General features: G+C 41.1%; 1 protein-coding gene across 4 annotated transcripts; it reads left to right on the top strand.

Annotated features, from left to right (window-relative positions):
- Positions 1 to 14353: 14353 nt before the first annotated feature.
- On the top strand, positions 14354 to 235500 carry szt2 (SZT2 subunit of KICSTOR complex). 4 transcript variants are annotated; one of them, XM_030433927.1, is made up of 74 exons: positions 14354 to 14577; positions 15375 to 15500; positions 18578 to 18751; positions 26915 to 27085; positions 28301 to 28423; positions 28759 to 28915; positions 31366 to 31472; positions 31927 to 32137; positions 34390 to 34560; positions 34658 to 34889; positions 34979 to 35108; positions 36535 to 36680; positions 36824 to 36976; positions 37536 to 37650; positions 51500 to 51705; positions 51863 to 52099; positions 53994 to 54072; positions 54233 to 54321; positions 71050 to 71218; positions 71383 to 71500; positions 72261 to 72374; positions 72531 to 72734; positions 72878 to 72975; positions 79111 to 79249; positions 79358 to 79663; positions 79846 to 80053; positions 86507 to 86634; positions 87662 to 87929; positions 96333 to 96498; positions 97172 to 97264; positions 97609 to 97687; positions 98209 to 98499; positions 98623 to 98758; positions 102688 to 102804; positions 102918 to 102987; positions 103368 to 103553; positions 110669 to 110899; positions 111069 to 111300; positions 111757 to 111831; positions 119272 to 119410; positions 119793 to 119925; positions 120528 to 120648; positions 120813 to 120965; positions 124039 to 124141; positions 132274 to 132388; positions 135467 to 135554; positions 137358 to 137476; positions 137585 to 137749; positions 145891 to 145975; positions 150325 to 150504; positions 151013 to 151204; positions 156913 to 157112; positions 167891 to 168057; positions 170738 to 170835; positions 170966 to 171098; positions 172977 to 173107; positions 177114 to 177161; positions 181003 to 181124; positions 183610 to 183795; positions 191829 to 192084; positions 192251 to 192330; positions 194660 to 194785; positions 195733 to 195935; positions 196472 to 196568; positions 196829 to 196909; positions 207489 to 207563; positions 221678 to 221743; positions 224983 to 225196; positions 226097 to 226274; positions 226371 to 226493; positions 228911 to 229427; positions 230220 to 230330; positions 234076 to 234144; positions 234237 to 235500. In XM_030433927.1, the coding sequence occupies exons 1-74, from the start codon at positions 14554 to 14556 to the stop codon at positions 234378 to 234380; spliced, it is 11097 nt and encodes a 3698-aa protein (XP_030289787.1). In that variant the 5' UTR covers positions 14354 to 14553; the 3' UTR covers positions 234381 to 235500. The 4 variants fall into 4 exon arrangements, with proteins under 4 accessions (XP_030289787.1, XP_030289786.1, XP_030289788.1 ...); XM_030433926.1 differs by having other exon boundaries at positions 79358 to 79669; XM_030433928.1 differs by lacking the exon at positions 177114 to 177161 and having other exon boundaries at positions 79358 to 79669.
- Positions 235501 to 239251: the final 3751 nt, after the last annotated feature.

Below are 239251 nucleotides of genomic sequence, written 5' to 3'. Positions count from 1 at the left end.
TCACACACAAGTACCAAGACCATTTAATGGTGTTTGGCTTTATTATTGCTATGCATTTTGCAAGGTAAGAAATCCAGACCTTCACTAAAACTTTATATGATGAAGCTCTGCTACCCCTGCTAGTTTTTGGGGGTCCACCAGACATAAAACCTGTTTTCCCTGTATTTTGAAGGTAGAGGCTTAGATTTATTTGGCATGGAAAAAGAATTACAATATGTCAGAATTACAGTATATCAAAAATATGTGGTAAAATGGGAGTCAATGGGGCAAATTTGGAGAGGCACCCATCTGCAATCAAGATGACCAACAAGGGCGCCGCCATATATCCAATCCATATCGGAAGTCCCAAGCAGAAGTTTCTTCTTCGTGTAATGTATTGCTTATTTGGCGTCCATACCAATAATGAACAGAAAGCGAGGGAACGGTAAGAGAAATAGTCTTTAATTGTCATCCAGCGAGTGTGGTATGGAGTGTCATGTGTCGTGAAGGCTGTTTATATACGCTTGACTCGATGGTCCAGGCTAACATTAGCTTAGCCAAAGAAAGTACGCTGATGATTTGATTTGGCAAAGTCGTACAAGAGTACCAAAACATATTTGCACACTAGAGCACCAAGCAGTTCCTGAACGACTTGTATGTGTCAGGTAAATTGTTGTTTTGCAAAGAAGCAGTCCTGAGAAATCATAATTAAAGTTGTTATGCGTGACAGTTAGCCACTTGTCCGATTCATATTATCGGCATATAATACCAGAGTGACTGTTAACTGCTGCTAACAGTAGCTGCTGTTAGCTAGTTAGCCCCGTTAGCCACAGCCCTCTTAGCTGACTCTGCCTGGGCTGGGAGCTTAGAGGACAGGGGGATCGTTGGTGTTTTCACTGCTAGCTGGTTAGTATGCAGTATGGTTAGAATTTACAACTTACATTTTTAGAACAATTTTGGTATGGTATGGTACTCAAATGAAACCCATAAAAACACAAAATACACAACTGTATGAAGACATGATGAAGTCAAAATGTTTTTGATGCACTTAAATGTACTGTACGGTACAGTATTGAGGAAATGTGTTTCTCACCTGAATAAATTTAAGGTAATTTCTATTTAATTTCTGGACATTTGAGTCATTTACATTAAAAATACACAGTTTTTGGTAGTATAATAAGAGTAAAAGGTAAAAAAAAAAAAAAAACGGATTCCCAAAATACACAGCACAGCATTAGTACATGATTACTTGAGATGCCCATCCAGGTAACATGTGCACCATTAGCGAATGATTATTTGCAGTGAATAAGCATTAAGTAACAGCTATCTAACAAACACCTTTAGTAAATGATTACTAGAGACATTAACATTTTTACTAATATATTAGGTCATGTATTAATTAATGCTAAGTATTGCATACATAAGGATAACTAATTACATTATATACGTTTTACTGACGCTTAATAATGTATTAATTATTTCTGAACAGTAGCCATTAATTAACTGCTTATTAATGCATTTACTACTATGTTAATTGATGTTAAGTAATACATTATAATGGTTATTTAAATATAATTAAACTGTTAATAAATGCTTAATAATGCATTAAATAACGTTAATTCAGGGACCCTTATTGTAAAGTGTTTTTTTTTATCATAAATAAATAGCCATTTGAGTCCAGTCATCAGAGGGAGGAGTTGTGAAGTTTAATGGCCACAGGTAGGAATGACTTCCTGTGACGTTCATTAGTTTCTCATTGAAGGTGCTCCTCTGTTTGACCAAAGCATTGTGGAGAGGGTGAGAGCCATACTGCAGTATCGCCCGCAACTTGGACAGCATCCTCCTGTCTGACACTGCTGTCAGTTTCCAGCTCCACCCCCCCAACATCACTGGCATTCCTGATAAGCTTGTTGAGTCTATTGGCATCTGTTACTAGGCCTGCACACTATGAGGAAAAACTGCGATGTGCGATAACAATATTTGTTAATAAACAAATATTGAAGTTTGCATATTATTAACTATACAGTTAATGATAGCTGATGTTAGTTTTGAATTGTCTGTGTAGGTCTTTATAGTTGTATTGCAGGTGGTGATGGAGGTTGGTTGTGTTGCCTCTAGAAGTTGCTGCTCGGCATGTTTTACACGGTACCTGTGTTTGTATAACATTGTCTCTCCTGAATCCAAAATAAGTCCATATAGCAGAAGTGCTGTTTCTTCATTGACCACATTTTTTTTTTTTTAAATTAAATATTTTATTAGGAGTTAAGCACTTTGAAAAAGAAATCAATGTCACATTAGCATTGAGTATCATATCACATCCATGTCGCAAAAATAAACATTGATACAATACAATAGACATTGATACAATACAATAGAAATACAACAGAAATACTTTGCATCTTGAGGAATGTAGGACAAGGCATACAGTCAACCCTCCTAGGATATTTTTAACTTTTGTGGCCCGTGAGAACATAGGCGGGCGAAAGAAGAAACAATATACAATTCAAAAGGATAACAAATAAATAGATAAATAAATAGGAATACATCTGTGGAAAAAAATTAATAATAATAATAATAATGAATAAGAATAATGATAATAATGATAATAGAAAGAAAAATTATAAAATAGATAAATAAAATTAAATAAAAACATTTTAAAAAAGGGAAGTGGGGGAGGAGGTCCATCAATCAAGGGGCAGAGACTGAAGAGAGTGAAAAAATGTTAAGAAGGGAAGCCACTTGTTGTAAAATTTTTCAGTTACCTTTCACTGAATATCTGATCTTCTCCAGCTTTAGAAAAGACATAGTGTCATTGAGCCACTGAGTGCTAGAGGGAGCTTTAGTAGACTTCCAATGAAGAAGGAGGTGGCGTCTTGCCAGCAGGGAAGTAAATGCTAAAATATCTAACTGATTAGAGGTAAATCGATTGTAGTCTGGGAGCCCGAATATGGCAACATGTGGAGAGATTTTTATAATCGTTGAAAGCATTTTTGACATGGTATCGAAATAGTTCTGCCAAAAGCGAGACAGTAGTGGGCAAGAGTAAAACATATGGGTTAAGTTGCAGGATGAAGCATGACATTTGTCGCAGTTGTCAGTGATGTTGGGATAGATTTGTGACAGTTGGAATTTGGAAAAATGGACTCTAAACAAAACTTTAAACTGTTTAAGTGTGAGACGGGCGCAGACTGAGCTTGTGTAGATTTTTCTAAGAGCAGTGTCCCACCAGTCATCCTGCAAGTTCAGACCCAGTTCACGTTCCCAAGCAGCCTTGATTTTAGTAACTGGTGAGGAATCAAAAGACAGAATCGCATTATAAACTTTAGAAATGAGTGACTTCTGGAGTGGGTCATGGCTCAGAAGCTCCTCCCACTGTAGGCTCGGTGGTGAGGAGGGAAAAACTGGAAACAAGGCTTTAGCGCAGTGTCTAATTTGAAAGTATCGAAAGAGATGAGAGGGAGGGAGATGGAATTCTCCTGAGAGATCTGTAAAGCTGCGAAAAATACCATCCTTATAAAGGTCATTAAAACATTTCAGGCCTTTATTATGCCATGCAAAAAAGGTTGAATCTGTAAGCGCAGGTCGAAACAAATGATTCCTCAGTAAAGGAGCCAAAATAGATGCTGACTTAAATTTGAAATGCCGCCTGAATTGATACCAAATTTTAAGTGTGGAACGAGCTACTTGGTTATTTATAAAGCCAGAGAGGTTGATCCATCGATTTGAACCAAAACGAAATTTTGTGGATATGTGCTGCCCAATAATACAGTTGGAAATTTTAAGTGACAATCCACCATTGAATTTACATCTCTGAAGTATGGATTTGCGGATCCTGGGTGCCTTTCCGCACCATAAGAAGTCAGAAATAGTTTGATCAATTGTTTTAAAAAAGGTGTTTTGGCAGGAAGATTGGGAGACAATGAAACAAAAATAGGAATTTGGGCAAAATGTTCAGTTTAATTGCGTTAATTCTTCCAATTAACCCCATCTTTGGAGGTCAGATTTAATTTTAGACATTAAAGGTGCGAAATTAGCAGAAAGGAGAGAATTTAGCGTTCTGGTTACATTGATCCCTAGATACTTAAAGCCAGAGGGGCTCAATTTAAAAGGGATATCGGACTGTGTGAGATGTAATGCTGAAGCATTGATAGGATAACATTCACTTTTAGAGATATTCACTTTATAGCCTGAAAATGATCAAAATCTCTGGTATGGAAAGGACAGGATCTGAGATATACAACAGTAAGTCATCAGCATAAAGTGATGACTTAAATTCTGTGCCCAAACGTGAAATCCCAGTAAAAGTGGAGGAGGACCTCAGAAAGATTGACAGGGGTTCTATAGCTAGTGCGAACAATAGAGGAGATAGGGGACACCCCTGTCTGGTGCCACGGGATAGAGTGAAAAAACTGGATTGAATGCCATTGGTGGAGATACTAGCTTGAGGAGATGTATAGAGGAGATGTATCCATGAAATGAATACATTTCCCAGCCCAAACTTCTTTAACACAGTAAATAAGTAGTCCCATTCAACCCTGTCGAATGCTTTCTCCGCGTCGACCGATATCACTACTTCAGGTGTTGTTGTAGTAGTTTTAGAGTAGATAATATTTAAGAGTGTACGGACATTAAAGAATAGCTGCCGCCCCTTAACAAATCCAGTTTGCTCATGTGAAACAATAGTTGGTACAATATTTTCCAGGCGATGTGCCAAAGCTTTAGCAAGAATCTTAGCATCAACATTTATTAGGGAAAGAGGTCTGTAGGAACTGCAAAGATCTGGATCCTTATCTTTTTTTAAAAGGAGACTTACAGAGGCTTGCCTTAAAGTGGGAGGGAGAGTGCCATGTTGCAACGAACCTCATATACAGCATGCAGTAATGGGGACAGTTTATCCTGAAATTTTTTTTAAAATTCGACCGGCAAGACGAATAAAACGAGTTAAAAACAGAATTAATGGTGGTGGGATCCCTATGCAATGTGCCAGATTAATCTTTTATCTGAGGGATTATACGTGAGGCTGCCTGGCGACGTAGCTGATGAGCCAGGAGCCGGCTTGCCTTATCACCATGCTCGTAATATGTGGAGCGTGATCGTAAAAGAAGTCGCTCTGCATCACTAGAAGTGATGAGATCAAATTCAGTCTGTAAATCAACACGTTGTTTAAGTAAACTGGGAGAGGGGCAAGTAGCGAGTTGTTGGTCCAGCTTAGTGATATATTGGTACTGAGTTCTTGCAATTTAGCTTTGCGCGACTTGTTTAAATGGGCAGAGTAGGAAATGATTTGTCCCCGTAAGTATGCTTTTAATGATTCCCACAGCAGTGAACATGAAATTGGTTCCAACTCATTTTGATTTATAGCAATAAAATCATAAATTTTGGCTGCAATAAATTTATTGAACTTATCATCTGAAAGAAGTAAAGTATTGAACCTCCAAGAAGTTGAGTACTGGGGTTGTGAGGAAAACTGAATATCTACAGAAAGAGGGGCATGGTCAGAAATGACAATAGGGTGGTAGTTAACCGTCAGCACTTTAGAAATTAATTTAGCATCAATAAAATTATAGTCAATCCGAGAGAAAGACTGGTGCATCTGTGAAAAGACGGAATATTCCTTGGTGGTTGGGTTGTAGAACCTCCAAGGGTCAATGCAACCATTCTTGGACATGAAATCAGAAAGTAACCTTGACATTAATGATGGGGTCGGAGTTCGTGGGTTAGAGCGGTCTAGGTTGGGATCAATTACACAGTTCATGTCCCCTCCAATTATAAGGAGGTTATTATTCAATGAGGGAAGACATTCAAAGAGCTTTTTCATAAAGTGGGGATTATCGAAGTTGGGGGCGTATATGTTAACTAATAAAATGGGAACCTGGAATAATGTGCCGGTGACAATTAAGTATCTGCCATTTTTGTCTGATATAACCTTAGAAGCTGAAAACTGAACTGACTTACCAATTAAGATAGCAACCCCCCTGGCTTTAGAATAAAAATTTGAGTGAAACACCTCAGAAACCCAAGGACATTTAAGTCTGACTTGATCTTTGGTGCGCATGTGGGTTTCTTGCAGGAACACTAGGTCAGGTTGTAGACGTTTCAAATGAGCAAATATCCTTGATCTCTTAATTGGACTCTCCATGCCTTTAATATTCCAGCTCAAAAACCTCACAGAAGATCCAAAATGAGGAATATCAGCATTATTGCTAGAATTAGTCACCATATGTTAAGTTTTTAGAGAGAAAGAAGAAATAAGCTGATTGTGAAGAAAAAAAAAGCAAAAAGAAAGAAAGAAGGAAACACAAAACAAAACAAAGTATTGCAGACTGAACACCCCCCCCCCATTTTCTGAATTTCCCTGATATAGCAGCTCAATTCTAATTCTTCAGGTTAAAAGGTGCTCCCTTTAAAAAGCTATAAAATTGTTATATCAGGCTAAAGACAGGGCTGCACTCATGAATGAACTCATGCAAAGCAACTCGTCTTAAAAGCATTTGACAGATCTACTCTTGTTCTCTGTGGGCAAACCTTTTGCTAATAATACTTTTATACTTTTTTTTTACACTTACTTTAGTAATGCTTAAATTGCAAAGCTTTTACTAATCATTTAGCAGTTTTAAAATCTGTTTTTTAAAGCATGTTAAACCACAGCATAGAGGGTTGCTACACATTCAAATTACTATGCAGCCTTTCAACACACCTTTGACCTAAATGTCTAAAATGCTATGATGGAGCCTAAAATAGACACTTAATGCTCATCCGACACTTCTCAGCATTGACCGTTTGCTGTTTTATCAGAATAAGGTGCCATGGCTGCCAGATTCTGAGAAGTATGCAACACCAATTAATATCGATACTAATCAATCGCCATTGCTCATCATTATCATGTAATTAGAGTTCTCAACGGGCCTGAAAATTACAGTCCGAACCCGAAACAGCGCTACACACCCGCATGAATTGTCTGACGCCCCCCCGTTAACACGGCCAGAGCCCGCGGGTCCAGTCGGGTTTGTCGGGCCGGCCCGACCCGTTGAGAGCTCTTCATGTAATAGAGCTAACGTTCCCTCCATCACCTCACAGTCCCTGTATTAACGTTACTACCTGTCCCTGTCAGTCAGCATCATCTCTGGCTGCTCCTCTCCTGCCCGCTGCTGCTGTCTTCACCTTCAACCTGCTGTTACTGGATCATTGCTGTCTCAGAGGACGTGGAGGCTACAGCAGCCCCTCCAGCGAACATGTCTGTGATTTTAGTACATTTTGCAGCATCTACAGTGAGATTCTTCTCTTAGCACGCAACTTCTCTGCACACAATTTCTTTCTCTTTGGTTGCTCCATGTTGTCAGTCCTTGCCTCAACACTTTGAAACTAGCAGAAGTTACAGGAGACAGCGCAGGGAGGGGTGGGGCCGCCTTCGTACTATATCCTGATTGGCTCAGTTCAGTCTATATTGAAGACGGACCAATGGGCCGCCCCCTTTAAATTGTGCACTTAGAAAAAAAGGAGGGCTGAGTGAAATTGGATTAGCCCAATGTCCTTCAAGAAAATCAACCAATGGGCCATCGCGGTCGATAAAAATGATTTATAATAAAACTTTTGGATTAAATTATGAAAGCCCGGCCCATAAATGTGCGTCAGCCCACCGGGCATTGCCCGGTATGCCAGATGGCCAGTCCATGCCTGGTTGAGTGACCTGATAAATGCGCTGGCCTCTTCTGGTGATTTAAACTCCTTCTCTGCACCTTTGTGTGTAACCCGGAGACGTGCCGGGTAAAGCAGTCCAAAGCATATTCCTGGTATCTCACGGAGCTGGCGCCGGACATCATTAAAGGCGGCTCGGGCGAGCCGTCCTCGGGGAAGACAGAGAAAGTCATGTCCCCAATCTTGATCCGCTGTTGGGCCCTGGCTCCGCGCAATATGTCCACACAGTCTGGCACAGGCTGCAGAGTACGATGTGCACGGTCCACAAGAGGCTCCTTCTTGAGCTTAAAAGCCTCCTTGAGCAGAGAGGAAATAGCTGTAGTAGAAGAGGTAGAAAAATCCTCGGGAATTCCCACTAACCGTATGTTGTTGCGACGAGATCTCGCCTCCAAATCATCGCACTTATTGTCCAATCTTATCAGATCTGCTGACAGACGCTCCACTTTAGCCTGTAGCGTAGAAATGTCATCGGTACAGGTGGAGAGAGATGTTTCCATTTCACCTACGGTGTCTTTCATAGCGCGTATTTCAGACTGGATCTTTGTAATACTGCCAGTTAACTCCGACTTCACTGCCTGCATCTCGGTCTTGATGTTTGACAAATTCTCGGTCAGGGCCGCTTGAAGCTCGGTTTTGAAAATAGCCGCCATTTTGACACGGAGTGACGAGAGAAGCTCAGCCTTAAACCTGGTTTATGCTTCTGCGTCGCGGCGACGGCGTAGCTACGTCGTCGACCCTACGCCGTCATTGAGTATTCGAAGTTCTGCGTAAGGGAACGCGTTGTTCTGCAATTCACCGCCAAGCCGCTAGGGGGGTGTGGCTATGTTTTCCGGAGCCGAACATATTAGTTGTAAAGGTGGTCATATTTTCTGACCTTCTCGATAATTCTCTCGTCTGCCTGGTCCATTTTTTCCATGCCGCTCGTACCACAAAAACTTTAAAAATGGCGGTGTTGTTATACTGTTGACCGGAAAAGCAACTGCCAGAAATGACGTTCTGAGTGGACCAATCACGTCTCACGTCTCAACGCGTCGACGTGACGCAGAAGCATAAATCAGGCTTTAAAGTTGGAGGGAGGAGTGCCGCCTGCGACTCCGTCCGGGCAGGAGGGGGGGTCACCTCGAGACGGGGATTAGGCGCGGGAAGCAGGCCGCTGCGGTTGTGTAGATGTTTTACCATTTTGAGGCATTTCGATCAGCAAAAAGTCAGGATTATGATCAGGTTGTAGTGGTGGGGAAGGCACACACCGAAAAAAATTACAAAAGTATGCCTAAAATCGAGTTTTTAGAGGTTGTTGCAGGAGCTCAGAGAGACACTTCCTACTCCATCAGTCGCTACACCGGAAGTTCCCATTGACCACATTTTTTATTGCTTTTCTCTCCTCCCTCAGCCATCATAGCCATGCCGATTAATTTTGTCAGGGTAGCTAAGGCTAGCTGGGGCTTCATCTGAGTGGCCCTTGTATCCACCCTTAGCAAAAAGTAGTATACTTGAAGTTCATTTTATTAAGTATGCTTGAGTATAAGTATAATATAGCAAGTATACAATGGACCATGTACTTGTAGCATACTAGAAAGTATACTAATTTAATACTTCTTCGGACTAAATTGGAACATTTTAAGTTTATAAAAGTATACTTTAAGTATACTTTATAAGGTCATTTTAAGTTTACAGAAGTACACTTTCAAGTATACAACAAGTATACTCATCTATATACTACTAGTGTACTTAGTATATACTTCTAGTCCACATTTTAGTTTATTAACATGTAAGTTTATAACAGGGGTAATACCTCAAAGCAAATTTGTGCAGTGAAAACCCTTTTTATTCTGCTAAATTAAATGTAAGCACAACTCAATGAGTCAACCTTTTCTGTACTTACATCAAGATATTGAAAGTATTAGCACTTATAATGTAGCAAGCTCTACCAAGAGATTCACCATTTATTACCATACATGCCCACAGCTTAACAGAGGGGAAGTCTCTCCCGTAAAACACCCCTTCACTCACGGTGCCAATATTTTTATCATCTTTGTTAATTCGACACAATTTAACCACATAACAAGGATTTGAATTAACCCGCAACCGTCTTACACATCATCTTATTCACAAACACATTCACAAACCATAATTACACCAACAACAACAGAATACCCAAGAGTCTTTGCGCCACAGTCCACAGTATACTAAAGTACAAGTATAAGCTTTAGTATTAAAGTATAAGTCTAAGTATTAATGTACTTAGTCTTAGACTATTCTTTATACTGTTCAGTATAAGCCAAGTATACTTCACTATACTTTTCTTAAGTATATAAAATGTAGTACATAAAAAGTACACTTCAAGTATACTGCCTCAGTTTTAGTTTAAAATAAGTATACTTGTAGTACACTTGAATAAACTACTTTTTGCTAAGGGCAGGGCTCTATCTGATTGACTAAATGTTGGCATGCTCAAGGTGCATGCATGGCGCATGTAAACAAAATGATTTTTCTTATTCATCGCGTGTCGGGCAGTCTTTTGCGATGTGTTTATCGCACATGTTCATATCGCCATGACGATGAAAATTCAATTTATCGTGCAGCCCTATCTGCTACTCTCAGTCTGCTGCTCCAGCACACCACAGCAAACAGAATAGAATAGCATAAACATAGTCCGGCAGATGTTAAAGGAGCGGAGCCTCCTCAGAAAATAGAGGCAGCTCTGTCCCTTCTTGCAGAGGACTTCAGTGTTCTTAGTCCAGTCCAGTTTATTGTAGATGAACACCCCCAGATATTTGTAGTGTTCAACGATGTCCACGTTATGCCCCGGGATGGAAATTGGGGGCGCTGGTGTCCTGGTTCTCCTCAGATCCACCACCAGCTCTTTGGTCTTAGTTGGGTTAAGCTGCAGGTGGTTCAGCTCACACCATGTGAAAGTTGTTAACCACAGCCCTGTATTCACCCTCCTCACCCTGCTGATACATCCAACGACAGCAGAGTCATCAGAAAACTTCTGAAGATGGCAAAACTCTGTCTGGTAGCTGAAGTCTGTGGTGTAAAGGGTGAAGAGGAAAGGAGAGAGGACAGTCCCTAGTAGGGCCCTGGTGTTGCTGACCACTGCATCTAACACACAGTGCCACAGGCACAGGTACTGTGGTCGGTCACTGAGGTCATCCACAATTCAGGACACAAGGGGGATCCACCTGCATCGCCGTCAGCTTGTCACCCAGTAGATCAGGCCTGATGGTACTGAAAGCACTGAAGAAGTCAAAAAAACATGACCCTCACAGAAACGTTACATTGGGGCGACAGTAGCTCAGTCGGTAGAGACTTGGCTTGGTGACCAGAGGGTGGCCGGTTCAAGTCCAGCTACTGACCACAATATGGAAGTGGACTGGTATGTGAAGAGCTGCCTGTTCACTTCCTTGTTTACTGTTGAGGTGCCCTTGAGCAAGGTACCGAACCCCCCATATGCTCCCCAGGCGCTGTCAAAGCAGCCCACTGCTCCTAGCTGGCAGAGTGTGTGTGTATTTGTGTATACTTACAATATGCAGCTAGAGATGGGTCAAATTACGGGTGAAATATCTGATAAATAATTTCATCTAATCCTTTAGTTTATTGTAAATATTCATGTTCAAAATCATCCTTTGGATTCAAAGGGTTTTCACTGGACAGGAAGGATATGAACAAAATATATATATCTGTAAAGTCACTAGTAACAAAAGCAGTCAAAAAAAGTAAAACAAACAATATTTGCCTCTGGGATGTAGAGGAAGTGTTAACAGAAGTGTTGAACAGAAATACTTAAGTAAATTACAGATACTTCAGATTTTGGTTGAAGTACAGAACTCGAGAAGGTACTCAGTTACAGCACTGGGTACAAGCACAATGGACCTCTTATTGTCTTTTGTGTTGTCTTCTCACTATAGTAAGAATCTCGTGACTGAACCACATTGGAGAGACCGTTGACATTTCTGGAGCTTGAAAAGTGTTGCAGCGTTCTCCTAAACAGCTGAAGTTGAAGGGACTTCAAGTCTTTTTTTTTAAGACCTCAAAACATACATAATGGCTCTGTAACTAAATTAATAATGTTGCGTTTTTGAATTACTTTATAAATTGGATTAACTCACTTTCAGTGTTTGGAGTTGTAGCAGGCTGACGATGCAATTTATTTTTTTCCCTAATGAAACTGATCTCTCTCTGTGGAGGTTTGTTGTGAAATCTTACCTTCTGTTTGTGCGTGTCTCTCTCTGGAACAACACGTTTCCTTGTTTGCTTTTGGTGAGTCAGGTGATAGCTGGAGCCATTGTTACCTCTATAACACATGGAGTGTTTGTCTCTCCATGAAAGATGAGGTGGAGCTGCTGAGCTATTCTATATTTTGGACTATTTGGTCATATGTACATTTATGTTTCTCATATTTCACATTGCAGTTTGTGTTAAAATGATATAAAGTTCAATTAATGGTCATTGCAAAGAAATCAATATAAAGCTCTGTAAACTGAATGTTTTAAGGATGATGAGGTCAGAGATGGGCCAGCCTGTGTTGTATGGGTGGCAGCAATGTGTTGAGAGAGAGGGACACCCAGGTTCCCACCACTTTGAGCTACTCAGCTCCATTCAAGCAGAAAACGTGTGGGACTTCTACAACTAAGAAATTTCAATGGGGAAACTGATTAAAGACTTTTTCATTTGGTATTTAATAATTTTTGTCTTTGTTAGAATTCAAAGTACATATTTAAAGCACACAGATCAAATGCTTTTTTCTATTTTCAATTGCTGCCTCTGGCCAGCAGGTGTCCCTGTTGTCATACGGGAAATACAGCACTCAGCTCTGAGTCATACTTTGGTCTTAAATTTCCTAAAAGAGGGTCTTTCATTCTCCAAACTCTTTGAGGTTAAACTGGTCAGATAAAGCTTAATTCTTAGCATCTGGTTCAGGTTTGCTCAGGTTGGTTTTAATAATAACAAACAATATTTATGGAAACAAATGAGTCGGAGTAAAAAATAAAGCAAAATACTAAGGACAGGACTGGAAAATAATATAAAATCAGACACTAAAGCGTCCAGATTTAAGTACACATGGCTCATACAAATAGAGGTTAAGATCTTAAAAGTAAAATGTACAAAGCACTCTGACAGTTAATCCTCATTTCGGCCTCTATGGATTTCATACTGTAAAGAAATGTTTATCCAGTATAGATCAGTGGGAAAAGTACTCACACTTACTGAAGTAAAATTATCAACAACACATCTTACACATAATCTGTTACTAAAATTAAGTAACATTCCTGCCTTCAACTGTAAAAGATCAAACCTATGAAAATAAAAAGTATGAAAAGTATTCATCATGCAGAATGGTCCATTTCAGAATCATATGTATTAAAGGACCAGATTACGCTTATTGATGCACTGAGGTGTAATAACATGTGAATGTGAGGCCTAGTTTAACACATTTATAAATTGACAGGTTAATCCATTAATATCATTATTCATTTGTCAATAATGTTTTAAATCTGAATCAAATAAATATGGTTGAGTGAAAAGTAAAATGTTTCCCTTAAGAAATGTAGATTGTGTGTGTGTGTCACACACACACACACACACACACACACACACACACACACACACACACACACACACACACACACACACACACACACAGTGTTAAGTAGAAATACTCAGTATCTCAAAGTTGTACTTTAGTGCAGCTCAGTACAATACATGTAAATTTCACCATTGTAGAGGATGTTATTATCATTGATTTTGCTGTTCATGTTGGTCTGATTGTTAGCCCACTGTCCCCTTGCAGCAGTGGAAGTATTCAGATATTGTACTTGAGTACAAGTAACACTACCACAGTGAATAAATACTCTTAGTCCTGCATTTGGGTCATTACAGTAAAAATATACGTATATATATACAGATATAAATATTTTTCCACTTGTATTTTATGATATAGTCTTCCATTCTTTAATAGTTTTGTTTTAATAGCTAAAAACTGCTTTGGTGATTGTATTACTTTTGTTTTATGTTTGTTCTGTTTACATTCTTCTGTCTCCTCTGTCTTTCAGGAGACAGGACAGTGTCAGTGAAGTCAGCTTTCCTCTTCCATTTGAGTACATCTCCCACTCTGCTGTGTAGCTCCGCCCCGCCAGCCTGCCATGTCCTCAACACTAAGATGAACTAAATTATTGAATGTGAATATAGATTTTTATTTTGATAAGTTTTATTATTTTTATTTAGTGAATGTATAATAACACAAAAGACATACAGTAAGGCCATTTAACAGATTTGTATTGCACTTTGTTACATGGTATTCAGAGCTGTAACAGAGTTCCTTAACATATTAAAATCTGTGGCATGTATGAGCCTTTCAGAATGATGGTTCTGTTTATGCAACCTGCTTGTCTGTGAATATAGGTTGTGCAGCCTCATGTGGCTTTCCTCTTATGTATAGCCTGCTGTATATTACTACTACCCTTTCCGCTATAATAGTAGGTGGGTGGATTATGAGGGTCAGTCTATGACATTCTATGTGATACAGAACTCAAGAAGTCATTCATCAGATCCTAGTTCAGTACCTCAGAGTAAAACATAATGCAGAAAATATCTTTCCTGTCCTGTCCTTACACTCCATACCAGCTGGTGGCGGCAGTGCCCCTACTCGTTGTTTGCCAACAACCAATAAAACGCAAAACAAGAAGAAAGAGGGTGTTTTACCATTAAGATTGGACCGGAAAATACATTCGCTGTCACCATGTTGAAATGACTCTACGAACACCTGATCGAGAGACAACACTGATAGTAAACAAGTAATAGGACAGATTATTCTCCACAAACCTGAGTGAAGCTTCCCAGGCTCGCTGCCGTCCCTGCAGTCCCCATGCTATACAAGGCATGGCAGAGAGACAGGACAATGAGGTAACAATATATTTAATGTGCAGTGATAATCACAGGGGCTGCACTGGTGCACAGTATTCATTAGGTTGTTTGTCCGAGCAGTCGGATACAGACTTTTTAAAGTGAATTATAAGTGAATACTGTCGCCAACAACCAGCTTCTACTGACCTGTCTGGACGACCAGAAACTTGTGTTAGCGTTACGTTAGCTCAGGAGCTAGCAATATAGCTAAACTGTAGTTACAGGAGCCACGGCAGTTCTCTAACGTTCCACGTCAAAGTTAACAGAGTTTCCTGAGTTTCTTGCAGGACACAGTGGTGTCAGGATGAATTCATATGAAAGACAATTTGGTTTGCATCCAAAACTAAATTAGTTGTATTGAGATATATTGTTTAGTTTAGTTTTAGTTATTCCATTCTAGATAAGTTATGTATTGTGTTTAACTCCGAGTACAAGTTGATTGGAAAGATGCTTTGCATTTGATAACATCTAATCTTCTATGATAAGTCATGTACTGCATGCCAGCCTCCACATGGGGCGTTATTGGGGGAGCTAACAGGAAATATACTGAGGTTAGCAGTGACGTCCAGTTTTCATTGGAGCTCTTCAGTCCCATTTATGCAGTTAACAGTTAGTTTAGCAAGCGAGAAAAATGTGCTAGAGTTTAAACTGCCAGATTTTTACTTTTTAGTATTAAAGTTTAGTATAAAAAGAAAAGAAAAAAATAAGGTGCTGTATATTGTAGCCACTTTAATAACAACTTGCCTTGTTTAATGACATTCCACTCATCGACATGTTTGTATGCCTCTTCTCATGAGGTGGAGGAGGCTGACCAGATCTACCTGCTGATGAAGGAGGAATATCGGATCTCGAGAAATGTGCGTCTTGCCTGGTTCATTGGCAAACTTAACCAGGTCGTCTGGCCAGCCTCAAAGCCTGAACTGGTGAGCTAACAGTATCTTTTACCTTCCTCCTGTCATCATGGTCGCCCCGCAGCGGTAAGATCAACATATGACAAAAAGTGTAACAACTGCCAACGTGGTTCCCAGAGTAGTTCATCATTCTGAACTATGATTATGCTGCTGCTCTCCCTGGCATACTACTCCCTATTAACATACAGACTTTTGCTGGCATTTCCTTCTCCTGATTATGGTATGTTGCTGCCTTGTGTGACTTCTGAACGAACTTTTTCTCATAAGTGATAGCTGCTTACAAGGAGTAGTTTTCCTCCAGTATAGATAGATAGATAGATAGATAGAATTACTTTAATGATCCCAGATTGGGAAATTATTTTGTAACAGCAGTAGTGGGTCAGCAAATAAAACACTTCGTACATAACATAAATAGAATCCAATATAAACATAGTGTATATATACAGTGCACAGTGTGCTATAAACAATAATAATATATACAACAAAACAAATTATGCAAAATATACTATAACAATAATAATATATACAACAAAACAGTAGAGAGACCAGAGTTCTCTGTCAGGCAGAGGTGAGAGAGTTATTGTATAAAGTGATGGATTGTGGCAGGAAAGATTTCCTGTATCTGTTGCTACGACAGCGAAGCTGAAGCAGTCTTCCGGAGAAGGTGCTCCACTGTCTGACCAGTGTGAGGTGGAGAGGGTGGAGAGGATTATCCATGATGGATAACAGTTTTTTCAGTGTCCTCCTCTCCACCACAGCCTCCAGAGTGTCCTGTTTGCAGCCAATCACAGAGCCAGCCTTCCTGATCAGTTTGTTGAGTCTGTTGGTGTCGCTGGCTCCGATGCTGCTTCCCCAACAAACCACAGCAAAGAAAAGTACACTGGCCACCACAGACTGATAAAAGATCTCCAACATCTTGCTGCACACGTTGAAGGATCTCAGCTTCCTCAGGAAGTAAAGTCTGCTCATCCCCTTCTTGTAAACAGCTTCAGTGTTAGATCTCCAGTCCAGTCTGTGGTTGATGGTTACACCAAGGTACTTATAATCCTCCACCGCCTCCACATCCTTTCCCAGAATGCACAGAGGTTGGAAAGCCGTCTTCCTCTTCTTCCTGAAATCTATCTCTCTGGTCTTGCTGATGTTCAGCCGCAGGTGATTCTGTCCAGTCCACTCCACAAAGTTGTCTATATCTTATCAGTATAATGTTATGTCATAGTAGATAACAGTAAAAAAAAAAAAAAAAAAAAAACTGTCTGTAAGTGGAAGCATGATGGCATATTCCACTAAGGATTTGCTGGTGGAGAGTGGTATCTGACAGTGAAACATGAGTGACGTAGCAGAAGTCCACAGTGACATTAGCACGTATGCATGTTTCAGGCTCAGTGACACTCTGGTCACATCAGTCTTCCTCTTTTATTTGTGTATGAGACAATGCATTAAAGGTCCAGTGTGTAGGATTTGGTGGAATTTATTGAGTGGAAAACTGTCTAGATTCAGTAGCCTCTTTCACACTGCCGTTTGCATGCGGGGTTCCTGCAGCAATTCTCCGCACCCTCCTCTGTGTGAAAGTTTGGGATGCGGAGAGGGGGGAAATTTCGCTCTGGTGCTGATCCGCCTCTGGAGGTAGTATCAGGGCCGCATTATTGGTGAGCCGTCCCAGTGTGAACAGATAAGCCGAAGGTGCCGAGCGAGGGCGTGTCAGTCTGACAGTCCGATAACTACACAGGTCCTTCACTCAACTAAATACAGAGAAATGCCCCACAAAGCAACGTTACAGAACCAAACAACAGTAACGTAGTAACTGTAACTGTCTTTGGCAATATATATGAGGAAAACAAATATCACAGCTGTACGTGGAGAAGTGTCTATCCTCCCGCCTGTCCTACTGACTCTTCCTCACATTTCTGCTTAAAAAACAGCGTCTGTCACTGGCAAAAAACTTTAACTCACGGAGTGTTTGTGATGAAAGTTAAATCACAGCAACCGTCATCCCTCCGACCGAGACTTCAGGGAGCTTTCCCCCAGAAAACAGCCTCCATCCCCGCGAGTGAGAGAGTCAGACAGCGTCCTGTTTACTGATGGTGATTATATATAATTATGTAATTTAGCGCGAAAAACTCTGTCACCTTTCAGGATGTCTGGTTTAGATTGACAGGGGAACACCTGGGGAAACACCAACGTCATCAACATGACGTGTATCGTCACGCCTCTTTAGGAGCCGCAGCGTCGGCTTTCTGTGTGAATTACACACGTGAAGGCGGAGATGCTTCACTCTGTGTGAATCACTGTCGGCAGAGAATTGGCGAACCACCGCTCTGGAGATAATGCGGAGACGCTGTGTGAAAAGGGCTAGTGTTTGGTTTGTCCTAGTGGGCTACTGTATAAACATGGCAATGGAGGAGGAGCTACTCCCTCTGTACATATAAAGGCTCGTTCTCAGTGTTGGGGAGACTTAAACTACATGTAGTTGAACTACATAGCCACCATATGTTGATTTATTTAACGCTGAATTAAATGAGTATAAGTAGTTGCTAAAGCTACTTTTATTTAGCAGAAGTTTTACAAACTACATTTCTCCAGGGGTAGAAATGTAGTTTGTTCAAACTACTGCCAGGCTGAACTACATGCAGTTTTACAAGCTACGCTTGCAGATAAGCTTCCCACCACTGCTCATTCTAAGGTAATGACATTTACAATGATACTTAGTTTCAGGTGCGCATACATTGAAATCAAAACAAAATTAAGAATATCACATCCCCTGCATCTTAAGCAAGGTGTTGCATGATACATAGGGGGTCCACAGAGTTACTGCAGGGTTGTATTTTGAATTTGATATTTTCTTTAAATTACACATTAACATGAAACCAACCTTTTTATTAGCAATGAAAAAACAAACAGAAAAAACCCATTGAAGAAAGTCTACCCATGGCTGCTTAATGTAAGCAAGCTGTATGCTAAATCAAACAAAAGTGAATCCAAAAACTCAACTTTAAAAATGTTTGTACAGTAGTTTGAGAATATTCTGAAACAAATGAATAGTGTGAATGGTAAGACACTGACGTCCTGTGTGATTGTAACTTAATTTACAGCTAAACTCGGAGAATGAATTGGACTTGCTGAGCATCTTACCAAAAGGATGGCAGCCAGATTTCTTCCCCACCATGTACCCCTGCATGCTGATGCCATCCACTCGGGCCACCTTCCTGGCCCGGAGGTACCGCTTTATCATCGAGCTGGACCTCAGCCCCTCAACAGGGATTGTGGTAAGACTTAAACACACTTTTATGGTGGCTAGCTTGTCTCCTGCATGAACACTGTTGACACCAATGATAATGAAGTTACTGAATTGCTCTTCTCTCTGCAAAAGCAAATACATTCATCACTTTTGTTTCAATTAATTGCCTTGAGAATTATCAATAGTGAAATAAATATATATTTCAATTGTGTCACCACTTTGTTGTGGGCTGAAATGTAAATTATTAAATTATTTGCCATCAAATTTTTGCTCCGAAGTTTAAGTATTGACTTCGCAGTGAGACTGTTTTTGTGCTGGTGACGATGAGTCAGCCATATGACATTGGGGACAAGTAGGATTGTTTTTTCAAAAACTGGATATGAATCAAGAGCAACAAATTCAGACACTTTTGTCATAATAATAATGGATTGGATGGTGCTTTTCAAGTCACCCAAAGCGCCTGACAGGGTTCCAGGTTCCATTCATTCACACTGGTGGTGGTAAACTACGATAGTAGCCACAGCTGCCCTGGGGCAGGCTGATGGAAGCGTGGCTGCCATTCAGCGCCTACGGGCCCTCCGACCACCACCTCAAACATACAGCAGTCATACACCTTCACACGAGGCAAGGTGGGTGAAGTGTCTTGCCCAAGGACACAACGACCATGATAGCAGTTGGCCGCACCTGAGCCACGGTCGCCCCACGACCATACATACACTGATGGTGGTGGCTGCCATGCAAGGTGCTGACCAGCACATCAGAAGCAGTTTGGGGTTCAGTTTCTTGCCCAAGGACACTTTGACATGCAGACCAGGGGATTTAAACCAGCGACCTTCCGATATTAAGGCACCGGTTCTACCCCCGAGGCACAGCCGCCCCAATGATGTTTCTATAAACTAACTTTATCTCAAACCCTTTTTGCAAAGACTCTTCTGCACTTTTCATATGCTTCAGTGTTAAAACCAGAGAGTCATGAATAATCTCATAGCAGAATTAGTACAAAAGTTAAGGTTCAGTTTCACTTTTCTTTGAATTTTCCCCATTCTTGAGAGAGAGAGAGGGAGAGAGAGAGAGAGCATCATAAACATAATGCACTTAAGTGACTCTTGCCTCCACATCTGATACATTTCTACTTCAGTTTCATTTCTTAATATCCTGCAGTGTATAAGCACTGACGTTAAATTGGGACTCTCTCATGCTGTTTTTTTGCTTTTAATGGATCATCATTTATTCAACCACACAGTTGGCATGATTGAAATTTTAAAAGAATATAGAGGGAAACTCTGGGTCAGATTTTTGGCCTTTTTATGGCTTTATTGGATATGACAGGATTGGACGGGATGAGAGCTAAAGGGCCACAGATCAGACTTGAACCCTGGGCTGCTGGGGCGAGGATACAGCCTCTGTACATGGGGTGCGCACTCTACCAACTGAGCTACTGTGGTGCCTCGTGGGTCACATTGTAACTGTGGTTGTATGTTATTATAGACTCATGGACTAGGGCTGGGCAATAATTTGGTATTACATCATTATTGTGATTGAGACTATAAATGGTCTTACATTTTGGATATTGTTATATCATCATTTGGCATAAGTGTCTTACTTGCCTTTACCCACTTAGTCATTATATTGACATTTACCTAGGTACCATAAAATCTCATGGTGTTAATATTTTGTGAAAGTGCCTATTTCATTCTTATGAACAGTATTAGACTTAGACAACTTTATTCATCCTTTTGGGAGGTTCCCTCAAGGAAATTGAAGAGTTAGGGCTAGGGTTAGGGTTAGGTTTATTATTGCAATAACGATGCAAAAGTATTGTAATATGATAACTAAGTTTTTTGGCACAACCATAGCATTTTTGAAGAGATTTCAAAATATTGAGCTATTAATGTAGTGTATCGTCTAGAAGCTTAAAAATATTGTAATATTATTATAAAGCCATATCACCCAACCCTGAGATGGGAAACAGTTGACCAGTTTTCCAGTAATGGAAAATGGAGGAAAAAGCAAAATGTCCTGGAAAATCTATCAGAGCGCCTCAAAACAGACGACATTGTCTTTCACATCTTTTACTAGAGCCAGACTTGCCTATCACAGATATATCTTTATCGGTGTATAAGCTGTTGCTTGGGGTGATTTATTTTTTAAGTTACGAGTGAAGTTTAGTTTTTCAGTTCACTGATGTCATTTTGGACATTAAAGCTATACATTTTGTAATTCCCAGTGTTGCCACAGGTACTGGACTGCATATCAGTGGGGCTCTACTGTTCACCAAAGATGAAAGTAGGGTGCTGTGCCTAGGTCTGCCAAAGCTCATTGATCATTAGGTGCAGTAACCGGTGTCTCTGTTAGCTTGAATGAGACATAAGGACTTTGTATTATTTTGGAGAATATTTCTTAGCAGCTTTTCAAGAATGTCCTCACAGTAACTTCTTCAGTGTTACGTTGTCATATTAAATATCCAACTGATTGACATACCTTACTGAGAAGTCTCTTGATGGTCCAGTTAAAACCCATATAGCACTTGAGCTGCAGACTACAGGCCACATATATAAGCAGGGCTGATATGACTAGCCAATTTTAACTCATCATAGGTATCTGTGTGTATGTCGGCAGAAAGGCTTGATATATTTTTTTTTTTAAAATATTTTATTTATACTTTTTTAATTCTTTACAAAAAACAAAGGACAGAGAAAGGAAACAAAAAACAAAAAAAACAAAAACCTACATACAAAATGGACATACAACAACTGACATTGTTACCCTGAGAGGAAAATCAAAGCCTTGGTCAGTACAGAAACAATACAGGAAACTGAATGAATTACAAATACCACATAACAGCCTGATTCATATTATTGGTCATTTAGGTCTCATCAAGTAAGGCCAAAAATGGTTTCCATGTTTTCTCATAATGCTTGGTGCATTCCCTCTACTAAGGCGAATCTGTTCCATCCTTGAAACAAAAACCATTTCGTTAAGCCACCTCTTAAAGCAAGGGGATGATGGAGATTTCCAGTTAAGTAAAATTGATTTTTTGGCTGCTACCATGCCTGTTTTGAGAGCCTGCTTACAATGGGAAGGGAGGGTCGATGTCCTTTCAGAGGAACCAAAAATAGCAAGGTTACGGTCTGGTTGAATAATTATTTTATATTGCTTAGAGAACCAATTGAATATGTCGCTCCAAGAGCTGTCCAGCACTGGGCAATACCAAAATAAATGTGAGAGTGAACCTTCGGCTCTGTTACATCTATCACACATGGGAGACACTGATTCAAATATTCTATTAAGTTTAGTTTTGGAGTAATGCAGTCTATGTGCAACTTTAAATTGAATTAGGCGATATCTTGAATTTATAGAACACTTCTGTATACTGGACAGGCCCTCCTCCCATAGTTCCTCTGACAGTGGAACTCCCAGTTCTTTTGACCATGTATCCCTGAGATGACTGGTACTCACTGGCATCTCAAAAGCAGTAACAAAGCGGGAAATCAAATGCCTGGAGTTTGGTTGTAAGAGAAATGTATCATAAAAATTATAATTATGTGGTCTTAATGGGAAATCAGAAACATGTTCTCTTACAAAATGTCTGACCTGTAAATATCGATAAAAATGTGACTGAGGGAGGTGATATCTAGCCTGGAGCAGAGGGAAAGAAGCAAAATTGTTATCTATGTAAAAATCGGAAATGCAACGTAGGCCTCTCTTTCTCCAGTCCAGAAACACCCTATCCGTCAAGCCTGGTTTAAACAAATGATTACCCGCTATTGGTGCATTTACTGAAACATTTGGTAATCCAAGGGCTTTTCTTATTTGACTCAATATCTTCAAAGAATTGCTAAGAACAAAATTGTTACCAAATAACTTGTGGGATGGCTGTGCAATTGAAAAGAGCAACGCTGGGAGCGAAGTTTGTGATACAGACATGGATTCAATTTTTAACCAGAGCGGAGAGGAACAGTCATCATGAGGAGAACCCCCTGCCAGAAAATGAGAGCCCTTGCATTTGCAGCCCAGTAATAATGCCTAAAAACCAGGAGGCCAAGACCCCCGCTTTTTATGTTCTTCTGCAGATGGGCTTTAGAAATGCGAGGGGGTTTATCTGCCCAAACAAATGACAGGACAACTGAATCTAGTTGTTTAAAAAAATGTAACGGCAAATAAATAGGGAGGTTTTGAAAAAGATACAAGAACCTTGGAAGTGCAACCATTTTAATGGCATTAATACGGCCAATCATTGAGAGAGGGAGCAGTTTCCAGTTCTTAATATTAGCTTTTAGTTTATCCACCATATCCAAAAAATTCAATTTCAGTAAGAGTTTGGGGTTTCTGGAAATCTTAAGGCCAAGGTAATTAATATGGGTAGTAACCAATTTAAATGGCAAAGATTTCACGAAAATAGGGCACATGTTAGTCAATGGCATGAACTCACATTTGTCCCAGTTAATTGTGTACCCAGACAATTTACCAAATGATTTTATATAATTCAGGAGGTTGGGAACTGAGACCACTGGGTCTGATAAACAGATCAATAAATCATCAGCGTACAGATTAACAAGGCTTTCGACATTAGCAAACTTTACACCATGAATACCTGGGTGACCCCTTATACCTATTGCAAGTGGTTCCAAGGTAATATCAAAGAGAAGAGGAGAAAGAGGGTCGCCCTGCCTTACACCCCGCTGTAACTCAAAGGGTTGGGACCTATCTGAATTAGTGAGAATAGAGGATACTGGTTTAAGATAAATAATTTTCACCCATTCAATAAAACTTTCCCCAAATCCAAATTGCTTTAGAGTCTTCAGCATGTAAGGCCATTCGATCTGATCGAATGCCTTCTGGGCATCAAGAGATAAAATAGCAGCCTGTGTATTTTCCCCATGTACTGAATATATTGTATTTAAAAGCAGACGCACATTACTAAAAGAAAACTGACCTGGGATAAATCCAGTCTGATTAGGGTGTATAATTGTGGAAATATGCCTACCTAATTTTGTAGCCAAAACTTTAGTTATTATTTTCAGATCACAATTTAAGAGAGCAACCGGTCTGTAACTTGCAGGATCCACCGCTTCCCTTCCCCCTTTCAAAAGCAAGGAGATATTTGCCTCATATAATGAACTGGGGAGCGTCTTATTTTTCTCAGAATCTTTCACCATTCTCAGCATGAGTGGAACTATTTTGTCATGAAATGATTTATAAAATTCACAGCCAAAGCCATCTGGGCCGGATGTTTTTCCAGAGGGGAAGGCTCGAATAGCATTCAAGAGGTCAGTTTCAGAAAATGGGGCATCTAAGTCATCTCTCGCCGCACTATCTAATTGGGGAACATTTAAATTAGCAAAAAAGTTACAGAAATCTGCTTCAGTGGCCTTTACTTTACTAGAATACAGTTCCTTATAGAAGTCCCTGAAGCACGCCTTTATCTCTCTCGGATTGGTTAGGAGTCTGCCTGGTTTGGATTTTATCCTATGAATGGCCTGTTTAGCCCTTTCGCCTTTAAGTTGGCTAGCTAGCAGTTTCTCTGGTTTATCTCCAAGTTCAAAATATTTCTGTTTATTTTTTAATAAAAGACTACCAACACGTTTATTAAGAATGGTGTTATATTCATATTTCAATTTCAAGATCTTATTGTAATCAACAGATGAGAGGGAAGATTTATAAGCCTCTTCCAGTACAGGAAGCATTTTTTCAATGTCTTAAGATGATTGTTAAATTCTCTTTTCTTGGTGGATTCAAATGAAATAATGTGGCCCCTTGTAACTACTTTGAAGGCCTCCCACAAAACAGAATCCGAAACCTCCCCATTATCATTTGTAACAAGAAATTCGTTTATACGTGCATTCATATGCTCAATGAAAGACTGGTCTTCAAGAAGAAGAGGGTTGAAGCACCAGCTGTATTTTGGTCTAGATAGGATATTTCTGAAGATAAGAGAAACTGGACTGTGATCAGATATTAAAATATTATGATACGTAGAATTAGTAACACTAGGCAGTAATTCAGAAGCTATCAGAAAGTAGTCAATCCTAGTGTGCGACTTATGGACATGAGAATAAAAAGAAAACTCCTTATCTGTAGGATGCTGCAGGCGCCATATTTCAACCATATTCCTTGTTTTAATTAAATCATTCAGAATTCCCACTGAAGCTATAGTGGGAGGTGGCTTTGTAGAAAACCTATCCAGGACTGGGTCCAGATAACAATTAAAGTCTCCCCCAATAATAACATTCGGGGTGGAGTCCGGTATCAAATCAAATGCTTTACGGAAGAAATCAGGATTATCAATATTTGGACCATAGATGTTAAGCAACGTTATTGGAAGGGAGTTTATGTGTCCAGATATCATCAAATACCTGCCATATGGGTCTGCTGTCATACAGTCAAGACTAAATGGTATATTTTTTCGGAAAAGAATAGCAACCCCCATAGACTTGCGGGTAAAAGGTGCTTGATAAACTTGTGAGATCCGATTTGCTCTGAACCTGCGCTGCTCATTTACACCGATGTGCGTTTCCTGAAGAAAAATTACGTCTGGTTTTAATGACTTGAGATGCGAGAAGACGCAACCCCTTTTAATCACATGACCCAATCCCTTTACATTCCATGAGACCAATGTAAATTTATCATTTATGCTGCTACGTGTTACGTTATCTGATACTGACATTATCCCTATAATAAAAGCAATCTGGTATCCTCTCAAACGTGCACAAAATATAATAAACGAAGATACACAAAGAACATCCATTGTAACCTGAGGTAACACCCTCAAACAAACCCATGAACCTGAACATGTCCCCTACCCGCCCGCAAGCACTTCCCCAAACGAAGCACAGACATCCCTTCATGCTCGGGGCCGCTACACGCACGGCCTGAAACCTGCCTTCAAACCTAACTCGCCGTTAAAGCTGTGATAGCTAACTTAGCCCAGTTCCGCTGCCAAACATAATTGACCTGAGTCCGAAGAATCAGAATGACAGTCTCTCAGTGTGTTGAACACAGTTATTTGAATGAGAAATGTAGCACCAGTCTTAAGATAAGTTCTTTAAGTCAGTGTTGATAAAAGTCATTGCCTCACTCGGTGTACTGAAGACCTTGAACCGCTCCTTGTGCTTTATCCGGAGCCTCACTGGGAAAAGTAGGCTGTGCTCCACCTTTAGCCCCCATAGCATCCGCTGGGCCTCGGTGTACTCACGCCGCTGCCGCATCACCTCAGGCGTGTAATCCGGGAAAATTAGCACCTTGTTGCCTTTGTACTCTAGTTGTCGTTCCCTCCGGAGGCGAAGTATGAGCTCCTTCTCCCGATAGAAGTGGACCCTGGCGATGATGGCGCGAGGCTTAGCTCCAGCTGTGGGCGGCGGCCGCAGGGTCCGGTGCGCCTGGTCGATAACCACCGGTGACTGAAAACTGTCTTTGCCGAAAAGCTTCGGGATTAATGCCTCGATGAATTCGGTTGGTTTACCGCCCTGTTCCTGTTCAGGAATGCCGATAATCTTGATATTGTTGTGACGCGACCGGCCTTCGAGGTCATCCACTTTTAGCCTGAGCGCGTTGTTTTCATCCTTCAGGCCAGAGACTGCCTTCTCCAAGCAGGTTATGCGGCTCTCATGGTCCAGCACTCGTTCTTCCACTGTTTCAACCTTCTCCAATAGTTCCCTTTGAGAGCTCTGCACTACTTGAAGTGTTTGCTCTAGTTTATCAAACCTGCCGTTCATGTGTCCCAGGATCTTGTCGGAAACTTTCTCCCAGATTGACGGCAACAGCTCCGTGTCGCTGTCGCTGGAGTCATGAACTGGCTGGCTAGCGCTAGCATTGTTAGCATTAGCGCTAGACGAAGCAGAGGATGGTGGAGGCCACTTGACGGTTTTTGACGACTTCCTCGGCATGTCGTTGCATAAACTTAACTGGTTAGGCCACTACTGTGTACAGTTGTTCCCGTGGCTGATAGAATTATGTACGAGACTGTCAGAATAATAATTTTACATATTGGCAGGGAAGAGCCCCTGAAAGCACGTCTACTCCATGCGCTGCTCACTAGCGCCCCCCCCCCCCGAAAGGCTTGATATTTTTGATTTAGCGAAAGTGTTATTGGCACTTATAAGTGCCTGGCATAAGATGCTTCAGAAGATGACATAACACAGCAAACTGAAACTGATTGTGTTTGGCTTATGTTTTGTTTTCTGTTTTGCAGGATGACAGCACAGGAGAGATGATCTTTGACGAGGTTTTCCATGCCTTGTCCAGGTGTCTGGCTGGTCTGGCTCAACCATTTCAAGTCCCTGGAACTGATCAACTTTTCAAACCGAAAATCTTTGTCACCATCTTGGCATATTCATCAATTATTGGCCTTACCTCCCATCAGGTCATTACAGTAGCTTACATGTCATGCTCTTTTTTTTCTTTTTACTGATGCTTTTCCAAGTGTCCAAGTTTCCAGTAACCAAATTTCGTAAAAAGCCTTTTGAGCCATGGAATGGATTATCTTAAATGAATGCCCTCAAGGTAGTTTAACACAAAGTTGAAAAGGAGTGTTCCTCTGTCCTCTCCGTTTAAAATTTTAGTTGTGTTTCATCTCTTACCACAGCCAGCATCACTGTTTGGATTGGTCTGAAGTGTTAACTGTTGAGCCCGCAACAAGAAACCTGTACCAATGAACACAGGGCGACGAAGGCATTCAGTGCGTTTACATGCACAGCTTAGTCTGATTACAGCCATAGTTAGACTGTGCTACTCAATCAGACAACTGTGATTATCCAAGTATACAGGCCGGTGAGAAAATCGGATTATTGGGCTGAAGCATGTCATACTGCGGTACGCTAGGTGGCGCTGTATGCATTTCAACTAGTGGAAACAGAGCCACCTCCGACTGACCTCTTTACGTCACCAACTGCCTCGGCATTCTAGAAAGATGGTGTACGAAGAGCGAGACGAAGCTACATCTTTGTACACTTCATATATGGTGTACATGATAATTACACACACTAGGTGCACAATAGCGCTTTTTCTTATCAATCAATCTAAAATAATTATCAATCGAATAATCTGGGTGCTTTAATTGACTATGAGAAATCCGATCGGGTCCAATTTTAGTCAGACTAAGATGTATACATGCATCTTAAAACTCAATCATAGTCGGACTAACACAGTAATTCGGTTTTCTTGAGTTTTATGTAAACGCACTGAATGATGCCATTGACTGGCCCTGTCGTTCCCCTAACCTAAATCCAATTACGCACCTATGGGACGTTATGTATGGGTGTGTCCAACGCCAACAAGTACTGCCACAAACTGTCCTAACTGTACTAAGTAACATTTCACCACTGTTTCCAAGACTTGAATGAGCAACACTGTATGAAAAGGGATGCAGGAAAAAAGATTGAGTTAAATCAGCTTGTAACCAGTGTATATTTATTATTAAAAACAGATAACTTAAAGTTGGTCTTCAAACAAACTTTTGTCCGTGCACCTAAAGTTTATAACAGCACTTGTGCCTAGTAAAATAAAGATGAGCATGGAACCCTGATAAACTGCTAGACATGTTTTTTCAGTCCTTTGACAAGTTTGATCTCCTCTGCAGGTTTTGGTACAGGGCTGTCAGCTTGATAGAATTGACCTTGACGAGTTCCTGCATCACATCTATCAGCAGCTCAGAGCAGTGGAGAGCAACATTGCACAAGTCCTACATCAACAGCATGAGCAGGCAAGTAACAGTATTTACATTGTATTTGGCACTGTCTAATAGAGATGGAAAAAAGATCTAAATGAAGATCTAAATAAGATTTTAAAAAAGTTTAAATAAAACAAAAGATTTCATCAATATCAGTATGAGCAGTGTCAGCCTCTCCAACATCTTAAAGCATAGAACTAACCCATATTCTGTATTTTTGTAAGTGCCCACAAATCTCATGTGCAGAGCCAAACCAGCACTGATCTCTTAACGAATATGGTGTGTGGATCAAAAGCCTGGTGTATCCTCTTTATATGTGCCATAGAATCATTTTAAAAATATTGACAACATATTTATTTGACCTTTAGCCTGTGGAGCCAATCCAATGTCTCCCTAACAACATCTCGGATGACCAGCTCCACAGAAAGCAGGGCATTTCCATGGTGTCAGCTGATATGAGTCTGGTCAGCATGGTACGACAAGGCATCTTGGCCCTTCAGTTGCTGCCCCCAAACTCCAGTTCAGGTAGGTTTATTTACTACAAGTTGCCATGTAGTGTTGCACGGTAAACCGATAGTAGAAAAGGTACCGCGATACCCAGCCGTTGAGAACAATACTTTTTCACGTTTTATTAGTATCGGTACTTCATGAACTTTGTGCTACAGTGGGGCAGAGTGTCTGTGTGCAGCTTCTCTCTGCTTCTTCACAGCCTGCAGCCAGAGTGGGCGTGGTTTCACGGTGACAGACAGTCACAGAGCAGAGCGACACAGACATGTTGGACATATTTTTATGCCGAATAAAATGTGCTGTTAATCTTTTTTTGCTACTGGCACTGAACTTTTAATGAAAAATTATTATTTATTCAATAATATTTATTTATTTAATAATCTCTGAGAGCAAACAAGACAAATGAACAAAACAAGAAGACACTTGTCTTCTTGTATACAGATACAGAAGCTATAAAGCTCAGCAGTTTTTGCAAAAATATATATATATAATAAAAATAAATAAATCATTTTAATTTCCACATTCTGTCATCTAGAATTTATGCCATTACTTTTGATGATGTTTTAGTTTTTCGCCGTGGTATCGCTTCAGTATCAGTATTGAGATATTTTAGGCAGGTATCGTGCCGAAGTCATAATTTTGGTATCGCGACAACACTATTGTTATGTAGTTTCTAGATCAGTGATGGTTAAGAAGTTCCTTGCTGAGATGCTGAAGTGTTTGTTAGAACCTCTTTGAAGAAGTACAGATACCTTCTCCAAATTCTTCTAGGCCTTTGACTGACTTTTTTTCATTTGTTTGAACATAAGGGTTAGGGTTAGAAGCAGCATCCAGTTCTTATGCACCACATACCTGGAACAAACTCCAAGAAAACTGCAGGTCTGCTCCAACTCTCACCTCTTTTAAATCAAGGCTGAAGACCGTTCTGTTTGCCAGAGCCTTTCACTGAAGCAATTTTAAGGCTTTGAACTGTACTGTGACGTTTATTTGCTGGTCTTCTCTCTTTTGAACCTGTTCTCTTTTAGTCTTCCTTCCTTTCACGTAGTTTAAATGCAATTTTTAATTTCTTTTGAAACACTATTTATGCCCAGTTTGTGTTGCCTTGTGTCTGAATTGTGCTATACAAATAAACTTGCACTTCCTAAAACAAGGGGCCACTTTTATTTTTTCCTTTTTAATTTATCATTCTGAGAGTTGCTCTGACAGTATGGGTGCTAAGGTTGTTCCTGTGAGCAGTGTGTTTCCTTGCCATCTTTAGATAACTTTTGTATTTATTCAACCACAGCGCTATCTGCCATGCAAGGTGTTGACCAGCACATCAGTAGTAGTTTGGGGTTTAGTATCTTGCCCAAGGACACATCGACATGCAGACCAGGATAACTGAGACAGCGACCTTCCAATATCAATACACTAGCCCTTTTTACACAGCCTCTTCGCATTATCTCTGGAGCGGTGGTTCGGCAATTCTCCGCCGATGGTGATTCTCAGAGAGTGAAGCATCTCCACCTTCACGTGTAATTCACACAGAAAGCCGGCGCTGCGGCTCCTAAAGAGGCGTGACGGTACACGCCATGTTGACGACGTCGGTGTTTCCCCAGGTGTTCCCCTGTTAATCCAAACCCGCAGACAGTTTATATCATATGGATGCTGTTATAATATGTATCCTGACCCACCAAACATCCTGGAAAGTGACGGAGTTAAGTTTTTGCGCTGAATTACATAATTATACATAATCGCCATCAGTAAACAGGACGCTCTCTGACTCTGTCACTCGCGGGGACGGAGGCTGTTTTCTGGGGGGAAGTTCCCTGAAGTCTCAGTCCGGAGAGCTGATGGTCGCGGTGATTTATTTTCATCACAAACACTCGGTGAGTTAAAGTTTTTTGCCGGTGACAAACGCTGTTTTTTGAGCAGAAATGTGAGGAAGAGTCGGTAGGACAGGCGGAGGACGGACGCTTCTCCACGTACAGCTGTTGTATTTGTTTTCCTCATATAAGTTGCCAAAGACAGTTACAGTTACTACGTTACTTTTATTCGGTCCTATAACCATGCTTTGTGGGGCATTTCTCTGTATTTAGTTGAGTGAAGGACCTGTTTAGTTATCAGACTGTCAGACCGACACGCTCTCGCTCCGCATCTCCGGATTATCCGTTCAGACTGGGACGGCTCACCAATAATGCGGCCCTGATACTACCTCCAGAGACAGATCAGCACCGGAGTGAAATTTCCCCCCGCTCGGCATCTGAAATTTTCACACGGGAGGGCAGTGTGAAAGAGGCTACTGGCTCTACCCCTGAGCCACAGCCACCCCACATTCAGTTTATACCTCCAGAAAACTAACCATTTGTTGTTTAAAGTGTGTAAACATTAATCAAAGATAAATGGAAAAAAGAAATGAATTGTTTACACTATAGATGCTCTTCTTGTGACTTCATCACACTTAGTAATCAAACTTTTGTGTATTTCAGGTATCATTATTATCACAGATGGAGTAACTAGTGTTCCTGATGTTGCTGTGTGTGAGACCCTCCTGAACCAGCTAAGGAGTGGAACCATTGCCTGCTCTTTTGTGCAGGTAAAGAAAATAACATCTGGATGTTTGCAGCTCTGACCTTTTTGTTCGTTAGTCATGGAACTTCCTTTTTCAAATGGAATGCCAAAAATAATCATGACACACTGTTGTCAGTAGTTCATACTGTGTGCTTACAGTTATATGATTTGTGGGTTTGTTTTGTTTTCGTTTTGTCCTTTCCTTTCCTTTAGACAAACTTGGAGTTGTTTAAGAAAAAATGCAAACCAATTATTCTGTTTTTAATTGTAGCACTGGATTTACCCTCAACTGCTGTTGCAGCTGTGACATTACATAAGTGACAGAGAAAGTCACAGATTTTAAGGATAATGTTAGAATCATGAACATAAAGATAGAATAATTAGGTTACTCTGTGTTACTCTTTGTTCCATATATCCTGATTTTAAGTATCAGGGGGATGGATTTCGTAACTACGATACTTGTGTTTGTCCTTTTCTAGGTTGGCGGTGCATACTCCTATGACTGCAGCTTTGGCTACATCCCCAACGTAGAGCTGATGAAGTTCATCTCATTGGCCACCTTTGGTTCATACCTACCCACCTGTCCTGAGGTGGACCTGAATAGCCAGGAGATGAACGCCTACCACAAGGCCTTCTTAACGTACTCCTTCCTTAAGACCCCTGAATCTATGAACTCAGAGTATTTCTGTGGTGAGTCTTGAAATTGAGTCTGTTTTGAGGTTATTACTTCGAGGGATGCAACAAAAAGTTATTTTCATCATCGATTAAGCTGAAGATTTTTTTCTAGATTAATCAAATAACCTTTTGGTCTTTCAAATGTCATAAAATAGTGAAACATGTCAGAATCAGCTTCATCTTACATTTGAAAGACCAAACAATCCATCCATCCATCCATCCATTTTCCTCCGCTTATCCGGGCCGGGTCGTAGGTGCAGCTGTCTGAGCAGTGACACTCAGACTTCCCTCTCCCTGGACACTTCCTCCAGCTCCTCCGGGAGGATCCCAAGGCAATCCCAGGTCAGCCGAGTGACAAAGTCACTCCAGCGTGTCCTGGGTCTTCCTCCGGGTCTCCTCCCGGTGGGGCATGCAAGGCACACCTCCCGAGGAAGGCGTCCTGGGGGCATCTGATACGGATGACCTAGCCAACTCAGCTGGCTCCTCTCAATGTGGAGGTGCAGCGGCTCTACTCCAAGCTCCTCTCAGGTGAGAGAGCTCCTTACCCTATCTCTAAGGGAGCGCCCCGCCACCCTGCGGAGGAAACTCATTTTGGTCGCTTGCCTTTCTGCTCAGCTCTCTCTTCACCACGACAGAACGATACAACTACCGCATTACTGCTGCCTCTGCACCAATCTGCCTGTCAATCTCGCGCTCCATCCTTCCCTCACTCGTGAACACGACCCCAAGATACTTGAACTCCTCCACTTGAGGCAGGAACTCTACCCCAACCCGGAGGGAGCAAGCCACCTTTTTCCGCTCGAGAACCATGGCCTCAGACTTGGAGGTGCTGATTCTCATCCCAGCTGCTTCAAACTCAGTTGCAAACTGCCCCAGGACATGCTGAAGGTCCTGGCTTGAAGCAGCCACCAAGACAACATCGTCTGCGAAAAGCAGAGATGAAATCAAGTGGCTCCTGAACCAGACCCCCTCTGGCCCCTAACCGTGCCTAGAAATTCTGTCTATAAAAATAATGAACAGAACCGGTGACAAAGGGCAGCCCTGCCGGAGTCCAACATGCACTGGGAACAGGTCTGACTTACTGCCGGCAATGCGAACCAGGCTCCGGCTCCGGCCATACAGGGACCACACAGCCCTTGGCAGAGAGCCTCCGACCCTGTACTCCCTTCGGCTTGAGTGATGAATGAATCAACCTCTGAGTCCCCAGCATCTGCTTCCTCTATGGAAGGCGTGTCAGTGGGATAGAGGAGATCCTCGAAGTATTCCTTCCACTACCCGACGATATCCCCAGCTGAGGTCAACAGCTCCCCACCTCCACCGTAAACAGTGTTGGTGGAGGGCTTCTCCCCCTTCCTGAGGCGCCGGATGGTTTGCCAGAATTTCCTCGAGGCCGACCGGTAGTCCTCCTCCATGGCCTCCCCAAACTTTTCCCAGACCCGAGCCTTTGCTTCCGCGACCGCCCTTGTTGCCGCTAGCTTGGCCTGCCAGTACCCGTCAGCTGCCTCAGGAGTCCCCTGAGCCAATCAGTCTTGAGAGGAGGTTCATGTTGCACTTTCGGGCTGTGCCCGGCCGGGTCCCGTGGTCAAAGACCCGGCCAGCGAAAAGGCGCTCGCCTGAAAGCCCCAACCCCAGGCCTGGCTCCAGAGTGGGGCCCCGGTAACACCATTCCGGACATGTGAACATCCTTGTTTTGATATTTTTCATCAGGGGCATTGGAACCGCTCTTAGTCTGACCCGTCACCTAGGACCTGTTTGCCTTGGGAGACCCTACCAGGGGCACCCCTCCACCACGGTAAGTTGGCGGTTCAGAGGAGGAGGAGAAGGAGGAGAAGGAGGAAGACCAAACAACTATTTGATTAATCTAGAAAATATCAATCAAAGTCCAAGGTGATATCTTTATTGAGTCTCAAACCCAAAGATAGTGAGTTTAATGTGATATAGAGAGAAAAGCAGGAAAGCCTGAAAACCAGCATTTTCTGACATTTTTGCTTGAAAAATTAATTAAAGGATTGATCTATTATTAAAATAAACAGTGGTAAAAAAAAATGCAACACAATTTATTTTTTATTATTAATAGAAAATATATATTATATGCCAATAAAGTACATTTTGATGTTTTCAAACAAAAAAGGGGCCGAACACTGAGCCTTGGAGAGCTGCAAAGCCTTCAACAATTTTGGATTGGTGGCGATGGATGATGACTGTGATGGTTAAGATGATGATCAAAATAAGAAGGTTTATATACTAACCACTCAACTGTTTTGTAGTCTCTCAGCACAAACTGTTCAATGAGCACCTTGTGTCAGCCAGTGGTAACCCCGCTCTGGTCATGAGGAGGAAGAAGCACACAGAGAAGGAAGTCCATGCTCATTTAATCAGTGTGGTGTCCGTGCGACTGAGAGAGGGCTACACCATCAGAGAAATCAGCCTAACAAAAGGTATTGTCTCCCTTTACAAAAGTCTCTCATATTTGAAAAAGTATGGTTCAGTGTTAGACCTTGATCCTTGTGAGGGTAAAGCTCCTGGTGTCTTAAGGTGGGACTCAGCTGGAGGTGAAGCTGGTGCTGTTGTGGAAACACAACATGCATATCGAGTACCTGGCAGCCGCCTCTTGGCCATTGGACCATACTAAGAGAACCACCCGTGTGGAGGTGACGATGGAGGGAAGCTATGACATCCTGCATGACATCAGCTGCACCCAGAGAAAACCCATCGCCAGCCCATACCGCACCTCTGTCATCCGACGCTTCTGGAACACACTGCAGAGGTAAACCTGTCTGGAGTTGATGGATTGATTGATAGGCTTTAATGTTTGATGTGGTGTTACCTAACTACATGTAATGTGTGTCCTTCCAGCATCAACCAAACTGATCAGATGTTGGTGCACCTCCAGTCGTTTAACTCAGTTCCTGAGAACTACATGATTCCTGAGAGCACCAAAAATGGAGTTCCTCTGTTTTACATCCCACCAGGCTCTACTACTCCGGTACTGTGCAGTCTGTTACCACCAGGAGGTGCCAAAATGTGGCACTTGCCACTTCATATAAAGTAACCAAAACAGAATGAGCAATAACCGTCAAAAGATGAACTAAATCAAAGTTGACAGCTTGATTTGCAGAGGTTGCTACTGTTATTAAACTCTTAAAAGTAGATCTGATAAATCCATGTTGGTTTTATTCCTTTGAACAATTAATGTTGTTCAAGGACCTTCATTTAAAAATGTTAACCTTTATTTATTCAGGGGGAGTTCACTGAGAGCAATGCTCACATCCTGATCACACTCACACAGTTACACTGCTCCATGAACAATACCAACACCGCCATATCAGATTATGCATCACAAAAATGCTACAGATTATGTGTTATCTGTAATACCTGATCCAATGCATAAAGCTGAAAGAGAGGAAACTCTTTCCTGGAGGTTCATAGGTCTACATTTAAGATGGTAAGATAACCCTACCACATCCTATGAATTACCAGGTAAGTAAGTAGCTGATATTTAAAGTGTGCTGATTTTATGATATTTAAGATTGTAAGAAGGGCTGCAACGATTACTCAAGTAACTCGAATAATTCTATTACAAAAAATGATCGAGAAAAACTCTCTGCCTTTAGGCTTCGTTTAATTCCTATCATTCCTATCAGTTGCATTACATTCAACCCTAAGTCACTGTTATGTTCTCTGCCTCCACCACAGCAGAGTTGATTCTGTAGTACCAACCTTCCTTATAACAAAGATGATATAAACGTGATCTCATGAACCCTGCTGCCTCACAAGGTAAGGGTCTCCTGATGGTAAAGGAATAGATCACAATTCATTTTAATTGAAGTATTTGACTGAAGCTACAAATGGACACCAAACAATTTGCGCTGCATGATAAATGTGACACGCTTGAACTGGCTTCAACTTTCACTAACCGCTTGGCAACAATTTAGAAGGCCACACTGTTTTGTCATATCTCTGAACGCAACCAGTGCAATCAACACCAAAAATATCTTTTCTGGAACCAACACAGAAAAGAAAGAAAACACCTAGGACATAGAGGGTCCCCTCCACTCATATCACTGGCACTGTATCAGGCATGTCAGCCCCAATGTTACTGGACAATCTCTCATGGCTCAGGGGATCAAGCAGAGAAACGGAATGTAATTGCTTTGCACACCGGATCTGAACAAACTTCCAAAGGATAATAGATTTGCACCACTTTTTGATTTCAGGTTAAAAATCTGGGTTTGTTGACAATAAGCAAAATAAACAACACCATCCTTTTAAACACCAAAAATCCATAGACAGTAATTCAATGAGTTATAGTCTCTATGTATTCCCCATTGCTAATCCGTCTTCTCCAGTTTGTCCCAAACTTTTCTTGTGTTAGTTACTTTGTTAAGATGAATGATCTCTGTTTTTTCCAGGTCCTGTCATTACAGCACAGTGGATCCAAAGACTCCTCTCAGTCCCAGTTTGCTTCCTACTGGAAGCCCATCCTTTCTATGGATGCCAATTTCTGGCAAAGATGGCTGCACATGCATCGCATTACTATCATCCTTGAACATGACATGTGAGAAATGAGTGTGTGTGTCTGTGTCTGTGTGTGTCTGTGTGTCTGTGTGTGTGTGTTTTGCTTTTTTATCTGCTATTTGTTTGGCCTAATTTATTCTGGGCTGTCAGTCCTTCACTACACCAATGATTTTGTCCTTCCAGGCCTGTCCCTAAACACCTGCACACAGCTGGAAACAATGGGCGATACAGCACCATTCAGTGTCGTATCTCCCACTCCGCTCTCACATCACTGCTTAGGGACTGGAGCAGCTTTGTGCTGGTTGAGGGGTACTCATATGTTAAACTTATATACAGGTGAGAATGGATGCGGAAAATTTGAAATTATCAGTTAACGATAATATTGATACCAGTTTTGTTTTATGTAGAGTAATGTACACATTAATGGACTTTCTATGTATTGTGCTGTTCCATAAAAAATATATAGTTGTTATATATTTTTTTTGTATACCTGCTCAGGGACATCAGATGCAAATTCGCTGCAATCTAACTGTGGTGCAGTTACTTTAAATTGTGCACTTTCACTGTAAAAATCAGAATATAAATAAATGATACAGTTGAAATAAAACAACTATTTTAGATGTTAACTACCATAGAAAATATATATTGCCGGTGTTTAGAATCTTCAGGTTTGATCATTTTTATAATCAACTGTGTTTATTTTGCTCACTACTCATTTCCTCCATCAGACTAAGGCCTAAGCATACAACTTGTCACAGTTCAAAAAGGTTGGGTAAAACTGCCTAAAGTCACAGTCGATTTGCTCTTTAAAATGAGAAATCTTTGTTAAACCTCTTATTTTATGAAAAAATATGTTCCTGAATAAAGTAAGATTCAAAGAATTTTGTGTCCACAGCTCCTCTGACCAGCCTCCCACATCCTTCTACCTTGTCCGTCTCATCTCCAAGACGCCTTGCATGGTGCTGCGACTGGGCTTCCCTATTGGTACACCAGCCCATGTTAGGAACAAGGTACTCACAGTCAAATGAACAGGTTATTTAATTGACATGGCATGTCATTGTCAGTGTCATGTAATTTGGGAGGTGATCTGTTAGATTGCTTTACACTTTAAGGGAGTAAAAATGTGACTCCAGGCTGTCACCTCTTTGTCTTTTTCAGTTTGTATTCATTGTGCCTCATAGGTCCCACATAGTCGTATTTCTTCTTCTTCTGCTTGCCAATAGTGCAGATAATAATATTACAGTAGGTATAAATGTTGTGTAGGGATAATTGTATTGGAAGATGTATTAATGATCAGTGTGGAGTAACATTACTTTTAAAAACTGATTACCTAACAAGATCACTGCCATTAAAAAACAACTTATGTTACTGTGTTATCTACTGAGAAAAGTATTTGAGTACCATTGAGTATCAGCTAGCTATGCATGCGCACTGACAGAACTGTATGTTGCTGGCATGCAGCCACCTGAAGGAGAGCTACAGATACAGTGCAAATGCTTTAGGGATTCTATTTTATTTGGTGGCTACAGAAGGAAAGGCTGAGATAGCAATTTTCTCCAGTAACTGTGTACTTTTATGAAAAACTAACTTAATAATGGATTACTTGAATTGCAGAGGTACCAAGTTTAGTTACTGATTACAACAAAAAGTAATAATTCTGTCATATGTATTCATTTATTTATTCATTTCATATTTTTGGTAATTTACAGAGAATTTTAAATTTTAAAATAAATTAAATGTGCCAATGATTTAACATTAATCAAGTAAATTAGAAACCTAAAAACTTAACTTGGGTCAGAACCTTAATCACTTAACAATATAATAACATCCATATGATTATAAACTGTCCGCGGGTTTAGATTGACAGGGGGGACACCGGGAAATGCCTATTTAGGAGACGCAGCGCCGGCTTTCTGTGTGAATAACACGCCCTTACGCTCTGTGTGAATCACCATCGGCATCATGCTATGAACAAAGTTTGATTGTCACAACTTTCTATAATTGCCAAAATTGATCCTTCAAGTTATTGTATATACATTTTTGAACCAGCAGATTTGGACACATTTTCAAAAGACCTATAATAAATTAATTATTGAAACAAACTTCTTGAATGGTTTCATGACAAAGTAGAATGTGCTCCTGTCATTCCATCACTGAAATATCAGAGCTGTAGAACTAACTGGAACTCAAGACTGCCATGATGAACATCTTTACAAGTGTATGTAAACTTTAGACAATGAATATATACGTAAATAATTATGTATAATTATTATATAACTATGTTCCACCTATTTTCTTAATAAACAGAAAATACAGTGAGTGGTTGTGCTGCACCTCATAGTTTTGGCGCTACCTTTGATTTGAAGTGCTTAATGCAATATTAATAGGGAGTTTTGGGTTAAATCAGAAGTAATTAATGATTATCAGGGATAATTATGAATTCTGGTAAATAATAAGATCCAATTTACATTAGATCACCTTGGGGCAACACCCTTGAAGAAGGGAAAAGATGGCAAATTCAACAAATCTGTCTCTTAAAAACATACTAAACTGCATGCGTGCGAGATGTTATAGAAGATGGTTGGCTGCATGCAAAGACCCTGAGTCTGTGTGACGCATAATTCAACTAACTTTAAATTAACTGTGTAGCAAACAAACTACCAATAACCTGACTACACAGGGCTCATAATATCACCCAAACAGTGAACAAACACCTACATTGAACACATGTGCATTACATCAACCAGAGTTAAAAGTCCTGTGCTCGGCCTTGCTATGCTATGCTGTGTGCTATCTAGGCCCATTTCAACGTTACCAGTGAGGTGTCTGGACTGCAACACATTCTGGCCTTTAATTCAACTCAGTTTAAATTTAACCTGCTCCTCCTTGTGTAAGTTAAGGAATGTAGACAATACGGGGCTCACAGCTCCAAGGGACCTTGGAGGCAGCATTCAGCTGTGTGTGTGTGTCAAAGGTTAGCAATAGACAAGGCCACTATAGGGACTAAAACAGAGCCTGACTCCTATGTCAGGTGGAGGAAGATATCTAAACGTGTACATCTCCAGAAAAGGATAGAGAGATCATTTAGGTAATTTTGGAGCACAAGACCCAAGGAGGGACCGTAACAGATTTAGCCATTTATGGGAGATGAGCAGGGAGATAAACCACCTCCTTTTTATGTCGATTGGATAGATGGACCCTCAACCCACCACAGTGACCAATTAGGAGTAGGCAGGTACAGCCCAAGGGACTTTAAGAAGGCCCCTACGAGTAGAGATGGGAGGGGGGCACTTGGAAAACCTCCTAAGAGCAAAGGCGGAGGTTTGATGGGGCAGAGGGCAAAGCATATTGGCATTGTTTTGTCCACAGAATTGATAATATCAGAATGCAGCTGCTTCTGATCCGGACTCAAGGCGCTAGATTCTGTTTTAATAAAGATTGCTTCATCCTTCCACCCAGCCTTGCTTCCGCAGAATCATTTATGAACAAACTACACGCCGACACCTTTGAGAAGAGAAACCCAGAAACTACACCAGTCTTTGTAAAAAAGGTGCTGGTGGTTCCTTGACTGATGAGCCAAGCAGGAGAACATTTTACTTCCAATGTTGAACAATGCTGTTCTTGCCGTGCAAGGTCTGACATAGGAAGAGGACAGAGGAAACTGATCACTAGGCCTGTCTCAATATCAAATTTTGCTGGACAATAAGTTGTCCCAGAAATTATTGCGATAAACGATAATATTGTCGTTTGATCCTTGAGATGTTGTTGTAGGAGGCCTCTGATGCAGAAATGAAAGGTTTTTTTTTTTTTTTATGTTTATGTACGTTTTTAGAGAAATGTTGTAATATGGCAACATTAGGCTAGTCTGGAGCAGAATTTCTGTACATGAACTCATGTTCTCTGAACAACAATTCAGAACAACTAAGGGTTCATTTGTGGGGTTGATTGCTTACGTATCCCCATAAAGGTATATAACATTAATAATAATCACACATTAGTCATATTTTTATAAAGAAATATATTTAAAAAAAAACAGACAGTTTTTTCTTGCGACTTCTTCATTCTTTTTTTTCTTTTTCTTTCTTTTTTTTATGACTTGCATTTTTTTTTATTTTGTCTTTTTCAGATCCGTACCAGCATACATACAAAATGCCAACAGAGAACATATTCTCCCACCCGCCCCCACCCACCCGTAACAAGGAGTTATTATCTATCCATATAGTGGCTATACATATCTCAAGAAAACTCATGAACATGATCATAGAGAGATCCTTCATGTTATAATAAAAAGTATAAATCTTAAAAAAGAAAATAGTACTAAGGAAAACTTTTATAAGAAAATAAATGATAATCACATAATCGTCACATCTCCATCTTATTCATAACAATTCCTGAGCCTCCACTTATTTTTTACTTTGGTGCAGATATACTGTCAAGGTACATGCCCCACTTCAGAAAATACTTTTCTGTTCTGTCCTGCATCCTATATGACATCCTGTCATATGCAGCTACTTTACCCAATTCAGTCACCCAGTCCTGGAAAGGAGGTTCTCCATGTTTCTTCCAGTTCCTGAGAATAATCTGTCATCCAATCATGATAGCAGTTTGTGTCCAGGATTTGAGTGGTTGAGGAAAAGCAGACAGTACTTTGCAGTCTCCTAGTATATATAGCTTGGGGCAAAGAACAAAATGTCTTTTTAGGACTCTATCAATGTAACCGTGAATCTTCATCCAGTATTGATTAATCTTAGGACATGACCACATCACATGTATCATTGTACCTCCTCCCACACAACACTACCAACTAGTAGCTGAATCTTTTAAACCAAGTCTGAAGAGTCTACTTGGGGTCCAGTAGAATCGGTGCAGAATCTTAAATTGAATAAGCCTAACCCTCAAATCCCTTGACATTGTTCGAGAATTACCACACACCTTGGCCCATTCCTGTACATCATTATGTTACACCCAAGTCTCTTTCCCAGGAAAGTCTCAGGGCTGCAATCCCTATCTCCCCCTCACCTTCCATCAGCATCTTATAATATTTAGCTGCTTCATGGCCTTTACCCAGCACCTGGAGGATTTTACCTAACTTATCTGCTGGTTTTGGGGGGTGTAGACTTGACCCATAAATCCCCTGAAGTGCATGGCATAATTGAAGATATCTCCAGAATTCGGTTTTGGGTAGATTGTAATCCTGTTTAAATTCATCAAATGTTTTGAATATATTAGTGTTGTATACATTTTCCAATACAAGAATACCTTTCTACCCATTCCTTCCAGATAAATGTTTTTTTATTAATATTTAACTTGGGATTTAGCCAAATACTAGCAGCTTTGTTGAAATGAGGGTCGAGATCTATCAGCCTGGAGATCTTTTTCTATATACCTTGAAGGTGAGATATGATAGGATGGGCCCTTTCATGTTTAGATAATTTAGTGGACAAACAGTGGAGGAGAGGGAGGGGGGCTGACACAGACTGCTCTATGCTGTACCCAGGGGGGGCTCTCTCTGGAGGTAAAGCCCAGTGTGCCAGGTGTCTGAGATTAAATGCATAATAGTAATATACTAAATTTGGGAGTCCCAATAAGGGGTGTGCCAAAATATCGATACTACGTTATCAATACACTGGTGCCAAATAGCGATATTTAAAAATGTAAAAAAAAAAAAATATATATATATATTTTTTTTATTTTTTTATTTTTTGGCCCACCACCACAACCCCTCTTCGGAGGACAGCTTTATCTTTATTCAAACATAGGTATACAACCAAATAAAATTTAAACAATGGTTTAAGTAGCTCTGAAACCCACACATATAGATATTTAATGATAGTTGTAGTCAGTGTGTGTGTTAAGAAGAGACACTATGCAATACACTCTTTGTTTACTTGGTTGTCATTCATGTCAAATTGATTGACAATGTTTTGTAATTCCTGTGAAATGGATTCAGTGCAGTCAATAAATTCTGAATTTCTTCAGTGACACAGATATTATGATGTATCGCGGATGAAATTTCTTGCAATATGTCGATTATCGCAGAATCGCTGTATCGTGATATTATCGTTATCGAGTGCAAAATATTGTGATGGTATTGTATCGCGAGGTACCTGGTGATACCCAGCCCTATAATTAATTCAATGGTTGTATTGTCGTATTCACTCACAAGATGTCACCAAAATCACACTGTCCCTTTTACAATCTTTCAGAAAATGATGTAAGTGTATTGAATCGTATCGAATTGTATCGTTGGCTGAATATCGTGATATATATCATATCGTGAGCTGAATATCGTGTATCGTATCGTATCGTGAGATTAGTGTATCGCTACAGCCATAGTCCCAATCCACCACTGTTGACTGGTCGTTGTAATTTTTTCATATTAATACACGCTCATTTCCCATTCCACAAAAAATCTTTAAATATCATATTGAGTCGTTTGAAGTAACTATCTGGGATCTTTAATGGCAGAGAGTGGAGCAGGTAATTAATCCTGGGAACGCAGTTCATTTTAACAACATTAACTTTCCCCCATAAGGATAGATACAGTGACGTTTCACATCCAGTCCCTGTATCAAGGGGTCAAAGTTCACCTTAACAATATCCTCCAATTTAGAGGGAAAAAGGATACCAAGATATTTTAGCCCCTGTTTAGGCCATCTAAATCTGCCAGCTTGAAAGAGTGAGGATGGACAAAACTTTGTTAAAGGGAGAGCCTCAGATTTATCCCAATTGACTTTGTATCCCGAGATTTTTGAAAAGGCGTTAATTGTGTTCAACGGTATTGATACCACAGGGTCTGATACCAGTAGCAAGATATCATCTGCAAACATCATTAATTTATGGGTAAAACCGTTATACGTCACCCCCGGAAAGATATCATCCCTCCTAATTGCGGCCGCCAGCGGCTCCATCACCAAACAGAACAATAGAGGGCTAAGGGGTGATCCCTGGCGTGTACCTCTGCCCAACTCAAAATATGAAGAAATGTACCCGTTAGTTTGTACTGCTGCCTCTGGCGTATCCACTTTATAAAAATTTCTCCAAATCTCCAAGTTTTAAACAAGAATCCCCATTCCACCCTATCAAACGCCTTTTCAGCGTCGAGCGATACAGCAGCAACCGGTGAATTAGAATCCGAGACTGCCCACATAATATTAATAAAGCGTCTAATGTTGTCTGCAGAGCTGCATCCCCGAATAAATCCCACCTGATCCTCGTGCACTACAGAGGTAATAACCTTCTCCAGTCTATTTGCAAGTATTTTGGACAAAATCTTGGCATGTAATGGAATAAGGGAAATCTGACGATAGTTCTTACAGTAACAAGGATCCTTCTCCTTTTTGAGAACCAGTGTTATCAAAGCCTTTGATAAAGTAGCTGGTAGCTCCCCCTTTACGAATGCCTCATTATACATACTGAGTAATAGAGGTGTCAATTCAGTGACATAACATTTAAAAAATTCAGCTGTAAAACCATCTGGTCCCGGGGCCTTTCCAGTTGGTTGGCCTTTAATTACCCTAATAATTTCTTCACTGGTTATAGGTCGATCGAGGTCTGTCTTTTGTGATTCTAATAATCTGGGAAGATCTAATCCTTGAAAAAACCTTTCCATATCCTCTTCACTGCGCTGAATTTCTGCTGTATATAAATTCACATCGAAGTCTCTAAACATACTGTTAATATCTACTGTTTTAGCTTTTAATTCACCTTCTTTTGATCTAACCGCTGAAATAATAGATGATAGTTCTCTCTGTTTTAAACTGTTAGCCAATAATTTGCCTGCTTTGTCACCTGATTCGTAATATTTTTGTCTCATTCTGAAGATTGAGAACTCCACTTTCTGTGACAATATGCAATTATAATCATATTTGAGTTATGTAAGAGCTCTTAAATCGTCAAAATTGAAATTATTTTTTAACTTGGCCTCACATTTCTTAATCTTGTCTTGAAGCACAGCTTGTTTTGCAATACTCTTTTTTTTTTTATAAGAGGCATGTTGGATAATATAGCCTCTCAACACAGCCTTTAGCGCCTCCCAGGTAATCCCTGCAGAGGGTGCTGTAGGTTCATTTAACTGAATATGTATTTTAATTTGATTTCTTAACGCCTCTCTAAATTTAGATTCTAGTAAGAGGGATGAATTAAATCTCTATCTCGGCATTCGGATCCTGTCACTGAAAGGCAGCACCTCCAAGCTAACTGAGGCATGGTCCGAGGCTAAAATACTCCCAATAGAACATGAAGTCACTGATTGTAGAAGGTTTTTGGAGATGAGAAAAAAGTCTATCCGGGAGAATGTTGAGAGAGAATCTCTTCTTTGGATTCAACATTCTCCACACATCTATATAACCAAAGGACTCAGCCATGCTTCTCACTGCTACTAGTGCTTTAGGCAACCTTGTTGGAACAGTACTACTACGATCAAGAACAGGATCCATTACCAAATTAAAATCTCCCCCAGTAATGGCATTATAATCTCCTGCCTGCAGCATCTTGGCCTCCAGGTCTGCAAAAAACTGTGGTTCATCTACATTTGGAGCATAGACATTTTTCAGAAAAATCATGTGACCTTGTATTTCTGCAACCACAATGAGGATCCTTCCCCTGGTGTCTTTAAATTGTCTAATGTATTTACATTGTAGCCTCCTGTTAATAAGTGTTAACACCCCACAGCTTTGACTAGATCCTGCATTATAATAAACATGGCTCACCCATCCTCTACACAATTTCTCTGATTCTTCAGCAGAGAGGTGCGTCTCCTGTAGAAACACTACATCAAATTGTTTAGAATTCAGAATAGAAAATACCTTCTTTCTCTTAATTGGATGCCCCAGGCCATTCACATTCCAAGTGGAGGTACTCAGATTATCCATTTTAGCAGTCATAAATAATTTTTTAGAAGTAAATGATAGAAATGACAAAACAAAATAAGAAACAATAAACAAAAAACAGCCACCTCACGACAATGTGCGTGTGATACATGTCCTTGTTAGATCCCTCCACCCTGAAATAACCTGTTGCCCAAACATAGCGCGCAACACCGAACTCTGCGCTCCCCATTATAACAGAACTAAAATGACGGTCCATGAACGCCGACTGTCCAAGTGACTTACCCATCCTGACCGACCGCATCGTTATCACTTTATACACCTCAGGACATTTTGAGGAGGTCCCTTAAAATAAAACGATAGGGGTTTTTGTCTCCTTCCCCCCATATTCACAAATCCTTGACCAGTGTAGGGACAGAAAAGAGGAGAGGGGAAAAAGGAAAAGAAAAAGAAGAAGAAAAAAAAAAGGGGGGGATTGCCTTGTGCTCATCTCCCCTATTACTCACAATGTCTCCTTAGACCAGTTACCTCCTCCGGGATACTGTGTCATATAACTGAAGGTACTAGTGTCCAAAAAAAACAAAACAACTTTCCTTTGGTCCTGTTCGTTTCCAAAACATCCTCACCCCTGGGTCTCCTGGATATATTCCATTGCTTTTTTCGGAACCTCAAAGCGCTTCTGGATCCCGCCGCGATCGATCCTCAGAACCGCTGGGTAAAGGAGAGCAAACTTCATGTTGCGTTCCCTCAAAGCCTTCTTGCACTCCCTGAATTTATCCCGTTTCATCTGCGTGGCCCGTGAGAAGTCAGGGAATATCATGATGCGGTTACCTTCCCAGATCAGCTCAGATTTATTCCGCGCGGAGCGTAGAATAAGCTCCCTGTCGGCTGAGTGCAGGAAGCGAACCAGGATCATGTGCAGTCTCTCTTTTCTCCACCTCCACCACTCGCGAGATGAGTGAAGACAGTTTCCCTTCAACTGAGGTTGTGGTTCAGCGTATGTCTTCAAGGCTGGCTAGGTCGCTGGATATTTTTTGCAGTGTAGCAAAAATATAAGCAATGTCCTGGCTGAAGCGTGCTGTCTCTGGGGCCTCTGAGCCGTTATCGTTGCCATCATGGTGTGCGCTCTGATGCCGCAAATGCTTCTTAATATCCCCGCTTTTGAGTTGTTTTGACATCATGTATGGCCAAGAAAGTTTCTTAATATGGAACACGTTCGCATAGTCGATATTAGACACTAATTGTAGGATTAATTTAACGATGTTAGTCGGAGCTTCGGCTCAGGCAGCCATCTTTACCAAGCGCGTCACGTGACTCCATTCTTATTTTTCTTTTCATGGCTCACTTTCATTCATAGTCAAAGTCCCAAAAACAGTTCTTGTCCTCCGAAAAGCAAAGGGAAAGATCACACTTGCTGCATTGCGTGTTACTCTCACACACACCGACCGTCGTTGCATGTCAATCATCTGCCTAGGTCCCTCCCACAACTTCCTGTTCCTCAGCAACCAAACTTGCTGCTTGGACACTTTCGTGACAAAAGCCCGTTTTTACCGTTTCTTCCTGCACCAGAAACAAAGCAAACGTGACGGCGATGTTCGTGAAAAAGCGTGGCGGACATTATTTACCCTAGGTCCGGTTTTGGACGTGCCGATGCTTCCAGTCCGTCGCTTCGGGAGGTGGGCCGTGTAGCTAGCAGCTAGCGGCTAGCACACGAACAACCACAGATTCCGATTCCACTTTGTTGTCCGCGCGTCTCCGGATCTCCTCAGACCCGAACAGACTCGGTCCAGACTCGTTTAATCTCATTAATCCACAACAGTCAGTTTAGATGCACAGAAAAGAACAGAACGGGACCAAACTGCCAGCAAAATCCCAGTCCAGCTCGCGCCGCTGCAGGTATAAATCTGCTTCTTTCTTAAGGTGGGGGGTCATGGTGGGCTCTGCAGTGATTGGCTCTGGTGCGCGCGTGACTGTAGTGGCTCCGGACACGGACAGACGATCATCAACTCCGTCAGCCGAGGGACGGGCGGACGCTCATCGCCGTCAGCCGGGAGCTCCTAGCCGTCAACCGGGGGACGGACGGACGGACGCACGGACGGACGCTCGTCACCGTCACGCGCCGAGTATAGCGGCGCTGACCTAGCGGTATAGCGGCGTAGCGCCGCTGTTCCACCGTCTGGGGAGAACCCTGATACTAAAAGAAAAACATGCATACCCCCACTGACATCTACACCCTACATTCACGAACATTTTCACCTTTCCCAGAACTGAATTGTCTGTTGATATCGTCTTTGTGGACAAATTTATGGAATTTTAGGTCAGTCTGATCAAATTAACGACATTTTTAGAGATAAAACTTTTCAATCAGTCAAATTTCACCAGAACACAACACAAGGCTATAATGTGTACTGTTCATGTATAAAGAAAACACTCTGTTTCAGGCAGTGGTGTAGTGGAGGGAATACAACCTGTTTGTGCCTACTGCAAAAAGTCTGCTAATTTGACTACCACACTCACCCAGTGTTGTATAATTGCAACACATGTATAACAAGCTCTAAATGAAATTTGATGAATCTATTCCACAATAACTACATGTGTACATTTTCTAGACATTGTAATGAAAACAAAAAAAATGTCAAAGACATTTTACTTATTTGAATCTTTATGAATTTTAGATCGCAAAACTGACAATTAAGATCATATCACGTTTGTGAAAAAACAGGTTGGGTAATTTTTTAGATCAAAACAAAAAGGATTATTGTTAGATTGATTATAAATACTCCATTTGGGTTCTTATCTATGTCTAGACACTTGTTATATTCACCATTTTATATTATTTTTTAACTACAAATAAATCCGCAAGTATTATACATTTCTGATATTACTTATATATATTGGCTGCCTGTCAAATTGCTGCTGAGCCACAGGTAGACGCTGCTCCGGTGAACGGAGCTGAGATGAAAGTCAGTCATCTCAGTCAGTTTGCATTCACTAACTCAGTCCACCCAGTACGTGTTTGTGTCAAATCCTCCTAACTGCAGCTCTGCATCAGTATTTGGGGAATTATTAGGTCGACTTTAAAAAAGATAAATCTACAATTAATAAGCGGTTCACATAACGTGCCAAATCATTGATTAACTTTGTTCAGTTATTCCACTATCTGGTCAATTTAGATTAGTGACAACAGCAAATTATACAGAGAATACCCACACATCATGCACCCGAGCTTAAGGTTAGCTTACCTTGCATTCGCTGAACAGTTGAGGGTGAAGGTCACGCAAATGAGTAGGTAAATTGCATGTGTTGCCACCCCTCGCAACTTCCACCTGACTTCAGATTTGGTTCTCTTTGAAGGAGGAAAAATGCCTTGAGGGCCTCTACTCTCATGTCCTCCCTCCGCCATGTCTTCTTCACTACGTAACAAGCGCACGTTGCATGCTGCACATGCATAGTGAGACTTAAGAAGTATCTCGCGAATTTTCCACACCATGGTTATCGACTGCGGCGGTTACCATGGTAATTCAAACTTAAACGGTAACCTTCACCATCGAGACTGTTACCGTGGTTTACCGTGACACCTGTAACCGTTTCATCCCTAGTGCTCCCACACTGCAGCTGTCGCGTTTGGCTTTAAAACCAATTCCATCTTTGGTTTGATTCCGTCAAATCTCAACTAGTGTTTTTTTCTGGCTTGCTACTCCTCACGGAGCTCTCATGCTGCACTCTGTGTTATGTTAGGGGCAGGGCCCCGCTCTCCCACACAGAGACAAAGAGTGACTGACAAGAGGGTTCATGTGAGAGACACGAGGAAAACAAACAAGCATGCAAATGGAAATTATCAAGGCCGGCAAAATTATCGGCCTCATTTTTATTTATGAACGATTAATTGATTTATTGATTGTTGTTACAGGCCTACTGGTCGCTCCTTTCCTTTGCAGGGATAGCAGCACTGTGCTAACTACCTTTGTGTTCCTAAGATTATGAAGTAAGCTGGCAACCTTTGCGTCGAAGCTACTGATCTGGAATAATAGCAGGAGGATAGGAGTAGTTCTTCGGGCCGGCGGGAAATGTAGCTTGCAGCTCTCAGTAGCTGTTAGGCCCTGACTCTCTGGTCAGAGGGGGGTTTGTCATCCTGACCAATAGTAGCTCAAAGCTGAATTTTCACCTAAGTGTGAAAAATGGGCAATTCTAGCTAACTGAGTTCATTTCAGATTCCATTTTGAAATCCACAGCGAAAGACTTCATCTGTATTGTATTTTAACTGTATTTATTAAAATAATTTGCAATATACGGATATTCCATTTCATTTTGAGTTAACTCTAAAATATTTGATACAGTATGATGGGTGTATGATGACAAGGCCCATTATAGTCATATCTTTGACTCAATGAAGTAACACTTAGTTTGAAACATTTTCAAATATGTAAGTGCTCAAGCAGAACAGCACTGCAGTACACTGCAGGTTGATATTCAGTGTTTTCCTTTATGTTATGAGACTTAGTTACAGCACTGAAGCAGTTTTGACCACCTAAGTCTAATGAATGTCAATGTGGACACCATCAAAAACTTAACTAACTAAACTAAATTACCCACAATGGGCTTCTTACACATGTTTTATCGCTAAATTTATGTATTTATTTATTATCTTTAAATTGTTGTGCAAAGAAATAATCATATTTTACAAAGTTCAGTTATGTTGGGGAAGGAAGCCCAAATCCCCCCACCAGATACGTGCACTTAAGTTTTACTAAAAACTAAAGATGGTCCGATCAGGTTTTTTGGGACCGATACCGATCACCGATCACCTAAAGCCTCACCGATCCGATTACCGATCAGAACTGATCGATCACGTGGAACGATATTATTAATATTTATATTATTTTACTCTTTTTTCCCCATTAATTCATCCACTCATGCAAAGGCCTATAGTCTTTCATTTATGTTAACCTTGTAATTATTTATTTATACTACTAGATTACCTTTATTTATTGCATAACAGTAACTTCAATATTCCTTCATAGCAGCAGTGGCACTGTGGAAAACAATATGCCAAAATGGCCTCTAGAAGGCAGTCAAGAAGAGCTGAAGGTTGAAAGTTCAGTCATTTATTGATATTAGCCATTTAAATGGCTGTATTGTTGCATACATAGTATAAAAAAATAAAATATAAATTGAGCCTATATAAGCTATATAGCCTTCTTGTGATTCCCATGGCCTTCTCACCGCGAGAGTTGTAGGGCTGCGTGCTCTCCAATGTTGTTTGCAGCAGTGCCTGTGGGGTCGGCGTTGTCTTTTTCTTTTCACTAGTTAGTTGCAGGAAATCGTTACGTTCCTTGCTGTGAAACGACTTCAAGTGCCGAATTAAATTGGTAGTATTAAAACTACTTGGTTTGTTTCCCCCACGAGGCACTAAACGCTTGCATGCGTTACAGCTGGCGTGTGTGACATCTGTCTCACATATTTCAAAGAACTTCCATATAACTGACATGTTAGCAGTGCATGCAGGTAGTGTGACCACAACACAACACTTCTTCTTTGTTTTGAAGCGGCAGCGGTTTGGCGCACTACCGCCCCCTTTGGATCTGGAATGTAACAAACACAAGCACATGTATAATATATTGTATAATGCGATCGGATCGGTGATTTTAACCTTTTATCGGATTTCCCGATCGATCGTTTTTTTACCATATCGGCCCGATCCGATCAGTTACCGATCGATCGGCACCATCTCTACTAAAAACTATGGAAAACACTGATATTTGAAGATGGCCTGAAACATAGAATGTTGCTTGGAACTTGTTCATATTCAATAGTAAGAAATGTAATCTATGGTATTAGCATTTAGCCTCCATTTATTTCTTAAAACTGACAGATACATATTAACTTAATTTGTGAAACACTTTCAAATCAATCAAGACATGGTGACAGTGGTCGGCATAGCCAGGCACTGAACACACCTGTAGACTTAGTGAAATCCTCAAAGTACCTAAGTGGTATATTTTCTCAGTTATGGTATTTTGTTTTTCCTCAGATTGTAGATGAGCTGCGAGAGCAGATCCTCAAACTGCGCTTCCCTCATCGTGTTCAGAACAAAGAGGTGACCCCCAAAACCAAGAGGAAAGTTGTTGGCAATCCATCACCATCCAAATCTCCCTCCATCCCTTCTCCCAAACCTGCACTGTCAGACAGACCCTGTGTGGTGGTGCTCAATAAGCCTCTGGAGAAGCTTCTCATAAGGTCCGTGCATATGACAACAAAATTATTGGCTACAGCTGTGTGTGATGAGACTGTGATGTGTGAAGGTACCAAAAAAGCTCCAGCAGTGTCTCATCTGTGTGAAAGGAGGCTGCCAGTTGGACACATTTAAATGAAATGAACCTCTGGTGCTCTGTAGGTACGAGAAGCTGCCGTTAGACTTCAGGACTCCCTTCATTTTCAACATGGAGAACTTTCCTCAGCCCTCCAACAATGCTGTCCCCCTTAGCATGGCGGCCAACCGGACAGCTTCCTCCACCCTGGCTTCTTTGTCCCGTTACTTCCTGCACCAGCGCTGGGTGTGGGCTGTGCAGAGCAACCAAGGATCAACTGTGGCCATGCAAGCTGTTGCTCACATCCTGTCGATGCTCTCTGAGTGAGTTCACACTCTTAATTTGTGATGGGACATGTGTTTTTTGTGCCTATATTCAGTTTGCGTTTTAAAGACTTTTAGACACACCACTGAAAGATGCAGTAAGTTTGTGAAAAAAAGCTTGTTGTTGAGTCTCATTCCTACATCGTCAAATAACAACCTGGGAGTGAGACACATCACCCAACTATCTTTTTTCAGAATTGCTGATGCTCAAAAACATCCCAGCAAAATGCTGAGACGATAATAAAATTCAGGCAGGTTCTCTGCAGATAAAGGCACCACCACACACTTCTATCGGCTCATAAGTGATGATTGACCAGATTACTTGTATAGTTAGACTTAGTTTTGTGGTCTTGTAATAAATTTCTTTTTTTTTTTATAAATGAAACTCAACTTCATGCAGATATTTCACAGTGAAAGCCATCAAGCAGCAACAAAGTTGTGACCATCCTTTTCTTGGTTGCTTTTGATTTTAAACTTCTGCATCACATGTTGAGCTTATTACAGGTGTGGGCATTTTTTGATTGTAAGATGCATTGCAATGTGAAGGTGGAAGGCTCTGCATCGATGCTGAGACGGAGCAAAATCAGGAAATTGTAACCGGTATTGGTTGTTTGGTTGTCTGGATTCGGCTGGACAATAGAGTTTCAAAGTTACTCTCATGCTTTTGAATTGTGGGTGGACAAAAAAATCTGAGGGGGACAGACATCAGTAGTGAGTGATTTAACAACTCACTCAGAAAGCAGACTTCCTGATGGACATATTGCAGTTTATGAACTTGCTGGAAAGCACAAACTGAAGGAGACAAATGCTGTGTCTAACTTCTGCCTCACAACAATGCTTCACCATGTAAGCTTTTACCTCCTGAAGCTAATGTAGGCAGCAATAAAGAATACAGCGAGTCTAGCTATTCAGCTGGCAAATGAGGAGGTGCTGTCAACTTTACCATCCAACTCTGAGAGAGATGTGGACAGCAGAGTCATGTTTGATTGATGTGTCCTGTCTTAGAGCTGCTATGTGAAAATGATATTATTTGTAGATTACAGCACACTTGTAAATCACTGCAGACATATTTACATTGTGTTTTTGGAAGGTTTCATCACACATATACTGTTATTGAAAACATAGAGCTTTAATATTGCAGACTGTTGTAGTTTGATTATAGGAAGGACTTTCCAAATAAAAGCTGAATTGAAATTATCAAAAAGTTGCGATCTGCAGTGATAAATATGTAATAAAAACAAATTAATCCTATTGAAAAATAATTGCAGTTGCCATTCATTGAGATCCATTCAGATGCATTAAGAATCAGTGCATATTGGCATAATGTAAACGTAAAGCCAGTTAAAATTCAAACCTCCAAATTCAACTGATAGTCATTTAATAGTGCTAAAATGAATCATGGAGTGGATGAAAACAGTTAAAAACTGAGACACACTCATGTATGTTATATTTGATTTACTGTAAGAGCTGCTGTTTTTCAGGCCATTTCCCCCCCTCACAGCCTCTATTATTCTTCCAAGCCATTATTTCTGTAAGACCCGGTCGTGGATTCCATACCAGATGCAATACCCCTTTTTTTTTTTTTTTTTTTTTTACAAACCCTGATGCGGTCATAATAAACGTTTCCCAAAGCAGTACATTACATTCTAAATAGGCAAGGGCAGTTTGTGTATATATAGCATCTTTGAGTAACAAGGAAAATCAAGTGCTTTATAAGCTCAGGTTGTTGTTTATTGTGTATATATATGCATTGCAAAACACTGAAACAATACCAAAAAACAGCTGTTTCAACCCTGCCATAAATGCTTAAAACATAGCAGCTGGGTTGGTTTGATGTTGGGTAAGCAACTATGTTGCATTTGTTGCCTGAAAGTGTCTCTTGATGTCTGTGTAGGATTCGCATATCGGAGGGCTTTCACTTTGCTGCCAGCGGAGAGGGGATTGTAAATATGGTGATCGAGCTGCCGATGAAGGTATAGAACAGCAGGACACCGCATCATTTACAAGACAAAATGCTCACATTTTCTATTTGCTCCATATGGAGGTTTTATCTCCAGTACTGTAATGTTTATCTACATTTGTGTCTGGTATTAAGAGTAATCCTAATATGTTGGATTTTATTTCTATCCTCAGGGCATGTCAGGGGACACAGATAGAGAGAAACACTCCTGTATTGTTCAGTACATCCTGTTTCCACCTCACTCTACATCTACTAAGGACAGGTAAGACATGTAGCAATCACCTGTATGGTCTGACTGACCTGCTAAAAAGCCCCTTTATTCAATCGAATAATGAGTTACTCATAAGGCCCCTACACACCGCCCAGACGTCCAACTGCCTTATCCGACAGAGCCAACAACATCCGCGCGGCTCCGAAAGCTTCCAATGCAGCTGAACACACCAAACATATTTGCTCCCGACCTCGTCTGAGTCTCCACAAACGTTCAGACGACCAACGGTTGGGCCGGTGCGTTCCTGCCTTTAGCTCAACCTTTGTTGCAAAATAAGACAAAATCATGTAGCAACACGCTACACTAGTTAATCAAATACACATACTGCAAGTAAACACTCCTTGTAGATTACTTTCACAGAGTAGAGCATTTGCACACCTGCGGTATGACCGGTTCATAGAAAAAGACCATGGGGCAGATTTTAATGACAACATTTTGGTACTCAGATCAGGTTAAGAGACGCTGATGAAGGTCTGACTACTGAAACGTTATTAAAATTCATTGCATGTGAGGTGAACAGTTTGGGGGAGTTTTTTCCTGATTTTGGTAGATTCCTTTAAAAGATGAACACTATCATTTTTCTTTGTTCTTGAGAAGATGGCGAAGGACGATGTAATGATTGTTGCTGTGATAATTATCCATAGCTGCCAAATTCGTCTTTAAAGTATAAAGAAGAAACTGCTGCAGTGTTGTGGTCTCTTACAAACCTTCAAACTGATCGATATGTAACATCTCACTTATACCTGACGATACAGTTACTTGTTATGTAATGTAGTCCTATTTTTGTTCTCAAAAATGAGACAATCCTGTTAAAATGTATGCCTTATAATAATGTCATTACTTTAAGCCTAGACATCTCATGTTCCCAGATTTCACATTATTTCAGTAACACCTCACCTTCACCCAAACTGATCAGACACCAGTAATCACAAGTCCTCTTCAGTCACCTTAGTGGGCCGCATGGCAGCCATCTTGAAGAGTTTCTCCTAGTAACGGAATTCTTAGAATTATGACGTTTTCTAATTTTCTTCCTTAGAATTAAGATTAGACTGTGGCCCACCGAGCCCTTGCATGTGCTGTAGTACCAAAGACGTACACTGGTTGTCGATTGCCACTTTATCGGAAGAAAATCACAAGCGGCACAGTTAGTGACACCTAGCAGTGGTTGGGTGGCCAGGGAGAGTTGGTGCTTCACATCATAACTACTAGAATAAGTAAGCCTAATGTTAGGCAATGAAAAAGTATGTACATTAAGTTAAAGTAAGTTTTTATAGCAACCATTTTTTATTCAGTAAATAGTAAGGGTTTATATTTACCGTCTCAGAGGACATCATTCCCTTTTTTGTCAACTGACTGATGTCACACAGGCAACACGCCTCTCTGGGAGGCAGTGAGTTCCATATATACACTTGCAATTGCCACTTTCAAAATCTTCTTTATGTAAAGAAGAAAATGGTGGGAAGGAGAAATATTGTCCAAACAGTGAATGATAGTGTTGTTGATTTTGAGTTTATTCACAATACAACTTCAAACATTCCAATGATACAGTTGGGGTATGAAATCAATAGGGTAGAGTGAATGGGTCCCCCAAGGAAGCTACGAAAAGCTTATAGATGGGGGCCCATGGTTCATGAAAGGGTAGTGGTACAGACAATGAAATACACAGTTACCATCTGTGACCAGACGCACGCAAAGAGCGCACCAGGACATAGATAACATTACAATACATACACATACAATCATACACATACATTTTTAGTTGTCTTTTGAAGTTGGAGATAAAGGGTAACACCTTGAGGCCATCATCAATCCCGTTCCAGATCTGCAGCCCCCTACAGACAACACTCGTACTGGTGCACGCATTTTCCTGATGTAAGTGGTTTGGTTCTCGTTTGGTATGTGTGCTGGGGGCTGGAGATGGGAACAAGACTACTCAGTCTAGAGTTCAGCCTGTTGACAATTTGAAACATAAGGCAGGCATTATGATATTCATTTAGCTCAGCCAGTCTTAGTAACTCAAAGCGGTGGAATAGAGGGTGTGTGGGGGAATTTATCTCTGACCAGGACAGATCCCGTATGACTTTCTTTTGCAAGGATGCAAATTTTTTAAGATGGCTGGTGAAGGTGTTGCACCATATCACATTACAGTAGTTAAGATGTGGTTCAAAGAGAGTTTTGTACAATGTGAGAAGGGCAGACAGAGGAAGGAAATGTCTGATCTTATAGAACAGGCCAACATTCTTGGACAGTTTGTTTACAAGATGGTCAGTATGACATTTAAAGTTGAGAGAGTCATCAATGAGGACCCCCAGGAATTTAGTGGAATGCACTCTTTTTATATCCTGCCCATTAATTTTATTCAGGCAGTGATCCTTAATTTTTTTACTGGATTTGAATAAAATGAAATTTGTTTTGCTGACATTTAATGACAGTTTGTTACATTTAAACCAGGAGTCCACTTTGGTTAACTCTAAATTTACTATATCTTGTAGAATAAGTGGGTTCCTTTGTGATGTACAATAATTTTATGAAATATTTGAGAGGAATTGATAAAATCATTTATATATAGAATGAATAAGAGTGGCCCTAGTATGGAACCCTGTGGGACCCCGTAGATTATGGGCTTACAGTTAGTTATGATCATTGACATGGACATACTGTTCCCTCTCGTATAGATAACTTCTGAACCATTTAAGTGCTAGACCTCTGATACATAGTGATGAAACTTGTGCAATAAAATATCTAAGGCGGTTAACTTATCTTCTTTAGACAGATTTACACCTATTGAAGCGAAATGGTTATTAAAACTCTGTGCAAGATCAGTTCTGGCAACATCAAGGTCAGGTAGAGCAGTAGGTTTATGTCTCCTGTTGAGGACTTCATTTAACACATTCCAAGACCTCCTGCAGTCCCCCTGCGAAGCTTGTAAGAGTTCTATGTAATGACTTCTTTTGCTCTTTCTTATGATCTGTGTTAGTTTATTTTATAGGAAATGTATTTCTCTTTATTGAAGCTAGAATGATTTTTCATGTTGGATTTGTAAAGCCTACTTTTATATTTAATAGACTTTACAATTCCCTTTGTAATCCAGGGGTTCTGGAGGGTAGTGCTGCATCTGACAGTCTTCTCAGGGACTGTGTCCTTGATGGAGTCTTGAATGATATTTATCAGACTGTCATATGCAGCATCAGGAGTCTCACTGTCATAGACAGAGTCCCACGACTTGGCCTGTAAGTTAACAATTAGATGCTGTAAGGTTCTCTCGTTAAGGATTTTAGATTTAATATTAGAGAGTGGAGGAGAGAACGATTTGCCAGAGTCAAAGAATAATGCAATGGGAAAATGGTCTGTGATGTCAGACTGCACAACTCCTGTCTCCAGCTTGGTGTTTTGAATATTAGTAATGATATTGTCAGTAATCGTTTTGGATGTCTGTGTAACTCTAGTAAATCTATTAATGGTGGGGAAGAAACAGGAGGAGTGCAATGTGTTCATAAAGTCATGTTTTGCTCCATCTTCCTTGAAAATATCAATGTTATAGTCACCAAGGTGTATAAAGTCTTTTTTTTAGCTCATTTGGTTTATGTAATTGCTCTTGACACATTTTGCTATAAACTGGAAGATCTGAGTCTGGTGGGCGATAGAGTACACCGACAATAAATGTTTTGTCATTATTGTTAATCTCAATGAATAAAGACTCACAGTGGTCATCCTCTAAATAAAGATCACAGGTTTTTACTTGGAGACTGCTCTTAACATAGAGGCAGACCCCTCCACCTGTTCTATTTGGTCTGTTCTTAATGTGTAGATTGTACCCATCGAGGTTAAAGCGAAACTCTTGCCAAAAAGCAACCAAGGCTTTATTTGGGATTGAATATGAGTCAAACCTTCATGTGAAAGCATAATTACAACGAAAGAGGCACTTTTAAGATTTACCGTAGTTTCGGTTTTGGGCACGTCAATTTTGAACGGGAGTGCATGGGGCAAGACATGCTAGCATCAAAATCGCTATTTTTGAACACTAAGAAGGCTCGACACAACATGAAACTTTGCTCGTAGCATCACTAAGGTCTCTACTCATGAACAAGAGCACATGTGTTCTCAATGCAGTGTTGGTCCCCGAGTGTGACCTGACAGGCAGGAGAGTAATGGTGAACCGCTCCTCAAGCGTGCCTGTCAGGTCGCACTCAGGGATCGACACTTTTTGCCTGCCATGACGGTGACTCGCAGGAGGTGCAGCAGCTAACGTGAGTAGTTCAAAAACCTTCTTTTTCATAAACTCTGTGTACACAAACAATGTTCTCAATGCTCTTGTTCATGAGTAGAGACCCTAGTGATGCTACGAGCAAAGTTTCATGTTGTGTCGGGCCTTTTTAGTGTTCTAAAAATAGCGATTTTGATGCTAGCATGTCTTGCCCCATGCACTCCCATTCAAAATTAACGTGCCCAAAACCGAAACTACTGTAAATCTTAAAAGTGCCTCTTTCGTCGTAATTACGCTTTCACCCGAAGGTTTGACTCATATTCAATCCAAAATAAAGCCTTGGTTGCTTTTTGGCGAGAGTTTCACTTTAAGTAGATCGGCATATGAAAAGTCATTGAGCCAGGTTTCACTATACACAATAACATCAAAGTGACAGCTTGAGTTAGATAGTAAGGAGGCTAAATCAGAATGATGCTTGTTTAGACTTCTTATGTTTAGATGTAACAGTGAGTAATTATATATGTCATTTTATGGTTTTAGATTATCAGGGTCAAAGACATTACAAGCAATATAGCCACCCATATCAATGCAGTGCTGAGAATCTCCAACGATGTTAAAATCATCAGAACCCATAATATAAACCGTACAGATTGATCTTGGAGTTTTCTGGGATTACACTGAGACATTGACACGGTGATAGCCGCAAGCACACTCGGAACAGCCAAACAAACGCACATATACACATCACAAACACAAAGAAGTATTCTGGTACTATTGTATATGCAATTTGTACCACGCTGCAGTTGGGTTGGGTGGAGGTTTAAGTGCCATAGTGAGCCCATTCACACTCCATAGGCGAATTGAGGACCCCTTCAAAGACCTCCTCGAGCATCATGGTGATGAAAACTGTTGGTTGGGGCCCCTCCGTGGTTTCAGGTACTCTGATTACCCTGATGTTGTTGCGCCACCTCTAGCTGCTAGTTTAGCATGGTCTGACTGGAGCTTGGTAATAGCTTCCATGGCAGCCTTCAGGCATACCTCTCGCGCATCCACCTTTACTCTCAAGAATTTCGAGTTTCTCAGCGTGATCTGTCACGGTAGTTATGACACCGTTCAACTTGGTCTCGAGAGCTGAGAGAGTTTGTTTAAAGTCCTCGGAGATGGCAGTTCGATGAGACTCAAACAAGTGGGTGAGGGATGCCATGGTGACCGCTTTGGCATTTGGGTCGGTCTGCACCGCTTTAGTTTTCGGCATGGTCGCAGCAGCTCAGTAGCTGATCAGCAAGTTAGTGAATCTGCTACTTTGAATAGGTTTAGGAGAGAGTAAGGTTACAGACGGTGAGTTTAAAGATGAGCAAACATTAGCAAGAGCGTGAGACGCAGCGTGCTTCGCTTCTTACCACAACAAGTGAGTTAATAAAATGCTACAGTTAAGATCATGCAGGTATAATGTTTGTTGTCGATGTAGTGATCCAGAAAGATGCAACAATCTATTATATTTTAAAAGTAAACAGGCTAGAGGTGTGAAACCTCTCTCAAATTAAAATCAAACTTCTTAAGTTGACCCACCCGAGCACGTTGAACTGATAGAAAATTATATTACAAGGTAAACAATGGGGATCCTCTTTAGGTCAATAAATAAAACTGATGCAGCGTTCCTCAAAAATGTTTATTTTAAACATAGTTTAAAAAAACATTTTAAAATGTCAGGTGGTGCTGAAGGCGGCTGTGCTGCTTCCTGGTCGGCAGCTCCAAAATATTTCAGAATTGCCCCTGGAAAGACAAAACTCCTCACGTTACCAAGCAAACTAGATCCTAAGCAAATATTCATACTATAAAATTGAGATTTCTTACACTAATGCAGAAATTCATGATCTGTTTTCATATCAAACATTGCAGTATACAGTAGTGTCTCTTTAAAGCACCCGATTTCAAATCTGTTACTTTTGGTGCGGCAATAGCTCAGTCCGTAGGGACTTGGCTTGGGGACTTGAAGGTCGCTGGTTCAAGTTCCACTCGGAGCAAAAAAAAAGTATGATGTGGACTGGCACATGGAGAATGCTAGTTCACATCCTGGGCATTGCTGAGGTGCCCTTGAGCAAGGCACTGACTCCTAACACTGCTCGTTGGGCACCGTAGCATGTCTGGCAGCCCCTTCTCTCATCTCCTCTTCCCTGCGTGTGTGTGTGTGTGTGTGTGTGTGCGCGCGCCTGTGAAAAACTAAATTAAATTAAATTAAAAATTAAGCAGTTTTGGACACATTGTACGTGTTACAGTTATAAAAGTTATAAATTGACTTTAATTTGTGTTATTATGATTTGTTACAAAGTAATACATAAAAAAAATAACTAAACTGTAGGAATGTAGTCAAGTTTGTTCAAATTATATTGTCACAATAAATATTCTAATAAATGTGGTAAAGAAAGACGCAACTAACTCAGTAAAGTTGACAATAATCCACTCAGAGCAATAATCCACTGCCACACTATTGCCACACAATAGTCCATAACAATCCACAATAGGCCTAATATGTATTCATGTTGTTTAGCACTGTAGAGCACACTTCACATTAGAGACCTATAAACTGAGGACACACTAAAACAATCCTAAAGTAATGTTGCGTGACAAATATTGAAGAGCAGAGGAGGTCTATGATGGAACAGCAGCTGCACTGGATGAGGATACAGCAGACATGACAGATATCTGCCTAACAACACACCCTGCCTCAAAAATGTAATGTCAACAAACTGGACCTGCTGTAATTCACTATAACAGGTGTCACTTCAATCAGTCAGTCTTATGGCATTCACATGTGACATATACATTTTATTTTCGCCCTTTCCTAAAGCAAACACTTAGGCTAGCTAAAGATTCGGCTTTAGCTCCCCCTCCACCCACATCATGAAAACAAACCTTACCTTTATCCTGTGAGTGTTTTTCTTCATCTAGTTTCTTGTGTTTTCATTTTTCTTCTCAACCAGATGAATAGGTTTGTTTTGATGCCATGCCATGAATTACCGGTACCGGCGGCTCAGCTCAACTTGCCTCGCATCTCCTCACTTAATATTACTGGTTGTCATAGTAACGCGGTGTGGTAGACAACAGATCTGTCCAATCGATAGAGAGCAGATCTGACCAATCAGTGGGCCAGTTGCCAGGTACTTTTCACACCTTTTCTGTTGGGTCACTCCTCAGATATTGAGACTGGACTTGCAACTTGAGGGGGCCCCCTAGTGGTGAGGGGGCCTTATGCACCTGCACAGTCCGCTTATAGCAAGGAACGGCTCTGCTAGTCAATCACCAGCCCCATTCACACTGCTGTTTGGATGCGGGGATCCTGCACCAATTCTTCGCCTCTTCTTCTGTGTGAATTTCTCAGAGGCAACGAGGGGTGAAATTTCACTCCAGCACTGATCCTCCTCTTGAGGTAGTATCAGAGATACGGTATTGGCAAACTGATTCAGTGTGAAAGGATAAGACGGCAGCACGAATCGAAGGCATTTTGGTCTGACAGTCTGGTAACTACACAGGTTGAGGTCCTCACTCAACTAAATAAAGAGAAATGTCCCATAAAGTAACATTATATGACCAAACAAAAGTAACGTTGTAACTGTGTTCAGTAGGGTTGGGTACCGAACCCTGTACTTTTACCGGTACCGACCGAAACACGTCGGTATTTCCGAGTATTGGTTCACGTAAAATTCAACGGTGCCAAATTTAGGTACCTGAACGCACCTTCACGGGCGTCAGTAAGAGCAGAAGTCGCGGCGTAAAGTACGTTGCATTCTGTCAGAAAGAAAACAAATTTGTCCTCAAAATAAGAGCTTTACATTGCACCCGATTGGAGTTTAGAATTGGGTTCTTAGCAAAAGGCTTTTAATTTGAAAGTAGCGACCGGTAGTAGCTTGCTGCTACAACAAGAAGCGGACAACGAAGACAGCTACAGAGATTCAGGAGACGCTAGCATCTCCTGGATCTCAGCGGCTGTCCAGTTGCTCATCTTAATGTCCGCGGATGAAGTGATGGACTGACTGCTGTGATCAGCTGTTTCCTGGTTTTAAAACTCCCCAGCTGTTGCTCGCACTATAGACACATATATACATAGACGTCACGCCTCATTGAACGCTGGACCGTACGTCAACATCGCCGCTATATTGGAGGAGGCAGCTCAGCCCCGTGAACTAATACGAGTCATTGAAGTGAACTTTATAAAGCTCACTTCTACAAAGAGCCATAGCAGAGAGCTCACTTCTACAAAGAGCCATAGCAGAGAGCTGTTAGCTGTTTGCTGTTAGCTCCACTGTTAGCTGGAGCCCACACTCACAACAATCATGGCCTGCAAAAACACCTCTCTCACCAAGGCAAACAAACAGATCACTGACCTCAAAGAAGACATCCGTCGACTTTCGCAGGAGCTGCAGAATAAACAGGCCCTGCTGACCTCCTGTCTGGACATCGCCCACGAGCAATCCATGCACATAATCCAACTCAAAGCGGCACTCCAGGATACTGCTCCATGGGATACCTCCACCTGCCCACGGCCTGTCACCTCCTCAACACCCAGCCTCCAGTCATCCTGGTCTGAAGTTGTTATCCGTGACAGAAAGAGAGTCCAGGATGCGACTGCCTCTCCTCCTCGCCTGAGCCTTTCCAACCATTTCGAGTCCCTGGCCGACAGCCCACTTCTTCGCTCGGTGACTGGAGGCGCCCCCGCCAGCTCTCTGCACACGGCCACTGGTGATCGTGCGGCTCCTGGCTCCGGTACCTCCACACCCGGCCGGGCCGTCGGCCCCTCGCCGCTTGCGACCGCTGGTGCTCCGGCCGCGGGCCCGGGCGGCTCCGCGTCTGGGGCGGCTGGTTCCACTCCTGCGGCTGGGGACTGCCCCGCGGCTTCCAGCTCCGCGGGTGCTCCGGCTGCGGGCTCGGGCGGCGCCACGTCTGGGGCGGCTAGTTCCACTCCTGCAGCGGGTGACTGCCCCGCGGCTACCAGCTCGGATGCCCCCGCGGTCCCGTGTGCCTCTGCGGCTGCCGGTGCGTCCTCTTCCCGCTCTGGCTGCCCTGTGTCTGGGACCGTCGTGGCGGTCCCTCCTGCTCGCCACCCTAGCTGCCCGGCGCCCGGGGATGGTGTCGAGCCCTCCTCCCCGCCGTTGCTCGCCGCTGCCCGGAGCCGCTCTGTTTCGGGCTCGGATCACCGGCTGTTCTCCCGGACTACTACCTCTGCCTCTCGCCGCAAGCTCCTAAAGGAGGCCGTTCTCCTGCGCGCTGGAGGCATCCACCATCCTATGCCGCTGAAGGACTCCCCTCCTCCTGGGCCCGAAAAGGCCGGTCCACCTCAACACCTGTCCAGTCAGCCCCGCCCCCAGTCACTGTTCCGGCGGTCAGTACGCGGCCCTGACCCTGGTCCGCCACCTCAACTTCGCCCACTTTTCTCACCAACCACCCTAATTATTGGGGACTCCATCACCAGAAATATCCGTTTTTTCAACGCCACCACCTGTTGTTTCCCCGGAGCCACAGTCCCCGTAATCCTGGGAAAACTCCCCGGGCTGCTGCAGTCACTCCCCTCGTCCATAACCCGCATAGTGGTGCATGTAGGGACCAACGACCTGGCTCAGGGTGCCACCGAACTGACCAAAAGTGCTTTTAACTCCCTCTTTGACTTCCTACGCACTTGTGGAAAGTCCGTTTTTATTTCTGGCCCCATTCCCACACTTGGTCGCGGAGATGCGCGCTTCTCCAGGCTCCTCCTGTTGAACACCTGGCTCAAACCTGCTTGCAGCGCTCTGGGTTTTAACTTTGTTGACAATTTTAATCTCTTTTGGAACCGTCCCTCTTTCTTCAAGTCCGATGGCATTCACCCAACCACTACTGGAAGTCGCATGCTTGCAGCCAATATTCAGCACACTGTACACTCTGCTCCACGTGACTGACTATTTACACCACAAACCCCCTCCGCAGCCACTCTTCTTCACCCCGTGCCCACAGCAGCACAGAACACACCTCCACTCACCAGCGCCCCCCTCCGACCAAATCAGTCATTAACCCTCCCACCTCAGTCTTTCCCCATACAGTCCATCACTTCACACAGACCACCTCGCCCACGCTGTACATCCAACGCTGTTAATATCAAAAACCTGTGCCCCATTTTCTGCACTCCTGCCACTCCCCACCCTACTCCAACCCCAAAACACCTGAAACTTGCCCTATTCAACACCCGCTCACTAACTAACAAAAGTGCCATCCTACATGAACTCATCACTGACAATAAACTGGACTTTCTCTGCCTCACTGAAACCTGGCACAGACCTCTGGACTATTTCTCCCTGAACCAAACCACTCCCTCTGGCTACACCTACATCGACAAACCCCGCCCCGACGGGCGGGGTGGGGGAGTTGCTGCCATTTTCAGGAAAAACTTAAACATCTCCACAATCTCCATCCCTCCTTCCCAGTCCTTCGAACATGTTGCCCTCAAACTGCCTGGTCCCACTCCCCTGGTCATCTCCATCATCTACCGTCCTCCCAAACCAAACCACTCCTTTCTTTCTGACCTCGCCGCCTTCGTCACCAAGCTATCCGCCATATCCCCCTCAATTCTTCTGCTCGGCGACTTCAACTTCCACATTGATGACCCAAACTGCAAAAGTGCAATAGACCTCCTGGAACTGCTTCACTGCCTTCACCTCACCCAGCATGTCAACTTCCCCACCCACTGTCGCGGCCACATACTGGACCTAGTCTGCTCCGCCGGTCTCACTCTCCACCAACTCTCTAGTCTTGACCTCCACATCTCGGACCATCTGGCCATCACCATGGACTTTATCACCCCCGTACCTCCCCCAAAGCTCAAACGCAACATAACATTCCGTAACATCAAGTCCATCAACCCCTCAGCTCTCTCTGACGTTCTGGCCAATACTCTGTCCGCATCCACACCCCCTCCAACTGCATGCCCCTCTGACCTGGTCTCATACTACAACAACACATTGTCCCTCTGTCTTGATAAACTGGCTCCTCTCAAAACTAGAACTGTCTCATTCACTCACACAGCTCCCTGGTACACTCCCGAACTCCGTCAACTGAAAACCCGTAAACGTCAGCTTGAGCGACTATACAAGAAAACCGGTCTCAGAGTTCATCTCCATGCCTACACAGACCACCTTTCAGATTACAAAAATGCCCTCAATTCTGCCCGTTCCTCCTACTACTCACAGCTCATCCATTCTGGCTCCAACAACCCCAAGACTCTATTTTCTACCGTCAACAAACTCCTCAAACCCTGCGACAGCACCCTCTCCTCCATCACAGTTGACAAATGCAACTCCTTCCTGTCATTCTTCCAGTCCAAAATTGACTCCATCTACAATCAACTTAGCAATCCCCCCACCACCTCTGACTCTCAACCTCCCGCCGCCCCGACCACTCCACCCCTTTCACAGTTCACTCTCGTCTCCCCCCTGGAACTCCTCCCCATCGTCAGTAACATGAAAAGTTCAACATCCGTCCTGGACCCCATACCATCCTCCATCATCAAACTCTGTCTCCCAGCAATCTCCCCACTCATCGTTACCATCATTAACTCCTCCCTCACCTCTGGCTTTGTCCCCCAAACCCTGAAACTGGCTGCTGTCACCCCAATCCTCAAAAAACCCGCCCTGGATCCTGACACCATCTCAAATTTTCGTCCCATTTCAAATCTCCCCTTTCTGTCAAAAATTCTGGAACGCGTGGTCGCTGCACAAATCAAAACCCACCTCCACTCCCATGAACTATACGAACCATTCCAATCTGGTTTCCGCCCACAACACAGCACCGAAACCGCTCTCCTGAAAATCACTAACGATCTCCTCCTCTCTGCAGACTCTGGGCATCTCAATATACTGATCCTCCTTGACCTCACTGCAGCCTTCGACACCATCAACCACTCCATTCTCCTGTCCCGCCTACAAACATCACTCAACATCACTGGTTCTGCTCTCTCCTGGCTTAAATCTTACCTCACCGACAGACATCAGTTCATCCACATCAACAACTGCTCCTCCTCCACAGTCCCCCTCCCTCAAGGCGTCCCCCAGGGCTCGGTGCTTGGTCCTCTCCTCTTCATCCTCTACCTACTCCCCATTGGTTCCATCATCCGCCGTCATGGTCTCCATTTCCACTGCTACGCTGATGATATCCAAATCTACATTTCTACAAAATCCATCACCCCTGCCACCCTCTACACCCTCACCAACTGTCTGACAGAACTAAAATCATGGCTGCAAACTAACTTCCTTCAACTGAATTGTGACAAATCTGAAATCATACTCATCGGCCCAAAATCCCTTGCCACATCAACCCAGAACTTCTCCCTCAGCATTGATAACACCACCCTGTCACCCTCCCCGTTCATCCGCAACCTTGGTATCATCTTCAATAACAACCTCTCATTTGAACATCATATCAGCCGCCTCACCCAAACTGCCTTCTTTCACCTCAAGAACATCGCTCGCCTTCGTCCATTACTCTCCTTCTCTGCCGCCGAAACTCTCATCCATGCATTCATTACCTCACGACTCGATTACTGCAATAGCATCCTCTATGGCTCATCATCCAAGGTTCTCAACAAACTTCAGTACATTCAAAACTCAGCTGCCCGCCTCCTTACCCACACCCGCTCCCACGAACACATCACCCCTGTTCTACAACACTTACACTGGCTCCCTATCCCATATCGAATCAACTTCAAGCTCCTCCTCCTCACCCACAAAGCCCTACATAACCAGGCCCCTTCCTACCTCACAGACTTGCTCCACCACCACACTCCAACCCGCAACCTCCGATCATCCGACGCTAACCTCCTCTCACACCCGCTCAGGACCAAGCACCGCACCTGGGGCGACAGAGCCTTTTCCATAGCCGCCCCCTCCCTCTGGAACGCCCTCCCCAAACACATCCGTGACTGTTCTAACCCATCCACCTTCAAATCATTACTCAAGACCCACCTTTTTAAATCTGCTTTTAACCTGCAATAATAGCTATCTTCTTGTGCCCCCCATCAATCATTTTTTTTTTGTAATCACAAACACACACAGTTACTTGCATATTGTTTGTTTGTCCTTACATGTACTTTTTATTTATTTCTCTATGTATTTTTCCTCTGTTTTTGGTTTTATGTAAAGCGTCTTTGAGAGCTGTAAAAGCGCTGTACAAATAAAATGTATTATTATTATTATTATTATTATTATTATAAGTTAATGCCTCTCATTTACACATTCACACACGTACGGATATATTCAGGAAACAGATACAAACCAAAAACAATGTGACGTTCTCAGATGACTATAAACATGAACTACTCCTTATATGTTCAGTCTACAGGTCCGCACCAAACCACAATATGTATTTCTATAATGTTTTTACAAGTTTTTATAGATGCTAATATATGTAACGCTGTTACTGTGATGATACATGACAGTTAAATATTTAATCTGTGTACAATATCATATGTTATAATGTTCTTTCATGGATTATATCTCTATTCTGCTGAAAAAAAGAAAGCATGTTCACTGCTGCTGCAGTTTCTTATCTTGATTTGCAGACTTTGTTAATTTTTTGTCGCCATGATTGCAGAAATGGACAGAGTACTCGACCCCAGTACTTGAGTAAGAGTACAAATACTACTGGTTAAAATTTACTCTGTTACAAGTAAAAGTAGCTCAGTCGACATGTTACTCGAGTAAGAGTAAAAAAGTACTTGCTTTTAAGGTACTTAAGTATCCAAAAGTACATGCTTTTAAATTTACTTTAAGTAAAAGTAAGAGTAAGAGTAAATGTCTTATTTTTCACATCAATTAATTACTATAATTTTTTCTAAATGAATTTAAGGACCTTTTAACTCTTGTTTCTGAGAATTAACTCTTTGAAACCACCTGCACTGATGTGCTTGCTTTTAGGTCCACAATGTTATATAAAGCCTGCAGAAACACCTATAAAAACAAATAAAATGAATGGGATCACAGGAGGACAGCAGATGTTGCAGATGCAGATGTTTATTGACAATCATTAAAACTGTAACCAAATGAACCTGCACCGTCCAACTAACTCTCTATCATTTAGCTAAGTTGGGAACTGGAACCCCCTCAAAGACCAATGTTGTCCCCAGACCACTGGTTGAGAATCACTGCTTTACAAAAAACTACATCTCTGCTTTCAATAACTCAATGTTGAAGTCACTTGACTTTACAGGAAGGACATGTACCAGTACAATATAGGAGCACAACAAACTCTGTCTCCCCATGTCTGTCTTGTCTCCCCATGTCCCCATGTCTGTCTTCCTGTGTCTGTCCGTGTGTAGTATGGAAAGACGTTAACACCAGAGAGGAAAAACATTGACACTGTATGTACTGTCCATCATATTTGAACTACAAATGCTCTGCATGGATTAATCTACCTTTACAACAATACTGCTTTCAGCAAGACAAACTCAATGAATGAAATAAAACCACAACACACACACACACACGTACACACACACACGCACGCACACACACACACACACACAGCGCCACTTCCTACAAAATGTAGCTTTTGTGATCAACACACACTCACATTCTCACAACATGATGACATTGACCAAATAGAAAATAACATGGTGAAAGTCTGGTTAACTTACGTCAACATGTTTCTTTAAGTTGGACGTGGAGTTGTTGAAAGCAGAGAGGTAGTTTTTCTTCGGCAAACACAATAAACATTTGAAAATATATGTCTGTTTGTCTGTGTCCACGTTTTTTACTCTGTCAAACTCAAACATGGAGTCCAGATAAGGCCAAGGATTTTCTGAAAGTTCCTGCTCCGGATCATTATCAGACTCAGACTGAGACTCTGCGGATTGTCTTTCTTCTCCTGATGCAGCCATTGTCGCGGTTTTGTGTTGACAAACGCAGTCGAGAGCGTGGCAACTTTGGTGGTATCCTTATGGGGAGGGATGACGTATTTCCGCTTTTACGTAGATCCCAGTGGAGCGCGTGCACTGTGATAGGTTTCCTTCTTTGACAAACACAGCTTGTGTCCAATAGTATTTTAGATTTAAAAAAAAAAAAAAAGAGCAGACCTGAAAGTAACAAGTACTTTTCAGCCTTCCTAGAAATTAACTCGAGTAAAAGTAAAAACATTTGTCTTTGAAATGTATTCAAGTAAGAGTAAAAAGTACCAAAGAAATCTGATACTCAAGTAAAGTACAAATCCTCTGGATATGTACTTAAGTACAGTACTCAAGTAAATTTACTCCGTTACTGTCCACCACTGCATGATTGTTATTATCAGGGTTCGTACGGGTGCTTGAAATCCTGGAAAGTGCTTGAATTTCAATGTTGTGTTTTCAAGGTCTGAAAAGTGCTTGGATTTTAGTTTAAGTGCTTGAAAGTGCTTGACATTATAACTCTGTGTCTTTCACAAAATTGGGATCAGACCGGATAATTAATTTCTGAAGTTTTTGCTGTTAAGAAACATAATTTTAGATATTTACAGCATAATATATACATAATTGTGATAAAAAGTGAAGAATAAAATCTAGTATATATATTCCTGTAGATAAGTACTTTACCCCAGCAATAAGGTGCTGGAAAATCTTGAAAATTACCCTTAAAAGTGCTTGAAAAGTGCTTGAATTTTACCTTGAAAAATGTGTACGAACCCTGTATTATTAGTACCATCAAAAATCAAGCATAATGTAACCATGGATAGACACGTCAACAGATATTCAAAATTCACAAGTTTTGACTATTTTTTTTAATATACAAAATAACTTTAATTACCACACATATCCGCATAAAAGTACCGAAAACAGGTACCGATATATGCCGGTACCGATTCGCAGGTACCGAGTATTGGTACCGTATCGGTTCAAATGTGAAAGGTACCCATCCCTAGTGTTCAGCAACTTATATGAGGAGAAAAATACTGCGGTTGTACCTGGAAAAGCGTCTGTCCTCCTGTCTGTCCTTTTTTTAACTGTAAAAATGCAGCAACTTCTATCGTAATCTTCATCCTTAGAATGATAACATAATAGAGACCGAAGTCTATGATTAGGCCACTTGATTTAATTTCTTACACAGTTTCACTAAGGTTGCATTTTTATTTCTTGTTTGTTAACAACTAATTACAGCTTTTAAAAGAATATGTCACACCTGGCAAGATAGTCAACCATGCCTCATCACCAAGATATAACCCCTCTGTCCTTTCCTTGCTCAGAGTTGCTCTAAGAAGTTTCCTAAATCACTCTAAAGCAAGGAGTCCTTGCCATAACTGTTAAGGCAAAGTAAACAGGTCTCTGAGAGGATTCTCCGCAGATTTAAATTGTATTCACAAAGATTCAGACTATTTACCTCGGCAGTGTGACTGACTCTGATGAGCAGAACTAATCCTCTCATAGACTTTCAACAAAACAAACCATTGCGAGGTTCTCTGTGCAGTTTGGTAGAGCTGTAATGGTACATTTGACACCCTGCTGTCTTTTGCCTTTTTTGGGACTCCAGCTTCTCCACTGATGATGACAATGACACCGAGGTGGAGGCTGTAGATGTGGACGTAGAGCTGAACCTTGTGACCGAGTGCTGGGTAGAACCACAGAGCGGCACAGTGATGAACTGCATGGACCAGCATCGCCACTTCCAGGGCCTGAAGTACCAGGAGATCCCTCAAGCAGTGTGTATAACTGATTCAAACTGCAGCTAGTACCACAGTAATAGTCTACTTATGTATTATGAAACCGAGCTGGGGGTGTGCAGAAAGCTCAGGTTACAGTTACAGTTATCTGTGTTTGAGAAGCAGTAGGATGTGTTTAATAGCGAGCTACTGTGTTGTTATAGATCTTCCCAAGGGATCTGGCTTGTATGTCAACCATGATGACCTTTGAGTATTTGAGCCAACTGTGTCAGAATAAGGAGCAGGTCTGCTCACTGCCAGCTGAGCTCAAGGATGTAAGAGGTAAAGAAACACACAGCACATATACATATTCTGTGGCAGAATTTTATTTCAATCAAGAACCATGTGTAGTGAATATTAAGTAAACAGACATTATGTTTACTTCTACCTTAAGTATCAAAAGTCAGTACAAGTCATCATGGTCTTGTGTTATTTAATTCTACAGTATTATAATTTTAGATTTTAGTCACTGATGCATTAATGTGTAAAGCAGCATTTCATTTGCGATGCTAAATTTAACTACTTTACTCTGTAATATAATCTGAAAAAAAACATCAACTCATACATAAGGTAAGATTAAGGTGAAGGTGTAAACTGAAGAGATATGGACCCACCAGTAATGGACTTAAAGGAGAACTATGTAGATTTGAATCAGACGAGAAAGATCTTCACTCACATTTTTTTCTACCCAAACAAACTAAAGACACTATCTTTGTTTCATGACTGAATACAAACTGACCTTTAAGGACAACACAATTTATGCTGTTTTTACTTTGTTTATATGTGGTGGACCCCGCCACCTTTCTAGCTTCAGTGTTCTGGGACCTTATTTTCCTTTGAGAGCAGCTGCTTTCACTTATGGAAAAATGTATATTTTTGAGTTTTTCATTATTACCACTCCATAGTGGCCTTTTAAGGGGTTTCAATGCAGTATGGAAAGTATTTAATTAGATTTTTTTAAATTTACAGACTTGGATAAGAATGGAAAAATGCTATATTGGAAAGGTAAAGTAAATAGTAGATGGGTTGTCTGTGTGTGCAGGAGAAGCCCTAGCCTCTGAGGACAGCATTTCCATGGTTCCCTTCCAGTTTGACCTCATTCAGCTGCTTCCAAAATGCCAGCAGGTTGAGCTCTTCTTCCTCACATTCAGTACAGGTACTGCCTGCATCTTCATCTACTTTTTTTGATAGCAATGTACAATCAAATGAAATTAACATCAAACTTGTGGACTAAGTAAATACCAGGGAATATTTTACCATTTATTTTTCAGAAACAGTAAACCTCCATGTGTGTCTTCACCTTTGTCTGTAGGAGTGGAAAATGAAGAGCAGGTTCACAGCTCCTCCTGTCTGCCCAACGAGCTCCTGCTCAGCCTCTTCCACAACAGCCTGGAACATGAGCTCAGTGACAGAGAAATCCCATTAGCTGACGGTGACCACCTCGCCTTCATGCACCAGATCTTAGAGCGAGAACGAGACGGCCATGACGCTCCTTTCTCCTTACCTGTTATAAAAGGTCAATACTTGCTACTGTTTCATCTGAGCTGTCATTGTGGCTAATAGATGTGACTTTCTGAACGTTTAGATGATAAGATGGACTTTCTGTTCTTCACATCTTATCTATCACTATTTCTCCCTCAATGTGGTGTGTTTTGTCAGAGGAGTATGTTAAGCCTCCAGACAGACAGGACACCGTAATGTCATTCCACACTACTGGCAGCAGCAAAGAGGTGATGGGATCCACCAGCACTTTACAGGTAATCCATTCATATAAAAAGTTCAACACACATTCACATTGAACTGGTGATCCATAATAGTAAATCAGTGTGTACGTTTTCATAAACATTATATGAAGGGCATTATCAGGATTTTATTTTAGGTTTTAATATATATTCATTATTTTCTTACTGTTATTTTCTAGTCACACTTCTCTGTCCCATATTTTCCATCTGCCTCTGTCCCTCTCCAGTTAAAGCCAAAGATGCCCAAAGAAATAATAAAAACAGAAAATGAATTAATAAAAATTTGGGGCCCCTGGGTCAAAGGCCTGAAGCCATATGTTCTCTGCCCAGGATTCTAATACAAAAAATGGCATTCTTTATGTAGGTTGTGTGTTTTGTGCAAGTTTGGTTGTTTGGATCATACTCTGTAGCCCCTTAATGGTGTGAATTTGTGAATTGCAAATGCACTAATGAAAGTTGTAATTGAGATAATATCTGGCTAAAAACCAAATTCTCAAATTTTCTGTTTTAATTTTGCAGAATTCTGCTTTTAAACTTTTCACGCTAATTTTATCAGTGGAAAGTGTTGAACGTGAATCAATAAAATTTCAACAAGCTCATAAGATATTACAGTAGATTTAATGATGCAACACAACATTGCACTATTTATACGAGGCCTGTCAATATAATGTCAGCTGGTAATCAACTCATCACTGCCAGCACACAAATAAATGCTCAGTACAGCATAGTAAATCAGCTTTTATTATAACACCAGAAGCCAAGCTTGGTAAATGACATAAAAACACTGGGGTGGAGCTTCACAAAACACCCAGAAGAAACTGCTGACAGGAGCACTGTTTGGAGCAGCAAGGAACTTCTGGGCCATCAAAGTACTGTGAGTTTAAATTGTTACCACCTTTTAAATTCAGAATGTCCATTAATCAGAATCAGTATTACAACAACAACCATACAACCATACAACCATACATACATACATACATACATACATTCTACTAGTAGAATTATTGTACATCCTACATGTATTAAACCAACTATTGCTGAGCCATCTAAGAACTTGTGGAGATGACAGGCCTCTGTGCAGTAGTTGAAGTGGTGTAGAGGGTGAGGAGTAAGGCAGAGAGAACAGTCCCCTGTAGGACCCCCGTGTTGCTGACCACACTATCTGACACACAGTGTTGTAAGTGCACATACTATGGTCTGTCAGTCGGATATTCAATAATCCAGGTTACAATGGTGGAATCCACCTGCATCGCTGTTAGCTTCTCTCCCAGTACAGCCAGAGGGACGGTGTTGACTGCAATAGAGAAGTCACTGATTCACTCATCTTACAAATAGGTATGTATTGATATATTTTTAAACACTTATGGCAAATATTGATATGTGAGATTATTTTCAATTAATAAGTCACTGATTAGTAACAATTAATAACAGTGGTAGCTGTCTTAGATTTGCCAGCCCCACGCACAGCCACAAAGTCCAGAACAACCTTTCATCTCGAATCTGCAGGTATTCTTGTTGCAGTAATGGGCGTTCGAAGAGGCGTGCTCATGGCCTTCTTCCTTGTTTCTCACATGGGCTTTAGACAATAAGTGGTCATCGCACATATTTTACAGGTCCAGTCACAGTATATGGACAGAATTGCAGATGCAGATCCAGCTGTTTGAGTTTCTCTAGAGTTGAGCCTTTGAGAAAAAGATCATCCAGCAAAACAGCCATCTGCTTAAAAGGGTTTTAAACGAGTGAAAAGCCCAGGAATGGTTGTAATTTAAGGCACAGGCAACAGGTGGAATAATGCAGAGTCATGAGGATAACTGTAAAATAAATAGTACCTTTATTTTAACTAGGGCTGTCAAGCGATTAGATAAATTAATTAAATTAATTGCAAGCTTTGTGATTGATTAATTGTAATTAAACACACATGCCTATATCTGCTTTAACCATTTAAATTATTATTATTTTGATGCAAATATATTTTTTTAGATGAGTGAACCAATTAGTCAATTGGCATTCTCAGCTTTCGAAAAATGTGACATTTCAAGCTTAAAGTACTCTGATGGTACAGAAATTCCCTGCTGCATAAACTGCACAAAGGATGCTCATGTCAACGGTTCCATCTGTGCGTTTTTGTAACCCCACTCTAGTGTGTTTTGACATTTTTAGGTTCTTTCCTGACAATGTTTCTAATTTTTGCCAAATAACTTCATTTTGTGCTTAAACTTAGAAAAAAATTAACTGTTGCTAAAATGGAATGGAATACAGGAGAATCTGGTGCTATAATAAAAGGAGATTTACGATTGCAGATCTCAGACTCCTACACACACCGACCCATTCGGCTCACAGCTGTGTCTCTGGAGGAGTAAGTAATGTATAATCCAAGACAATGGCTGGTCAGACAGGACAGTAGCAGCAAAAGAATGCAGTGTTTTTATTGGGGAAACTCCAGGTCACAACCTCGTTATTAGCACTGGAGGAAAATCTGTAAGATGTGATGTTTCCAAGTGACTATCCACATTTCTTGAGGCCGGCCAGATACTTTTCTGGGGAGGTGTACATAGGGCTACGCCGCAGGTATGGTGTTGATCCAACAATTAACCATATCCCATTCTTAGTTTGAGAACAAATATTAACAGAAACTGTGGTTGCTGCAGGGCTTTCCAATTCTGTAGGAATGTGCCCAGCAGTGTTTAGTCATCTGCCTCCATTTCTAAAGCGTTATTTTTTAGTTTAGGCCTAAACTTTATTCCCTATAACTTTAAACACTTTAACAAAAACGCTTGTTTGCTCTTACCATGGTAGTTACGTGTGGTTCACTTACACCCATGGACACCATAGAAAATCCATGGAATGGACGATTCAGGTCATAAAAATAAACATTTTGATTAATTTCAGATGGGTTGCTGGTGTATGAAATAATACATCTTATTAATGAGTAAAAAATTACATTAACTGAACTGCTGGCAGCGCAAACAATAGGAGTACGTCTCTCCATTAAGACAGTCAGTCTATATCAGTTCTGTGTTACTCTTAAAAATATAGTATATGTAGAGATAATGTTTAATTCAAGCTGCAAGCAGCAATGAACGGGCCCTCGCAGTCCACGCCTGTCGGGGCATGCTGATGTCGAGGCATGCTGATGTCGGGGCATGCTGATGTCGGGGCATGCTGATGTCGGGGCATGCTGATGTCGAGGCATGCTGATGTCGGGGCATGCTGATGTCGGGGCATGCTGATGTCGGGGCATGCTGATGTCGAGGCATGCTGATGTCGGGGCATGCTGATGTCGGGGCATGCTGATGTCGAGGCATGCTGATGTCGAGGCATGCTGATGTCGGGGCATGCTGATGTCGAGGCATGCTGATGTCGAGGCATGCTGATGTCGGGGCATGCTGATGTCGAGGCATGCTGATGTCGGGGCATGCTGATGTCGAGGCATGCTGATGTCGGGGCATGCTGATGTCGAGGCATGCTGATGTCGAGGCATGCTGATGTCGGGGCATGCTGATGTCGAGGCATGCTGATGTCGAGGCATGCTGATGTCGGGGCATGCTGATGTCGGGGCATGCTGATGTCGGGGCATGCTGATGTCGAGGCATGCTGATGTCGGGGCATGCTGATGTCGAGGCATGCTGATGTCGGGTCATGCTGATGTCGGGGCATGCTGATGTCGGGGCATGCTGATGTCGGGGCATGCTGATGTGGAGGCATGCTGATGTCGGGCATGCCGCGTACCCGGCCCCATTCCCTGATTATTGCGCACACATCTCTTAACTGTCCGTGTTTGAGACAGTGCAGGAAGGGGTTAAATGTCATTCCCTGTGTCTAACATGTGTCGCTTTGACTATGACTGTATATTGGCCTATGTGTTCAGGGCTGGATTCTTATCAAACGTGAAGTTTGGTCCCGATAGGAATGAGGAAGTTGTTCCTTTATAATTGCGTGGCCTGCTCCTGCTGGTATTAAATAATGTACGCTCAAGTCAAAAGAACTTCCTGCAATCTACATAAAGATTAAACAATAAGAGGACAACACCGTGTGAACATACAGACTCTTAAACAGAGGTTTCTATCTATTAGCAAGCCAGTCATGCCCTCTGGTGAAAATAAGCCTGAATGTAGGCCATTGAATCAAGTGAGAATCCTGAATAAGGAGGCTTTTGTATTGGGTAATGTGTCTCTTTTGTTTGAGATAGAATATGATAACTGAGAGAGAACTCCACCCCAGCTTGTTTCTCACTGCTTCGGCTTTTTTGTGCGATTTTTTGCTAAGTGCTAAAAGTGACACCTAAATTGACAATATCTGACTTCCTGCTGGGTTTGGGTTATTGGTCCAATAGGATTTTTGTGCATTTGGTCATGATATGCGTCCTCAATTGATTTTCGTACATATCGGTGAAATATGCCAGAGAAGTGTTTTTTGGTTATTTTACGTTAAAAGTGCCCCCTTGAGGCTGAGTTGCACAGAATTTTGCACAGCGCCTCTAGGCAGTCATGGGCAGTCATGTATTGATTGAAGTTTTGGGGTCAATCACAGAAACTAATGTGGAAATATGCAACGCTTCCTGTTTTCACTATTATCGTCAAAAAATTATTATGTCATAACTTCATAACTTTTTTGAAACCTGACTTTCTTTCGATAACTTTTTGTCTGGAGGGGCAACAAATGCTACGTGCACATTTTTGTGTCCATCGGTCAAACGGCCTATGAGGAGTTCGAACAACAGATTTTCCACATTTCGCAATTTTGCAGGAAAAATATTGACAGAAATGGCCGTGGCCCATATCAGCAGACTCAACTCAATTCAGGGAATGCCTGGATATTAAGTTGTTGAATATGCGGAATAGTATGTGGGAGTTATTGGTAAAAACATGTTTGCCCAGATTATAGTGCCACCTGCTGGTGGACAAATGTCATTTTTGGAGTGTGTGCTACTGCCACTCATCTATACCACCCATATAAATATAATTTTGTTAATTGTTATGGTGTGGGCACAGTGCCAAATATTGAATTAGACTGCCACCAGAGCGCCACCTAGTCGCACTTCAGTAACACCTTTGTCAGCTATTGTCAGGAGGGCATTGGCAATAATTGTACCAAGTTTTGTCTTAATCTCACTAAGGTTAAAAAACCAAGATAATCTGACTGTGCAGGTTCCCTGCTTGGGTCCTAATTACCCTCATTGCCTTTATGACAGTGGGCTGTGTACATGTTCATCAAGAGTCTCTACAGCTGTTAAAGCTGACTGACGGCTGATCCGACTCCAATCATTAGAAATGGACGTTGCTTGACTTGGCCCTTCAGAGTAAACAACGCCATAATTGAAACTGTGGAAACATGACTCAAGGAAAATGAGACAAGTTCTTCAGTATCCCTCTTCTCACAATCAATTTTTATTGCAGTGATTTAATGCGATTCAATGACTTCGTCTGTGTTTTCTGCCTCATGGAAATCATAGGGCCCTAAGTGATCTGTACTATAATGACTGACACAATTAATTCAGTGTAAAGTCCATTTCCATCACACACTTATCACTCACAGTCACCACTGTGCTGCTCGTAGTTTTTCAAATTACTGTTTTAATTTGTGATTTACTTTCGTTTCACTAATTATTTTGAGTTGATGTTTTTTATTTTTTTATTAAAAGCCAACCAGGAAAGGAAAGTTTATTAACCCTTGAGCTTCTGGAAAATTTGGAAAACAAGAGAATTGTTGTATAGATAGAATTAGTGCTATTTAAAGGTACATTATACTGAATTTATCAAGACACCAGGTAATCATGGTGGAGTTATTGAGTTTCCATCAACAATAAATTCAAACATGAGCAGTTTGGAAGATAGAGAGTATCCAGGTTAAATTATAATCAATGTATGTATACAAGGCACGCAGGTGGTTGAGCGGTTAGAGCGCATGCCACATACGCAGCCGACCCCGGTTAGATTCCGGCCGGAGGTCCTTTGCTGCATCTCACATCCCCCCTCTCTCTCCCGTATTTCCTATCTGTCTACTGCTTAATAAAGGTGTCTATGCCAGAAAAAATCTCAAGGGCTCAACCATGATTTGACATTTTATGGTAGATTGTGTTTTGCTAAAATATCTAAAATTACACCAGGTTTTTTGTTGCACTTTTACCATTGGAAATATGCAAATCTGCAGAGTTTCAGTAATGCAGACCTTGTGGATGAAGAGCCTTTGTTGGGGGAGAGGAGCTGCTCTACTCAACGGTGGAGGTGCTACATCAAGAACATCAGCTCCCAGCAGATCCTTCTCACCTTCGTACCTGCTTCCTTCAGAGGTACGTGTTCACGTGTGTTGTATAATGTTGCATCAGTCCTTCTTAGATTTTCAACCCCATTCTCAGAATGCAGAAATGTTATATGTGGGTACTATGTTTATCTGGCAGATGTTCTGATGCTGATGACATCAGGGCTGGAGACAGAGCCTCAGACTCATGTCAGCACACAGGAGGATGACACTATGACTCCCAGCAACAAATCTCAGACTGACTCCCTGTCTGGCTCAACCAGTGGGCTCGACAGGTCTGAGTCTAGCCTTAGTCTGGCCAGGAAACTGCGGAGGAGTTCCAGCAGTGGACACTTCACTGCCAGGTCTCCTGTGCTCTCAGCACCTTCTGAGGGCCAGACTGGGCCCGCTGATTCCCTGGACCAGGACAGCTGGGACAGCAAAGTGTCTGAGACAGAGACCCCAGGTTTAGGTCTCTCTATGTTCTTATAGAAAATAAAAAAATAAATAAAAAGTCAAAAAATGATTTAAGAGCCAAAGTTAAGCAACACACTTGTTAATTGTTACCATGCTACATACATGTGTTTTTACACACAATCGGTAACAATGAATGATTTGGGGAAAATAAGAACTTTTCCTTCTTTACAGATCTGGGAGAAAAAGAGGGAGTCCAATTCTCTGAACCACAGAAGGCAGATTTCCATGTCATTTTCAGCAGGGATGTTTCTCAGCCGAGTACCAGTGACAGCTGCCAGTTAAAGTGCCCAGTCTACGTCTACAGCTGCTCCCTGGAGCAACTCAAGGAGCAACTGGTACACCCCACTCCTAGTCGCCAACCCAGGGACATTTTCTTCAGGTACTGTGCTCACTTGCAGCAAGATAGAGAATTGATGGGTCAAATATTGTAAAAAAGAAAACTGTTAACAATGTAGGTTTCAAGGCATTACAGTGGTAATCACGATAATAGTTTTTAGATTTTCATCTAATTTGGCATGAATTACTCACTATTAACTTACTATGTAATCAACACTAATTATCAAGATAATCGCCAACATTACAACTTGGATCTTATTTTTTTAGTTTTAGTTTCTATTCCTTTTTGTAATAACAGTAATTCCTCCCCAACACTGAGTTTCAAGAGCCCGATTTATCTTTCAAATAAGCAAAGAAAAGTCCAGGTAAATATTTTCCTGAAAGGGCAATGAGTAAGACGAGAGGAAAAAATGAAAAAAAGCCTAATAAAACCTGAGTTGGACATCGGAGGGAACGACAAACAAAATACATTAGCATCAGAGCTAACGGATTAGGATGAAGAGCTTATCCAGTCGACAGGTGTGAGAGAGGCGAGCCTGAGTAGCCAAAACAAAGAGGCACAGTCCACTCAAGGTATGGCAAAGGTATGGAAATAATACTTCGAGAGCTGCGTGATTTTCATCATGAAAACTCGTACAAGTAGCCTTTTTTTTTGTCTGAGGGGAGGAAAGTGTTTCAAGACCACGATTACGCTCCCGAGGTACTGAGAAAATGGAAGGAATACACAGAGGCAAAACATTTTCAAAGAGAAGAAAATAAGCTTCTAGACGCCATTTCCAGGGAGACTGCAGGTGTTTTACGAGGGGAAAATGTGTGTCCACAATAAGGGAGAAGAGGCGACTAAGGACATGGCAAAGAGGGGTTTTCAGGTGACTGTTATTAAAACTACGGAGAGCATATCCTGGCAGGCCAGCTGTGCAAGGAAGGGATAAACACCCAAGGAGACAGAACCAGGATTCAAACAAAGACTGCAAACTTTCAGGAGAAATCGGGACAAAGATTAATGGAGACTGGGCTTAAAGATGAGAACTGAACAGCTTTTGTTTATCTGGACTAGGCCCTTCACAGGATTAAGGTCAGAAACAGGGCCCCCCTCATTTGTACTTGGAGTATGTAACCCAGGAGTCATTTTAACATGGTGATTTCCTCTACGTATTTTATGAAGGTTGGGGCTACTCCGCTTTTTGAGCTGTCCTAACGCATATGGACAAAACTAACTGCAGTAAAGAGGCCCCCCTCCCCCCAAGGAGGGAGAGGTTGTCCCTCGAAGCTGTTTGGTCATCAGGGCATAGTAAGGGTCATAATGCAGACCCCATGCAAGGAAGTGTTCATGTTCATCACTAGGTCAGTGGAAGAGTTTTTTGAGTTGTGTTTTGTTTTGTTCAGGGCAGTTTGCCATTTCTGTAGCAAAAGGGGTATCCAGGGAGTGGATGGCAGGGAAAGAAGTGGTTAAAAAAAAATAGTGAATATGGCAACTCAGAAAAAATTATTAAAGATAATCATATACCTCATATAATGTGAATGTAATACTTAACCTGATTAAAAGGTCTAAGATACTAGGTAAGATGAGGATAGAAGGGGTGGGGGTGGCTTTGTTACAGGAGACCCACCTGACAGAGAAGGAACATGACAAGCTTAAAAGAAGCGGGTTTGATCAAATTATTTCTTCATGATATAGAACAGGCCATAATAGTATCAGGTAACATTTTATTTGAAAAACTTTCAGAAACATCAGATGCAGAGAGAAGATATATATTGATTAAGGGGAGATTAGAGAGAGAACTGGTCATTATTCTCAATGTATACACCCTCCAGGGTCAGACTGGAGGCTTTACAGACAAATGTTTGATTTGATGACATCAGAAGGGGCAAGTATCCTAGTATGTGGAGGAGATTTAAACCTCAGGGATTTTAATCCCACAGGCAAAGATTACACATGTTTCTCATCGCCACATTTAATATTGTTAAGGATAGATTACTTTTTGATGTATGATAAGGACAGATATAGCATGGAAAAATGCGATATCAGAACAAGGAACCTATCAGATCATAGCCCAGTGTATATAACTCTGGGCCTGTCAGGTGAAACAAAAGCAACACTTTGGAGGCTGAATACAAATGTATTACAGGGACATATGAAGGAGGAATTTATGAAAGAAATCCATATACATGCGAGGGAGAATGATAATGTTGAGGCATCTCCATCCGTGCTGTGGGATGCGTGTAAAGCTGTAATTAGAGGGAAATTAATTGCCAAGTCAGCATATTTAAAGGTCCCATATTATGTAAAACACGTTTTCTCTGGTCTCTACATATATAAACTGGTCCTCCCTGAGCCTGCCAACTCCCAGAATGAGGAATGCAGATGATTCCTGCATGGTCTGTGCAGCCCATCCACTGGTAAAATGTGATCCTACAGGCTGTTCACTTTTAGCTCCCTTCGTAACGTAATGAAAGGAGAGATGTTCATAGGCCGGCCTCCTCTACGTGATGATAGGTGATATCCGAGAGGGGGGTGTCCATCCCCGAGGTGAAGTTGAGTGTGTCCAGCGGTAAGATAGCAGTGTTTCGCAATGTCGTTGCTCAGAGCTAGACACATAAATTGCTTGGTCATTGGTTGTATAAATCAACATAAGTGCCTATATTCTGTCCCAGCTACAGAACAACAGAAGAGACAGTGGTTGCATTTAATTTTTGATGACAACGTGCCGGCTACAATTCGTGCAAGTTTGTTTGTGTGTGCTAACCACTTCACGTCGAACTGCGTCAGTAACAAGGGTCAGAACAAAGCTGGCTTTGCCTCAACACTGACTCTCATAAAACTCTTGTCCATACTGGACCCAGCAACTGCACCGGAGCCACTGATAGGGGTCGCCACGTTTTGATAGTATTTACAGTTGCCTACAAGTATGATGAAGTCAGCTGGAAATTCGCTAAGTAGTTAACTCTGTTTCGGTCCACTATGCAATGGCGTTTAAAGCAAGTTTGATGTTAATAATATTACGAGGGAGTTTGGTTGTCACAGTAAAAAGTCTGGAAACATGTGCAGACTGGAGACGGAGACCATGTGAACAGTGTCCAAGAGTTTGGAGACTGTGTTGGAGACAAACACAGCTTTCGCTAGCTGTTAGCCATTAGCTACATGGTAGTCAAAGTAACAACACATATGAACAAACTAAGTAACATATTCAGACACACTAACCATTCTGAAACATCCTGCTGCAGCTGCAGAGTCTGAATTTCTTCAGGAGCCTCTCCCTCTGGGTCCGATTCTGGGTCAAACTGGTATTGTTGAATGACAGCATCTTGGCGAGCCATAGCGTTACATGCAGCGTAACATAAGCGCATGCTACCGCTAGCGTAAGGGGCATCCTCTCCCTGAGAGGGGCGTGTAGCAGGCAAGGCAGGCGTTGACAGACGGGGCTCATTAGCATTCAAAGATGCAGGCACAGAAACAGCCTGCTCTCTGTAGAGCTCACTTGAGCACTTTTTAGACAGCTGAAATTCAGGACCATGGATGGGTTTGGGGCAATACATTTCAAATACAGTGTTGTTGGACCTCTGACAGCTGTGTGAATGGGCCCTCGCAGTCCACGCACATGGAGGTATGCTGCCGTCGAGGTGTACATGTATTCAGGGCAAGACCCTCTACATGTTTGAGTAATTTGGAGTAGATGGCAGAAATGTATGTGGAAGTTATAATGAGTTGATGGTTTTATAGCGAAGCATCAAAATGAACCGCGCAACCAGGTGTGATGCAGGTGAAAGCTTTTGATACGTTTTGTCCACAGATGCTACTCGCAAAGTTTGTTGCAGTTGGGTCAAATGGCCTAGGAGGAGTTGGAAAAAGTAAGTTCATAGTTTTTTCACAGAGCCTTAGTGGCTCATGGGGAAGTAGTCACCTGGGTTTCATGTCATTCAGACAGACCAATGTGAAGAAGAAGTCCCTGCGATCAAATAATGAGAGGAGTGCACTGTGTGACCCTGCAGACTGTTGAACTGGTGGAGAAAGCCTGTCCACTCAAAAGTGAAGCTGTTTGTCATTTAGCCATAAAAGTGCCATCTATTGGCCAGTTTGCACCAAACTGGCCAATAGGCTCATTGGGCCATGGAAAACGAGTAACAAAAGTTTTGTGGTAATCGCACTGTATTCTGTCAAGATATGAAGGACTGTCTGTTTTGAACACAATGTGCAAGAATTAGTTATTATTATTATTATTGTTCTTACTATCAATATTCTTTTGATAACTTCTTGTCAGGGGTCCACGGATGCTTCATGGAAAGTTTGGTGCAAATTGGTCAAATTGCCTATGAGGAGTTTGGATAATGTTTCTCATTCTTTGAGATTTTGCGAATGAAAATTTATGGCAAAAGTGAGCGTGGCCTACAACACACAATACAACTGAATTCAGGGAACACGTAGATATAAGGTTTAACAATGTGCCACATATTATGTGGGAGTCATTGTTCAAAAACGCTTTTGTGTTGATAATAGCACCACCTGCTGGTCATTTTTGGTGTGTGAGTTACAGGGGCTAGTCTATACCACCCCAATCAATTTTATTGACGTAAGTGTTATGGTGTGGGCACAGTGCCAATTAGTCAGACTGCCACCTAGTGGCAGATTGGTAAAACCTTCAACAGATATCCTTAGGAGGACATTGACAACAAGTGCACCAAGTTTTGTGTTAATCCGACGAACCATTGTTGAGTCAAAAATACTTCAATAGGAGCTAGGATCTCATGGGGAAGTAGTAACCTGGGTTTCATGTCATTCGGACACACCAATGCGGAGATATGCAACACTTTTGGTTTGTAACGAAATCTGCAGGAAGTTGTTATTTAATAACTTGAGTATTCTTTTGGTTGTCAAAATTCTTTTAATAACATTGTGTCAGGAAGGTCGACAGATGCTGTGTGCCAAGTTTCGTGCAAATCGCAAAAATTGCCTGGGATAAGGTCAAAAAAGTATGTTTACGACATTTTGTTGCAGGTCTGTGACCTGCTTGGGCCCTAATAATGTTGCTGTTTCCTATTATTTCATCTTTTAAATACAGAGAAATTAAACTGTTTTATTATTTCGCCAATTATGTTCTTGCCTGGGCAGACGTGACTCAGGCTGTCCCTAAGTAAATCTCCACATCCCGGCGCGCAGGTGGTCGAGTGGTTAGAGCGCATGCCATGAACGCAGCCGACCCCGGTTCGATTCCGGCTGGAGGTCCTTTGCTGCATGTCACATCCCCCTCTCTCCCATATTTCCTATCTGTCTACTGCTTAATAAAGGTGTCTATGCCAGAAAAAATCTTTAAAAAAAATAAAAAATAAAAAATCTCCACATCCCTCCTTCAATTCTAGAACGCAATACCTTGATGGAACTTTTTTCAAGATGTCCGCTTGGACTCACTGATGAACTGAGTGTAATATTCACATAGAATATGTTTTTAAGACTGTTTAATGATATTGTTAGAGCCACAACAAAGTAAGAAGCCATTCTATTGGATGCTTATGAATGCTTGAAGGTGATTGGTTCAGGCATGTCAGTGCAGCCTCAGTGGATGTTCGCCAGTATGTTGCTAATGAACTGAATAAAATGCTACAGTTATAGCACGTCATCGTCCTGAGCTTCAGTGTACACATCGTATGAAACAAGACACTGAGAACTAGATTTAATTGGTCAAATGTCATGGTCATTGTGACCTCATTGCACTCCATTCTTGCGAACACAATATCTTAGAAACAAATTGAAGACATTTCTTCAAATTTGGTTCAAATGTCGACTATGACCGAAAAACGAATGGATTTGATTTTTGTGGCCAAAAGTCAGGGGTCAAGCGCATTGGTGCCCCACCTTGTAAACTTGATATGCCAAAAACGCATTGAGGAAATATCTGTGGTACGAATGTCCATTATAACTCAAGGATATACTGTTTAGATTCTGGTGTTCAAAGGTCAGAGGTCAAAGTCACTGTGACCATGCAAAATATGCAATACACTTTTACACAAATGTCTAATAGGATAAAATGCTTAAGTTATGACAATTGATTTTCAAAAGGTCAAAGGTCACTGTGTCATCATAATATTCTGCTAAATATGTTCTTCCTTTGCTCAAATCCTGCCATTTTCTCTACCAAAAATTTCCCATTTTAAGTGATTATGGTCTGTTTTCACCTGTTAAATGTTTCTGTTAAGTGTTTTTCTTGAAGCATGATGCTTCAAACGCATGCTGTGGAGTTACAGCTCTCCCTCACAAGCGTGTTAGCCTCTTTGACTTTGCTTACTGTAGTTGAGGTCTGGGCTAATGCTTATTCGAGCTCATGCAAAACCACTTGGTATTGAATTGTCTGTATTTTTACAGACATTGTAGTTCTACATATATTTGAGATTAAGTTTATGTGGATAAAATAAATCTATTGGGAAATACTCTTCCTTAGTCTTTTTAACTCAATGTTTGTGTATCCTGTGTCTGTGTCTTTGCTGTGCTGCTGTCCTCTGGCAGGTCACTGTCTCAGGAACGCAGCAGTCCATCCCATTTGACTGATCTCCTGACTCAGCCTCACAAACACAACGAGCTGGCTAGCTACTGCAGCCTGCTACAGGAGCACTACCACCAGTGCTACGTCAAAGGTGACCTCCCTCCACAAGCATAAAATTAAACATTTATACGAGATTTTATTTGAGTGGACAAAATTAACATTTTTTTCTCATACATTTTTTTGTAATATATGTTTATTATTTTGGAATCAGAAGAAACAATAATCGACAATTATGTCCAACAAGGTGCTTCACAAGAGAAACAGCACATTAGTCGGTCCCAGATCTTATTCAATACATCTCCACTGTCTTTATCATAAAATCTTAGTCTTTCCAAATGTAATATGTTTGACATTTCTATCAGCCACATATAGTACCTGGTAACAGCTTCCACTTTTCACACCTGCAGTATTATTTTATTTTGTAATCACCATTCCAAAATGAAACAGCAGTTTCTTTATCCTTATTTGCATGAAACAAAAGAACGAGTAGATCCAAGAAAAGCAATGAGTGGGTTAGTCTTTCTATGTGTAACCATGTTGGGCCAGAGTCCGAGGTAGCAGGCGGGCCATTTTTCCACCATGGAAGAATAGGTAATTGAGCAGCCCAGCAACACATTTTAAAATTTGGTAGGGTAAAACCACCTTAAACGTTTGGTTTTGATAAATGTTTTTTAGATATCACGACAGTTTAATATTATCACTTTTAAGCTCTTAGAGTTTGTAATATAAATTAATCAAATAACGAAGGGACAACAGTAACAAGCTGATATTCTCTGTTCAGACTTTTGTAAAGCTTCTCTTGATATTCTTCCTAAGCTTGAGGGAGAATATAAAGGCAGCAGCAGGAGGATTTCATATTTCCTCATAAGTTATATTGTTGATAGGATCGAATTGTGGCAACTGTCACTGACTTTCACTTAAACTTTGAAAAATCACTGGCTTGTTTCAGGTTGGCTAATCGGTAAGTTGCACTACAACAAAAATCCAACATTTCTGTTTATAAGATGAAGCTGTTCAACATGTGTGTTCTTTGTAATACAAATAAAAGTGGTGTGGTTACTGATTGTAAACATGTCAACCGCAGCATTAGTCATTTAATTGCTCACTGTGTTCCTTAGGTGTGTACCGCAGTCTGCAGCAGTCCTACAGCATCAGCTCCCAGGATGTCCTGATGGCCATGGACTACTGTGAAGAATCTCTGCAGGAGATCGATGTCACCTCATTTTTACACACCCTCTGTGGACACATCAGGGTCTTCTGGGAGCATGGTGAGGCTCCAGGATGGGGAGGGGACCAAAAACCTTCCCGTAACCCCGCCACCTTTCACATTGGAGAGGTTGAGGACGATCAGCCAGATGAGAGGGCTGCCATGGCCTCGTCATCCAGGTATCTGCATCGTACATACTATATTGTTTTTTGTCACTAAGATCTTTATTGACAAATTGTTACAACAATAAGAACACATACAAACAAAACTAGAAAAAAAAACAATTAAAACAATTATGAGAATTAAAATATTATAACTGCCTGGGGACAGCATAATATTCTCACAGTCTTACAGATTGGTATATCTATCAGCTATTAATCCAGTCCAGTATCATCGTTTAGAGCTTTGTATAGGGTCAATTTTTTCCATTTTTGGTCCAGTTGTGCTTCCTGTAGCATTTCCATTAAAATGATTTCTTCTACAATTGTTATCCATTGATCTTTCATTGGTGGTGTTTCCTTTCCCCAGTTCCTAGTGATGGCTTTCTTGCCTGCCACCAGCAGTATTTTGATCAAGTATCCATCACAGGTGATATCAATCGCTTCTGAGAATTTGCATAAATAAAGCACTTAACAGGTCTTAGGCACTCTATATCCTAATATTTGCTGTAGCTCCCTACATATCATTTCCCAAAATACTATTATTTTTTGACAATTACAAAAAATGGGAGAGTGGTCTTCATTAAAAGATCCACATCCTCCAGCTTTTCTGACGGCTGCGCAGCTGCTTACTTTTCATTTTCGGTGTAATAAAAAAACGGATCGTATTTTCCATGCAAATTCTCTCCAAATTCGTGAATTAGTGGATGAGTGATGTATCTTCCACATTTTATGCCACTCCTCATCTGAAATTTCCACTTTAAGCTCTTCCTCCCATTTCACCTTAATGTATTTAGTTGAATGTTTGTTGTTAGTATTCAACAGTGTTGGGAAAGTTCTTTTTTTTTTTCAATATGTTGATGCGAACTATTATTTTTCAAAATTATTGCCACAGCCCATATAGAACCACAGACGGCTATTATTCTATCAGTTTTAACACTGAAACTGCAGCTCTTCGACAATATTCTGCAAAACCAGGTTGTCTAGCTGCAGCTGGGAGATGAAGACAATGGAGCCGCTACTGTACGCCGTTAATGCAATTTGGGTGGTAGAGGATCTATTTTGGCTCGCCAATGCCATGTCTTTTGATTTTCTATTCACTTGCACATACCTTAGAAGGCTAGCTGGGTGCTTTAGAGTTCAAATTAAAAATAAAATACATAAATAAGTAAATAAATAAATAATTTTTAAAGAGGAAGAAGAAGAAAGGGAAAAATAAAATAATAAATAAATAGATAGTTCAGACAGTGGCTTCAGGGAAAAACTTTTCATAATGACTCAGTAAGGTATTACTTTTTTTTAAATCAGAGATATAAGCAACAGGGGCCAGTGCCCCCGTAACTCCGAGTCTGGACCCCCCCGACAGGGAGTCTGCATCAATAATACAATGACAGATTTCTTGCAATGACTTTGTTTTGAAGGGAAAGGCAGAAATAAAGTGTCTCAGCAGTTTACTACCCAATCAAAATTGCTGAAATTGTAAACACTGCTTTGTCTGAATGAGAGATTTATCTTTTTTTCAGAGTTGTATGTGCCCCCTAACAAAAAAGCCGACCCCAACCTGGACCCCCTGTTAAAACTGGTCTAGAACCGCCACTGCGTGATGGTCATTTTTATAATGGCTGCCACTGACATCAGTATTCAGATCAATTTTCTTATTTGCATGGTATAAAATATGATGTTGATGATCTTGTTAGATAAATTTATTTACCATACCTACTTTAAAGAAATGTATTCAATAAAAATTCAAGATGATAGCCACGATCACCATGAACATTGTATTTTAATAAAGTTTCATATATTGCATATCATATGGTCCATCTCCATAAATAATTATATATTTTATCATGCAGAAATAAAATCTGCAATGTGTAATTAGCCCAGCATCTGACTTTGTACTCACAATGCAAGATGGCCACCATTTACTTGCAGATATCGCACACAAATGTAAGCAGTGCTAGTTAAAATTAGCTAAAGGGAATTTAGTTTAATTTCAATCTTTTTCCTCAAACTTCACAAATACCTAAGTCTCAAAAATAGTGACATGTTGATGTCACCTTGTTGATTCATTGGAAAGATCAGATATGACTTGACCATTGAAAATAGATAAATGACACTTATTTTAGAAAAATGCTTATTATTATTCTCCCATTAAAACCCTCTTCCACATAAATAGTTAACGTGCTAACATGCCAATACCACGTTTCAAATGGTGGACTGCTATCCTCAGCAAGCCACCCCTTGCTGATCTGTCCTCAGTTTATCCATGCACACATGAGGAAGCTGACAGTTGCATGTTATGACATGTGGCCCATGCAGTACGAAATGGGCACAAGAAAATTATGATCCAAACTGTTGATACCGATGTTGTGTTCTAGCTGTGGCAGCAGCTCAAGGTCTAAAGGCAGGGGATGCGCTTTGGTTGGCATTTGGGACTGGAAAGAGTTTACGATACCTCGCAGCCCATGAAATCCCAGCTGCACTTGGGCCTGAGAAGGAACCTACTCTTCCAGTGTTTCATGCTTTGACTGGCTGTGACACAGTATCAAGCTTTGCTGGCCAGGGGAAAAAGGCTGCATGGGCTGTGTGGGCTGTCTTTCCAGAGCTTACACATGCCCTATTAGAATTGTCTTCTGCCCTACATGACATTCTACATGATGTAATGGCAACTATTGAAAGGTTTATAATCCTGTTCTATGATCGAACCAGCATATCCACAGACATAGACCAAGCTAGAAGGAAGTTATTTGCAAAGAGACACAATGTGCAGTCAATCCCTTCAACAAAGGCTGCCCTAAAGGAGCATGTTAAGCAGAGTGATTTGTATATGCTTCTCTTCTCGTTTTTTTAAAATAACGTGGTTCTAGCTATTATCTTTCCTCGAATAACCACTTTCAGAGCATCCCATATAATGTGCAGGCCCACTTCCCCATTGCTATTTTCTTCAATATATTGTTTAATGTCTTCCTTCAAATCTTTTACCAGTCCTTTATCATTTAGTATTCCTGTGTTTATTCTCCAGATTCTTTATCTTTTCCTGTCATTCAGATTTATTTATAGAAATAATGCCTTATGATCTGATATCTCAGCACCTCCAATCTTGCACTCAGTCACTCTGTGTCTATCTCCCATATTTATGAAAAAATTATCTATTCTTGAATGGATGTTGTGTGTTGCCGAATAATGTGTGAAATCCTTTTCAAGAGGATTGAGACTCCTCCATATGTCTATCAGTCCCATTTCTTCCAAAGATAGCTTTACAAATTTTTAAACAGGGATTTTAAGAAGTGTTAACTGCTTTCTGGGGTGCATAAACATTCATCAACGTAACAGGTTCATTTTCTAGTTTTCCCTTCACTAGCACATATCTTCCCTCTTTATCTTTGATTTCCTTTTCACAATTAAATATAGCTGAATTTGGGATTAATATCATAACCCCCCTCCTACCTCCTTGTTTATATGTACTATAGTATGAGTTCCTAAATCCACATTTTTTTAATTTTTCATGTTCTGTCTGGGACAGATGAGTTTCCTGTAAAAAATATGACTTGTAATTTTTCTTTTTTCAATTTTGCTATAACTGTTCCTCTCTTTTTAGGTGTATTTAGACCATTTACATTTAAGGACAGTATTTTCATGTCATTACATACCATATTACTTCACTATTGTGCATATGTACTACCCAAAGCAGCTCAAAAGTTAAATGAACGAAATTAAGAACAGTGTGAACTAAATAGAACTTCCACACAGGGAATATTCTTTTTCTCCCCCAAGTCCCTGTGGTGGGTGGATGGAAAATCCTCTCCTGTGAGGGCCCATCCCTAGACCTAGAGCCATTCCCATTGACCGTGTCAAGCTTAGTCTAGACGAGTCCAACCTTTGTATCCCTCATCTTGTCTGTAATACTCTATATCGGACTGTAATATCTGAAGCCTATTTGTATTAATTAACTCGACCAAGGGTCATGCTTCATTTTTACTGCCTCAGTAGTCCAATATGATCTGACCCAGGTCATTGTTATTTGAAGCCTTGTAACCTCTTTACACTGGTAAGATGTTAGATATCAGGTCTCCTCCCGTATTCTTGCAACTTCTCCTTCGCTCGTTGTTCCGCCGTGTCCTGCCTTGATCTGCTGTGTACCGCACGCTGCCATCCCGTAGCACCTTGGTTCACCTCCTCCGCTCGCCCCGCGGCCACATCCGGTACATTCACAGTTAATCCCCTTGCTCTTATGTCTTGCGCTGCATCCCCCGCATTGTCATAGCTCTTAACACCATTGTTCCAGTGGATTCTCATTTTCTTAAATGGGGTCTGAAAACGGATCCCCTTATCTTTCAGTGTTTTCTTGATGCCCAGATATGTTTTGCACTTTTGGACAATTTCTGTGGGATAGTCGTGGTCTAATTGGATTTTCTTGTTGCCCACCTGTATCCCCTTCTTCTGCCAGACTTTCTGTAGGACCTTCTCCTTAGTTTCAAACTTGAGGAAATTAACCACTACTGCTCTTGGAGCACAGCCCGGGCCCGGTTTAAGTGTGGGAGCTCTGTGGGCGCGTTGGATTTGTAAATCGGTTCCTTCGGGTAGTTCCAGCTCTTTTTTAAGAAACGCGGTCCAAGTAGATTGTAATGGAGCTTCCTTCTATGTCCTCAGGCAATCCGAAAATCCGGACATTATTTGGCCGAGACCTCACTTCGAGGTCCGTTAGTTTGTCCTGCATCTGGTGTGTCTGTTTTGTCAGCTTCGTTAGCAGGGTCACACATCTCTATGTCATGCTCCTCCAACTCCGCTATGCAAGCCTTTGCATAGTTTTCTGTTCCTGAAGTTCTTTTTGATTTTCTGTAAGCTTTCCCTCTATGTCTTGTCTTAAGGTCACGATTTCTTGTTTCATCTCACCTTTGAGTTTGTCTTTGAATGTTGTCAGCTCGTTTAGGAGTTCCTGCTTGAGGTCCCATATATTGCTACTGATGCCAGCAAGTCCAGCTTTCAGTACTTCTGCGTCCCCCATTTTCTCCGTCTCGTCACTCTCTAGTTCACTTTCGTCGGAGATCTCTTCTCTTGTAGGCCTTTCTCAAGTTTTCTTTGAGTCTTAAGTGTTTCTCCGGCTACGGTGACCACGCATCTCAAAGTTTATGTCAGTTGTATGTCAAGTTGCTCAAATGCAGTGGTTTTATCTCTCCCGACTAGGGCGAGATAGAAGCTATGCTGCTAACCTGTCCGCCATCTCGGAAGTCGATACATACTGTATTGTAGGCAAATGGACATGTTTCAGTTTCCTGAAGACATTTGACCTCTCATCCAAGAGGCTTCTTCAGTTCTAACTAACTGGAGGGAAGTTGGAAAGCTTTTAAACTCTGTGTGGGATTAAGGACACGTATGAGCTCTGAGTTTAAGAGTTATTAGGGCCAATTCTGTGTCGTTTACCCAACCAGCCTTCATGTGAGTTGTTAGGGCTAGTTGTGAGCCTAGGTGTGATAATTAATGTCTTAGGCCACCTCCTCTGTTCAAAGACGATCCTTCTAGTTTGACATAGATGGATTCTTTCACTCCTTTTTCAAACCATCTGTCTTTTCCGGCCAAGATGTGTACATTGTTGTCCACAAAACAGTGATTTTTCTCCTTCAGCTGTGAGTGGACAGCAGTCTTGACCTGAAGGGTTGGCCTTCCTGTGCTTTGCCATTAATTTATGGAGAGGTTGGTTTTGTCTTCCCAATGTACAAATCTGTGCAGTCCTAGCTGCACTGAACATCATAAACTACATTGCTCTGTTTATTCCTGGGTGTTTTGTCCTTAGGATGGACACGTTTCTGCCTCAGTATGTTAGTAGGTTTAAAGTTAACCCGGGATATCCCAGAGTCTCAGATGTTCCCGCGACACAGGGAATGACAATGTTGTTATGTTTTTGCATCTCCTCCTCTCTGTCTGATCTGGATGCTTTAGTGGTTTTGACAAAGGTCCAGTTTGGGTAGCCACAGGTTTTGAGAGCTCCCCTGATGTGCTTCTGTTCCTTCCCCTCTGAATTTGTGGGCACTGTTGGGCCTTGCATTACACGAGGCACAATTAAGTAGTGTTCATGCAACATTAAAAGGGAGTTTTAGGTTCAATTTAGCTATCAATAATAATTAATGATTATTAGGGATAATCATTAATTCTGTTTAATAATATGATCCAATATGATCACCTTTGGGCACCACCCTTGAAGAAGAGAAAATAGCAAATTTACCAAATCGGTTTCATAAAAAGGTACTAAACTGTTTATAGCTCTGATTAATAATTAACTTAATAACTACAACCAAATTTACTGTAACAGCTAGTAATGGTTGAAGGATTTTATCTTCTATCTTGACAGAGTAAAGGTTGGCAACATTCACTCTTGTACAATATTGAATAGACAGCAAGAGGGTTCAGAAGTCTTTAGTCAATACAAATATGAAAGCACACAATTTAACTAAAATGTACTATATACAGGGGTGTGTGTGTGTGTGTGATGGTAAGTTGCACGCAGAGACCCTGAGTTTGTTTGAAGCAGCATTTGACTAACCTTGAATTATCCATCTAGGAAAGCAAACTACCAATAACCACTCGAACAGTGGACAAACACATTAATTTAACACATATGCATTACATCAACCAAGTCCTGTCCTTAGCCGTGCTATGCTATCTCAGCCCAGTTCAATGTCACCAGTCTTTGAAGAAAAGGTGCTGGTGGTTGTTGTTGCTGAAGTGAGAAGTTCTTTGGGCCTGCTGCAAAGGCAGCTTGTAGCTCTCCACAGTTGTTAGGCCCAGAAGAAGAGATCTTTAGGGCAGGCAGCCCCGTGGGGGGAGGTGGAGAGGAGCCCTTGAGGATAAGAAGTCGAATGAGTAGAGGGCATCAAGTGAGAGAGAAAGAAACAAGGAAGGCACTGGAAATGTGACTATCTGGTCAGAAGGGGTCTGTTACCCTGACCAACAGTAGCTAAAAGCAGAATTTTGTACCTAGGTGTGAAGAATGGGGGATTCTGGGACACTGAGTGCCTGTACACCTCAATGTTGAGGATTTGGTCTTCTTCAATGTGTTCGATGTCTCCTCGACATCTTAATGTGTGAACTTGATGTTATTGTCCACATCATTTATATGTTCGGTGAAGGCTTCCACTTCCCTTGCTTGGATTTTGACTCGTGTTACATACCTGAAGCAGTGGCTTGGGCTGTGAAAGGTAATCAAGACTCTGCTCTTCTTCCATGCAGAGGAGAAATCTTCACTTTGCTGGAAGTAGGTGGTCGTCAGGCAGAGGTCAAGTAAGTCACATATGTAGTCTGGGGTGAAGTTGGCTCAGCTGGACAAAATGCTGTCCTGCAGCAGACGTTTCTTTACCATCTTTTAACAGCTTCTTGAGTGGGAATGCATAGAAGAAGTGAGGTGACATATGAAACCATTGTTTCTTCTGGGTCCAGTGTTATTTCTCTCACCTTGTTGGTGAAATCCTGTAAGTTTTTGATGTAGTGTTGAGTAGGGATGTATATCATTAGGATTTTATCGATACCGATACCGATACTCCTTATCAGTACCGATACTTAACAATACTCTTATCGATACTACAACATGTAATTTTGTGTAAAAAAAGGACTTTACAAGATGTCAAAAGATTCAACCTTCTTTTTATTACCACAAGGTAATAATTAAAGCTTCAACAGAACAGAAGCTATGCAATTGCAAATACTCCGCAACAGATAACCAGGACTTCTATATCTGGCAGATGCCAGAGCACTACGCACCAATTCAGCAGAATTTAACACTGAGCAGACAGGAAGTCAAGTACCGAAATAACAATATAACATCCGGTTACTTTTAAGACACATACCTATAACTGCGGTCACAAGTGATTATGTGATTATGGTGGAAACTCCTCGGCCTCGCGATACCAGCTGTCTACCGTACTGCAGTCTCAAAACGCAACTGGTGGGGGTTAGCAGATGGCGGAAGGCGGACTGCGGACGGCGGAGCAAAACCAGATCGGAGCCATAACGCAGTGGACAGTATCCAGTGGAATTCAGGGAAATCACCAAACACTTGGAATGCGCGCATAGTATGAAGCTAAAGGGATGCAGCGTGTTTGATTGCTATAACAAAGCAAGTAAACTTAGCAGCCCGGCTAACGCTAAAGACTGCAGTGCCGACGCAGCAGCACGTTTCGTTTCTGCGACGTCAAGTCCAAGTGGGTCCAAGTGGTGCTCCTTCCTTGTGTATCTTGGGGAGTTCATAGATACATGATGACTTCCCCGACTACAGTATGTGATATAATGGCCTGTCAGTGGCTTGACACAGTCACTCAATACTCTGACTTTACTGTGGTCAACAGGCAGGAATCTCATGCACAATTTAGCCCATGTGCCCATGTGTTTCCCATGTGCTACCCATGTGCTAATTATTAATATTTCTGATAATAGTATCGAAATGGAGGATGCGAGTGAAGCTGAATCTAGAGGCAAGTCCTCTACATCTCCACTGATCCTGGATGAGTACAAGACACCCAAGATCCCAGAGTTCTCTCTGACACTGCTTCAGACACAGCCCAAATGTGAAGTGTACCCAGATCTGCACAAAATAATCCAGGTATTGTCTTATTCATCTCCTGCTCTTCATTTCATATTTTTAAAGTTATTTCTTTGAATCACAAGCCCCATGTACACTGCCTTACATGCCGTTATTCTGCCTCACTGTCTGTATAAAAGTAACATAGGAGAAATGGGTTTCAGTTTCATTTCACCTCTGATTCAACAGCGGATGTAGTGACAAAACTACATAAGCTAGCGGTTGGAAAACTTGATCTCTCGAGGGTGGGTCTTAATCGGTGTCACGATGTGTTAGACCATGGATTAAACTTATGGTGGAATATCCCTTTAATATAGTGAATCTATGACTGTGTGAAAGTGTAAACTGGCAGGACGAGACAGGGACGTCCTGGTCCTTCACAGGATATTGTTCAAAATGAACTTCTACCCACAAATCAGCATTATAACATAGCGTAGCAGGTAGTGTCTTTGACAACATATGTGAGAACATTGAAAGAGCCTAATTTATCCTATATATGGAAAGTCGCCCTCACCCTGTCTGTCCTACCAACTCTTTCTCCATCCAGAAAACAGCATCTGTCCCAGTCAGTGAGAGCCAAGCAGCTTTTGCGAATCTCTGTCTTAAAAGGGCCAAAAACTCTCCTTTGGGTAATTGGTAATAAGCTTACAATGTGAAAATGATGCCATTCTGATTTAAATATATCCTTCGACAGGATAAATTCATGGAAATCATCTCCCAATACTTCAAAACTGTGCCCTCCAATCCACACTACTTTTTCTACTGCCCATCCTCATCCAAGATAGAGGTGAGTTGACGAAACTGTTTGATGTTTTTGTGTTGTTTTCTTTTGTTTCAACTTACTTTTCTTTCATATCTAGCAATCATTCACGATGAAAATAACTATCAGAGATTTATTGAGTAAATAAAAAAACTTGAAAAACAACAAAACAAAGGAGTTTGTATTTCTTTAACCAAAGAAAAATCTAATCTAAAAGATTCATAAATAATGCTTGAGGGTAATTTGTGCATGTGAAAACCAATTGCAATTATATGTGTCAGTTCTGCCTTGGAAAGCGACACCACTCTCCCTTCCCCAGCCAGCTCTTGAATAAACTAGATAACCCTTTGCACTGTGGTTTGTCTTCTCAGGAGGACTCAGAGGATGGGGATGTAGGAAGGATACCCAGTGAGGAGCTGGTGTCAGAAGCTGAGCCAGCGACTGATGATGGTGAGGTTTGTTTTTGGCACGATGTACAGCAGAAATGGGCCCTCAATAGTGTAGAGCACCTTCTTGGCACCACTGTATATACTTCATACTATACTTAAAAGATGTAGCTGAATATTTAGGTAGGTCTGATAGCGTAGATATGAATACTGTGAGACATAATGCAGAAAAGGAGAGCTTCAATGATTCTTTTCTTAATCTTAAAGTGGCCAACTATTGCAAGGGAAAAAACTGAAAAAGTCTATGATTCTTTTTATACAACATTTTTACTAATAAAATAATTACTTCTAAATATGATTTTGAACTGATGACATGTCCTCTACAAAAATGTTTGAGGTCTCAGAGAGTCCTGCTGTAAAACATGGTTACATTATTATTTGCTAATTATCTGAGGTTGTTGTTGAGAGTACTTAATACACAACACAACCTCACGAATCCCAGATACTTCTATTAGTGCCGTTCAAAAATACTGCTCTGTTTATAAGGGCCCATTGTTGAAAGCGAGTTGACTGTGTTGTGTGCAGAGAACGTGTTGGGTTGCTGCATCATGATGGAGAGCGACACAGATTTAGTGGTGGAATATGAGGAGCAGCCAGGTACCAGCTTTCACACAGAGGGTGAGGATCAGTCCCTGTCTGATTCCAACACGGTCAATCAAGACCAGGACTCCTTCAGCATCCTGGAGGGAGACTCCCTTCTGGAGTCTGAGGGGCCACAGCTGGACATGCCACCGCTCTTTGTTCATGTCACGTGTTCTGTCAATATGAAAAGCTGCCATGGTTCCATGCCCATACAAACACTGCCTACCTGTCTTGGTGAGTGTAGCCATGATTGCCTCTTTGCCTCACTCTGGTTTCCTCCCTCAATAAAGAAATCTTTTCAATGTTCTACAAGTTTTGATATGACCATTTAGAGTATTTCTTTTGCTTTGATTGCAGGTGAGATTATTTCCTGCCTGGAGAATGCTGAGGCCTTACAATCAGTTGATTTGAATGAACTCTCAGTCACATTAGATATTTTTGTTCTGACACTACCTCTTGAGATTGAAGTCATGGCTAATTTCCATCATAACAGGTGAGTCAGAGCCTGAGCAAATAGAGGATTATTCAAAGTGTTTGGGACATGGTGCCGTCACAGTATTAACGGTACAATGTGTAGTTTTCTTGTTAACAAATAAGTCCTATGTATATCATTGAGATTGAACAAAATGTTGAATGCATGTCCTTTTCATATTTTTCCCCCACTATTTTGGAACCTGCATGGTTTCCTTACATGTTTAAACTGGTTAGAAGTCTTTTTTCTTGTTTGCATTTTACTTGGCTTTTTTAAACCACTAATTCTGGTTGCAAGAACAAGGACTAATGTACTGTAAGATCTGATCAGAATTGTGTAAAACTGGGTTTAAATTGAATTAATCCAGAGTTAAATCAATGTAGAGATGCTACCCAAACTAAAATAGGTATTCAAATAGAATAAATCTGCATGCAGACGGGACCTAACAAATATAAAAGAGGAGAAAAACTTTCGGCTGCACTGTTTTCTTAATGAAATATAACATTTTGAACTTTTGGAGGTGACAGTTCAGTGCTCTGCATGAAGTCCAATGTGTAGAGGGTGAAAAGGAAAGGAGAGAGCATCGTACCCTGAGGGACCCCCGTATGACATACTACCGCAACTGAGACAACGTCCATGAGTCTCGCATACTTTGGTCTGTTTGTGAGAAAGTCTATGGTCCATACAGCCAGGTGTTGGTCAACTCCGGCCCCTTCCAGTTTCCCCAAAGAAGTGCTGGCTAAATTGTATTTGTATTGCTTCATGCAACATTGATAAATAAGATCCACCTCGGGGCACCACCCTTGAAGAAGGGAAAAGATAGTCAATTCACAAAATCAGTCTCATAAAAAGGTACTAAACTGTAAGTCTGATTAGTAATTAACTTAATAATTACAACAAAATTTATCATAATAGCTAATAATGGTCAAAGGATTTTGGATCCTTGACAGTGTAGAGGTTGGCAACGTTCACTATTGTACAATATTAAACAGACAGCATGAAGGTTCAAAGTCTTTTATTCAACACAAAGATGAAAACACACAAACTTACTAACATGTACTATATGCTGGCTGGCTGAATAAAAAAAAAAAGTGGTGGTTCTCACACCATGTCACTCCTGGAAACTGGTCACTCTAATGGTGCTAACCGGTGCTAACTTCCTTTGTGTTCCTCAATTTGTGGAGCTAGCTGGCAAGCTCTGCGTCAAAGCTGCTGCTGCTGCTGCTAACTAATCTGGAATGCTATTAGGAACTTGTGTCGCTGCAGTGAGGAGAAGTTCTTTGGGCCTGCTGGAGATGTAGCTTGTAGCTCTCGGCAACTGTTAGGTCCAGAAGAATCCAGGAGAAGAAAGCCTGAGGGCAGGCAGCCCCTTGGGGAGAGAGGTGGAGAAGAGGGAGAACAAAGGAAAGAGCTGGAGTTTTGACTGTCTGATCAGAGGGGCGTCTGTCACCCTGAACAATAGTAGCTCAAACTTAATTATGCACCTAGATGTGAAGACTGGAGAATTCTGGGAAACTGAGTTCAGTTCAGAGTCCATTTTGAAATCCACAATGAATGACTTCATCTGTGGGTCCCAGCATGATGAAAGCACTGGGGAAGTAAAAAACCATGACCCTCACAGTCCAGTGTTCTCCAGGTTCGTAAGTGTTCTGTGCAGCAGGCAGATGACTGCATCTTCGTGCTCACCTGGGGATGGATGTGCCTGAGAATAATCCTCTCCATGTTCTTCATCAGGTGAGAAGTTAAGGCGACAGGGCTGAAGTGGCCAGGCTACTTGGGGTGCACAGAATTTGGACCTGGGACCACACAGGAAGTCTGCCACAGGACAGGGACTGTCTCCAAAGTCAGAGACATAACAGCAAAAAAAGTCATTGAGAGTATTTGCCCAGTCCTGGTCTCCGCTCTGTTGCTCTCCCTCTCCCTCCACCGCAGTCTTCTTCAGACATCCCTGGTGTTGTTCTGCAACAGCTGCTGCTCCAGTTACCTCGTGTAGCTGTTTTTCCATCCCTTATTTCCTGCCTGAGCTCATCCTGGGCTCTCCTCAGTTCCTCTTCCCTGATCTGAAAACCCTCTTCTTTTATCCAGTATGATTTTAATCCCAGACTTCACCCTGGGTTTGTTGTTGCTTTAACACTGTACCTTCCCGGAAGGCACAGTGTTCTCCACACTGAAAATGTATGTGATTTGTGAAGCAGTCTGTTGATGTCCTCCTCATGTGGGATGCAGAGTGCTTACCAGTCTGTGGTGTCAAAGCAGTCCCTCAGCCTTTCACTGGCCTCCTCAGACCAAACCTTCATTGACTTTTTATGTGGCGGATTTGAATTCACCACAGGTTTGTAGTCTGCTAGCAGATGGACCAAGTAGTGATCTGAGCAACCAAGCAGGGGACTGGAAAGAATGTGTATGCTTCCTTCAAGTTTGCATGCATTAAACCCAAGGTTTTATCGTCCCTTGTGTGACATTTCACATACTGGGTGAAGGAAGGGAAAGTAGAGGGGAGCATGGCCCAAGTCCCCAGAGACGAGGGTGAACTGGGGCTGTAGTTACCTGTACCTGATTATGCTGCTTCGTAGTAAAAGCTTTGACAGGACAAATAACATAACTTTTATTGTAAAGAATTTATAGGAACTAAATGTACATTGGAGCTTTGTGAGTGCAGATTCTTCAATAACACAGTCGTGAGGAAGTGTTCACTGCCGCTCCTCTGACGCTGTCATAACCATAGACCAGCTTGCTTCTTTTAAATGTCTTTTACTCAAGACAACGACGTTAGGTAAGAGACAACTCTGAAGCAGGAAGCCCTGTTTTCACAGTGATAAAATATAGATGTGCCAATTAAAACCAAGTCAAGCCAAGCTAGCACATGTGGAAATGTCCTATTAATGAACCAGCACCATCATCTCTGTCACTCCACTGTCTGACAGTCGGTCCAGTCTTCTGATCAAATCCAGAACTGACTGAAGTGGTATGTTGATTAAAAATTCAGCAGCATCATAAAGCGCAGTTCGTTTGAGTCTGACCCATCATTTTATCCCAGTCACCAGATTTTTTTTGCTCCGTTCATTTAAAAAAGACAGTCATGTTAAAAGTTTAACCTCTTCCAGTTTAAGTTTAAAGTTAATACTCGATCATAGTTTACACTGGAGTTTTATGTTTAGGTGCAACAATTAATTCAAGTTTAGATAAAACACTAAATTGAGGTTTAAAGAGAGGTTTGATTGGATTTTAAACTAGTTTTAAAGTTTGGGGAAACACAATTTTAACTAAACCATGATTCAGTCAGGTTTAAAAGTTGATTCTTGTTGGTGGAATCCAGCCAAAGTGTCAGTTAATGAAATAGCATGAAATAGAGCTGAAATGAATAATCAATCAGCCTATTGAAGAAAAAAGAATTATAGTTGGCTTGTTCAATTTTCAATCAAAAATGCCAATATTTCTCTGAAGTGAGGCTTTACTTTTTGATATTGAAACTGAATATCTTTACAAATTATGAAAGTAACTGTTGCAGCCTTGGATATGGATATGTGTGTTTTGCATGAGACACAAGCATAACAAGGACTTACGTAAAACTACTCCATAGTGCAGCTTTTGGTAAAAACTCCAAAGGGTAGCTTCACATTTAACCCAGTTTAAAGTCAAGTCATTTCATGAATGTCATGTGGCTCATGCATGTTTAGAATTGGATTGGGTTTACTTCGGCACCATCTAGTGGTATTATCAACAAAAAACAGAATGTGCAGCATCAGCATAATGTAAAAGATGATGTCATCGCAGACAAATTCTCCACATTTTAAGTTTATAAAAGGCAGAGGACATTTCTGAAAAATAAAGAACAGTTGTCACTAAGATGAGCAACTGGAACTGATGATAATTTGAATTGAAGTGTATGTGTGATGACTTCCAATGGTGAAACCATGGTGTGGCACATCAGATCACCTCTTTGTGTGCAGGTACACCTCAGAGAGCAGTGTGTCCCTGAATCGTTCACCTGGACAGCCCTCCTCCTATCGCTCTGATGAGGAGCTGATTGCAGTGTTGGACAGTCTGAGGGGAGCCAGTGTTGATGGGTGAGTTTGCTCAACACATAAACATGTTCCTGAGAACAATACAGAGCTGATCTTTCTCAGATTGACATTGAATCTCTTTTTGTTTGTCTGGTATGTGTCTTGTCTCTAATCAGGGTCTCTGGTGATCCTTTATCCAAGCTGCCAGATCTTCAAAGGTTAGCAGTTCTGGCTACAATGGATAAGGTGAGTCTTGTAAATATTTGCTATCCAAGCAGCAGCACAACAATACAATACAAAACAGTACAACAACTAATAAATACAACATCTTGAAAGGAGTGCCTTCACTTTTTAGCTTCCCCCATTATGCATTACACTTCATACATGCCAGTTTGGGCACTCACACAATACACAAGTTCTGTTAATTAAAACAATTTTGTTACATTTTTTTTTAAGTCAAACTATAAAACAAGAAATTGGTTTCTCAACAACAGTGGAACACGTTAGCCACGCTGTTAGAGGATAGTTCTAGTTATATAGGATTGTTAGGAGAAAAAAAAAAAGATGATTGATGATTTTTGAATTCTAACACTTAACACTGTGTGTCTCTGTGTGTGTGTGTTCAGATCCGCTGGCTGCTGGAGGATGAGATTGTTTCTGCTCTGCGTCACTCTCGGGTCATCAGCTTGGCCACACTGCAGAAAGTAGCAGAGCATGTTTTGCGCTCCAGTGGTCAACCGCACTGTCACTGTGAAGATGTCCCGCTGCAGTTTGTCTTTGGGCCTGAGCTGTCTCTAGAAAAATTTAAAGAGGCAAGGACGCACACACGCATCTATCTCTCTCTTTCTCTCTCTCTGTTTCACACATGGTTTGAACTGCAATACTTTTCCCGTGTAAACCTCTTGTCCAGCAACTGTAACTGTTTGTATAAAAAAATAAACATTTTGGGGGTCACGTGAGCACGCTGTGAGGAACATGGCCGCCTAGAACGGAGCTCCCCAACCCAACAACCCGATACCTCGAAATGCGATAGAGTTTACTATAAAATTACTGATGTGATTGAGAACTTTCCTTTGACACGGTGTAACAAATATAAGTCGTAGATGGCAGCGGGGCAAAGTCAGCGGCCTCCCAGAATACTACGAAGTAACGCTAACAACATGGTGGACATGCAGGACGGTGATAAACGAGAAGAAATTGTTGCGGCCGTTTCCGGTGGTGATAAACGAAGCATGGATACAAGCGTCCTGTCTGCTATGCAAAACTCGCTCGGAAAAGCCATGGACGAGCTTGGGCATGTCAGTAAGTTGCTACTGGTCCTGCAAGCTGATATTGACCAAGTGAAAAAAGACAATGCGGGACTCCGCACAGATGTTAATGGCGTCCTACAGCGTCTGGAGGCAGCTGAAAGCAGAATATCTGATTTAGAAGACGAGAACGTCGGCCTTCGGGAAATTGTGGAGAGAAAAAGTGCTCGGTACGTGAGGCGGCCCAGTAGGATGCCAACTTTCGCGACAGACGCCAGAATCTGGTTCTGGTTGGGCTGAAAGAGAAGCTGGAAGAGGGCAAGCCGGAGATATGTGTGAGGAACATCATTGTTGAAGCTCTGGGCATACCGGTGGACCAGACACAGCTGCAGAGAGTGCATCGGGTCCCTGGAGGACCAGTGATGGATGAGAACTGCTCGCCCAGACCTATTGTTACCCGCTTCCTGTGCTTCTTGGAGAAGGAGAAAGTGTTTGCTGCCGCGAAACGAAGGTATAGGGAAGGGCAGAGAGTGGAGTGGAAAGGGTGCAAGCTCTCTTTTTTCCAAGACCTGCCACGGGAGTGGGCAGAGAAGAGGAAAAAGTTTTCGGAGGTGAGAGAAAAGCTGCACTCTCTGGATGTGCGGTTTACTGTGGCACCACCGGCACAAATGCGCTTCACCTGGAAAGGGAAGAGGATGAGATTTGACGATCACCGTAAGGCACTGGCATTTTTGAATAAAGAGGTATTGGAGCCTCCAGCGCCGGTGACACGCAGGATGGAGAAGATCAAGAATAAATGTGCCAAACGGATGACGGACTGTTGTGAAGCTGTCCGATGACGGACATAGATTACCTGGTTCTGCTCTTAATTGAGACACAAGGGAAGGACATGTTGAAACATGGAAGACCAGTATCATGGTAGGAGAGTGTGTGTTCTTAATGACCTGTGGGGAACAGTAAATAGAAATGTATACGTTTTAGGTGGGGAGGACTATGTGTGTCTATTGTAAATGATAAATGAAGACAGCACTGTTTTTGTTTTTGTTTATTTCTATGGGGGAGCTGTCTGTGACAGCCCGATGCCACATGTCGGAAAGCACTGGTAAAAGATATAGTAGCTTTGATCAATGGTGCGAGGGGGTTGGTGGGGAAGGGGGGTTTCTTTGGGTTGGTCAGTGAACACGACTCACGGTCTAGTTGAGGTAGATTAGTTTTTTTTTGTGTGTGTTCTTTTTTCTTTCTCCATCTCCTTAGGTTTTCAAGGAGATAGGAGTGAAGGTTTTTGCATCTATGGTTTTCAGGTGGATGGTTCTTTTCCCACCCATGGATGTGTTTTTGGTTGGCCTGGTTGTGTTATGTGTGTAAAACATGGGGCACATTTTTTGTTTCTGTTTTATTTTTGTTTGGTAAGGCTGGCAGTTGGACAACACCCTAAATGGTTAGTATTAAGTGATGTGATTGACTCTGTAATGTGTAGGTTTTGGATAATTCAATATGCAAGAGTATAAACTGGGCTTAAGATATGGTTAAGTTGGTGAGGTTTATTACTTGGAATATTAATGGATCACATAACCCTGCTAAAAGGAAAAAATGTTTGTCCTATCTTAGATCTCAACAAGCAGATGTGGCTCTGTTACAGGAGACACACCTGGTGGACACAGAAATAGCTAAATTTAAGATAGGATGGGTGGGACAGATATTTCATAGCTCATATACTAGTAATAAGTGTGGGGTTGCAATACTTGTACATAAAAATCAAACTTTTGTCATGTTGAAACAACATAAGGATAATGAAGGGAGGATAATATGTGTCGAGGCTAAAATAAATGGAGTAAAGGTTAATATATGTAATATATACCCCCCAAATAAAGAAGAGCCAACCTTTTTTCATAAGGTTAATAAAATGATGGGGGAAATAGTGGATGGTCACACTTTAATATCAAGCGATTATAACCGGGTACAAGATGGGGTTCTGGACAAAACATCCCTTACAAATAGTGTGCCAAGAGACAGAAGAGCTATACATTTGATGATGAGAGACTTGGGCCTGATGGATATCTGGAGGTTAGTACATCCCAGAGATAGAGAATATACATTTTATTCGAATATGCATAAAAGTCACAGCCGCATAGACTATTTTCTGATATCCAAAGATCTGGTAGAAGGAACTGTAGACTGCTCAATTGGACCCATTGCATTAACAGACCATGCTACTGTGCAATGGGGGGTAAATTTGGAGTCAGACGTTATTAAATCTAATAGATGGAGGATGAATGTGTCATTGCTTCAGGATGAAACCTTTGCCAATTTGTTAGGGGAAGATCTTAAAAAAAAGTTTGACATCAACATTGGATCAACTGGGAGATTAGGTTCAGTATGGGAGGCCTCTAAGGCGTATGTAAGAGGTAAAATAATAGCTCACTCAAGTAAGAAGAAAAAAGATAGTAAAAAACAAGTGCTGGGATTAGAATCCCAGTTGAAGGATGCAGAAAAAGAACTGGCGGATAACCATACTGAGGACCGTTTGAGAAGAGTTTGTGAATTAAAATTCCAGTTAAATGAGCTATACAGTAGAAGAGTAGAATATGCTATGTTTAGAATGAAAAGTAACTTCTATGAGAGTGGGGAAAAGGCCAGTAAATTATTGGCTAGGCCATTAAAAAAACAAGATGCTAGCTTTATAATACCAGCAATTAAAAATACAAATGGGGAGTTAGTAACGAGTACAAAGGATATTAATGAGGTATTTAAAGACTTCTATGTGAAACTGTATAAATCAGAAGTAGACCCATCAGAAGAACAACTTGAAGCCTTTTTCGCCAATTTAAATATCCCCAAACTATCAGAAGGACAAGTAGCACAGATGGAGGGAGATATTACTGAAAGAGAAGTTAGAGATGCGATAGCATCACTGAAAACAGGAAAATCTCCCGGGCTAGATGGCCTACCAGTTGAATACTATAGGAAATATATTGAATTATTGGCACCCATTTTGACAAAACTGTATAAAGAGTCATTTGATGTGGGGCAACTACCAGGCACGTTTAATGAGGCTTTGATTACCTTGATCCTGAAGAAAGATAGAGACCCTACGGACCCGGGGAGCTATAGACCTATAAGCTTAATAGATGTTGATCGCAAAATTCTTACCAAAGTCCTTGCCACAAGAATAGAAAGATCTATGCCATATATAGTACATACAGATCAAGTGGGTTTTGTTAAAGGGCGTTCTTCATCGGATAATGTTAGGCGGTTATTACATCTTATGTGGGCAAGTCGTGATGCTGTTATGCCCACCACGGCGCTCTCGTTGGACGCAGAAAAAGCATATGACAGAGTAGAACTGGCTTATCTTTTGTATACATTGAGGGTGTTCGGATTTGGAGGGGATTTCATAAAATGGATTAAGATTATTTACATGTCCCCGAAGGCATCTGTTCTAACTAATGGCCTGAAATCTCCCTTTTTTGGCCTCATGAGAGGCCAGAAACAGGGGGAACCACTGAGTCCGCTACTCTTCACCATATTTTTAGAACCATTAGCTATTGCTCTAAGAGCGGATACAGGTATTAAAGGGGTGTGGGGTGGTGGGACAGAACAGAAGCTGTTTTTGTATGCGGATGATATTCTGTTGCTTATCTCGGACCCGGCTAATTCTATCCCCATAATCTTGAATAAGATTGAAACATTTTCTCGAATATCTGGATATAAAATTAACTGGCAGAAATCGGAGGCGATGCCTGTATCTAGGTCTTGTTTTCCGGTCCGAGATTTCTGACTTTCAATTTAGATGGATCCCGGTAGGAATGAAATATTTAGGATTAAAGTTGACTGCTGACCTGTCTGATATAATGGAGGTAAATCTAATGCCATTACTTCAAGAGATGAAAAATAATTTGGAAAGATGGAAGATAATTAATCTCACTTTGTGGGGTAAAATTACCACTATTAAGATGGTGATAGCGCCACAATGTAATTATATATCAATGATGCTGCCAGTAATTATTCCTAGTGGCATATACAAACAATATAATCAAATGATTAAAGAGTATTTGTGGAATGGGAAAAAACCTAGGATTAATATTAAGAAGCTATGTACTACAAGGGAAAACGGGGGCTTGGCACTTCCAAATGTAGAAATATATAATTTAGCTTTTGAACTGGCTAAGTTGGTGAGGCATTGGGCTAATTATGATTCTCAACCAGATTGGATAAAGATAGAAATGGCCATGGTGGCTCCTTCCAGACCCATACAGGCTCTCTCTCAGATTAAGGTGGTAGAGGGGGGGAAAAACCCCATTTTGAAATACTCTCAATGGGTGTGGTCTAAGGTGCATAGGTTGATGGGGAAATCACAATATAAGCAGGGGTATTCTTCTGTCTGGGATAACCCACGTATTGTGATAGGCAAGCGCTCATTCTGCTGGGATCCTTGGCAGAGGAGTGGTATATGTGTGATTGATGATTTATATAAGGATGCAGTTTTTAAGTCATATCAGGAGCTAGTAGACCAATTTGGTCTGGAGGGAAGGGGTGAATTTTGGAAGTATTTACAACTAAGGAGCAGTGTGCGAAGTGTGTTCCCACTTAATAGAAACATAGAGGAACCTAATATGCTGTAAAGTTTTTTTGACTTGCCAAGTACAATGCATAGGGCTTCAGTATTTTACAAAGAGATAATGGAATTGCAAAAGGTGAATACTAAGAATCTTAGATTAATATGGCAGAGAGATTTAGAGTGTGAAATAAGTAAGGAGAAATGGAATAACATAGTTTCTAAAGTTGGCTGGGCCACTAGGGATATTAGAAGTAAATTTACCCATTATAAAATTATACATAGATACTACTATACTCCTGTGAAGCTTTTTAGAATGGGCTTAGTAGAAGACAAAAGATGTTGGAAATGTAAGGGAGAAATTGGTAAATTTTTACATGCCTTTTGGGAATGTCCTGTGGTATTACCTTTCTGGAAAGAAGTATTAAGGAAATTGGGAGATTGGTTAGGACACAAGTTGCCAGAGTCGCCACTGTTTTGCCTCCTGGGAGATGTCACACTGTTGCCACAAGGAGTCAACAAAGGACAACATGCGCTAATAACTGTAGGCCTCATCACTGCAGCAAGGCTGGTACTGAGAAACTGGAAGAGCACATGTATGCCGGGGCTCGCAGATTGGACCCAACTGATGACAGAGACTGCATCCTATGATCCTATGAATTATTGATTGCCAAGAAGAATAATGTCAAAGGGAAGTTTCATTTAGTGTGGGACTATTTCTTTGAGTATATTAAGGGCCTGATACATTGAAAATGTGTTGAAACAATTTGCAGCCAATCACAAATTATATAGTGGTACAGAGGGGTGTTGTCCTTTTAAGTAGTTTTCTGTTTTGACTGCCTTTTGGGTTTTGTCTGTGTTTGTGTTGTCCGTTGTAAGGTTTTTGTATTATACGTTTGAAAATAAATAAATACTTTAATGACAAAAAAAAAATTTAATTATTGGTCAATTAAAGGGATAGTTAGTGTTTTTTTAAGTGGGGTCATATAAAGTACATATCTATAGTCGATCCGTTTCCTACCATAATCACCGATCAGCGCAGCCTCAGTTTGGAGAAGTAGAGAGCCGCTCCAGCCCAGACGCTCAGCTTTGTACTGCAGTGAACGGGTCCAGAGAAAAAGAGAAATTTAACCACCTAAAACAAGGCTCACCTAAAAAAATCTATAAAAGTTCAAATGTTCGTTGTATAGAGAAAATTCACAGCGCTTTGCATTGCCGTCAGACCACCAATTCTTTTTGCACTACATTTTCTCAACCGTAGAACCTCCGTATCCCTACGCATTAGCGCAACAGTTGTTGAGCAGCCTTCGTTTTCACTCCTGTCAGTGAAACACCGGGGTGATGTCGCTTCAAATGCGTGGCCATGTTTGATTTGTTTCCACTGTCATATGGCTTTCTTGTGCCACAGTGCCTACACACCGTCACGGTTTTATCCACTAACCTCTTTCCCTCACCATTATGTTTGACAGGGAAGCCAAAATGCTCCCATACAGGGGATTTAAATGGCGCGGGGCGTTCAAGCTCCTCCGTTCCTTCGCTCACCATGACCACGCTGCACTTAACAAGTGTGTGATTGAACATGTGCACAACTTTTTTTTTATATATCAATCCACGGATCATGTGTGTGCCGAACTGAAGATATTGATCCGAACGGATCATGGATCAATGATGATCCTTTGCACCACTAATGAGCACTTACCATGACACCTCCCATCATATTTCTTTTTTTATACCCAGCTCATGTTGTTCATGCCAGCTTTGGAAAAGCACTCTTTAGTTCAGGGGAAGAAATGTAATTAGAGAAAGACCTTCATTTTACTTATTTTTCTCTAAGAAAAGTTTGTTTATTCACAAAAATACCTATTTCTGAGTTTGTATTATTATCTCATTAATATTGTACATTTTACAATTCTTCAGTTTGAATTTCTTCTCCAAAACTACACAGTGGTCTTTGCAGTTGGAAAAAGAATGATATCCATGTCCATCTTGTATCTTTTGGCTTATTCCCTTTAATCAGCCTTTTTCTTCTTTACATTTATCATTTATCTCAGTATTTGCCTGTAGTGGAACATCATAAAAGCAGTGTTGTCAGGATGTATGATTAAGATCATGTCTGATCCCTCAGGAGTTTCGCAGAATTTCATTCTCTGGCTACGTGTTGAATGGAGAGCAGGATGGTTTCTACTATATGTCCCTGAGCAGACTGCACCCTCAGAGGATCCATGCCACCAAGAGGCTGTCTGAGAGCACTACAGACCCCCCTCCACACACTGACCCCTGCATTGCCGGACCACAGGTAGAGGAGCTGATGGTGGAGAGTAAAGCAGATGCTCGGGCAGCAGAGGCAGACAGTGAGGTCAGATACGTCAATGCACACTGGTTTCCGAGTAACAATAATAAATATTTTCAGAGCCTAACAAACCACGATGTCTAATCCTCTAATGTCCTTTGTTGAACAGTTACAATAGATGAAACATGTTGATATGAAAATTATGCTAATTTTAGTTTAATTCTGTTCTGTGCAGATTGAAGACAAGATGTCCATCTGTGTTGCTAGTGACACAATTGCAGAAGCCAGTAAGCAAATCAGAGCCTTGAAGCCAGAGGCACATGATGCTGTCTCTCAAAGTTCAGTTAGCATGATGGAGGTCAGAGTTCAGCCCAGTACAACCCAGATGCAGCATGAAGAGCCCACCTCACACCCCAAGACACTGTCAAGTGTCAGTCTGGCTGAGTCCATGCAGTCAGCGTCTCACAGTGAGTCAAACAGACACATTGCATACCTATGGTGTATTATTAAGTAGTTGGTTGCCTTTGCAGGTTTTTCCCTCTCCATAACGTGACAGGTAACACTAAGCACCAACAGATTTTTTAAAATGTATTTTTTGGGCCATTTTACAGCTTTATTTTGACAGGACAGCTTGGACATGACAGAAAATAGGATGAGAGAGCAGGGGATGACATGCAGCAATGGTCCACAGGTCGGACTCAAAAACTAGGCAGCTGCAGCATGTACAAAGCTTCTGCCCGAGGGTCCCATGCTCTACCAACTGAGCTACCTGGGCACCCAGCACTGTTCGATCCGCTGCTTGCTCTCTCCACTGCCTTTGATTAAAGAATCTGAGGTTCCATCTCTGATTTTGGCTCTGGCTTGTGACTGTGATCCTGTGACAATTAATCTTCTCAGGGAAATGTCATTCTGTCTTACCTCAGGCTGTGGCAAACCCAGGCCGAGTCGAGTCCAGAGTGTTGTCTCCAGCCAGGGCAGTCTGGACTCAGACATGCAGGGTAAGTGTTGTACAAAGTTAAACTTTGGTTGACCAACAGGATCAGTGTTAGAGAGGTTTGAAGGAGGTGGTGATTGCGACAAGTAATTTCTCATTGTATTAGTTTTAGGGCACACTCACATTAGCCATCTGTACTGTGCACACACGTTTGAACTCCAGAGACCTCCATTAGTCAGAGTTTGACTAATGTGATTGCTCTCTATCATGCTCAAGCAGGGTACACTTCCTTGGCCCTGGCACAGTTGGAAGAGGTGGGCTTCGGCATGGTTGCTCATGATAGAGCACATGCAAAAGGGACGTGCACAACTGGACATGAAGTATAATCATGCATATTATGCCACCTCGCATAATCAAGAAATCCAGGAAAGCGAGAGTGCCCTATATGACGAGAAAATTACACAAAATAAGCCACAAACAAGTCAGTAAAGTTAGTCATGTTCTCTTTGTTGTTTTCCCTTGTAACATGACCACACTACGATGAGGTAGCCTTGCTCAGGCCCGGTTGTGGCTAGAGCAGTGTGAGTGCAAACAAAATAGTTTTTGTTACAGGCGCTCCGTGCAAAAGAGGAAATAGAAATACAGCGTGAATGGAAACGAGATAAAGATAAAGATATAAATAAGATATTAAGTAGACAATAATAAAATAAAATAAAATAACATAAGTAGACAATAAAATAAAATATCAAATAAAAAAGTAGACAGTCTGGAAAATATACAATAAAATATACAGTTAGATAATATCTACACTATAGAGAAGTAATTGTATTTTAAATTACAGTTTTGCTTTTTCTTTGTTTTGTTTGTTCTGTGTTTTTTTGTTTTTTTATGTGAAAGTCTAATCATCAGAGTGAGGAGTTGAACAGTTTAATGGCCACAGGCAGGAATGACTTCCTGTGGCGCTCAGTGGTGCATCTAGGAGCAATCAATCTCTGGCTGAAGGTGTTCATCTGTTTGACCAGAGCGTTGTGGAGAGGGTGAGAGCTAGGGCTGAATGATATATCGTTTTAGCATCGCCATCGCGATGTATGTGTGTGCAATAGTCACATCGCAGGGCCTGCGATGTAGGACGCAAATGAACTCACCTAATTTCAAGGGCACCTGACACACACACTGTGCATGCAGACTGTGCATGCAGACTCTGCATGCAGACTCTGCATTAGGGCTGCACGATTCTGGAAAAAATGTGAATCACGATTTTTTTGCTTAGAATTGAGATCACAATTCTCTGGCACGATTTTTTCACAAAATGTTTATTGCACTGATGAGTAAAACAACAGTGTAGTATGGCAGAGGCATATGCCTCTGCCAAAGCAATGTTTTTTTTTGTTTTGTTCAAGTTCTATCATTCGATGAGAAATTATTTTTACACAAGTCTCCAAGATGAGAGGGCATCCTTTAATCCCTCATGTTGTACAGTGTTTATTGGGGCCGTATCTTTGGCTAGGTGATATGTGATAGCTGCTGTGATCGGCTTTCTAAAACGGAGGCGTAATATTCATCGAGTAAACATGTGACGTGACATGAAGCCCGAAGTTGGGCTGGGAACAGTTGACAACAAATTTGTCTTCAAAATAAGAGCTTTACATTGCACCCCATTGTAGTTTAGAACTGGGTTCTTAGCGGGGGCTTTTACTTTGAAAGTAGCGGCCGTTTCTAGCTTGCGCTACAACAACAAGCTAACACAACGAAACAGCTAGAGATCCGGGAGATGCTAGCTTCTCCTGGATCTCTAGCTGTTTCGTTTCTCAGCGGCTGTCCAGTTGCTCATCTAGCAGGCGAGGTGGAAATAAGTTTGCCCTCCGAGGCGGCAAATCGGCGGACCTAAACAGACTCTCAATTTGCCGCCCTCTGTCTAAAACCGTGGACCTAGCTGCCCGAAAGACGGGCAGATTGGCGGCTTGCTGCCCCGTCTAAAAACGGCCTTTCACTCACTCCTTCCAGACACTCAACTGCAGGCAGGCTTCCTCCGCTGAATCCCGTGTTATAAAGATGCTTTACCACAGGTTGAGGGCGGAGGCAGCGGCAGTGCTGCGTTTGGGGGGCGCTTCGAAAAATCCAGGAGGAAACAGGAGCATTTGTTTGTGATTCAGCTCGAGATATAAAATTCTTCAGAATCGCTATGTGTAGAAATAAGATCACGTGTATGTGTGAATTGAGATCGCGATTTTTTAACGTTTTTTTGTGCAGCCCTACTCTGCATGCACAGCGATCCACCAATCACATTAGTTCTTAATCAGCGTGCCAAATCAGACCAGCCCCTGCACATGGAGTAAGTCGCTGGTTACAACATTGAAAAATGAGCAACGAACAAGAGAAAATCTCGATAACGAAGACTTGGAGCCAAAAAGAAAAGCAACGTCAGTTACCTGGAATTATTTCGGCTACAAGAAGGATGATATTGACCAAACACATGTTCTGTGTTGGTAGTGTGTTGCATCTGTTGCCACAACGAGGTAACACCATTAATTTGTTTGACTATTTACGTCGGTACCACACAGCAGAGTCCTGCACAGGTCTTATTTTGAAAACCCACCCGTACACACCATACTTAAAACTGCATCTGACCCGTTTTCCTACAGTAGCACAAATTACGTTTCGCACCCGAGCTGACCCGCTATAAATTGTTACCGACGCCCAACCCCCACCCAAAGGAAAATTAGACAGGTGTAATTTTTACAAATGAAAGTAAGCCAGCTGGGGAATGGAAGTTCTGGGTGGGCGCACGCATGCATGAGCTCATATGAAATATAAATGCTGATCAGTATGAAATGCAGCATCACATAAAGTGCTATTCAGGTCATCCGATGAAAATTCCTGTATTTTTTCATATCGCAATACATATTGCAGGGCTAAAAAAAACACTCTCAGTTTTTTCCAATATTGTGCAGCCCTTGTGAGAGCCGTACTGCAGTATCGCCCGCACCTTCGACAGCATCCTCCTGCCTGACACTGCAGTCAAAGTGTCCAGCTCCGGCCCCACAATGTCACTGGCCTTTCAGATCAATTCATTAAGTCTGTTGGCATCGGCTACTCTCAGTCTGCTGCTCCAGCACACCACAGCAAACAGAATAGCACTGGCCACCACAGACTCGTAAAACATCCTCAGCATCGTCCAGCAGATGTTAAAGGAGCGGAGCCTCCTCAGAAAATAGAGGCGGCTCTGTCCCTTCTTGCAGAGGACTTCAGTGTTCTTAGTCCAGTCCAGTTTATTGTCAATGTACTCTCCCAGACAAGGACGGACTGGCCATTGGGCAATGTGGGCAAATGCCACTGCAGCCCGCCTGCCGCTCGTGGCCGCATCACAAATAAATAAATAAATAAATAATTAAATGAATAAATATAAAGCGTAGCGGCTGCATCAATAGGCAGCCGTGGCCACAAATGAATAAATAGGCTAAATTAATAAATAAATAAATACATAAATAAATAAAGCGGAGCGGCTGCGTCAAACGGCCTGTTAACTCTGACAAATAATAGGCCTACTAAACTAAATAATAATAATGAAGTTTTTTATTTTTCCTGTAAAGGACAAATAGCCTAAATTTATCTAATCTCTAATCTATCATAAGGTTTTTTGGATGTTTTTCGGTGGTCAGTGGATTTTCTCACGATCGTTGACCTGATGAGATGATAGGTCAAATGCAGTGACGGACTGATAATCTAGAATTTGGGCAGATGCCAGAGGGGCCAGCGGCCCTCATGGGCCATTCGGGCCGGCCGACAAATCACAGAGCGGTCCCAAGCTCGTTTCTCCCGGCTGCTTCAAGCGTCAATAAAGGTTTTAAAGCCAACGGGAAGCCAAACTTCTCCTAATCCTATACACTAAATAACGAGACAATCTAATCACTATTTATATGCCACATACGAGTCTCTATATCACAGTCATGGTTACCTTCTACAGTCACAAACTTTTATATCACTGCATTGTTTTGTAGCGAAAATGTCTTATTCAGATGTTCAAAAACGTGCATGGTTTGAAATAAAACAAATCTACCTGCATTTTTTATTTGAATAGTTGTTTGCAAAACTTAAAATGAAGCAATGCCTTCTGGGAATTTCAAGACTGAATCGAGTGGACCGTCTGAGTGTGGTTGTTGGAATTTGGAGGTTGGAAGTTGGAAGTTGACTGAGTTTAAGCTAGCAAAAAAATGAATTGAGGTATCAAGCGACACAAGGTGGGAGCGGAGAAAAAGAGAAATCTCAGAGAGCACTGTTGGTTGACAGTGAAAAATGCTGCAAACCGACTGATTTGTTTTTAAAATCAAGTGCAGCTTCAGCTAGCACGAGCGCTAATACTGCTAGCACCAGCACACAAGGGACAAAGACAGGACAGTGAGGAATATGAGCAAGAGGAGGATGAAGAGGTAGACATGGATGACTGCGTGACGGTAAGACACGTTTGTATTATGGGGAGGCTGGCTCTGATGATTTATTAATGTGATTTATGTATTGGGGTGTAGTTGTTTATAGCTTGGGAATTTAGGTTTACTATCACCGGGGCTATCAAAAGTGCCTGTTCTTTACGTGCGTCAAAAATTGCGCTTGGGCGCTCGCATCCCCCTTCCGTGGGCCGCTTGTGGGTGAAAATGCCAGGGCCGTTTTTTGTTCCCAGTCCGTCACTGCTCCCAGGTATTTGCAGTGTTCAACAATGTCCATGTTATGCCCCAGGATGGAAACTGGGGTCACTGGTGTCCTGATTCTCCTCAGATCCACCACCAGCTCTTTGGTTTTTGTTGTGTTGAGCTGCAGGTGGTTCAGCTCACACCATGTGACGCTGTTGTCCACCACAGCCCTGTACTCAGCCTCCTCACCCTGCTGATACATCCAACGACAGCAGAGTCATCAGAAAACTTCTGAAGATAGCAAGACTCTGTCTGGTAGCTGAAGTCTGTGGTGTAAAGCTGTAGAGCTCTCTGCTACATCTTGTTACAGCATAAACTACCATGTAACTACCACATTTAAACATAAACATGTAACTACCATGTTACAGCAGCAACTATAATGTAACTAGCACATTGGAGCCTAAACCACCACGTAACTACCATGTTAACAGCATTAACTACCATGTGACTATTACATTAAGGCCTAAACTACCATGTAACTACCATTTTACAGTATTTACTACCATGTAACTACCATTTTACAGCATTTACTACGATGTAACTACCATGTCACTGCATTTACTACCAGGTTACACCATTAAGTACCATGTAATTACCACATTAGAGCCTAAACTACCATGCAACTACCATCTAACAGCATTAAGTGCCATGTAGGTACCATGTTATCAGCATAAACTACCATGTAACTACCATGTTACAGCATTAAGTACCATGTAACTACATGCTAACAGCATTAACTACCATGTAACTACCATGTTAACAGCAATAACTACTATGTGACTACCATGTTAACAGCGTTAACTACCATTTAACTACCACATTAGAGCCTCAACTATCATGTAACTACTATGTCACATCATTAACTACCATGTTAATGGTGTAATAGGGCTATAATACTTAGTGTCGTAACCTCATTAGCCTGTCTTAGCTCTACAAGTCAAATGTTTTGTATACAGCTGTATGTAAATCAGCCCATATATGTATATATGTAAATAGAGCCAATTAAATAACATTGGAATACTTTACCATATTCAAAAATAATATTATATTGCTATAGAGTTTTTGGGATCACTTGTCAACCCCGTTAGTATACAAGTCAACTCCGTCAGACACAAAATCTGACAGAGTTGATGTCTGACGGAGTTGACAAAATGGAGTATTTTTTTACTTGAGCCATTTTGTTTATTCCTCAGTAGTTAGCTACCTCTATAACCTAAACTAAAATGTGCAATATTCTTTCACAATTATTAACTAAGATCATAATAATGTACAGACGGTGTTGACGTTTAAAAGCTGTGACTGCATTTTTTATCAACATTGTTTGTTTAAAATATAAAAAATTTAAAACTTACTAGACCATATCTCCCACTGTTGCATTCACTATGAACAGGAAGTGGAAAAGGGGTCCTCAGGGTGATAGCTGACCACAACATTTCCTGATTTATTTAGGATGTTTAAAAAATCTGACGGAGAATTAGGACACACCTTTGATCAGCAGCATTTAATGGAAAATATAATTTAAAATTCACTTTTTGTATTTTTGATATTTTATTGATACTGTATTTTCATTGGCTATGTATATTTATGCATTTGTAACACTTTTTAACACTTTTTTGCAGCTTGACATTGTGACTGCTTGCTGAGGACAGGCTAAATACATGTATTTTCTGGGTACAGAGCCTGAATTTGAACAAATTCTGCTGAAATCTTTTTTAAACATATGAAATGAATGAACTGATTAAACACAATTCCTTTACATGAAACTTTTTAAGCATTTTTATTTTTATGAATGTATTTATTTTTAATATAAATAAGACTTTTCTATGTAGGACATGGTTTGTCCCTTATCTCAAGAATCAGTGCTCTACATTCATAATCCTTATGATTAGCTGCATGCAATGATTCATGAACTGAAAATTTGTGAAGTAAATTAAATAACTGTCAATATTTTGTGATTTAAAGCAGGTTTGGCAATACAGAAATCAAAATACGATCATAAGAGTATATTACAAGAGAGTGATCAACTACAGTGTGTAAGTCCTAAACTGAAGGTTCAGATATTCAACAGCAATGTATATTTATACACACAATTTTTTATATTAATAATAATAATCTTGTGTGCATGGCAGGTCAGTAAAGCTCTAATAAAATGTTGAACTATGCCAAAAGGACCAAATATTGTTTTTCTGTACCAAGCTTTGATTTGATTTTGAACCAAACCAACAATAGTGATGCAAGTAAATCTAAGTGGTTCTGAAACTGTTAGATCTGCTACAAATAAAGGTGAAGATACAAAGATTAATTTCATATGGACAAATTTGCGGTTCATATCTTTGTGAAAAAGAATATATGATGTTCATCTTAATAGATCTGAAGATTAGCTTAGAAAGTAGAAAACAGGATTGGATCATCATCATAAAAAACAAATATTGACTGCTTCAGTATCAGCACCCCAAATTTAATTTTAAGTTCCATTTTATTTTTCAATTAGTTCAGGTTAGCATGTTGTTCCACACAAATGTGGATTATTAATAGTGAACCTTGTGCAACAAAACTTACTGCACTGCTTGAAGATCAAACCATTATGAAAGACTTAAAAAATAATAACATAAAAGACACATACATTACATACATTGATTAAAGAAACATACAGCATTGATAATAAAGCAAAGAAATGGCTTGACTGTATTGTCACTTTGATATATCAGGCTATAGAGTTGAGGAGCTGTCACAAGATTACCATACTTGACGTGACTTAAATCTTGATGATGTAATGATGATGATGTTGCCTGTTTGTTACTTAAACTCTGTGTTTGAAGGCTATGATGGCGGCAGCAGTGACTCCGAGTGTGAAAGCCCCACCTTGGATGAACAGGAGTGTCAGTCTGCACTGATGCCCGACTTCTGGCTGATTGTTAAGATTTACCAGGACAGAGTGAAGGTCTACTCCCATTCCAGGTCAGCCAAGCCTTAGGAAATCCTCTCACATTACTTTTTACATGTATTTAACATTTGATAATCAGCCTGTAGTCCTTGGTCCATATTTATCAAGGATTTCAGAATAGCACACTTTTGCTTGTTCTTTCAGGCGGAGAAGTAAAATAATTGCATCATGTGCCCTGAAAAGTTCTCCTGTACTACTAGGAGATGTCATCATAAATCACAGTTTCAACATTTGTCAAATGGTGATGACACTTGCTCTTAAGAGTAAAAGTGGGAAGCTTAACTTAATCTAAAATGAGATTAATAAGGTCCCTGTCAAAATTCCTTGAAAGGATTCTCAGATGCTTAATAATGGCTTGTAAGTGGACATTTCATGTGATATTTAATATTTTTGCAGGTGCTTCACAGAAGGAAAAGAGGTCAGTGCTGAGGAGTTGGAAAGGAAGGAAGATCAGGAGCTGCCTGAATACTTAAAACTGCATCAGATGGTGGTCAGGAAGATCAGTGAAATCTGCAGAATTGTCAATCAGGTAGCTGCTGCATCATTCAGCAAATTACACCACAGATTGTGTTTTTGTGTTGTTTTAGAATATCATACAAATGAAGTAACACTGATATGTTGTGAAAATATTGAAAGGAACACAGTGATAGAAAAAAACATACATGTGACAGTTTAAAAATGTAATTACAGTGCCTACTGGCATGGTTTGAAAATTGTTTTTTCACACTCATTGGTAAGCTTTTCTTCCCTACGTTGGTCCTCAATAGATGTTTAACCATAAACCATAGATGTGGTGGTGTGTTGGGTGTATATAGTAGATAACTATATATCTATATATATATCTAGATATAGAAATATAAGATAATGAATTAGATATATAAATAGATCTATAATATAAAAGAGATATATATATAATATATAGACACATATAGATATCCCAGATTTAATATATAATAGATAGATATATATATATAGATATATATATGTATATAGAGATATATATAGTATTATTTTATATATATATATATTCTCTAATATCTTATATGTATATATATCTATATATATGTATATACACGACCAAAACCAAAACCAAATTTAGATGAACTTCACCGATTCTGTGTGTGTGTGTAGCGTATGCTGCTGCAGGACCTACATGACAGCCATGTTTGCAATTCTCTGCTGGTGGCTGAGAGTGAAGAAGACATCTGGAAGAATGAGTCTCTCTACAGGCAGAGGCTCAACACCTCTGATGGTAAGTCAGAAGGAGATGTAGAGGGTTTTGACATTTTTCTGTGCACCCCAGTATAAGGTAGTAGACGCTTTAACTTCTTCTCTGATGTCACGCTCAGCTCTTTTAGTCATGTCTGTACATATTTACGTGATCTCATCCTTGTTTTTCTTGACCCAACCATACAGATTACAACACAGAGGAGAGCTACCAGGCCAGAGATTACCTGGCAGCCACCATGCAGTTTGTCCCTGGACATTTTGCCTGTGATGTGGTCTGGAGCACAATCATCCACATTCATCCACGCCTCAAGATGGGACCCAACATGGGGGTCGCCAGGGGTGAGTTGTAGACCTGAGCTTGTAAAAATCAGGGCGACATCTACCATGACTCAAAAGATCTGTGTAAGTTCATATTTATTGGAAATGACAGTTATTATTGCAAACAGTGTATATACTTTACAGAACTACGTATGATAACTTTTAAATTCAAGTGAGTTGAGCCAAGCTCTGATGTTTTTGTTCTCTCTTTTTTTCAATTTACAGAAAGATGATTTCAAATATTTGATATATTTCCTGCCCTGTTTTGACAATTATATAATAAATCTAAATAAATGAATATATTTTACAAATAAGGTAATGAAAAGGGAGAGAAACAAACATCCAGAAGTAGTTACTACAGTACAGTGGCACATTTGATCAAAGCAGATTAAAAAGGAGGAAGCAAACAGCGATTGATTTAAAAATGTAACACTGACCAAAGTGCTGTACATAGTGCATTCAATAGGTAAAAAATGAAAGTAAAAATAACAATTTTAAATAAAAGATACATAAAACAGACAGTCACATATTAACAAAGTTAATAGTGTAGAGGTAAGGTAGATTAATGGGGAGAAAAAGCCAGGGTGTATATATTGATTTAAAGGCAGAAATGGAGGGGGCATTGCATATGTGAGGTGGCAGTTGGGTCCACAAGTTTTGAGCAGCTACTGCAAAGGCCCGATCACCTTTTTGTTTGAGTCTGGAGCAGGGGATGTGGAGAAGACCTGTATTAGAGGATCTTAGGGACCTAGGGGGCTTGGTGGGGGGTGTAAAAGGTCTGAGATGTAAGATGGGGCCTGACCGTTGAGGGCTTTGAACACCATTAGAACTTTCTTGAAATGGATCCTTTGTTGTTCTGGCAGCCAGTGAAGGGATGCAAAAACGGGTGTGATATGCTCCCACTTTTCTGATCTAGTCAACAGTCTTGCTGCTGCATTCTGAACCATTTGGAGATGTGATATGTGGGACTGGGGGAGACAAAGGTAGAGGGAGTCAGTGTTGGGGAGTAACGAATTACATGTAACGACGTTGCGTAATTTAATTACAAAATGTACGTAATTGTAATCTGTTACATTACTGGGAGAAAATATGTAATTAAACTACAGTTGCTTTTGGAAATTTCAATTATTACAACTTAAGTTACATTTGATAAATCGTATCCCTGTATTACAAAGGTGGCTCTCTTTTAACCTGGCTAGATCACCATGGTAACTTATACTTAGCTCATTACCTGGTCCAGACCAGGTTCTGTTCAGAGTTTAATCATAAAATCGGCTATAAAAGCGCAGCTGTTTCACTATTTAACTCATTTACAGCTGGCGTGACCTTTACTTTGAAAGTCCAGTGGAGCTGGATCAGAACGGAGCATTTGTACGGAGGGAGAGATCGCGCTGATCCGCTGCTGTTTACTTTCTCTCTGAGCGTCTCCGCCTACAGATGTTCAGCTGAGGGGATACGCTGCTCAGCTGTTGATCCGACTCGCGTCAGGAGGTCATTTATTAGGCTATAGCCTATTTACTTTTATATACAGTCAGTCACCACTGAAAGAAGTTGTGCGCTCGCAGCAGGACAGATAATTTAACTTAATGTGGCCATGAATAAATTAATTGTTTCGCCTGTTATGTGTTGCCCAAATGCAAATCTTGAGTAGGTCTACTCTGTTTTCTCACATTTAAAAAGGTCTTTGTACAGAGACAACATGAGATTTGCTTGTAGTTACAGCACCTAAAAAACCCACTGTAACCTATTTTCATACGCACACCAGCCTCGCTTTCAATAAAACACACACTGGCATTTTATAATTGCGATCAGTGAAATATATGAAAACAATATTTAACACAGTTTAAAACAACAGTTGTTGTTGCTCTAAAGCTTCATATTTAAAAGCAGCTCAATGTAGAGCTGTCAGAAATTAAAATCAGCCTCCTCTTGTCATATTTGCAGCAAAACTGTTGCTTCAGGCTGTGATCAGGCTTTTTTGTATCGCTCATACTCTCTCCATTAAAACAACCTGCTCCTTTTGGCTGAAATCAGCCCATTGTCGCTCCATTTAGTGAGGAAGTGAGCCTCCTTTACAGTACAGGCCTAAGGGCAGACTCATAATATATGGTTAAACCTTTGAACTGAAAGGTTTATCACACTATAGGTCTTAAAATGTGAAAATGGTTAGCAGTTGAGAGATTTCATTCAAAATTAAGAAAAGTAATCAAAATGTAATCAAATGTAATTAGTTACATCAATTTGAGAAAGTAATTGAAATAGTTACACTACTATTACATTTTCAACAGGGTAACTTGTAATTGTCACCAACTACATTTCCAAAGTAATCTTCCCAACACTGGAGGGAGTTGCAGGACAGCCAATGTAGAAGGTGTGGCCTTCATAGCCCTGCTGTTTACCATGAGATCATCATCAAGGGAAAAACTGCAATCCAGTGGTTCTTCAACAGCCCTTAAAAGCACAAGTCCAAACCACTGCACCGGACATGAAAAGAAAAAAAGCAGAGGGTTTGCAAAAAGTAGTGTAAACCTGTGTGACCAATGAGTCTCAATCAGCAAGTACTTGAACATTTGTGTGGTTTCACAAACACTCAAGGACACAGGGGCTCAAGAAAGGAGGGCTGCCCACTTCTGATTACAGAGTGTTGCGTTGTTTACATTTTTTCTCTGAATAAATTTCAGGACTGTCAATCTGCAGTTTGCCTTGGTCCAGGATGGTTTAACATAATTGAAAATATGTCAATATTGTCAGTCTTATGTATGTTAGACTGTTTGCATGTTAAGCAGATCTGATATTTAGCAGAGATTTTTTATGCCCTAGAATTCCAGGACCTAGGGTGGGGGTGGTTTGTGTGCAGCAGTTAGGTGTGTGGTTGCACTATGCAGCTTAATGTTTAAATGTGTTTAGTTTACAGAACTTTTACTGCGGTAGTGAAGCAGAAGTTTTTTCAAAGCGCTTTTTAGCTACAGAGCCCTTTTTTGTATGTATTTGTGAATTTGTGCTTTTAAAATATTGATGATGCCTTTGTGAAGATATATATTTATTTTGTAAACATGCTGAACATGTCAGAATGTTTTATATCTCCCTCTCTCAGCAATCCAGGCCCTGCGCTCTGTGCTGAACTCTTTCTGTGTGGTCAACAGGAAGAACATGTTTGTCTACCAGGAGCGTACCACAAAGTCAGTCTTCTACCTCAGGTTAGACTTTGTCATTAGTTTTAATACTTTGTTTATTCACTTCTGCATGGATTTAAAACTTTATCTTTGAGAGACCATGTATATATCCTTCACACTTGAATTAACAAATGTGTACACCAAACAAAAATGGTAAGATATTCATGAAAGGCAGGGCGTGACGCGAAGGTCTATTTCCACTGGAAACGTGTCCACTCCTTTACGACTCTGCCATGCCAGCAGAGCTGATAGGTTTCACTTTAGTCTATGTGTTAACTTCCAGCAGGTCTGCTGTACTGCGTATCTTCGCCCAGAGCCGTTTCTAGCTATAAGCGGACTATGCGGGTGCATAGGGCCCCCGCGCCACTAGGGGGCCCCTCAAGTTGCAAGGTCAGCTGCAATACCTGAGGAATGACCCGAAGGAAAAGATGTGAAAAGGAACTGACACCTGGCCCGCTGATTGGTCAGATTTGGTGTCTACCACGCCGCGTTGCTATGACGACCAGTACTGCTAGGACGGGGCGGGGAATTGCGCCGAGCTGTAAGTTCAGGTCATTCAAGGCATGGCGTCCAAACTAGCGTATTCATCTGGCGCAGAAAAAAGAAGAAACTAGATGAAGAAAAACGCTCGTTGGATAAAGGTAAGGGTTTTTTTTTTCATTATGTGGGTTGGAGGGGCTAGAATTTTTTAGCTTTATTAGAATGCCGTAACACTGATTGACTGAAGTGACACCCATTTTGGGAATCACAGCAGGTCCAGTTCGTTGGCATTATATTTGTGAGGGAGGGTGTGTGCGTTAGGCAGATATCTGTCATGTCTGCTGTATCCTCATCCAGTGGAGCTGCTGGTCCATCATAGACCTCCTCTGCTCTTCAATGTTTGTCACATAACATCACTTTAGGATTGTTTTTATGATTAATTTATCAATTTTAGTGTTTCCTCAGTTTGTAGGTCTCTAATGTGAAGTGTGCTAAACAACCCTAATGCATATGAGGCCTACTGTCGATTGTTATGGACTATTGTGGCAGGAAATTATTGCTCTGAGTGGATTATTGTTAACTCTACTTAGCTAGTTGCGTCTTTCTTTTCCACATTTATGAGAATATTTATTGTGACAATATAATTTGAACACATTTGCCTGCAGTTAAGTTATGTTTTTGATGTATTACTTTGTTTTATTCAAAAGAATCATAATAACACAAATTAAAAGTCAATTTAAATTAAACTATACTATATAGGACCGTTTGTTCTGCCCACAGAATATATGTTAAGACCAAATCATCAGTTAAGCAAGTAGTTCACTTTGTAATACTCTGTGAAATATAAACTAAGATATTCCTTCAATATCACATAAAGCTCATCAGTCATTTATCTTTGTTTTATAACTCTTTGAAACTGCTTAAAAGTGACAACTTTGAAATTGGGTGCATGCTTTAAAGGGACACTGTGCTGTATATTGCAAGGTTTAAAATAAAAACAGATTATGAATTTCTCCATTAGTGTAACATAACTCAATTATATAGTATGAATATTTGCTTAGGATCTGTTTTGCTTGGTAACCTGAGGAGTTTCGCCTTTGCAGGAGCAATTCTGAAGTATTTTGGAGCCACAGAACAGGAAGCAGCACTGCCGCCATCAGCACCAGAGATTGGCAAGCAGCTCTCATATGCTGGCAAGGAAGCAGAAATTTTGAGGTGGGGCTTAGGGGAGATCTGCTTAAAACACAAGACTCAGATGATACTGATAATCATCACAAAGTGGTGTGATTGTGTTATATAGTTCTGTATGGTTCCTTTAAAGTATTGTTTTTATTGTTGGTTTGTTTTCATTGTTGCATTTTTATTATATGCTGGTTTATTGTGTTGGTCCTGAAGGGCTTGTGTTACATTTGAAAGGTTCCTTACTACCTCAACAGTATTATTCTTGTTAGTTTTTTTGTTTTTATTGTTTGCATATTGATATGGATGCTGGCTCATTGTGATTTTCTTTTCTAAGTAATAGCCTATTTTATTTTCTCTACAACTTTAACTTTAGTTTTGGGTGTATGTATGTCATATGTTTAATGTAAACTTAAAATAAAATAAAATTGAGGAACACTCCATCAATTTCATTTATTGACCTTTCAAGGATCCCTATTGTTTACCTTGTATTATCATTTTCTATCAGTTCAACTTACTAGTGTGGGTCAACTTAGGATGTTTGATTTTAATTTGAGAGAGGCTTTCACGACTCTAACCTGTTTTTTCCTTTTAAAATGTAATAGATTGTTGCATCTTTATGGATCATCCAAAAGGGTTAGGAATCTATACAACGTAGTTTGACAAAATAGGGGCCCCCAAACAGCATCTTGCATAGGGCCCCCAAAAAGACAGAAACAGCCCTGTCTGCGCCGTCCCTGCTCCGGCAGTCCAGAGCCGTCTAGAGCAGATATGCAGGACTTCTATATATCTGGCGGATGCCGGAGCACAACGCTGCAATTCAGCTGAATTTTGTACCGGGCAGACAGAAAGTCAGACACCGAAATAACAACATAACATCTAGTTACTTTTCAAAATAAAACACTCCGTGTTGACACCAGCACACAAATCTCAAAAAAGAGAAAAACGCAAACTCTTCTGCTAATCCTTCGGTCAGGAATAGGAAATATGATGATGCACACATAGCTCTTGGGTTTACCATGAACACGGTTGGAAATGAGGAAAGACCTATTTGTGCCTAAAAACTCTGGCAGTGGACAGCATGAAACCATTTTGATAATCAAGTGATTGTATGCAGAATGCTGCAACTCATACAGTGGTTTATACAGATAAATTAAATATTATCAGGTTCCATCCATCCATCCATTTTCTTCCGCTTATCCGGGGCCGGGTCACAGGGGCAGCTGTCTGAGCAGGTACACCCAGACTTCCCTCTCCCCGGACACTTACACTAGCTCCTCCGGGGGGATCCCAAGGCGTTCCCAGGCCAGCCGAGTTACATAGTCACTCCAGCGTGTCCTGGGTCTTCCTCGGGGTCTCCTCCCAGTGGGGCATGCCAGGAACACCTCCCGAGGAAGACGTCCAGGGGGCATTCGATACAGATGCCCAAGCCACCTCAACTGGCTCCTCTCGATGTGGAGGAGCAGCGGCTCTACTCCGAGCTCCTCTCGGCTGACAGAGCTCCTCACCCTATCTCTAAGGGAGCACCCCGCCACCCTGCGGAGGAAACTAATTTCAGCCGCTTGTATCCAGGATCTTATTCTTTCGGTCACGACCCAAAGTTCATGACCATAGGTGAGGGTAGGAACTTAGATTGACTGGTAAATCGAGAGCTTCGCCTTTCGGCTCAGCTCTCTCTTCACCACAACAGACCGATACAACGACCACAGTACTGTGGCCACAGCACCGATCCACCTGTCAATCTCACGCTCCATTCTTCCCTCACTCATGAACAAGACCCAAGATACTTGAACGCCTCCACTTGAGGCAAGAACTGCCCCAACCCGGAGGGAGCAAGCCACCTTTTTCTGGTCGAGAACCATGGCCTCAGACTTAGAGGTCCTGACTTTCATCCCAGCTGCTTCACACTCTGCTACAAACCACCCAAGGACATGCTAGAGTTCCTGGCTCGACGGAGCAAACAAGACAACATCGCCCGCAAAAAGCAGAGATGAAATCCAGTGGCTGCCGAGCCAGACCCCCTGCGTCTGTCACCGGTTGTGTTCATTATTTTTATGGACAGAATTTCTAAAGGGCAGCCCTGCCAGAGTCCAACATGCACTGTGAACAGGTCTGACTTTCTGCCGGCAATGCGAACCAGGCTCCTGCTCCAGTCGTACAGGGACCGTACAGCCCTAAGCAGAGGGCCTCTGACCCCGTACTCCTGGAGCACCTCCCACAGAATACCTCGAGGGACACAGTCGAATGCCTTCTCCAAGTCCACAAAACACACATGATCCTTCGAGCACCCTGCGAAGGGTATAGAGCTGGTCCAGTGTTCCACGGCCAGGACGAAAACCGCATTGTTTCTCCTGAATCTGAGGTTCGACCATCAGCCGAATTCTCCTCTCCAGTACCCTGGAATAGATTTTCCAAGGGAGGCTGAGGAGTGTGATCCCCCGATAGTTGGAACACACCCTCCGGTCCCCCTTTTTGAATAGAGGGACCACCACCCCGGTCTGCCAGTCCAGAGGCACTGTCCCTGACTGCCACGCGATGCTGCAGAGACTTGTCAGCCAAGACAGCCCCACAACATCCAGAGACTTGAGGTACTTAGGGCAGATCTCATCCAGCCCCGGTGCTTTGCCACCAGGTGGTGGTCAGTTGACTGCTCAGCCCCTCTCTTCACCCGAGTGTCCAGCACATACAGCCGGAGGTCAAATGACACGACCACAAAGTTGATCATTGACCTCCGGCCTAGGGTGTCCTGGTGCCACGTGCACTGATGGACACCCTTATGCTCGAACATGGTGTTTGTTATGGACAAACTGACTAGCACAGAAGTCCAACAACAAAACACCACTCGGGTTCAGATCAGGGAGGCCGTTCCTCCCAATCACACCCCTCTAGGTGATACTGTCGCTGCCCACGTGAGCGTTGAAGTCCCCCAGTAGAACGACGGAGTACCCCTTCCAGGGCCTCCAAGAAGGCCAGGTATTCTACTTTGCTGTTCGGCCCGCAAGCTGAAAAAACATTGAGAGACCTATCCCCCAGCCGAAGGAGCAGGGAAACGACCCTCTCGTTCACTGGGGAAAACTCCAACACGTGGCGACTGAGCTGGGGAGCTATAAGCAGCCCACACCAGCTCGGCGCCTCTCACCGCTGGCAACTCCAGAGTGGAAGAGAGTCCAGCCCCTCTCAAGGAGTTGGGTTCCAGAGTCAAGACAGTGCGTGAAGGTGAGCCCGACTATCTCTAGCCGGTAATCCTCAACCTCCTGCACTAGCTCAGGCTCTTCCCCCCCCCAGCGAGGTGACATTCCACGTCCCCATGGCCAGAGTCACAGTCCGGGGATTGGGTCGTCGGGGCCCCCACCCACGACCGCCATCCAAATCAAGTAGCACCTGCCCCTTCTGAACCCTCCTGCTGGTGGTGAACTTGTTGGAGTCTGGGCCCACGTCACACTTTCGGGCTGGACCAGGTCCCGCGGGCAAAGACCCGGCCACCAGGCACTCGCCTGCGAGCCCCAACCCCGGCCTGGCTCCAGGGTGGGGCCCTGATAACGCCATTCCGGGCAATGTGAACGACCTTGTGTTATATCTGTCATCAGGGGCATTGGAACCGCTCTTAGTCTGACCCATCAACTAGGACCTGTTTGCCTTGGGAGACCCTACCAGGGGCATTTAGCCCTGGACAACATGGCTCCTAGGATCATTCAGGTGCTCAAACCCCTCCACCACGGTAAGGGGGCGGTTCAGAGGAGAGGTATTATCAGGAAGTCTCTGTTTTATGCTGATGACCTTGTTCTACTGTCTCCTACTGAACAAGGACTACAGCAACATCTGGACATAGTAGAAAAGTACTGTCAGAACTGGACCCTGGCCGTAAATATGAAGAAAACTAATGTCATGATCTTTCAAAAATGCCCCAGATGTCAGGAGAAGAAACACCAGTTTACCATAAATAATCATATCATTGAACACAGCATGAGTTATACCTACCTTGGTATAACCATCACACCATCAGGGAGTTTCAACATGGTAGTGAATGCACTAAAAGAAAAAAGCTTGAAGAGCCCTACATGCAATCAAGAGAAATTGTTATAATTTCCAAATTCCCGTCAAAATCTGGCTTAAAATATTTGATAGTGCCATCCAGCCCATTGCGCTGTATGGTATTGGAGTATGAGGTCCACTCAGTCAGCAGAGCTATACCCGCTGGGACAAACATACCTTGTGCAAACATGGTACGTTGTATTTAAGAGTGTCACGTTGTCTTTATATTATAAGATGTCATTAGTCTCTGGTGTTCAGTTACTAAGTGCTGTAAATTACTTCCGTCATGCACTGACTGTCTAATACTTGAGTACAGTACTGGGCTGGTTTTCAAGTGGACCTGCGAGGTCCCTATTCTTTTAGTAATGACGATTTCAAATGATCGCATTTTTCACTGCCTGAACATGCCCTAAAACTCACCAAACTTGGAATATAAGTCACACCTTTCGAAAAATGTTATAATCTATTGTCGTGTTGAATTTCCACCACTAGGTGGCGCTACAATCAAGGGAAGTACGTTTTGGCTCATAACTCCCATATACTTTGTCGCACATTCAAAAACCTGCATATCCACGCGTTCAGTGAATTGTGCTGAATCTCGTGGTACAGGCCATGCCTATTTCCACGTACCGTTTTTTGTTTGTTTTTTCGCAAATTTGCGAAATGTCGCAAACCTACTTTTTCGATCTCCTCCCAGGCGATTTCACTGATTTGCACGAAACTTGGCACAGAGCATCTGTGGATCCTCCTGACAGAAAGTTATTAAATTTGGTGCAAATCGGCCAATAGGTGGCGCTCTGGTCGCAGTCTAATTATTGTGAATGGAAAGTAAATGGAACTTATAGTTTGAGCTAGAGATACCATTTCACCTTTTAAAGAGTCAGAAGACCTTGAACTATTGGGCGTGTATTCAGCTTTTTAAAATCTTTAATGGTTTTTAAATCATCACAGTTTTAGTTTTAAGGATTTTTAGGCCCTCTTCTGATTTTATAATGGGTGTGTATTGCATGAGCTAGAGTGTGTGACATCATCGCTAGAGTGGAAAGCAGATAGAACTCTGGAGAAAAACTTATCTTCTGCTTGATTTGGATCCCACATCTTTTACTTCACATAGACAAATGTGCATAGAAATGTAGGAAATCTTGTTGGCTTTAAGCTGATGGTCTTATTTCAGATGTAGGGCTTACAGTTTTGGATGCTGAAGACCCAGAGCGACAAGCACTCCAACAACTCCCTCATAAGCCGCAATGTTAATTTTGAGCCAACATTTCTGGAGGAGAGCAGACAGTACCTGTTTAGTCTCTTGCTCTGGCGTCCTCATTTTTCACTCTGCAGAAATAAAAACAAGACATCACAGAGTTCAGCAATGTCTCATGTTACTCAATATATAAATATTTTGGTGATAACATTAAATCTTTTTCAAAAATGGCAGGAGTTTGGGAGGCGTTTTCCCATTCATTTTTATGGAGACATTTTCAACTTTGGTTATGCTACTGCTCCAGCATATGTGCAGCCAGAGAAACTGTTTTACACCTTTTTAAGCTCTTTCAGCCCTCTTACTTTTCAGCTTCTCTGCCTTTTCAGCTTTTTAAAATGTTCATATTTCTGCCTTTTCTGCTTTTTCCATACATTCAGCTTCATGACCCGCCAGAGAAACTGTCCACCTTTTTTTGAGCTCTTCCAGCCCTCTTACTTTTCAGCTTTTCTGCCTTTTCAACTTTTTAAATACTCATTTTTCTTCCTTGTCACCTGCTGCAGCTTTCATCATGCAGCAGCTGACATCTCACATCCTATTAGTTAATCAGTTCATCTCTGACCTGGCTGGATTCTCTGGATTTTTTTTAAGATCTCCCAAGAGAACCAGTGTGCTTGATAGAGTGGTGGCACACAGACTCCCAAGAGCAAGCACAGTAAGATGGGACTTCCATATCTGTGCTGTGAACACTGTGTTGAGCAAAAAAGTGACAGAATTCAGTGTTATGAAACCATCAGGGGAGTTTGAGCTTACCACTGTGTGGGAAGTTGGAGGGTTTGTGAGGCTATTGGGGGATGATAGTTTCAGCTTCTTCCTGAAACTATTTCATTGCATCATGCCTCCTGTGGACATTTTCTTCAGCCAGCTCCAGAAACGGACCATCGTCTCAGTCTTTGTCCGGGGAATCATGCAGCAGTTCACACAGTTTTTCTGACTTCAGCATACAGTATTTCATACCGGCAGTAGCAGGCAACTGATGGCAGCATGCCCCGACACAAGTGGCCTGCGAGGGCCTACTCATCGCTGCTTGCAGCTTTGATTTTTCATTATATTTGTATTCAAAATGTTATTTTTTTTTTGCTACTTACTTCCCTCTTTACTGCTCTGTTACCTGTGAATTTCTCCTAAGGGCAATCAATAAAGGAACGTCACATCTCATTTGTTACATGAAAATTATCAGTATACCTGTTCTTTATGTTAAACTTTCCAGACTCTGTGAAACATCGCTAACAGGGAAATACTGTGACGTGGATGGAAATCTACAGATGATTCGCTCCTCTGGGCTTGCCAGGAGTCAAGAGCCTTTGTTTTCCGATGATCTTATGGTAAGTGAACGTATAGGTTCCCATGGCTACACACAACCATCCGAATCAGGATTGGCAAAGAATGTGTATAGTTACAAGGAATTTGACTCCAGTTTACAATGCTGAAACCAAACTGAACCAATAAGGAAAAGAATGCTGAATGTTCAGAGCTGCACCATACAATAGTATGTGAAAAGCAATAAAGTAATAGTTCAAAAGTAGTAGCTACTGGTACTCTCCTAGAGGAACCAGTAGGAATCTCATAGCTATAATGATAACCTACTAAACAACATCTGTAACAGTTACAGGCAGGTCATGAAGCAAAGATCTAAAATTTCAAGCTATTATAAGGGATTTCAGTTTCGCAGTAGGTTTAGGACGTAAGGATCAGGGCCCGTATTCACAAAGACTTTTATCTTAACGTTAGGAGTACTCCTAAATCGGACTAAAAGTTTTTATGTAGGAGTCGTTTCTTAAAAGTAATTCACAAAGCCGCTGAGACCTACTTTTAGTTATGAAAACAGTGAACTCCTAAACTAGAAGTAACTCTCTGTTGCTATGGATGACGTCATTTTATAAGGACGCACTTAGAAGCAGTGACAACGGTGATTGGTTGTTGAGTGACAGGGCAGCCGATTGAAAAGTAATTTAGGCTACGCAATGCATTAAGTGCAAATAAGGAAGTTGCCTACAAGCCCATGACAAAGCCTATTAAAAAGATATTGGATAAAGAAATGTATTTAGGAGGAGAATTAAGTGCCCCCCCCCCACTCCAAACCACTCTCTATTAAAATTCAGGAATCGTATGTTGATCCGGGCCATTTGGCAACAATGTCCAGTATATTGTAACGTGCGTCAAATACAATTTGTGTATTGATGGAATGCAACTTTTTCCGATTGACAAAAGCCCTATTCACACGGGACTAGTATAACCTGGGAACCTCCAGTAATTTGTAATAATTGCGGAGGTCGTCTGTGATCTTAATCCCGTGCGAATCTGCCATGTCCCTAATTTGTAAAGAGAAACGCACCGCAAATTACCTATCATATTTCACCAAACACAGGTCAATGCCAATCGGCATCTCTGTAATTTGGGGTCGTTTTTTGTTTTTCTTAAGGTTTACACCTTTTTTCTGCCTTTTTCCCGGTCGAGAATTATGGAGGCTGCGTTGGGAATTATAAATTAAAGGTTTTTGCAAATTCAGGAGGCTCATCAGAAGAGCAAAATCTCGAAAGATGATTAGATGGATTACATGCATGGCAGCATGCGGTAAGGAACATTTTTCTATCTTTCAACAGGCTCACCAGTTATTATATGAAAAATATCCATATCTAACCATTGTGCTGCTCCAACAAGGGCTCCGGTGCGATCGACCCGGGGGATAATGTCAGTAAATTAGAGTTAAAACACAGACTTCGCTTATCCTGTGCAAATGCGCTACACGAAACACAGACGTGGTGGGGTAATTTCTAAATCACTTGAGGTCCCCAGGTAATACTAGTCCCGTGCGAAGAGCTGCATTTCCCCCGTAGCCAAATACCGGAGTGTTGCCAAACATTTTAACTCCGGCTTTATTGGATTGTTTCAGTTGATTGGGAACGTTATTGCGTCCCTCACCAACTCAACCACAACTTCAGTCCCTTCACGGTCCATCCGACATCGTTTTATTAATTCCCTGTCATTTAGTGTCTACAAAACATTCGGCTGTGACCAGGTCTTAGCGAGTTAGGAGTCCTCTGGACTACTTCTAAGGTCTCCCAGACTTAGCTGCTACTTTTAGGCCTAAATTGTTTTGTGAATAACTCTTATTTTAAAAAATTAGGAGTCCTAAAGTTACGACTGACACACTTATTTTTGGGAGTTGCTCCTAAATTCGCCTGTTAGGAGCTACTTTTAGCCTTAAGATTCTTTGTGAATACAGGCCCAGTTTGCAAAGTCCGTGGACGAGGCATGTATTCTGGGGTCTCGTCCTGTCTTTCTTGATATCCTTCTGTCTTAAGGTCAGAGGTCAATGGGTCTGTATGTGTCTCTGCAATCCACCACAGGCACAAAGAGCCTTTCATTAAACCATCAAAAATGATAATAAAAGAATTTAGTTTGTTTATTTCATATATTGCTGTTTGCAGTCTGCTACAGTCAATCCCACATCAGAGGAGAGATGCACAGATGGAGCAGGGTTCCCCATCTGGACTTTTTGGTTTCTGTGACCAAACAGAACCAATCAGGCCTAAAACTGTGAGAAAAAATGAGCAGAGAGACAATGTCTAATCAATATTAAACATAAGTATAAGCAGTATTCAATGGCAGGACAACATACATAAATAAAACATTTAAAGCAAATTCACAATTGCGTTTCCTCTACCTCTACCTACCTTGACTCAGATGATAAACAATTGCATTCTCATGAGGACGGTATTTGCTTAAACAAATCAAGAAAATTGGTTCATATAACAATACATTGTAGTACCTTCTAGAAGTTGTCTGTAACCAAGGTCAAAGGATTATTGAAAAGTTTAAGTTAGACAGTAAATGGCTATCTAAGCGCTATGCATCTAATAAATGGTTTTAGATATTAAATTGTGACCTGCCAGCTCCAGTCTTTAGGTGATAAGGCCCGAAGCTTTCGTATTGTCCCCTGCATCCACTCAGATTCATTCTAGTAGGGGGTAATGGATTTTTTAATGCCTGTCGAGAAGGTTGAACTGGGTTACTATGTAAATGCTAACATCAAGTGAATCTGTAGAACTGAATTTCGCTGACTTGATGTGTGCAAAGTGGAAAAATAGAGGTTGATGAGTTTATTGAAATGGATACAGACACAATGTTTACCTGTTATATCCAACTAAGTAAAACAGTTCATTGAAGGATAAGCAAGAGTAGGGCAGGGGAATGATTTTTGTATTTATTGTAATGTGTCTTTTCACATTTGGGGATTTCAGTCGTATCACAAATGCTTCATGCAGAGATGAAAATAAAGTGAAACTTGGTCAATAGAAACTGTCAAAAGTCAGTCCATGTAATCATTTGCAATCTGTATTTGAGCAGTTATTTGAGTGCTGGCTATAAATTGTCGTCATCTTCGTTGTCTTTTTCCTCAGGGCTCCAGGTCTTCTCTGGATAGCTCTAGGCAAGTTGGACAAGTAGACAAGCACATCCTGCTGCTGGTGCATGGAATAGGAAATGCAGGTAACAGCTGGAACATATCAAGGATCCTTCTGGGTCCGATTCTGGGTCAAATTGGTATGGTTGAACGAAAGCATCCCGGCGAGCCATAGCGTTACATCCACCATAAACATTAGCGCATGTTACCGCTAGCGTAAGCGGCATCGTCTTCTTGAGAATTGGCGTTGGCGTTGACAGACAGAGCTCATTAGCATTTAAAGGTGCAGGCACAGAAACAGCCTGCTCTCAGTAGAGCTCACTTGAGCCACTGTTAGACAGCAGAAATTCAGGACCACGGATGGGTTTGGGGCAATACATTTCGTATACAGTGTTGTTGGACCTCTGACAGCTGTGTGAAATTGATGAAAAACAGTATAATATGGGACCTTTAAGTCACTTTAGAACAGTAATTTTAGCCATTTTATTTTTTAACCTTTAGTAATTTGTATGTAAGACCATATAGGTAACACCCACATTGTATGTTAATGATCAATAATAAATAAGGGATTCATTAAAAGGAGAAGGGGTGGGTAAAAAAAAAAAGAAGAAGAGAAAAGGAAATGGAGAGAGGAATGGACAGAAAACATTCATTCTTTGGCAGCCCTGCACTTAACCTAAGTTAACCTCTTACAGCAGCTGCCTGACCAATGAACAGCTGGATCAGTAACTCTATGTGGCAGTCACAACTTCTGTGCCCTCTAGTTATGGACCGAACCTTTCGTCCAAGTCTCGCATGAGTCTAGCCCTATGCTTTGGCACTAAATGGGTGTGGATTTATTAAACTTTACGGTGAGTTGTTGAATATGTGGATTTTGTAACATTATTGAGAATATATCACCTTATTTGTGTTGCTGTACTTTGCTGCCAATGGTCCAGACCTCAACCCTTTAATGGTCATATGTGGGTCCTTGGTAGAAGGAGGTTGAGTACCCCTGATATACAGACTTGCTGGAGCAGGCATGTTCCTCCTGTAGATGCCTTGATAGCCCTGTTATACTGGGGATATCTGCCTGCCTTAGACAGGCTGGGATTACATCCACGCTTTATGAGAAGCATGATTCAAATCCTTGTCTGCTCCCACCAGTCACTGTACTTTGAACCCACTGTCTTTTGTGGCAACATCACAGGATAGCTGTATGGAAACCCCCCTTTAACTGTATTTGTGTGCATGTGTCTATGTGTGAGTGTGTGTGTGTAGTGTAGGAAAGCACTATGGCTTCTTAGCTGAAAATGTGTTGAAGTTAAAAGACTACACAGTATTTTAGCCCTCTGAAACATAAATAAGTCAAATTTGTAAACTACCAAATACCTCCTAACCACTTACAGCATAAAAGGGGAGTTTTCTACCTTCAAATCAATAATGCCACTTGGAGACGCCATCTCAGGGATGTTATCTGTTTCCACAAGTCATGTCTCTCATGTATCTTTATCAGTGGATGGAGTTTTCTTGGTTGAAATGAACATAGCTTACTCATCATTTCTAGATCATGTGATCACGACAGAGCTATTGCCATACAAATGGTGCAAACTCCATGCAGCGCAGTTGAAAGCCCAATAAAATGCCAGGAAGTATAACTTGAGTAAAGGTCTTTTGTAAATGTTTTTTAAAAAAGTGTGAAAGGCAAATGCCTTGTGGTCTGTCAATTCATAAAGTGAGCATGATTGTGACTGTTTGTCTGTCTGTTTGTGAAAGGCTGTTTCAGATGCTGTCCAATCCAACAAACACTTTATGTTTATGTTAATCATTTAAATTCAATCACATTTGTGATGTTCTAGCTGGTATTTGCAGCAAGAACATGATACAGAGATGGTTTTCACTTTTGTTAGGTCCAGAGATCACAGATGAGCTGGTCAAGGTGCTGCGGAAACGCCTGGATGAGACCACCTTGGACATCATCACTGTCATGCTGGTCAGGAACTGCAAGCTGACACCAGCTGATGTAGAGGTAAGTTGTCCTTGTTGTTTATGTGTTTATGTGTGTGTGTATATATCATTATATTATAACAGAATTATTGCTTTGGATAAAAACCTTCTGTAAATGCTGTGCGTTCAGTTCATCCAGCCATCAGGGTCTCCTGCCACCGAGGTGATGACCTTCAGCCTCCCTCAGTATTGTCTTTCCTGGCTGCCCGCTGTGGCTCACTACCTCAGACAGAACCTCCTCATCTTCCTGCATGTACCAAAGTACACAGACAGCAACACAGCACACCACTTCAAGGTACAACTCATACAGACTTTTGTCAGAACACAGAGCATAATGTATTGAGTGTAATGTGTATGTGATATAGTTATGTCAACTTGTAAACATTTTTCATAAATCCTCGGAATGAAAATAACTAAATTCCAGGATCTCAAACTTTTCCTTGAGGTGCTTGATAAGTTGGTGAGAGCAGTTTCTAAGATGGAGCCATTCTGAACCTTTACACTTTTATTAAAGCTTTAAAGCTTTAGTGAGTTAAGATAACAGTAGCCCTACTGTTTACTTTACATCCTTTATTTGTATTTTATATCAATAATCTAAAGTTGTAGCTAGGTTATGTTAATATAGGTTAAGCAAATCAGCAGTATATGCAGTTATCAAAATTAGTTCATCCTTTACCTGCTGCAGCCTAGAGTACCCGACACATTAATGTGTCAATGGTAATAATTCGAGAATATACTATACATACTTTATTCTGGAATGGACCATTTATTTATTCAGTTTATTCAGTCAGGAAAACAAATACCATGCGTTTATGTAGTATATTGTATATTATGGCACATGAAATCATTCAATGAGGATCTTTCTAGTCTGATTTAAAATTTCTCTCCAAAGCACCCCAGTAACTCAGTTGATATTGTGCGACCCATTAGTGTTGCACGGTAAACCGATCCTAGAAAGGTACTGCGGTACCCAGCAGTTAAGAACAATACTTTTTCATGTTTTATTAGTATCCGTACTTTATGAACTTTGTGCGACAGCGGGGCAGCGTCTCTGTGTGCACTGCAGCTTTCCTTGGTCATTACGGATTGAAATCATCGTTTACAGACGGGCTTTGTGGTGTCCGTGGGCTTGCTCTTACTGTGGGCAATGTATGCGAAATATTTCCATATTTCGCTCCGTGCGTCTGCTTTTTCAACAAGCCTAGGACGGTCGGCAGGAACACTCAAGCCGCTCACAGCTGACAGACATACGGACTTGTTCGCAGAGTTCAAAGAGCTGCAGGTTAGCGATAGATAACATAACGTTAAATATCCCCTGGATGGAAGTCAAGCACGGTTTTTGTTGTGACAAGTGAACTATTTTCACCATCAGAGTTGCACGAGGCAGTCAGGGGTATATGGAAGCGAATTTGTACCATAATTCAAATTAAAATGCATTTACAGAAATGCTTTTTCATTTTAGGAATGTAGCTGCATTTTTTGACTCATACATAAAATTAGTAATAAATCATCCAAATTGCATTTTCATTTTCTTCTTCAAGACTGCTCATTTTGTAACTTAATTCAAATGATAAAGAAAAGGACATTTAAGATTTAATTTTCAAAAGATGGCCCAGCAAATAGGTACCAAAATTAAATTTGAAATGTCAAATTTGAAAATTAAAATGCATTAGCAGAAATGCTTTTTCATTTCAAAGTCAGAGCTGCATTTTTTGACTCATAAATAAAATTAGTAATAAATCATCCAAATTGCATTTTCATTTTCTTCTTCAAGACTGCTTATTATGTAACTTAATTCAAATGATAAGGAAAAGGACATTTAAGATATAATTTTCAAAAGATGACCCAGCAAATAGGTACCAAAATTCAATTTGAAATGTCAAATTTGAAAATTAAAATGCATTAGTCGAAATGCTTTCTCATTTCAAAGTCAGAGCTGCATTTTTAACTCATAAATAAAATTAGTAATAAATCATCCAGATTGCATTTTCATTTTCTTCTTCAAAACTGCTCATTTTGTTACACAGAGACAAAGAAAACTGCTTTTTCGTTTTGAAGCCCTCCCCCCGCAAAAAAAGGTCCAAAATTCAATTTGAATTCGCAATCCCAAGCGGCGCAGGAGAGTGACGTCAGCGGCCTCTCTTCTTCTTCAGCCCCCAGTCTGACCGACCGTGTTACGCATCTACGTTAGGGGGCGGCGGTGTGCTTATTCGACACTGGAGCAAGAGAAGGGACAAGAGGAGAGTGTGAAGGCTGTGTTGGTAGCATAGACTGTGGTACATGTTTTCAGAAACAGCGGGGAAATCACCACCATGTCCAGTTCTGTGCTGCGGTCAAGCCAGCCATGGTTCGCGTTTGCTTGGTTAAATCAGCCTCACATTTTTTTTTCCAGTGCGAAATTCTCTAACATTTACGGTGATCGTAATGAAGCCGCTCTGAAGAGCTGCTGGCAGTGACGGTGGGTCAGACTGCAGACTCACAGTCAGACCCATGAAACACACACGGTACTTTACAGTCAGTATTCCCGGTAATAAACTGAAGGTATCAGCTGGACCGCACGTTGACGTCGCCGCCATATTGGCGATGGAGTGAACTTTATAAAGCTTCTTCTACAAAGTGCTATAAGCTAATGTCTCTCTCTCTCCCACACCCACGCACCTGCAGCGGGTCACAAAATCACCGGCCGCTTTATAGCCTGGAGCCCCGACTTTCCGAAACCCCGCTGTTCCGAACATAGACTTCAATTCATCGTAATGGCGGGGTTTCTCTTTTTTTCAAAGACCCCGCTATTCCAAAAAGTCTATTGGGGAAACCCTCCATTCCGAAACCCCCCCACTCTGAACGGACTCAATCAGAAAGGAAACGGAGGCTGCACATTTATCCTTTTTTCCTTTGTGGGTTCAAACGGATCATGTGGCTGATTAACCGCAAAACAAGCCTACTTCATATAAATGACATAACGCTCATTATGCTTCAGCTGGACAAATGGCTATGTTGAATTGAAATTATTTTATCATGCTAAATATCCGAAATTGTATGAAAATTGCTCCAATGCGTTATACCGATCTTCGTGCATATTCAGACACAGCCTGATATGGGTTCTGAGCAAAGGAATGTCTGTTTTCTCCCCCGGTCTGTTGTCAGCAGGAGCGGGGGCTGCGGGCTCGCGCCTGGGTGAAGTGGGCTCAAGCCAGAGTTCAGCCGGGCTCGAGCCGAGCAGGGGAGAGAAAAAATGTGTATTTCTTTTGCTCTGTGGGAGATCTCCCACAACAGAGTGGATGAGAAACCAAGGGGGACAGATCTGCCCAGCAAACATCAGAACGCAGAGTGCAGCCTTTGTCTGTCACCTGGTTCAGCACCCTGGACAGCTGCCTGCGTAACTGGATGTGGGAATTTGATGCATTTGAAGCCGCGACATTTGGTCAGAAACGTCATATATAATAACATTGTTTCGAGTCGTAAACAGTTCTGTAAGTGGAAGAAATAACAATCAATTAGGCTATTAGTGTTAGTCCTTCTACATATAAAGTTGTGTTACAGTCGCACAGCTGGAGACCGCTAACAAAGTTAGAGACAAGAGAGACAATGAATGAAATCCCGCGAAATGATGTGCGGTCAATATGACCGCGTATGGCTGAAATAGGTAAAACAAATCACATTTTCTTTTCCTTTTCTGTAATTTATATAAAAACTATTCTCAATTAAAATACAGACACTTTTAGAAAATGGTTAGAAGTCTGTAATGTTTGCATTTTCTTCACATCGCAGATTGATAACTTAATTGTGATAATGTTCAAAGTTATTATTATTATTATTTCACATAAACACACACACAGCAAGTATAATGGTACTGTGCTAGGTATTCTTTTCGTGGTTCTTGGTGATTCCTATAGAATGATAAGTGTTGTGTTTACAAATGAGCAATACATCCAGATTTCTTGAGATTTGTCTTGTCAATGGGAATATAAATTTAAATGTCAGGCGATGTTTTCTTCATGGAAATAATTTTTCGGGCAAACAATTATAAGAGAGAGAGGGAGCGGACGAGGGATCGTTGTGTGACAGCCGAGGGGAGGGTCAGCAGTTGGATTTTGCACGCACGGTCAGTATTAGTAGGTGTTTGAGGTTTATTACGTTTGCGGACATTATTACATTCAATGTAATAATGTAACAGCCTTTGCGTGCGCACAGTTTGCGTGTGTAGGCCCGTGGTCATGATAATCCGTCTATGGCTATAAGAGATGGATACACAATCAATTTCATGTAGTTTTTATTGAATCAAAAATACATAGGTAGCCTATTGTCTTCTCCTCTGCTTTTTTTTTTTTCAAAGACAAACTGAGCAGCACTGCTCAATCCACTCAATCTGCTCCAGCTCCACCCGCCCGGCGCTCCTCCGAGTGCCGACAGGACTGCCAGCTCTCCGGCGCCCCGGAGCGTGGCTTCCCCGTGCACACCCCCTCCTACTCTGACTTTGTCCGTGTTACAATAAACACTCCATGCATCCAGCTACAGCCTCCTGTCCGCTTCTGGGTTTCACCTTTGCTAAAGACACCTAACATTAACAGATCAAAATAGAGTAAACGGCAGCTATCCGACATCAGATCCACGCTCCTGCCTGCCCCAGCCAGCCCCCACACACCGGCCTGTCGCCTGCGCAGCCGCGCGGGACGGGACAGGAGAGACCCCGGCGCTGCTGCAGAGGAGCCGTGGACTGCGATGACTCTGAGCAGCATGTGAATTACAACATAATCTATTTCTCGCCTTTCCCCCGATGATCTGAATAAGTCGCTAAATTTGTCGCTAGTCGCTTTTTCGAAATAATGTCGCTTAGAGGGTCTGAAAATTCGCTAAGTCTAGCGAGACAGTCGCCATGTTGGCAACACTGAAGAAGAGAGGCCGCTGACGTCACTCTCCTGCGCCGCTTGGGATTGCGAATTCAAATTGAATTTTGGACCTTTTTTTGCGGGGGGAGGGCTTCAAAACGAAAAAGCAGTTTTCTTTGTCTTTGTGTAACAAAATGAGCAGTTTTGAAGAAGAAAATGAAAATGCAATCTGGATGATTTATTACTAATTTTATTTATGAGTCAAAAATGCAGCTCTGACTTTGAAATGAGAAAGCATTTCGGGTCAGTGTATATTTTGGTCATTCAATTTTCCTATCAGAAACGGGTATTAAAAAACTAAAAACTAGTGGTTATTTGATTTTCGTTTTAGAATATAAAACTAAAACTTGAAATACAAGTCGTTTTTCCTTTTTCATGGTCAAAAAGGGATGAGTGAAATTATAAAAATGATTCAATTTTCATTTTCTATGTCATATAACAAATGTAAAATCACTAGAAAACAGAAACGGAAAAAGGCCTGTTTATTCATATTCTGAGACCGGATGTTGTCATTTACAGGACGGTGTTGTGTAGAAGAAACAGTAGGCTTGTAGACTACGGCGGGGCAATCTACCGTAACACATGGACATGGCACTGCGGTCAAGCCAGCCGTCACCCCGATCTCCGTGGTCAAATCAGCTGCACTAAAATTTCGACTGTGCAAGTATTCTCAGCATTATGGTAAACGCGGAGAAGCAGCGTATTAACTTTAGGTTTTCAAAATAAAGGTATTAAGAACAGTAAGCTATAATTCTAACCTACATTTAAAATAAAATATGTTACATTAAAGTGTTTCATGAGCCCATGATGAAGAAAAAAACACTTAATATCAAGTATCTTTACTGCACAAGTGTAGAGACGTGCCAAAATAAAAGTCTCATATTTATGCCTCCAGTTCGCATATTTGGCCATATTTGAGGTGCTGTAAAAACACATTGCTCAATATTTCTGGCTACTGATGGTATATTTGAAATCTACACATCTAAGACTACCACTATACTTGATATCAAGCATTTTTACTGCACGAATGTTGAGATATTCAACAATAAGATTTCCCATTTGTACCTCCAAGTGGCATATTTTCATATATTTGAGCTCCTGTAAAAACACTTTGCTCAATAATTACATGCTATGGATGGTATACTTAACTTCTACACATATAAGACAACAAGCACACTTAATATCAAATTTACTGGACCAATGTGGATAAATTCATCAAAAAAGTCCCATATTTATACCTGCAGATTCCATATTTTCATATATTTGACTGCTGTAAAAACACTTTGCTCAATAGTTCCTGGCTATGGGTGATATATCTGACTTTTACACAAGTGTTCTTACAGTAGCTCAAATATGGTCAAATATGCAATCTCCAGGCATAAATATGGGACTTTTATTTTTGAATTTCTCCTTGATATCAAGTATAGTTGTAGTCTTATATGTGTAGAAGTCAAATATACCATCCATAGCAAAGAATTACTGAGCAAAGTGTTTTTACAGTAGTTTAAATATATGAAAATATGCCACTTGGAGGTACAAATGGGGAATTCTATTGTTGAATTTCTCCACATTGGTGCAGTAAAAAATGCTTGATATCAAGTATAGTTGTAGTCTTATATGTGTAGATGTCAAATATACCATCCATAGCAAGGAAATATTGAGCGAAGTGTTTTTACAGCACCTCAAATATGGTCAAATATGCAAACTGGAGGCATGAACATGGGACTTTTATTTTGGCATTTTTCACACTGGTGCTGTAAAGATAGCTACCTGATATTAAGTGTTTTTTATTCATCATGGGGTCATGAAACACTTTAATGTAACATATTTTATTGAATGTGGGTTTGAATTATAGCTGTCTTTTCTTAATACCTTTATTTTGAAAACCGAAAGTCCGCATTTACCATAATGCTGAGAATACTTGTACACTTGAAATTTAAGTGTGGCTGATTTGACCACGGAGATCGGGGTGATGGCTGGCTTGACCGCAGTTTCATGTCCATGTGTCACGGTAGATTGCTCCACCGTAGCCTACTAGCCTACTGTTTCTTCTACACAACACCGTCCAGTAAATGACAACATCCGGTCTCAGAATATGAATAAACAGACCTTTTTTCCGTTTCTGTTTTCTAGTGATTTTACTTTTTGTTATATGAAATAGAAAATGAAAATTTAATCATTTTTTATGATTTCGCTCATCCCTTTTTGACCATAAAAAAGAAAAACGCCCTGTATTTCAAGTTTAATTTTTATATTCTAAAACGAAAATCAAATAGCCACTAGTTTTTAGTTTTTTAATACCCATTTCTGAAAGGAAAATCGAATGACCAAAAGATACACGGACCATTTCGGCTAATGCATTTTAATTTTCAAATTTGACATTTCAAATTGAATTTTGGTACCTATTTGCTGGTCCATCTTTTGAATATTAAATCTTAAATGTCCTTTTCTTCATCATTTGAATTAAGTTACAAAATGAGCAGTCTTGAAGAAGAAAATGAAAATGCAATTTGGATGATTTATTACTAATTTTATTTATGAGTCAAAAAATGCAGCTACATTCTTAAAATGAAAAAGCATTTCTGTAAATGCATTTTAATTTGAATTATGGTACAAATTTGCTTCCATAGGGGTAAAGCTAACTGTTTAACAGTCCGTTGTGTGTCCCATTTATGATATATGTTGTAATTTATATTATTAGAAAATGGTCTGATTAGCGCACAGACCTCCACCAGGTCTGGGTCATTTGTGTTGTACTTTAGTGCACTAATGTAGTTTGCAGGCTAATAATCCAGGGTTTGAACTTTATCAACAATAAATGCAAATAGCAAATTTCCCCTTTGTGGGACGAATAAAGTATTTTCTTATTTTATGAATTGCCAGACTTACAGTTAATGTCATTTATGTTCATTATTTTTATGTCAAATAAAACTGTGGTTAATGTGCTGTTTTTTTCTACTACAAGCTCTGAACTTTTAATGAAAAATCAGGTTATTTAATAATCTGTGAGAGCAAACAAGACAAATGATCAAAACAAGAAGACACTTGTCTTCTTGGATACAGATACAGAAGCTATAAAGCTCAGCAGCTTTTACAAAAATATATATATATATAACTTTACCTTTGACGATGTTTTAGTTTTCCGCCGTATAGTTTCAGTATCGGTATCGAGATACTTTAGGCGGGTATCGTACCGAAGTCATAATTGTGGTATCGTGACAACACTACGACCCATACACAGACACACTGCAGAGGCCCAGGCGTAGGGTAGTGGCAAATACTTCAAACAGACAACAGACGAACAAACACTTGCGCAACCAAAATAATGTGCCTAGCCTGTAGATTCTTCATTCATATGCAAATATCTGTTAACAGTGATAAATAAAAAAGTAGATGGTCTAACACAGTTAAAAGACTATGATAGAGTCCCAAATCACACTGCAACACTTGCACAGTCTAAAATCAATTTGTCAAGTCTTGAATTGAATAAATGCTTACTTATGTGGTTTCAGCATCTAGGGACTGATTCTCTATCCTATTCTGTCTGCAGCACTACTTTCATTTGAGCAGTGACTTGGCTGATGGTGATATCTACCTCTACAATAAACCTGGAGGCCAGGGCACAGGAGGCAAAGGTAATCACATCCTGGTGCAGTGTTTGCTGCTTTTTTTTCTGTCCGTAACAAATTGCAAACTGGGGCTTCTTATAACCTGAACTTTAAATGGTCCCAGGTTCTTGCTTTCGTTTCTGTTGTATTTTACAAACCAGGACAGTTTTGCATATACATTTGGATATGTCTCATGTAAAAGGCAAAGGTAGAGCAGCATGGACGTGTAAGACAGGAGCTCCTGCATGCCATCATAATGAACTCCGCTAAAACTTGAGATACACCACGACAAACTTTGAAATTGAGAATATCAGCTGTGTGCCAACAAGAGAAAAGAATAAAAAGAACCTGGACACCCAAGGTAAAGAAAAAAATAAATCGATTAACTAGAGCGAGCTAACACCTGAAGAAGGAGGACAGCTGACGAAGGGTTTACCGATCCGCCACTAGGTGGCGCTCTGGTGGCTGTCTAATTTAATATTTGGCACTGTGCCTACACTATGACACTCATGGAAATGAAATTCATAGAGGTGCTATAGAATGGCCCCTGTAACTCACACACCAAAAATGACCAGCAGGTGGCGCTATTTTCAATGCAAAAGCGTTTTTGGCCCATAACTCCCACACAATCCATCCCATCCATCCTGCTGTCCAACGTTCGCTCCCTTGAAAATGAACTGAACAGCACTGGACCACTGAACAGGACACTAGGGGTTGCTGTGTGTATGTTTATACAGAAACATGGCTTAAACGACCGAGTCCCGGACACGGCCATTCAGCTAGATCAGCATCCAGCCCGCCGGCCTCCTGTTTGTAGGGATGGGTACCTTTCACATTTGAACCGATACGGTACCAATACTCGGTACCTGCGAATCGGTACCGGTATATATCGGTACCTGTTTTCGGTACTTTTATGCGGATATGTGTGGTAATTAAAGTTATTTTGTATATTAAAAAAAATAGTCAAAACTTGTGAATTTTGAATATTTGTTGACGTGTCTATCCATGGTTACATTATGCTTGATTTTTGATGGTACTAATAATAACAATCATGGCGACAAAAAATTAACAAAGTCTGCAAATCAAGATAAGAAACTGCAGCAGCAGTGAACCTGCTTTCTTTTTTTCAGCAGAATAGAGATATAATCCATGAAAGAACATTATAACATATGATATTGTACACAGATGAAATATTTAACTGTCATGTATCATCACAGTAACAGCGTTACATATATTAGCATCTATAAAAACTTTTAAAAACATTATAGAAATACATATTGTGGTTTGGTGCGGACCTGTAGACTGAACATATAAGGAGTAGTTCATGTTTATAGTCATCTGAGAACGTCACATTGTTTTTGGTTTGTATCTGTTTCCTGAATATATCCGTACGTGTGTGAATGTGTAAATGAGAGGCATTAACTTATGGCTCTTTGTAGAAGTGAGCTTTATAAAGTTCACTTCAATGACTCGTATTAGTTCACGGGGCTGAGCTGCCTCCTCCAATATAGCGGCGATGTTGACGTACGGTCCAGCGTTCAATGAGGCGTGACGTCTATGTATATATGTGTCTATAGTGCGAGCAACAGCTGGGGAGTTTTAAAACCAGGAAACAGCTGATCACAGCAGTCAGTCCATCACTTCATCCGCGGACATTAAGATGAGCAACTGGACAGCCGCTGAGATCCAGGAGATGCTAGCGTCTCCTGAATCTCTGTAGCTGTCTTCGTTGTCCGCTTCTTGTTGTAGCAGCAAGCTACTACCGGTCGCTACTTTCAAATTAAAAGCCTTTCGCTAAGAACCCAATTCTAAACTCCAATCGGGTGCAATGTAAAGCTCTTATTTTGAGGACAAATTTGTTGTCTTTCTGACAGAGAATGCAACGTACTTTACGCCGCGACTTCCGCTCTTACTGACGCCCGTGAAGGTGCGTTCAGGTACCGAAATTTGGCACCGTTGAATTTTACGTGAACCAATACTCGGTAATACTGACGTGTTTCGGTCGGTACCGGTAAAAGTACAGGGTTCAGTACCCAACCCTACCTGTTTGTCGCCCCCTGAACTGTTATTCCTTCACTAAGTGTTTTGGTTGGGTCAGCACGTGTACACCAGGACTTGTCCATTGCAATGATACACAGACAGCTGGGTCACTCACCGCTGCGAGCGCAACTTTGAACTTTCACTTTCGTTTTCGGAGCAGTTCGCGTATTCATATTTTGCCGGTAGCAAGAGATTGATAATGGCGTGTTTCCAAGTTAGCTGCTATATCAAAGTGGACAGTGAAAATCGGCGACTCAGAGAGATATGAACTTAAAATTTGCATTCTGTCTCCCTCCAATCAGGGCAAGCTCCACATATCTGACAGTGCTGCAGTAACAAATTCTAGCTAATCTTGTCATTTATTTTTAAATACACGAAGTGTGTAACGGACGGGGAGTTTCTCCCGGCAAACACCCTTTCACTCACGGTGCCAAAATTTTTATCATCCTTGTTAAAACTCAATACCATTTAATCACAGAACCAATGACGTGAATTAACCCACAATCATCTTACATATCATCTTATTCACAAACACATTCATGAACCATAATTACACCAACAGAATACCCAAGAGTCATTGCGCCACGGTCCACAAGGGGCGTTACAATATAAGCTGTGATGAAGATTTCCAATTTGAAACGGCATTATGAGACGAAGCATAGGAATTTGGAAGAGACATTTCCTCAAAACTCAGAGATAAGCACAACACCAATAAATGCACTGAAATCGTCATATCAAGCTGCAAGCAGGATTCTTGTCACATCTTTGTCACGATGAAATAAAATAATGCATGACAGAAGTGATGGACCCAATGTTTGAAGGCAAACAAAAAGAGGAAATATTCAACTATGTATTTTAATTTATGTTAAAATGGAAATAACATTTTATTTTACTTTGTATTTTGTTGTTTAGAATAAAAAGGACATTTTGTTTTGAATATTACAGTATTATTGCATGTGGCCTGACCGACCTCAATACATGGACCTTTGAGTCATTGAAAAAAATCTTTGTGGCCCTTTAAGATTTGTATTTGAGTACCCCTGAGCTAGATGGACTAGCCTCGCATCGAGCTGACAGACACCCAACACTGTGTGGCAAGACCCGAGGTGGAGGACTGTTTATTTACATCAACACAAACTGGTTCAACAACTCTGTCCAAGTCTCTAAGTCCTGTTCATCGGACAGGACAACAACACTGGCCTGTGACAGTGATGCCTCCCTGCTTGATGCGCTGAACGTGTTCTACAACCGGTTTAAAGCAGAAAACGATGTGGTCTCAAGGAAGAACAAACGCTGCATCCATAAGGCAACCAGCATTGTGGAAGTATCCACCAACCCCTCACATAAACTTTTCTCTCCCCTTCCATCTGACAGAAGGTACTGTAGCATATGGTCCGTCACTACCAGACTACAAAACAGCTTCTTCCCCCAGGCCATACGACTCCTAGACGCTCAGGGACTGATCTGATCACCTCTGTCACCCTGTTGTATGCTGTCCTGCTCCACTGTTTTTGTATCTGTCCCACTTTACAAGTATTTTTGCAGTATACTTAGCAATTACATGTAGCATTTTGGTAATGTTGTTGTTGTTGTTGTTCTATGTTTTTTTTGTTTGTTTACGCTGAAGCTTCTTGGGAAATGTTGTTTCATTGCATGAATGTATGCATAATGATGTGGTCTTTTTGTTTATATTAACCCACATTTTGGTGTAATATGTTTGATAATGATTAAAGTAGTATCAGAAGTTGATGCATTTAATTCATGGCCTCAAGAGGCATGTTTTCTTTGAAATGGTAAAGCTGATTTGTATTTCTGACATGCGTACCTCTTGTCCCGACATCCACCCCCCTCCATGCTGCTCCTTACTCATTGTGTACAATAATAGCCAATGTCAAAGCTCAGACACAGTGTTATAAGGCAGCTGTGCTTTCTGGTGACACTTGTGCAAAGCTGTAATGTGTTGAGGAACAGTAGCATCAAAGCATCACAAGTAGCTATTAAGACTCATTTTTCTGGGGCGCGTAGGTAGTCGAGTGGTTATAGCGCATGCCACATAACGCAGTGGGAAAAAAAAAAACTCCTTTTTTCTGTTTTACTGTGCTCACTTTAAACTGTCATACTTTGGAAATCCATTTTGTTTTAAATGCCATAGTATCTCTCATCTCATCCTTTTGTTTTTTCAAAGTTTAGAAATAAATATGTGCCTCATAAGCTATATAAAAATTGTGTCTATCTCGTGTGAGGTGGCACAAATTGAAAACCAAATTAGCTGGCTAGACAAAGTTGTAAATGTCTGTACAATTTATTCATGTTAATGTATTCCCCTGCTTTTTCAGGTATTGCCTGCATTGCCCTCTCATTTGTGGACAGCCAGGGTAATCCCCTTCAGGTTCCAGCTCAGGATGGCACCAGACTGCAGAGATCAGATATCCGCAACATCCCCCTTCATCAAAACCATTTTAATGAGCTTACCACTGTTGGTAAAGTGTCCCCCACCAACTTGCACTCAGGCACAGGTAAACACAACACTGAGCATAATTTGTCCTGCATTATAATATAATTGATGGTGGTCATGAGGGGCTTAGGTGAGGATAAGGTTAAGGGTTAGTGTAGATGAAGAGTCTCAGTTAGGAAGTGGCAAAAAGCTCAAGAAAAGCAAGATAAAGGGAAAATTAAATCTAACCCAAAACCCTCTCTCCAATAATTAAGTGTAGTCTTTGTCTTCCATCACTGTGAACATTTATTTTCATTGACCTGTCACATATTCACAAATAATGATAAAGGAAGACAGGGAAAGATATGTGAAGTCAACTTAAGTTAATCCATGCAAGGAAATGAAAGTGTCATAGCAGCAGAAAGGGTGTTTATTTCTCTGTTATCTGTCTCAATTTTAAAACTTACAATGTGCTGAGTTGATCGGATTTTCCTCTTCAATGTTTAGATTGTTTTAATATCTGGAAGCTCTAGGTCAAAGACGGTGTTAAACCATACCAGTCACAGTAATGTCTGCTTATCTTCTTACAGAGCCACAGCTCTATGTGCATTTTGACATCTGGGAACAAGGCAACGTCAGCCCCTTACAGCTGAGTGATAAACTGCAGGGCGCACTGCGCCATGCACTCTGTGATGTTGTCATGGAGCTAAGAGTCTTGCCCAATCCTCTTTGTGTGGGGTTGCTCTGCCCAGCAACTAAAGCTCAGAGAGAGGAGGTTAAAGGTGAGTTCATCGATTAATTAATGGCATAAGCTTAATGAAGATGATTTTAATTAGAATATTGTACATTATATTAAGTCTTCCCCACCTTGGGTCCCATTATGGTGAAAGTATCTTTGAACTAATCTTTTCATAATTTATCTAGAAGTAAATGATCAGTCAAAAAAAAATAAGTTTTCTTTTTGTTTAAAATTTTTTATTTGACTTTAAAGCTGTCCTGTTGAGTTTTTTTTTTTTTTTTTTTTCTTACCTTTAAAAGCTTTGTGGAACACTAGAGTTTCTGTTTATAACGTGCAAGTCCATGAAGATGCACATTCAAGTGCATACATAGTTTCACACCATTACACTAATCAACAAGTGAAGGTAACATTCCAAGATAATCAGCAGCACTCCAATAAATGCACAGAAGAAGATTGCTAGCTGCTAAACAATGAGGGATTAAAATACTAGGGCCCAAGCATGTCTCGACTGCGAACCCAAAGCTCGCCAAACTTGCAATATAGGTCACTCCTGCTGAAATATGTTATAATCTATTGTCATTTTGGATTTCCACCACTAGGTGGTGCTATAATCGAGGAAAGTGCATTTTGCCTTATAACTCCTGTATACTTTTTCACACATTCAAAAGCCTTATATCCACGTGTTCCCTGAAGTGTGTTGAGTCTTGTGATATAGGCCACCCCCATTTCCGCCTACCGGTTTTTTGGCGCAAATTCGCTAAATGTTGCTAACCTACTTTTTCGAACTCCTGCGAGGCAATTTCACCCATTTGCACAAACTCTGCACGCAGCATCTTTGGACTCTCCTGACAAAAAGTTATTCAAAGAATTTTTTTGTGATAAAGGCAGTACATTTATTAACAAATACAAAACATGATGATAGACATAAGAATGAGAAGATGAGAACAAAGAGAAACCACAATAGTAAACAATTAAAAAGAAAAACAAAACCAAACAAAAACAAAAAAACAACATACACATAAAATAATCCCACCACCCCAGTCTTTTCTGCTGTTCAGGTGTCAAAAACTGAGCTAAATCATTCAGGAGTAAAGTAGTCATTGACACCGGAATTGTCAAAGAAAATATGTGTTAAAAAATATGATAATTGAGAAGATGGACGGTTCCACAAACTAGTGACAGGTGTCATGTTCATAGAACATGTGAAGAAATGTACCAGGAGCCCCGAGGGAACACAGGGTGCACCGGAAGTCATCCACTAGACCCATTAAGGGTCAGTCTTTGTAGGGTCAGGTAAGTTCTATATGCATAATTCAGGTGGATTTGTTGATAAGAATGAGGAAAGCAAGTTTTTCCTGCATCGTCTCTGCAGCTCACCCACTGGTAAGAGGCGCTCCTACAGGCTGTTCAATTTCAGCTCCTTTCGTTACGAAAAGAAAGGAGTCATTTTTATAGGCAGGCCTCCTCTGTGTGATGATAGACAGAGACAAGAGACAGCAGTGTTTCGCAATGTCGTCGCTCAGAGCTTGACATGTAAATTGCTCTGTTGTTGGTTGTATAAATCAACGTAAGTGCCTATATTCTGTCCCAGCTACAGAACAACAGAAGAGACAGTGGTTGCATTTCATTTTTAATGACAACGTGCTGGCTGCGGTTCGTGTTAGCTTGTGTGTGTGCGCTAACCACTTCACATAGAACTGCTTCAGTGACGAGGGTCAGTACAAAGCTGGCTTTGCCTCGACACTGACCCTCGTAAAAGCAACTGCACTCGAGGCACAGTTAGGGTTGCCATGTTTTGATAGTATTTACAGTTGCCTACCAGTATGGTGAAGTTGGTTCTGAACTCTGCAGCTTGGATCATCACCAGAACCCCCTCCATTCACCACATTACCCATTATGCAGCAACTCCACTGGCTCCCAGTCAAACCAGAGTCCTGCACGGGTCTTATTTTGTAAATCCACACCCGCCCGTACCCATCGTACTTAAGACCGCATCCGACCCGTTTCCCGACAGTAGCACAAATTACATTCCGCACCCGAGCTGACCCGCTATAAATTGATACCGACGCCCAACCTGGACCCGAAGCAAAATTAGACGCAATTTTTAAAAATGAAAGTAAGCCAGCGTGGGGAATGGGAGTTCTGGGAGGGTGCAAGCACGCATGAATGACCTCATATGAAATATACATGCTTATCATTTTGAAATGCGGGCATATTTTTGTGCCGCTAATGAATTTTTTAATTAAAAAAAAAAATATATATATTTATTTTTTTTTGCACGTGGCGCCATGAAAATGACAATCGCAAAACCCGACCCACGCTTTCTAGGCGTCCGACCTGATCCGCACCCGTGTCGACACAGGACATTATTTTTCACCCGTTTCATCCAAATTGTGCGGGTCACCCATCAGGTACCCGCGGGTACCCGAACCTGTGCAGGACTCTGAGTCAAACTCCGTATAGACTTCAAAACCTTCCTGTTTACATTCAACGCCCTCCATAACCTTTCCCCTCCTTATCTGTCCGAACTCCTCCACATTGCCACCCCTTGCCACCCCTAGTTTTCGCTAGCTGTTAGCCATTAGCTACATGGTAGTGACTGTAACAACACATAGAACAATCTAACATTTTTCAGACACACTAACCATTCTAAAACGTCCTGCTGCAGCCACAGAGACTATATTTCTTCAGGAGCCTCCTTCTGGGTTTGATTCTGGGTCAAACTGGCATGGTTGAACGACAGCATCTCAGCGAGTCATATCAACACATCCACCAGCGTGAACGGCAGTAGAGCTCACTTGAGCGACTTTTAGACAGCTGAAATTCAGGTCCACGGATGGGTTTCGGCCAATGCATTTCGAATACAGTGTTGATTGACCTCTGACAGCTGTGTGAAATTGATGAAAAACACTATAAAATGGGACCTCAATGGCTGGGATATCTGCAAATTGTTCATTAACACAAATGTACATAGCAAGCAAGTGGCTAGGTCTAGAACCATGGAAATAATAGTGTACCGAGTGCTGTCTGAATATAGAATTAGTTTCTTTTTTAACTACTTTCACCTGCAAGTCTAATTGTTCATTGTAATTAGACTGAAGTGAAGCATTCAGGTTAGCATATTAATCTTCCAGTTTTTCAAGAGAGGAGAGCTTTTTAAATGAAGCAGACAGAAAGATGGTTTTATGGTCAGATAAAGCTGTGGGTAACATGGACACATCAAAGCTATCAAAAAGATGGGGGGAGGCAGACAAGTAGTTGATTCTAGAGAAGGTTTTATGTCTTGAAGAAAAGAAGGAAAAATGTCTCAGAGAGGGGTTGACTATGCACCACAAATCAACAAGACCAGTATTGCGAGCCCAAGACTGCAGAGCAGTTGAGGCCTGTCTCTGGTCCGGTGTTTCTGAAGCACCTGATCTGTCTATGGCTGGATTCCAGACTGCATTGAAGTCTGACCCCACTATAAATATGTAGTCTGCAAGCTGTAGCATAATGTCAGTGAGCACACTATAGAAATCTGCATCAAACTGGTTTGGCGGGTAAATTGACATCAAGGCAATTTTCCTGTTAGAACATTCAATTTTGGCAATGGTTTTCCTCCGCGATGAGTCCGCACATACGTCCAGAACTTTAATATTTAGACAACTTTTAGCCACTATGGCCACACCTAGTACCTTGGTACTAGCAGAGGAGGATGCTATCACATGATAGAATTTGTCTGCGAGTCTCCTTATATCAGCCTTCAGAAGGTGAGTTTCACTTAGTTTATCCACCTTTTTTCTCCTCAATAAGCCAAGGACACTAGTGCGATTATGTGGACCATTAAGGCTGCCTGTGTTCCAAACCAGTGTGTTTTAATTCGTCATAAATGTATGTATCTGGTTTGTAATAACCCGAATAAGCAGCAATAAGGTTCTGAAGGAGCCCATCCCACCCACCCGCCTGCCAAAAACCCAAAGGAAAAAAAAACAAACAAGAGAAAACCAAATTACACACAGTCAACAACATCAACATTACACCCCCAACCCCCTCCCTTCCCCAATGAACAAAATAGTCCTCAACCAGGAGAAAAACCTAGGGCTATACAGAACCTTAGCCCAACAACATCCCAAATGTTCAACCAAATAAGCACACAATCAACTCAAATCAGCAACTCGGTGCCAATTACTGCAGAGACACACACGAAGAGAAAAAAAAAAAAGATTGTTGTGTTTTCCAGCTTTATGGTAAACATAAATCTATATAAAAATAATCCTGACGCTATAAAAATCGTCGCCATTTATGAACTTATGAATTTATTTATGAACTGCATCGCATTTAACAAACATAACACTACGCTGGATGATTGTAAAGTGACAACATTAGATCAAATAAAACATAATCGCCTGAAGTGCACGAGTAAGGCAAAAACTTTACTGCACCAGCCACCATCCTCCAGCCCCAGAAGGTCAACCTGAGAGCGAGACTGCCGGAGAGTGCTCAACCACCGGCTCGTCTTCAGTAGCATCACTGGGGCAGTCCCTGTGATGTGTGTAATTTTTGATAAAATAATTGGAAAGCATTATTTATTTTCATAGCACCAGCTACAATTTCCCCTTTCTCATTCTGTATTGCCGAGATCAAAGTTTAAGCATGCTGTTGTTTCACCCTTTGAGCCAATAATTTCCTTGACCGTTTACCCTGTTCATAATATTTTGCCTACACCTAAACGATGAAAATTCTGCTTTGCTCTGCATGATAGTATTAAATTCAGATTTTGCCTTACTTAGATAAGCCAATGAACTCTGGTCTCCTCTATCTGCACATTCCCTCTCTAGGTCTTTTATTTCTGTTTCTAGTTTGGAAAGTTGTTCAGATGCCTATTTTTTTTTGAAATTATGAATATTGTCCTGCCCCTTAAAGGGATATTCTGGTGTAAGTTTAATCCGTGGTCTAAATCACTGTGAAACTGTGTCAGACTCCCTCTTGAGAGATCAAGTTAGCAGACCGCTGATTTACGGCTAATTTAGTTTTGTCAACCTCAGAAATGACCGCACGACAACAATACATTGCAGTGAATGGATCCAACTATAAACTGCCACCGTTTCTGTGCCTCGTAGATTGAACACCACATCCTTCCAATTCACTCAGTATCATCCTCAGACCTTGAACATGAAAAGTTATCAAAAGCTTTTGCCTAAGTCAAACATGGTTGGTGTCACGGTGCGGTCCATTAAATTGGTCTTGTTCCCTTGAGGTGCAGACACGGTCGTGTGACATATCTTGCACAATATCTTCGTTTGTTCTGAGTCAGACTCTCAAAACTGAAGTGTTTCAACACCACAGATTTCGCTTTACCTTTCTTCCTGACCAAAGGCTGCCTTTCTGCCATCTTCTTCTACACGTTTTTTCAAAACACACACTGGCAATACGCACCGACGTCGCTGAAAGTGTACATTTTCGGGTGGGGGTGGAGCGGAGTGCACAGGTGGATTTGGAAGGGTTCGCTGCATTTACCACACAAGACACGACGTGCGGCAGAATGATTGTTTTATTACGATTATTCTTGTTTATATGATCGAGGGAAGCCAAAATTGAAATTGAAATCCAAATTGAAATTCAATTAATCTCCCAGCCCCACCTGCCTTGTTGGGCAGTGGAACTCTAGCTCAAACTGACTTAAAAAGACTCAGAGAGACACATCACACACATCACTCCACTTAGATGTAAATGCATGTTCTTGTTTTTGGTTCTTGCTTTCTGTCTCTTCAGGACTGTGGATTCCTTTGCCTGAGGTGAAAGAATTGAAGGACTGCCCCAGGCAGCGCAGTGGCTCGCGGGTCTTTAAAACCAGCCCTTCGCCCATTAGCTTAACCCAAGCTGTTGGGAACACCCCAATGACAGGGACCAGTACACCAGAGTCCACAACACCCACCAGCAAGAGCACCCGCCGGAGCTTCTGGGACATACTGGTCAGTTCCTCCAAAGGTTGGAAGTCTTTTGTTATGGAACTCTGCCTTGTGTTGCCAAAACACTGGCTACATACTGATAGTAATACTCCTGGACAATTGTAACAGGGTTGTGGGTTAATCAAGAATTATTGTGTCATTTATTTGAATGAAAAAATATAGCCTATTTAAATATAACCTGATCAATTTTTGCGGCCAGTGCTGGTGCAAATGTTAGAAAGAAGAGAATGTATTTTAACATCAATATATCTGCCAGTATTCTTTATATAAGCTACTGTCTAGTCAACTATCAACTACTGTCAACTATCAAGAATTACTTCATGAAATGCTTAAAAGAACAACAACTTTGAATGATTGTTTGCCAAACTTGTTTCTATGTAGCCTAATTTAAGATTTTATTTAAACATTGGATGGACATCATGAGTTGAATGTATTTATTTATTGGGCAAAAATCCTCGTATTAATGTTTTACAAAATAATTTTTTGGTGTTCGACCCTATTTAAAGTCACAAAATCCAACTCACAATACTTACATAGGAATGAACAGCAGGATCAAACAAATCGAAAAACTACACACACTAATATGAAAGAGGCGATTTTGGAGGCTAATTTGGCAGCCATCTTGGATTTTCAAATGTCCAATTGGACAAATTTGATCAGAAGCCTTTGGAGAACAAATACACCAAATTTCATGCTTGTATCATAATTTGCACAATTCCACTCAAATTCTGCTTTTATCCGCTCCACTATTACCATGGCAGCGGTGCAAAAGAACTCCACACCTGTTTAAATCATTGGCTGTGTCACTTGTAGCACCTAGGGATTTAATAGGCTATATAAATGAGCCAGGGAGCCAGCACAAATAGGATTTGTCTGTTAAGTGATTTTCTGTCACTCATAGCTCACTCTATTATCAAGGGATACTGCCGTGGCACATCCACACGTGCCGTAGCAAGGAGATTTAATGTGTCTCCCAGCACAATGTCCAGAACATGGAGGAGATTTCAGGAGACAGGCAGTTACTCTAGAAGAGCTGGACTGGGCCGTAGAAGGTCCTCAGCCCATCAGCAGGACCGATATCTGCTCCTTTGTGCAAGGAGGAACAGGTTGAGCACTGCCCGTGCCCTACAGAATGACCTCCAGCAGGCCACTGGTGTGAATGTCTCTGCCCAAACAATCAGAAACAGACTTCATGAGGGTTGCCTGAGGTCGGACGTCCTGTAGTGGGCCCTGCGCTCACCGCCCAGCACCGTGGAGCTCGATTGGCATTTGCTAGAGAACACTAGAATTGGCAAGTCCGCCACTGGTGCCCTGTACTTTTCACAGATGAGAGCAGGTTCTCCCTGAGCACCTGCGATGGACATGAAAGAGTCTGGAGAAGACAAGGAGAACACTATGCTGTCTGCAACATCGTTCAGCATGACAGGTTTGGTGGTGGGTCAGTGATGGTCCAGGGAGGCATATCCATGGAGGGACACACAGACCTCTACTGGCTAGAAAATGGCAGTCTGACTGCCATTAGGTATCAGGATGAAATCCTTGAACCCATTGTCAGACCCTATACTGGTGCAGTAGGTCCTGGGTTCTTCCTGATGCACGACAGTGCCCGGCCTCATGTGGCAAAAGTATGCAGGCAGAACCTGGAGGATATAGGAATTGATACAATTGAATGGCCCTCACGATCACCTGACTTAAACCCGAACACCTCTGGGACATTATGTTTCGGTCCATCAGGCGCCGCCAGGTCACTCCTCAGACTTTACTGGAGCTCAGGGATGCACTTACACAGATCTGGGAGGACATCTCACAAGACACCATCAGTCGTCTAATTAGGAGCATGCATACAAGCACGTGGGGGCCACACAAGATATTGAGAGGCATTTTGAGTTGCAGAAATTACATTTTGACAAAATGGACTAGTCTACCACATCACCACACCAATTAAGCCCTCTGTAGGCTGAAAACTTTTATTTCCATTAAAGGATGTGGCATCCTTTCGTTCCGAAGACATTGCCCTGTCCATATCTGATATAGATATAGATATAGAGTAGAATATAATATAATAGAATAGAATAGAATAGAATAGAATAGAATAGTCTTTATTGTCATTGTACAGGAGAGTACAATGAAATTAAGGGTGCTCCCGCAGCAACAAATAAAAAAAAAGCAACACATAGAACAAATAGTAATGTAAATATAAATGAATTATATATATATAGCCCTTTAAGGTGATAAAGGGAGGTAGGAGGAGGTAGATTGGGTTTGTTTTTGTCGGGGGGGGGGGGTTTGTGAGTGTATCCGTTCATATTTGTAGTTGGTATGGCCCAGGGGAAGAAGCTGTCTGTCAGCCTGCTGGTGTGGGATCTGGTTGACCTGTAGCGTCTCCCAGAGAGCAACAGATCAAACAGGGGGTAGGCAGGGTGTGAGGGGTCTCCTGTGATGGCCTTGGTTCTCCTGAGACAGCAGGATGTGGTGATGTGTTCCAGGCTGGTCAGAGGGCAGCTGATGATCTTTTGGGCAGTGTTTATGACCCTCTGCACCGCCTTCCTGTCCTCGGCTGTTGAGCCTGCGTACCACACACCCAGACAGTACATCAGTATGCTCTCCACAGAGGAGTGATAGAAGGCCAGCAGCAGCTTTGTGTCCAGTTTGTTTTTCCTGAGGACACGCAGGAAGTGTAGTCGCTGCTGAGCCTTCTTAACCAGGGCCCTGATGTTGTAGGTCCAGGAGTGGTCTGCAGAGATGTAGGTGCCCAGAAACCTGAAGGTGGTGACAGTCTCCACCTGTTCTCCATTTTTGAGGAGGGGGGTGTGGTCATGTCTGTTCTTCCTGAAGTCCATGATGAGTTATTTTGTCTTTTGGATATTCAGGGTCAGGTTGTTGTCTGAGCACCATAGTGACAGTTCCTCCACCTCTGCCCTGTACGCTGTCTCGTCCTCGCCTCGGATGAGTCCAACCACTGTGGTGTCAACAGCATATTTAATAATGCGGTTGGTTGGGTGAGTTGGAGAGCAGTCGTAGGTGTACAGGGCGTACAGAAGAGGGCTCAGAACGCAGCCTTGAGGGGAACCAGTGCTGAGTGTGAGTGCAGTGGAGTGGTGGGGGCCGAGTCTCACAGACTGTGGGCGACTTGACAGGAAGTTTCTAATCCAATTGCAGGTGGGGAGGGGGATCTGTAGTTCCAGCAGTTTGGTGATGAGAATGTCTGGAATTATGGTGTTAAATGCTGAGCTGTAGTCCACGAAGAGCATCCTCACATAGCTCTTCTTGTTCTCCAGGTGGCTCAGCGCTGTATGGAGTGTGAGGGCGATGGCGTCCTCTGTAGAACGGTTTGCCCTGTAGGCAAACTGGTGGGGGTCGAGGGAGGGAGGGAGACAGTCTCTGATGTGCTGGGAAACTGATCGCTCCAAGCACTTCATGATTACAGACGTCAGAGCGATAGGTCTGTAATCATTCAGGCTGTCTATGGCAGGTTTTTTGGGGATGGGGACGATGATAGAGGCCTTCAGACATGTGGGGACGGTGGCATGTGTCAGGGAGAGGTTGAAGATTTTGGTGAGGATCCCTGCCAGTTGGTCTGCACATGCTTTAATCACCGCCCCTGGGATACCGTCAGGACCAGCAGCTTTCCTGGGGTTCACTGCTCTTAAGTTTTTTCTCACCTCGTGCTCCTGGAGAGAGAGAGGTGGGGTGCTGGAACCAGGGGGAGGCAGTGACTGCAGGTGTGTGGTGGTGGTCTCAAACCGGGCAAAGAAGCTGTTTAGCTCCTCTGCCAGTGTGCTGCTGCTGTTGGAGGATGTGGGAGGGGGGTTGCCTTTGTTGTTGGTTAGGGCCTGGATGCCCCTCCACATCTGACGCGGGTTATTGTCCATCAGGTATCCTTCTATTTTGTTCTTGTAGGAGACCTTGGCCTGTTTGATGCCCCTCCTCAGGTCAGCTCTGGTAGTGCTGTAGAGAGCTCTGTCTCCCGTCCTGAAGGCCGAGTTACGAGCTCTGATCAGGGTCTGGACTTCCTTTGTCATCCAGGGCTTTCTGTTTGGAAAGATCCGGATGCGTCTATCCTCGGTGACGTTATCTACACAGCACCTGATGTAGAAGAGGACAGACTCGGTGTGTGTGTCCAGGTCCTGATCTTCCAAAATGCTCCAGTCTGTGCAGGCAAAGCAGTCCTGCAGCTGGTTGAGAGCATTTTCAGGCCAGGCTTTGATGGTCTGGATTGCTGGTTTTGTTTGCCTTCTGAGGGGGTGTAGGCAGGGAAGAGGAGCAGAGAGAGTCAATCAGAGGGTGGTCTGATTGTCCGAGGTGGGGGAGGGGGGTTGCTCTGTGGTCATGCTTGATGTTAGAATAAACATGATCAAGTGTGTTTTCTGCCCTGGTTGCACACTTGACGTGCTGGTGAAATTTTGGGAGAACAGTCTTGAGGCATGCTTTGTTAGAGTCCCCAGCAATGATGTGCACGCCATGCGGATGAGCCCTTATGGCATTATATTTGTGTCAAAAGTCGCGCGAGCGAAAACACATCTGCACGCGCGCAGATCTCTCTCTCGCATAAACTATTCCGTGTCACACGTGCAGATTTCAACTGCCGCGCGCACTAGTTTGATCTTCGCGCACATAGTATCACATCAGTAACAGAGTGAAGCAGAGGCAGGTGCGCGCGAGTAAAAAGCAACAACCACACGCACAACAAGGCTGTGCAGCTGCTTTGTGCGCGCTCTCTCTCTCCTCTGTGATCGCTCGCGGTGAAGTTCTGCTCGCTCGATGCAGACTTTTGACATTTTGGGTGCGGAGACCAAGGCTGACCCCGGCCCTCTTATGATTGGTCATTTTCCAGCCCCCCCACTTGGATGCCTTTTCAGTTTCCTGCTAATGACAGCTTCCGTCACAGACAGGAAGCTCAGTGGCAGATTAACAGGTGACTGACAAATCTGGACTCCCAGCAGCATTATAATGACAACTGTGTTCTAATTAGAAAGCCATGGCAAATAAATTAAATTTTGATTTGAATTCATTGCAAATAAATGGAATTCTATCACCATTTGTTAACTATTCTTATCAATATATATGCACTTATGTTAATTGCTTTGAACTCTGAACGTTACTAAACCTGTACAGTCATTCTTTTTTAACTTTCAGACTTGAGGGAGGCAGACTAACAGGTGACTGACAATGATTTGCCAATTGACTGCACAATAAGTCTTGACTCACAACAGCATTATGATGATGATGATAATATGATGATGATATCAGATGTTGATAACTGTGTTCTAATAGGAAATCCATGGCAAGAAAAAATTAATTTGGATTTGAATTCATTGCAAGTAAATACTATCACTATTTGTGAACAATTCTTACTTATCCTAAACTTACTCATTGGTGCATAATAAATCACACACTGTCTTGTTTTTCCCAATGCACTTAATACCACAATGAATTCCTTAAAAACAGTATCTAAAGAAGTCAAACACAGGGTTTCCTCCAGGATTTTTTTAAACCGTGGGGGAGGTCTGCCCGAGTGGAAGAGGGGTGGTGACGACGACGACGACGGCAACATGAATTTTGAAATGTGAAATTATGACTATTTCAAACTGAATGTTTTTCTAAATACAGTATTTACTATAGGGTTTCCGGTACATGGCTTGAAAATAATAATTGCAAATAGGATCTTGCAGTATCACTAGGCCAAAACAACAAACACAACAACAACAAATTAAAGATATAAGTTAAATAACTAAACTAGTCTATACTGAATACCTCAACCTCCTTCTCTGCCTCTCCTCTTTTCTCTCCTCCACTCACCTCCTGCACTACTTCTGCCTGTGCTCTTATCTGAATATAATATTGGGAAGTGTTAAATTCATTCACATCACCAATACCACACAGGTAATGTTAGGAATATTTAAATATTACACTTATCATGGTACACATCATTATCATTTCTATTGACTTGAGGGAATAACATCACGACAATAAGTCAAGAACATTGAGCCTCTCCTTTATGTAAGGTTACCTGACTCTCTTCCTCTGGAACCTTTCTCTTCTTTTGAAAATAGTTTAATATACTCATCTGAAAATGTAACCAGAGAAGAGTCATGGCAGAAAATTACCTGGGCATTACCTAAGCTAACGTTATGTCGTGCTGTTCAAAACGTGTATCTGAGTACGTAACGGGTTTCCTCTATCAATAGAAAATTAAGTTTTACAGTTAAAATTAATCTACAACAAAATAATATCTCTCTCTACTGTATAACCAAAGACTCAACATGCTTTATTAGGCCTAAAGTAATCTCTCTTTAACAAGTGTCAATGGTACAAAAATAAAATTAAAATAAGAATCTCTCTGAAATAATGATAGAAATAATGCATATCCTGTATTAACCAATCAATAACACATTTATCAGGATTTTTTATGTAGCCTAATCCATCTATACATTAGGGTCGTTTCACTGGTTTGAACAAAACTGTATATATAGGCCTATAAAAATATATAACCAAGCTTAGGTACCTTTCTTTCACCCTTTACTCTCCCTCCACGTTTATTTTGCCGTGGCGGTGCGCCACAATCAATTGCATGTAGAGGAAACCTTGAAACAGATCAGCAGGTCAAGCTGTTTGTGTCCTTTCTGGTATACTGTCCTTGAATACAGTCTTCACCAGGTGTGCTGTGCTGCATGGGGATGCTCTGATCGCTCAGAGAAAGGCGTGCACATGTAGACAAGACAGAGACAGGAGAAAAGCATGGCTGGCTGAAGTCAGAAGGAGCAATACACCCACCTACAAAGATTTTATTAACAAAAAAATATTGGAGGTAATATTCAAACAATGCATTTGTACTTTTGCACACTTAAATACCACACCAATTGGAACTTTAAGAATTCTTTAATTAAAAATAGAACACAGAACAGGAAAAACAATGCAAACAGCAAGGGAAGTTGCAATTTGCCACCCCTCCCAAGAAGCCTTTGATATCATTCACCACATCGAGGAACTGTTTAGGACAAAGACTGGTTCCTCCCTCATGGAGCTTCCGAACGCAGAGGGTGAAGCTCTTGCACTCTCCAGCAGGTTTCCATCATGCTGTGGAGTAAAAGAAAAAATCATCAGGAGATTTATCAGGCTGTGGTTGCAGATTGAAGCAAGAAAAATACAAAATGAGGAAAAAAACAAAACTTAAAAAGACGGCCATCTTGGAAGCATGAGCCAATCCAAGAAGGTGGCGAAGGTGAAGGTGAACAGTGGCCTAGGTTCAACATCAAGCAATCCCAGAACAGCTGAAAGTGTGTCAGGATAAAGCCAACATCACTGCCCCTCCACCAACTACCAGAAGACTACAACCATTACCAAGAGACATGTAACATCTCGTCATCATCACTCCTGAGCTATAAGATCTTTGGTCCTTACTCTTCATGTCTCCTGATGTGCAGCATGCAGCATCAATGCCGTATGATAACTTAAATTATTAAATAACCATATATTCATTACAGTTACTAATATACATAGACTCATCACCAATGTCATTAGGCGCACTTGTGCAATCTAAGATAATCCAGTTCAACTGCTCTGACATACATTCTTACATTTATAAAACTTATACATTTCTATTTTTAGCTGACATTGTCAAAAAGATGATCATTCTGGTTGCTTTTTATTACAGGAGTCATAGTGGATGCTGCTGTGCTGCGCTGCATTATATTCATCAGTGTTCCTGATATTTTGCCCTCTTCATTACAATACTTGAAGGCAAAATATAAGCAACAATTGTTGAGATAATGCAGTCCAGCACAGCACCACCACCCACCCTATGACCTCAACAAATAACAAAGTAGAATGAACAGCTTTCTGATAATGTCAACAAAAACTGAACATGTATAAGATTTAAAAAAGTAGAATTTATGGCACAGCCTTTGTACTGCACTGTATGATGTTACACAGGTGTATTAAAAAATATGACTAATAGCAATGGTTATGTGTAGTATTATACTTTAATTATATTGCAAGGTATTACCCATTTAGTATGATTTATTATGCCTTACCCACCTTACTATGTTTTCAGTCTCACTGTGGTCCACTCAGTACTCCTGGCCTGCAGCATCACTTATGCTCCACAACAAAGTAGGGCTGGGTATCACCAGGTACCTCGCGATACGATACTATCAGGATATTTTGCCCACGATAACGATAATATCACGATACAGCGATTCTGCGATAATCGATATATTGCAAGGAATTTCATCCACCATACATCACGATATCTGTGTCACTGAAGAAATTCAGAATTTATTGACTGCACTGAATCCATTTCACAGGAATTACAAAACATTGACTATCAATTTCACATGAATGACAGCCAAGTAAACAAAGAGTATATTGCACAGTGTCATTAAATATCTATATGTGTGGGTTTCAGAGCTACTTAAACAATTTTTTTGAATTTTATTTGGTTGTATACCTATGTTTGAATAAAGATAAAGCTGTCCTCCGAAGAGGGGTGGTGGGGTGGTGGGCCAAAAAAAAAAATATATATATATTATTATTATTATTTTTTTTTACATTTTTAAATATCTATATTTGGCACCAGTGTATCGATAACGTACCTCAAGACGAAATATCACGATATATCCTAGTATCGATATTTTGGCACACCCCTACAACAAAGTGCTCCTACTGTAGGTCCCCAAATATACGCAAGATGATATCACCTGTTAGGGACATTTGTTTAGTACGACTGCTTGAAAAACATCACATTCATTATGTTTTCAGTCTCCCTATTGTCTACTCAGCACTCTTGGCCTGCATCATGCAAGATAAAGTTGTGAAGTGGCATCACTGCACCTATATTCGAATATCAAATAAAAACTGACAGCCCTGATATAGTAGGCTATTGTATAAGTGTATGGGCTGCAATATTTCACAAAATAGCTCTCTTTCTAGCTAGCAATATATAAAAAGTCAGTACAATGCGTTGGTGAGAGACATTATGAGCTTGCAGTTCATAATCAGTGTAATCAGTGTATCCTCATATCATAAGCTTCACCCATCATTTCGCAGCCTCAGTGATATTAAATTGATGTTTAACTAGAATCACACTGCCTGTACATTAACCTCGCTACTAGCATAAATTGACAGCATTGGATTAAGTTGTATTTAGAGAACAGAATTGACATTTATCAGCCTGTTGCATGTGTTGCTATCGTTATCCAGTGTGCTAGCCTAAACTTTTAGCTGTTAATATTCTCTAAATCTTCTAATCTAGACGGGAAGAATCCGCCAACATACTTAATACTCAATTTAATTCCATTGCACTACTGACATGAAGTTGTCATTCTTTAAACATTTTACCTTGAACAAGTGTTGCTCCGGCCGTGTGCTCCATAGGAATTACATTGAGCGGCGGTTAGCTTGTGCTAACTTCCGAGACTTTTGAGGGGCTCCATGATCCACCATTGCTGTGAAAAAACTCAATGCAGTGAATGGAGGTGGCGCCACGCTCTCTCTTGAGGCTCTCTACCCACGTGGGGGGGCTGGAAAATGACCAATCATAAGAGGGCCGGGGTCAGCCTTGGTCTCCGCCCCCAAAATGTCAAAAGTCTTTGCTTCAAGCGAGCAGAACTCCACCGCGAGCGAGCACAGAGGAGAGAGAGAGCGCGCACAAAGCAGCTGCACAGCCTTGTTGTGTGTGTGGTTGTAGCTTTTTACTCACGCGCACCTGCCTCTGCTTCACTCTGTTACTGAATATGTGCGCGAAGATCAAACTAGTGCGCGCGGCAGTTGAAATCTGCGCACGTGACACGGAAAAGTTTACGCGAGAGAGAGATCTGCGCGCGTGCAGATGTGTTTTCGCTTGCGCGACATTTGACACAAATATAACGCCATAAGCCCTCTGTTGTTTACATACCATGAGCTCAAGCTGGCCGAGTGCTGTGCTAACGTTAGCATGGGGAGGGATGTAAACAACAGTTACTATGGCAACCGTTAGCTCCCGTGGCAGGTAGAAGGGTCGGCACTGAACAGACATGGCCTCTAAGTCCGGTGAGCAGTGGGTGTCTATCACTCTGCTGTCCGGGCACCAGTCCGCAAGCACATAAACACAGAGTCCCCCTCCCACTCCCATGCTCTTACCAGAGGCTTCAGTCCAGTTGCAGCGGTGAAAGGTGCGTCCTGCAAGCTCCACAGTAGCATTGGGGATATGCGGGCGCAGCCAGGATTCGCTGACAATCAAAAGACAACAGTCACGGATGTGGCAGTTGTAGGCGATCTGTGACTGCAGCTCATCTATCTTGTTCGCAAGGGATCTTGCGTTTGTGAGGAAGATAGATGGTAGCGGAGGTCTGTGTGGTTGGTTCCTAAGCTGATTTAGTAGTCCTGCTCGGCATCCTCGTTTCTGCCTCCTCTCCCTGCACCGCCTCCAGTGCTTGCTGGACCAGATTAACAATCCATGGGGTGCCCGGTGGTCTCGCTATCTCCAGTGGGATGCCGTGGGTCCGTGCGAAGGCACCCGTGATTTCTATTTTTGCCTGAAAGCCAATTCTTATCAGGTCTTGGCGACTGTAGATGGGCCGCTGTGGCATGTGTGTGCCAGAAGAACAAACAAATTACATATAAAACACAAAAAAGATGCAAAATAACAGGGAGCTCTAAGCCGCTGCGTCTGGACGCGCCGCTGTTGTCATAACAATATCCAGCATAATTCGTTTTCACATTGAGATCTGATGTGTTTTCAAAGTATTCCTTTAATTATTTTGAGCAGTGTATATATGTCTGTATCCTTTTTATCCTTGCAGAGTAAGTCAGAGACATCAGAGCTTGGGAGCCCAAAGACAACTGATGACATAGTGCAAGAAAAAGGAGAAGAGGGCCGAGCAGCACGACGAAGACACAAGACGGAGAATATAAAGCAGCAGTGGAGCCAGGAGAAAGCTATGGCTGTGGAGCTTGAGCAGGCTCAGAGGTGAGATATACTGTAACTCCAACTATACAAGTTACGTCACTGCACTGATTGAATACTATGGCAGAAAAGTTTTAAGTAAAATGAATATAATGTCACCCTTTTTTTGAAAATTAAAGTCTTGTAAAAAGGATCTCTGCAATTCTGCATCTAAAGCGACCAACGTCAAACATTTTAATGATTGAATTTGCAAGTATGTTACAAGTGGCACAAATCAAAACCAAACCAATTTTTATATTAACATGTCAAAAGGCTATAGTACAGTTCAGCCCCCTCCTCTGCACTCCAGGGATGGTGAGATAGCTCCAATGAAATATTGAACTGGCTTGGGTTTGAGATTTGAGTTGGCTTAAATCTTTTACATTTGAAAGGTGTGCATGGGATAGTTATGACTTGCCGCAAGTGCAACAAATAACACTGCTGGTATGAATCTTTATGATAAGCTGGATGTATAATTAGGTGTGATATAAAGTAAAATCCAATGTATGAGAGGCATCTTCAATCAGGCTTCAATTCACCACTTCGCCACTGGCGTCGTCATTTTCCCCTGTCCCTAAAATGTTTGTATATATGGCCCAACAGGTACACACATTCTATCGTCAGTTTGTTTTTATAGATCATAACCTCTGTGTTGGAGGTGGCTTACGCCTCTTTCAGAACCTGTTTTGTGCATATGCAACGGTTATACAGTATACAAATGCTAATATGAGAATACTTAGGCATGTCCACATGCGCAGCACAGTATTATTATGCAAAGCATTACTAGCCCTTTTTAGATAGAAAAGGCGGCACATTTGCTCCAAGGTAAGGACGGCAATGTGCCGGCCTGTCTTTCTAAAACGGAGGTGTAATATTCCTCCTTCTCCACAAGCCGCCTCTGAGGTAGGCATAAACATGTGATGTGAAGTGAGGCTCGAAGTTGGGCTGTGAACAATGACAACAAATATGACTTCAAAATAAGAGCTTTACATTGCACCCCATTGGAGTTTAGAACTGGGTTCTTAATGTGGGGCTTTTAATTTGAAAGTAGCGACCGGTCTTAACTTGCCGACACAACAACACAACCAAACAGCTACAGAGACCAAGGAGACGCTAGCATCTCCTGGATCTCAGCGGCTGTCCAGTTGTTCATCTTCATGTCCGCGGATGAAGTGATGGACTGACTGCTGTCATCAGCTGTTTCTTGGTTTTAAAACTCCCCGACTGTGGGTCGCACAACAGTGCAGGTCATTGACACCTCCGCCCACCTCACGCAGAGGCTGGCACATGGCCGCCTTGTTTTTATATAGCAGGCGAGGCAGAAATAAGTGTACCCTCCGAGGCGGAAAATTGGCGGACCAAAACAGACCCCCAATTTGCCGGCCTCTGTCTAAAACCGCGGACCGAGCCGCCAAAAGGACGGGCAAATTGGCGGCTTGGTGCCCTGTCTAAAAACGGCTACTGTTACAGTATAATGGGGTAGAACTGCCATTCATCTCTTGACTTAGAATTGTGAATAACAAAATTCTCAGCAGCTGACCAAGAAATTGCTATGTTATTGATAGCGAGCAACAGGCCTTTAAATCACAAGCTGTTATCCTTTAGTCCTACAGGCAGTGTTGGGCACGTTACTTTAAAAAAGTAATTAGTTATAGTTACTAGTTACTTCTTCCAAAAAGTAACTGAGTTAATAACGGAATTACTCCACTATAAAAGTAACTAGTTACTAGGAAAAGTAACTATTGCGTTACTTTTATTTATTCCCCCTTTTGAGCTCGGCATTCATTTTAGCATACTCGGCATCCATGTATTTAGAAAATGTCTTCCTGCATGGTGGACCGGCACCTGTTCCCTCCGGTATTTTACCAATGAGGGCTCTGAAGGAGTCTGAGTCAGCTGTTGATAACAGGCACATGTTCTCAACAAGATACCTGCCTATCATTGCACTCAGTTCAGTCTGTGTCAAGTTTTTGTGAAGCTGGAGCAAAAAAATCCAGCTTTAGCTGCTCGGACAGCTCCGTGTCCTTCTTTGTTAGCGGAGCTCACGTTAGCCACACCTGGCCTGCTGTCATCATCAACAGTGTCAACAACGGTGTTTTTGGCCACTAGTGTTGTAGAAACATGTGCTGCTGAGAGGTGATTCATTAGATTAGAGTTGCTTACAACGGACGTAGACAAAAGAGATTAAAGTAGTGTCTGTACTTCCACTTTGAAAACGTTAACTTTACCTCCTGACTCGCCATTGCTGCAGCTCACCTCTGCTAGTTTGTGTGTGTGAGGCTGCTGTGTGCGTGTGTGGTTTGTGCGTAAACTGAACACTGCCTCTTATTGGCTTACGAACTCTCACTCTACCTTAGAGAGCCAATCGCCATCCCTTACGCGGTTGTCGCGCCCCTCCTTCCTCTCTCGCCAAGCTAAAAATAATAATAGAATAAAACAGTTCTGCAGCTCCGGTGGCTGAGAGTCGAGTTGGATGACAACAGCTTCAATGAGCAGCTTCGGTTTGTAACACGCCACATTTAATAGTCGGTAACGGTGACGGCTTTGTAACAATGGAAATAGTAATTAGTTAAATTACCCATTACTGAAAAAAAGTTATGCCATAAGCAATGCCTTTTATTGTAACCTCGTTATTCCCAACACTGCTTACAGGACCTGTAAAAATGTCATAATGCACTGCACTGGGGTTTTTATTGCGGTGTAGGAGGCAGGTATCTCAGTTAGAGGAGGGAGATGTGGGCACTCTTCACCCAGTCTACCAGGTTACTTGCGAGCCATGGATCACTTTCATGGCTAAACTTGGTAAGTATTATTTAATTCTCCAATAATTTGTGCATTTGATAAAAAAGAAGATGAAAGGTTATATATTCTGTGAGCTGAAGTACCTCTCACTCTCTACCTGTTTCGTTCTGACCTGGCTGCCGGTAAACAGGCTGCCCCTCCATTCAGCAGTGCACAGCTGAAATTGCTTCGCATTTCCTTCTGCCGTCCATCCTGTCAGAGATTGTACATTTGGTCACTTTTCTGGCCAGTGATACAACAGTGAAGGCGTTTGAGAAGAGAAGGTGAGTTTTTTTTGCTGCCTATGTAATTACTGGAAATTCATTTTGATCACCTTCACAGTGCAAATACTTGAGCTATCTCAGGCACAAGGACATACTGATAACTATTTCATAAAGACAATTTTTTTTTTGAATAATCTATTTACACAACTTGTAGAAAGGTGCATAATAAAAGTATCTATTTTCCTTTAAAACATTATGATTGTGAATTAATAATTTTACAATGTTTGTTTACTTCATCTCAATGTAATAATTCTGACAATTATGATGGGGGACAGGTTCCAGGTTCTGCCAATGTTTGGCAGCCAGTAGTATAACGCTGGTGGTAGCACGTGTTTCTGTTTCTGTGTTTCTTATCATCAGGGATCAACAGTCTTGGTAGTCCCAGTTTGTGGAAAAAAAAACATCTACAGCATCCATCTAGCATACTGTACTGCCCTCATGTTAGCTAGTTAGCTAACAACTTGAGGGGCAGGTGACTCGAACAAGTACTTAAAAATCAAATGAAATTTCAACTGATAATTCAAGTTATTCAATCTCTTACTCTTCAACTGACATGTTGGTCTCAAAGTGAGGTGTGATCAGGCATACTGATGGCAGATTGCTACCTAGAGGCAGCAGAAAGCAAAAGCGCCATAGACCAACAAAAAGCCGGTCTAAAGTCAAAGGCTCGGTATTTTTTCTACTATTAAAAGAGTGCATTATTCTGGACAGTAAGATGTGCCTATACAGGTGGGTTTACAACAGGGAGTACACTCTGATTTTACGATTAAAAGAGACTGCTTTCAGTCGTTTTAAATGTTTACATTCACTGTCACTACAGAAAATATCGTTACACATTTAATCGGCAAAACTAACAACTGTAGTTATAAACTCAATAGAGGAAAGAGGATTTAATTTTTATCCTCCATCGTCCTTTTTAGACAGCATCTCAGGATTTAGAATGGCTACTTCATGCCATACTATTTTACAGTATCAATCTGTGTGTCAAAGTGTGGTTGTGTGACCTTTTCCGTGCACAGCACTGCTCCTCTTCCTACTCAATAAAGTGTCAGTCTATTTTCTCATATGAAACTCAAACAGAGTTGTTGATGGGACAGATGATTGTGCCACGGCGGGAGTTAAGAGACAGATTTTTGCATCTACAGACATTCATGAAGCTAAACCCTAAACTGACCAACCACTGCAGTTTTTTTTTCTGCATAGTCAGAAGGCATTTATGCCTCATAGTGGAGCAGATAAGTGCTACGATCTTTCAGTTTGTGATACAAACGTATAAATTGGCATGAGCAGTCTCCATGGGTTCCTTGACAAGAAAATTGTCAGAGACATTTGAAATTTCAAGACGGTCATTTTTCAAGATGGCCGACACCTTAGTGGGGCAGTTAAGTGATATAATGGTTTATTTGGTGATACAAGAATGAAATTTGGCATGAGCAGTCTCTTTGGGTCACTTGTCAGTGAGCCACCGACAGCTACTTGAAATTTCAAGATGGCGGCCATTTTTCAAGATGGCCAACACCTTAATGGAGCAGTTAAGTGATATAATGGTTTATTTGGCGACACAAGCATAAAAATTGGCAGGAGCAGTCTCTGTGGGTCACTTGACAATGAGCCACCGACAGCTACTTGAAATTTCAAGATGGCGGCCATTTTTCAAGATGGCCGACACCTTAGTGGAGCAGTTAAGTGATATAATGGTTTATTTGGTGATACAAGCAGGAAAATTGGCATGAGCAGTCTCTGTGGGTCACTTGACAATAAGCCACCCTAAGCTACTTGAAATTTCAAGATGGTGGCCATTTTTCAAGATGGATGACACCTTAGTGGCGCAGTTAAGTGATATAATAATGGTTTTCTCTGTTTCTTAAACCTTGTTAGCTGTCCCCCATCTGGAGAGATATTTGTGCCATTACCTGTTGTCCAGAACCTGGGCCAGCCTCCAGGCACTACAAGGAGCTTCATTCTCATTGGACGCAACTTTCATCAGTGGCACTGTAGCACAGAGCAAGGTAACTACTATAGCCATTGTGTTTAAACAGTCAGAGCAGGCACCTACTGCCCCATTCTTGACACGGCTTACTAAACTGTACAGTATACACAATGCAACACAAGTAACAGATTATCAGTCCCGAATGCAACATGATAATCCGTACACAGTCAGGTTTTGAAATAGTTTTGTTCTGGTTTGTAAGTTGCATGTAAAAGCCAAGACCTGAAAAGTAATATGATCTTTAATTTAAGGGACACTGCAACCAATGATTTGTTGCAGTTGCCCTCAAATTAAACATTTATATCTCCATGACCTAGATAACTGAAAAGATCACTACATTGTTGACTAAATATTCCAATTTACTGCTGGCATGGAAATATTGTGTTCCTTTAAATGGCTATTTGAGGGTGTAAATTATAATATTAGTTTTGTTTTTTTTGTTTCTTGGGCAATCTCTTAGTACCAAAGAATAAAAGTTGGTAGAGTGCATTCTTCTGCCAAGGCCCAGCACTCCCCTTTAATTCAGTCAAGCTGTAATACCAATGCCAAACTTGATAGCCTGCAATCACTCTAAATTTGAAACCACCCATAACTGCTTAACTTTAATCTAAGTTCACCAGATCTGTAACAGCTAACTGTAGGACAACAAAACAATGCAGATGAAATCATAACTCCATTGTGTTGTGGAAGAATAATTGGTAGATTCAATGAGAGATGAAAACCAGTGGTACATTTACAAGTCCCCATGACCTCAATTTCACATTGGTGGTAACTGCAGGTTTCTGTCCCTATTTGTTACCATATAATGACTGGAAAAGACACCCCTCTATGAAAACATACTAACAAACTTGGATCTGCAACAAATTGCACTCACTTATAAGTACCAACCACTTAACAGTAAACATACACATGTAAAGTATATCGTTGCAGTCTTGAGTTCCAATCATTTCTACAACTCTCATTTTTCTTCCTGTGATGGAACGAAAAACATTCATGATGTTTGTTTCAATAATTATTTTTTTATGAGTCTGAGGCCTGGGTGATATGGCTGAAAAATCTTTTACAATGGTGAAGTTTAGTATCGGTCGATATGGATAATTATTGATCAGTCTTAATTATATGTCCTATATTTTTTTTATTATTTAAGACCAGGTGAAAAAAGGTTCATATCTTTATTGACTAACACAAATTAAATTTGGTCAATAAGCAAAAAAATACTGTCATACAGGCAAGCTGGCGTATCCTTTTTTATTCACAACTAGTGCAGTGCCCGTAAGAAAAATGTATTCCTATAGAAAAGTGGGAGGTTAAGCAGCTTTTTCATGGCTGGCCAAATGAGGCTGTGGTTGAAGGTGGGACATCTGGGATATTTAGGTTTGTTGTGAAATCCGATATTCTAGGGTATAATTGGCCGTTTTTGACTATTCTTGATTTTGCCATTATATTTCCCCTTAAAAACTATTTACTTGGTGTTATTTTTTTAGCACAACCTCACATGTGACTGTGCAGTTACTTTTTTATTTTTACATACTGTATTAACACAATGGACCTAAAATCACAAAAAAAAAACATAAAATCAGAGTAGAAAAAGTTAGATTTTTTACTGTGAAAACCACAAATATGTTTAACAAACCATTTTTTATCACTTATAATGCAAATATAAATTGTTGTTTGCTAAATATGTGCATACACCTTAAACATTTACAAAGTTACATGAGGTCCATAGGCATCTGTTAGTCCTCTTGCTGAATTTCTGACCACTCCTCATGACAGAATCCGTGAAGTTCAACTAAATTTTAAAACCTACTGGCAGAGACTTCCTCTTAAAGTTGTTGATGGGGTTCAAGTTAGGACACTGGGAAGGCCATTCAACAACTTTTTTTAATTCATTGTTTGGTTTTTGGTTGACTCTTGACCATCCTGACCAATTTTCCCTCAGCAGCAGGTGAAGGTTTTTGTTTACTTTCTGATCATTTTATGCTTATAAACAGTTGTTTGCTGAGTTGATCTTGGGACCTGTAACTGCTTTGAAATTACTTGAAGTGACTTTCCTGACTTGTTCAAATCAATGATGCACTCTTTCAGATCAATGCTGTGCTCTTTAGAGTCTAATGGGTGTTTCGAATAAGCCCTATTAGGCCATGCTACAAATCAAATTTGATGGACACAACTTTCCAAAACCAGCAAAATTGGTCATTTGAGTTGTTGCATGTATATTTTTGACCTAGTTGATTTGATAATTTTTTCAAAAGAACTATAACAAATTAATTATTTAACCACACTTCATCACAGAAAAATTAGTTACAGAAATCATTGGAACTCAAGACTGCCATTATATACCTGTTCATTGCAAGTGTGTGTTAAATTTTGACCATGACTGTAAATATGCCCATCCCTTTTTTTAATCATGATCCATGCATTATTCTCTGAGATATTTACAAGGATATGCACCCTATCCTGCAATGTGAAAGCAACATAATGAAACATTTTTACATTTTAAAGTTTCAAAATATTTTGATAGTATATAGTGTCTTGTAATAGGGTAAATAGCATCTCTGTTATAGCCAATCTGCCCTCATCGCTTGTTTCTGCACTATTTAACTTAAGTGAGCGGGTAGGATCGTATTACTACATACATGTTTATTTCAAGATACAAGTTTTCAACGCATAAAATGGGAATGATTTAATGACTTTTGTTTGTAATAAGCACCTACATTACGCCTGACGAATTGTCACAGACGTTGGATTTGTATTTACGGCAGTGGTGTTGCAATCAGAAACTGTTGGGGCGCCATATTACATAAAATGTCAATGATTACATAATGTTGCTTATAAGAAAGTGAGAAAATATTCCAAGATCCATCCCTTTATCTTGATCTGTGTCAAAAGTTAATGAGGTCTATTCAGTGCCAAGGCCCATTGTTCATCACAATTTAATGGAAATCAATTAGTAGTAGTTTTCCAGTAGTTTTTGTGTAATCCTGCTGACAATCAAACAAAAATGGGTGAAAACATAACCTCCATGGAAGAGGTTATAGCTATGTTTCACAGTATTATAAACCACTGTGCAGTGTTTTAGCATCTGATACACATTCAGACTCATGTGTCTATAACTACAACTAGATTTTTTGTATAATATTCAATCAACTAAAAGAAGCTTCATGTAAAGCAACAGCCCAGAACAGTTTTCTACTGCAGTTTTTCTGGTCTCAACCCCCGATCCCCCTAAAATTCCAAAAGTGAACTTGCATTGAAAGCCCCAAAAAGTTGTTTAGCACAGTGAATGCTCAGTAATTGCATGTTTGTTTTTTAAAATGCTTTCTTGGACCAGTACTTAACTTTGCCTTCTCTCAAAAAATATTTTTGATTGATTTCCTAGTCCAAATGTTATATTTTCCTCACCTTTATTTTTTTCCATCACCTAATCTGAATATTCTGCGGTGATCTGGATTTGGGACCTCTGGTTTAAATGTCACAAAATTCTTTATACTACTTTCACATATGCAGTAATACTCCCCAAGACATACATGTAATCACACTTAAATGTGGAAAATTGGTGGAGTTACCATTCAAGACATAGCTAAGAAGGGAATGGAAATAGTGAGCATAGTTTGAAATTCAAAGGGAATACTCTCATAGTATGGAAAATAATAAAATGTAAGAAGAAGATTTTACAGTGTAATTATAGGAATAGTATAGTGTCACAGAGTGGAAACTAAGATGCAAGACAAAGGATCACAGGATGTGTAAAGTTAATAAACTGCTTTATGGGCAGCATGTTGCTAACACTTGTGTTGTGCTTCTGTGTAGTATAGGGGAAAAAACGGTCCAAGCATGTTCTGTGTCAAAGTTTTCACCATGCTCTCCCTGCTGTGTTCTGATTCTGTGATTCTCTGTCCATGCTAGCAGCTGTCTAACATCATTTTGTTATTTTTGCTAATGGCTGCTTACATCAGTTTGTGTCGAATTGTATGTTTCACTGTCCATGCCGCCTTCCTGTTTGTACCATCTCTGTTTGCCTACAGAGGACAGTTCAGATGAGGAAAACACCCCTGTGCTAAATAGGTTCACACGTAAGTTCGCCATTCGGATTAACACATTGATGCTTATTGAATGTTTTTTATTTCTTCATATTTTATTTTTTGATAGAAATATAGTATCGTTTATATACAATTTAAATTTTCAAGAAGAGCCAATGATTCGTTCACCACAGGGACAGATTCTTCTGGGGAACTTCAATGCTCACATAGCCAATGTCGAGGAAACCTGGAGGAGGGTTATTAGGAGGGACCAGTGACATATACACTTAGATGCCGCATTGACTGCTTAGGCTCGTTGCTGCAATACATAAACATCACCACCATTTTGGACACGGCCAGAGTTGCCTGTAAACGGATAAAAGTAAATAGGGGCCTGGCATTTTGATGAATAAATAGCATAATAATGTTTACATTTTCAACTGATTTTAATAACGCGTTTTTATATTCCAGAGTTTGTTATGAAGCTACGGTGAATACATAAAGTTTTGTCTCCATTTACTTAGAATCTCGATAGTTGTTATCACTGCTAAACGCATATTGTTCTGTATTAACGTTATGGGCTGACTAAATTACTACTACTCACATGATGAAAAATTGTTTTGGCATATTTTTTAAACCCACAACTGTCAAGCATGGATTTGGCTTATTATATTATATAATCTAATTTACATCAAATGTGCAGAAAGTTTACATTGTAATGTTAACATCATTAACATTGAATCGTGCTTTAATTGTTGTTTTCTTTTGCTTTAAGTCATAACAAAGTTCGCTCTAAATTCAAGATATTGCATCTTGAAATCTAACTCATAACAGCCCATCATTGAGAAAAAAATAAATAAATAAATAAATATGTACAAAATAAAGTGAGAGACTTGCAGTCAGTCTGCTTTCTATATTTTTGTAGGGGATACAAGACAAATAATAACAGAAAGAGACAACTATAAAATAAGATGCACCTTTATTGATCCCCAGTGGAGTAATTAAATAAATAAATTTAAATAAAAATTATAATAATAGTGTCACAACATTCACCACAGCAACAAGGACAAGGGTTTGAGACCAAACAAGGCCTTTCTGAGTTTGCATGTTCTCCCCGTTCACACCCGGTACTCAGGCTTCCTCCCCCAATCCAAAAACATGTGGTTAGGTTAATCAGTTGCTCCCAATTGTCCGTAGGTGAGATTGTGTGCGTGAATGGTTGTTTGTCCCTATATGTCAGCCCTATGATAAACTGGTGACTTATCCAGGGTGTACCCCACCGTTGCCCAGTGTCAGCTATGTATGCCTCTGTGACCCTGAAAAGGTTAAGTGGTTTCGGATAATGTCTTGCCCCAGTCCATTATGGTTGTTACATTGATGTATGATGTTTGGCGATGCCAGTGAGGTAACTAAATGAATATACAATAGGGAGGAACGAGCCTGCTTGATAGGAACCAGAGTCGTCTTCTCAGGTGGACTTCTGTGATAGTCATCGACTCACCATAGCAAACTCCAAGCATAAGTTGCATAACTCCTAAGCATAAGTTGGTGGTCTGATGATTCGCTTTGTGGTGGTGTGCTAGCGAATCAGTGCGGTATGTGGGAGGGTTGAAATACAGTGTGCACTTTGTAACCTGAGATGTACAGGAGGTTTGGTGCAGTGTCAGCAGCACTACGGGCAGTGCACCAGACCGTCATGGTGAAGAGGGAGCTGAGCAGGAAGGCAAAGCAGTCCAACTAATCTATGCCGGTAGTGACCAGACAAATAAGATTGCCAATACAAGCAGCAGAAAAGAGCTTCCTCCGTAGGGGGACGGGGCTCAGATAGGATAGAGATAGGGATGGATAAGTCATAGAACTAAAATGAACTGAAGGGTCACAAAGCCTGATCCAATAGAATGCTCTGTAGTCTGGAGGCTCGGCACTTAAGCAAAGTTTAATCTGTTTTACCATCATCATATTAATGTTATTAATCTTGAAAGCCACAAATAGGTACATTGCCTCATCATCATGCAGCATGCAAACAGCTGGGTTTTAAAAAGAAAGAGTAGTGAAAACAGTGTTTTGTTTTTTCCTACTCACATTCAACACAGGCATGAGTTAGCCAAATCAAGATCTTTAACACAGGACATGGGTATACATCCTGATGGTGGTGGTATGGATTGTCCACAGGGGCCACCAGAATCAGCATAAAAGGAAAGTTCCCAGTAGGTGTTTTGACAAATAACACTTGAAAGTGTCCAAAAAGGCAGGTAGCATTCAAACCACAAACCACAAATTGCATTTGCTTTACTTTTATTCCAATGTATAAAACTGCAAAATTGGGTTCTATTTTAGCACAAAGCACAACCAAGAAAATGTAGTTGTTTGCTTTATGTATTGCTAAGTTACAGACACATTGAACATTATTAACATTTCTTTAAATGTGCCAGTTTAGCCATCCTGGCTTATATTTAACTGCAGGCCCTTGGCAGGTATAATGACAGCTGCAAAGCTCACATAAAATACATTCAGATGGAACAACATTGCCATACATCAAACAGTGCACATAATAAACACTTAGGAAAACAAGGACAACAATAGATTATACATGAAAACACCTTCATACAACCATAGTGGACTGTGTTTTTCGAGTGAGATATCTGACACGGTGAAAAAGATTAGCTGATGGTGTCATGTCAGCTCGAGGAGTCAAAATCTCCCTGTAAAAATGTAATTCATATTATAGCACTAATTTAAGTTTATTAACCAAGATATGTTTCAGAACGTACAGATTTGGTCCAAATTGGTCAAAAAAACATCAAGATGTAGCTTGAAAGTGTCCAAAAAAACAGCAGACAGACTATTGCTTACACAGTAAGTAAGCTGTAGTTGTAATATCAGTGTGCCACACATACTGTACATTAAATCATAATTATCATTTATGATATACATGTGCGTATATGTACATATGCCATATATTCATATATTTTATTTTATTATGCATACAGACCATCTTTGTAATTAACATGTCCTTCAGGATAAGTAAAGATTTATTGTCTTATTCTAAGGTTTTAACTGACGTTAGTGAACTTGTTATTGCAATTGTAATTTTTGCCATTTATGACTTCTGTTACTCATCAAAGTAAGTAAGCCAGACTCTAAAAAAATTGCTTGGATCTCTGCCAGTATACAAATCCTGCAAAGGCTGACCTTAGCATGTCCGACTCACAAGATGATGATAAAACAAAGGCATATAAATTATAGTTAAGTTTTACTGTTCGTATGCTGTAATAAATAGACCCAAAGCTGCGGGTGTAAAGCAGCATTTTTCACCTTTGGTTTAAAAGAGTTCTAAGTTGAAGCACACATTAAAGCTCCTGGAAGTTTAATTACTATTTGACCTTTGTCTGATATTGACATTAATACTCAGTTTCCTCCTTACTAAGCTAATAATATGTAACATGTAGATAGATAATGGAATCTAAAAAATCTAACATGTTTTTGTGGAATGCAAAAAATACACACTTCAATCACTCCATGTCTTTTCCCTCCCACTGATGATGATTCTCCTTGAAATACCTGGAATATGAGCATTCCTTTTTTCGATAACACTTAAGGCTTTAAACCATTTTTTCTAGCCACATCGTAAACCTCTGGAATGCTTGGAATTCTGGGTGTTAAAGTATGTGCTCTGGGCTTTTAGAGACCCACTGAGCAGTTCCCCAGTAAATATACAAATTAAAAATGAATTGCATGTAAAACGTTATGGAGCTGCCAATTCACTGTAATCCTGTAGTTATTCAAAGAATAGATGCATAGAGCCCATGTTTTAGGGCCCATGTTTGTGGCATGCTGTCTGGCTTTGATTCATATTTCTTTTCCATTTCACTGAGTTTTTCTCTCCTCTGTCCAGCTCATAAGGGCTTCCAGCGCTTTGAGGCTTTGGACCAGTGCGATTCATTCAGTCCCAGCCAGGCAGGGGTAGGACTGGCTCCCCGCCAGAGGTTCCTCCTCATCAGTATCCAGGACAAAAAGGTGATTTGGCTACTGCATTGTGAATATCCCTCAGGTCAAGTGGAGAACAAGACAGACACCAATTAATTTAGATCCACAGATAATTGAATTATATGTATGTGACACAACACTGCTCTGGTGTTTACATGCTTCAACACTGGCTGCAGGCAGATATGAATTTTTTTGTACCTAATGTAAATTTAATCCTTAAAATAAGCTTAACTGTATCAGCAACAGTAATAGGGACGTTTTCAGCCCTTATAAGATACCTATTATGATTATTATGTGTTCACAAGACTTTATAAGTGTCAACAATACCAAAACACATGCATTGTTAGATTATAAGACATAAATACTAATAAGAAACATGTTAAGTTTACGGACTGCTTAAGAAAAAAACTTATGAGTTTCTAGTAATATGCTCTAAGTAACATACACTTAGTAATATAATATTACTGAGAGTACTAATAGTAATTAGTAATTGTTGATAAAAAGGGTGCCTGGGCCCATCAGGCTCATCAGCTGGACCATCCAATAAAGGCAACAGCCATTACACCACACAAACTGAACTGTTAGTAAGTGATATATCAACCTCAATAAGGCATTGTTCACTAGATACTACTGCTGCAAAAGGTCTAGGTGATTGCTGAAAAATGGATAATAAAATATATGTTAATCTTAATAAAGCAACATATTAACACAAAATGATGCAGTGAGCATCTTAAAGGGCCTTATAACCCATTAACTATTGTTAATTACAAGGAACGTTATTTAAAGTGTTGCCACAGTTTCAGCTAAGTTTTATGTCTAAATCCTGCTGTAGGTTTCATAAGAACATAGAATGGCTTGAGTGAAAAAGAGAGTGGTCAAAATTACTCCACTATCACTCATTCTATTTACTGCATTTTAGTATGAACTAAAGGTACTTTCACAAGTAGCCGACATTTCCAGACATTGTGTGACATGTTCATTAAAACCTCCAAATTCCATGTGTAAAATAATGAATAATATTTTAAGTTTTTGTGAACTCTGCATGTACAGAGTTCGACCACAACAATGGATACCATCTTCTACTGTAGTTTTTCTTTTCTGATATTAATAAATATTGGAGATGGTTATTTAGAAGAATATGATAGGGTTTAACTTTTTGTTTTTATGTTCTGCAGTTTGTTTTGTTTTGGTTTTTTTGCACAATTTTCTTTAATATTTAAGACTAGCTCACATGAAACTAGCCACCATCACAGTCAGATTTATCACATTTCAGTGCTAGCAGGATAAGAGTAGCATGTTTTCTACCCACCAGTATGGCCTGTTAAAGACTGAGACAGTCAACTGCAGGACCTAGTATGTATATTTAGTTTAAAGTGAAACTCTCGCCAAAATGCAACCAAGGCTTTATTTGTGATTGAATATGAGTCAAACCTTCGGGTAAATCTATAATTATGACAAAAGAGGCACTTTTAAGATTTACCATAGTTTCGTTTTCGGGCATGTTCATTTTGAAGGGGAGTGCTATTTTTAAAACACTAAGAAGGCTCAACACAACATGAAACTTTGCTCGTAGTATCACCAGGGTCTCTATACATGAACATGAGCATTGAGAACATTGTTTGTGTACACAGAGTTTATGAAAAAGTTTTTGAACTGCTCACGTTAGCTGCTGCATCTCCGGCGCACGCGCACGGTCATGGCGGGCAAAAAGTGTCGATCTACGAGTGCGACCATCAGAAAGGAGAGTAATGGTGGGACGTTCCTAGAGCTTAGTTCCATGTGAATGCACGGATGTTTCATTGTTTTGTCGTTAGCCAAAAGCAACATTGACGTCCACGTTGAAAAGGGAGCCTCATATTACAAGCAATACTACAATCAGCAGCCGGAAAAGTCTCGTGACATCTCGCGTGGATAGTTGGTGCCGGAAGCCAGTATGCTACCGGTGTCCTGAGAGACAGGCGGCAATAGTTTCACTTTCAGTAATTTAGTTCCTCAGCACTGAAGATTTTCATTTAATAAAGTGACAGATTTTTTAATTGGGTTGGAATTGGGTTTGAAAGATGCCGTTAGAAAAGAAGAATGATTTTTTTTTTTGGAAGATTTTGTTACATTTTGACTGTTTTTCATGATTACAGTTTTCATTTTAAACTTAGCTAACTGGCAGCTGCCAATATTTAATATAAAGGCAGAACAGTTGTATAGTCCTGATGTAAACCTCAGGGAGAAGGTAAATCAATGATTTTTCTCTAAAAGTTGGAACAAGCAGGTCTAATGTACTGTACATTCAGTGTTTTCAGGTAGAATAATTAGATTAGAATTAAAATAATTATATTTTATTGCTATTTTTTATTAAAGAATTCAAACCATATTTATTTATCGTAAATCTAGTTGGAGATTAAAATTGTGCACAGAAGAAATTGTAATGCTGTTGTTATGTCTTACCATCATTCTTTAAACATATCGTCTTTACTGTGTTTTTTTACTTTGACACATATTTTAACCATTTTTGCTTTAGGTGACTCTATATAGCTATAACTGGTCTGTGGACCTTGGTGCCTCTCTGAACCGCGAGCTGGTCCGCCTTGTCAAGTGGCAGAATGCGAGGGCTCATGTTGTCCACTGCCTGCTCAACCAGAAAATGGGCCTCTTCCATCACTACTGCTTCTCCGATGCACCCATCCATGAAATTGACTCCAAGCAGGTAAAGACACCTACATATCTAAACCATTCACGGGCCAATATTTGTTTTTTTTTAGTCTGCAGACGGATAAAGTGATACTCATCTGTTTACTCCGAGAGACCAAGACCTTTATTGGACATATTTGTAGAAATGGCATTTAAGGATTACATCTCTGGGTGGGTGATTCCCATGGCAGAGGTTAGGAGCAGGCTTTGATAGGAGAAACACTGTCAACTTTTTTGGCACTCTCATTACTGGAGAAAATCATACCGTGTAGCCAACAAACTGATTAAGTTTATCTTTTGAAACAACAGCTATCAACCATGAGAAGTTAAAGAATAAAATATGAAAAAGTAAACTAAACATGACTTGATCTCTGCTATATATTTTGTTGAGTTTACCATTTACATTATTACAAATGTTTCCAACAATGTTAAAACCTAGAGAAATCAAATTTACGCAAGGTAATGGCAGGTTCGATTTGGTCGAAAGAAAGTAAGCTGGCAAATGCTACTAAATATACACCGATCAGGTGTAACATTCTGCCTAATATTGTGTTAGTCCTCCTTTTGATGCCACCACAGCCCTGACCCATTGAGGCATGGACTCCACTAGACCCCTGAATGTGCTGTGGTATCTGGCACCCAGATGTTAGCAGCAGATCCTTTAAGTCCTGTAAGTTGTGAGGTGGGGCATCCATGGATCAGACTTGTTTGTCCAGCACATCCCACAGTTGCTCGATTGGATTGAGATCTGGGGAATTTGGAGGCCAAGTCAACACCTCAAACTCGTTGTTGTTGCACCTCAAACATTCCTGAACCATTTTTGCTTTGTGGAATGGCATTATCCTGCTGAAAGAGACCACAGCCATCAGGGAATACCGTGTCCATGAAAGAGTGTACATGGTCTGCACCAAGGCCTAGGTAGGTTGGACGTGTCAGAATAACATCTACATGGATGGCAGGACCCAAGGGTTCCCAGCAGAACATTGCCCAAAGCATCACACTGCTTCCGTCGGCTTGTCTTCTTCCCATAGTGGCCATTCATGTGATATAAAAAGAAAACATGATTCATCAGACCAGGCCACCTTCTTCCATTGCTCCGTGGTCCAATTCTGATGCTCATGTGCGCACAGTTGGAGCTTTTGGTGGTGGACAGGGGTCAGCACGGGCACCCTGATGATCTGTTGGATCAGACCACACGGGCCAGCCTTCGCCCCCCTCGTGCATCATCCTTGATGCCTTGGCTGCCCATGACCCTGTCGCTGGTTCACCACTGTTCCTTCTTTGGACCAGTTTTGATAGATACTGAGCACTGCAGACCAGGAGCACCCCACAAGAGCTGCAGTTTTAGAGATGCTCTGACCCAGTTGTCCAGCCATCACAATTTGGCCCCTGTCAAACTTGCTCAAATCCTTACGCCTGCCCATTTTTCCAGCTTCTAACACATCAACTTTGAGGACAACATGTTCACTTGCTGTCTAATATGTCCCACCCACTAACAGGTGCCATGATGAAGAGATAATCAGTGTTATTCACTTCACCTGTTGGGATCATAATGTTATGCCTGATTGGTGTACATCAAATAAAACTTGAATACATTACCACATCTGTGAACATTTCTGCCTGAGTAACCTGAATAAACGTTCATCAGCAATGGGTTGATTAACAATGAAGACAAGACATTCCATGATTCCCCCCCCCCCCCCTCAACTACATATGTCTTATTTGTTTTGTTTTAATTAGAGGCAGAAATTCCATACAGTGCATTTAATCAGTCTGTTCCTTTACAACATTCAACATTTAGTTGGACAAGTCGTGCTGGGTACTGGTATCTCTGACATACTCAGTGCATGGGGCTAGTAGTGCGCAGCCCCTCTGTAGCATTCTAAAAGTAGGCAACAGCAGGCTGTCTTTGGAGAAGCAGACTCATCTCCTTCTGGAGAAAAATATTCTCCTAGGCAGGCACTGATGAACAGCTGCAGGGCAGTTTCTGTTTTTTTGGGGGCCCTATGCAAGATGCTGTTTGGGGGCCCCTGTTTTGTCAAACTACAATGGATAGATTCCTAACCCTTTTGGATGATCCATAAAGATGCAACAATCCATTACATTTTAGAGGAAAAAACAGGCTAGAGTCGTGAAAGCCTCTCTCAAATTAAAATCAAACATCTTAAGTTGACCCACACTAGTAAGTTGAACTGATAGAAAGTGATAATACAAGGTAAACAATAGGGATCCTTGAAAGGTCAATAAATGAAACTGATGGAGTGTTCCTCAATTTTATTTTATTTTAAGTTGACATTAAACATATAACATACATACACCCAAAACTAAAGTTAAAGTTGTCGAGAAAATAAAATACGCTATTACTTAGAAAAGAAAATCACAATGAGCCAGCATCCATATCAATATGTAAACAATAAAAACAAAAAACTAACAAGAATAATACTGTTGAGGTAGTAAGGAACCTTTCAAATGTAACACAAGCTCTTCAGGACCAACACAATAAACCAGCATACAATAAAAATGCAACAATGAAAACAGACCAGCAATAAAAACAATACTTTAAAGGAACCATACAGAACAAATAACACAATCACACCACTTTGTGATGATTATCAGTATCATCTGAGTCTTGTGTTTTAAGCAGATCTACCCTAAGCCCCACCTCAAAATTTCTGCTTCCTTGCCAGCATATGAGAGCTGCTTGTCAATCTCTGGTGCTGAAGGCGGCAGTGCTGCTTACTGTTCTGCGGCTTTAAAATACTTCAGAATTGCTCCTGCAAAGACGAAACTCCTCAGGTTACCAAGCAAAACAGATCCTAAGCAAATATTCATACTATATAATTGAGTCATGTTACACTAATGGAGAAATTCATAATCTGTTTTTATTTTAAACATTGCAATATACAGCACAGTGTCCCTTTAAAGCATGCACCCAATTTCAAAGTTGTCACTTTTAAGCAGTTTCAAAGAGTTATAAAACAAAGATAAATGACTGATGAGCTTTATGTGATATTGAAGGAATATCTTAGTTTATATTTCACAGAGTATTACAAAGTGAACTACTTGCTTAACTGATGATTTGGTCTTAACATATATTCTGTGGGCAGATCAAACGGTCCTATATAGTATAGTTTAATTTAAATTGACTTTTAATTTGTGTTATTATGATTCTTTTGAATAAAACAAAGTAATACATCAAAAACATAACTAAACTGTTGGCAAATGTGTTCAAATTATATTGTCACAATAAATATTCTCATAAATGTGGAAAAGAACTCTACTTAGCAACTAGCTAAGTAGAGTTAAAGGTTGAATATGTAATATGCTTATTAAAAGCTATATTTTTTCAAAAATAATACATCCACGGGGCGTTTAGAGGGGCGCAGATTAAAAGTAATGCGTTTCCTTGAAAAATTATATTTAGTCTGAAATAAATAATTTAAGAAATTTTGACGGGTTCGACAATGACTTCCTGTTTACATCGTACCAGCCAAATAGCGGCTGGCATTGTGGGTTGCCAATTTCGCAACCTCAGCAATGCTCGGCAAAGCTCGGCACAGCTAGGCTGACACTGGGTAAAATGGCGGAGTCTGCAAGCTCTTCAGAGCCCCAGCGAACGGTGTGTTATCTGTCCCAGCAGCTGAGTGACCGGAGAAGAGCAAAAACCACAGTAAATATCGGTGAAGCTTACGCTCGATGGACTCAGGTAAAGGATTTCCACGGCACTTATTTTCATTATATCACGTTGATCCTAGATATGAGAATACTGATCGTGACCCATCGACCTCCACACCCAGTAAACAGAGGAAACGGAGGCGGCTCAATCCTCCTGCCCTGTCCAAACCTGGCAACCCGACCGCTGGAATTACCTTTTTTGTTGACGCGACTACGATCTTGAGACACTAGATGGCGGCATTCAGCTCATATTACATATATAAACAGCTCATTTACTTTCTGAGGAAGCTGAGATCCTTCAACGTGTGCAGCAAGATGTTGGAGATCTTTTATCAGTCTGTGGTGGCCAGTGTACTTTTCTTTGCTGTGGTTTGTTGGGGAAGCAGCATCGGAGCCAGTGACACCAACAGACTCAACAAACTGATCAAGAAGGCTGGCTCTGTGATTGGCTGCAAACAGGACACTCCGGAGGCTGTGGTGGAGAGGAGGACACTGAAAAAACTGTTATCCATCATGGATAATCCTCTCCACCCTCTCCAACTCACACTGGTCAGACAGCGGAGCACCTTCTCCGGAAGGCTGCTTCAGCTTCACTTTATACAACAACTCTCTCACCTCTGCCTGACAGAGAACTCTGGTCTCTCTACTGTTTTGTTGTATATATTATTATTGTTATAGTGTATTTTGCATATTTTGTTTTGTTGTATATATTATTATTGTTTATTGTTTATAGCACACTGCACTGTATATATACACTATCTATATATTGGATTCTATTTATGTTATGTACAAAGTATTTTATTTGCAGACCCACTGCTGCTGTAACAAAATAATTTCCCAGTCTGGGATCATTAAAGTAATTCTATCTATCTATCTATCTATCTATCTATCTATCTATCTATCTATCTATCATATTCCATATTCCATATTCCACCTTTAACAATAATCCACTCAGAGCAATAATTTACTGCCACAATAGTCCAAAATAATCTACAGTAGGCCTTATATGCATTAGGGTTGTTTAGCACACTTCACATTAGAGACCTACAAACTGAGGAAACACTAAAATTGATGAATTAATCATAAAAACAATCCTAAAGTGATGTTATGTACACACACACTCCCTCACAAATATAATGCCAACGAACTGGACCTGCTGTGATTCAGCAAAACGGGGTTCACTTCAAGTCAATCAGTGTTATGGCATTCACATGTGAGATACATTTTATTTTAGCCCTCTCCTAAAGCAAACTCTTAAGCTAGCTAAAAAATTCAGCATTTTAGCTAGCCCCTCCAACCCACATAATGAAAAAAAAACCCATAACTTACCTTTATCCAGCGAGCGTTTTTCTTCATCTAGTTTCTTCTTTTTTCTGCGCCAGATGAATACGCTAGTTTGGACGCCATGCCGTGAATGACCTCAACTTACAGCTCGGAGCAATTCCCCGCCCCCTCCTAGCAGTACTGGTCGTCATAGCAACGCGGTGTGGTAGACACCAGATCTGACCAATCAGCGGGCCAGGTGTCAGGTCCTTTTCACATCTTTTCCTTTGGGTCATTCCTCAGGTATTACAGCTGACCTTGCAACTTGAGGGGGCCCCCTAGTGGCGCGGGGGCCTATGCACGCATAGTCCACTTATAGCAAGAAACGGCTCTGAACAGCTGGGTTGCACAGCATTCCTGTATGGATCTTAAAATAAAAAAGCCCCAGAAAAAAGATGTAAGAAATAGAAACATTCTCTCTCTCTCGATGAAATGCACCCTCACAGTAACCACTGTGCAGAAAGCCAGAGCTCTTTGCAACAATGCATCACACTGGGATTGCGAGGCATGATAAGTAAGTGCAAGTACGCCTTTAGTAATATTACAGTCACTCTGTCAGACCTCACGTGGGGTCTCAGTTCCATACACGAGCACACTGTTGACTTTTGGAGTGTATTTTGTAGTTTTTGACAGCTACTGCGATTTCTATATGATTCATGATAAGTTGGAATAATCATTTTTGCATCACACTTTTCATTTTCACTGATAAGAATATAAAATCATGATCGTGTGGGCTGTTGGGGTCTGTTCCTAACAAACATTTTTTCATACATATATATATATATATATATATATATATATATATATATATATATATATATATATATATATAATATATATATATATAATATATATCTATATATCTATATATATCTATATCTCTCTATATATATATATATATATATATATATATATATATATATATCAGGAGAACAACATTTTTTGTCCAGGACATCTGTGCAGCATTACAGTACTTCGTAGTAATACTGTTCTGCGATTTTGATAATATTAGCATTAATTGTGCTGCCCCAATTTTTGTCACTTGTGACAAAGATACCTTTGTTACAAAGGCATGATATTTTACGGTTTAAAGATAAACTCTCCAAAATCAATGCACTGAAACAACTTTACTGGTAATTAAATAATTATACATTACCCAAACCGTCTTTTTCTATACGCTGCTACGGATGTATCTGTGATAGACCAACATTGACCTACTGACATATCTTCTATCAAATTTCAACCAATACCCCTTGTAACTCTGTTCTGAGTACCAAAAGGACAGTCAAAAACAAGGGTTAGGGGTTGAAATTGGAAATAGGATTAAGTCTGTGTCACATGAAATACAACAGAGTTAGATCAATAACCCTGTTGTTGAGAAAGCAGTGACTGCGCCCCAAAGTCTTGAAAGAAGTTGCTATGGTCTACTACCAGTACAACAGCCCACATGTGATAGTGAAAATACTATTCATTTGAATCACGTTCAGTTTTGTTTGGCAATGTGTGTCTGTTAAACCACGATATAAACTGATATGATGAGGACAAAAGTTTAGGTCATGGGCAACTTCCTTAGTCTGCATGTGCACTAGCTATTTTGGTTCTCGTATGTGCAGCAGCACAAAGCACAGAACAGTTAGGTGGTGACATGCCGCTGACTCCCAAATATATTGTTAAATAATCAAATTACCACAAAATACCTTGTGCAAGCTAGTTTTTCAGCACAGAGAGAACATGAGAAAGACAAGAAGGGAGTTGGGTTAGATAGCATAACAAGATGCCACCAGCTCATTTTTCCCTAGCTCTCTTCAGACATTGTTGTGTAGAACAGGCTGTTGTAGAGATATATAAGAGCAGCATTTTACAGCGAAAAAAGGACACCAAATGCCCTGTTAGCCTCCCCCCTACAGTCAATTTCAAAACGAGTGCAAAGAATGGAAAGATACAAATTTTTCTTCTCCCTTCAATGGCCCTGCTCTTCATTGCTGCATTGCTAATGAGTACGGACAGAAGGCAGAGTCAGAGCAGCAGAAAATTTGCCTGAGCAGAGTTTCATCTGTCATGTCCCGATGAGAAGCAGAGGGTGTACCAGTGTACAGTTTGACCCTCTAGCCTGTGGCCATTATGCTGGCAGCTCTGCCATAGTTGGACATCTGGGCCCTGAGCTGCTCCACTGAACAAACTTGCCCCAGAGTTCTCTCTCAACAACCACTAGGATACATGAACAATACTTGGGACATTCAAGTATGCAATAGTAATATCATCAACACTAATATAGAGTGCAGTACACGATATACAGTGTGGTAAAAAAATGTAACCCTCTGCCATCAGAATCAGAAAAACTTTATTGTCCCCTGCAGAAAGCAGTGGAAATTCGTCTTTGACGTGTTCACAGATGTGCATAGAAAAAAAAATAAAAATAAACACAAGTTAAAAACTTGTATTAGTCTTTAGTCTGTATTAGTTAGAGGTCATGCCAGTCAGTCAGGATGGGATCATTTGAGCTCATCTTCTTTTTATAATACAAATATTCATTTAAACCACTTGGGCAACCCTTTGACTCTACCAGGCAGCATTATTTTTTTAAGGTACCTGTCCTCTTTGCTCCTCATGATACCTGTGCTCTAGACATCAGCCTATTTAATAGGGCTGCAACGATTACTCGAGTAACTCGAATAATTCGATTACAAAAATTGATCGAGGCAAAATCTCTGCCTCGAGGCTTCGTCTAATTCCTATCACCCGCGTTACGTGGGCTACTTAGCTCAGTGATCATGTTTCCACACAGACTGTTATTGCGGACACACACCGCTACATTCAGAATCCCCCCCCCCCCCCCCCATCTCTCTCACGCTCCCTCATGTACAGGTGGACACAAACAAACACACACCTTTACTCCAGGTGTTAGGAATAGTTGGAATAAATACCTGTATGTTTTTTTTCCATCCCATCCATTTGCTGTCTTTTGGTTTTCATTTATTGTCAAACTGTTTGTTGTTGTCCTTATCTTTTTCACTGATCCTTTCTTCCTTACTTTTCATCTGTCTTTTCCAGGATCCTAACCCATTCCTCAGCCCTTCCATGGAGCCTGATGCATTACTGCGGAGCACAGTTCCTCCGTTGCCTAGTAAAGAGCAGGGGAGGCTGCTAACCTCTGGTCGGAGTCTTGCACCGCTTCACTTCCCCTCTGAACTACTTCCCTTTGATGAGGCTCTGAGAGATGTCTGCACCATACGACCCTTGATGGAGGGGGATGTGGTGGCCAAACATGGTGGCCAGCTCTTGGATATCAAAGCTGCTGAGCGACGAGGTCAATACTGCTACTGCTAATAATGCTAATGCTAATAGTGCTAACTACAATACTACTACTACTACTAATACTAATAGTAATACTACTACTGATAATAATAGGTCAAATGAGCCCATACAACTCTACACTGGACAATATTGTAATGGCTGTGTATCTGTGCTGACAGAACTGGAGAAACAGATGAAAATAGAAAACCTGTTTGTGACTTGGCAGCAGAGGTCGGCACAGTCCAACATGCCCATTTCAGTAAGTACCACAAATATGTAATTTTTTTGGTGTTGTGTTGTGTTAGGGTTAGCATGAACAGGCAGCATGAACAGTTCAAATGACATCAATACATGACATGATGTTTTCTGATTTGTTGTTCTTACGCTGATATAAATCTTATTTTAGGCAAGCAACCTCAGTCTGAACAGTTGTTTCCATCTTCATGAGGAAAAATGGTAACAGGTGTTCTGTTCAGTAGAGGGGCAATGAGACCTTTGGTAAATTATGTTGAATGTTGTTGCGTAAAAAAGTACTAAAAGATGTAGATGTGAAGGTCAGCATTATAAAGTTAATTAAATATATAATATATTATTATTATTATTCAAAATGTTTCCAATAATGTTTAAACCAGATAAATCCAACTTAGCATTTATACACCAGTTGTTGTTGATGTAAATACATAGACCACCCCCTCTGGATTTAATGCTGACTGCCCAGCTCCTGTCAGCACGAAATGTAGCCAGTCCCTCGAAGCTAACAGCATTGTCTGGGATTGATGAGTTTAGCCATGTCTCCGTCAGAATTATTGTGCAACAGTTCCTCATCTCTCGTTTACTTGTTAATTCCAGCTGCAGATGATCTATTTGGCTCTCCAGGGAATTAATTTTGAGAAAATAATTGAAGATAGATGGAGGTGGCATTTTATAGGGGTTAGCTTAGCTTAGCAAAAAGTCTCTTGTCCTCGCGCCACAGCCGTGCTTCAGCGTCAGGTTGTGATGCTAGGAGCATCCACAGCAACTGGGTCTTATCAGCGTAGCACTCTGAGACTATGTGAACACTCTTAAGTAGTCGTGTCTATGAAGCCGAAGTCACTGGATGATCATAATTCTAGCAAGAGATGACGATCATATATTAATTTGTAGAGATTTTTGCTGTTTTTTTGGCATCCTATCGAGCAGATTTTGATATAAATATTCTAAACAATCACGAGCCAGTGTAGCCACTGCTGGACAGGGTGCCGCCATGTTGTAAAATCTTTACAACTAACTTATTAGGTATTGAATACATTAAGGAACATAATGTGAACCATCAAATAACAAATTGGATCCTGCCAGTAAATCAGAATTCAGTGTTAAATTCCTTCACTGTAAAAGTGATTTCAAATATAGCTAATTGGACTTGATAGAACTCGGCCAATAGTGCCTTTCACTACTGTATGGCTTTAAGCATCAGCATCAGCATGGCCATGAGGGTTAGGGTTACGGTGGACTGTCTGGAAGAAATTGTGAAAGCCTGTCACATATTTAGTAAAGTAGAGAAATTTCCTGAAGAATTCCAGAGTTGTAAACAGTTGTGGAATGTATCATCCCACCTTAAGCACTATACTTAAGTACCATTTGAAGAACTTTAATTGAGTATTCCAATGTTATCCAACTTCATAAACTACTTCTAGTCTACTGTATCTCAGAGGCAAATGTAGTATTGTTTACTCACCTCCATTAGGTACCTTTCAACGTTCCATCCTTGCTGCAAATGTAGCACACAAATTAATACAGCACTACTATTAATCCAGAAACAGGCCATATAACCTTAAAATGCAGACAGGGACCATGTTACTCTACTGTTGTTTTACCTTTGGTACTTTAACAGCATATAGCAAATTTTGCTTTTAGTACATATACCTACTTTTACGGAAGTGAAGGATGTAAATATCTTTCCACTACTGTCTAAACCGTGACAAAGAGACTACATAATCATTTTCTTCTTTTGATACTGTGTGCCAAAGAGGAGTGTCCTGGGGCCTATATGTTGTCTGTCGTTTTATGTACGCACCATGGTTATCTTTCTGAGCTGTAGTTTACAAACCCTACTTCCCATTGGTGTTTTTAAAAAGCAATAAATAGTTGTATTTCAGTCTCACTTAAGACACAAAGTCACAGAACACAGAGATCAAGCCACACACTGAGAAGAGATACGCTGCCCAGCACAGCTGACATTAGCAAGACAGACAGACAACAGAGAGATGCACTGGTACTGCAAGCAAGCACACATTAACTTAACATTACTGTTAATTTCTCATATCACACTTGGAGAGGGGAAATACTCAAGTTTACCTGACTGCTTTTCCCTCAATTCACTTTCTTTTTTTTATCTTCTTGTGAGCAGAGGGATAGTTAGGCTTCATACTCTCATCTATCAGTTGGTAAACACTGACACCTCCATGGACACGAGGGGGAGACGGGGCACTTGCTTATCTTCTGTGGAGCCCCGTAGACTTTTTTCTTGGATGCAAAATTGTTATAGTAAACCCTCTGCTCACCTCCAGTGTCGCTGTTTTAAGTGATAACAACCAGCGATTTGTCAACAGGGGACAGATTTGGAGACCCTGAAGCAGTCGTCCAGGCTGGTCCACTACTGTGCCACCCCTCTTCTCTTTGACCCCATCTTCCGCAAACAGATTCATGAGGAACAGGTTGTCCCTCCGCCAGTGAAGGTATGTTTTCTGTCTGACTCCAAGGAAAGTTAGAGGAAGAGGAAGTATCGTCCTTATTAACATACTCATACTGATTTCTACCAATATTCAGTAGCAAGAGAAATTATATGAGAAAGGTTGAAAAGTTGCTAATTTAGCCTCCCTTTGCTATTTGGGGTTACATCATTTATTGTGGTTGTAATGGTTAACAGGTATAGCAACAGCAGGCCATGAAGCGATGAGGCTTCGATTGACTTTTTATTGAAGGTTCTCAGTCATCCAGGTCATGGTAATTCTAAGTGCTGTATCTTAAGCAGCTGAGTGCGTTCAGTTTCGTGAAGACATTTCACCTCTCATCCAGGAGTCTTCTTCACTTCTAACTGACTGGAGGAGAGTTGCAGTTGCTTTATACTGTGTCAGAGTGTCTTTACTGAGTTAATGACACATGTGAGCTTTGAGTTCACTTGTGGGTCAGTGACCCGGCAGCCTTCATGAGGGTTACTAGGGCTAGGTGAGCCCAGGTGTAAATAGTTGTTAAGCTGTGTGGGGAGGGAACTCAGTATTGTACTTTTGGTGGGGGATAAGTTATGTCATAGACCACATCCTCTGTTCAAAAAGAGTTGTTCCAGTTTGACATAGATGGATCTTTTATTCATCTTTCAAATCCTCTGTCTTCTCTGGCCAAAAAAAAAAGTCATTCTAATAAATGTGTCCATTTTCTGCTCCTTATCTGCATACAAGTTGTGGTGGCTCCAAATTGTCAGCTCCAAATTCAACACGACAAGATCCACATCACTACTATCAAACTGACTCCTTCACTTGGGACAGCTGCTAACCATCCTAGTGTCAACTCCAGTGGCTTTTAGTCATTGTTTGAAATATGTTATGTTTGCTTAATATATGCACAGGTTGAAGTGATTCTACAGCTGTTCTGTAAATGTTGAAATTGTTAAATACATGTACATTAGAAACGCCATCGCTCCAGCGACTCCACCGCATCAGGCCGGGACCGAAGCTACAGCACTGACTCAGCGGACATGCTGCCTAGCAGACTGAAGGATGAACCCTGGCTGCTTGAGATTTCCAGCACCTTCCTCCAGCAGTACGTTCAGTATCTGCAGAGCATGGGTTTCATTCTGGTCCAGGTCCGGCCTCAGTCTCCAGCTCGCAGGTCTGTATATGCAGGAATAGTTAAATTTTACCTTTATTTGTTGTTGTTAACTGATTACTATTGTTTTTTTCTGTCGGTGGGCTTTTTCTGTTTGGAATATGTTTTCATGACAGTAGATTGAAGTGGATGGTAATTTAACTCTAACTAAAAAATGTTTAAGTATTAAAACTGGACTGGGTCGGTTTCTGATCCAGTCCAGTTTTCACACAGCATTCAAGTATTTCTTTGTATGCATCCGTCAATTTTCTGTGAAACTTCATAATGTATCACTAAGTTTCTGTCATTATATGTGTTTTGATTCTCATGTGACCTCTGACCTCCCAACACAGCTGCCCCATGGCTGATCTAACCAGAGCAGATGCCCATCCGGTCTGCCTGTTACTTTCTAGGCCCAGGCCATCTTGCTGCCTCTGAATTATGACTTCTTAATTGGCCACACGCTGTTTGTTGACCAACAGCTATTGGGCTCAGACTTCTTTGGTTTAAGCAGACCTTAACTCACCCTGGTCCTTCACCCTACCCCCCATCTCCTACAGCATTGCCCGGGCTCGCGCTGCTATGCTGAGCTCTATGTCATCAGAAGGGAGGATGTCTTTTTCTTATGTAAAGCAGAAGAGTGAGGACAGCCCTAAGGTTAGTGTTCAACACACACACACAAACATGCATGCACGCGCTTGAGACACACACACACACACGCACTTAGACTAGAACCCGGCAAATAGCCGTTCACAGCTATGTTGGTATTTGTTGTTTGTTTTTTTTTTAATTGCTGTGAGCTGGAATGAATCCAAATCCATGTGCTCTACAAAACAGTGTACTGGTGCATGTTGGTCGGCCATTTTGGATTTGTGGTAATTAGTATAAACTGTTTGTTTTGTAAACACATATTGCAGACTACAGCATCTGGCACCACTGCATATCACCTACAGAGGGCGTTGCCAGGGGGGATCGTATTGATGGAGCTGGCTTTTCAGGTGAGATGAGGATTTCTTTTTTTCTTTTTTTTTTATTACTTTATTTTTTTTCTTTTTCACAAACACAAACATGAGGTCATATACATTCATTCATTCACATAGAGTGATGCACTTAAGTGCTTACAACAGAATGGTACACTTTTGTCTGCAGCTATGTTTACAACCAGAGCCGTTTCTTGCTATAAGCGGACAATGCGGGTGCATAGGGCCCCCGCGCCACTAGGGGGCCCCTCAAGTTGCAAGGTCAGCTGCAATACCTGAGGAATGACCCGAAGGAAAAGATGTGAAAAGGACCTGACACCTGGCCCGCTGATTGGTCAGATCTGGTGTCTACCACGCCGCGTTGCTATGACGACCAGTACTGCTAGGAGGGGGCGGGGAATTGCGCCGAGCCGTAAGTTCAGGTCATTCACGGCATGGCGTCCAAACTAGCGTATTCATCTGGCGCAGAAAAAAGAAGAAACTAGATGAAGAAAAACGCTCGTTGGATAAAGGTAAGGGTTTTTTTTTTCATTATGTGGGTTGGAGGGGCTAGCTAAAATGCTGATTTTTTTTAGCTAGCTTAAGTGTTTGCTTTAGGAGAGGGCTAAAATAAAATGTATCTCACATGTGAATGCCATAACACTGATTGACTGAAGTGACACCCGTTTTGGTGAATCACAGCAGGTCCAGTTCGTTGGCATTATATTTGTGAGGGAGGGTGTGTGTGTTAGGCAGATATCTGTCATGTCTGCTGTATCCTCATCCAGTGGAGCTGCTGGTCCGTCATAGACCTCCTCTGCTCTTCAGTGTTTGTCACATAACATCACTTTAGGATTGTTTTTATGATTCATTTATCAATTTTAGTGTTTCCTCAGTTTGTAGGTCTCTAATGTGAAGTGTGCTAAACAACCCTAATGCATATGAGGCCTACTGTAGATTATTATGGACTATTGTGGCAGTAAATTATTGCTCTGAGTGGATTATTGTTAACTCTACTGAGCTAGTTGCGTCTTTCTTTTCCACATTTTTGAGAATATTTATTGTGACACTCTAATTTGAACACATTTGCCTACAGTTTAGTTATGTTTTTGATGTATTACTTTGTTTTATTCAAAAGAATAACATAACACAAAGTAAAAGTCAATTTAAATTAAACTATACGATATAGGACCGTTTGTTCTGCCCACAGAATATGTTAAGACCAAATCATCAGTTAAGCAAGCAGTTCACTTTGTAATACTCTGTGAAATATAAACTAAGATATTCCTTCAATATCACATAAAGCTCATCAGTCATTTATCTTTGTTTTATAACTCTTTGAAACTGCTTAAAAGTGACAACTTTGAAATTGGGTGCATGCTTTAAAGGGACACTGTGCTGTATATTGCAAGGTTTAAAATAAAAACAGATTATGAATTTCTCCATTAGTGTAACATGACTCACTTATATAGTATGAATATTTGCTTAGGATCTGTTTTGCTTGGTAACCTGAGGAGTTTCGCCTTTGCAGGAGCAATTCTGAAGTATTTTGGAGCCGCAGAACAGGAAGCAGAACTGCCGCCTTCAGCACCAGAGATTGACAAGCAGCTCTCATATGCTGGCAAGGAAGCAGAAATTTTGAGGTGGGGCTTAGGGTAGATCTGCTTAAAACACAAGACTCAGATGATACTGATAATCATCACAAAGTGGTGTGATTGTGTTATTTGTTCTGTATGGTTCCTTTAAAGTATTGTTTTTATTGTTGGTTTGTTTTCATTGTTGCATTTTTATTGTCTGCTGGTTTATTGTGTTGGTCCTGAAGGGCTTGTGTTACATTTGAAAGGTTCCTTACTACCTCACAGTATTATTCTTGTTAGTTTTTTTTGTTTTTATTGTTTGCATATTGATATGGATGCTGGCTCATTGTGATTTTCTTTTCTAAGTAATAGCCTATTTTATTTTCTCTCCAACTTTAACTTTAGTTTTGGGTGTATGTATGTTATATGTTTAATGTCAACTTAAAATAAAATAAAATTGAGGAACACTCCATCAGTTTCATTTATTGACCTTTCAAGGATCCCTATTGTTTACCTTGTATTATCATTTTCTATCAGTTCAACTTACTAGTGTGGGTCAACTTAAGATGTTTGATTTTAATTTGAGAGAGGCTTTCACGACTCTAGCCTGTTTTTTCCTCTTAAAATGTAACAGATTGTTGCATCTTTATGGATCATCCAAAAGGGTTAGGAATCTATCCATCGTAGTTTGACAAAATAGGGACCCCCAAACAGCATCTTGTATAGGGCCCCCAAAAAGACAGAAACGGCCCTGTTTACAACCATTTCATCCGTCACACTCTGCATTGGCTAAGTATATAAGCCATTTAGCCCAGTAGTCTTTCTTACGGAGCCCTGGAGGTGACATGGATAGGTTGTTTTTTTTTTATCTCGCAAGTGCGACTTATTATCTCGCACGCGCCAGTTACTATCTTGTGCGCGCGACTTACTATCTCGCACGCGCCAGTTACTATCACGCACGTGCGACTTGCTATATCTCGTGCACGCGAGATGGTAAGTTGCGCGCGCGAGATAATAACTCGCACTCGCGAGATAGTATGTAAGATGCAGTGGCACTCTGGCTCAAATGATTGAATGAAATGAACGTTGTGGTGTTAACTCAACAATGATGGGACGCTGGAATCATGAACAAGTGCCGTTTACTTCAACAACTTATACTGTAACATTGTTCTCAGTAGCAGCGTCGTATCGTACACAGTCGCCATGTTGTTGCACTCTGACCTCTCTCCGTGCAGCGTGTTAACTATGACCTGTCTTATACAACAGCGCCCCCTTGTGATATAAAGAGCAATAGTATCTGTTTTATATAATAACAGAAGAAAGCAAACGTGTTTAGTGTACTGCGAAAACCGAGAGAATGTGGTCTGTGTGAGAATGTCGTGGAAAATTGAAGGTATTTTAGTAAATGTAGGTTTTCTGTCACAACTTTCACATGAATATGATAGCCTACTATATGCACCTGCATCCATTGTTAATCATTTGTCCTGATTGCCAGTTGTGACTGCTGCAACGTTATTTCCAAAATGATTATAACCAAACTACTATTACCTTTACAACTCCTCCATCATGGCTAGCCTAATAACCATTATAATAGCTATTAAAACACCTGGACACTCATCGTGGATCATCAAAATACCTGTTACATGTACCTCTTACCGTTACACAATAAGACACTTTAATAACTTTAATTAATTAATCAATTAAAATTCTGACATGGTCTCGATCCATGATAATAAAGGGGCGTTCAGACCAAACGCGATAGACGCGAATACAATCGCTTCAGACGCTTAATTCGCGCCGCGTGATCATTTTGGACTATTCGCGTCATTCGCTTCATTCGCGTCATTCGCGCTTGCCCGCTTGCCCGCTCATTTTTGAACCGGTATTTCTCAACCCGCTGTCTTTCCACGTCTATCATGGCTGATATCACCACCGTTGCTGTACTGTACCTGCTGTACAAGTCCCAGAAACGCCGGAAAACCACCCGCCGTCGTGTCTGGGTTCATGAAGTCCTCCGGAGACACACGGAGCTGGGGGAATTTCACTGTCTCCTCCAGGAGCTCCGTCTGGATGACGACCGGTTCCAGCGGTAGCTCAGGCTGACTGGAGCCCAGTTCGAGGACCTGTTAGCTCGGGTCGGTGCCAGGATCTCCCGCCTGGACACCAACTACAGGCGCTGCATCTCAGCTGTGGAGCGCCTGTCCATCTGTCTGAGGTGAGCTACAACTAGCTTCTCCTCCACCGTTGCCCTGAGCAACCGTAAACAACCGTACGTGATGGAAGTGACGTCGTCGGCTTGAACTCGTCGCTGATTAGATGTCGCGGCGCGATGCCGCTTGAAAAGTTGGATATTTTCAACTTTATTCGCGCCGCGCCAGACGCTTCATTCGCGCCGCGCCAGACGCTCCAGACGCTCCAGACGCTTCATTCGCACCGCGCCAGACGCTCCATTCGCGCCGCCGTCGCCTGAATCGCGTGTAATCGCGCCATTTACATTGATTTTCAATGTAGAGTAGCCGCTCCATTCGCGTCTATCGCGTTCGGTCTGAACGCCCCTTAAGACTTCATTTAACTGACTGCACTGTTTAATTCCGTCAAAATGCGCTTGAATTAACATCTCGCACGTAGGAGATACAGTAAGTCGCGCGCTCGAGATACAGTAAGTCGCGCGCGCGAGATACAGTAAGTCGCGCGCGCGAGATACAGTAAGTCGCGCGCACGAGATACAGTAAGTCGCGCGCGCGAGATAAAGTAAGTCGCACTCACGAGATAAAAAAAAAACGTCCATGTCACCTCCAGGGCTCCGTACTTTCCAGTGTAAATCTAGGCGCCAACCTGCGCTTGTTGTCTGTTTCTCTGCACACTGTCGGATGCTATTTACATTTTACACTTTTCATTCAAATAAGCTAACGTAGCTGCCACAGATGTTTATTTTCATCTATGAGACCTACATTTATCTTCCGAAATGAAGCTATCCAGCCCGAGTTTAATCTCCAAAAAGCTGCAGGTAAATTAATCGGCTCGTGTTCTTCTACCGGTATGACGGTGAAGTTTTGACCGCAGATCACCTCAGCAGACCCGGGCTGGGCTGCTCCGCCGCTCCGCTACAGGTGCGGCTGGTCTGGACTTCTCCAACCACGTCGGAGCAAATGTGCAAATGAGCGTTATTTGGATAAACTGGCCGCACAACAGGGAACTAAACAGCTACTTTCTCACACGAAAAAGCTTTAAAACCTGATGTTACCGGCGCTAGAGCGGAATTTAAAACAGAGTTACGGCGGTTTCAAGTTAGCCATAGCGAGGGGAGGTTCGCATCCTGTTTATAAAATAAAAGCGCAAATTCTATCCTTTCGGTTTTCTTTATAATTAAAGGACAACGGGTGTTTTATTTTTGTGAAAATGACCAGAAGTGCGTTACTTACTACGGCTGGCTTGGGTAGCGCCGAATTAATCGGTACAAAACTTTGAACAGCTGTTATCAGGGGCGCTGCCAGGGATTTTGGGCCCCATGAAAAGAAATATTACTGGTCCCCTGTATAGGCGAAAATTTGTTATGCTGTTTACATAAAACTGCATTTTGATAATATTATTGACTATAATTTCCTATATGTGTGAAAAGAACAACATGACAGTTACTTGGTAGGGGAAGCACTGAACACTCAGAATACAATGGAATTTAGATTCATTGTCTGCAAGTCTGCAACTTTAATGGTTAAAATATAAAATTCTCTTAAATTAAATTACCTGAAAAATACAAATGCATGACATACATGAATTATATAGAATTTCCTGTAATACCATTTGAAATAGCATCACCATCACCAGATTCAGGTTTCCTCCCACCATTCTGTATTACTGTCAGTGATTTCATCAAAAATAACAAAAGAAAATGTGATTTTCACAACCAGTACCCCACTGCTCACTCCTCCCTCTTGTAGCCCTGCTGTCGTGTTTTTATTTCAGAATGATCTTTTTTCCATAATAATAGATTAATTCAACACAGAGCTGCTCACCTCCTCCCTCAGTTGTGGGTAGGCCTACTGGGGCTGGTTCAGGGGTAGGTGGGGGTACTGGGGCTGGTTCAGGGGTAGGTGGGGGTACTGGGGCTGGTTCAGGGGTAGGTGGGGGTACTGGGGCTGGTTCAGGGGTAGGTGGGGGTACTGGGGCTGGTTCAGGGGTAGGTAGGCCTACTGGGGCTGGTTCAGGGGTAGGTGGGTACTGGGGCTGGTTCAGGGGTAGGGGGCTCACGGGACTCACAGACAGCTGCGGCTGGTGCTGCTGCACTTGACGTGTCTGTTCAAACATGCATCATTTTTGACAGGAGGGGTGGGCAACTGATTAAATATGGGCAGCTTGCTAAACGTGAACAGTGAAATCTAAAAATCCAGAGTTTTCTTCCAAGATATGAGCTAATATGGGGAGAAAAGTGAGCTAGCTTAAAAACCACAATGTTAAGATAAACAACAGACTAATGTGTTCCAGCACTTTCCACCATATGAACCAAACCCACCTTGTTTTTGGAAAAACTGGGTGACATACTGACGCCCCTTTGCTTCTCTCTCTTGTCTTATCTTTTTGTCTTTCCTTTTTTGGCTACCCGACTTCTGGGGCATTTTGCCTTCTCTCGGTCTCCTTACTGACTGAATACACCGCACTGCGCAGCAGTTCAGTTGATTGATGGGAGGACCGAAACATTTTACGTAAGGGGGGGGGCCTTGAGAAATGTTTCTAAAATAAACATAGTGTTATTATCAGTGCATTAAGTGATGCATATATTATGATTATAAACTAACAAATTAGTGTCATATTATTTTTGTCAGTATTATAATTTTATTAGGGGCCTTTCTGGGCCCCTGTCAATGATGGGCCCATGGAATCCTTCCCCTTATCCCCCCCTTTTCGGCGCCCCAGGCTGTTATTATTATGTTATGTAAGCCAGCTTGTATGATCCTTGCAAGATAGCAAGTCAGCTGGCCTTGTATTGATGGCTACATTTTTAAATAGATTATAATATATATATATATATATATATATATATATATATATATGTATATATATATATATAGATAGATAGATAGATAGATAGATAGATAGATAGATAGATAGATAGATCACAACAATAAAAGGCACAGCGAGTCATTACTCATCCGTTACGGCATCCTCCCGGTCCTGCCTCTGGAAACCTTTGAGTCTCTCTCGTATGCTCTCCTGGTAGTCCTGCGCGTCCCCGGTGCGTCGCGGTCTGATCTGCTCCTCGGTATCGGTCCCACGGAGAGGCCCCGCTTTCTCAGGTCTGCCGCTGCTTCTTCGGAGCTGTTGAACGTGACCGTGCATGAATCAAAATGCACGCGCATCCGAGTAAGAGGAGTTTGGAAACGGATCCCGTTTTCCTTGAGTACTCGCTTAATTGGCGTGTATTCCTTCCTCCTCTGCTGCACAGCCTCAGCATAGTCATGGTCGAAAAACACATGACTCTCCTGGACGTAGATGCTTTTCTTCCAAGCGGCCTGGAGGATTTTCTCCTTCACCGTGAACTGTAGGAAACGAACCACCGTAGAGCACGGCGGTGCTCCGTCAGGTGGCTGTGAGGCCAGCGCTCTGTGTGCTCTTTCAATTCCCAAACTTTGCCCCTGACGCAGGCCTGTAGTGTCCCCCAGCTCCGACTGGATCATGTTTTCCACATACCGTAGCATAGATGTGCCCTCTGCCTTTTCGGGGATACCATAAATCCGAATGTTATTACGTCGGGAGCGCCCCTCCAAGTCGGCGACCTTGGCCTGGAGTGACTTTTGGTTATTCAGCAGCTGGATAAGCGCGTCTTTAACGCCGGTTTCCCACGGCTCTCTTCCCGCTACGCTCCTCTCCACTTCCCCCAGTCGCTTGGCTACCTCCTCGACCTGGCCGGTTGCGGCTTTGATTTGCTGGTTGATTTCAGATCGTAGCTCGTCGAGTTGTACTTTCATGTCCTCTCTAAAACTGAGCCGAACTTGCGACAACTCTTTTTTCATTTCAGATTTAAGGTCCCGCATGCCTTCGGCTACGACCTCGCTCACCATTTTGCGAAAGGAGTTAAGCGTGGCCTGGGAGTCCTCCATCCCGTCGCCATCTTCACTTGCACAAACATCACTCATGTCGCCGTCTTTTCGGGTTTCTGGTTCCTTATTTTTTCGAGTCCCGACTCTCCCTTTACTACTTTGTCCCCCACTCATCGTTGTTCTACTTTAAATCACTTTTCACCGAGTTGTAGACCTAAATTGCGGGGTTTTTATTTTAGCCGATGCAGGAGCTCTTTTCTACGCCGCCATGCTGGGCGGAAGTAGGAAACAGGTTTTGCACAAAAGTGCACTACAGTATCTGACAAATGTGTATACATACAGGCATAAAAAGCAAAACTGAAGCAGGCAAACATACAACCATATAGGTTCTTCACATGACATGCAACCCTAGGAATCTAACAGAATATATAAGAACATTTTAAATACAAGCCAGAGAATAAAAGCGGGTCTTGGGATGCATCTTTAAAGCAACAACAGACTCGGCCTGTCTAATATTATTCCAGAGCTTGCGAACAGGGCCAGCATGGCATTGTGGGAAGATCTAGGGAGTCTGGCAGTGTACAGGGTGAGAAGTTCTGCGATATATGTAGGGGCGAGACTTCAGAGAGTGTTCGGTGTTCCATGTCTGAAGTATGTAATTTGCACTTTCAGTATGTTTCTGTTTTTGATATTTATTATTATTTTTGTGGTATTTTGTTGATATACTTTCATATTTAATCCTATGCTGAGCCCCTGAAACGAGATTGTGTTCTGTGTTCACTTGTTGCCCACTGAATGACAATAAAGTCTGTCTAAGTCTTAGTATAAACAATTTCAAAAACAAGTTGTAAATGGGAGATGCCTACATAGAGGGAGTTACAGCCTTAATTCTATTAGTGTATCGATGACTAGATCAGAGGGTGTGAGGAAATGCCTGACAACAGAATTTACCTGCCTGTAAAAACTTGGATCTAAATCAAATATAATTCCCAAGGTCTTGGTATGTGTTCTCATGTTTATGGAAAGGTGACTGAGGTTCTCTGCAATAGTGGTGGAATGATGTGAGGGGCCAAAGAGAATCATTTCTGTCGCAACCTCAACCTTTAACTGTAGGAAGTTATGAGCCAGCCAGTCCTTAATATCTTGGATACAGTGTTGTAGTTTAGTTACATCATGCTGATTTTGAAAATGGAGGATGATTCAGATCTGGGGTATCATCTCTGTAGCGGTGAAAATGTTGAATGATGTTCAATGAAGATGTTTTAAGTTACAGCAATTATTCTTAATGGGTACATGTAAAGACAGAAAAGAAGTGGATGTAAAGCTGAATCCTACACGAAATCTTCCACAGAGGAGCCTGCTGTGCATGTGCATACTTTGAACCACAGTAACAGATGTAGCCAGATAACCAAGATGGTGCATTTACATCGGAATAACGTTCACATTGCTTTGGTAGGTCATTGGCAACAAAATAAGCCCTGATTGTTCCATTTCTGATCAGTACAACTAAATTACAATGACAAGTGCCTGATGCCGAGTCACTATAGAAACCCGAGTAACAAACAATATTCCTCACATCGCTGTAGACAGAGTTACCAGGTAATCATTACCCGGTGCAATGCCATGCTGCCTTTCTGGAGCATGAGTAACATTATTTCTCTAAACCAATTCAACCACTTCAGGGCTACTGAACACAAATTAATGTTATCACTACCCAGTCACATGAAAGACACTTTTACTAACCGGTAGCCATGAAGACAACGCTAAACACTGGAGTTAACATGCATACGTGCTGCTTGAAAGTATGTGAACCCCTTGAGCAGTTTAGAGGTTTCTGTTATTTTACCATAATAAATCAGGTAAAGGACAACCCACACACAACCTCTAGAGAGTTGCAGACCTCTTTGGTAGCTGGGACAAATGTGCATGCATCTACAATCAGATGTAAAATTTAATTGCCATGACATTCATGGGAGTGTTGTTAAAAGGAAGCCTCTGCTCTCAAAAAAGAACAAAGCTGCCCATTTCAACTTTGCCAGAAGAATGGACCTTCTGGAAGTCCATTCTCTGGACAGATGAGTCAAAATGATATGGTCACAATCAAAACCACCATGTTTGGAGAAAAGTCAACACTGCATATCAAGAAAATAACCTCCTTCCAACAGTGAAGTATGGTGGTGGAAATGTGAAGTTCTGGGGATACTTTTCTGCTTCTGGACCTAGACAAGTCCATATTATCCAGGGAACCATGAATCTCAGGTTTATCAACAAATTCCTGATTAGAATCTCCTGCCATCAGTAAGGGAGTTCCAGCAAAACTACAAAGGAATGGCTTCAGAGAAAGAGGATTCGTACTCTGGATTGGCAAAGTCAATTTTCAGACCTTACTCCAATTTAAATTTTGTGGCGAGTCCTGAAGAAGTTGGTACATGCCAGATGTCCCTCCAAGCTCTCTAAACTGGCTTAGTTCTGCAAGGAGGAGCGGTGGATGCGAGAGACTGGTTAGTAGTTACAGAAGACGTTTGGTTGAAGTAATGGCCACAAAAGGAGGAGCCACGAGCCACTAACTAAACAAGTTCACATACTCATACTGTCTCTCACCATAGTGATTACAATTCATCCTGAGGGGAAAATAAATGTCTCAGCCAAATGTCATTGCAATCCATCAACAGTTGCTGAAAGGTTTCACTCTGAACCAAAAAAGTAAATGTTGTGGTGGCACTAGATAAAAGGTCCTGATGTCTGATTGCTACTGCATTTTCAGTGGAAAATAAACCTGTGTGGATGGACTGTGGTGAACTGAATTTCCATTAAAGGCTGTTTAAAAAGCTTAAAAAAACACGAAAAAAAAACATATCCTGCCTCTCTTAAACCAGCAGCTACTTTGATACACATTAAACAAATTCAATGTGTCATTCTGGCCATGGATGATTACTAACTTGTCAGCCATACTTTTATAGTATTTTATAGATAACTATGTGTTCTGCATGTGCCTTTTCCTTCCAGGGATGTTACTTCTGTGTGAAACAGTATGCACTGGAGTGTTCCCGCATTCCGATGGGCCAGACAGTCAACTCCCAGGTAAATGTTTGACAGAACTCTGTACTGCTAGGCTGTGCCTCTTCTTCTGCGGGGTTTTGTCAGATTGAAAAATGTTAAAGAGAGGATGAGAGAGCAACAGTAACAGACAATGGACCCCAAAAATATTTAAATGTCTTAATTATTTTCATGTGGAAGGGAAGGGGTACCGATCCCCTTTCATTCCAGTGGTTTTACAATTAGATCCAGGGATGTCAGAGGGCCCTAGGGGTGGTTTGGAGGTGATGTATTGGGCTCCAGGGGTTCCTAAGAATGAACCGGGACTGCTTTTTGAGTATCTGGGGGTCTTGAGGTTTGAGAGGTCAGTAAGATTGAAAGTTTTGATGCTCCAGTGTTCTTTTGAAGGATTTCCAGGACTTGTGTCCAGGTCAGAGTATAACAATGTGTAATGGGATTCACGCTGCAAGAATGTTTGAGAAGCCCTGCTGTCTACCATTGGTGGCAGTTGTGCAACAGAACGCAGTTGATCTGTAAAGATCTCTCCCAGTGTTCAGCACACATTGGAACCATTGATTGTAAAATATAATTTATTCTTCATGTATGATCCCAACTGAGAATCCACAGAGTATGTTTGTTCAGCTGGTAAGCATGACAGTATTAAAAAACGCTAAATTGAATTAAGTATGGGTGACAAACCAGGGGCTAAGCTAACAACTCAGAGTTTGTTATAAGCTAGCTGCGGGTTAGCTTAGCATCCTAAAGTGCTTACAGCAAATGTCGAGGATCATTTCTCTCCAAACAAAGCAGCTGTAAAGTATCGAAGGGAAGATAATTATGGAGCATTTTAGAATTAGCTTTATCTTCTTCCAGAGGCTCCAGTTGAGTCCCATAAGTCCCCAAGTCCTTGTTGTTGTCCCTGTCAAGTGACATGATTTTACTACAACAATGGTAGATGCAGAAGAACAAACTTTGCAGAAGCTAGGGTTTTATCAGTATTTATATTAATATCATAAGAATGCATGGGTGACATATTTTGGAAGAAACACTGAAACCTTTTTGGTTTATATTTAATGTTTTATTTAAGGGAATATGTAATATTGTCTGGTGTCAAATTGGACATCTTGAATGTTGCAAAAGTTGCTAGTTTCAGGTTTTTAACAGAATAAATGGACAAGTGACTGCATCCGATTACTAACCTGCGTCGAAGAAAATCATCAAAGTCCAGTCTGGTTTACTGTTGTAGTAAGAGTTTATTGAATATGTCTGCTAGCACACTGGTGAGCTTGACTGACACAAATTGCACAACTGCACATCACGTCATGTTTCTTTCTTTCTCTGCGCGTTCCTTTTCTCCCTCCACATATGCCAGCTAGCTGAAATGATGTTTGAATAGTGCCAGGCAAGTGTGCATTTAAAGCCCCTGTACAGACTTTTCATTTAGTGTTGATTTTGGCGGCCCCGCTGGACGAAAGAGGTAGTGTTTTGCTGGAATGAAGACTGCATTTCCCATGAGCTCTAGCGCCCACTGTCGTGAAGACGTTTGTCTGGCCGGCGCGTGTAGATTTGTTTTGGAAACGTTGGAAAGACGACGGGACTTGCTTTGAAAACTTTCTTTTTTTTTTTTTTTTTTTTTTAGCAGCTATCTGCAGCGTGCATATGGACGAGGTAATGTGTCTATTTGTATTTCTACTTAATATAATATGCCGCCGGGGAAACAAAGTAATGCTGCTGTTGCGCTGCAATTTCCCAGCTATATATTATTACCCACGGTGCTACAGAGCTAGCGTTACAGCAAAGTCACAGTGATTGTGATGGATGTTTTGTTCTAAGTAAGAAACTGAATCATTTATAATGACAGAGGATATTACCGATGCATCGTTGCAGGTCGGCTGGGCTGATACACACAGCTGAAATGGATGCGTGATCTAAGACGTTTGTTGTCGTTTTTACGAGTGTAGTATCTAGAGCTAATCTAGTGGTAACGTTAGCCAGCTTTGTTGTAACAACATGAATTCATGTATTGCTGTAAACTACGTCCCGCATTACATTTCATAAATGAAATAAAATGTACAAACCTGTCTAGGAGGAATCGGGCGAATTATGGATCCGACCCTCCCTTCAAGCCCCGCAACTCTCTCCATCTCTGTAAGGAATCGCCAATGTTTATCCGTGTTTAGCCCTAGCTCGATCGGATTCCCTCTTGGCCTTTCGTTGGTCTTCGGTTCGAATTCATTTTCTTTTCTTTGTCTCATTATCAGCCATGACAAAAGTTTTAGCTCGGTTAGCACTGGCTAGCGTAGCAACAAAACAGCAAGCTGTATCCTGAATGTCGTCAGTTCCGGTCTGACTGCCGTAAATCGTTTCGTCAGTGGTCCGACCCGACCAATGCCTTTCAGAGGTATAGAATTAGACTACTTAGAAATAGCGTATCTTCACGCCGATGGGCTCATTTGCTGTTGTAGGTAACAGAGACACATCAGCAGAAACCAGAGACTTTTGCATATCCAGTTAAAAACTCCGTACAGGGGCTTTAATATTTCATGGCTCTTGAAAGACCAATACAACCTTTGGTTGGAAACCGAACAAGAGAATGACCAACGTGCGAGATTTAAGCTTAGCAAAAAGAGCTTTAATGTTGGCAATATGGGGGAGGCAGCCCTCACAAGTTATGCTAAGGGAACGAAACACATCCAACATGAGAAGACCTCGAGAGATGGCCTACCAATCCAGGCGTTTTTCAACTTGACGAAAACCACGGCAAGACCAGCAAGTGGACTGGGGTCTGTCTCCGATATGAGCATGGTCGCTACAGCTAAGCAAATCACTTTAAATGTAAAACCAGCACCCATTGCTACCGCGACTTCGGCCACAGAGATACTTTGGGCACTAAAGGTGGCGGATTCGCATTAATCATACAATTCCTGCAGCAATGTCGGGGCCGCCTATCTCAACATGTTCGGTGTTGCACCTTACTTACAATCTCTCCTCGTTAGAAAGATATCAAGGCAAACTGGATATGTGATGCTATTTGATGAGTCATGGAACCATTAATTGCAACGGAAACAGATAGACTTATATGTTCGCATTTGGGATGGTGGAAAGGTGTGGATGCGGTATGTTGGCTCTGAGTTTTTTTGGTCATGCAACTGCACGTGATGTTGCTGACAAAACGATTCCTGTTCTTGATGGGATTGGAGTGAAAATTTTTGTTCAACTGTCAATGGACGGTCCTCATGTCAATCTGAAAATTTTTGACATGCTGCAGAAAGAAGTTCTCGAGGATGTGAACAAATCTCTGCAAAGTATTGGATCATGTGGATTATACGTTATGCATAATGCATTCTTGGATGGGTGCAAAGCAAGTGGCTGGGACATTGAACATGCTCTGTCTAGCCTGTACTGCCTTTTAAAAACTGATTGTTCCCTCAACAAGGATGATACCAAAGTTGACGTTGGATTAGTGGATGAAACATCCATCAGACAGCTCAGAAGCACAAGCAAAATCATAGAGAGGCAGGTGCTAGACATAAGAATGGAGACCAAGGCCTTTCTTACAACTCTCCTGGCTAAAGCCCTACTTAAGGCTCCAGTGAACCACCTGCTGGTAAGAAATATGCAGTATCTTGACCCTAGGCTGATGGTTTCCAAGAAGGAACTGTGTGTGGAGAAGATGAAAGGAGTCCTTCATACCCTGGTTGCTGCTAGCCAAGTGAGTGCATCAATTTGTGACAAAGTGTTACAAGAATTCAGAGAATTCCTTGATGTTGCAGCAGCATCTCCTGCTTTTGCTAATTTTGAACCCAAGTCGGACCATTTTGACGTGCTGCTCCACAAGACCATTGCACCTCAGTCTGGATGGAGAAATCTTTGGGATGTGATCCAAATTCTCTCTGTCATGTCTTGGTCAGCTTCAGATGTCTGCTTCATGTGCTAGACAAAGGTATGTTGTATACCTTGATGACAAGTAAAAAAAACTACTTGAATCAGACATTCAAAAACTTGAGCGTTCTGCTCATGAATTTCAGAGAAGGCAGAGGCAACACGAAATATGCCATTTATTGTTAAGTCAAATAGCCTGCAGCACTCAGCAAAAAGCAAGAGAGCAAGCCTGTCAGATTTAGGCAAGGACATTGAAGAGAAATTTTAAAAAGTGAAGGAGTAGACCTGGGTGATGATTTCAAACAAACCATCCATCCATCTGTCCATTGTCTGTAATCGCTTTATCCCTTTAATGGGGTCGCGGGGGGGGGGTTTGCTGGAGCCAATCCCAGCTGTCTCTGGGTGAGGGCAGGGTACTCCCTGGACAAGTCGCCAGCTCATCGCAGGGCCCTCACTGATGGCAGAGGCCACCATGCAAGGTGCCAACTGCACATCAGGAGCAATTTTTTTTTTTCAATTTTCAGTTATAAGTCTGAGCTTAAGCCTACATGTTGCCACATTGTTTTTCAGACTTGCATTCAGAAATTAGTTCATAATCAAATGCTTTAAGAATAAACTGATAAACTGATTTCTGTTTTCCCTCATGCTTGAAAGCCAGTGCCAGATTGATGAAAGTGCTTGTAAAGCTTTTTTTTTTTTTTATAAAGAACAATGCATTGACTCTTTCTGTAGTTTGAAATATTTAAAGTGAATATGAACATAACCAACTATTAGAGATTGAAAAAGGTTTACTGTTTAGTTTTCATACAATAATTAGCAGTTGGAGTAAAGTAGTGAAATGTTGTCCATGAAAATGTGTGGGAAACCTAACTATAGATACACATTATATAGCCAAATAGAGACACTAAATTACAGCTCAAACATAAAATAAAACACTTTTTGCTGCTTATCTATGCTGTAGCTTCTTACTATTCTATATTAGTGTAGAATATGTCCCAGAAGACTTAATCATGAAGATTTATTTATGAAGTCTCTTTTATTGCTTTCTGGGTGTGGCAGCAGTTGGCTGGGGTATGTGGTCTGGCTACACTGATACCATTTCTCTGATCCAGGATGTGTCCTCAATGTGTTCATGAAATTAACCTAGTAGGTGTGAGGTTTCTAGTTTAGCTTGGCTGCTCTGCGCAGAAGAAATCAACATCATCATCACCATTATCACCATCATCATCATCATCATCATCATCATCATCCATATTTCTATGGAGTTCATCTGCTAAGTCATCTTCATCTTTTCTCTCTACTGCCAAAACATCAACAAGGGTGCATACCTGGAAGTTGACTCTTGTCATGTGCTGTAAGAGGACCCTTTTGCAGGGTGGGAAGGTGGAGAGGTCAACGGAAACACCCTGTTGAAGCTCAAGGTTTGAGCCACACATTTTCTTGACTTTAATCTCTTTTGCCTCATCAACCTTCTTGATTTGAGATTGAAACCATGGAGGGAACAGGTGAACTCTTCAACACCACTGAGAATCAGCTCACAAGCACCCAAGAGTTCCCCACTTAAGCAAAGATCTGGGTAAACTTTGAGTTCTGATTCAGAATCTTCATCGGTCGCACCTTCCCTTTGCCTTTGCCTTTGAACGCTGAGGTCCAGTCAGCACCAGTGAATGCAAGCGGCCAGGAATGATGAAATGTGTTCCTTTGAGTAATCTTTGCCAGCTGGTTGATGTTGATAAGTCTGTCTCCCATATCAAAGATGATGTTGACAGTTGATGACTTGGCATAATACAGGAGGATTATGCTTTGACTCTGACTGTTGTGATGTGAGGCATTTTGGTTTGGATATACTGTATTGATGGTTGGCTTCTTGATAACAGGCTGCAGGCTTGAGTCATTGTTATTCATTGTGTTGCCAGGACTTTGTTCTTCAATAAATCTCTTATTTGGGTACCAGGTTTTGTGTGACAGAACCCTCCTTTGCTTAATCTGTTGTTTTATGTTGCATCCTGATACCCTGGTTCACCTGGGGGTTTAACATTATTCACTTTTCATTTAATTAACTTCTAAAAGTATAGCAGTAAGTAACTCAAGTCTCAGCTCGTGTTTAAGATATTTTCTTTATATGCAAGAAAACATGCTTAATCCCATTTGGAGTAATGCTGAAATTTCCGTTTTCTCCGATTTGAGCTACACTGGAGAACTTCGGTCATAGCAGGTGTAATCTTCTGGATAGAAAGGTCATCTTGGACTTAAATTGAAGCCAACAAGAATCATCACCTTTGATGACAATTTTTCAGGCAGACACATTTTTTTTGTCTTTTGGGATAAACTGAGGGTGATATTTGAAAATAGAAAGGCAGTCTGTTTGTCCTTGCATAATCCTTTAAGTGAAACACACTGTCTGACATATATTATTAAACCCAGCTCAAAGACCGTGTAAAGAAGGATTGGCTGCCTTCTGCTATCCTAAAATACTGTTGCCGGTGCAGGGAGATTGAGCCACCATGAATGATCTGTTAGAATCAGAGTTCAGGAGTTCAGATTCTGTTCAGTTATTTTATTGCAGAATGAACCAACAGTTAATTTGGTGTGGTTTCCTAGAAAGGAATAAACAACAGAAATAATTAGTTACAAACTCAGGTTGGTGACTGTGCAAAGGAAATTCATAATGGTAAATTATTTTTGATTTAAGCAAAGAACTCTTTAGCACCACCATAAGTCCATTATAAGTGACAGTCAACCATAATTATCATTAAATAGAGTACCCAGTGGACCAGCCTCCCAACATATGTGATCAACAACCCAACGGCATCTCACACAATGTGTACAAACTTAAAGTAACATCACCTCAACAAACACAGGGGAGTTTGATCATCTTTTGTACAGGCAGTGTGGTGTAGGTATATGGCTAACAACTACATATTTTTCAGTCGGCATTGCATACAACCACTTGTAAATCTATTCTGATGCACGTCTTTGTGACATTGTTTTGGGGAACTACTGGTAACTGCATACTTGTGGACTCAACCGTATCCATCTCCTGACTCACATTATTCCATTACCTTCTTTTCATGGAGTTGCTTGAAGTATTATTTTGTCTTTATGGTCTAACTGTAGCAAGGAATACTGATTGAGTGACTGGTCCTTCTGGACACAGGTGTCTTTATACTACAATTACTTGAGACACAGTCACTGCACTCAGGTGATCTCCATTTTCACTGATCAGGCTACTACTAGCACCAATTGGCTGGTCCTATGTGAATTATGTCAGTCACTTTAAAGTGGTGAATACTTGCGCAGTCACTTATTTTTCCTCCGCAGCTGCAGACTTTTTGAAAACTATTGACAATAACAACTGACCGAGCAGCTGAGCTGTCACAGCGGTATACGCACTGGAGGACTCCCACCTGGCCGGTACTGCTGTGATGCGGAGGGGAGGGTAAGCGTATGTTAATATGCGGACTACAAAGGGGCTCATATTTTGTTAAATTTTTGAGATATCTGGATGGAAATTACCGTTTTGAGAGCGCCACTCGATTTCCATACTGTTAACAATGACTGTGTCCAAAAGCGGTGACAAATGGACAGTCTGAACTCGTGTGAAGCTGGTTTTTATTTCACAAAGTAACTCTGGCTAGATACACTACTAACAATACGTTAGGGATATTGTTATTTACATGAGTGCTTTTCCTATTTGGTCTGAATTTTAATGAAATAAGTAAAAGTTCCCTTTGATATTACTAATATTGAATGAGAAGAAACGCCATTTTCATTAGTTTAATATTTATTACCCCAAAAATTTTGACAATAACAAGGATAGCCCCAAATAACAAAAATTGACAATGTCAGTAGCGGGTGTTTCCACCATTTGCCGCAATGACAGCTTGACAGCGACATCTCATGCTCCTCACTAGCCTCATGATGTTGTTCTGAGGCAATGCTTTCTACTCCTCCACAAGTGCTACACGCAGTTCTGCCAGGTCACGTGGGGGTGGGGTACGATCATCCAGTCTCTGCTTCAGCTGGTCCCAGACGTGCTCTATGGGGTTCAGGTCAGGGGACATTGCTGGCCATACCATATGAGGCACTCCGACTTCCTGAAGTCGAGCTGTGACAATTCTGGCGCGATGTGGTGGAGCATTATCATCCATGAACAGGAAGTTGGGGGTGTGCTGGCGGAATTGGGGGATGATGATGGGTTCTATGATGTCTCTGAGGTAAGAACGTGCAGTGACTGAGCCATCTACAATAACCAAATCTGTTTTGCGCTGACTGGTGATGCCTGCCCAGACTGTTGCACCTCCTCCACCAAAGGGAACCCTGGGGACCATGTTGACCTCGGCGTATCGCTCACCTCGCCTTCTCGGGCAACGCTGACAACCATCATTTCTGTGCAAGGTGACCCGACACTCATCAGTGAACAGGACGGTAGACCACTGCTGCATTGTCCAGGTCACATGGTCTTGTGCCCACTGCAAACGTTCACGGCGGTGTCTTGGTGTCAGTGGAGTCACCTGCAACGGTCGTCTGGCATTCAAGCCAAAGCGGTGGAGTCGGTTTGGAATGGTTTGTCTGGAAACCGTAGTACCCCTCACATCTCGTAACTGGGCCTGCAGCTGTGTGGCAGTTGCATAACGATGTCTGAGTGCATAGGTCCTTAGGTACTGGTCATCGTTGCGGTCTGTCACTCGTGGGGCTCCACTCCTGGGTCTGTCACGAACTCTGCCAGTAGTTCTGTGTCTTGATGCAAGTCTGCTGATGACACTTTGAGACACACCAAGTTCACGAGCAACGTCTGACTGCCTGCCACCGACCCGAAGGCGCGCTATGACCAGGTGGCGCTGCTCGTCCGTTAAGTGACGTCGTGTGTTCATGGCTGTTTGAATGATGAACTTGGAATGACTTACTGACAATACCAGCTTTTTATACCCACAGAATGTTGAAATTGATGCCACATTGAAAAGGGTTGTCTTTTAGTTTTTTGGTATTGGCCCCAATATGTAAGGCACACCGTACACAGTGAGACCATTAAGTGAAATACACAAAATGAGGTGTGTCTATCACCCCAATACAATTGCCTCCCTACCCCAAAACTCTCTGAAGTGAAACAAACACCGTATGTATGAAATCCACTGAGTCTCTCACAATATCCCCAACTTATTGTGAGTAGTGTATGTGTTTAATTCCTGCATTACATCTGTTCGGTTCCTGGTCCTACTTCAGACATGTGGATAAAAGATGGTACCACTCCCTGTTCCGGGTGGATATTTAGACTTTTGTTCAATACAGTAGTAACTATAATAGTGGCTGTATCCATCAGACCTTCTTTTATTTTCTCTTTTCAAAATGTAACTGGTTCTTAGAATTTGTACCATGGTTTGATGCTTAATATATCTTCTTGCTAACTGTTGAGAGGTCGTGTAGAGAGAGTAGAGAGTTACGTACCCACTGGGGATGTTTAGTGTTAAGGGTACCATTGGGTCAGTCTCATATAGGGGTCTGGTACAGTTCCAATTAAAAAGCATTGTTATTCACCCTAACTTTCATTTTATTTGTAAGCACTGAGGCTCCCAACATACTTAAAGTGAAACTCTCGCCATAAAGCAACCGAGGCTTTATTTGTGCTTGAATATGAGTCAAACCTTCCTGTAAATGCATAATAACAACAAAAGAGGCACTTTTAAGATTTACTGAGTCAAACCTTTGTGCATTTACACAAAGGTTTGACTCATATTCAATCACAAATAAAGCCTTGGTTGCTTTTTGGTGAGAGTTTTACTTCAAGTCACATCTGTTGCAAATGACTATTTATGTCACTATCATGACTAACTTAATTTCTTTGCATGTCAGGGGAATCAATTCTCCAATCAAGAGGAGAAAAATGTTGACGTACTAAAAGAGACAGTCCACTGATGTTTCATTTATTCAAAAAAATTCACCTTCCCGATGCCGAACATGTCAAACTAAGGAGGGACTGGGTGGGACACGCCTTCCACTCCTCATTCAACACAAAAGCTAGGGGGGTTGCCTTCCTTATTAATAAAAAAATTGAACTTCAAATTAATATCAACAGAAAAAGATAGTAATGGAAGATTTATCTTAGTCAAGGGTGAATTAAACTCCAATAGGGTTACACTTGTTAATAAAGGTAAGGTCAGGGGTCAAGGTCACAGTGACCTCGAACACATTTTTGGCCATTACTCAAGAATTTATGCGATGATTTCTAGGATGAACCGATGCACTGAATTTCACAATATCTCAATATAGTAATGCTGTGATACCATTGTGGGACTGTGACAATATCTACCAACCTACCATATGGCTATTTTGCTCGAAAAGTTGATGGATCTAACAAGACAATCAGTATGAATGCATTCTATTATTCTGTTTGAGTGGAGGGTGCAATCATTCTGCTCAAGAAGACAGAACTGGTCTCATAGGTCCCGCCCTACTGCGTTTCTTATTGGTTGGCGTTGTTGGTTTCTTTGGCAATGCTTGACTCAAACTGTTAGCTTACACAGACAGAATCATATATTGTGATTACATCGTACCATTGGTTTGTAGTATTGTTACATCTATAATAATTATGATTAAATCTTACACAAATGTCCCGTAGGATGAAATTGAAATTATGACATTTGATATCCAAACGGTCAGAGGTTACATGCACTGTGACATCATAATATTCTGCTAAAAATGTTCTTCCAATCATTATATGTTTATAGCTCATGAACAGCAACTTGACTGAGTCCTTCGATATTGGGTATCCAGTGATACTAAGTCCCTGTTTGTACAGTGGTGTTCCAGAGTGATGCCTTTTTGTTCCATATAAGCAATATTCGTCAGAGAAAAGACACTGGGCTTCAAATCATCATCAGAACATCAGATATATCACTAGTTTCAAGCCAATTCATTGAATGTATGGATATAAGGTTTTTGAATGTGTGATAAAGTATATGGGAGTTATAAGCCAAAACGCACTTTCCTTGATTATAGCGCCACTTAGTGGTGGAAATTCACAACGGGTTGTATTATTGCTAATAAATGTGTCACTTAATTTGTCAGGGGGGGAGATTATATTATGTAGTTTTTTTTTGCATAGCCTCAGTAATAACCCTGACTCTTAAAAAGTTTGATTGCTGTCACTTTTTACCTGGCCTTAATGGCTGCCAAGACATGAACAAAAATAGATGTGACAATTAGTTTATCCTTTTTGAATATACTCAACTGAAAACAATGTCACAAAACATACATTGTTGTGTTTTACTTCACCAACCATATGCTTATTTTAGATTTAAAGCCAGCAACATGTTTTAACACTCAAAAGTAAATTTCCAGGGCACCGTTTAGCTCAGTGGGTAGAGCGGGCGTCCCATGTACACAGGCTTTGACCTCGCTGCAGTGCACCTGGGTTCAACTCCCGGCCTTAGTCCCTTTCCTGCTAATCACTCCCCCCCTCTCTCAACTTGTTTCCTGTCATATCTTCCGCTGTCCTGTCAATAAAGCCAAAAGGCAAAAAAAATATACTTTAAAAAAAAGTAATTTTCCTCTGACATTGACTTCATCTATTTTAGTTACATATAATGCTTCCGTGTTTTTGAGCTTCTACGTAAAATATACAATTTAAAGCAGTGTGATGTATTTCCATCATGTTAAGTTGATGTAAAGAATTTGAATAACCAAGTCTGCTTAGATTATGTTAATGATTTTTTTCAAGTATTATACTTAAAAGTAATGCATTACATATGAATTACTTTAATGTATAAAACTTGAAAAATTGCATTAAGTTAGAAACAAGTCCAGATGCCGATGATATAGCATTTGAAATACCATGACCTGCGTGACTGAGAACCTTCTCCAACATCTTAAGCACAGTAAGTTATTAAATATTATTATTGTTTTAGGGGAATTATTTGTTTGAATGAAACAAGTTGAGACCGGTCCAACAAAAGACTGGGAAAGTTGTGGAAAGCTCCTAAAACCCGTATACATTGGTAATAAGGTTAATTGGTAACAGGCTAAGGTATCATGAGTGTGTACAAAAGGGGCATCCTCGAAAGGTTCAGTTGTTCACAAGCAAGATGGGGTGAGTTCACCACTGAGTGAAACACAGGTAGACTTTAAAAACACATCCCCAAATTTTTCGGAACCTTGGTTGTAAATTGTAAATTATTTATACTTTAAGCACATCTAATAATGAATCCACTCTTCTTCCTACACAGTAGAGGTTTTGCAGCTACCGATAAAACTGCGGCCAATTTAAAACATCCCTTTCTGTCTCATTTAATCAGCATTTTCAACAAAAACTTATTATTTCCAGGTGATATGAGTTATATGCAGACAGCCAATGATTTAACAGGTGTGTTGTTCAGCTGCACCATCACCATGTGACTGACAACAGAAATCAGGGAGTGAGGCATTCAGATGGATCCTACCTCAGCTCTCACAAGACCAGCCCTACTCGGCCTGTAAACTGTTAACTCACCAGGTAGCTCTGGTAATGTCTTTTTTTCTTGTGGTCTGATAAGCAGGTTAAGAGCTGTAGTCTAACCAATAAAGACACTGACTAATTTGGCCTCTGTCCCGGTCTTCTGGCGCTCCCCTCAGTATCACTCATCCTCCGAAGCCATTCTTTACTGCAGGACTTTCTCAGGGTTTGTAGGTAGAGCGGACATACTGGCTCTTTGCAAGCTTTCAACACAATGAGTATGGAGAGGTACATAATAACAGCTGATTATTGTACCTGTTTGCAACTCACCTCCTATTTTTCTCTCTTTTCCTTAATGGTCCCTTCATTTCCCTGCTGCTACAATAGGGGGAAATGGAATCTACTAAAGCAGGGGGCTAGAAACCAAACTAAGTGAGATGTTGTCTGTTTGTCGCACCAATGCACACATATTCTTAAAATAATCATAGCTACTATTTTTACAATTTCATAGCACAAGTATGTGCACATAACTCATAGCTTTAATTACGCTTCAGGCATCACTGTGTGACATGACCGCTCCCTCTGCCTCTCTTTTTTAAATCAGAAGCCTCACTAAAATGCCTCCAAGATAGGCCAGCAAGACATTTTGAGAAAAGTAAAAATAAAGAACAAGACATTTTTAAAGAGCACAGGATAGATAACATTATAAAGCCTATTTAATCTAATCCCCTGTATCAGTTCGGGTGCTGACTTATTGTTTAACGAACCAACCACAAGAAAAAATCCAAGCACAACCCTGTAACAGTGGAGTAAGAATATGAGTGCTGAGGGAGAGGAATTTATGAATAAAAAGGACAGGTCAGCTTGCTGGTAAAGCAGCATTTATAAAAATAGTACTTGTGTTGTGTGCCTTGATAAACTGGTTGTATTCAAATTACAGAGATTAAATTCAATATTTTTTGGCCTTGTCTTTATTAATGATGAAAATAGGACAGATCATTAATAATTATTGATATCGCTCCATCAGTAAGTGTCATGATAGACTTTTCTGCCATATCACCCAGGCCAAAGTTTATTACTATTTTGATCTATTTTGGTCTACAGTGTGGACCATTTGACACATCCGACCTATTTAATGCATTTTACTCTCTCGGACTTTAAAACATTTCTGTCCTTCATCTTATCACTTTTATATGTGTGAGGATGCAGATTGTCTTTATAATTCTCTAAAGCCAAAAGCAATCCTCCTATGAATGCGTGCAGTTTTTCAATCACAATTCTCTGCAACAATGTCTAAATCTTATTTAATGATAAATGTTACCTATGAGTCCAGGGTTTGTCCGCTCCAGTAACCTTAGTGGTGTTGTCTAAATATACTATAAAAGTCATGGCCTTTAAGTTAGTTAAATTTACCATTAATAAGAATGTTACAATAAAGTGTTACTCAACAGCACAGAAGAAAGCAGTGGGCTCCTGCTCTGACAATATGCTACTAAATAATAATCAAAAAGATGATATTATGCATAGGTGATTGCCATGGTAGCGATACTGAATGAATATAGCTAGTTAACTTCTCCATTACTTAAAAAGTCAGTTGAATCCTTTCCACACAGAGTAAAATGTGAAAACAGCTGATATGATTTTCCTATATTATGCTCAGAACACCAATTTAATCAAATAAAGGTCCACAGCTCTAATCTGTGTGTGTAATGTATGTCATTGTACTCTTTTTTAGTATTTAAAACCTTGTTCTTATTTATTCTGGTAGTATATCTTCAGCCCCTTCCCATCCATCTGTCTGTGTGTCTGTTTGTCTGCCTAGTCCCACCTCATGTCATCTCTCCATCAGGGCAGCCTCCTCTCCAAACCTCGTTGCAAGCCGTTCCCCGATGCCACCCCAGTATCTGACTGTGCGGTATGTCCCGGCCATTCTCAAGGGAGGGGTGTCCCACTACAATCAGGCTTCACCCCTCCCCAATGCTCTGCTTGCTGCCATCAGTGCTGGTCTCTTCCTTTACAAATCTACATGTCTGTGTTATTGTCACGTTGGGAATGAACAGGTTTCAGTGTTTAATAAAATGGGCTTTCATACCTATGGGAGCTACAGTTGCTGCAACACACAACTTGACTGTAAAGCAAGTTCCAGGGTAAGCTGGATGTTGTCTCTTTAAGCTTGTTTTTTTTCTCAGGCAAATGTCCTATATAATGTCTTTATTTATTTATTTATTTTTTTTTAGTTCAGGCCTGAATCAAGCTCCCCTGTGATTTCCTTTTCCACCTTGACTGCCAATAGGCTGTCAGTCTCTGTGCTTGCTGGTTTGGGTGTCGTGGGTGTCTAAGCTTGTGATTTTCAGTGTCCGTGCAACCACTATTGTGCCCTCTGCCATTTCTCTGATAATCTTGCCATTTTTCTGATGCATCCTTGGTAGTCTGGGGGTTGCCACGAGTCAGGTCTTCTTGTACGTCTTTCAGTTTCAGTATCTCTTTGGGTTCAGATGTTCAATCATTGAATAACACGGGGCTGAAAACTGCTGCTGCTCTGCTCGCTATAGACAATTGTGTGGATAGATTGTAAAAATCGTGTAGATATCATGATGTCCTACCTCTGTGTCGATAACTACACATGAGCGAACAAAATTGTGTGGTTACCCAGAGTTCACTTCTAGGGCTTCATCTGTTTAAACTCTACAAGTGTACCCAGTGGCTCAAATTAGGCAAAACTATGGAGTGCAAGTCAGTGATTGGATGCGTTAAAAAGAGTTGGGACTTTGAGGTCTGCGTCCCATGGGGGGAGCTCCATTGTACGAGTAATTATGCACGTATAGTAGCTAGGTAGTTGATTTCAATATTTTTAGATCTGATGGAAAAGTTCACGTAAAACTGAAAATTTAGTCATTTTCTACACGTTCCCATACTGATGGAAAGTTAGGTGAAGTTTGGTCATCCACAAAATATTTCTGGAGAGCGTGGCATTATATTCCTAAACCCCTGAAAAGCTTGGGACTTTTAAAATGTAAGAAACAACTGAAAGAACAAAATTGCTCCATACAGCACGGATGTGAGTAGTTAATTACTGAATTTTCAGTTTTGTGTGAGCTTATCCTACTTTCTGATCACATGTGATACACCATTTTTCACTTGTTAAATATACATATTGGCACATTTACATTTCACATGTAAGCAATTGCAAAGATGGAAACAATTGCACAGTTTATTTTACGTCCAATGGAGTCCAAAATTCTGAGACTACATTTAAAATGTCCTCCACTGTTACATAACCCTGGAATTATCAGAAAGTTTGATAATTCAGAGAGTTAAGTGGTTGTGTCAGAAGTCAAATTGTTATTCTAAGCATAGAGCAGCTGTTCCAGCATGCACAAAGTTTCTCAGAAGTTAAAAATGCAAAGAAAATAGAAGTATCTTGAACAGCAGTCTTAGAGTTTTTGACCCCAATGTACGATAAGGGAACATACAGGTGGAATAAAATATTACATGTAGGGAACCTAGATATAAGCCACAATGTTGGTTTATTGACTAAATTCCCACTATTTAATTCATTTTTCTTAGTTGTTTTTTGTCCCTGGTCTTTACACTGTTCATCATTCATGGATCAGGATAAAAACTACTACTATTTGAAATGAGGTACTAAGAAAAACATAATCATATGACAAAGCAACAGACCTTGTTTTTCAGGAAGTAGCAGAGGTAAAAGTTATGTGAAATGTCAAAATACAGCATGTGATTTTAATTAGACATCTGTGATGTGAATTTACCATGATTTGTAATTTTTTATAACATTTCCAAAACTTGGACTCATGGCCTTTATATTAATGAAAATCATTGCTATGATGCTCACTACCAGTTTTTATTCAAGGAAGACGTAAAAAAAAAAAACACCTAACTTTCGGACTACTGTAGTGGTGTGTTCACAGATAGATAGTTGTAGCTGATATTGTACAATGCTGCCATAAAAGATTCCAGTGTTTGTACATGTAAAGAGGACATGTTTAAATATTTCCGTTTTTCCAGGACAAAAGTGTTGCAACCTTAAAGAGAAATGTTAGTGGATGTCGTCATTTTTAGGCTTTCCTGTCATGAATGTTGTTTCTTTTCAATCAACCTGCTTTGTGTACTCTCTTCTTTTCATATGACCCCAATGATTACAGACTATCCCCATCAATGTAGCCACTGTCATTAACTTCACTTCCACCAAGTTATGCTAACAGGAGACAAGCTGTAGCCCTGTGACTCCACATAACAATTGTTTCCCTTCAAAGATACACAGTTTGTTTAATCAACTAGAACATGAATCAAATGTTATCTTGATAGTCAAGAGGACACACACAGGAAATGAACTACCCAGCTACAGAAATGTCTGCAGTCCCAGTGGTTTCCTGGTTCCATAGAAAGAGTTATAGTAGTAATGAGAGTAAAAAGTTTCCTGACACATTGCTTGTTTCTGAGCAAATGTAGACACAGCAAAAGGTGGTGAAAGGCTCCAGACACATACAGATATACAGAAGGCACAGGCTTTTTCTGTAGCTTAAGAAAGCTCTGCTGTAATTCTTACCTCTTTAATTTGATTAAGCCCAATTGTACCTGTTCCAGCCAAATGGTTCAGATGAAAGTAAACCCAGGAGAAGCATTTAGTTCTTTCTGCAAACTATTATTGTGCTGTGAATAACTGCACACCGTAGCCTCTCACTGCAGATATTTACATTTGCAATTAATGCTTTTGTCAGATCCCTTTTTGAGATTAGATTTAAATGAAAAAAGATGTTATTTTCAATCTGATTAATATTGATAAGCATACAAACTGCTCTCACACAGGAAGCAATGGGAGCCATAGAGCAGCAATGTGCAAAGCACAAAGCAGTCAAAGCTGGGAGCAGCTGGAAAGGAGGGGTAAACCCCTTCAAATGCAAAGCAGGTTCACCAGTGGAAGATTCTACAGATAACCATTCAGAGGACGAAAGCCTCATCTTCCAGAATCTCATAATTTTCCAGAAAGAGCTGTGTCATAAAAATGGGCAGACTTCAGTTTTGAATACCTTCTGCAGTTGAGAAAATGCTTGTTTACTGTCACTTCCCTTGCTCTGTGACTGTCTGCTAGTCATTCTGTGCTGGTAATTACTGTCCATCCCTCTGTTTTAGCTCTCCATGCTCTTCACTGAGGAGTGTGATAAGGTACGGGACCTGATGCATGTTCACTCCTTCAGCTACGACTTCCACCTGCGAGTGGTTCATCAGTACTTGGTCGGCTGCCATATGACTCTACGCCAGGGCTACCAACTCACGGACTTCCTCGACGACTTCATCTCCCATCACCCAGACATTCCCAAATTTGGCCGTAACCACGTCTTCCAAGGTAACTTTTTAATAGTGATACAGTCATAAAGTTATACAGTATTTTAAGGTTTCCTTGCAACTCCAGTTGCTCTTGATATTCAGAATCATTGTGGAATCACTAATGGTTTGTGCTGGAAAGATCAAAGTATTATTTGAATGTATACATCAGAATACCATGTGAATAACTCACAGTACAGAAAGGTAGCTGTTGCTGTAATAATTAAGGTTACACAAAGAACGATTTTTTTTTTTTTAGGAAAACTTTACACCCATCAGGCACAACATTATGACCACCTGCCTAATATTGGGTTGGTCCCCCTTTTGTGGCCAAAACAGCCCTGACCCCTCGAGGCATGGACTCCACTAGACCCCTGAAGGTGTGCTATGGTATCTGGCACCGATATGTTAGCAGCAGGAATTTGGAGCCCAGTCAACACCCCAACTCATAGGTGGTAATCCCACATGCATCATGGAGTAAACCACCAAAAATACTGTCACTTAAAGGCCATTTTGATTGGTGTCGCTTGACTAATTTCACTTCTCTATATTCAATACATCTTTATTTTATTTTATTTTTAGTATTGGCCTCATGTTGTAAATGTGAATCTAGTTTATAATGTGTGCTGAATGCCAGGAATCTCCTCCAGCTGTCTTTATGGCTCACCGCTAGCCAACCGAAAAGTGAATCATTCTTGCTTTGAAAATTGTTTCACTGCCACAGAAAATAGAGCTCTTAGTTCTACGTATTTGTGTATTTCTCCAGTGTTAGCTTAACTAGGAGTCCTTTTGACTCACTGATGAGATAAAAGATAGATATTCACATCACGTTTTCACATGACAAAAGCTCTGTGGATGGGGCAGGAATAACTGGGATGTAGTGATTAACCTTGTGAGGCCCTCTGATCCTTCTGTTCATCAGGGAGCTTCTCCATCTCCACAAGGATGATAACAGCTCATCAGTTGTATAACTACATCACTGACCACGCCAGCACGTACAGCATGAAGCCACTTCGCATGTCCAAATCTACAGTCACCTCTGACAACAAGAAAGGGATGCCTGAAATGCATGAATATGCTCTAGTGGCGCTGTGGAACAGGTAAAAAATATATGAGAATCACAGAATGAATATACATATTTTTATGTAAGCTGCTTTATTTCAACCTAATCTTTTTTCTGTTCTTTCCTGCTTAAGTTCGGGCTCCTACAAAGATCTGGAGGGCCTGCACCACCATGATGACTTCGATGTGTCCTTGGTGGTGTGTCATAATGCTGCTCCATTTGAGGAACAGTCAGACGGGGAGAGGCATTTGCTGAGGTAAAGAAATAGGAAAGAATAGAGACATACATACTAGGGAAAAACACTTAATTCCAAAACACTAACTGATGAGACAAGTTAGTGTGTGTGTGTGTGTATATATATACATATGTATGTATGTATGTATGTGTATATACATATGTATGTATGTATGTATGTGTATATACATATGTATGTATGTATGTATGTATGTGTGTGTGTGTGTGTGTGTGTGTGTGTGTGTATATATATATACACACAAACACAGGGTGTAAAATGTATACACACTTTAAATAATTGTAAAGTTGGTGTTTATTAAAATTAATTTAATTTTCAAAATGTAAGAGAATTTACAAACATCATTTTATTGTTTTGTCACCGCCTGTTCTCAAACTGACGTCCGTTCTGGTCCAGACACTGCTGACAGTGTGAAGCAATGGAATAGCACACATCACGAAACAATTCCCTTGGTATTTGTATGCATTCACGTTCAATGGCTGCTCTCATAATTTCTTGCCTTGTATTTTAAACCACACATGTCCAAAATTCTTAGAACAGTGTTTCCCCTATTTTTTTTTATAGCAGCTGTGCTCTGAGTTGATAACCTAGCAACACTAGGGGAGTCTGGGGGCAGTGTAGAAGCTGACATTGCTGTTTGAAAATATGTTAACATCCTGAGCATTTCAGAAGTCAGTGAGCCACATGCCATGGAAGCTATTGAGAAATAATTCATAATATTTATCATAATAATTCATCATAATTTCTGCATATTAATATTCATATTAAATAGAGGAAGCACTAAAATACAATAACAATAGGTGTCTTACTCGTCCAGTTTACTGATACATCTGCAGCTGGTTTGGAGTCACTGGGTCACATGACATGAAAGATATTCTAAAAAACAGCAGTTATTTTGTATTAATATATTCATGCTAAGTAATTTAATGACGGTCCCTAAATCAGTCTCAGTGTTTCAGCGCCAGGCTCTGAGAGGTGAGCTGACCGTCCTCCTGCTGCTGACACTGGGAGAACCTCAGTAACGTCTCAGCTGGACCCGATATCCACAGAATATCCAAACTGAAACTAACTTCACCCCGGTTCGATGAGTCGCCTGTTGCAGCCTTTGAATAGGATGACGAGGATTTCAATCACTCAACTTCAACGGTACAAATAGCAGTAATGACAATAATAATCGATTTCAAGATAACCTGGGGTGTGGTGCTTTCACTGTGTGCAACTTAAATTCCCCATTCGCTCGTGATATTAAACCGACAAAAATCACGTCATCATCAAAATCAAATGTCATTATGTTTATCAATACCCGACCGACCGTGCCTTGCGCAACGCCCCCCCCCCCCCAAAAAAAGGTCGGAAAAGCCGGATTGCGGGATTTATCAGGAACAATCACACACCTGCTCATCCGCACAGGCAGGCCAGGGTTGCCAGATACTGCAACAAATATAGGGACACAATCTTACTTGATTCCTTTACTGTAAAATCGGGAGATTAACGGGAGAAATTACTGACCGGGAGCGTCGAGGGAGATAGGGTTAAAAATCGGGAGTCTCCCGCGTGAATCGGGAGAGTTGGCAACTATGGTCTTATTTTGCAAACCCACACACGCCCGTACCCGTCGTACTTAAAACTGCATCTGACCCGTTTCCCGACAGTAGCACAAATTACATTCCGCACCCGAGCCAACCCGCTATAAATTAATACCGATGCCCGACCCGGACCCGAAGCAAAATTAGACTGACGCAATTTTTAGAAATGAAAGTAAGCCAGCGTGGGGAATGGGAGTTCTGGGAGGGCTCAAGCACGCATGAATGAGCTCATATGAAATATACATGCTTATCATTTTGAATTGCAGGCATGTTTTTGTAGATGTGTCACTAATGATTTTTTTGTTTTTGTTTTTTTGTTTTTTTGCACGTGCCGCCATGAAAATGACAATCGCAAAATCCGACCCGCGCTCTCTAGGCGTCCGACCCGATCCGCACCCGTGTCGACACAGGACATTATTATTCACCTGTTTCATCCAAATTGTCTGGGTCACCCGTTGGGTAACCGCAGGTACCTGAACCCGTGCAGGACTCTGCTTCCAGTAGCATTTTATAATACATTTTTAAAGTTTAGTCTGGCTGCCATCATTAATTCCAATGGGTTTAATCTGAAAAGAAAAAACCAACAATTGAGTTATCAGCTTCTGAAGTGTGTATACATTTTTTTCGTACAGCCTGTGTGTGTATGCATGTACGTATGTATGTATGTATGTATGTGTGTATGTATGTATTATGTATGTGTGTATATCTATATCTATCTATCTATCTATATCTATATATATATATATATATACACACACACACACACACACACACACACTGATATTTCTTTAATAAGCCAAAATCACCTGATGTGTGATCCACCTTTATTTGTAGGTTGCGGTTTTATGTGATCATGACCAGTCAGAGAGAGCTCTTCCCCCGCCTCACAGCCGACATGCGCCGTTTCAAGAAACTTCCTCAGATCCACCGTGACCCTGGCGAAGTAGGAGGCCGGCTCCCCCCAGATCGAGCAGAGGCCTGTGCGTCACGTGATGCTGAGCAGGAACTCTGGGAGGAAACTTCATCTGGAGCTGCAGCAGCTTTAGCCCCTAGTGATGGCAATGAGTTTTACCCTCTGGCAGGGGGTGGACCAGAGGCTCAGGGGCTACTTTATAGCTCTCCTCTGTTCCCTTTGCTCAACAACGAGGTTGCATCAGCCTGCAGACAGATCCAGGCCAGTGTGGAGCAGGCGATGGGCCACTGTCGCAGAGATAATCTGTGGAGGAGGCTGTTTCATGGAGAGCACCTTGCCCTTGACAAACTGAAGCTGTCCAAGCTGTCATTCAGCGAGCTGGAGGAGTTGCTGGAGGCTGTGCAGAGCCGCTCGGTGGGGGAGATTGACCCACAGCTGGTAAGATTCCCTCTAACTAAACTCAAATTGATATATTTGTCCTGTTACTGGTAAGCACTGCCAAGTGTGCCATACCATGATTGGCTGCTGTCAGATGTACTTCAAGTATACTGTAATCAAAAATGGTTGATTTGTGTTTTACGTTTCTGTGTATGTGGGTCAAACTGACCCGAAGACCATATGAAGGATGTAAATGTGTGGGGAATAGTATCATGTGTGCTCAATTTTCAGTTTTTGGGGGGGTTTGCACATGTTTGTCACAGAACATAAGCGTAGTCCACTGAGTTTCAGGTAGAAAAAATGTATACTTGTACCATTGTTCTTCTTGAAAAAAATTGAAATGGGTCAATTTGACCTGGATACCATACAGGGGTTAAACAGGAACATTGTCCCTGTTACTGTGGATAATCTGCAGACTGTGAACACCTTTCTTAACAACTTACATTCTACTTAGAAATATCCTCTGTTCAACCCAAGCATTGTGATGGTAGCAGAATGCATATGTGAAAATCTGAACAAATCAAACACATTTATCAGCCAGGGCTAATACCAGGTTGGTGATATAAGGCTTTTTATTTTATTGGAGTGAACCAAACCAAGAATTGGAGAGAGAGAAATGTCATCAGAAGACACAGTATCTCAAACAAAATGTTGGCTGATGTCATGCAACCATAACAGCAGATGGACTTCATTAATGATGATCCATCTTATGTTTTATATTGTCCTTCGATGTGGTTTATGATGAATGACAAGCAGGTTAATGAAATAGAAGTGTGTGTTGTGTTGCTGCAGGACTGTTTCCTCACCTTGAGTCCAGCCTGGTATCAGAGTCTGATCAAAGTCCTACTGAACCGCTTCCCTCAGAGCTGCAGACACTTCGACGACAACGCTATCCAGTATCTGGTAAGGAGATGCTCTATATGACTGTTTTGTTTCTGTGAGCGGGCATGAAGCATGGTCAGAAACATTCATGTGTAACTGGTGTTTCCTTGTTTTTAGTGGTTTGGTTTTTTGTTTGGTAACTCCAGCATGTCCGCCTCAACCTTCTGCATGATATAAATTGTGGGGATTCAGTTTAAAAACAATGAGAGCTCAGTGTGAAATGTAAAAAAGGACTCTGGAGGGATTTATTTCATCTTGAAGGGGGATAATTATCAGGTCCTTCTGAGTTCGTGTTTTTAGCCTTTATGCTTTTATGTTTTAGTCCCTTATGTTTTTAGCTTCTACGCTTTTTGCCTTATTTTACTGTTTTAGTCTATCAGTTTTTAATCTCCAGTGTTTCTTCATGGGGGCCTGCCAGACTGGGAGTGGTCTCTGGTCTGGCCGCGTGGGGTGCTGTCCCTTGGACAGTTCCGGCCCGGGTGACTAGAGGGCTCTGCACCTTGGTGTGGGGCCTCCTCTCTGCCCGGGTTGGGGTGGTCTCTGTGGCGGTGCTCCCTGCGGCCTTGGACCGGGATCTCTCCTAGTGTGGCTGGCCCCCACTGTTGCATGGAGGTAGCTTCCTCCATGCAACAGGTCTCGCTGCCCAGCCATGTCTCTTCTGTGACAGCTACTGTATGTGTGGATGTGAGTGTGTGTGTCTATGTGTCTGCGTGCGAATGTGTGAGTGTGTGTATAAGTGTGTATGTCTGTGGGGGTAGGTGGGTTGGGTTCTTTTAATTTTCTTCTCTTGATTTTATTTTGCTGTTTCTCTTTTTCTGCTGTTGTTTGTACATTTCTGTCAGGCACTTTGAGATACTTTTTTGTATGAAAAGCGCCATATAAATAAAGATTGATGATTTGATGATGATGAGACTACTCAAATTCAAGATCATAACAATTTGCCTAATTTCTGGAGACTGATGACTACAGCCTGACCTGTCACTCCTATCCTTTAACTGTTATCCACTTTATTAACACATTTTTTTTTTTGCCTCCGTGCTGGTGATAGCCATGGGCATCATGTTTTCACGTTGTCCGTCCCAGTCTCGTGAACATGGTATCCCACACCTCAAAAATTCAGTGTTTATTATGACGAATTTCCCTACAATGTCCACTAGAATAAAACTATGCAGTTATTACATTTTATATCTAAACTGGCAAAGGTGAACTTCACTGTGACATCAAACATTCTGCAAAAACACTTTCCTGGTAATAATTCAAATTCATAGATCTGGTACCCACAGAAGATTGTGACCAGGCTTCACATTTAGTCAGTCACTGCCTGGTGGTACAACTCTTGAGTGCCCACCTTGAAAGTTTGTTTGTAGACATCTTCTGCGCTGCTGAGTTTAATGTGTGTATATCATCCACATTTTGGATTGTTGGCTTCATCATATGTTATCCGAATCTGTTTTTCGTTTCTCTCAATGAACTTCCAGACCTACAGTTCTAGTCCACCATAAGTTCACAGGTTTTGTTGATATTGAGCTTTAGATGATTTTTGTTGCACCATGTGATGAAGCTTTCTATCTATCCTCTGTAACCCTCTGTAAGAGTAGTCCCTGAATGAAGACAGCATGTTTCTCACTGGAATCAGACATTTATATAGCGAGAACTATAGCATAGTACTATAATATAGTGTAATATAGTATAGTATATAGTGGACTCCAAGGTTTTGAAAGGTTGTTTTTTACTGCAGACATACTTTGTTTACTACACTTCACTTACATATTTCATTTTTAAAAAAAAAAAAGGTTTAGTAATTCCTTAAAACAGCTGTCCACACAGTTTTGAGTAAATAGGGAATTTGTGGGGTACTATTTTCCGCAGCAGATGAATCCATATATCGTTGGGACCCTCACCACATGGTTTCCAACAACAGAGGATCCTGCCTATAGACCAAAGCCTAAATGCGACCTCCTTGAACTAATAAATCCTGGTAAGCTAAGGAAAGTGTACCTACCCTTATGTCCAGTAGGTGGTGCCTGATTGTCGCAGTCCCCCCAGGTTTGAAAACTCCAATCTCCCATTGACTGAGAGCACACCTGAACACATCGTCAGTTCCGCAATGGACGCATACGTGTAGATTAGAAGATAAAAACAGCTGCATGCCTGTTCATTGCAGTCCCCTTGTAATGTGTTGCTGGAAGCATTAGCTTTCACCTGCGCAGCTGTTGCTAAAGGGGAGCACACATATATATATTATATGTATATTGTATGCATTTCAGCTGCATTGTGTGTGTTTGTGACCGCCGAGTTGACTGCTAGTTATACACTGTGAAACACCATTTGTTGCTTGCTTTTCTTTGTGCTCATGATGAGCTGATTTTGGCCTCTCCAGTTTGTGGAGCTTAAGTGTTAGCTAAAGCCTTCCCGCAGTACGAGCATCCAGTAAGCCACATTCTTGTCAAGTATAAGCCAAAGGTGATTCGAGCCTGATATTGTTCACCAGCTGCTGAGTGACAGGAAGGCAGGTATTGTGTCTGCACAGCTGTTTCTCCCTCTTTGCAATGCTCTGCTGAGTATTAGCTCTTTCTCTCTCACTATCAACACTAACCATCACTATAACATTAGATACAGTTGTCCCATAGTATCACTACTATAACATTAGATACAGTTGTCCCATAGTATCACTACTATAACATTAGATACAGTTGTCCCATAGTATCACTACTATAACATTAGATACAGTTGTCCCATAGTATCACTACTATAATATTAGATACAGTTGTCCCATAGTATCACTACTATAACATTAGATACAGTTGTCCCATAGTATCACTACTATAACATTAGATACAGTTGTCCCATAGTATCACTACTATAACATTAGATACAGTTGTCCCATAGTATCACTACTATAACATTAGATACAGTTGTCCCATAGTATCACTACTATAACATTAGATACAGTTGTCCCATAGTATCACTACTATAACATTAGATACAGTTGTCCTGTGGTACCACTATAACATGTTTTTTACAAATATTTACATTTAAAGTGAACACTTCTTTTGAGGCTCTTTTCAGTCAGGTTATTGGTCCCTGATTCCAGGGTGGTGTCATGCTTTACTGAATGGATCATTATTTTTTATTAATTCTGATGACTTAATTTTAATAATTATTATCAATAATTATTAATTAATAATAACCACACCTGCCCTACCAAAAAATCCAACAATAGGGTGATCTAGTGAGTATTTATGGCAGCAGGACAGTGTATGTGAGATTGAGACTCACATACACTGTCCTGAGGGGGGGGATTGTTGTAGCAGCTGTTCTAAAAAAAGGGAGATGTTGCAGTGTTTTTAGGTGTGTTATGTGGTAGAACACTCTTTGTTGATTGATGCCTGTCATGTGTGTTCCACCACAATGCTGCACTGACAAACAGTGTACCCAAGATTTCGAAGGGATTGGTTGAATTTGCTTTTGATTGTTGCAATCAGCACATTGCAACTTCCTGGAGGGATTGCTTGATACATGGTATGGGTTAGCTAAGGGGTGCCCAGGAGGAACTTTCAAATAGTAATATAGGGTAAAAACACTCCAAGAGCCAGCGGCTTTGCATACTGTGCTCCTTCTGTTCCTATCATACCCATCAACATTTTAACATTTGACTTTTCATTGTCACCAAAAATGTGTTTCTTTCTGACAATCCTCGTCAGTAGACGGTTTTCCTTTGAAAATGACCATCTAATCTATTTCCATGCCTCTTAAATCGTTTCAGGCTGTTCTGAACCAGAAGTTCACCGACTGCTTTGTTTTAGTCTTTCTGGACAGCCAAGCTGGAAAAACAGTGAGTTTATCATACTGATATGATTATTATTGTAACATTAAGATGTGAAAACGTCTCTGCAATGTTTCTTTTCCGTTCTCTTGCTCCCACAGAGTCTAAAGGTTGTGTTTCGTGAACCACTGCCATCACAGCCTCAGGCCAGCAGCAGCCCTCCTCCTCAGCTGGTATCCATGTATCATCATCTTGAGTCTGTCATCAACACTGCCTGCTATAACCTCTGGACAGGACTGTTATAGAGCTGATCAGTGCTGGACTTACTTCAACTTATGTCATTGTGACCATTCTTGACACATGAAGAAAGAAAGCAACAGTTGAAGAAAACTAAAGTTATTTGAGGGAGTTCATTTGAGGAAAATCCTCTTGCTCACATACTCTTCCATCACTCACTGCGGCATTAAGGAAAGCTTCATATCAAAGAGTGATGTTACTTTATGTATAAAAAGCCCTGGAGCACAAGAGACACATTTACTAAACTTAGTCTCATAGGTCAGAGAACTGAAACCCAACTAAAAACACCATGAATCAATCAATTCAAACCAGAATGGTATATTTGTGTTTGTGTTAAGTTTTTTCATCAGTTAGCCCAACCAGCTCTAAACCAATCAGAATGTAATCGTATGAAAATCTAAATCGCATCTAACTAGTTTGGAGAAAACCCCGTTGAGCTTGTTCAGAAATCCGTAATCCTCTGATAAACTCACTTTATCATGCATGTACATTAATTCTACATGGCTGTGTGCAGGAAATCCCTCTAAATGTTCACAAGATGTAATTGAAGTCATAAAGGATGGCAGCAGTATATGTGTTTAAGTTTAAGTTTTGTTTAAATATGTGAACATTTCCAGTGCTATTCAGTGATGCCATCTGATCTGTCTTAAATTTTACATCTCCACACACAGTATAGCTGTGTGTAACATTTTTTAAAACATTTTTTTTAATCAAATATATCACAAGTATCTGGGCAATGTTTTAATTAATGTAATGCCATTTTTCACAGTGAACATATGAAGTGCAAAATCTGTTCAGTACTTCCTACTGTTAAGTTGGGGTAAAGTCCAATGCTCTGTATGACCAGGGTTTCCCACACTGTGCTATAGTGAGGGCATAGCACCTCCACTCACATCAGAGGAAGTGGCTACACATTTATGAAACATTATATTAAGCTTTAAGGAAAATAAGCAGGGCTGCTCCCTAAAGCTTGCTGGACACTGTCAATATGTTGTGTTAAAACGCACTACATGTTATAATCTGCTTTTCTGCATGGATCAATTGACTGAACATGATGTGAACAATAGCACAGAACCCACAGTCAGTTTTGTCAATGACAATTGTAATAAAATCCACAAAACAAAATGAGAGGACTGCATTACTTTGTTGAGTCTAACATGAATGGACAGAAACATTTAACATATTAAAAATATAAAAAGCCAGAGCTGGAAGATACAGTTGGGACACCAGTCTTTATCAAGCACAACAGGTAACATAGCTGCAGTAATATTTGATGTGAAGACATGGCCAGAGTTCAACTATTTTTAACACCTTAAACTTGTTGTTATGCTCCTCAAGCATTCCTGAACCATTTTTGCTGTGTGGCACCACATATTCCTGCTGAAAGAGGCCACAGCCATGAGGGAATACTGTTTCCATTAAAGGGTGTACAATGTCTGCAACAATGCTGACATAGGTGGTACATGTCAAAGTAACATCCACATGGATGGCAGGACCCAAGGTTTCCCAGCAAATTAGCCAAAGCATCACACTGCCTCCGCCGGCTTGTCTTCTTCCCATAGTGCATCCTGGTGCCATGTGTTGTAAAAGAAAACATGATTCAGACCAGGCCACCTTCTTCCATTGCTCCATGGTCCAGTTCTGATGCTCACGTTCCCATTGTTGCCGCTTTCGGCGGTGGACAGGGGTCAGCACGCGCATTCTGACTGGTCTGCGGCTATGCAGCTCCATACCCAACAAACTGTGGTGCACTGTGTATTCTATCACCTTTCTATCAGAACCAGCATTAACTCTTCAGCAATTTCACCAACAGCAGCTCGTCTGTTGGATTGGACAACATCGGCCAGTATTCACTCCCGACTCTTGCATCAGTGAGCCTTGGCCACCCATGACCCTGTCGCTGGTTCACCACTGTTCCTTTCTTGGACCACCTTTGATAGATACTGAGCACTGCAGTCCGGGAGCACCCCACAAGAGCTGCAGGTTTGGAGATGCTCTGACCCAGTTGTCCAGACATCACAATTTGGCCCCTGTCAAACTCAAATCCTTACGCCTGCCCATTTTTCCTGCTTCTAACTGTAACACATCAACTTTGAGGACAACATGTTCACTTGCTGCCTAATATATCTCATTCACTAACAGGTGCCATGATGAAGAGATAATCAGTGTTATTCACTTCACCTGTTGTGGTCATAATGTTATGCCTGATCGCTGTATATTTACACATATTTTTCATACTGCTGACCTCATCTGACCTCATTTCGAAAAAAATTGTCCAGTAGTCAATGGGAAGAGACAAGCACTTTTTTATCCCGTTTGAATTGTGCCATGAATCAAAAGTAAATTAAAAGATCAAGTCAATAAAATAGCTGTTTGTTGTAAAGATAGTAAAATATCATCTATACCACTACATTGTCTCAATCAACGTACACTATATTGCCAAAAGTATTCACTCACCCATCCAAATAATTGAAATCAGGTGCTCCAATCACTTCCATGGCCACAGGTTTATAAAAGCAAGCGCCTAGGCATGCAGACTGTTTCTACAAACATTTGCAGACCTGCCAACCTGTACGCATTTTGCGTAGCAAGTACGCAATTTGACATCTAAATACGCTGGTACGACTCGCCCCTCTAAACTACGCAAAAAGCTGCGGACATGTGAGTTCTGTGGCAAATGTGCACGTGTGGTACTCATGTCTGACAACACGGTGCAGCAGCGTGGTAAAGCAGTTTCAGCCAATCATTGTAGAAAAGCGGAGAATAACGAGTCTACCGAACCTATAGCATCACATCCCCGCCCCCCTCCTCCCTGCCTCCTCCTGCCCTCTGCCTCCCTCTCCCTCCTCCGTTCCCAACTCGCTGCAGTTGGCGCTTAAAAAGATAAAGTGTGTGTGTGTGTGTGTGTGTGTGTCAGCGGACCTGCCAGCTTTTGGTAAATGTGAATCGTTACGCGTAACGTTACTTTCACATTCGAGCCGAAGTCTAAGTGAAAAAAGAGAAGAGGCAGTGGTGCATCTGTGTGTGTGTGTGTGTGTGTGTGTGTATATTTAGCCTTTATGTATATCCATTGCAGATAGACTAGGGTTGCCAACTCCCTGAAAAATAAATAAGGGACAACCCCCCCCCCCCCCCCCCCCCCCCCCCCCCCACCCACGACGGCTTGGTAACTTTCCAAATACTTTGACTCGAATGTGAATTTAGTTTGATGCATGTTTTTGAGTGATACGAATACATAGAAAAAAATATTATTCAAGAATTTATTTTTTTGTGCAAAATAAAAGATATTTTTAACAGAAATCTGTCCTGCTTAACTTGACAGAATAAAATAAATATTTATTTATTTAACAGAACTGTCCTGCTTAACTGAAAACAGTATAAAATAACAGAAAACAATAGAAAGTTGTTACTTTCTTACTGATTTATAGTTCATGTGTAGTATATCAACTGCCTGTGCAGTACAAATTATGCACATCACATTTACCTATGGACTGTTTGAACTGACATGTGTAAGGTTGTATATATGTATGTATAGTATAGTGTGTATTCTTTATCTATTATTCATCTATGTATTACTTTTATGTATTATTTATCTATTTTATGTATTCATTTATCAATTGTATTTGTTTAGTACACTTAACATTTTTTTGGCCACAAAATTCTGACATTTATTGGACTTAAAAAACATTCTTATTTTTTCTACATACCATATCTGCCTCTGGTGTTGCCTGGTGGACAACAAACCAGTCAAGGGTCCACCTGGTTGTCCCTCACGTGTTGACCACTAGATGCATGCTGTTTCACGTCAAACAGTTCACCATGGGCTACAGAAAAAGTCCGCCAGCAGACATTATCTACACTTTTTCCAGCCACGTTTTCTTTTTCTCATTCGAGTCTGTATTTTTGCAGCCTTTTCTTTTTCTCTCGGGGGAGTATCGTTACTGCTCATGGTGGAAGGCGTGCCGTCTGCAGTGTCCTGTGAACCTGTGTCGTTGTGAGCCATGCTGGATTGTTTTGCCAGTTGCCTCAGTCTCTTGTCTTCCGGTATCTTCTTGCAAGCGACAGTACCTCGACCAATGAGGAGAGCCGGATTCTGCATTGTTATTCTCGTGTGTGAGTGTGCTGTCGGCTCATTGGTCACAGAGCAGGAGAGGGCTGGCAGTAAGATTACCTGTATATTTTCATATAAAACGCCGTCATTCATTGATTCCATTGACATTTTAAAGACCATTTTGATTCTCAAGGAAATACGGGACAAAGTGCGTCCCTTTTAAGCTTCGTTTCTAAATACGGGACGATTCCGTTTTTCAAGGGACGGTTGGCAACCCTAAGATAGAGTAGGCCTGTATATAAGGAGGAATGTGATTATTTATACAGTTTAAACATGTAGCCAACAAATCTTTTGCAGCAAGTTTTGCAACCACTGCCATGGCAGATGAGGGAGATGAAGACAGGGAGGGACAGGGCAGCAGACCTGCCAAAAAGAAGAGGGTCCATGTCCCCCAGAAGTTTTTGAATAAATATCAAGAACAGTGGCCATGCTTGTGACCCTCTAAAGTTCCTCATCATGCATTTTGCACAGTGTGCAATTATGATGTGGACATAAGCCACCAGGGAGCTGCAGGTAATATATAAATTAGCCCGGTGATGTGTGCATATGTGCTGTAAGCCAATTTCATTATTACATTCTTGAAAACAAAAACACCTATTGCAATATACAAAATAAATTATTACCATTTTAATTAAATATATATTAAAATAATTTTTAATTAATTTTGATTAAATAAGTATTGAAATAATCAATGCAGTTAACTTGTGGCTATCAGCTTGTATAAGCACACATATCATATAATGAAGTTAGTGCAACTTTTTAGTTTTA

The sequence above is a fragment of the Sparus aurata genome, chromosome 11, assembly GCF_900880675.1.
Source record: "Sparus aurata chromosome 11, fSpaAur1.1, whole genome shotgun sequence".
Lineage (NCBI taxonomy): Eukaryota > Metazoa > Chordata > Actinopteri > Spariformes > Sparidae > Sparus > Sparus aurata.
The sequence above is the reverse complement of the archived record's forward strand: the minus strand, read 5'-3'. Positions and strand labels throughout refer to the sequence as shown.

What these genes read in the sequence shown, in the direction of transcription:
- szt2 (XM_030433926.1), top strand. Translation starts at nt 14,554, where the DNA reads ATGGCAGAGAGACAGGACAATGAG. An exon ending in CACCAGGCTCTACTACTCCG is followed by an intron (nt 35,109 to 36,534) that starts GTACTGTGCAGT and finishes TGTTTTTTCCAG; the next exon opens with GTCCTGTCATTACAGCACAG. An exon ending in TGATGGAGCTGGCTTTTCAG is followed by an intron (nt 196,910 to 207,488) that starts GTGAGATGAGGA and finishes TTTTCCTTCCAG; the next exon opens with GGATGTTACTTCTGTGTGAA.